Source organism: Ursus arctos, unplaced genomic scaffold (assembly GCF_023065955.2).
Source record: "Ursus arctos isolate Adak ecotype North America unplaced genomic scaffold, UrsArc2.0 scaffold_2, whole genome shotgun sequence".
Taxonomy (NCBI): domain Eukaryota; kingdom Metazoa; phylum Chordata; class Mammalia; order Carnivora; family Ursidae; genus Ursus; species Ursus arctos.
Window position 1 is genome coordinate 99,338,948 of NW_026622874.1, and position 283,767 is coordinate 99,622,714.

Sequence of the window (283,767 nt, forward strand, 5' to 3'; positions counted from 1 at the left end):
GACCGTGCCAGGCACTGGGGCATATTATGCGGGCAAGACAGGAACGGTGCCGGCCTGACGCTTGGTAACCAAACAATGCTGTGGGTGCCCCTGAGAGAAACTTCTCATTGAGGACACCGGTGAAAGTAGACTGCTGGGTGGGGGAGGTAGGAGGATATATTTGGGGACAAACTGAAAATGACCACCCTGAGGATATGACCCAGGGAAGGGTCTAAAGCTCTCGAATTATCTGCTTTGAAGCCACTGACTATTTCTGATGGCAACGTGGGATTGGTTTTTGACTTTTGAAAAACTTGAATCCAGCCTTAAAACATGAGGAAGTCCTGTCACACACCACCACATGGATGATCCTTGAGGATATTATGCTAACTGAAATAAGCCAGTCGCAAAAAGACAGTACTGCAAGGTTCCACTTATAAGAGGTATCTAAAGTTGTCTAAGTCCCAGAGACAGAAAGTAGAATGGTGGGACACCTGGGTGGCTCAGTCGGTTAAGCGTCTGCCTTCAGCTCAGGTCATGATCCCGGAGTCCTTGGATCGAGCCCCACGTCTGGCTCCCTGCTCAGTGGAGAGGCTGCTTCTCCCTTGGCCTGCTGCTCCCCTTGCTTGTGCTTGATCTCTCTGACAAATAAATAAATAAACTCTTAAAAAAAAAAAAAAAGTAGAATGGTGGCTGCCAGGGGATTGGGAGGGGGAGGGTAAGGGGGAGGGGGGTTCTTGTACAATGGGCATAGAGTTCAGTTTTGCAAGATGAAAAAGTTCTGGAGATCTCTTGCACAACCATGTGCATATAGACTATGATACTGTATGTAGGCTTTAAAATGGTTAAAATGGTAAATTTTATGTTACATGATGTTTTAGCCACAATTAAAAAAAAAAAAAAAAGTCTAGCCCTGCAGCTGGCTACACAGGGACTCAACAGATAATTGCTGAAAGCCAAAAACAAAAAGCAAAAAACCTTGAGGTCTCAAATCCTGGCCTCATGTTTTTCCTGCACATTTTAGATATGGGGTTTGGGAATGGTTGGTTGCTTGCGTCCTTTTTGCCTTTCTAGTGTGTGCGATTTAAGATATCCCTGGGAAAATCCAAGTCAAGACTTTTTTGGAAAGTCACCCAACCGGCATCACCCCTTTGACGGAGTAGTCTGTCCATCTGACACTGACTTTGAATCTGTCAACTCTGGACCAAGGTTGGCCTCGCATGTCTACGGCTTCAGAGGGTAAGAGCAGGCCTGCTTCAAACAGCAGCCACTGGGGTGCCTGGGTGGCGCAGTCGTTAAGCGTCTGCCTTCGGCTCAGGGCGTGATCCCAGAGTTCTGGGATCGAGCCCCACATCAGGCTCCTTGGCTGGAAGCCTGCTTCTCCCTCTCCCACTCCCCCTGCTTATGTTCCCTCTCTCGCTGGCTCTCTCTCTCACTGTCAAATAAATAAATAAAATCTTAAAAAAAAAAAACAAAAACAGCAGCCACTAACACCTGGGGGGCCCTTTTCAGTTAACAGAGTGCCCCACTATGTTCACTTCATTTTGGCCACCATCTCCTCTTAACCAACTTTCTGGTCTCTTCTCCACACCGCTTGTGGGGTTCGTTTGCAGAACTGAAACCTTAGTTAAGGTTTGTTGAGGTTTGTTTTCAAAAATTGGCTGTTCCCACCCACATTCCCTTGTGATATAAATAGAAACAAAAAGAGGTTTAATTAGCAAAGCAAGACATTTGAGCTATGTCTACTTGATCCTTGAAAAGGAAATCTAAGAGGTTCTTGCTATCACTTTTTCAATCCTATATAAGGGAGGTCAGTAAGGTAGCAAAAGCACATCTGTTTTGTGCTCTTTCGACTCTTTTTCCTGATTCTTCTTGGGCGAAAAAATCTATAACAGTAAGTAGCTGGTGGACCTACAAGACCCCAGACTCTTCTTTCCTACATGCGCTCATATTAGATTGGTGCATGCTGGGCTCAGATTTCTCTTTCTCCATGGATTTGACATCTGAAAGGAGTCTCTTTGATCTCTGGTAGATGGGCTTTCCATATCTCTGATTCCCATCCTTCGGGATAGAGATCGTCTTTTCCACAGAAGGTCTCCAAGTAGCCCAAGCTGTGTGCAATTGGCAACATTGCATTTTCAGTGTATGAAAATACCATCGCATTTGTAACATGGTTTACTTCTGGATGCCTATGTAAGCGATCGATCGTGCAAATATCATTTTTATAAGAAAGTGGAATCAAGTCATTCTCTAAGCTGTAGTTTTAAATTTTGTCTTTGAAGAATATTCAGGAGAAGGCGCTGAGACAAAAGGGGCTGGAATCTTTTCAGTGTATGGTTTGTATGTGGCTCTCCTGTCCCATCACTTAATACAATACCACGCTTATCACACTGAACAATTCCCCGCAAACGCACAGCTTCAGTGGGCCTAGGAGGGCGTAGTACCCCTAGATCTGCGTCTTCCTGCTTGCCATTGACCACGTCTCGTTTATTCTGTGCGACCAGGAGGAAAATGAGCATCACAGACGTCCTTAGCGCCGACGACATTGCCGCAGCCCTGCAGGAGTGCCAAGGTAAAGGGCAGTGGGGCAGGGGTGGGTGATTCCCACCTGTTCACACGTCCAGCAAAGCCGCAAAGATTAAAACCTGAACTTTGCTGAAAATTCAGGGGATCAGAGAGTAAAACTGTTACCAACGAAATAGCTACAATTATAGAGCATAGGATTCCCTTGCTGTAAGGGGAAAGAAACTTACTAGAAGTGAAAAAAGAAACGTGTGGATACCATGTAGCCTGTTTGAATGCAAGACTGCATTTCGCCCAGCCGATCAGATCAGCCCTGCCGGAGTCCCAGACACACAGTCTGTACAAAGGGAAGGGGGAGGCACAGAGGAGAGAGTGGGGGGATACACAAAAGGACAGGGTGGGGAAGGAGACAGGAGATCTATCACAAAGACTCCCAGTCTTGGCTGCCTCGAAATCTTGCACTAGTCACAGCCCTCTTCGTCTTTCTCTTTTCTTTCTTTCTTTCTTTTTTTTCTTTTTTGAGAGAGAGAGACAGAGCAGGGGACAGGGACAGAGGGAGAAGGAGAGAGAGAATCCTAAGCAGGTGCCATGCCCAGCAGAGCGCAACGCAGGGATCGATCTCACGACCCCAAGATCATGACCTGAGCTGAAATCAAGAGTCAGATGCTTAACCGACTGAGCCACTCAGGAGCCCTGTATTTCTTAAAAACTGAGAATAGAGCATCCCTGTAGCTCGATGATATCATGAGGAGGGGTTCTGATAACCTATGGTTTCGGCCCATGGGCCCAAATACAGAATGTGACCTGATGAGCCTCCGAATAACCCTCTCTTTGTCCTTTAGACCCAGATACTTTCGAACCCCAAAAATTCTTCCAGACATCGGGCCTCTCCAAGATGTCGGCCAGTCAGGTGAAGGATGTTTTTCGGTTCATAGACAATGACCAGAGTGGATATCTGGATGAAGAAGAGCTTAAGTGAGTTTTGGCCTGAGCCTGTATGGCGCCCTCCATGTTGCTGTGTGGGTTGGGAGCCGCGGACGCCAGTTTGGTCCGTAGGTCTTCAGTGGCCAGCGTTGACACTGGTTGCTCACCAGAGCCCCATGAGAGGGAAGACCGTGAGTCAGTGGGCCGCACATCTGTCCTTGTGAAGCACTGGACACAGGCACTGAAGATTATCGGTGCAAAAATTCATTCACTGTAGGTTTTTTCTTTGGCAAACGGACTTAGCAACAAAACTCTGAAAAAAACTTTAATTTTTAAAAATTTATTTCTTTTATTCGTTTGAGAGAGCGTGAGCCTGAGCAGGGGGGAGGGTCAGACAGAGCAGCAGCCTCCCCGCTGAGCCGGGAGCCCGATGCAAGACTCGATCCCAGGACCCTGGGGTCATGACCTGAGCCAGAGGCAGACGCTTAACCGACTGAGCCACCCAGGTGCCCGTCTGGGAAAAAAAAAAAAAAACAACAACTTTTAAAAACAAAATGCCCACCAGTAGTTTCTACAAGGAAGGCGAGTGTGGCTTGTGAAGACCAGAATAGCGCCGTGGCCAGGAACAGGTGGTTTGCTTCAACAGAAAAAGGGTAAGCACAGAGACACGTGGTCTTCCAGAAAATTGCCATCAATCTTGGTTGTCCTGCAGGTTTTTCCTCCAGAAGTTCGAGAGTGGTGCTAGAGAGCTGACAGAGTCAGAGACCAAGTCCTTGATGGCCGCTGCAGATAATGACGGAGATGGGAAAATTGGAGCCGACGGTATGTTCACGCCTGTACCCAGCACAAAAGAATTGAGCTCTGGAAGCAATCCGGGGGGACTTGGGCCCTGAGATCAGGCAGACGTGGTTAGTGAAAAGCCCCCTCTCTTAACCTTGAACTTCAGTCTGCTCATCTGTAAAATGGGCCTTCTGCGAGGATACCAACAATGTATGTAGACACTAGTGTGATGCCTGGAGATGTACCGTGGCAGCTGGTCCTTGAGTCACTGTCTATGACCCAGAAAATACCCTTCTCCTGACCTGGGGACTAGCGGTGGCCTGGCTAATGATCTGCAAGACACCCTCAGGCATCACAGAAGTAATGTAAGGAATTTCCACCACTGGCCTTTGAGCCCTTCTGAATAAGGGAAGGATTGACGTGCTCAAGTGTGTCTCGTATCAAAATGTCTATAGACTTGAAGAGGAAAGCCTCTTAGCCTTCAAGGGTTTACATAAACACGTTTCATTAGACATTAGACCACCGAGTGGACAATATTAGAGAGTAGATCAAGCACCACGTATGGAGTCTTTTGTGTGCAGAACCCTATATTCAAATTTTAGTATGGGAGCATGGCTGTAGGATTATTTTCACCCGCTCAGTTATGTGGCTTAGATGCTTTTTAGCTACACTGCGCATGCCGCCTCGGGAGAATTTATGCGTGGTCTTTGTGGTGTGACTATGTGGAAATTAACAACTCCTGTTTAGATCCCCCTTTTAAACACCCATCCAAAATTATACCACTATAACTTACTACACAGTAGTTAAGGTAGCTTCTATAAATAGCTCAGAAAAATAGTTTAGGTAAGAGAAGATTGATTTATTTAAATCTAACCACAAAAAAATTGCAGATAAAGTGTACCAATAAATATAAAGCGAAACCCCGGTTTTCCATTTCAATCAGTCACATGTGCTCGTGTTTATCATTATCACCATTGTCTTTTAGTAATATAAACTCTTGGGGGCAAGGTTAGAGTTCATCAGAGAAAAGTGAGTTCCGAGGCCCACCCTATGAATTGTTCCCTACATCTGCACAACATAGCTTCTGAAAAGGGGAAGAAAACCGCCCATCTCTGTCTTAAAGTAGCTAGACAGGGAGCTGAGTGATCCCAGATTTCAAGAGGCTATTATACCAAATCCGTGCATTGTCAGAGAGCAACGGCTGGGCTCACGCGTTCTAATACAGGGGGCTCTACTGCAAAGCTGAAGATGTCTGTTCGATTATGCAGGAAGATGGACACTATGGACCATCTCAATCTGCAGTCAGTGACTCATGTTTTCCCTTCCTTTTGTGCCCTTGGAGGGGGCCAAGCCCATCATCTGACAATCTGTTTCCTCTCCTCTTCAGAACTCCCACTGGCCACAACATGTCTGTAAAAATACCCAGCCATCTCCACTGATGCTTTCTCCCCTCTTCTGTTCTAGAATTCCAGGAAATGGTGCATTCTTAAAAGCCCCAGGCTGTGGAGATAGAGACAGTCAGCCGGAAGGCCTCCAAAGCCCCAGGAATGGGAAACCCCACTTCCTCCCCCTAATTTATTTATTCATCCCCCCCCCCCCCCCGCCCCAGTGCTTCTGCAATTGCTCCCTGTTTTAGCAAGATAATAAGGCAGTCATTCATGAATTTTCGGTGGTCAGTAGGCCCTGATGACTCCTGTAAGGCCCTCGGCAGACAATGCCTTTAAAATTCACCCAATAAAGATATGTTTCTGGTCATCTGCTAATGTGTGGGTGTGTTGTTGTTTTTCTCAGCAAGGCACAGGGATGAAAGCAATTTGGGGCTTTTACAAGGGGGTTTTCAGAAAGATTTCTGGTCCTATCAAGTACTAAGCCAGCCAGAGTGGAGTGTGCCAGCAAACAGAGAAAACAGGTTGGGAAAAAAAAAAAGTCACAAACGAATGGCACTGTCAGACTGGCATTTTCCCAGGAAGTTATCAGAGTCTGAAAGTAATATGAAGAAATTTATAATGAGCATAAAATCATCCTTGCCTATGCGTTAGATGGCCATAAGAGAGATTGAAAAGCCAATAGTACAGGACAGAAAAAGTAGGAGCTGCAGTGGCCCCAAAGCTAAGGAAGCTCGCTCTGCCAGATGGGCACAAACAGACCCATTTTCAAGCTTGCCTTTTTTTTTTTCTTAGAAAAACAAGCTATCTGAGACTTGCCTGCTCTGACCCAACCTCCCGCCACGTCCCCCCTTCTCTTTCTCAGTCTTCACGTTCCTGGCTCTCCTTAAATACCACCTGAGCCAATTACACTGAGAATTGCCTTCACTTGGGAAGTGAGCCTCGCGGTCCTGTTAGAGTTTTCATGGGGGGGAGGGGCAATTTCAAGCCGGGAAACTCTCGTGAGGCTGATGTCCAGGTGGCAGTTTCAAGGTGTTGTCTCTGGCTGACCCCAAGAGTCAAGGACTCCAGGGGGGAACTGAGGCATCTTTCTGGGAGCCTGCTGAAAGGCTCACACCTTTCACTCCACACCCAGGCTCCTAAGGCCCTGGGCTGTCCTGGATTGCTTCCTTCACCCTTAAGTAGCTCGGTGACTTTCAAACCCCTGTTTTCTGGAGGGCCGTGTTAGGGCAGCTTTTCATCGTGCGGGGTGTATATGACAAGGGGGCCCCTAGGTGACTTTAGAGGGTCAGGGGTCAACGTTTTTATTTTAATAACCATGATTTTAATATGCATTTGGAAAAAAATCAACTAGCACAAACACGTGATTGCAATATCATCGTGTTCGAGTGAGGCCAAGGGGAATATCAGACGTTTCAAAGCGCATCCATTTGAAGAACAATGTCAAGTAATATTTGAGATGGTATCTGAAGCGACAAATCCCATAAAGGGCACTCCTACTCCCCCCTCGTGCCCCAGCCTTCCTGGCAGGAATCGGGCCAGGTCCTCCCCGCCTCAGCTTCCCTCCCTCCGTGTGTGCAAATGTCTCCCAGGTGCCTCTGTGAATCGTTCAAAATAAAGACAGCAGGAGGGCCTTTCTGACCAACACTGACAAGCTTGGAGCCTTGACTCTTCAGACAACCCACGTGTTGCCTTCACCTCCACGGATACTCTGATCCTTCTGTTATCTCAAGGCTCCCCATTAGCTTTTCCCAGCCAATGGTTCTTTATCCCCAGTTACAGCTCTAAATACCTCAAAGTGAGTCTGCCCCGCTTTTTCCGGGGGCCTCTGGCCACCATACGCCTCAGAGAAGCCAAGTGGATGATGATGTCTTAAAATAAGGTCAGGAGCTTTTGACCAAGCAACCCATTGGAGCTGCAAAGGCAACACCGCCCTAATCTCAGCGAAGATCGTCAGTTTCTCTTATTTCTTTTCCGTCACTCGGGAGGGCATCTGTCTAGGGATAATGCCTGGAGGGGTTATATGGAGCACCCAGGGGACACTGTGTCATTAGGTCATACTGATGTCCTGTCTTGGGGAGGATGCTTGAAGAAGACGGATATCTACAAAAAGGATAGATGGCCACAAATTTTCCACAGATAGGATTATGGTCAGTTATTCATGAATTTAATTCATTCTGCTGCTTCAAAATGACAAGTCCCATCCTGTTTGCCCACGTCAGGTACATGGCTTTTATACTGTTCCAACCCAGTTTTAGGCACTTAATTTCAGAGTCGCTCTCAATAGCCAACAAGTAGCAATCAAAAGGAGCCCTCTCTCTGTATTTAACACCCCAAAAGTGTCAGGTGGTATGCTGCCGTGAAACAGTCTTGTCTTTACTCATAACAATTTTAAGTTACGTTGTCTGGCTATTTGAGCGTGCTGGCGGTGGGCGGGCGGCACGTAACTCCGTCCCTGAAGGCAGGTAATGGTAACTCTGGGCATTTGAATATATTTGTTCAGTAGCACTTTTTGTTTTTCTAAGTTTAAATTTTGCAGGGACGTTAGCATTTCCAAATCTTTGGTAAGTATAATTCGAAAACAAAATGTTTTCGAAAATTACCCGAGTTCAGTCATTATACAAACTTGGTACGAAGTAATTCATTTCTAAATGAGTCTTACTCAGTATGTACCTCACCAAAGAGAGAAAGGGCACATAAAATGTTAACACCGGTTATCTCCATCTGGAAGGATTACAGAACAGTGTGATAAGACCGAGGCCTTTGAAGAAACGGAGCATAGTAACTAGAGAAATGAAAAACAGATGTAAAATCTACCCGATTTTTGTCACTAGGCCAAAGTAACAATTTCGATCTTAAAATTTAACTTTCATGCCAGAGATGTATCCCACACTCAAATGAATGAAAGCCCAGCATGCTATTCTGTTCCTGAAATTTCTACTCCTTTCTTTGGACTCGTTTGTATTTTTACATACTGAGGAAAAAATTTAAATATAACATATCCAGAGTCGAAGCAAAACTGGAAAAAATCCTGAAATTGTAACCGTCTGGAAAAGAAATTGACCAGAGTGGAAACAACTTTACTTTTGCGCTTGATTTCTCGATTTTTAACTAACTTGCCGATGACATCCTACCTCAGACGGGGATGTTCTCAGCAGTGCAGTGTTGTATTTTGGCTTTGACCTGAGGGCCTAGAGTTCATGATAGGTTATAGAAGTCTGTTTTTCCTACTTGCTTATAAAATAGGGCTGCGGCAGTGGCTTTAATTTGAGCTATTTTTACCTGTAATTTTCACTTATAGTTTGGTAGTTTATAATTTAATGGGATGTGATCTGAAAGCCAGTTTCCTGAATGTGTTTCATTGTTGACGCTAATAAGAATTATTAAAATACTTTAAACACTATTGGGTATTTTGCTGCAGCGTCCACACATTGTGAAATATTGACATTAATTTTTAAATATATAGGTTTTCTTTTTTTTCTTTTTCTTTTTTAAAGATTTTATTTATTTATTTGACAGAGATAGAGACAGCCAGCGAGAGAGGGAACACAAGCAGGGGGAGTGGGAGAGGAAGAAGCAGGCTCATAGCAGAAGAGCCTGATGTGGGGCTCGATCCCATAACGTGGGATCACGCCCTGAGCTGAAGGCAGACGCTTAACCGCTGTGCCACCCAGGTGCCCCTAAATATATAGGTTTTCACCCAAGTTATTCCCAGCTCGAAAACAAAACACAGAAAAATGGCAAAGATGTGAAGTTCTGTCTGTCCACGTTGACAAACTGCATAGTTAATTCTGTGTGACGATGCAGTTTAATTTTGTGTAATGAGTACTCAGGAATCCAGTTTCAAGCAAAAACCTATCTTATATCTCTCCTGCTGATGTGAAGGTATGGTATTACTTTGCAAACACTTAAGACGACAGATGAAATTGGAATCACGAGGCTCGTTTCCACCTGGCCTGTTAACTTATTCACTGGGAAGACTACTCATTTACATGAGGTTTTAACTGGTTTCCAAAAGTCAACGTTTTTCGGGTAAGGAGTAGATTTTGACATCGTTTTCCTAGGAGTTTTACGATGAAGGTAAACGCATTCACATCCTTGAATTATTTTGGGGTGATAAAATATATTTCAACAATAAGAAACACCTGCGTCCCTACCCCCTCACTTTATCAAATCTTGACACTGCTCGTGTGGCGTTTTTGTGATATGTCAAACTTGCTTGGGCTGTAGGTTCCCGGTCTTAGGTGGGCCTGAGATTTGGGGGTGGGGGGGAGTGAAGCAACAGCCATTGTACTTATGCTCTGAAACTCAGCATGGGGGGGGTGTCATTTATCTGCCGGCTTCCCTCCTTGGTGTGGGGTCCTTCTTCAGCCCCCAGCTCCAGGTATGTCTTTCCTGCTCTGACAAAGTACACCAGCCTTTCCTGGTGGAGCCCCCGGCAGCAGGGCTGGAGGCAGGGAAGAACTCCTGTACGTTCCAGTCTGTCCTCGCTCTCCCCCATTCTTCCTGTCCCCACTTCCCTTCCTGACTGCAGACTTCAAACTTCAGCATCGAAGAAGGCAGTAGCCTTACAGACACTGTTTAGGTCTCTCATTAGCACCCAATACCTGTAGAAAAGACAGATCCCTACAGGTATCTCCTGTTTTTCAAAAGCTCAAGTTACATCACTTCACTTTTACAAAAAAACCTACCTTATTAGTACCTGTTCACTAAACGAAAGGAATCAATTTCACCTTTATAAAAAAGTGGGGGTGTGGGGAGAAACAGCATTCAGCATCAGTTTTGTGGTGAGAGCAGTGACAGAGACAGGACAGATCTTATTTCTTTTATAACTGAAAGTTTGTACCCTTTCACCAGCCTCTCCCTGTTTCGCCCCCCTCCCAAGCCCCTGGCAGCCACCCTTGTACTCTGTTTCTATGAGGTTTGGTTTTGTTTTCTAAGATTCCATCTATAAGGGATACCACACGGTATTTGTCTGGCTTATTTCACTTAGCAGAATGCCTGGTAGGTTCATCCAATGTTGTCCTGAACAGCAGGGTTTTTTTTTTTTTCCTCACGGTTGAATAATATTCGATCCTACACATATAAACCATATTTTGTTTATTCCTTCCTCCATCGACACTCAGGTTGTTTCCATACCTTGGCTATTGAGAATAATGCTACAGTGAAGACGGAGTGCAGATATCTCTTCTAGATAATGATTTCGTTTCCCTTGGATACACTGCCAGAAGTGGGACTGCTGGATCATATGGTAATTCTATTTTTAATTTTTCTGAGTACCCTCCATACTGTTTTTCATAGTGGCTGTACCAATTTACATTCCCACCATCAGTGCACAAGTGCTCCCTCTTCTCCACGTTCTGGCTAGCACTTTTCTTTCGTCCTTTTGGAAAACTGACCTAACAGGTGTGAGGCGATACCGGATTGTGGCTTTGATTTGCATTTCCCTGACGATGATTGATGTCGAGTGTCTTTTCATGTACCCATTGACCCTTCTCTTTGGACATATGTCTTTTAGGGTCCTTTGCCCATTTTTTAATTGGGTTACTTGTTTTTTTTTTTCTATTATGAGTTCCTTGATATTTTTTATATTAACCTTTATCAGATGTGTGGTTTGCAAATATTTTCTCCCATTCCATAGGTTGCCTTTCCATTTTATTGATGGTTTCCTTTGCTGTGCAGAAGCGTTTTAGTTTGATTTACTCCCAACTGCTTATTTTTGCTTTTGTTGCCTTTGCTTTTGGTGTCAAGTCTAAAAAATCATTGCTGACATCAATGTCAAGGAGCTTACCCAGGTTTTCTCCTAGGAGTTTTACTGTGTCAGTCTTTACATTCAAGTTAAGTTTTAATTTTGCATTCAAGTCTCTAATCCATATTGAGTTGACTTTTGTGTATGATATAAAACAGAGATCTAGTTTAATTCTTTTGCATGGGGCTATCCTGCTTCCCCAACACCATTTATTGAAGAGGCCATCCTTTCCCTGTTGCATATTCCTGGTTCCTTTGTCTTAAGTTAACTGACCATATATGCATGGGTTTATGCCTGGGCTCTCAATTCTGTTCCATTTGATCCATGTGTCTGTTTTTATGTCAGTACTATAGTGTTTTGATTATTATTACTTGGTAACATCATTTGAAACAAACTTTGAAATACATTTTAAATGCTTTAATTGGTCTATACAGATTTTCTATTTCTTCGTTATTCAGTCTTGGTAAGTTATATGTTTCTAGCAACGTCTCCATTTCTCCTATGTTATCTAATTGGTTGATAATTATCCACAGTAGTTTCTTACAACCTTTATTATTTGTGTTATCAGTTGTCATGTCTCCTCTTTCACCTCTGATTTTGTGTCTTTTTTTCTCAGTCTAGCTAAAGGTTTGTCAATCTTGTTTATCTTTTCAAAAACCTACCTCCTCGTTTATTGACCTTTTCTGGTGGTCTTTTTTGTCTCTGTTTCATTTATTTCCAATCTGATCCTTGTTTTTTCTCCCTTTTTCCTACTAAATTTGGGCTTAGTTTGTTCTTATTCCTTGAGGTATAAACTTAGGTTATTTGAGATTTTCTCTCTTTTTTAAAAATAGATTTTATTTATTTGAGAGTGCACAAGTGAGTGCATGAGCAGGGAAGAGGGGCAGAGGGAGAGGGAGAAGCAGACACCCTGCTGAGCAGGGAGCCGATCCCAGGACCCTAGGATCATGATCTGAGCTGAAGGCAGATGCTTAAACCAACTGAGCCACTGAGGCGCCCCTCTTTTTTTTTTTTTTTTGTCCTTAATAGAGGCATTTATCTCTATACACTTCCCTTTTGGAATTACTTTTGCTGCACGCAGTAGTTTTGCTCTGTTGTTCTCATTTCCATTTGTCTCAAGATGCTTTTTATTTCCATCTTTTTAAGATTTATTTGTTTTAGAGAGACAGAGAGAGTGTGCACACACACGTGCGTGCGAGCAGGGAGTGGGGGAGAGGCAGAGAGGGTCCTCAAGCTGACTCCCTGCTGAACTCAGAGCCCAACATGGGGCTTGATCTCATGACCTTGAGATCATGACCTGAGCTGAAATCAAGAGACACTCAACCAACTGAGCCACCCAGGTGCCCCTCATTTCCATTTTTATTTCTCCTTTGACCCATTGGTTCCTCAGGAGAATGTTGTTTAGTCTCCACATATTTGTGAGTTTTCCAGTTTTCTTTTTGTTGCCGATATCTAGCTTCAGGTCATTTGTGGTCAGAAAAGGTGCTTGATAGGATTTCAATCTCATTAAAATTTGCTAAGACTTATTTTGTGTTCTAACATGATCTATCACGGACAATTTGTTGTGTGTGCTTGAGAAGAATGGGAATTCTGCTGCTGTTGGGTGGTATGTTCTGTAAATGCTTGTTGGGGCCGTTTGGTCTACCTTGTGGTTTAAGTTGGATGTTTCCTTCTTGATGATATTCTGGTGGGAGGAGAGCTCTCTCTGCACTGAGCCCAGGTGTATAGCCACTTGAGGGCGCTCCTGTCCTATTTAAAACCTGCTTTTTGCTATGGTGCGGTGGGGCTCACGAATGCCTGCTGGCTATCAGAGCCAGGTAATTTGGGGCCCAGCCCATGGGTGGTGACTGTAAATGTCGGCATGTTACATGTGCGGACAAGCGTCTTCCAGGGAGATACTGGGCACCTGGTTTTATGCTTCAAGTGAACCAGAGGGGAGAATCGGGTGTAGTGCCAACCAGCTATTTCGGGCTCCAGAAGGGATTGCAGCCAGTCCCTACATGTGTGCTAAATTAGAAGCCAGACCCTCAGGCAGCAGCTTGTAAAGTATACAGTCAAATTCCTTCCAGGGAAAGACTGACAGGCATTTTGCCTGCTCCCTCTCTACTGAGCTTTGAGGGGATCGCCATGGTGAGTGCTCACGTGCCCATTAAGAACTACTTCTTTGCTATAGTCTTGAGGGTCTAAAAAGTGCAAGTCTCCTTGGCATTCAAAGTCAGGTGTTTTGGAGATAGGGCTGTGAGTTGGAGTCTTAAAAATTGGGGTGCTAGATGTACAATCCAAACCCAGAGAGAGGCTAGGAGTTGAGGGTTCCCTCCTCATTGTATGATGCTGTGCGCGGGTGGGGGATGGGGCGAAACCATGTCTCAGCCTTTCCTACCCATTTTGATCTGGGTATTTCCTCATCCGACTGATGTGTAGGAGTCACTCAGCTTGTTTCTGGATTTCTCTCAGAAGGAACTGCACTACGTGTAGCTGTACATTCAGTGTATTTGTGGGAGGAAGGATGTTCAGGAGCCTTCTGTATCACCACCCCCAGCTTCACAAGGAAGCAACTACACATCCTCTCTATTCTGAAGTCTCCCAAAACATCTGAGTGTCTATCAATACCACTCCTCTCACATCGCACCCATGCACACCCTCAGACTGGGAGAGAGAGGGATGCCTCAACGTCTAAGCTTTCTTGCTTCCTTGGCTTTTGAAACTTAAAAGGCACTTTGATTTCTGGGGTTTTGTTTCATTTTGGTTTTGCATCATCTCTTTCCTGTGGCAATTAATTCAATTGATTGAATGGGTGCAGAGGAGGCAAAGTATACAAGGAGGTAGAAGTGTGCTGGGGAGAAAGCTTGACTACTATAAAGTGCTCTTGCACCACGTTTGTATAGTACTTTGTGCTTTACGAAGCGTTTTCATTCGGATCATCTAGTTAATTCTGCAATAACCCTGTGAGGCAGATACTAACTTTATTCTGCCAAGGAGGGAAACTGAGATTAAAGAAGGTAAGTGCTTAGTCAAAGGTCATTCAGCTGATAAATGGCAAAACCAGAACTAAAAATTCAGGTGTTCCAACTTCAGCCCTGGGCTCTTTCTTCTTTTCGAGAAGTATTTACTCAGAGACAAAGGAGAGACTTCTTTAACCTGAAGTTTTCAAACACTGTCCTTGGAGTCACATGGTCCTGGGCAGGTGCTTTAGGGTCCCCAAGGGAGATGGGAATGGTGGGTAGCACCTGGAAAAAGCCAGAAGAAGGTACTCTTAGACCTCAGCAGATCTGCACCTATTTCATGTATTAGAACTCCCCCATAGACTTTTTGGGGATAAAAGAGAGAAGAGAGGAGAGGGGATTCTGCTATCTTAAAATATTTTTTAAATTATTGCTTTACTACCAAAACTAGTGGAGAATTTCATGCACCTGAGCAAGTTAGTTGGGAAAGTCTTTCAAGAGCAAGTAATGATAACCATTTGTTGAAAAATGATCAAGTGCTGGGCACTATATGTACAATTCATAGTCCCAATTAATTCTTAAAGCACAGTTTCTACTAGGTAAGCATTTACTATTAGTCATTTTACAAATATGAACTAGAGGCCGGAGAAAGTCTAGGTAATCGGTCCAAGGTTTAGGGCTAGGTAAGTACCCAGATCCGTCTCACGTCCAAATTCCTATGCATCTCTTCCCTAAACACGAACGTCTGTTCTGCCAGGCTGAATAAGAGGTCCTGTTTCTAAACTTCATGTGACAAATGAGGCAACCTAAACCAAGGTCGTCGTGAGTTTGGCCAAGCGGTCGGCTGCAAGGGTTTGAACTCCCAATACGAGAAGCTAGAAATAACGAGCTGTTCCAATCATGCCACAATCCACAGAGCTCAAAACCAAGTGACTCCTCAAAGCTAAGAAAGGGCAATGGCCCTGCTCGCCAAGGTGTGGGATCGGGCACTCCGCGGGGAACGCCACACTCTGGTCCCGCTTTGACCACATACGCCTCGCTGAGCCCAGCGCCTTCGCATCTGTGCGCAATCTTCCTCCCGGGAGCCACAGGTGGAGGGGTAAGGCGCAAACCCCATCGGTTTGGTTTGATCCAGCGGCCACCTGAGGTCACTCAAACAGGGATCAAGAAAACCCATATACGCCAGGAGGGACCCTGTAGATGATGGAAGTGGGCAAATCGCCCAGCTGAACGCACATCACGCAGGGCCTTCCTTTGCATCTCCACTCTCCCTTCTAGAAAAACAAAACAAAAACTATGCCCGTTCTATTTTTCTTTAAATACGCAGTCCTCGCTTCAGCCATGACAGATATCTGGGAGCAACCACACAGTTTCACTTTCACCTTCACACCCGCCAGAGAAACAAACGGGAACGAACCCTCTCGGGCGCTAGCCAGAAGGGGACGCTGGGCTGCGGGTTCTTTTTCCGGGCCGGCGGCGACCACTTCCGGGGCGACGGCGAGCGAGGCGGAAGTGCGGTCTCCTCAGGGCAGCTGTCTCTGGGCGGGCAGAGGGAGGCTCCCGAGGCGGGGGCCGGGCCGGGATGGCGGCAGCGGCGGCCGGGGCTGGGGCCGGGGCGGCCCAGGAGAAGCAGTTCCCGCCGGCGCTGCTGAGCTTCTTCATCTACAACCCGCGCTTCGGGCCGCGCGAGGGTGAGGTACGCGGAGCGGGGCCGCGCGCCGGTGTCAGCCGACGGTCGGAGGAGGGCCCGAGGGCGGGGGCGGCCAGGCGGCCGGCGACGGGCCCGGAGAGCTGGGGCGCGTCCGGGAGGGGACACCGCGCAGCACCTGTCACTCCCCTCCTCGGGCGGCATTTACGAGGCTTTGTGCCAGGTCTGCGCCCGGGCCAGGGAATAAGTGGGGGGCCAGACAACGCCGGCAGGGTCTCTCTCGGGTCCGGGATCGAAGCCAGTGTATTGAATGAAGGCTCAGCAGGCTAATTATTCCTCCTCACGGGCTGAGTCTTTTTGCGCCAATCCTGGGTGACTAAAATGGAGCTTATGTTTTTGTTCCTGGAAGTCTCCGTCTAGAAGCGTGGATCGAGAGTGCTGGACTGTAACCCTGAAATAACGCAAGCTTGGAGGACCCTAGGAAAGTTTTTTCCGAACTGATAAATAAATTCCAGGGATGGGGTTTTTGTTTGTTTTATAGGTGGGGACGGTGACTTCCTCCAAGGATGTCCGGTTCTGTTGGCAGCAGATCACGGTCCTTTCAGAGGCTGTCAGTCCAAATACGCGTGAACCTGCTGAGTTTTACTCGCCGGGAGGCGTACGTGTACGCACGTGCGCACACGCTTATTTCTTACAACGTTGGTGTTTTGAGCAGGAGGAAAGAAATTAGCATGAGGAAAGAAACCGTAAGATCGAGTTTTCAGAATAATTGTCTAGTGCGCCTCCAGATGACATGTGACAGCAATATCACAATTGCCTTCCAGGCTGATGAGCGTTGTTGACAGACGGAGGGGAAGATAATTCTTGATTTTCTTAAAAGGCTTTTTTGTTTCGTTTTGCCGCTAACCTGTGTGACGTGAGAGGTTGACGTTAAACAGCATTTTCAATAGGCGAGATGGGGAAAAAAATGCTTCTATTAATGTGATTCTGTTTCTTCATACTTTAGGAGGAAAATAAAATTTTGTTTTACCATCCAAATGAAGTAGAAAAGAATGAGAAAATTAGAAATGTTGGATTATGTGAAGCTATTGTACAGTTTACAAGGTAACGCCTTTAAATGTGCTTTTTCAGAGCTCAGTGGATTTTTACAACTCATACAACTTGGAGGACTGTCCCCAACATATTCTTTTTCAACCTTTTTAGGACCTTTAGTCCATCAAAACCTGCAAAGTCTTTACATACACAGAAGAATAGACAGTTCTTCAATGAACCAGAAGAGAATTTCTGGATGGTCATGGTATTTACATACACAGCACATCTTTTTGCATTTGTGTAGTGAAGTCACGGGTGATCTTTACTGTTAGGACTGACTTTAGGAAAGTCCTCTAGCTATTGCAAAGTAAAATTACAATAAAGTTGGTTGCAGTTTTAAAATCGAACTCCTATTCAGCGTATTTGTTCTTGGGGCTGTTTTAAGAAGTTGTGTTTTTGGTGTTGTGACATGTATAAATTTCTTCATTTAAGGGAAGATTAAAAACTTATACAATGGGTCATTGTGTAATTTTGTTTTATCAAAATTGTGTAGGTTGTTCGGAATCCTATAATTGAAAAGCAAAGTAAAGATGGAAAACCAATTGTTGAATACCAAGAGGAGGAGTTGTTGGTAATGTGTCATTTTTCATTTCCTATTTCTAGAAAATGTATTATTGAATATGTTGAGTGACTTGGTCAAATTTAAGCTATGTCACTTTGGCAGAAGATTCTCAGGATATACATCATGAAATTTCATGTCTATTTACATTAGCACTATTGTGTAAAAATGTATATCTTACTAATGCCTTCTAATCATCTGTTAAAAGCCCTCCTAAAATTGGGCTTACTGGTTCATAACTGAATTTGAACACATCTGATAGCACACAACTGTCTGGGTCCAAGCTTATAAGCATTAGACTGTGTTGCCCAGAGTTATTGTGTATTGGCTATGCCATGGACTTTTCCCCGTTGTTGAGATGTATGTTTTTGTGTTTGCAGGACAAGGTTTATAGTTCCGTGCTACAGCAGTGCTACAGCATGTACAAGGTAAGCATGGTGTTCTTGAATTGAGTCTAGCCAGTTACCCCTGTTGACAGGAATTGTTTAAAAATCTTAATTCTTTGATGACTGTATGGTGACTACGTCTCTGTATTAGGGGAGGAAATAATGGGGCCTTTGAAACAGCACTGAGATTTATGTATACCCTTATTCACTGAGTATCGGGTCTTTCTCTAGTCTCAGCCTTGTACTAGGAACGTATCCCCGTTGGTAAACAAGAGAGTCCATGTGCTTGAGGAAAAGGCATACTGCAGATATTTGTATGATTTAAGACATCTGGTGATATTATTTATGTGAAGTGAAACTTAGAGGAGTTGAGATTTAAAAAAAATTCAGGGCACCTGGGTGGCTCAGTTGGTTCATTGTCCGACTCGGCTCCGGTGTTGATCTCAGGGTCGTGAGCTCAAGCCCAGTGTTGGTCTCTACACTGAGCGGGAAACCTACTTAAAAAAACATGCTCCAAGGGATTAGGTGATTCCATAGAAATATCAGTTAACAAAGTGTTGATTTTTTGTGATTTATTTTATAATTTAGGCTTTCTCATGTAAATATTTTCTGTGTTTAGAAGTAATGGAGGGAATTAAATAAGCTGAATTAATCTAAAAGGAAAAAAGAATTTGTTATACAGGCAAATCGAAGGGCATAAGAAATTGACTTTTTAAAAAACTTTTACATTATTAGCTTTTTAATGGTACATTTCTGAGGGCCATGGAAGATGGAGGTGTCAAGCTCCTAAAAGAAAGATTAGAGAAATTCTTCCATCGGGTAAGTATTTTGAGTTTTATTTATAATCTTAGTAGTCTTCAAACAGACTTTTAGAAATACACATACAAGTTTGTTTCTTATTGACAAAAAACTTAGGACTTGAAAGTGACAAAGAAACTAAGATACATTGTGGCAAAACCAGAACAGGGAGAAAACTCCCTTCCATTCTTGAGTCTTTCTGTAACCTTCTGTGCGGGATCAGAGCCTCCTGCCCTTTGTGTGCATCCCTACATCATCCCAGAGACACCTTTTGGCTTCATCCTGGTTCTGCCTGTGTCTGTCTGTGTGGGCTTGCTCAAAAGCGAACTTACTGCATGGTGATTGGTTAATTAGCCGAATTTAAACTCTTTAGCTGAGTCCTACATTCTTATGGATTGATTATTGTTCACTAAACCGAGTATTGCTTAATCTGTATTGATGCAAGGTAAAATGTTTTGCCATGATAGTGGTTATTTGTGAGATTTTTCCCAAATGATAGATGAATGTGCCAATATAGTTGTCCCTCTGTTATACTGTCGGTTAAATTTTATATAGCTTATCTCTGGTAGAATTCAGGTTAGCTTTTAGGAAATAATTCTCTATTTCTTTTCCCTAGACTACCTTTGATCTGCTTTTGAATTTTCATTTTTACGAATTACTTTTGTTTCCTGTTTGTTCCTGCACTTTAATGACCATAATTAATTATTCTCATGCTGTCTCCTAATTCCTGTTCTTGCCTTCATTACTCTCCTGTCTATCAACAACTGACTACCTGTCCTTTCAATGTTATTTTAGAAGATGGCACTGTCTGTCCGTGATATCATTGTATAGATCCCTAATGAGATTAGTATAATTTGAGGAGCACGCATATCAGGAATTAAATACCTCAAAGAGATAAGACGATCCTGAATAATTATTAATGACTTGTGTTTGAACTTTATATTTTGAAATTGGGCACTGATTTCACATCCAGTTAGCTGTGGCTCACCTGCTTACTGGTCTTATCAGTGTGCTAGTATGTAATCGTACCATAAGTTGACGAATTATTCTCAGCTGTCAGAGTGCTATAGTCCATGTACTCTTAGTAAGTTTAATGCCTTATTTTTTCCTACAGTACTTGCAAACGTTGCATTTGCAGTCATGTGATCTTCTTGACATTTTTGGTGGAATCAGCTTCTTCCCATTGGATAAAATGACTTATTTGAAAATCCAGTCCTTTATTAATAGAATGGAGGAAAGCCTGAGTATAGTCAAATACACTGCCTTTCTCTATAACGATCAACTAATCTGGTATGTACACCCTAAGGCTTGGCATATAAAAGAAGAAAATCTTTTAGGATGATAAAAACAACATTGACTGGATTGATAGCAGATTGTCAAACGGAATGAATAGCAAGGGGGCAAGGTAGAAGCAGTGATTATTAAAACCAAAAGTAGGGTAATTTGGGTTAAAATGACTAGGCAGGGGCGTTTAAAACTGGTTCCATGAAAGGTGGAGAAAATGTTCCTGTCTAGTTAAGTATAGGAACCCTATTTTTATTTCGGAGTTCTTCCAAAAATCTCTTTAAAGAAACAGTATAGTAAATGTGGAAAACATACTTTTCATACTTTCTTTTAAAGCTAGGTTTTTAAAAATACCCAAGAAGTTAAATATGCTATAAAACCAGGAACTTACCCACTGGCAACCAAAGGTGCATCCTGTAGTAAGAACAAAAACATAATTTCTTTGAGAGTGTTGATAAGAAGAAGAGAGAAATCGTAACCAAGTGCTCTCAGCTACCTAAGACAGCTCGGGAAAAGCCATACGAACACGCAGTGACTGTGATCGTATTGAGGCTGTGGCTCTGAGAGGGGCCTGGAGCCAGCTGATCTGTCTGTGATGGGCCGCTGGGGTTCAGGAGCTGTTCCGGGGGCTCACCCGTGTTCAGTGTCCACGTTTACGTGGACCGTATCCCACTTTCTGCCAGTAAGGATGTGGCCGTATTTGAGCCAGAAAACTTGAGTTCAGCTAACAGAAAGGGCAGTCGTGGTTTCTGGAAACCCATCCTCTCCCTGCCAAGATCTTGTAGCATCAGTTTAGGAAGACAGAGGCTAATCGAAAGAAATATGAATCTGTTTGTTAAACATGTTGATGAGTTTTTGTGTAGAATTTTTCTCCTATGAAAACAACATGAAGTCCAGGTGAAAATGTGTCTCCTTTTTTGTTTAACAAATTGTTTTGCAGGACACTTCATGCTGTATTAGCTGGCCCTGTTCTAGTTGCTTTTTATAATATTCACGCTGTGGTAGCAAAATGAAATTCTTAATGCTGCCGTGAGAGGTTGAAGGGGAGTTACCCAGGGTTGGGGGTGTCAGATCTGAGGAGGGAGTGGCCAGAAATTCCAGGGCGGTGCTGGGAAGGCTGCACCCGGCGAGGAGAGGGATGGACTAGAATTCTGTAGCAGTCCGTGGCCTTGGTGCCCCTGTCATTTTCCAACTGCCTGATAGAGCATAACCCCTGACATAGGCGTGAACTCTGGGGGTGAGAAAAGGTACAGACCTAGAGCAAGAGGGTCGCCCTCAAAGTCAGCAGCTCCTCCTGAGAGGCTGTGGAGCCAGCATGACCAGCGAGCGGGGTTGCGGTCTGGAACCCTGAGCTCAGGGCTGCCTGTTGCCCAACTCCTGGGGATCCTCTTGGCATCTTTGTCTTCTTGAAGGACAGCCCCTGGAGGTAAGCAGTGCCCAGCTCTGGTGGCTGCACAGAGCTGCTCTGGGGTACCACCCCAATATGCCAACGGGCAAGGTTGGTCCCAGGCAGTCATCCTAAGGAGCCTCCAGAAAAGCAACACATTGTGGGAGGCAGCTGTTAGTTACAAAGCTGGTGTGTTTAAATACCAATGAAGTATTTTATATTTCATGAACAGGATATATATTTGTTCTTATTGCTTACTATTGTATATATGTGTGTGTGTGCACGCGCACGTGTGCTTGCGTGTATTCAGTTTTGAATGCTTTGTCAAGTGGAGCCTGATTTTTTTTTCCAGTCATTTTTTTTCATCATGATAAGTATACTCTTAATCCCATTCCCTATTTCCCCCGCCTCCCCACCCACCGCCCCTCTGGTAACCATCTGTTTATTCTCTATAGCTGAGTGTCTATTTCTTGGTTTGTCGCTCTTTCTTTTTCCTTCGCTCATTTGTTGCTTAAATTCCACATATGAGTGAAGTCATACGGTATTTGTCTTTCTCTGACTGACTCTACTTAGCGTTATCGTGTCTAGCTCTCTCCACATTGTTGCAGATGAGAAGATGTCCTTCTTTTAATGGCTGAATCACGTTCCGTTGTGCACACACCACATCTTCTCTATCCGTTTACCTAGTTATGGACACCTGGGCTGCTTCCGTAATTTGGCTATTGTAAATAATGCTGCTATAAACGTAGGGAGGGTGCATGGATCCCATTGAATTAATGTTTTTGCATATTTGGGGTTAATACCCAGGAGTGCAGTTGGTGGATCGTAGGGTAGTTTTATATTCAGTTTTTTGAGGAAACGCCATTTTCCACAGTGGCTGCATCACCGCCAGCTTGCATTCCCACCAACAGTGCAAGAGAGTTCCTTATTCTCCACATCCTCACCAACACCTGTTGTTTCTTGTGTTGTTGATTTTAGCCATTCTGACAAGTGTGAGGTGGTACCTCACTGTAATTTCGATTTTTATTTCCCTTATGATAAGTGATGTTGAGCATCTTCTCATGTATCTGTTGGCCATTTGTAAGTCGTCTTTGGAGAAATGTCTGTTCATGTCTTCTGCCTGTCTTTTAATTGGATTATTTGTTTTTTGGGTATTGAGCTGTATCAGTCTTTATATATTTTAGATAGTAACCCTTTATCGGATTTGCAGATATCTTGTCCCATTCCGTAGGTTGCCTTTAGTTTTGTTGATTATTTCCTTCACTCTGCAGAAACTTATTTTGATTAGTCGCAGTTTATTTTTTATTTTATTTCCCTTGCCTCAGGAGACATATCTTGAAAAATGTTGCTACAGCCAATGTCAGAGACATTACTGCCTGTGTTCTCTTCAAGGATTTTCATGGTTTCAGGTTTCACATTTAGGTCTTTATTCCACTTTGAGTTTATTTTTGTGTAAGGTGTAGGAAAGCGGTCCAGTTGCGTTCTTTTGTATGTTGCTGTCCAATTTTCCCGACACCGTTTGTTGAAGAGACTGTCTTTTCCCCATTGGATATTCATCTCTCCTTTGTTGAAGGTTAATTGCCCAAATAATTGTGGGTTTATTTCTGGGTTTTCTGTTCTATTCCACTTACCTTTATGTCTATTTTTATGCCAGAACCATACTGTTTTAATCATTACTGCATTATAGTGTAACTTGAAATCTGGAGTTGTGATGCCTCCAGCTTTATTTTTTCAAGATTACTTTGGCTATTTGAGGTCTTCTGTGATTCCGTACAAGTTCTAGGATTGTTTGTTCAAGTTCTGTGAAAAATACTCTTGGTGTTATGATAGGGATTGTGTTAAATGTGTAGATTGCTTTGGGTCGTGTAGACATTTTAACAGTATTTGTTCTTCCAGTCCATGAGCATGGAATATCTATTTGTGTTGTCTTGAATTTCTTTCACCAGTGGTTTATAGTTTAGAGTATGGGTCTTTCACCTCCTTGGTTAAGTTTATTCCTAGGTATCTTATTGTTTTCAGTGCAGTTGTAAACAGGATTCTTTTCTTAATTTCACTTTCTGCTGCTTCATTATTAGTGTATGGGAATGGAACAGATTTCTGTACATTGATTTTTGTGACTTTACTGAATTCATTTATAGTTCTAATAGTTTTTTGGTGGTCTTTAGGGTTTTCCATATATAGTGTCATGTCATCTGCAAATAATGAGAGTTTTACTTCTTCCTTACCAATTTGGATGCCTTTTTTTCTGTTTTGTTGTCTGAATGCTATGGCTAGGACTTCCAGTACTATGTTGAATAAAAGTGGTGAGAATGGACATGCTTTGTCTTGTTCCTGACCTTAGGGAAAAGCTCTCAGTTTTTTCCCCATTGAGTGTGATGTTGGCTGTGGGTTTTTCATATAGGACCTTTATTGTGTTGAGATATGTTCCCTTCGGGCCAGTTTTTATCATGAATGGATGTTGTACTTTGTTGAACGTTTTTTCTGCACCTATTGAAATGATCATATGGTTTTTATCCTTTTTCTTATTGATCTGATGTGTCATGTTGATTGTTTTGCGAATATTGAACCACCATTGTATGTCAAGAATAAATCCCACTTGGGGCACCTGGGTGGCACAGCGGTTAAGCGTCTGCCTCCGGCTCAGGGCGTGATCCCGGCGTTCTGGGATCGAGCCCCACATCAGGCTCCTCGGCTGGGAGCCTGCTTCTTCCTCTCCCACTCCCCCTGCTTGTGTTCCCTCTCTTGCTGGCTGTCTCTCTCTGTCAAATAAATAAATAAATAAAATCTTTAAAAAAAAAAAAAAGAATAAATCCCACTTGATCAAGGCGAATGATTTTTTTAAATGTATTGTTGGATTGGTTGGCTACTTATTATGTGGTTTTGAAATTATCTGATTGAGGGTAGAAACATCTGTCTGTCCCCAGGACGTGGCCAGAACCTGGTACACTGTAGATGCTTGGTAAATGGTTGTGAGCTCAAAGCACATGGTTGGTAGAAAATATCTTTGAGTTCTGTTTGGACTTTGTTGCGTTTAATGGATGGATTTGGTTTTGCATTGACCATGATAGGATCAGACAGTACTGCTGTTTGGTAGGAGGGTGTCAGTCAACTTTCTTGTCCAGAGGTCTTGACCTGTTTTTTGAGAGAATTTTCTTTTTAGTGAATTGATATTCTTTCCAGGGGTTAATGCTTTTATGAATAAATGCTTTAGATATTTCTTAATCAAAGTTGATCGTACTCTGGGATCTTGACTAGATTATTTTATATTTAATACATGACAATAACGTCTGTATCATAGACAAAACTGATACTGGTATGAAGGATTCTGCATTGCATTCAAATGGATAAGTTGAGATTTAAGCTGAAGAAAAGTTTTTAGGTGGTTGGTTTTTTTTTTTTTTAAGAAAAAACTTTATAAATAAAAAGTTATTTAAAAAAATAAGTTTAAGAAAACTATTCACAACAAACAACCATATTTGAGAGACTTTGAGAGAACACCTACACTTCTGAGCGTGAGTGGGCTATGCCTGTTTGATGTGCACCATTGATGGAGTCCTGAATCATTTGGACCTGTCAGTGCAGGAATTTTTTGCCTTTGTGTATTTATTTGCACTAAGGAAGGAACTTTTTAAATTTTTTCTAAGAACTTTTCCCCAATAGTAACATCTTCCATAAGTTCAATGCATTATTGCCTCATTTATTATTGTAGGGGAGTGGAAGTAGGGATGGGGGTGGCAGACATTGGAGAGAGGGCTGCTGTGGTCCGAGCGCATAGAGACCCTACAACGAGGGCAGTCCTCTCTGAAGGCAAAGTGGGAATCAGTTACTCTTGGGGTTTTGTGCTCTGAACACCTGGCTGCAACTTAGTATTTTTCTTTTTAAGTTTTCTATCCAGATGACCGGCCAAGGTATTTAATGCCTAGCCTTAAATCTGAAGGGAAATAATAAAATTAAGCTCTAGTCACAGTATACATGGTGAGTAGTTTAGTAGTGTTGTCTGCGATCTCTTCTTACAGGGTTTTTTCTACTTTGAGTCCTGTGGTCTAGAACAGTGGCGTTCAGTACGAAAATAGTGCAGGGACATCTGGGTGGTTCAGTCAGTTAAGCATCTGGCTCTTGATTTCAGCCCACGTCATGAACTCAGGGCTGTGGGATCAAGCCCCGCATTGGGCTCCATGCACGGCAGGAGTCCGCTTGGGATTCTCTCTTTCCCTCTGCCCATCTCCCTGTTCTCTGGCTTGCTCTCTCTCAAATAAATAAATAAAATAATTTTTTTTAAAGATTTTATTTACCTGAGAGAGAGAGAGAGCACAAACGGGGAGAAGGGGAGGGAGAAGAAGACTCCTTGCTGAGCAGGGAGCCCTACACAGGGCTCAATCCCAGGACCCTGAGATCATGACCTGGGCCAAAGGCAGATGCTTAACCAACTGAGCCACCCAGGTGCCCCTAAATAAAATAAATCTAAAAAATAAAAAAACGAATATAGCGCAAGCCACATGTATAACTTTAAGTTTCGTAGTAGCTATGTTCAAATGGAAAGAAACTGGTAAAATTAACATTTTAGCCCCATATATCTAAAATTATTTATTTCAACATGTAAAAGCTTAAATTATTAATGAGCTATTATAAATTTATTATTTCAACACATAGACAGTGTCAGTTATTAATGACCTATTCTTTTCAAGCTAAATCTTAATAATCCAGTCTGTTTTGCAGTCATTTCAACAAGCCACATCTCAAGTGTTCAGTAGCCAGATGCGCCCAGAAGCTGCTTTTTTTCTTCATATTTTATTCATTTGAGAGAGGGAAAGTGAGCAAGCAAGAGAGAGAGCACTCGCAGAGGGAGAGGGAGAAGCAGGCTCCCCGCTGAGCTGGGAGCCTGGTGCAGGGCTCAGTCCTAGGACCCCCTCGAGCCTCGGGATCACGACCTGAGCCGAAGGCAGAGGCCTAACCAGCTGAGCCACCCAGGCGCCCCAGTAGCTGCTCTTACTGGAAATGCAGCTCCGGAGGAAATTGCCCAGCACGTAGTCCAACGTGTAGTGTCTCTGCCTATCATCGACAACCCCTCCCCACCAGTGCTTTGTACTTATGTCTGACAAGGAAAATAACATCCACAACCTGCTTTGTTTTCCTCTTTCTCTCTCCTTACCTCAGTTATTTCTGTAAAAGAAAAAAACGGGTGACTTTTCATGTGTTTGATTTGGAGATTCCATCCGCCCAGTTGGCTGTATGATACTTTGAGGGTTAGAGTTGCCATAGGACGAACAAAACAAACCTGCTTAAGGGGCTAGGGCTCCCTCCCTGATAGTTTTAGTTGTGGACAAGACCTTACGAAAATTGGCCTGGGAAAGGAGAGAGGCGGAAGAGGAAGAGGTGAGACAGCAGTGGAGGAGTCTCAGGAAGGGAGCAGCATGTCTTTGCCGAGGAAAGCCACATTTTTCTTTTTTCTTTTCTTTTTTTTTTTAAAAAGATTTTATTTATTTATTCAACGTAGATAGAGACAGCCAGCGAGAGAGGGAACACAAGCAGGGGGAGTGGGAGAGGGAGCAGGCTCATAGTGGAAGAGCCTGACGTGGGGCTCGATCCCATAATGCCGGGGCCACGCCCCGAGCCGAAGGCAGATGCCCAACCGCTGTGCCACCCAGGCGCCCCCCAAATTTTTCTAACAGATGGTTTCACTGGGAAAAGAAGAGAGAGCCTCTGGGATATGGCGTAGAGGCTTGATTTATAATACAGTTGGATTTCATCACAGGATTTTTTTTTTTTTTCAGTCGTCTTGAATAGAAGAAAATCAGACACAGACTCGGTCTGTTTAGAGCCCTCCTAGAAAATGGATCTCAGACAGGGTCTGCTGCTTGCTAGCGTCTTGGCACTGTTTCTACGTGCTGCTTATTCTTGCCTCGTTTCAGATTAGGCTTGCCTGGAAGTTTCTTTCTCTTCCTCCTCTGTGCTTACCCTGAAGTCATAGAATTAAAATCCACATAGGTTTCTGAGACCGAGCAGGAATAAAGTTACCCCTCGACAGCATGCCAGTGCTTCCCGGAAGTCTGGGTGAAAGCATGTGCCATTTCTGTGTAGTCTGGAAAGCGAAGAGACGTCTGCTACCTGAAGTGGAGAGAGCGTTGTGGTCATTAATGCTCCCTGAAGAATCCCACATGGAGTGCAAGCAGAGAATCGAGTCAGATCAAATCAGACCAGCGACTTTGTTTCACATGGCATATAGAATACAGGGTTGACACAGTAGTGGCCTTTGCCGGCTCAGGATAAAGTGCGAGTGCTAGACTAGTTTAGTTCAGTCCCTTCTGGAACCTCCCAGTCAAGGAGAGGGCTTCTGGGTATAATGTAAACAAAAAAAGAGGAGCTCTTATGATCAGAGCCACAGGAAGACAGAAGACCAGTTGCAGGCTTTTAACACCGTGCTTTTCTGATGTTTCAGGAGTGGGTTAGAACAAGATGACATGAGAATTTTATACAAATACCTCACCACGTCTCTGTTTCCAAGGCATATCGAACCTGAGGTATGGCCGGGCACTGGTCTCCCTCCCTCCCGCCTCCCGCCTCTGTCCCTCTCTATGCGTATGTATGTTGTATGTATACATGCGCATACACACCCGGGCTGGGGGGCAGGGGGGCTGGGGGCGGGGGAGGAGGGCGGAGTAACTCGGTAATCGGTGGGGCAGCTCCGATCTATATAATACATCACTATATTTTACATCGTTCTATTTTACATGGATATTTATGTGGCTGTGTATCCCTTAGCACAGGAAATCATGTATGTCAGCCCTTCTTTGTTTTGTTACGTTCAAATACATAGCAATCTGTTTTTAAGAGGAGCAGTTCATTGAGTAGCAGAGAAACGGGTTTCAGGTAGGGTTCTGGAAACTTGAAAACACCTGGGATCTTTGACAGAAGAAAGGTGAATCCTGCGGTCTTGTCACCTACAAACATGACGTGTCATTCAGTAGGTGTTCTGTTGGCCGTCTGGCTTCTCCAGTGTGATCCTACTTTCCCAGTTTTCTGCAGAGACCTCTAAGTAATACTGCAGCCTTCCCCCTAAAGTGTCCTTTTGCAGCTCTCATTAGGTTGGAGATGAAAAATATTCATAGCCCCCAAATCATTTTGGCTGAGATGCATACACGTGCTCACTCGCTCCCTCCTCTCCCTCCATTTAAGGCTGTGACTTCAAACAACAGGAAAAATCTCTTTGATAAGAAATTAAAAGTAAGGTTTTGAGAAGGACCAGGTCCTGCACTTAGGTCCTCTCTAGGCAGTTTGAGTACCGTGGCTTATGTTTCTCAAGTACGTACCGTGTCCCAGACACTGTCCTGAGTGCCCAGCAAACCTGCATTATCTCCTGGCATCCTGAAACCATCCTGAGTGGGACACCTTATCCCCCCCCTTACAGATGGGATACTCAGGCTAGGGGGCGTAAATGACATACCCGGGGTCACCTAGCCGGGAAGTGGCAGGGCCAGGACTTGATCTCAGGATCTGCCTGATGCTGGAGCACCTGCTTACGTCCACACCCCAGGAGGCTTTTCCATGTGTGATGGTGCAGCTGCCCCAACAGAAAACCCGAAGAGCCGGGCTCATAACATAGGGGGAGCCGCAGTATTCAACACGGCAACGTGGTGTGGATGCGTGAGGCCTTTTTTCTCAGTACAGACTGCCTACGTGAGAGTCAGATATCCATTTTTGGATTTAGAATGTTTTTCAGTCTTTGTGTGTGTGTGTGTGTGTGTGTGTGTGTGTGTGAAATTTTATGTAGACTAAAATGTCAGAATTTTGTAGAAGAATGAAGTTTCAGCTAGCATGACTATTGGATATGGATTTTTTTTTCCTTTTCCTGTGTGTATTGAAATAGTACATCTTCGGCAAAGAGTGTTAGGAGTGTGCTACAAATAACCCATGAGGAGGCGTGATGTCCTGGCTGAAGGCTTTGATGTCACACAGGCATGGGGTTGACGCCTGGCCCTGCGCTTAGGAGCCGCGTGCACTGGGGAACTTCTACTAGCTTGAGTTTCCACAACCAGAAAATAGGAAGAGTGTGCTGCCTCTAGGGGTCCTATGAGGTGGTCGTTGCCTAGCATACATTAACCGCATGGGAAATTTCGGTTATTGCTAAAAAAGGAACTAAATCAGCGTATGGAGTTCAGGGTATGATGAAGTGATGATTGTTCTGGTTCGTATCAATGCATTCTTTACGCACCTCTTGTAATCCCCCCTCCCTCTTATTGGTGGGAGGAATATGAGTAAATGATACAGAAAAAATGGCATGGAGCCCACTAGTCGGTATGAATGCGGTTTTCAAAGCTTCAAAAGGAGAAAATCTAATAAGTCATTTCTCATTGTTGAATTTGTTTACAGTTGGCGGGAAGGGATTCTCCAGTAAGGGCGGAGATGCCAGGAAATCTTCAACATTACGGAAGGTAGAACTTCTGTTCTTTGATATGCGGTATTGGATTTTATTATTTTTTGGTAAAGGTAAAATCATCAACACTGAATTGCCTTCGTGCTATTTGTTGGCAGTCATCAGCAAAGGAAATGCTGTTGTTTCCAGTGAATTAAAACTTTATCATACTCTGATTTGGCGTTTTCCAAGTAGTGTCTAGCTTCCCAAAAGGAAAATGAATATATATTAAGTGGGAACATATTCTGTCTTATATATTTCTGTTTATCATTTACCTAATTGAGTCATTTCTGTGCTTACTTTTCAGATTTCTAACTGGACCCTTGAACCTTAATGATCCAGAGGCAAAATGCAGATTCCCCAAAATTTTTGTAAATACAGATGACACTTACGAAGCACTGCATTTAATTGTTTATAAGGTAATCACTGTTTTTCCCTCCAGCATTACAGATTAACACGAAAGTAAATCTTGCATGTGTACACGAGTGTGTGTGCCTACACACCTCTTACATATGTCACAGAACAGGTGTTGTAGGTTCTAATTACTGTAAAACCCAAAATGGGTGCCCCGCTGGGACAGTGGTTTATTTCCAGCTTCTTTTCAAAAGTGCTTTTCTTGTTAGTGAAAGAATCACTGTCTGACACTGTCTGAGGCTGTGACTCAGAGGCATTTGAAGTCCTGTGTGCTCACACATCAGAGGCCAGCAAAGGTGGTGTTGCCTCGTCGTTAGATGCCTTCCGATGTGGGCTGGCCACACTTCAGTGAATCTGCTTTCAGGGATTGGAAAGCACGGACTTGCTGGTTCTATAACGGCAGTCCAGTTACAACTCAGATACGTTAGGCTGGTTTTTCTAAAGGTGGTTTTTGATTCAAGAAAGAAAGCCAAGCATGTGTGTTTATCTTCTTCGCCACCTGAGAGTATAATTATGTTTTGATTTGTAAAGGCCAAGGAATGGTGGCGTGAGAGCACAGGGCGGAGGTGAACATCAGAGCGCGAGGGATCCGTCTCTCTTTGGAGGGCAGGAAGGGGGTATAAGTGGGGTGCCAATGGATGAAGTCTGGCCAAGGACGTGAGTGGAGGGGGTACACTAAGGCAAGAGCCTGCTTGCCCCACAGAAGCCCAGAGAAGCTCCCGGTTTGGAGACAGCACCTAAGGAGTCGGGAGTGAGAAGTGAGCTTGGAAGGAAGGGGAGTGAGTGAGGTGTTGTGTATAAACCGGCCAGCCACCCCTTCTCCCATTGTTACGTACACACAGGCAGCCGAGCACCTATCCCCGGGTGGAAGTCAAAGGTCCTTTTTTTTTTTTTTCCTGGGATCATGGCCTGAGCCTCCCAGGCGCCCCTCAAGAGTCCTTTTAAAGAAAAACAATCTGTGGAGCCCTAGAGCGGCTAGTGTGGGTGGGTGTGAGCACCTGAGAACAAGTGGTGATTGTGGGCGCCCGTGTGACTGCTGCCCTCGTCCCGCACCGGAGCAGAGCCTCCCTCCCTGGTCAGCCGCGCACTCCCTCATCCTTTAGTGTGCTTGGAAAAACAAAACTGTAGATCTTGAAAGAAACAAAAATCACTCTGGGAACAGAGAGAACTTTTAAAAATTGGCATCTGCAGAGATTAGAGAAATGTATCTATAAAACCGAAACAGGAGGACATGAAAGAGTCAGGGTTAGAGTAAACTTAGGTTAATTGAAAACATAATTCTTAAAGTTATTGGGGCAGGATATACATAGCATAAAATTTGCCGTTTTAACAATTTTAAGTGTACAGTGACATTAAGTACATTCAGTGTTGTACAAACATCACCACTGTTTCCAAAACTCGTCTTCACCCCAAATTCTGTACCCATTAAACAATAACCCTTCAGTTCATGTCCACTGAAAGTATAATTTTTGACATGAGAACTTCATTAGATGGGTTAACGATAAGTTGCCCTGCCTTGAATAGAAGATAAAATGACAAGAGATGAAAATATGGAGAAAAACATTGAACACTACATCAAAAGCTAATGATGTACTATATGTTGGTTCATTGAATTTAAATTAAAAAAAATTTTTTTTAATTTTTAAATAAAAATAAAATGAAATACGGAGAAGAGATGGAAGAGAGGGATTTCCACATCTGATTCGTAGAAAATTGGTGGAGAGGAGATTAGTCAAGTGTATTATGAGGACATGTTTAGCTGAAGAGGAACACATTTCCCAGATTGAAAGGGCCCACTGAGTGTCTCACACAGCAAATCAAAAGATCCACTCCAGCCCACAGTGGGCAGTTTCAGAAATATAAAGATAAGATTCCAGAAGCTTCCAGAAGGAAAATCAGGTCACCTGTAAATAAAACCAGCATTAGCAGCATTTCCTATGGGCAGCAGATATTAGGTGATAAGGGAAGGAAGACTTTCAAAGTTCCGAGCGAGTGATTTTCAGTGTAGAATTCTTTGCCAAGCCAAACAATTCCATCACAGGTAAGATCAAAGAAAGGCGTGTTAATGGTGAAAAGTTTCAGAAAGGTTACCCCCTGCATCCGTTCTTCTGGTTTGCCTGGGGTTGTATGTCAGAATCAGTGAGGAAACCAAGAACGAGAATCCCTTGGAATCCCCAACATGGCCCTGATGCATGAGAAGAGTAAGAGGGGGCTTGAGGTGATAGGGCTGTGAGTCTGTGATGAGGTTAGCATCTCAGGGACTTGCGCAGTGGAACAGAGGAAGGGGGCTGTGTTCTGGGCTCGGGCTTCTGAGCAAAAAGATGCTAGCTTCATAAAACAGTACGCCTGCGAGATTTGACGAGATGTTGGCTGTGCTAAGGAATGGCGCAGGAGGAGAGGATTCCAGGGGGATTCAGACACGCGTCTGAAAATGAACCATAACTGGGGTAAGGAAAAGCCCACTTCTCTAGCAAGTTAAAATCGTTCTCCTCTGAATGACACGGGGTAATGACTTGGAACCCTAGTGGAAGAAATATCCTGGTACACTGTTGTTTATTGGGTTTCCATTTTTAGAGTCAATCAATAGATAGAATTTTAAATGGGATGATGGCATCACAGTTATTTTAAAATGTAATCTTTTTTTTCAAAACAGCTTTATTGAGATGTAATTCACATACCGTATAATTAGCCCATTTAATGTATTCAGTTCCGTGGATTCTCGCTGCAAAGTGCAGGAGTCCCCAAGACCACCCTTGCACCTGACACACACTGCTAGCTCAGGGGCCCCCAGGCCACCGTCAGGCCCAGGAGTTCACCAGAGTCGCTAGCAGGACTCAGAGAAGCCGGCAGCCTCCCAGTTGCAGTTTATTACAGCAGGGGAGTGCAGGTGAAAGATGGCCCAGGGAAGAGGTGCACGGGGCAGGATCCGGGGCAGGACCCGGGAGTCACCAGGCCCGAGTTTCCAGTTGTCCCCTCCTGGTGGAACTGCGCAGACAGCATGGGGCTTGTCTCTCCCAGCAGGGACGTGTGACGAGTCTTACCATCCAGGGAAGCTCTCTAGAGGCTTGACATCCAGAGTTTTTACTGGGCGTTGGCCGTGCAGACGCAGCTGACCGCTGGCGTCCCTGGCCTTAGTCTCCAGCTCTCTAGAGCTCTGCTGATGCCGCGCGGGCTCAGGGCCGGAAGGGATGTGTGCCTGTGGTTTTTCTCTCCTTTTGAAGTCGTGGTCTGGTTTTGGTATCAGGCTACTACCGGCCTCAGGCCGAGTTGGGAAGTGTTTCCTCATCTGTTTTTTTGGAAGAGTCTGTGAAGGATTGCTGTTAATTCTTTGAATAATTGGTCACAGCGAAGCCATCTACATCTGGGCTTTTCTTTGTTGGAAACTTTCACATTATGAAAAGAGTCTCCGGCCTTGTTCTAGGTCATTGCCTGTTTCTTCTCTAGTCGGTTTCAGTTGTTTGTGTCTTCCTGGGAATTTGTTCTGCTTGTTACTCTGTTTGTTCGTATATAACTTTCCATAGTATTAATAGCCTTAAAATCTTTCTTCCCCCATAAATCAGTGGTGGTGTCTCCTCTTTAATCCCTCATTTTAGTGATTCGTGTCTCCTTTTTTAACTCGTCTAGACGGTCTAGCTAAAGGTTTTTCAGTTTTGCTCATCTTTCCGGAGAAGCAACTTCTGGTGTTGTTTTTTTGTGGGGTTTTTTTGTATTGTTTTTCTGTTCTCTGTTTCACTTATTTCTGCTCTGATCTTCATTATATTCTTCCTTCTCTTGCTTTAGATTTAGTTTGCTCTTTTTTCCAAGGTCTGATGGAAATTTAAGTTCTTGATTTGAGATCTTGTTTTTTAATATATGTGCTGACGGCTCTGAAGTAAAGACTGATGGTGTTAATACTCAGAGTTGGTGGATGTTCTTAAAGAAACATTCCTTCATTTGCTGTCTGCCCTTCGGGCAGTTTCCCTCCAGAAATTTATTTTTTATAATTCTTTTCAATTACGGTGTTTGAGGAGTCTGTGGAGTTCGTCATGCCGCCATTTTGAACCGAGTTCTGGTGCCGTGTAGATACCTGCTGATCTGGGTCTGGAGTAACTGACGCGGCCTCTGAGATGAGCATGTAGGTGGGGGAGGTGGGGGGGGTAGGGCTGTGTGTCAGCGGGTAGTCCCTGGGGAAGTGATGGTCTGCAGGGTTCATTATGCCATTCTGTGTGCTTTTCTGTGTATTGGAAATTCTTCAAGTTTTTAAACAAGGACTTGAAAGACACATTTAAAAAAATCAGCCTGTTAGGAGTCACTCATGCAGATGCCTGCAGGAACCCTGCAGACCCACGCGGATGGAGCTTCAGTGCAGTGTGGAGTCGCAAGGCGGCCAGAGGCCACTCACGTCCACTAGGTGGCAGAGCTGGTGGTCTCAGATGTCCTGGTATCTCAGGAGAGGCTGGAAGTTGGAATCTTCGTAGGAAACTCATTGGCATCTAAGTCAAAATTACACCAAAAGAAACACATACCGGATGGCGCTCGCCTGTGAGCCCCGGTGTTGCAGCCTGTTTAAAAGCAGGTGATAATTAGGATCCACTTACAGAAGAGTGCAGGTGTGCTTGAGTGTGACCGTGTGAAAACAGCTACAGCTGCTGGAGGTCGAGAGGGGGATGTGGGGAGAGGTGCAGAGACAGAGGGTGAGTGTGCTCGTGGAACAAGCAGCAGTCCGGGAGCTTGTGCCTGCGACTGTGGCGTGAGCAATGGGCCCTTTGGAGCTGTAAGGGGACCGGTGGGGAAGCTGGAGTGGCTCTAAGCAGCGGGGAGGAAGAGAGGGGCCGAGGAGGGGTCGTTCCTGTCGTGACGTGAGTAGGGATTCCGTGTGACATCTGAAGGCCACAGCGGTAGAGCCATGGTATCTACAACTGCTAAAGTGACTGCCTGTAGGAACGGGCCTCAGGAGGAGCTCGGTGGCTTTTTCTCCTACGGTCGTATGTTCTGCGTGCCTGTTTCACGTCTGTGCTGTGTATGCAGTAAACAGTGATACATCTAAACATGTCTGGTTATTTGATTGATGGTCTTGGTTGCTGTAGCCAGTGTCACAGTTGCAATAGTCACTATCATGAAAAGGGAGACAAGGGGACATTAATCTGCTGGGGGCTTTTTAACTGTGTTCATGGAAATTTTCAAACATACACAAAAATAGAGACTAGAATAATTAATCCCCAGGTGCCCATCATACAGCTTAATTTAGTTAACATGCTAATCTTTCATCTGTTTTCCGGGCGTGTGTTTTTTGCTGGAGCATGTTAGATCATGTCGTTTCACTCATAAGTGCTTCAATTTGCATCTCTAATAAGGGCATCTGTTTCCACCTAACTGCTGTGTTATTAGCACACCTGGCAAAATAAACACTATTTCTTTAATGTTCTCTGCTCTCCAGTCCATATCCACATGTCTCCAGTTGACTAAAAAATATCTTGACCAAGTGATTCAAGTCAAAATTCAAACAGGGCCACTGCATTGGGTCGTCAGATTTCTTTTTTTGTGCCATTTTGTAATCTTTGGTTTGTTTTCTCTTCCCAGGCCATGAGTGCAGCTGTGTGCTTTATGATTGATGGTAGGTACACACCTGTATCTGACTTCAGCCCGCGTAGATAAGCCTTTTCTTTTTACGCTTTGCTGTGTTCTATCCCTAAACAGTAAACTTGTCATAGAGGCTCTATTAAGCATGGCTCCCCTCTGTGATCTCTGCCAGCGAACTAGCTCTTTCTCATTAAGTCCTGGCCTGCCTGCTTCCTAGCAGTAGGCCCTGGGCACCTTTCTGTGCCTCCCTGCCTGTAAAATGATAACAAGAGTACCTGTTTCAAAGGGGGCTTGAGGTGCTAAATGGGGTCGTGTTTGTAAAGCACCAGAGGGCATCTGGCCCCCGAGTGCTGTGTGGCGTGCATTAAATATTTGACCTTATTCGGTCTACTGGGGGTAGCCAGCCAATTTACCACCCCACGGGGTGTGCTTAAATTGATATTCACAGTTGAGATAGGTTTTTGACTCTTTTACACCTTAAGTATAGCTAACTTTGACTCTTCTGTTTCTCTTTGGGATGGGAGGGAGAGCCATTTAATTGCTTTATTTTCCTGATCAGTAGAGTTTTCTTTGGAATACTGTAATTAAGACCATTAGATGAATACTGAGCTTTTCAACACAAAGAGTTCTAAAACTTACTGGTATTTTTTAAATTACTCGTTAGCCTCTGTACAGCCCACGTTGGATTTTTGCCGAAGACTGGACAGCATTGTTGGGCCCCAGCTCACAGTGCTGGCATCTGACATTTGTGAGCAGTTTAACATCAACAAAAGAATGTCTGGGTTTGTACTTTGCTTCGTGTTTACTTTCTAGCATTTAACTGGTTTGGGAAGAAGAAGGGTAGTTTTTACTTAAGAAAATGGATGGTAATATCATTTGTGTTTTCTAAAGAGTCCAGAGAACAAACATGCAGTTCAGTCCGGTCCGAAAAGCTCCCTGGGAACCTATTCCTGAGCTTTTCTGCTCCGCGATGATGGCAGGGGCTGGGTCTTCTGTGAATACCTTCCCTCAGCAATCCCCTGCCTGTGGCGTAAATGAATGGGGTCGGGTGTGCTAGCTGTGCGCGTGGGCCGGAGCTCGCGAGTACCACCTCACATCCCACTTGACCAGCCCAGACTGTAAAATTCACACTGGCAGTGGTAATCAGCAGGGTTTTGCCTTGTGTAGACAGAAAAGTACTTTGCCTCTTGTGCATACGTGTTTGGGGTGAAGTTAGCTGTGCTGTAGGCCGTGAGGGCGTTGGGCCAGAGTCTGGTGCTTTGAAGGACTCTAGCTCGAGTAGTGTAACGGGAGACTCAGGTTAAACTCATTTTGGTTCCAAGAACACTGGGAAGTCATTGAACCTCTTTCTACTGTCTTCTCAATGTGAAGTCATATGCTATAAAGATTAAGCGAGCACGTGGGAAGTACTTTGAGAAACAGAAGCCCTCTTTATATGGACTTTCTGCGTGTTTGAGAAGTTACTACCGTGTATGACTTTATGTGTAACCGGTGTTCATAGTGATTCCATGCTATGCGTATATGGTCTTCCAGAAGGAGGTCACACACAGGGTCCAGGTGATAGTACGTGTAGGTTTTGTATCTGCACGTGGATTGTTAATTGTCAACAGCTCGCTTCGCATTAGAAAAGATAAGGCCAAGAAATGAATATGCCTGACCACTTTCCATCTTGAGGTTTAATTTTTTTTAATTCAGTTTAACTAACATACAGTGTAGTATTAGTTTCAGAGGTAGAATATAGTGATTCATCAGTTGCATGTAATGCCCAGTGCTCATTCCATCAAGTGCCCTCCTTACTGCCCATCCCTCAGTTACCCCATCCCCCCACCCCCCTCCCCTCCAGCAGCACTCAGTTTGTTTCCTAGAGTTAAGAGTCTCTCATGGTTTGTCTCTTGAGGTTTAATTTTTTCACCATGAAATTGTCAGGTTTTCTTTTCTGAACGAAGCATCAGTGAGTCAGATCTGTTTGGTAGCATGCAAAGGGTAGTTCCTGCTTTCCCAACCCCCCCCCCCATCCTCCCCACCCCGGGGAGATTGCAGGACATGTTAACCATTCTGCCCGTGCTTTTCGTGGATGTGATGGATTTTAATTAACTGACCAGCGAATATCTGGGGTGGTCTTGCTTGTCAGGGGCCTTCTATTCTGCAAAGGTCAGCTGTCCTTGGGATTGTCCAGAAGTCGTATCACATGTTCTCATTTTTAACTTTGGTTTTATTGTTTTTTTGTAACATACAAGTTTGGGACTTATATAGTCCATTTTGTTAGTCATTTCCTTTCGATTTCTACCTTCGGTGTCATACTTGCGGCTTTCTACCCTGATATCAAAAATATGCCATTTTTATCTCTGCTACTTTTATGGTTTTATCTTCCGTGTTTCAATCTTTAAATCACCTGGAATTTTCAAGGGCTAGAGGAAGGGCTGTAAGATTTTTTCCCCAAACCAATAATTTGAAGAAAGGCGGGGGCCGTGGACATTAATAATCGCATTTCATTAGAAAGCAGCTTTCTCTCCGATATTTTATTATGGAAATGTCCAAACATAGGAGGGTGGAAAAAATGACACTGTGAACACACACACAGCCCCCCACTTAGACTCTGCGGTTAACACTTTGCCATGTGGTCCAGCTCCGTCGATCGCAGGGGGACAGTGTTTGTTAACAGAACCTCTCTGTAGTATCAGGGGCCCCTGAAGGAGGGGCTCCTGGAAAACTTGGTGGTAGAACGCACAACTTAGGGCACAGCCCAAGAGCAGAGACTCCAGAGCCATAGTTATTTTTCTCTTTGTAAGTTGACCTTAGGGTTGCTCTCGATGCATCTGAGATTTTACAAGTAAGAGGCTCTGGCTCGCCAAGCCATGAGTATCAGCCAGCTAGAGGGAAATGCTCTTGAGTACAAAAGATAGTGTGCTTTTCTTCTGGAAGTCCTGAGCCAGATCTAACCAATTTACATGCCAGTCCTAGGAACTCCAAGACTCACATCCCGTCTCCTCCTGGCATTGCTGAGGGGTGACGGGTGCTGTATGAGGCAGCCAGACATCCCCGTCCTGACCCTAGGTTTAGTGTTGAATCCATATTTCTAAGCTGTAGTTCTTTTAATGTCCCTTAGAAAATTGATATCACCCTTTTAAAGAATGGCCTGAAGTAGGTTTGTTTGGTCTTTGGTTTCTATTACTTGTGTGACACCTCAATTTTTTTCTACTCAGGAACTTTGTAGTTCAGTTATTAAAAAAAAATTTTTTTTAAAGCAATTTATGTCCTTAATTTTAATTTTAATTTTTTTTTTAAAGATTACATTTATTTTATTGGAGCGAGAGAGCAAGCAGGAGCAGGGGGGAGAGGGAGAATTAGACTCCCCGCTGAGCAGGGAGCCCGATGTGGGGCTCAGTCCCAGGACCCTGAGATCATGACCTGAGCCGAAGGCAGATGCTTAACCGAGCCACCCAGGTCATGTTGTAAATCTGTAGCTTTTAAAAAATATATGGCATGAGCATCATTTTAAACCAATAAATAATGGATCTGCCTATTCTGTTTCATGGCTTCGCAGTACTTAGTTGGATAGGTGTGCTCTGTTTACTCAGTGCTCCGGTTGATGGGTAGTCTGGTTCTGGCCGTTAGCATCAGAACAGCTCGTATAAAACGATCGGGTGCGTACGTGTGGTCATCCTCTTAGGAGACGTCGCTGGCATGGAGTTCCGGGGCAAAGGGAATGCTCAGTGACAGCGGGTCGCCTCCCACAAGGGGCCACCAGCTCATTCTCTGTGCTGTGTCTTGACATCTAGGTGACACCGCGGTTGGCATTTCTGTCTCTTCCACGAACCGCCCGTGCATGTCCAACGGCTCTTCCCTCTGAAGTGCTTTGTATCTTTGCTTTTACATCAGTGCTCGTCAGTCAGACCACGTATTTTTTTGACTTTGGTTTTACTATTTTTGATAACATGTCTGGGATTTTTATGTAGTCCATTTCATTGAGCATTTCCTTTAGATTTCTGTTTTCACTGTCATACTTGCAGCTTTCCATCCCAATATCATTTTAAAAATGCCATTTTTATCTGGTACTTATATGGTTTTATCTTTGTCTCAATCTAATTCACCTGGAATTTGTAAGGGCTAGAGGAAGGGCTCTGATTTAAGACTTTTTCCCCCAAATCGGTAGTTTTCTGAATCTGAGACATTTCTTTCTGCTTCTTTTCACCTACTCCTACTCACTAGCCACTTTGAACGCTAAATTTGGAAAGGTGTGAGGAGGAGGAAGTACAGAGTTACCAGAAAAGGAGACTCCTTCCTGTGAGCAGTTGTTACAATCTTTTTTTATCAGTCATTTCGAATACATTTGGAAACCAGCCCGGTTGCTTGGGAGGTTGATGGTGCTAGGATTTCTGCTGAGGAGAGCGCCCATTGACGGAGGTGCACCCGGTGACGGAAATGCACCCGTTGACGGAACCATTGACGGCAGGTTGGTGACAGTGAGACCCAGGACGGGATGCCAGGCAGGAGGGAAGCGAGAAGGGATGCGTTGGCCCGGCTGGCGTCCAGAGGGGGTGCAGGGGGAGCAGGGGCGGGGAAGCCTTCCTTCCAGGCCAGAGTCCAGGAGCATATTCCAAGGGCTCTGCTGTGCCTAATGTCCTGATTAGCCTAGACATGCAAAGGAGCAAGAGCTGTACTGTGTAACTCCTAAATTAAGACGAGTTTTCCTTTCTTACAATATCCACATCGGTCAATTCAGAATCTTATTTTTTAGTTTGGTTTGTTAAGTGAAGAATAGCCGTCCTCGCCTAGAAACCATGTGTCTGGCAACCTGAGCCGTCTGGAAGGAGGCCCAGAACAAGTAAAGCCACCAGATGGTCTCGGTGCTCCCAGCCAGCCATTGACGTCCACAGGGAAACTCCACAAGCAGTCAAGCACCTGCTGAACAGCTGCTGGTTTCCTCCCTTGGTTCAAAGCCTTTCCTGGCATGCTCTTGGAGCTTGGATGGGTCTTCACATACCTGGTCTCTGGCAGCTCAGTAAAACTGATGCTGTTTACTCATGGGAAACCTCCCTGTGACTCTGCCAATCACAGACACTTGGGTTTTCTGCCGATTGTAGAAGAAAGAGGCAAAGGATGTGAAGAAAGGCTTGACGGAAAACAGAAAATACTCTCTAAAAAATTAGTGGACATATGAACTGAAAAAGTATAGAATACAACCATTTAAGACAGGCCCCACCTTTTCATGTTCTTTGAGGATATCGTTACTGTGCTATGAGATTTTAAGCCGAACTTTGTAACAGATCGTCAAGAAGAATTCTGTATTTCCCTGTGTTCAGTCTCTTTTATATTGACATAGTTAACTGTATTTAGCGTGTTCTTTTTTAAGAAGGCAAGAAATTTGCATTTCTGTGTTTAGGGGAAAAAATGCTTTGGTGTTTAAAAGGAGACTGTTTTCGCTCTTTGGAAAAGATACCAGGTGAATTTGGCTGCTACACCTTCAAAACGAGCACACCGTTTGTTAGATGTCATTTTTAATAGAACTAATAAGCCCGTAGGACGAACATCATCCTTGCTGTTTTTATCGTGAGCCAATCTCTCCTTTTTCTTTTAAGAGGACAAGTTAATAGTGAGAGAGCAAGTAGCAATTTTTCTGTTCCTGTTTTTATGTTATCCTTGCGTAAGGCGAAGTGGAAAGAGGCCACATTGGTCCCTGTCTTAACTACATAACATTTGCTAATGTAAATTTCCATCAGGGGTACAAAAGAAATAATTTAGATCTTCTTAGAAGAATATTTTACATATTCTGAATGAGGGAAAAAGGGAGGCCACAGAGAGTGTTTTGAGGTGAAACGGAACAGCCAGGACTGTAAGCCCGATTGCGGCTGGGTAGAAGTTTGTCTGCGGGGCCAATGAAATTCCCAACCCTTTCTAAATGTTTCTTACATGTTCCATCTTTCCAGACAGTGTTTCTTATAGTTATATTTGCTTTTCTTAGTTTTAGGGGCCTACTAAAGACATATTCTGGTTTTGTTAAGAATTCTCTTTTCATTTTCCTGGACACTAAGCCATCCACATTCTTTCTTTGCCTAGATGTAAAGTATTACAGTAGTAACCCACTTTTCCGGAGGTCGGCTTTCCGGCACCCCCAGCCCACCAGAACATGGCTGCTAACCCTGAAGTAAGCAGAGAAGCCTTCTGAGCCCCCCAGTGGCAGGGCTGCTCAGGCGGTCACCACACCCGAGTGTAACTGAAGTGAGGGTGCGGTGAGCAGGGAGGGCGGGAGGCCCCGGGAGCTGTGGCCTTGCCGTCGGAGCAGTTCCCTGAGGAGTCCACACCCTGACCTGGGAGGCCGTGTAGTTGCCTTATGCAGTCATTTCACGTAATAAAAGATGTTTTCCAATTAAAGTATTCATTATGCTTCAGCTGAAAAGCCTAATACGCCTTAGAACAGTCTCCCTCCAGGGCGATGAAAGCTTTGTTACAGGAGTAAGCTTCAGTTCTGTGGCGGATTACATACAGGGAGCGCATTCATTCCCCAGCACCGCGGGATAAAGGAGCCCTTACTCTCCTGAAATGGGTCAGCAGACAACTTCTGTCAAGGGCCGCATAATACGCATTTTAGATTTTGTGGGCTGTATATGTTGCAAATTCTAACTGTCGTTGAAGCGTGAAAGTGGCCACAGACCGTACGTGAACGTACGGGTGTGGCCGTGTGCCGCTAAAACTTTATTTAGAAAAGTGGCCACGTTTGGCCCCAGGGCCACTAATCGTTTGCTGACCCCTTTGCTAGAAGACAGGTGGCCTGTGTGTAGTTTGCATTTGTTTTTAAAAATTCAAAACGCAGAGAATAATCAAGTGATTGCCATTTCTAAAGCACTATTATTGAGAAAATCATCACAAAAATGGTTATAATACTGGTTTTTCAAAAAGATAAACTTCAGCTTTCTGGAAAATTCCATCATATTGAATACTTCATTGTTATCAAATAAGTTACTAGTGAACAAAGAGCCTATTACATCTTAACTGAGATTCTTGATTGAAAATACAAGGCCTTAGCCACATGGATTTAAGGTTTTAACAATATAGTGCTATTGTTTGGATAATTATTCTTTGAGAATGTTACCATTTTAATAACATGTTTTCACAGGTCTGAAAAAGAACCCCAGTTTAAGTTCATCTACTTCAACCATATGAATTTAGCCGAGAAAAGTACAATTCACATGAGGAAAACACCTAGCGTGTCGCTTACATCTGTGCATCCGGATTTAATGAAGATTCTGGGTGACATCAACAGCGATTTTACTAGGTAACTCTAACAGCTTCTCGACTTAGGCATCCCCTTTCTAAGGAGAGAAGAGGCACTGAAGGAATCCTCTTCAAAGCGGAGTGGCCCAGAGCCGCCTCAGAGGGCCCCCCTTCTGAGACCAGGAGGCCCCAAGGTCACTGGTCACTTGCGCGTGACTCCCCAGACTTTTCAAGTGACTGGTTTCCAGTTTCTGGTCTTAGAGTGTGTGTGTCTTTCACGTTCTAGCCCCCCCTATAACAGACTTGCGTTTTGGAACTTGTGTCTTGCAGAGTGGATGAGGACGAAGAGGTCATCGTGAAGGCAATGAGCGATTACTGGGTTGTCGGGAAGAAGTCTGACCAGCGGGAGCTGTATGTTATTCTGAATCAAAAAAACGCAAACCTGATTGAAGTCAATGGTAAATAGGCTTTGGTGCTTGAGCAGAACTTGAGTGCCGGCCGTTCGCTGTGCTGGGACACCTGCTAGAGCGCGAGTCACGCCTGTGGGGTGTTGAGCAGATGCCCGTTGCTTAAAGGAAACCATGATTCGATCCACTCTGTGTTCTTCGGTAGCACAGTTCCTTGCAAAAGGATGTGGAAAACTTCCCTGTGCCACAGGAAATGTGGCAGTGGCCGAAGGAGAATTTTCTATAATGCTAAAAGGGGAAAAAAAAGTCCCCTGTCTTTATTCGCTGTGTGTAAAAATGTCCCCTTTTATTCCCGGTGATAAAGAGACATCCCGAGGCAGAGCTGTCGGGTTCACTGGGCAGGTCAGAGCCCCCCTGCCCCCCAGTCTGCAGCTGAGCAGACTGATGGCGCGGGAGCTCCCCGCCCGCCCGCCTTCTGGCCCTTGTGGTCGGTCTGGTCCCGAGCGCACCGTGCTTCCAGCGATTGCCTCGGCCGATCCTGACAGCGGCTTGCGCCGGGGAGAGGGCTGTGTCCCCTTCACCGCATCGGGCTCCCTTGCTGCTCTGTTGGAGCAGGACAATTGGGGGAGTGCTGTGTACAGGACAAAAGTCAGGTGTGTGGTTTCATTTTCTGCACACACCTGCTAGGACACAGTACGTTTTTCTCTTACTAGTACTTGTAGCGAGAGCTGTGTGCATTAGACACAGCAGTGAGCGCGCCCGGTGCGGGGGAATTGGGTCATGATGGCGCCACCTCTGCGGAGCGTGCTTGAACCGCCAGGTGGCAGCTAGGGGTCCTGGAGGGTTGCACTCGCTGGCTTAGCGGTTTAGAAGTCGCGCTGCAGACCCCCAGCCCGTGGGTGTGTCAGGCGCTTGCGTGAAAACCTCGGTTTCTCACTTCCATTTTTTGTTTGTTTGTGGTTTTTTTGCAGAAGAGGTAAAGAAACTTTGTGCAACGCAGTTCAATAACATATTCTTCTTGGATTGACCCATAATGGCGCGACGAAACATCTTGTAAAAAACAACTCAGCAGGCATTTTGTTTACCACTGCAGGGTCTCGGTCATATTATTGACTGGGTTATGACAATAGTAAAGCAATACTTGCTTTGAAGAATCAAATTTCTACTCAGTCTGATGATCCGCTGGGGTTTTTAGATTTTAAATATTTATGTGGACATAATTAAAGGTAGTCGGCTACATCTCTTTCATTCCATTCTTTTGACATTATGTGAATATTTTACTGGAAAATAAGACGAATAAATTGTTAAGGTTTTTAAAATTCTGGTTTGGCTTTGAGTCTCTCACCTGTTGCTTGCTGTGGACCACTCTGCCCCATGGGCCCCTGGCTCGTCCTTGGGGATATTCTAGCAGCTAGAGCTGCTCGGAGATCGGGTCCCTCCCCCAGTCACTAGACCTGTGGTAGCGAACCCAGAAGCGTTTGGCCAAAGTAAGTGCTAGACTTGGTTTTTCTCTTGAGTAGTAATGTGATTTTTAGACCATGTATAATACAAAGGGCTGAATGGAAAGGCCCCAGTGTGGTCTAAACATGAAGCATTCTTCATTTGTCGTGTACAGCCCCCGAGTGGCCACAGCTGCTTACATCCTCACAGCTGAGATGTAGCCTGGCTGGAAGTTTTGTTGCCGTTCTCATGATTTATGTAATTTACTCTTTCCGTTATGAAATCATGGATCACTCTTAACCCACGAGTTACCTGAGATTGTGTTTGTTTCTAGCAGTTCTGTATCCTGCGTTCATTACTGACTTATTAATTGCAGCACAATTAGATCGTGGTCTCGGATGTATCCTTTGTAGTTGTACATTTCAACCTAAAATGCAGTTAGTGTTTATTCTCTGTTGCAGTCTTGTTTCTGTGTGTTCAAACTTTTCAGTTGCCTTGCTTAAATTATCTATATCCTTACTAAATGTCTTTTTGATCTGTTTCCTCCCTGTAATTCCGCCAGCTTTTGCAAGGCCAAGATGTAAGATGTTTATGAATAATGTGTCTTTTGGGGGGTTGGTCCTTTTATCATTATTTCTGGGTTTATCCCTATTCAGTTTGCTTTAAATTTCTGTTCTTAAATTTATTAGAGTGAGCAGGCAGGGGTGGAGGGGCAGAGGGAGAGGGAGAGAATCTCAAGCAGGCGAAACACTCAGTGTGGAGCCTGACGCCGGGCTCGATCTCACGACCCTGAGATCATGATCTGAGGTGAAACCAAGAGTTGGACACAACCAACTGAGCCACCCTGGTGTCCCTAAATTCTGTTCTAATATTGCTTACGATTCCAGTCATCTCGATTAAATTTTCCTGGTACATCTTTTTTCATATCTTTATTTTCATCCTTTCTGTCTGGTTTTAAGAGGTTTCCCTTGTAAAGAGTACCAATGAAGTGAATTTTGATTTTGAACCCAGTCTAATCATCTGGGGGATTGGGTGAAGGAAGAGGGGAGTTGAACCTGGTCACAATGGTGAGGTGTACTGGCACTTTTCCCACCACCTTTGGTGATTTCGGTTTCTAGCCTTTTTCTTTGTTGTTTTCCCTTTCCCCAGCTTCATGTTGGATGACCATGTCCTTCCTTCTGCTAGTTTGGAAGCTGTAGATTATATTTTCATGCGTTTGCTGGTTACCCTTAAATTTAACACAAATTAGCATAACATTTTCTAACACAGCCTTAAAGTTTCACTTACTGCTGGCTCCACACCTGTGCCTCAGCCTTTCTGCCTTGGCCTTTGTTCCTGCAGTTTTTGCGGTGCTGGGGAACTGGTGGGAGCAGGGAAGGAGCCGGATACGAGGCAGCACGGGAGGACAGGTACGATTTGGACACAGGGCTGGACACAGGGTGGTGACCGGGGCAAAGGAGGTGGCCCAATCTCTGGCAGGGGGCCCTGAAGAAATGTTTAAATCTGCCCACCGCCAACTGTCTTCTGATGAGTTTTATCAAATTCTAACCTTCATCACCAACACTGTACTTTGAAAGTAGCACACACAGGTATCAAATTTTTTTTTTTTTTTTTTTTAATCATTCAGCTCTGTTTTCAAAATGCAGTGGCCCGGGCAGTGGTATTTTACAAGCACTACGCCAAGAAGTAAGACACGATTTTATTGGTCAGGAAAGGTGTTACCGTGCTTCAGTTGGAAGCCCCTTCTACATCTGCTTGTTCTTGGGGCTCCTTTCCAAACCCAGTAACCTCTACTTTTTCTTTTTCTTACTTGTGACGGGCTTGCTGGATTGGGACACTGCCGTGTCCTCTTTAGGGGTGCTCGGTGTGAAACTTGAGGATGAGGCATCCGCCGGTTCCTTGATCACGGTGATGTCGACATCACAGTCTGGTCTTCTGGCCTCTTCCTCTCTCAAGCTGTTCAGCCTAACACAAGAAGCAAACACAGGAAGGTACCTTTGATTTTTCTTTGCAGTATCAAAACCAGTTTTATGCTGTATTTTGTTTATGCCAAGTAGGCCAAAACTAGATTTCAACAGTTTTTGTAAGCAGAACTGTAAATTGTCCTCACTTTGCCTGAAATACAAAGTGATGCCATGTCTAGACAGTCCAGAATGAAATTTTCATGTATCTAAAGTGATTTTTGAACCATTTTCCTCTGTAGCAACTTAGCAGCTAGTAAGTGACCTTTTAAAATACTTTTATGGTCTTTGCCTGTAAGTATAGTTTAATGCTTTCTCCAACAGACCAACAGGCTCAACGTGTACTTTGCAAAGAGCAGGCTTTAGCTCTCTGGCCAGCTGCGACTGCACAGTTCTCGACCGTGGTTCTAGAAAGGTAGGTGAGCGGCAGGTTGTGGTGCTTACCATGTGCCACACACTGTTCCAGACACTTCACAACATCCCCTCACTAAGTCCTCACAACAGCCTGATGGGCGATTATCTGCACTTACAGATGGGGAAAGCAAGGCACGATGAGTGGACCTTGCCCAGGGCCACGCACATGTCAAGGGGCAGGGCTGGGATCTGAACCCGGTAGACTAGCTCTGTGGCCTCCCAGCCACCATGGGGCCTCGCCTCTCTGGTGAGCCTTGGGCCCCAGGTGTTCTCACCACCTGAGAGAACTGGTGGTCGCAGGCAGGCAGGATTCTTCTGGCAGTTCCAGGCCCTTGGTGCCACCGGAGGAGCTGCCTCCCTTACGAAGTTGTACACTTTTAATGAAAGTGTTTGGTCCCAGACACAGAGATGGGAAGGAAAGACAGAGGAGAGGAGCAGGGAGGTTCTGTAAGGTTACCTCGCTTCCAGCTCATCGTTTTCGAGTTTCCTCTGGTCGGCCATGGCCGCCTGACGCAGCCTGTCCTCCCTTATTTTCTCCTTGAGGATTTCTTCATGTTTATGTGCAGGGAACAGTATATTCACAAAAAAGATATACATACTCGTGATCCACACAGCAAGTTTTTCCTTTTGTTCGTCCTTGGATTTTTCTTTTCTCTCTGGAAGAAAATTTAAAATGAGCGTGCACACAATTCCAGTTCTGCCACTTCGTACGATGCCTGAGCGTCTTCATCCCCTGAAGGTGGGGTGATGCTCTGCTTCCCCCCATGCCTGGGACGGTTAAGGTAACCACCAAGTGCTTCACCGACCACCCGGAACAAGGCAAGTGTCAGTAGACCAGAGCCACGATTGTCAACATTTTGAGTCTTCCTGGTATTTTTTTTCTTAATGGTAAAAGTATTTTAGTTTTCTAAAATTAAAACTGTGGAAAATTTTCATCTTCCATGTTTCACAGGGGAGAAAAAAAAAAGCCTCTTGGTTTTTGCATGCATTGTCTTTTTTTTAAGATTTTATTTGACAGAGAGCACAAGTAGGCAGAGCGACAGGGAGAGGGAGAAGCAGGCTGTCCAATGAGCAGGGAGCCCAGTGCGGGGCTTGATCCCAGGACCCTGGGATCATGACCTGAGCCGAAGGCAGCTGCTTAACTGACTGAGCCACCCAGGCGTCCCTGCATGCATTGTCTTTAAAGGCAGTTTGCATTAAGAAAATAATGAAAGAGGATTTTTTTAAAGATTTTATTATTTAGGGGGTACAAATGGGGGGAGGGGGAGAGGATCTCAAGCCAACTCTGCACTGGGCACAGAGCTCGATGTGGGCCTTGATCTCCCGACCCTGAGATCATCACCTGAGCCGAAACCAGGAGTCAGATGTTCAACCGGCTGAGCCACCCAGGCGCCCTAACGAAAGAGGATTTTTAACTCTTGAGTAAGAAGGTAGGTAGAACTACTGACTTGGTGAGAGTTGCTTTACATCTACTAGGGCCAACAGATATCCACTTTGGAATGTGTTTAAATAGCTGATTCTGGGATGATAATCTTTGGATAGTTCTGTGTTATCAATAAGCTCAGGGATCTCTGAAGACAGCAAGTGTTTTTAGACTGTGTCTCTAGCGTGGGCTACTGTGCTGTGTGAGGGCAGGGATCAGTGAGGAGGGTGAGGATGGGGACAATGGAAAGGTACGGTGCTGTCAGCAGCCCACCTTCCCATCTCAGGAGCCACTGTGGCGAGCACAGAGTGGAACGCTAATAGGAAGAACCTTGATGCCAGTGCCAGATTTTACAAAGACTGAGGGAAACCTTCATCAGCACTTCCCACGTGAGTTCCTAGGTTCTAGGACATCTGTATAATCCGTGGCGGGCCTAGGCTTGGGAGAATGTTGTGCATGGAGGTAACTGATGAAAAACAGCCCACTGGGATTGTTGCTCTGGGCACCATGTCACGGGGCAGGCACAGTCTCTACTTCAGAAGTAGCAGAGTGCAGTAGTAAAGAGCACAGACATGAACCAAACAAGTTAGAGTCAAGGCTCAGCTCTGCCACTTATTAGCTATGTAACCTGCAAGTGAATATCTGTGCCTTGGTTTCCTCATCTGCAAAGGGGAACCATGTAGGACCCCCTCACAGAGGTGGTATGAAGGCTCAATGATTTAGTAGTAAATGCTCAGTGATATGCTTGTGCTTTTCCCACAAGCCATTTTGCCAAAGCAAATAATTATAAAATAGGTCATGCACTAGGAACAATACCTGCCAAACATATCGGATAAAGAATGACTTGTATCCAGGTTACATAAATAACTCAATGAGACAACCCAATAAAAAAAAAAAAAATGTAGGGGCGCCTGGGTGGCTCAGTCGTTAAGCATCTGCCTTCAGCCCAGGGCGTGATCCCAGAGTCCTGGGATCGAGTCCCACATCAGGCTCCTCTGCTGAGAGCCTGCTTCTTCCTCTCCCACTCCCCCTGCTTCTGTTCCTTCTCTTGCTGGCTGCCTCTCTCTGTCAAATAAATAAATAAAAATCTTTAAAAAAAAAATTTAAACACACCACTAAGTGTTGGAGAGGACATGGAAAGACCAGACCTCCTCATATATCACTGATGGCAGATAGAACGGTATGGCCAATTAGGAAAACAGCCTGGCTGTTTATATCATAAAACAATTCCACTGCTAGATACCAATCCGAGAAAATGCCCACCATGCCTTGCACACCAATTTTCACTATTCATGATAGCGTAAGGTGGAAATAGCCCAGCTGTCCCTCGCGACTGATGGAGAGATAAAATGTGGTTTATTTCTACAATGGAACACTACTCAGCTATACAAAGGAGCAAAATAGTAAGACGCATTACAGCATGAATGAATCCCAAAGTAATTTTAAGTGAAAGAACAGACAAGATTCCATTTATATGAAATGTTCAAGAAGAGCAAATGCATGAAGACAGAGGGTAGGTCATTGGTGCCAGGCCCACAGCACCCAATGCACCTCCCCCACATAACAGTGCTGGGAGTGAGCCCTCAGCATGGGGGCCAGGGAGGGACCACAAACTGGACTTAGCACCCGCCCCGAGACAGCAAAAGGGAGCCTGCCAGCACTCAGCCTGGCATATCACAGGATCGAGAGAAGGTCAGAATTCTGCCACAAAAGGGACCAAGAAATGTTGAGCAGGTGTGTCCTTAGGTGGTCTGAGAAAGCTTCAGAATCCCTAACAGCGCTGAAGGAAGGTTTTATTAGTAGAGCCTTCGCGTGCAAAGACAGCAACACAAGACTTCAAGGAGTCTAAAGAAACATGACGCCACCGCAAGAGCACAACAATCTTCCAGTAACCAGGCCCAAAGGTATGGAGGTCTGCGACTGAGCTGACTGAGCATTCAGAATAGCCATTTGAAGGATGCTCAGGGAGCTACAAGCACACAGAAGACCGTTCCGTGAAATCAGGAAAACAACCTATGAACAAAAGGAGTTGATAACAAGGAGATGGAAATCACAAGAAAAACAAGTTGTGGAGCCGAGGACTACGGTGCGTGAGATGAAAGTGCAGTAGAGCATCAACCACAGAATGGATCCAGCAGAAGAAAGAGTCTGTGGATTAAAAGGAGCTTTTGAATTAGTACTGCTTAGGTTTCATTAACTTAGCGTGGTTTAGGCTCTGGGAATTCAGCCGTGATCGTCCTGCTCAGGTGGTTTTTATACACCCCCCTCTTTCCTGGGGGAGAAACGGGGTTTCATTTTTGTTTTAATCTTCGTCACGTTTTCCGGTCTTGGTTATACTGATTTTGTTAAATGAACGGGTTTTTTTATGCTTGGAGTTTTAAAAATAAGCATGTAAGAACAATTCTAATACTGGTACTGTCTTTTTTGCTCATAAAATTAAATTTAGGAGAGTAACTTTCTGATGGTTTTCTTCCCCATGATTATTCAGGTTTTCTGTCTTTTCCTGAGTCTTTTTGTTACTAATATCTTCCTAGAAAATAATTTCAGATTTTTCATATGTATTAGCTTAGAGATGTATATAGCATCCTTTCACTACACTTAAAAAAAAATCTTGTCTATAGGTATTTTTTCCTTCCAAGTGAGATGATATGTGTTCTATCACTTTCATCCTATCTTGAGAGTGTCTGTCTTCTCACATAAAGAACCAGCTTTCAGAATGATCAATTTTAGTAACTTTAGTATTTTTATGTATAATTCGTGAGTTTATATTCTCATTAATGCCTTCCTCCTTCTCTCCTTGTATTTCATACTCCTCCCTCTACCCTTTTGGGCCAAATGTTGAAGTTACCATGTTTTCTTGTTTAATAGTGAAAACATTTAACACTATACATTTTCTAGGTTATAGTTTTGACCATGTCTCGGAATGTTTCTATTTCACTTTTCTAACTGTTCTCAGAAGTGTAGTTTTACTTTAAGAACTATTTAGAATAGAGGAACTCATATTTGGTGGGGCTTTTTGTTGTATTGTTTTCGCTTTTAATGTCCAAGTGGTTGTATGATATTTTTCTTCTTAACGCACCTGGCCCTTTTTTAATAGGAAGAGCCCAGTGGCATTGGATGACCCCAGGCAAAGGAGAGGGATGAAGCTGGAAGCCAGTGTGGACAGGGCTGAGTAATGACCTGGAAGTTGGGGAAGTGGAGGCAGCAGATAGAATGTGAGAGGGATTTTACCAGGAAAAGGGATCATATTAGAAGGAACATGAGGCACCGAATAAGGGCTTTGTTGTGTTTAACGTGAGCATCTTTAAAAACCATCTTACCCCGTATGCAAAAGTAAAATGGATTAAAGACCTAACCAGAAAACTCCTAGAAGAAAACATAGGTAGTAGTTTCTCTGACATCAGCCCTAGTGGTATTTTCCTAGTTGTGTCTCCTCAGGCGAACAAAAGCAAAAATAAACTACTGGGACTACATCAAAATAAAAAGCCTTTGCACAGTGATGGAAGGAATCCTCAAGACCACCTACGGAATGGGAAAAGATGTTTGGGAATGATACACTATCTGAGAAGGGCTTCACATGCAGAATATATAAACTTAACACCAAAAACAAATGACAGAGGACCTGAATACATTTTCCCAAAGAAGACACAGATGGCTAACAGACACATGAAAAGATGAACATCACTTATCAGAAATGCAAATCAAAACCACAGTGAGATATCACCTACACCTGTCAGAATGGCTCAAATCAAAAACACAAGAAATAAGTGTTCATGAGGATGTGGAAGAAAAGGAGCCCTCGTGCACTGGTGGTGGGAATACAAATTGGTGCAGCCACTGTGGAAAATGGTATGGAGGTTCCTCAAAAAATTAAAATTACCATATGATTCAGTAGTTCCACTACTGGGTATTTATCCGAAGAAAATGAAAACACTAATTTGAAAAGATATATGCACCCCTGTGTTTACTGCAGCACTATTTACAAGAGCCAAACATGGAAGCAACCCAAGTATCTATCCATAGATGAATGGATGAATGATTGGAATGTATATGTATGTATATACACATACATACATACAATGGAATATTAGCCATAAAAAATGAGATCTTGCCATTTGCAACAACATTGATGGACCTAAAGTGTATAAAGTGAGGTCAGAGAGACAAATACCATATGATTTCACTCATGTAGAATTTAAGAAAACAAATCAATAAACCAAGAAAAAAGAAAGATAACTCTTAAAAATACAGAGAACTGGTGGTTGCCAGAGAGATGAGTGGGGGGATGAGGGAAATTTAAAAAGGGGTTCAACACTTAACACACTTATCTTGATGAGCACGGAGTAGTATATAAAACTGTTGAATCATATTGTACACCTGAAACTAATATAACACTGTATGTTAATTATACTTCAATTTTTTAAAAAATGAATGAAACTCTTGAGAAAGACAAGTCAACTGTATAAGGATACCGTCAACAGTATCAGGCTTGAGAGATGGACATGCAGGGCCCACACTGGGGGAACAGCCATCCTAACAGACTGATTCAACTTGGTAAGAGCATGCTTTTGAAAGTCAACTCCAGGAGAAGTGACATCACCAAGATGGTGACATAGGTCATTGCCTGACTTCACTCCCCCTTCAAAAGAAGAACCAACAACTATTCATGGACAAGACACCACTGAGAGAATCCTAGACTACAGGGGTGAAGCTGAAGCACTCCTTCACCACAGAGAACAAAACAGCACTGGAAGGGTAAGAGGAACGGCTACCTGCTGACTGCATTCTCCCCTCCACCCCCAGGCTGGCACAGCACCAAACTGAGGTCTCCCCTGAGTCTGTGGTTCCTTCAGTGGGAAAAGAGAGTCCAGGGTAGACATCCAGCTCCCCCAGCATGTGGGTCACTTCTTGGGGGCCCCCACTGCAGTCTTACCCCATGGGAATTGCTAGGGAATCTGTGGGCTCAACCACTGGGAATTTGTTAGTGACAGAAGGGGGAGGGGCTTGCAACAGTCAGCACTGAGATCTTGGCAGACTTGAGTTCCTACCTGCAGCACCCAAGTGTCAGCCCCCAAACAGTGTCTTTGCTCACCTACAGAACCAAGTTGGTGGTGAAATCTGACCAAGAAACTCCACAGGGTATAGGTCAGCCTGATTAATGTCCTCAAATGAAGAGCTGTGCTACCCTTGGAGACTGGTTGGTGCCCCTGCCCAGGAACACGCAAGCACACAGTATGGTAGCCGTTCATGTATGGAGGGTTCCACTGCTCTGTCCAAGCAGAGGATCTGATTCATAGCTCCATCCTGTGCTAAGTAAACCTCCCAGCCCTGCTTAGCCAGAAAGCCTGACCAGAACATCTGCAAAGCTGCAACAGCCCTGCAAAATTTGAGCAGTCTGGTAGGCAGAGCTGAGAGACTGCAGAGCAAAGCCAGTGGCCCTGTTTAGCCAGGGAATGTGGGAGCATGGGTTGGCTTGAGTCGACTACAAAGAGCATTATCAGCCTTGGAGCAGTTCTCCCTCTCCACTCAGCCAAGGAAACTAATTCATAACACTACTCCCCCCGCCCCACCTCCACCCCACCTCATTGCTGGATACAGTCTTTAGCCCACCCAGCAGTCCTGCACTTGAACAGAGAGCACAGCCTAGGACTTTCCCTGTCTGCAGAGCAAAATCAGCAACCTGTCTGGCCAGGGGATTTATTTCACACACTTGCCTGATTCAGGTACCCAAACAACAAGCCATGCAGGCCCTGGGCCCTGCCCTGCTGCCCCGCCAGAGTAGGGAAGCTAATTCATAGCCTCATCTACAGCTGAGTATCCTACCCAACCTGACCAGAATACCCAGGCAACCATGAAGCATATCCTGTAGCCTCACTTGGGCAGGGAACCAAGCCATTAGTCCTACCTAAAACTGTTTTCAGTCAGCAGCACCCTTCCCCCACCAATCTCAGAGCTCAGACAGTAGCCTTGCCACAAAATAGACCTGATAATAAGCCCTACCGGCCCAAGAAAGTACCACCAGACACATCCAGAAACCCAAACTGAGCTGATGGGTGAGCAAAGGCCTCTGCTAATGCAAACCTGTAAAATCTGAAGGAGGATACCACTGGCTCAAATGCACAGACACCGAAGCAAGAAATCAGGGATCATGAAAACCAGGTAAACATAACACCGAAGGAAACTAATAAAGCTGTAGTAGGTGACCCTAAAGAAGTGGAGATCTGTGAACTGTTGGAGAATTCAGAACAATCCTCCTGAAGAAGTTAGTGAACTACAAGAATGTACAACTACACAAAATGAGGAAAACCATGCAAGACCAAAACAAGAAGTTCAACAAAGGAGCCATCAAAAAACCCCCAAAATCCTAGAGCTGAAAAACAACGAATGAACTGAAGAATTAAATAGTAAGCTTTAAAAGCAGACTGGGTCATACAGAAGAAAGAATCAGAGACCCAGAAGACAGGGCAGAAGGAACAAAAATTTTAAAAAGGTGAGGAAAGCCTATGGAACTTCTGGAACACAATCAAAAGAAATGGTATTCTCATTATAGAAATTCCAGAAGGAGGAGACAAGGGGATAGAAAGTATATTTAAAGCAATAAATAATGGCTAAAAACTTACCAAACCTAAGGAGAGAAAAGGACATCCAGATCTATGAAGTCATAAAGACCCCAAATAGGTTAAGCCCAAAGGGAGCTACACTGAAGCACATTATAACCATCAAAAGTCAAAGAATTTTGAAATTAAGAGAGAAGTTACCTATAAGGGAACCCCTTATACGACTACTGACTGGTTTTTTCAATAGAAACTTAGGCCAAGAGGGAATGAAATGAACTATTCAAATATTGAAAGAAAAAAACGTGTCAATGAAGAATTATACCCAGCAAAGTTGTCCTTCAGAAGTGAAGAGGTACTTTTCTGAACAAAAGTTCATCACCACTAAACCTGCCTTACAGGAAATGCTTAAGAGAGTGCTTTAAGTAGAAGTTAAAGGATACTAATTAACATCATAAAAACATAAGCTGGTAGTGTAAAACCCACTGGTAATAGTAAATACATAGATTCCGTAATATGGTAATGGTGGTGCGTGATTCACTTTAACTCTAGTTCAAAAGTTAAAAAAAATAATCTGTTGTTACAGAACATAAAAAATATGTAAATGGTAACATCAGTAACCTAAAACATGAGGGGGAGGGGGCGCCTGGGTGCCACAGCGGTTAAGCATCTGCCTTCGGCTCAGGGCGTGATCCCAGCGTTATGGGATCGAGCCCCACATCGGGCTCTTCCGCTATGAGCCTGCTTCTTCCTCTCCCACTCCCCCTGCTTGTGTTCCCTCTCTCGCTGGCTGTCTCTATCTCTGTCGAATAAATAAATAAAATCTTAAAAAAAAAAAAAACATGAGGGGGAGAAGTGTAAAATTTAAGAACGCTAATGAAGTTATTAGCTTAAAACAGGGTGTTACAATTTTAAGACATTTTATATAAGCTTTATGGTACCCACAAGGGGAAAAATTCTGTAGTAATAACACAAAAAGATATGATTTTAAAAAGTCAGAGCATACTGATACCAAAGGCATCAAAACACGAAAAAACGCAGCAGGATAAAAAACAAGGAATGGTAGCTCTACGAAACAATCAGAAAACAATTAACAAAAGAGCAACAGTAAGTCCTTACCTATCAATAATTACTTTAAGTGTAAATTAAGATTAAATTCTCCAATCAAAGGCATAGAATAGCTGATTGGATAAAAAGACAAGATCCAAGAATAAGCTGCCTACAAGACTTCACTTAACCTTAAAGACACACACAGACTGAAAGTGGAGGGGTGGAAAAGATATTTCAAGCAAATGATAATTTAAAAACAAAAAAAGCAGGAGTAACTAATATCAGACAACACGGACTTTTTCTTAAAGATTATATTTGAGAGAGAAAGAGAACAAGTGGGGGAAGGGCAGAGTGAGAGGGAGAAGCAGACTCGCCACTGAGCAAGGAGCCCGATGTGGGGCTCGATCCCAGGACCCTGAGATCATGACTTGAGCTGAAGGCAGACACTTAACCGGCTGAGCCACCCCAGCATCCCCAGACAACACAGACTTTAAAAACAGTAAAAAGGGTCATTACATAATGATAAAGCAGTTAATCCATCAAGAAGATACATTTATATTTATGCAGCCTACTTCAGGTACCTAAATAAAGCAAAAGCTAACAGAGCAAAAATGAGAAATAAGCAATACAGTAATAGCTGGAGACTTTAATACCCCACTTGCAACAACGGATAGGTCATCCAGACAGATAATAAGGAAACAAATTTGATCAATGCTATAGACCAAATGGACTTAACAGACATATACAGAACATTCTGACAACAGAATACACATTCTTCTCAAGCACACATAGAACACTTTCTAGCATAGATCAACATGTTAGACCACAAAGCAAGTCTTAGCAAATTCAAGATTGAAATCCTATCAAGTATCTTCTCTGACCACAATGGTATAAAATAGAAGTCAGTAACAGGAGGAAAACTGGAAACACATGGAAATTATCTCCTGAACAACCAATGGATCGAAGAAGAAATTAAAGGGGAAGTTTAAAAGTATCAGGAAACTGGGGTGCCTGGGTGGCTCAGTCGCTAAGCGTCTGCCTTCAGCTCAGGGCGTGATCCTGGCATTCTGGGATCGAGCCCCACGTCAGGCTCCTCTGCTGGGAGCCTGCTTCTTCCTCTCCCACTCCCCCTGCTTGTGTTCCCTCTCTCGCTGGCTGTCTCTCTCTGTCAAATAAATAAATAAAATCTTAAAAATAAATAAGTAAAAGTATCAGGAAACAAACTGAGGGTTACAGAAGGGGTTGGGGGGCAGGGTAACTGGGTGATGAGTGTTAAGGAGGGCACGTGTTATGATGAGCACCAGGTGTTATATGCAACTAATGAATCGTTGAACAGTACATCAAAAACTAACAATGTACTTTATGTTGGCTAATTGAACATAATAAAAAAATAAAAGTATCTTGAGACGAAAATAGAAACAGAATATACCAAAACTTACAGGATGCAGCAAAAGTGGTTCTAAGAAAGAAGTTCATAGCAATAAACACCTACATTAAGAAACAAGAAAGAATTCAAATAAACAAACCTAACTCTGACTTAGGGAGCTAGAAAAAGAAACCAGATCCAAAAGTTGCAGAAGGATGGAAATAATAAAGATTAGAAATACACAAAACAGAGAACAGGAAAACAGAAAATATTAACAAAACTAAGAGTTGATCCTTTGAAAAAAAAAATGACACCTTTAGTTAGACTAACCAAGGAAAAAACAGCGAGGACCCAAATCAACAACACTGTAAACGAAAACAAACATTATGATCAACACCACAGAAATATAAAGATCATAAGAGGCTACTAGGAACAATTATACTCCAACAGACTGGACAACCTAGAAGAAATGGAGAGATTCTTAGGAACATACACCCTACCAAGACTGAATCAAGAAGAAATAGAAAATCTGAACAGACCAATAAGTAGTAAGGTTGAATTCGTAACCAAAAATCTCCCAGCAAAGAGAACCCCAAGACCAGATAGTTTCACTGTTGAATTTTACCAAACATTTGAAAAAAAATTAATGCAAATCCTTCTCTAACTCTTCCCAAAAAGAGCTCCTATCCCTTTTGAATATAGGAGCAAAAACATTTAATAAAGTACTATTATACTAAATTCAGCATATAAAGGGATCGTTCACCATGGCCAACTGGGATTTATCCCTGGGAGGCAAGGATGGTTCAACATATACAATCGATCAATGTGATACATCACATTAATAGAATCAAAGAAAAAATTTCATGATCATCTCTGTAAACACAGAAAAAGCATTTGACAAAATTTAATATCCATTCATGATTTAAAAAAAAAAAACCTTAACAAATTAGGTACAGAAGGAATGTACCTGAACATAACACAGACTATATATGGGGCGCCTGGGTGGCTCAGTTGGTTGGTGTCTGACTTCAGCTCAGGTCATGATCTCAGGCACCTGGGATCAAGCCCCACATTGGGCTCCCCACTTGGTGGGGAGTCTGCTTATCCCTCTCCCTCTCACTCTGCCCCTCCCCATGTTTATGCTCTGTCCCTCTCAAATAAATCTTTTTTTAAAAAATAAGGGCTATATATTACAAGCCCTCAGCTAACATCACACTCAATAGTGAAGGATTGAAAAATTAACCTCTAAGATCAGAAACAAGAGAAGGATCCACTCTCATCACTTTTATTCAACATAGTACTGGAAGGTCCTACGTAGCCAGAGCAGTTAGGCAAGAAAAAGAAATTAAAAATATCATAATTGGAAAGGAAGAGATAAAATTGTCTCTATTTGTAGATGACATGATTTGATATGTGGGAAATCCTGAATACTCCATGAAAAAACTGATAGGTCTAATCAATGAATGCAGGAAAGTTGCAGGATATAAAATTAACATACAAAAATCAATAGGGTTTCTGTACACTAACAATGAATTATCAGGAAAAGAATTAAAGAAAATGATCCCATTTACAATACCATCAACACAATAAAATGCTTAGGAATAAATTTAGCCAAGAAGTAAAAGATCTCTACTCAGAGTACTTTAAGACATGATGGAAGGAAATTGAAAAAGACAAAAATAAATGGAAAGGTAACCCATATTCATGGATTAGAAAATTCAATATTGTTAAGATGTCAATACTACCAAGAGCCATTTATAGATTTGATGCAATCCCTATCAAGATTCCAATGGCATTTTTAACAGGTAGAAAAAACAGCTCTAAAATTTATATGGAACCACAAAAGACCCCAAATAGCCAAAGCAATCCTGAGAAAGAACTAAGCAGGAGGCATCATACTTCCTGACTTGAAGCTATGCTACACAGTATAAAAAGTTAACAGTATGGTACTGGCATCAAAACAGACACAAAGACCAAGGGAACAGAATCAAGAGCCCAGAAATAAACCCATGTGTATAGTCAGTACTTGACAAGGAAGACAGAAATGTTCAATGGAGAGAAGATAGTCTCTTCAATAACTGGTGTTGGGAAAAAAGATCACGGCACACCTGTCAGAATGGTGAGCATCGAAAAGACAAGAGATAATAAATGATGGTGAGGATGTGGAGATAGGGGAGCCCTCCTGCCCTGTTGGGGGGAATGTAAATTGGTGCAGCCCCTCTGGGAAACAGTATGGAGGTTCCTCAGCAAATTCAAAATGGAAGTATCATATAACCCAACAATTCTACTCCTGGAAAGATATCCAAAGGAAACAAAAACACTGTGGAAGAGATGTCTGCTCCCCCACGATCATTGTGGTATCATCCACAACAGTCAAGACATGGAAACAACCTAAGTGTCCAACGGATAGATGGATAAAGAAGTTGTGGTGTATATACAATGGAACTTTATTCATCCATTAAAAAGGGGGAAACCCTGCCATTTGTGACAACATGGACGGGCCTTGAGGGCATTACGCTAAGTGAAATAAGCCAGCCAGAGAAAGACAAGCACTCTATGAACTTACTTATATGTAGAATTTTAAACAAAAAAAAAACTCAAAAAAAAAAAAAAAGACCAGATTTGTGGTTACCGGAGGCTGGGGTTGGGGTTAGGGTGGATTGGATGAAGGTGGTCAAAAACTATGAAATTCCAGTTGTAAAATAAATAAGTACTAGCGATGTAATCTGCAGCGTGACGACTATAGTTGACGCTGCTGTGTGATATAGACAAAAATTGTTAAGCGTAGATCCTAAGAGTTCTCATCAAGAGGGAAAAAAATGTTTTTTTGGTTATCTGTAGAAGATGATGTATGTTAGCAAAACATACTGTGGTGATCATTGCACAATACATACTGTCAAAGCAGCCTAATTATATTTTTAAAAGATAGTTGTACATTTTTCTAAACCTCCTATCATTTATAAAGCAACAGTGTGCAAACATTAGAATTCAATCATGAAAATACTCACCATTTTGAGATAAAAAAAACGTTAGCCCTTTTCCTGGAGATCTAAAGTTCATTTTGGAAATTCTTTCATCACTTAGAGACTTCTTGATCTTGGGCTTTTACATTTAAAAAAAATAAATAAAGCAAAATATGACTTCTGCATCATTGTGGACTAAAACCAACTTGCTACATTATAAATAATTAGAAAATTATTAATGAGGCCATTCTCTTTAAGCAAGAGACTATCTTTGACTATGTTTAACTTGCATAAAATATAGCTATTTGGGGCGCCTGGGTGGCACAGCGGTTAAGCGTCTGCCTTCGGCTCAGGGCGTGATCCCGGCGATCTGGGATCGAGCCCCACATCAGGCTCTTCTGCTATGAGCCTGCTTCTTCCTCTCCCACTCCCCCTGCTTGTGTTCCCTCTCTCGCTGGCTGTCTCTATCTCTGTCGAATAAATAAGTAAAATCTTTAAAAAATATATATAGCTATTTGTACAATTAAGGAAATGGATAACAGTTATTGTATCCACTAAAACTCTCCTCCCAAGAAACCAAAGATTTGAAAGTCTTCCCTGGGTCTGTTGGGAAAGTGTTTACCACATACTGTTAAATGTACCTATGGTCTGATATTAACGTCATTAATTAGTGGATATATGCTGTTCACACCCACGTTTCTGCCTCCAATGAGATCTCGCCCTTGAACCCCAGGCTTGTGTCTCCGTCTATACCACCTGGATGTTTGATCAGACACCATAAGCTTAACGTGTCCAAAAGCAGCCCCCTAACTCCTGTCCCCCACCCCAAGCTTCCCTTCACAGTAAATGACAACCGTATCTCCCAGTCATTCAGGCCAAAAGGCTTAGAATCATCTTGGCCATGTCTTTCCTTCTCAAACTCCACAGTCTTCAACAAACCTACATGTAATTCCAAAACCTTTCTTACCGGTTTGTCAACAGTGAAGCCACGGGGAGCCTACTAACCCTCGGCTCCAGGGCCCTCCCTCCTCACTCAGAAGGAAAGCCGGGTCCTCACCATGGCCCGCGCTCTCCTGGTCTGGCCCCACTGCCCCACTGAGTTCCCGTGCCCAGGCCACTCTGACGTGCTGAGCCACGTGTCTGTCAACAACCCAAACATGCCCCACCTCAGGGTCTCGGCACAGAAGAGTCTTCCTCCAGATAATCCCATGGTTGCTTCCCCACTTCATGAGTGCTTGAATGTCACTTCATCAGAAGACCTGTCACTACCTCATCCTGTCACTCCATAGCCTGCCTTGCTTTTCACCGCAGCCCTTACACCTCGTAAGTGTGAGGAAGTGGAGCATTGTGGTAACGGGTGCAAATTCTGGAGTCAGACTGCTGCATACGCACCCCCAGCTCCAGTGCTTACTAGAGGCGTGACTGTGGGCAGCTTACCTAACTTCGTGCCTCAGCTCCCTCCTAGAGATAGTAACAGCACCCGAAGGTGGTTTGGGGTGTTAAATGAGCTCCTACTGCGGAGTGCGTGACACCTGGTAAACACCCCGGAGTGTGAGCTGTCACTGCCATCCACTCGTCTCCCCATCCTCCCTGGAATGTGAAGTCCGCGAGGGGACAGGCTTTTGCTTCACTGCAGATCGCCAGCACACAGAAGTGTGCTGATCACACAGGAGGTACGCAAAGCTCGTTGATACCGCAACCAGGTAACTATTGTTACGTAGTTGGTTGAAATACGAACCTCTGATCTCCTTATTTTGCTAAGATCAAGCATGAGTCCTAGCTTGCTTGAAGATGACTTGGTGCTGGCGTCCTGCAGATCTGATTCCTGGCTTGTTCCTATACTCGAACTCCTGTTCTGGATGTTCTGAGCAAGGACAAATACATAAGAGGATTTGGGATTTTCATGGAGACACGCCCATGATTTTTTTAATAAAAGATTTTATTTACTGGGGCACCTGGGTGGCTCAGTGGGTTAGGTTGCCCAACACCCGTCTTTCTCTCTCTCTCTCTAATAAATAAACCTTTAACAATAAATAAAAATTTAAAAATATTTATTTGCGAGAGCAAGAGCACGAGCTGGGGGAGGGGCAGAGGGAGAGGGAGAGAAGCAGACTCCCCGCTGAGCAGGGAGCCTGACACGGGGCTCGACCCAGAATCCCAAGATCATGACCTGAGCCAAAGTCAGACACTTAACCGATGAGCCACCCAGGTGCCCCCCCCCAATTTTAATGAAGTGTAATTTACAGTTAAGCTACACATAAAGTGTACTTACTATTTGATGATTTTTGACATGTCTATACCTGTGAAACAATCACCTCAGTCAAGGTGGCGAGAATATCCATCACCCCCAAACTTGCTTCCTGTGCCCCTTGGGAATCCACCCTCATCCTTAGGCAATTACTGATCTGCTTTCTGTCACTACAGATTACTTTGCACTTTCTAGAATTTCATATAATTGTACCTTTTTTTGTCTGACTTCTTTCACCCAACGTAATTATTTTGATTCATCCTTGTATCCTGTATCACGAGTTATTTCATTGCCGAGTCATACTCCATTGTATGGATAGAATATGATTTGCCTTGTTGGACATTTGGAATGACATATTAAAAACCAGAAGTGAACATGATCAGACAGTTTCTGAGGATGACCCCCTAGACCGTGCTCACACTTAGCTATTAGAGTCCATGTGATGCCATCCATGAAAACATGGACGAATTCGGGGTGGACATTCATTTCCCTCAGAGCAAAGCTCCAGAACATGGCCCATGATCAGGCTCCCAGACGACCTGGAGAGGCCATCAGTCATATCCTAAACCCGGGCAAGGCATATCTGGTTCGTGGGGTGAACTGTGCGGTGAATTTGAACATGAAGCTCTCATCTCACGAGGAGTCTGAGACACATCAGGGGATTTGTGGGAAGAGCCACTCTTGACACAATAAACATGACATTGTATGTGTAGGTCTGAAGAGTTTCCCAGCTGTGAGGTTCCACTGGCCCCCAAGACTCTCCCTGTGGGTCCAAATGAATGGCCCGAAAATCAGAAATCCTCTAAACCTACTTAGCCTGAAACCTCACCCAAAACTAGTTGTGTCAGTTTGCCCCAGCTGCTAGATCCTTCAGGAGGGTGGCTGACACTGCCCTTGCTCCGCTGAGGTCTTGTAGTGGAGACTTGTGCTCAGCAGGCCCGTCCTATGAGCCGGCCCCATCCTAAGAGAACCATCTAGCATCTCATGTACACTCAGGAGCTGTTTCTTAGCATCTTCACCTGGGACAGGCTCTCTACTCTTGTAAACACTAGATCGCGTAATGAAACATTTCATAACAAAATATCTCAGATGTTCTAAGGCTCCTGGTCCACCCAGCGTGTTGGTACGCACTCTGACCGTCATTAGGACATCTCCGCTACTATGGCGAGGAGGGTACGTCCTGGGTCATGACCAAAAAGACAATACACCCTTTCAAAATGTGAAAAGAAGGCTTAAGTTTTTTCTTAAGTCTTAAATTATTTCCTGAAGGGTTACAGAAGCCCAAGGTAGTTTTGATATGGTTTAACCATTCCAGAATGAAACCATTTCTTGCTCTGTAAATTCTAAGATACCTTTACCTGATTCGTCGTATAAGGGCTTCCATGTTTGTTTCCAGACAGGTCATCATTTGGCAAATTTAAATAGGCTTTAGTCATTTGTTCAGTGACAGAGATGAGTGCAAAGCTTAAGAGAGCTTCAAAGAATTCCAGGAAAACCAGCTGAAACATAAGAAAATATAAAGGGTCTTATTCATTCTGACGCAGCCTGAGGTGGACCAGCAATTCGACTGGGTGTTGGTTTCTGTTTCCAGAGAATGCCACCTCATTCAACGCTCAAGCATCATAGGTACACACAAATTTGAAACAAAAATGACAACATTTAAAAGATTACGTGTGTTCTGTTATTAGATTTATAAGCCATTTTGCTATTTTGTTGGAAATATTTTATATTATATTAGCTAATTAACATTTTCAAAAGGGTTTCCTTTTTTTTTTTTTAAGATTATTTATTTATTTATTCGACAGAGATAGAGACAGCCAGAGAGAGAGGGAACACAAGCAGGGGGAGTGGGAGAGGAAGAAGCAGGCTCATAGCGGAGGAGCCTGATGTGGGGCTCGATCCCATAACGCCAGGATCACGCCCTGAGCCGAAGGCAGACACTTAACCGCTGTGCCACCCAGGCGCACCCAGGGTTTCCTTTTTTCTTGAACAACTTAGAGAAGTGAACCCACCTGTGAACCCAAGTGACAAGTGCAGGAATTACCCACTTGGCAGCCACGCCCCTCCCTGCTGTGTGTGCCCCTGACACACAGACCTGCCTCTACCGGGGCAGCACCTGCACGGGGGGACAGCTTGCCTGGACTTCGATCATCCACCTGTCATGTCTGTTGGTCCTGAACCCAGAGCCCTTTGAGTCTGAGCTGGAAGAGGCTCACTGATTTGACCTGAGGCACCAGGTCAGCCTCTTCCTGCTGCCCAGGGATCTGCTTAGCATCCCCACAGTCCCAGTGTCCCCTAGGCTAACAGTTTGCTGACACCTGCCCAAAGAAGGGTCAGGCTGCTAAATGAGACATTTGCTTAGTTCAAAGGTAGGACACTTTGTTTCTTGTGCCCAAATTTGACTCTTCCTGTGACCCCCACCTAACACTCACTCACTACCTGCCAAGCTCCCAAAGTGTGCTACCCATATGCCAGCCCCCTCCTCCAAAGGCTTTGCCATTGGCTCGTTGAATCACGCGGAGCGTCAGTTTCTCCACCAGTAGGGTGCGGTCAGCACCGTATACTCTGTCATGAGGGTCAGGTGAAATCCCGGTGTAAAGTGCCTGTCATCCCACGTGTTGGATCATTAGCGGCTGGGACTCGTAGCTGTTGTCTTAAGTGAAAGCACAGGCCAGTGGGTCCCTGCCCCTAGCCAGGCAGCTATTGTCACCAGCCTTGAGGTGACACCAAACATCCACTTTGGAAGCATGACCTACAAGAAGAGTTTTGTTTTCTTATTAGCTCTTCTGCTCACGCCATTCCTACTCTTCCTCTCCCAGCAGAGAGCAAACTTTGAAGCATACGACCCCACCTGGCACTGTGGAGGTTCTGTCAACGTCAGGCGGATAAAAATTGTGCCTTAGGGGGCGCCTGGGTGGCACAGCGGTTAAGCGTCTGCCTTCGGCTCAGGGCGTGATCCCGGCGTTATGGGATCGAGCCCCACATCAGGCTCCTCCACTATGAGCCTGCTTCTTCCTCTCCCACTCCCCCTGCTTGTGTTCCCTCTCTCACTGGCTGTCTCTCTCTGTCGAATAAATAAATAAAATCTTAAAAAAAAAAAAATTGTGCCTTAGATTTGCAGTTCCAGCCTACTGTGTGTGTCCCGGCTTATGAGTTTGCCTGTCAGCTTGAGAAAAGCAGCCTAAAGTTTTTGTTCAAGATGAAGTTATTCTTACAGTTTGGATAAGAGCAGAAGGAACTCACAAGCGTCGTGAGGTGGGAGCTACACAGAGGCAGGTGGGAAGCTCACCCAGTGTGGACACTGGAATGACAGCCCTTGGGAGATGATGAGATGGGGTGAATATACTTTACACATACGAAAGACATGATTTGGGGGGACCAAAGGAAAGGCTGTTATGGGCCGAATTGTGTTTCCGAAAAAAGGGTTGGAGTCCAGCACCTCAGAATGTGACCTTGGTGATAATGTCTTTATAGATCAAGTGAAAATGAGATCATTAGGGTGGGCCCTAATCCAACATGGCCACTGTCCTCATAAGAGGGAAGTTGGTTCACAGAGACAGACCCATAGCAGGAAGACAATGTGAAGAGACATGAGGAGAAGATGGCCGCTTACGCCTACAAGTCAAGAGGAGAGGCCCAGAGCACAGCCTTTCCCACAGCCCCGGAAGGAACCAGCTCTACCTTATTTCTGACTCTGGCTTTCAGAACTGCAGGCACTACATTTCTGTTATTTAAGTCCCCACAATAAATGGCGGAGTGGGGCACAGCAAGTTCAAATGTTCTGAGATAGGAGTGTGACAGTTGCGTTCCGCAGACAGCAGGGAGGAAGGTGTGACTCAGTGGTCTGACAAGGACTCAGAAAGGTGGAGCCATCCGTGTCTTGAGGGCCTCCACTCTGAGTGAGATGGGAAGGCTGGGGGTGTGAGCAGGGGAGTGACATGACCTGGCTGCCGCCCTGAGAGGTAGGAGGACAAGGGACGAATCAGGAGGATGGGTGAGCCACTTTCCAGATGAAGCAGTGTAGGTGATAGGAGGCACCACATTCTAGAAATGCTTTGAAGGTGGAGCCAACAGGATCTCCTGAAGATCTGAATGTGGGTATGAGAGAGAGGCGTCGTTGAGACAGAGACGGGGCCTGACAACTGAAGGGCGGGGTGCCATCCTCCCTCCACACACGGGAGGCTGAGGTACGCAGGCGGGGACAGTCTGGGCTGTGAGAAACCTGAGGGGCCACTCTGGCTAGGCCGTCAAGCTGGAAAGCGTGATTTGGGTTGGAGGTACAAACACTGGCCTTGTCCTCAGAAAGGTGGCATTTAAGATTATGAGACAAGGGGTGAGCACACCTAGAGAAGGGGACCCCGGCGGGAGTCTATGGCACTTGGACAGGATGAGTGTGGCAGAAAAGGAGAAACCAGCAAACAAGTTGGAAAGGGACCAGCAGTGAGGGAAGTGGAAGACCAAGGACATGGAGGGAAGAACGTGTTTGAGGTGGCAGACACGGCCTTTCAGGTGCCATGGCAGGCCCCCCTGGGCGGGTCATCATGGGGTCACTGGTGACCTGAACGCAAATGGTTTTAGCCGAGTGGGAGGAGCTACACAGATGCCATCTTTAGGACCTGTCCAGAAGAGGCAAAGCCACGAGGACAAAGAGTAGACTCCTGGCAGCAGGGCCAGGGCAGGGGGGGATTCAGGAGGTCTGGCAGATACTAAAAACAGTGGGGCCAACTAGTTGCCGCACTTCCGTTTACAGAAGAAAAGACTGAGCCTGGGGTGGCCAACTTGCCCAGAGCCCCTCGGCAAGCAGTGCTGAAAACTGAAGACACTTAGGAGGAGATCAATTAGTGTCTGACAGGTATAGGACATGTCAGCCAGAGAAACATAAACATGTATTAAATTGCTCAATTCTCCAGGAAACAGCGTCGTACAGTTGACCCTTGAACAACACAGGTGTGAACTGCGTGGGGCCACTGATGTGCAGATTTTTTTCCCATACACACAGGACAGTGCTGTAAATATATTTTCTCTTCCTTATGATTTTCTTAATGTTTTCTTGTCTCTAGCTTACTTTATTGCTGTAAGAACACAGTATGTAATACAAAATGTGTGTGAATCGCCTGTTTATGTTATCGGTAAGGCTTTCAGTCAACAGCAGGCTATGAGTAGTGAAGTATTGGCGGGTCGAAGTTATACCTGAATTTCTGGCTGAGTGGGGGTGTCGTTGTTCCTAACCCTGGCGTTGTTCAAGGTCAGCTGTAGTTTAATATTCTTTTGACTTCATTTGTTATTTCCTGACATCTGGAATATTCTTTTTTATGTGCACTCCAGTTTTCTAATACAATCAAGGAGATACAGCTACACAGACACACACAGATATACACACGTGTGTAAATATACACACGCATACAGACGTACACATAGTTATGCACTGGGGCCAGAATGCTTTTCCGTCAAATCTTGGTTCTCAGTATCCCAGGCAAACAGCCTAAATTGTGTCTGTGCTGTTTGTCACACCTCTTTACAAACCTCAAGTTCGAAGTTGCTGTCTACGCCGTCATGTATGAAAGGATTATCCTCTGCGATGACCTCCACAAATTTGGTTGCTGTTAATTCTTTATTTATCATTTTGAAGTCCTGCAAAAGAAACAACCAATTAAACCATAATGGCCTATTATTACAAATAGCTACATTTTTTAAAAGATTGTATTTATTTATTTGAAAGAGAGAAAGAACACAAGCAGGGGGAGCAGGAGAGGGAGAAGCAAGCTCCCCGCTGAGCAGGGAGCCCGAGCCCGATGCAGGGCTTGATCCCAGGACCCTGAGATCACGACCTGAGCCGAAGGCAGATGCTAAACTGACTGAGCCACCCGGGCGCCCCTAAATAGCTACATATTTTTAATGTTAATTTATATCCATGTAACACTTAAAGGAGATGTTCTAGAAATGAATATCTTTGAAACTGACCCTTTTGAAAAGCATTCTAGATTAACACTGCTATTTACCTCTCTAGACCTTCCCTAATCCCTCTAAAAAGAAGTGTCTTTAGAGGCATAAACACAGGACAGAGGGGTGGGAGAATGGATGGTCCAGATGTGAGATATCAACCCAGCTGCACAGGTGGGGAAACGCTGGCTAGAGGACTCCGGAGTCAGGGTGCTGTAGGCACTCAGGGAGGAGGCCCCTCGGAAAGTTATGCTCCAGGGAGGGCTGAACACAGGAAGACTTGTCGAGAAGGCCCTGTCTGCATCAAAGCTGCAAACAGAAGCTTTGCTCTCAGAGATACTGAACCAGAGAGCATTTGGTCCAGGACACACAGTCTCCCCTAAGTTAGTGCTGCTGAAAACAAGGATCAGGTGACCGTGCACCTCATAGGGGCTAGCTTCTCACTGGCCCACCCTCTGCTCTCTCCTAAGCACCGTGCAAACCAGGTTCATCTGTTCTAATGGAAAGATCATACTGACTCCATGTGAACCTGCTGGTCCATCTCAACATCACTAAACGGAAACATTCCTGAGGCGAAGCAACGGAAGTACACAGAACCACCTGTGGCTTTGTCAGGGGAAGAAACCTGGAATCCGAACAAGCCTCTAACTGCACCGCAGTAGTGGGGATACAGGGAAAAGAAGAACATGGTAACGAGCTCTGGGAGGATGCTGCCAGCCCGAACCAGAAGTCTGGCCCATCTAGACAGACGGATGACCTCGTCTCTTCAATAAGGAGCCATGAAGAAGGAGGAAAGTGAACAAATAAACAGCTGTACAATACTCCTCCCCCAAAACTCACACACTTCTAACAAGCTCTTTTCCTGCAGTAGACACTAGGTGACCGTCTGTTTTCTGTACACATACGATACTGTTAGACTTTTTAAAAGCACTCTATTCCCTATTAGTATTCGACTCTTCTCACTTTATCTATCTTCCCATAGATAAACAAAAACTGCCAATAGTGAGTAAAGAATATTGTATGAATTAGATGTCCTCGCTATTTTATAAACTAGTAACTTCTTTAAATTACTTTTTTGATGAACAATCATTTTTTTAAATGATATTCACTTCCCTCACCATCCCATCTTCTCTTACATGGCAAGGTCCACGTTAACAAAGGCACTGCGGCTACCCATGCCCCTCCCCTCACTCGGAAGGACAAGGAGCCAGTTGCTCCCTCCGCCTCAGGTCTGTCACAGATCCTGGAATTACTCGCTTCTGTCCAAAGAGGCTCAGCAAACATTCAACAGCTATGAAAATCCACCCCAGATCTTCACCTCATTATTTGTGTATCATTGCTACAATACCTTGCCTTTCTTTAATGAAAACCAAATGCTGGGGCATCTGGGTGGCTCAGTCAGTTAAGCATCTGACTCTTGATTTTGGCTCAGGTCGTGATCTCAGGGTCATGAGATTGAGCCCTGAGTCGGGCTCCATGCTGAGTATGGAGACTGGTTGAGATTCTTCCTCTCCCTCTCCCTCTGCCCCTCCCCCCACTCATGCACAGTTGCTCTCTCTCTCTCAAAAAAAAAAAAAAAAAACACCAAAACTCTAATTAATATAAAAGCAGTCTCAATCATGAGTGGTTACTTTCAACATCCAGAGGAAGTGTCGCATCTTCATGGAAGGCTCGTGGGGAGGAGCTGCGTGTGGTCTGCAGTAAACTGTATAAATCTCCCAGCACTTGTCGACGTAATTCATGGAATAGAGCGTCCGCTGCTGCCCACTGAATAAACTGCCTAAAGACATAAGGGAAAGATACACAGTCAAAAAATGATCACAAAGCTACATTTTGAAAAAAAGATGATCATAAATATAATGCTGTTGGGTTTGTGTTTACCTTTTACACGGCAGGCATTTGGGTGAATGTTCTCAGTCATCAGTCTGGTAAAACACAGAAAGAGCGATGGGCTTCTGTTTCTGCCAAGACACATCTAGTCACCCCTCTGTCTGGGAGGTAGAACCTAATTCCCTCTCCCTGAGTGTGGAGTGGACTTAGTAGTTTGCTTCAAACCATGAGAGCACAGAAGGGGAGAAACAGTGTGTTTACGGTGGAGAATCCTGGGCACCGCCACCACTTTAACCGAGCGATTGGGGTCAGCATCACCAGCAAGAAGACAGTCCGGTGTCACGTTCCCCTGATGGGATGTGATGCCAAGGGCAGTCCGCCTGGGTGGTATTCCCCAAAACCCAAGCCTCGGGGCAATGATGAAAACACACCAGCAGGCCAAAATCAAGGGACCTTTTGCAAAATAAGTGACCAATGGTCTTCCAAAGTGTCAAGGTCATAAAAGACGAAGTCCGAGAAACCATCACAGGTTGTAGGGACTAAGGAGGTAGGACGATCAAATGCAAAGAACATGGAACAGAAAAGGAACATCAATGGGAAAACTTGAGAAACCCTAATAAAGTCTGTGATTTCATTCACAGTAGTATACCAACGTTCATTTCTCCACTTTGGTAAGTGCACCGGTTGCGTAAGATGTTACTGCTAAGGGAAGCTGAGTGACGAGTGTATAGGAACTCACTGTACTAACATGGCAACACTTCTGTAAAACTAACTGTATTTCAAAATTGAAAGTTTTTTCTTTAAAAAAGGTATAGTATCAATTTTTCTCTGAGGAAGACAGGAAATTCTGCCCTAAGGAAGGGTTGGTGTTGACCATTTCTGACTAAAACGCTGAGAACACCATTGAGTATGGAAACATGACTCGCATTTGAAGGGTCTTCTGAATTTTAATCTGGTATCTCATGGTTTTGTGGTTAATATTTGTGAAACGCTTTTGTTTCTGGTCCTTCCTTTCAGAAGTATGTAAAGTGATAGTGCACGTTGAAGGAAAGCAGCAAAGTTAGCCTTGTGACTACCGCAGCGATGAACTCGGCCTCACCCTCCCAGCGCTCCGGAAGTAGTACTTACTGGTATTCTCTGTGGTGGATGTGGTAAGCCAACTGCAGGAGATAATTCAGAAATGTTCTCAAAAGTATTGTTGTAAACGGAGAATGAATTTCTTCAACTGGAATGTCGCTATTGGCTAAAATAAAGAAAATTGGAAAGGATGCCTAGTATTTTTTTAATTGAGGTATAATTGTCATATAACATTGTATTCGTTTCAAGTGTGTGACACGATTCACTATATGTTCAAAATGACCGCCACAACAGGTCTCGCTGACATTGTTCACCTTCACAGTTACAAAAATTTCTTTTATTCCTGTGATGAGGACTTTTAAGATTTACCCTTAGTAACATTCACATAAAATACCGTATTTTCAACATACCAAGATTTCAATCTTTTTTACAATTTTAAAATTTAAATTCAATTAATTAACGTATAATGTATCATTAGTTTCAGATCAAGATCTCATTCTTGCCTAATATTTTCTAAAGCCTTCTATTTTATTTGCTCCTGGTATACAATTCAAAGAACTAAGTATCATGGAATATCTTTTGTTTTTTTCTAGTGAATATTGTGAACAGCGTATAACATCCACCTAAAACTTAAGTACCGCTCGAAAGATCTCGATCGGGTCACTTTTCAAGAAACTTACAAGATACCTTGTGCCAGTGTTTTTCAAGGTGGTCTGAGCCACATTTGACTGATGATTCTAATTCTAAATGGTTTCTAAGTCTAAGTGTCAAACACTTGAATTTCAGGTAAATAGGTACTAGTTCTAATATTTCGTGTTTCAAGTAGATACTTTGAGGTTTTCAAGGCCTGCTTCCCGGAATTCAGCTGAAAGGAGTGAAACCTTCAAAGCTGTTGTTTATTGCATAAACTTTCTCATTTGAAATCATGCCCACGCCCAAGACAACCTCAAGTGATTTATCCACTACGCCGAGCCCTCCCTGATCTTCTCTGCTTCTTCTTTTTTTTTTTTAAAGATTTTTTTATTTATTTATGTGACAGAGAGATAGCCAGCGAGAGAGGGAACACAGCAGAGGAGTGGGAGAGGAAGAAGCAGACTCCCAGTGGAGGGGCCCGATGTGGGACTCGATCCCGGAACGCCGGGATCACGCCCTGAGTCGAAGGCAGATGCTTAACGACTCGCTACCCAGGCGCCCCTGATCTTCTCTGCTTCTGATCTCACAGTCTCAGTGGGTTCGGTAGATCGAGGACAGGCGGACTTCTCTGTCAAGAGCTAGCAGTACATATTTCAGACTCTGTAGGCCACACAGTCTCTGCCACAACCCCTCAGTTCTAGTGTCATCGGGCACAAACAGCCACAGACAGTGCATGAGAAAACGGGCATGGCTGTGCTCCAATAAAACTTTATTTATAAGGACAGACAGGGGGCTGGATTCGGCCCTGCTGTAGCCGGTCTTCTACTGCTGCTATTATTTCACAGGATTGTCTCAAGTACATTTTAAGCACCTTGAGAAGTTGACCATGTGTTGATTTCTGGAATGCCGCTCCCAGCATTTGCCTTCCTCACTCCCTCCCCATTTCTTGACTGCTTTCATGGTGACATGATGTTATACTACTCTTTAAACCAAAGGATGTTGGGGCACCTGGGTGGCTCAATTGGTTAGGCATCTGACTTCAGCTCAGGTCATGATCTCGGGGTCCTGGGATCAAGCCCTGCATTGGGCATGAGGGAGTCTGCTTCTCCTTCTCCTGTGCAACCCACCCCCCACTTGTGCTCTCTCTCAAATAAATAAATTAATTAAATAAAATAAATAAATAAAATAAATAAATAAATAAATAAATAAATAAATAAATGTTTTAAAAAATAATAAACCAAAAGACGCGAAGGACCGGGAATACTCACTACTTAAAATCCTGTCCATATCAGCAAGAGTTATGTTATGGTGATGAAATTTGCAGTCTTTCAGAAACCTCCAGAAGTGAAGCTTCGTCATCAGAAAGGTGTTATCCAGAGAGCGATCACATCCTAGGCTGCTATAAAAGCTATAGATTCTTCTCAATTCTGTAATATTTCTTAAGACAGCATATTCTACCTACGAAGAGAAAACCATGCATATCTTTATCTTGCCTAATAAGAACAAAAGTAAAAGAAACAACACCTGTTTTGTAAATTGAGATAACACATGTGACATAATAGCATTTACCTCTTACCCCCGTATGAGCTCAACAAATGTCATATTCTTCCCACTCAACCCCAGGTCAATGAAATGCAATTTCTGAATAACATTTAAAAATTTGCTGTTACTAAAAAAAAAAAAAATGGTGCTATCAGTACAATGAAAGTGCTTTTGTACTGCTATGTGATAGCATCCTATTTGAATGGGCAACAATAAAATTCTCTTGTATCTTTCATGAAGACAGACACGCAAATCCCCAACAAAATAGGAGTATATGAAATCTAGCAATACATAAGACAATACGTCAACACCAAGCGGGGCTTATCCTGGGAATTCAAGGTTGGTTCAACCAGCCTCGGATGCTTGTTTGTTTAGTAGGCTCTGCGTCCAGTGTGGAGCCCAATGTGGGGCTTGGACTCACAACCGTGAGATCAAGACCAGAGCTGAGATCGAGAGTCAGACACTTAGCTGACTGCGACGCCCCAGGCTTGGTTGATTTAAGACAGACAGCTCACATCAGGCTTCCTGCTGAAAGTCTGATGTAGACAATACTCAGGCTCATGACTAATCTCCCTCTCTGTCCCCAGTCACCTTCTATAATTCTCCCCAACCCTCACTGCCCTGATGCCACCTCGACTTCCCCATACTTGCAGCCCTGCAGCATATGCAGTGTCCTGTTCTCCAAAACCACTTACCCCGTGCCTCACCCTTCCAAATGAAATATTCAGGAAATGTGAGCAACAGTGTTTGGGGTCCCCATGGAGATGGAAAAGTCCCCCCGGGCCATTGCATCAGGCATCTGTCCCTCTCAGCATTAACGCCTTTCTAAAATTCAATTCGATTGGATAAACATGTATAATCGGCCCTATCTAAAGCCTTGTTCTAGAGAAGAATGCAGAATTTTCTTCATGAAGCTTAAAACCTGGTAGACACCCTAAGGAAGGACCACTGGTAGAGCAGAGCCGTGGAGGAGGGAGAGGTGGGTTCCAAGGAAGAAGGTTCCTGGAGGACACTGTACTTGAACTGAGCCTCGAAGCACAGAACAAATGAGCCCCTCATGGACAGCAGGCCCCCCAGTGGAGGCTGGCGTGGGGGGAGCAGAGAGGTTGAGATGCTTCAGGAATGCCAGGAGCCTGGATAAAGGCTGTCCCCACGCTCCACCCCAGCTCCCTCCTGGGCAAAGCAGGACAACCACAGTTCCAGCCCTGTAGGCTGTTGGGAGGATCTAGCAAAATAAAGGCGTTTGGAAACACACCCAGAGCAAAGTGCTTTCTGCACATGTGCCCACCGTTATTATCACGGGAGCGCACGGTGAGGAGGGGGACTGCTGGGGCCGGGCGGCGAGGCAGGCTGGTGTCAGAGCCCAGGAGGTCCCGACTACGCACAGCTACCATCTGCATGGGACAGGACGGAGCCAGACGGCCAACAGAGCTTGTCCAGAGCCCCTCAGGACTCTTCCAACATCTGGAGGTCGTGAAGGGCCATGAAGGTGGAGGTTCCATCGCAGATGGAGGACATTAGAGAGATGGGACCGCCACGTGCCACGTGGGGTCCTGCGTGGGGTCCTGGGACAGAAAAAGGGGTATTGCAAGGAAAAGTGAAATTCAAATAAAGTCCACGGCTTCGTTTCAGAGTGGCAGCGAGGCCTGGGTCTTGGCTTTGGTCTCTGTCCCGTGGCGATGGGAGATGCTAGCGTGCGGAGGAGCCCGTGACAGGGATGCAGACCCCGGGCCCGAGCAGCTGTCCTGGGAGTCTGATGGACTCTCTAAAGGTTAGGCAAAAAATAGAAGTTTCTCCAACGAGATTGTAATATTGTCCATATTATGAAATACCACGTAGCCATTAAACATGTTTAGAGGCGTTTCTGAAATGTCGAGTTACAGAATTTTTTTTTTTACTTTCTAGGTCCTATTTCTATAATGTTTGGATTTTCTGTAAAGAGCCTGTACTACTTTTGCAATTATAAAACAATCATAATTTTTTTTTATTTTTTTATTTAACTTATTATTATTTTAAGATTTTATTTATTTATTTGACAGAGAGAGAGACAGCCAGCGAGAGAGGGAACACAAACAGGGGGAGTGGGAGAGGAAGAAGCAGGCTTCCCATGGAGCAGGGAGCCTGATGTGGGGCTCGATCCCAGGACCCCGGGATCACGCTCTGAGCCGAAGGCAGACGCCCAACAACTGAGCCACCCAGGCGCCCCAAATTCATAGTTTTTTAAAGACCTACCTGTTTTGACATGGAAAGAACTCCAAAGGGGAAAGCGAATGATACGTATGTAAACCAAAGTAAATACTATAAGAATATCCCTCCCTTTTGGATGAATCAAAGCATGTTTATTTATTCACCTAAAAATTATATTGTAGGAGAGTATTTAATGGCACTGAAGAGCTATGATTAAAGACACAAACACAGAGATTAAATGAGAAGAATGCTCCCGTTCTGTTTGCTCAGAACAAAGCTGAAAAGATGGTCACCAGATTTTGTCTGGGTGGAGACGCTCTTCTACTTTTTCTCATCTGCATTTTCTAAATTTTCTACAAGTATTGTGTACTATTTTTGTAACTAGAGAAAGTCATCGAAGTTCTTGTTTTTAACAAGAATCTGGCAGCAGATGAAGTGAGCGATCCCAGGAGCCCGAGTTACACCGTTGGCCAGGAGAAGAAGAGAGGAGGATGGGGGCGGAGAGTCACCACTTTGCAGCCCCACGGAACTGGGGCTGGAGGAGACGGGATAGAGGAAGAGCAAAGGGGCGCGTGCCTCGCAATTTTGAGGTACCAGTTGTTCTCTTGCTGCAAGCCACAACTTCAACAACGCTTTCACGGAAGAATCACACCAAGCCCCAGTCAACGCAAGGGTCATGATACTAACGTGTAATTTGGTGGACGGGGTTTTCCAGATGTTAATCGAATGAAGTCTGGGTACACGTAATTTTCTCTGTCTCTGAGGATTTCTGGATTTGTACTGATTTCTAGGAGTTCGAAGTTCTTTGCAATCCCAGCAGCCCGTGATAACGCGCAACAGAATTAATGTCCTTGCGGTCGGGGTGGCCACAGCCTTGGCCTTCAGACGGAGCTGGGGGTGAGGGTAACTTGAACTTGGCTAATTCACTGAGTCCCTCTGTCTGGGCTTCTGTTGTCTCGCAAAGGATGTTCAGTAGGGTTGGCTTGCAAGTTAAATGGGATGGTACGCAAAGCATCTGGGGGCTTATAAAAGACACTCAACACAGGACAGCTGCCCTCGGCTGTATTTTCCCAAGAACGTGGAGACTCTGTTAATACTTAGCCTAAAATATAAACGTATAACAATACGAAAGGTTTTTACCTGCTTCTTTTCCTCTGCTTGATCTTTCTCAGGATACATACTCAGCAACAAACTGAGATTCAGCTCAATGCTCGACCCTAACACAGAATTACTTTCACTGCCATCCAGCTTTCTGATGATTTCTGGCAAATAAAGGCAAATAGAAGGGATTGTTGTGAAAAGCCATGTTAAAAGTCTTCAATGTTACCATTTCAACCAGTAAATTAACATGCTTTGGGGAAAAGAAAAGAAAATGCTTTTGGAAGTTAACATTTTTTTTTTCAGTGTTACGTGGAAATGATTTTCCACCCAAGTGGGTTACAAGAGTATTCAGAAACCTGGGGCGCCTGGGTGGCTCAGTCGTTAAGTGTCTGCCTTCGGCTCAGGGCGCGATCCCAGCGTTATGGGATCGAGCCCCACGTCAGGCTCCTCTGCTATGAGCCTGCTTCTTCCTCTCCCACTCCCCCTGCCTGTGTTCCCTCTCTCGCTGGATGTCTCTCTGTCAAATAAATAAATAGAATCTTAAAAAAAAAAAAGAGTATTCAGAAAACCCGCTATGGGTTCCCCTGGAAACTTCAGTTTCTGAAGTATTCTTTGTATTTTGATGAGTAGAGTCCATTGATAATAGAAGTTGATTTGCGTGCAGTGACGGGTGCGCACCCCCTTACCAGCACTGGGGGAGGACCTGGGGTAGCGGCTCTTAAAGGAACACGCTGAAGACAGGTCCAGGTGACTTAAGAACTCAACTTCAAGATTTGGAAACGCCACTATGTGGTCATTGGAAAACGAGCCATCATACACACGCCCATTCTTGAAAGTTAATCGGCCCTGCAGACAGAAAGATTTACAGTTCAGGAAAACCACTGATAATCTACGTCTATACCATTTTCAAGGGTTTGGAGGTTTTTGTTTAAGACATGCACTTAGCTCCCACAGAATCAGGCTCCTAGAGTCTCGAGTCACTGTGTAAATCCTCTTTCTTCTTCCTTCTCCTCGATCTGCTCCACAACCTCTCCCCAGCTACTCCTAGGTCACAGAAGGTGTCTTATTAAACTATGCTAGTGACCAGCCAAGGGCCCATCACCGAATAGGGGATCTTCTGGTATTTGTCCATCCCACGCCCATAGTCGGTCTGATGGAGAGGTAATTAAATGACCCAGGTCAGCTCAACTAAATTAAAGATATTTGTGGAGAGCTTCTCAGAAAAGAGTTTCTTCTCTCCTACTTAGTGTGGCATGTGGATGTGAAGCCTGGAACCACAGCATCCATCTTGTGGTCACGAGGGAGGGGCAGCATAAGGGTGAAGCTGACATCATGGTAGGAAACATCATGGGTAGATGGAAGGAAACTCCTGACACCACTGAGTTGCTGAATCAAACCAGCCCTGAAACCCACTTATTCTTTATCAGCTGTGGATGATTAAGCTAGATTTTCTGTTACTTGTGACCAAAACCACCCTAACACACACATGTGTGTACATAACATAAACTATATAACTTCTAAATATACAGGATACTGATATGTTGGAAATTATTTTTAAATTCATGTAATCATCTTAACAAAACAGTAAGTTATCCTATGCAAAAATGGATTATGTGTTTTACCAGACAGAGAATGCTTGCCTTTTATGGTATTTCAGTTGCTTTACAAAATATATAAGATGTGCTCTTCACACATCTGCACTCACCATGCCATGTTTTTTATTGGAGACCCATTCTCCCTCATAAATGGCTCCACTGGCATAATAAAACTTTCCATGGCCGTGACGATATCCATTTACAAACTCTCCCACGTATTCATTTCTCAAAGGGTATTGGGAGTTGGGGATTCTCTTGAGAAACCAGGAGTGTGTCCCAAAGCCATTCTGAAAAGAAAGCAAATTTCCATGAGAAATGCTCAAAATAGTTCCTCTTTTTACCTGAATCCATTTAAAATTTGGTCAACAAGGGAGCCTGCGTGGCTCAGTCAGTTAAGCCCCCGTCTCTTGATTTCGGCTCAGGTCATGACCTCAGAGTCCTGAGATGGAGCCCTGCATCAGGCTCCTCGCTCAGCATGGAGTCTGCATGTCCCTCTCTCCCTCCTCCCACTTGCACTCCTCCCCCCAAATAAATAAAAATCTTTTAAAATTAAAATAAAACTCAGTCACTAGATCAGATACAAGGACACATTAGAAAGGACAAAGAGCGTGGGTTTTCGAGTCACACGGCCTTGAGTTCAGCCTCCGTGTGCCATCTGTTTACTAACCAGACTTTTGCCCTAAGGTAAAGGACTGAAGCCCTCTGGGTTTCATCTATAAAACGAAAATAACACCTATCCTGTAGGTTGGATGTAAAGACCAAAGATAGTGTATAAAAAGTGCCTGGCTTGGGGCGCCTGGGTAGCGCAGTCGTTAAAGCATCTGCCTTCGGCTCAGGGCGTGATCCCGGCATTCCGGGGTCGAGTCCCACATCGGGCTCCTCTGCTGGGAGCCTGCTTCTTTCTCTCTCACTCGCCTGCTGTGTTCCCTCTCTCGCTGGCTGTCTCTCTGTCACATAAATAAATAAAATCTTTAAAAAAAAAAAAAAAAAAAAAAAAAAAAAAAAGTGCCTGGCTTGATACTGATAAATTATTACCTTAAATTTTATTTTTAACATACAAATTGATAAAAAAAAAAAATGCCCTCTGCCATCCCACTTTGCAGCGGTAACCACTACTTGAGAGTCTGAGAATCCCTCTGTATTTTCCCCAGGCACATTCGATTGTACGTACAAAATCAATATACTATGTGTACATATAACACATATAAACACACAATTTTTTCAACAGTAGGATGACTCTGTACATATCTTCGGAGAACTGGGTATATGCTGAAAAGAACTGAAAATGGGGAATCCAACAAATATCCGTGCAATCATGTTCACAGCAGCATTATTTGCAATAACCAAAAGGTGGAAGCAACCCAGGTGTCCATCGATGGATGAATGGATAAACAAAGGGATGATATAAGCACACAATGGAATATTATTCAGCCCTGAAAAGGAAGGAAATTCTAACACACACTATAAGATGGATGAACCTTGAAGACATTATGCTAAGTGAAATAAACCAGTTGCAAAAGGACAAATACTGTGTAATTCCACTTTTATAGGAGATACCAAGAGGAGTCAGATTCACAGGGACAGAAAATAGATGGTGGGTTCCAGGGGTGGGGGAAGGGGGAAGAGAGATGGGGAGCGAGTGTCTGATGGCGACAAAGTCTCCGTTTGGGAAGATGAAAAGAGTTCAGGAGACGGATGGTGGGGACGGCTGCACAACAGTGTGAATGTACTTAAGGTCTCTGATTAAGGTCTATGATTAAGATGGTACATTTTTTTGTTATGTGTATTTTACCATAATTAAAAATTAAAAAGAAAAAAGACAGCTGGAGTGGCTATATTCACATCAGAAAAAGACTTCAGAGGAACGGAAATTATCAGAGCTAAAGAAGGACATGACAAGATGATAAAAAAGGGTCAATTCACCAAGAGGACGTAACAATCCTAAACATGTATGCGCATAACAACAGAAGTTAAAAATACATGAAGCAAAAATTGATAGATCTGAAAGAAGAGATAGATGATTCTACAATCATACTGGGACATTTCACCACTCTTCTCTCAGAAATGAGTAGAAAAACAGAAAATGAGTAATGCGATATAGAAGACCGGAACAACACTATCAACCGACTTCATCTAGTTGGCATCCACAGAATACTCCATTCAGAAAAAGCAGAAATACATGTAACATTCACCAAGACAGACCAGATTCTGGGCCACAAACTAAACCATAAGGTATTTAAAAGAAATGTAGTCATACAAAGTATGTTCTCTAACCGCAGTAGAATTAAACCAAAAATCAACAACAGAAAGATATCTGGAAAAGTCTCCAACTATTTGGAAAGTAAACAACATATGTCAAAATAATTTACAGGTTACAGAAGAAGTCATAGGGATATTAGAGAATATTTTGAACTGAACAAAAATTACAATATATCAGAATTAGTGGGGTGCAGAGAAAGCAGTCCTGAGAGGAAAAATTTTAGTATTAAATGCTTATATTAGAAAAGAAGAAATGCCTCAAATCAATAAAGCTTCCATTGTACAACTCAAGGAAAAGAAGAGCACATTAAACCCAAAGCATACAGAAGGAAGGTAATAACAAAGAGCAGGTATCAAATCAAAAACTGAAAAACCTCAAGAGAAAATAAATAACACTAAGACTGGCTCTTAGAGAACTTTCATGACATGGATACACCTTCAGCAAGGCTGAAGACAAGAGAGAAAACACAAGTCACTGGTACTGGGAGGAAGAGGGAGCATCACTATGGATCCCATATAATATATATTAAAAGAATCACGAGGGGCGCCTGGGTGGCACAGCGGTTAAACGCCTGCCTTCGGCTCAGGGCGTGATCCCGGCGTTATGGGATCGAGCCCCACATCAGGCTCCTCTGCTATGAGCCTGCTTCTTCCTCTCCCACTCCCCCTGCTTGTGTTCCCTCTCTCGCTGGCTGTCTCTATCTCTGTCAAATAAATAAATAAAATCTTTAAAAAAAAAAAAAAAAGAATCACGAGAGAATTTTTGTAAAGAAGATATTTTTTTAAAAGATTTTATTTATTTATTTGTCAGAGAGAGAGAGCACGCACAAGCAGGGGGAGCGGCAGATAGAAGGAGAAGCAGCCTCCCCGCTGAGCAGGGAACCCTACTTGGGACTAGATCCAGGACCCTGGGATCATGACCCAAGCTGAAGGCAGATGCCCAACCTACCGAGCCACCCAGACATCCCCATAAGAGACTATTATGAACCACCTTGTACCAATAAACTTCTATGAAATGGACAAGTTCCTTCAATAATACAAACTTCCAAAACTTATTCAAGAACAAACAGATGGGTGGCTTAGTCAGTTAAGCGTCCGACTCTTGATTTGGGCTCAGATCATGATCTCAGGGTCGAGACACTGAGCCCCGTGTTGGGCTCTGTGCTGAGTGTGGAGCCTGCTTAGGATTCTCTCTCTCCCTGTGCCAACTCCCCGTGCCCCACTTACACACCACTCCCTCTCTCTTAAAACACACACATACACACACACACACACACACACACACACACAAAAAAAACCTCATTCACCACAATCAAGTGGAATTTATTTCTGGGTTGTAAGCATGGATCAATATTTGCAAATCAATTGATGTGAGACATCATATCAATAGGACAAAGGTTAAGAACCACATGATCATTTCGACAGATGCAGGAAAAGCGTTTAACGAAGTACAACATCCATTCATGATAAACACCTTGACAAAGTAGGTTTAGAGGGAACATAACTCAACATAATAAAGCCCATATATGAAAAACCCACAGCTAAAATCATCCTTAATGATAAAAAAAAAACAAACTGAGAGCTTTTCCTCTATGGTCAGGAGTAAGCCAGGGATGTCCACTCTCACCACTGTCATTCAACATAGTACTAGGAGTGCTAGCCATAGCAATCACACAACAAAAAGAAATAAAAGTCATCCAAATCAGTAAGGAAGAAGTAAAACTTTCACTATTTGTATATGACATGATACTTCACATAGAAAACCTGAAAGACGCCACCAAAAAACTGTGAGAACTGATACATGAATTCAGTAAAGTCACAAGACACAACACCAATCTGCAGGAATCTGCTGCATTTCTATACACCAATAATGAAGCAGCAGAAAGAGGAATTCAGAAAACAAACCCATTTACAACTGCACCAAAAATAATAAGATACCTAGGAATAAACCCAGCCAAAGAGGTGGAAGACCTGTGCTCTGAAAACTATAGAACATTTCTGAAAAAAACTGAAGAGGACACAAAGAAATGGAAAGACATTCCATGCTCATGGATTGGAAGAACATTATTAAAATGTCTATAGTATCTACACATTTAAAGCAATCTCTATCAAAGTACCAACAGCATTTTTCACAGAGCTAGAAGAAACTATCCTAAAATTTGTATGGAACCACAAAAGACCCCAAATAGCCAAAGCAATCTTGAAAAGGCAAAGCGAAGCTGGAGGCATCACACTTCTAGACTTCGAGTTATAATACAAAGTTGTAGTGATCCAAACAGTATGGTACCAACACAAAAATAAATACGATGAATGGAACAGAAAATCCAGAAATAAACCCATAATTATACAATCAGCTGATCTTCGACAAAGCAGGAAAGAAGATCCAATGGGAAAAAGTCTCTTCAACAAATGGTGCTGGGAAAAGGGGACAGCGACATGCAAAAGAACGAAATTGGATCTCTTAACACCAACACAAAAATAAATCCAAAATGATTAAAGACCTAAATATGAGATCTGAAACCATAACAATCCGACAAGAGAACACAGGCACTAACCTCTTTGACAGCAGCCATAGCAACTTCTTACTAGCTTTGTCTCTTGAGGCAAAGGAAACAAAAGCAAAAATAAACTAGTGGGACTTCATCAAAATAAAAAGCTTCTGCGCAGTGAAGAAAATAATCAAAACTAAAAAGCAGCCTATGGAATGCAAGGAGAAATGTGCAAATCACGTATCTGGTAAGGGGTTAGTGTCCAAAATACACAAAGAACTTGCCAAACTCCACACCGAAAAAACAAACAATCCAGATAAAAAATGTGCAGGAGACATGAACACTTTTCCAAAGAAGACCTACAGATGGCCAACAGACATGTGAAAAGATGCTTATCACCCGTCATCAGGAGAATGCAAATCCAAACCACAGTGAGGCACCACCTCACACCAGTCACAACGGCTAAAATCAACAACACGAGAAACAGCAGGTGTTGGCGAGGATGTGGGGGAAAAAGGAACCCTCGTGCACTGTTGGTGGGAATGCAAATCGGTGCAGCCGTTCTGGAAGACAGGATGGAGGTTCCTCAGAAAGTTAAAATTAGAGCTACCCTACAATCCAGCATTCACACTACTAGATATTTACCTAAAGAATACAGAAACACTAATCCATGGGGATACACGCACCCAATGGCAGCATTACTTACAATAACCAGATTATGGAGAGAGTCCAAATGTCTACAAACTGATCAATAAATAAAGAAGATGTGGCAATTATATACAACGGAATATTATTCAGCCATAAAGAATGAAATCTTGCCCTTGGCAATGACATGGATGGAGCTAGAGAGCATAATGCTGAGTGAAGTAAGTCGGAGAAAGGCAAATATCATGATTTCACTCCTACGTGGAATTTGAGAAACAAACAAGCAAAGAGGGAAAAAATGAGAGAGAAAGAGAGACTCCAAGCAAGAAACAGAATCTTAACTACAGAGAACAAATTGCTGGTTACCAGAGGGACGTGGGTGGGGGGATGGGGGAAACAGGTGATGGGGATTAAGAAGATATTATTAGATTATGCAGATATTATTAGAAAATCCTAGCTGTATAAACTATATAAACTTGACCATATAAAGCCTTTCTTTTCTGTGTGGGAAATACACAGCTTCTAAGGTGTAGACAACAGACTTGGTCCGCACACGAGCAGTGGGAATTACGATTTGCCCATGCCAGGACCTCACCTGTGCGTAAGACCTTTAGAGAAAGGTGAGGAAACGGTACTTAAAAAAGGATGGTCTGGACCAAGAAATCATACTTTGGGATTCTGAAGTTAGCAAAGCTTCGGTTTAGTTACCGGATGGTACACAGAGCGACCCAGGTGCTGAGTGGGGAACAGCAGGGTCCCCACCTGGACGTGTTCGGGTCACGCGAGCTGGCGCCGTACCTGGATGCCCATCTCCCACTGGCCCGTGTACTCCTCGTTCGCCGTCAGCCACCTCATCTTGCCCTCCCCATGGCGCATGTTGTTTTCCCACTGACCTTCATAGATGTTTCCAGATTTGTAACTGGGACCAAAAAAAAAAAAAAAAAAGGAAAACAATCAGTTATTTTATATACCATACTTATCTTTAAGAAGACGTTCTTTTGAACTTCTTCTCTTAACACCTTTGAAGAACTCCAACCCTTATGTCCATACAGTCTTCTTAAATCCAGTGGATAGGCATGGGGTCAGTGGAAATCATCACCTTAGGATAAACCACTTTATTAAATCCTCGGACCATTTAATAAGGCGAGAAAGTGGATAAGTGCAGGGATTGTAAATCTTTTAAAACTAACTCCCTATGGGATTATGATTAGTTGACATTTCGCCCCCAATTATTCCAACCCTTAAGATGTCTGACTCTATCAACTCGATCTAAAAGCAAGCAAATGGGGGCGCCTGGGTGGCTCCGTTGGTTAAGTGTCTGCTTTCGGCTCAGGTCATGATCCCAGGGTCCTGGGATCGAGCCCTGCACTGGGCTCCCTGCTCAGTGGGGAGCATGCTTCTCCCTCTCCCTCTGCTGCTCCCCCTGCTTGTGCCCTCTCAGTCAAATAAATAATGTCTTTATTAAAAAAATAAAGTAAATAAAATAAAATCAAGCAAATGTGTCAAGAGTCTTCCAAAAACATACAGTAATAGGTTTCCATGATGAATAGAGAACAAAGACAGTTTCTACCTGTGATAAAATGAAACTGTACTATTAAACCTCATTTAAAATAATGTTTCTCTAAATTTGCCATAGAATTTTTTCATCATTATGGAGATTATATTCGGGTGAATTTAAATATTCCACCCTGCTTATATAGAAAATGTGTTCCCCGGAATTTCTACACCTTTTTTAAGATTTTATTTATTTGAGAGAGAGAGAGAGAGAGCAAGCGCATGTGTGAGCAGCGGAAGAGGAGAGGCAGAGGGAGAGAGAGAATCTTAAGCAGACTCCACGCCCAGTGTGGAGCCCGACGTGGAGTCTGATCCCACGACCCCAAGACCATGACCTGAGCTGAAATCAAGAGCTGGACACTCAGCTGACTGTGTCACCCAGGCGCCCCTCTGCACCTTATCTTTAAGTCTCCTAAGTGAAAATTATTTGGGCCCCCCCCACACTTTTCACCCACACCCCACTTGTGGCAGCAGCGATACCTACCATCGGACCCCCCAGCCGTTTCTGATGTTGTGCACCCAGTCCCCTTCGTACCAGGAGGTACCCTCTTGGTTGTAATAAATAGAGCCCTAAAACAAATAATATCGTTTAAAAAAAATCGAGCCTCATAAAACAAATGTTTATTACAGGTAAAGATTTAAAAAATATATGCATTTAGGGAGTCTAAACCGCACAGAAGTCAATGTCGTACTTGGGCAAGACCCCTCCTCCGTCGTAGGTTTCTGTCTTGGAATCAAGCAGCTGGTAAGGTAGCCCCCACGTGAGAACGAGCTGTTCACACATCAATGCCTCCCTCACAACGAAGGGTTCGCATTAAGGCACGAATGGCTACAGCCATTACATTCGTCTATTCGTTATATTCGGTAACTTCGAGTCAAGTAAGTACCTAAACAATTCTGCTCTGTTGTTACCTAAAGTGAGCATTAGCACCTTCTCTACAATCAAAGATCTGTCCCCCCCCCCTTTTTTTTGAGAGAGAGCGAGCGCACGCGCACTTGCAGGAACAGGGGGAGTGCGGGGAGCGGGAGAGGGAGAGAATCCCAAGCAGGTTCCACACCCAGCGGGAGCCCGATGCCAGGCTCAATCCCACGACCCGGAGGGGATGGGAGGGGAAGAGAATACAACAGACAGAACAGTCTAGATCTGAGCAGAGTGACGATTATAATGGTAGAGGGTTTCTTTTCTTACAATAGTTTCCAAAAACAGGGCTACGGTATTCGATCATCCGATACAAAAAGCAAGACAACAGTGCCAGGAGCGGCAACCTCGCTTAGAAGTGAATGCAGTGTGGGGCACTGGGGGGCTCAGTCGGTTAAGCATCTGCGTTCGGCTCAGGTCACGATCCCAGGGTCCTGGGATCGAGCCCCGCATCGGGCTCCCTGCTCAGCAGGGGAGTCTGCTTCTCCCCCCTTCCTCTGCTTATGCTCCCTTTCTCACTCTCTGTCAAATACATTTTTAAAAAATTAAAAAAAAACAAAAGCAGTGAATGGAACGTGCATCACCGGCGAGAGGGCACACTGGTGCAGCTGCAGTGGGAAACAGTCTGGAGGGTCCTCAGAACGTTAAACGGCCCGTTCCCACATTCCACTCCTAGGTTTATTCGCCGGAGAACTGAGAGCAAGTACTCAGAGAAGCCCTTACACGCATTTTCATAGCAGCGCCTTTCACAGAAGCCCAAAGACGAAGAGAGCCCCACTGTCCGTTGATGGACGAGTGGGTACACAAAATGTGGTCCATCCATACACTGGACTATTATTATTCAGCCACGAAAAGGAATTAAGTGCCTACAACGTTGAGGAATCCCAAAGACATGAGGCTGAGTGGAAGAAGCCAGACACGGAAGGTCACATACTCTAGGGTTCCCTTCCTATGAGACGTCCAGGATCGGTAAACCCGTAGAGACAGAAAGCAGACTGGGGGCCGCCAGGGGGTCGGGGCGGGGAATATCTGCAGAGCGGGTACAGGTTTAATTTTGGAGTGCTGATGAAAATGCTCTGGGACCAGAGAGGTGGAGCTCTCACAACGCTGGGAGTGCCCTAAATGCCACCCGCCGCTGATTCCAAAATGGTCCATTTCGTGTGATGTGAATTTCCTATCAATCAACAGAAAGTGAAAATACTTTCACCCCAGCCCCCACCTCCCACCCTCTGTGTTTGTTCATCCTATCAACGGACGGGAGTCACGGGGCTGCCTCACCCACCTTCCCGTGTCTCTTGCCGTGACACCAGTGGCCGATGTAGGACACGGGGTGCGTGCCGCATTTGAACATACCAAATCCTTGCCTCACACCGTGGATCACTTCTCCTTCGTAGGTGCTGCCATCCGGCCACGTGTACACGCCGTGGTCCATGGGGATGTTCTTCACAAACTCACCCTAGGGCAAAATGGCCCAGAGAGTGAGAGAGAGAAAGCAGGGGAGAGACCCCTAATTCTGTGGGCGGTTTCTGACGCCTCCTTGACTACTGGATACTATTCCTGTCTCTCCTCCGTGGAAGCAGTGGAGTATTCCCCCGCACCCCCAGTTTCCACTCTCCTCCTTCCTTCTCTACACACCCCCTCCTCTCTCACCTCCCCTCCCCTGGGCAGAAGCCCCAGCAGAATAAAACAGCCAGAAGCTGGGTGTAGACAAGGGTCCAAGAGGCAAACAGGTGGCCTCGGGCGTGTGAGCGTCTAGTGTTCTCTCCAGGGGACGCCGATGATTAGCCCAGCTTGGTGATCAACTGATGGAAACGCTTCTTGCTGCCTTGCCAGCCCTGTGGCTGCCTCCCGGAGAATCCGCGCTGCTCGGGGCCAGGCTGGTCGGGAATGTGAGCTCGCCAGAGGCAGGCAGGCAGCCAGCGGGAAGAAGGGGACAGGGCGACCTGGCCTGAGAGCCAGCTGGATCCCACAAGGCCGGCTGACTTCTCTGAAGGTACTTTTGTGACAGTTCCAATCCTTCCCATAAAGCCTCCCATCTAGGCTGGTGTGGTAGGGTCTGTGCCTACAAGAAGGACTCTCGCCTGAGAGCTGCCAGAAATAAACCTAGGCCCGCAGGCTAGAGGCAGGGTGTTGGGGGGAAAAGAGTTTCCCTGGAAAGGGTGGCCCCAAACCACCAGAACCTCAGGCTCCCCTGTGTCTCTGAGCTCGTCTCCCACTGTGCAGCCCCAGTGAGCAGCCCAACTGGCCCAAGCCTGCCTCAGTTTCCCTCACTTGGCTGCTACTTGAATATGTGCATTGCAGGCACGTGTTTTAAATATCTGCATTACCCCTTACAAATGACGTCAGGAGCAGCTCTGCAATCGCAACGTCTAGAATAGCCTAGCAAAATCCATCTAAAAATGCACATTCCCTTTAAACCAGCAAGACGGGTTAAGGGGGACCCACAACAGAGGAATAGAAGCAGCCAGTAAACATAGCTGGAGCTGGAGGGATGCCTGTGGTTTGATCTCCCCAAAGATAAAGGCACAGAAGAGAACGTATAATGAACTATTTGTGTTTGTGAAGAGTAAGAGAAGCCAAATACAAATACACACAGAGAACACAGAGACCTCCAGAACGTACAGATGAAATGGGTAACGATCGCTAGAGGAGCCCGTGCGGTCATGAGTCACTTTTCACCTACAGTCTCTGGTTCTCTGGACTTTTTTAACCCATGAGCTGAACCACTTTTATGAACGTAGTATGTTTCATTGCGGGAAGCGGACCATTAAGTTTCATTAATTACACCTTAAAACTGTAACACATTACGTGCTTTACCTCGTATTTCACTCCATCGGCCCAAACGTAAGTCCCTTGTCCATGCATGAGTCCTTCTGAAAACATACCCTTCAAAACAGAACAACAAACCCTTAGAACCAGTCCTTCATTCTACACGCCACCTGCCACCATGATTTTAGGTCTTAGGATGAGCCTTCTCCCCCCTTTCACCTGCACGAATACGCTCGTCCAAATTCCCCAAAACGTACACCAAGCGGCCCTATGCAACGGTTAAACATGAGTTATAAATTTGGTCTGTGTCTTCCTGTCCTAATTAAGCGGCGAAAAAGGCCACAGTTCAAAAGAATTCACACGCTTTTGGTTTTGCATGTCACAGTGCAAGGATTTTTAAAACTTATTTAAACTAGGTAGACCTGGTGAAAACCAGGATGTGGATATTAGCAGCTACTCCATTTGTAAGTTTCATGCTTGTCCGTGTTCCCTGCTGGGATTTGTCGGGGTGGGTGTGTCCGCGTGTACGGACATATTCTTACATGTACACGATCTATGGCCGTCAGTATTTTCCGCTTCTATTTAGTGTCTGTTAACATATAGGAAGTAGTCACCAACAGCTTAGCACACCTGGATGTCTAAATGCTGCCAGAGAAAAGAAGGGTAAGAAGACGTCCAGTTCTTCCTCGGAATCAATCACCTGGTTAGAAGCGGGCTGCGTGCAGGGGAGGACACATCCCCTGTAAACAACACCCGACCCCGGCAGTTCTCAGCCTCTACCATGCCTGGGAGTCGCCTGGGGATTGTGAAAACACAGGCTGCTGTCCCCTCACCCCCGAGACTCTGATTCATCAGCAGGTCTGGGCTGGGGCCCGAGAATGTGCATTTTGAAAAAATTCCCAGGTAATGCTGCTGGTCCCCCGGACCACGCTTCTCTGGGGAACATCGGCCCCAGCTCACCAGCAAGATGACATGTTAGGTTATGAGCCCGGGTTCGCGACAGTCAGGCTGGGAGGAAGAAAACGTGGGGCAGCCAATGGTTCTCCAACTGTGGGCTGGCTCTTGTGTGTGACTGTGGGATCCGTCAGGGTCACAACCACCAGTGTTTTAACAAACTAGACTAGAAAGGATCTCACTGCCTCTGCATGGTAAAGGCAAAGGTTTCATGAAGTGTTTGGTTTCACGTCTATCTTGAGGGGATTGTGATGTAAACACGTGGCAAACCCGGGGCCTCAGGACGTCGGGCCTGGGGCTACGGAGTCATTCTGCTGGGTCCGCCTCTCTCACAGCTTAAAGATCCAAGGGATGATTATTTTTAATCAAAAGAGTCTGAGGAAACTACGGACAGCTTACACAGCAAGTAGCAGGCCGTGGGTGGGGAGGAGAGCCTCTAGAAATGGAGGGTGTTTGCCCCCACGGGAGGCCAGCGGGCCAGGCTTGAGCTGCGGGCGACTAAGCCAAGCACCTCTGGGCTAGTCGGAGCTGACGCCGCGTCCTCAGCAGCCTGGGAGGGCCTGAGCCTGGGTGATCAAGAACCGGGGATCGTGTTGAAGTGCTCACCCCCCAGGGCTGCCAGAAGGTTCTGATTCTGAAAGAAGATTCTGATTAGATGAACGCCGCTGCTTATTCCGAAACTGGCGACGGCCGACGGGACAGTCGCCTCAGTGAGTGTCTTCAGCCATAATAATGGCCTTTCTAGGAGCTTTTATGACACAGGAATAAGACTGTGTCATATGTTTGGCAGGGGGAAAAAAATCAGGGTATGGAAACCCATGCTCTAGGACCCCGACCGCAACAACTTGTTCTTAGGACAAGCGCATGTTTCTTCGGTAATCTGAATGACTGACTGCGTCATTATTAACGACGGCAAAAACGTGAGACCGCCTCAAACTATCTAATAATTATGGTACAGTACTGAGTAGTAAGTCAGAACGCTATGCAATATATATAGAACATATTATATTTCTGTTATATAGATAAATATCTATATAGTATATAAACAATGTATAATATAAATAAAATATTATAATATAAATAAAGTTTATTTTATATTTATAGAGGAAGAAATGGGGGTCAGTGCTTAAATGGGGACAGAGTTTCAGTCTGGGAACGTGAAAAGTTCCAGAGATGGAGGGTGGGGAGGGCTCTACCATGATGGGATTGCAGGTAATGCTGCTGAACTACCCACTTAAAATGGTTACAATGGTAAATTTAATGTGCACTTCACCATGAAATATTTAAGTCACGAAAACCATGCAGCAATACGGCAACGTGTTCATAAGTGAAAAAAGACTCAAGACGTGATCTGCAAAGTCCATAGGCCCACGTGAACGCGGATACTTCCTTCCTTCCATTCACGGAGTAAGAGGGACACGCAGCACACCCAAAATACTTACCAGGAAAGGATCCATACTGGGATATTACTCTCATTTACTTGACTCGCCTTGATGTTGTTTGTACAATAAATAAGAATCAGGAAAAGAAAACAACCTAAAATGACAACTTGAGGGGCGCCTGGGGGACTCAGTCGGTGAAGCGTCTGCCTTCGGCTCAGGTCATGACCCCAGGGTCCTGGGATCGAGCCCCGCATCGGGCTCCCTGCTCAGCGGGGAGCCTGCTTCTCTCTTTGCCTGCCGCTCCCCCTACTTGTGCTCTCTCCCTCTCTCTCTCTGACAAATAAATAAAATCTTTAAAAACAAATAAATAAAATCTTTAAAAACAAATAAATAAACTCTTTTAAAAAATGACAACTTCAGGGGCGCCTGGGTGGCACAGCGGTTAAGCGTCTGCCTTCGGCTCAGGGCGTGATCCCGGCGTTGTGGGATCGAGCCCCACATCAGGCTCCTCCGCTATGAGCCTGCTTCATCCTCTCCCACTCCCCCTGCTTGTGTTTCCTCTCTCGCTGGCTGTCTCTATCTCTGTCGAATAAATAAATAAAAAATCTTTAAAAAAAAAAAATGACAACTTCAGTTGTATGGAGCCATGCTTTACCTTAGAACAGGTACTCGAAATAAATCAGCATTAAGTACTTCCGATTTCTTTTGGAGAATCCACGGACTTTTCTGAAGACACAAATCTGAAACTCTCACAGAACATTCTAAGCTTCCTCCCTGCCCGCTCCCGAAATGTGTCACTCACGTGGTAGGTGCAGCCTCCTTGAAAGACCGCAAAGCCTTCTCCCTCATAGAGTCCACGGACTTTTTCCCCTTCGTAGCTACAAAGAAATAAAGCTCAAGGCAATGCGTGGCATCAGCAAACCAAGTGACAGTGGGTGAAATCATAATTAACATCAGTGAAGAAGTACAGTGAAGCTATCTCACGTTTATTCACTCAACAAACGTCCCCCGAAGTGCCACTGTGCCCCTTTCTAAGCACTGGCCTGGTGCCGTGAACAAGACTGGAAAGTTCCTGCTCTCGGGGGAGCTCATACGTCATGGAGGAGACACAGACAACACACAGGAAACACACAAACAAGGTAATTCCAGGTCATGTTCAATTTTTGGGAAAGACGTGATCAGGGAACGCGGCTGAGAATAAGGAGGCTGCTACATACAGGCGGTCAGGGCAGAGGCCTCTCGGAGGACATGGGAGCTGTACTGAGACCGGCAGGTCATGAAACAAACAGCCCTGTGAAGAATCCTGGGAAGAGAGAACAGCAAGTACAAAGGCCCTGAGGCAGGAAAGAGCCCGACAGCTCAAGTTCGGCCAACAGAAAGGAGGGTGGCCCACCTGGGGCACAGGACGGAGGGAGGAAGAGAAGAGGAGACAGAGGCTCAGGGACTACAGTAAAATCCAGACCTCCAAGAGGGGAGTTGGCCAAGGTCAGATTTATGTCGTGCAGAGAGCACTCTGGCTGGATGCTGTGTGAAGAGGTTGTGCGGGGAGCTAACAACCAGGAGGAAACAGCGAAAGGCAGTGGACATGGAAGGTGACAGTTTATTCTGCACAGTTTCTGTCCGGAATGATGAAAAAGTTCTGGAAATTGATAGCAGTGATGGTGGCACAACAGGGTGTGTGTACTTAATGCCACTGGATTGTGCACTTACAGTGGTTAAAAGAGGAAATTTTCTGTGTACATTTTTTAAGCAGGTTCCGCACCCAGGATGGAGCCCAGCACAGAGCCCAGTGCAGGGCTTAAACTCACGACCCTGAGATCAAGACCTGAGCTGAGATCAAGAGTCGGACACTTAACCCACTGAGTCACCTGGGTGCTCCCTTATGTGTATTTTACTATGATAATTTAAAAAGTTTGTTTTTAATATATTCTAGATATGAGGCCAAAAGGGCTCGCTGATGTGCTGGCTTTGGGGAAGACCGGCTCAAGAACCGTGTGCAGATTTCGAGCTCAGAACCAGACGGATAACGTGTGATTTGGGACCTCACTCAGCTCTAAGCTCTGGGGTCAGGGAGATGAAAAGCAAACAAACAGGTGACAGCCATGACCAAACCGGGCTTAGTCCAAGAATCCAAGGAGGATTCAACATTAGAAAATCTATAAACACAATTCATGGCACCAGCAAATCAAAGGAGAAAGACCATAGGTCATTATCAAGACGCCAGAAAGGTATCTGATGAAATTCAGCAATCATTTCTATAATAACGCAAGGAAACTACCTAAACATAAGAGACTATGAAAAAGCGGTAGTATATATGATTTTTGCGAGTGAAATACCAAAAGCAACTCCCTTAAAATCTGCCTGCTCTTCCCACCAATTATTCAATATTGTTTTAGAGTTTCTAGGTCATGCAGAGAGTCGGGAAACTTAAGTAATCTGCATAACTATCGGCAAGAGTTAGGATATTATTTTAACTTGAAGATTATGTGATTATTTTCTTGTAAAACCCAAAGACTTTCTTCTAATTCATGAGAGATTGTGGCAACCCATGGGAGGGGAGGGGCGGGGGGGTGAAATTGGAATATGGTGGCGGAAAAGAATGTACTCTTCTTTTTTTTTTTTAAGATTTTATTTGCTTAAGAGAGAGAGAGAGAGAGCAAGCACGAGTAAGGGGAAAGAGACAAGCAGACTCCCTGCTGAGCAGGGAGCCCCATGTGGGGCTTGATCCTGGGACCCTGGGATCATGACCTGAGCTGAAGGCAGATACTTAACCGACTGAGCCACCCTGGTGCCCCCGAGAATGAACCCTTCTTTAAGATAACTTGGCATCACGTCATCTGTCGTGAGTATATAGCACTTTGGTAATAAAAAACAACGAATAAAGAAACTGTCAAGGATCTTTTAAGGTCATAATACCTCCATTCAATGGTATCGATACCTCCCCTCACTCCCAAGACACATACATGTTTCCCAGTGCTCTTGGCCTGGATCCGGACCAGCTCTATGTCAGGATATTCAAGTCCTCTGGCTCCCACATCAGGGTACCCCAAGCTCCACCGTCCCTGAACCAAGTCCGTGCACATTGCTGAGAAACTCTGCTGAGTTTCTCTAGAAAGAGCCCAGTGTAGAATATAATTATGTACTGCCTACGGAGACCGTATTTCCTGCTTTTTAATATCCTCCTACAGTGCTCAACCCAGAGCTGGCACGTGGTAGCTCATTAACAGAAATTGGTGGCACTTCCGTATACTAGTAATAGCAGAAAGAGCGATTAAGAAAACAATTCCATTTATAATTGCGCCAAAACCAATAAAATACCGAGGAATGAACTCAGCCCAGGTGGCGAAAGACCTGTACTCTGAAAACTATGAAACATGGATGAAAGAAATTGAAGGCAATACAAACAAATGGAAAGATATTCCATGTTCATGGATTGTAAGAATTAATATTGTTAAAATGTCCGTACTCCCCAAAGCAATCTACGGATTCAATGCAATCCCTATCAAAATGCCAACAGCATTTTTCCCAGAACTAGAACAAATAATACTGAGATCTGTACGGAACCACAAAAGATGCTGAATAGCCAAAGTAATCTTGAGAAAGATGAACAAAGCCAGAGGTATCACAATCCCAGATTTTAAGATACGCTACAAAGTTGTAGTAATCAACACGGTGTGGTACTGGGACAAAAACAGACACATAGATCAATGGAATAGAATAGACAGCCCAGTAAACCCACACTTATATGGTCCATTAACCTACAACAAAGGAGGCAAGAATGTACAATGGGGATGAGACAGTCTGTCATAAATGGTGCTGGGAAAACTGGACAGCTACATGCAAAAGCATGAAACTGGACCACTTTCTTACACCATGCATAAAAATAGACTGAAAATGGATTAAAGATCTAAGTGTGAGACCTGAACCCACAAAACTCCTAGAAGAGAGCACAGGCAGTAATTTCTCTGACATCAGCCACAGCCACATTTTTGTAGATATGACTCCTCAGGCAAGGGAAACAAAAGTGGAAATAAGTTATGAGGACTACATCAAAATAAAAAGCTTTTGCATAGCAAAGGAAACCATTGACAAAACAAGGCAACCTGTTGAATAGGAAAAGATATTTGCAAATAACATATCCAATAAGGGGTTAATGTATACGTTACATAAAGAACTTATACAACTCAACACCAAAGATACAAATGATCCCATTAAAGAATGGGCAGAGGACCCGCCTATACATTTTTCCCAAGAAGACATACAGACGGCCAACAGACACATGGAAAGATACTCAACATCACTCGCCAACAGGGAAACGCAAACAAAACCACAATGAGATATCACCTTGCACCTGTCAGAATGGCTAGACTCAAAAAGACAAGAAACAACAGGTGTTGACAAGGATGTGGAGAAAAGGGAACCCTTGTGCACCACTGGTGGGAAAGTAAATTGGCGCAGCCACCGTGGAAAATAGTATGGAGGTTCCTCAAAAAAATTAAAAATAGAAAACCATATGATCCAGTCATTCCAGCACTGGATATTTGCCCAAAGAAAATGAAAACGCAAATTCGAAAACATAAATGCACCCCATGTTTATTGCAGCATTACTTACAAGAACCAAGATTTGGGGGGGCGCCTGGGTGGCTCAGTCGTTAGGCGTCTGCCTTTGGCTCCGGGCCTGATCCTGGCGTTCTGGGATCGAGCCCCGCATCAGGCTCCTCTGCTGGGAGCCTGCTTCTTCCTCTCCCACTCCCCCTGCTTGTGTTCCCTCTCTGGCTGGCTGTCTCTCGTCATATAAATAAATAAAATCTTTAAACAAACAAACAAAAAAAGAACCAAGATTTGGAAGCAACCCAAGCATCCATCCATAGATGAACAGAAAAAGAAGATGTGGTATGTACATACAATGGAATATTACTCAGCCATAAAAGAGAATGAGATCTCGCCTTCTGCAACAATACAGATGGACCTAGAGAGTATTATAAGTGAAATAAGTCAGAGAAGGACAGATACCCGATTTCACTTCTAGGTGGAATCTAAAATACAGAAAGTAAAAACAGACCCACGAATGCAGAGAACTGATGGTTAGGGGGATGCACAACATGGGTGAAGGGGAGAGGGAGATACAGGTTTCCAGTTACGCAGGGAGTCCCGGGGGTAAAAGGCACAGCACAGGGAACATAGTCAATGGGGTTGCGATAGTGCTGTCTGGTGACCGATTGTAGCTATGCTTGCGGGGAGCAGAGCATAACGTCTAGCGTGGTTGAATCGCTACGTTGTACGCTTGAAACTCATGTAACAGTGTGTCACTATACGTCAACTAAGAATAAAAATAAAAGTGGCCACTGTTAGCATTCAAACGATAAATCTTGACTGAGCACCCACAAGGCCGAAGGTCTAGGGTTTGATATTTTGGGGTGTGTCTCCGCTGGGATGGAATGTTCCCCCCGACAGAGAGGTTGAGACCTGGAAACAGATTACAGTGATTCACACACATTAGATATGTATGTAATAGGAAGAAATACAAGCTACGTGCACAGTAACACATAACAGAAAGTGAGAAGTATGATAAAAGATGTTTTGAGCAGAATGACTTCCTATTGGGAAGCAGCAATGGAAAAGCTTGGAGCCTAAGAGTAGGTGGGATTTGGTCATTCAGAAACACGGGACAAACACTCCAGCAAAGCTATCTTTGCGAGCAAAGGCAAAGCCAAGGGATAGTGGCGAGAAGTCTAGCTGGGCTCTTGAGTTTAAGAGGAGAGAGGCAGGCTGGGGTCAGAGTGTCAGGCCTCTATCCTATAGGCAATGGAAAGAAATCCAAAGTTTCTAAGAGTGTGGGAGCTCTGTGGAGGGAGTCCGTGGGATGAGGGACTGAGGCCTCCCGCCAACAGCCATGTCAGGGAGCCGCTTGGAAAGCGGACCGAGCAGCCGGCCAGGCCTTCAGATGATGGCAGTCTAGACTGGCATCTTGGCTGAACCTCCAGAGATCCTAACCCAATACCATCCAGCTAAGCTGCTCCCCAGTTCTTGACCCCCATAAACTGTGTGAGATAATATTTGTCTGAATTATCACGTTCTGGGGCGACTTGTTACAAAGACGGATAACTAATCCAGGGAGTGATGGAAACAATTAGGAAGGCAAATCTCAAATCTTTAGGAAATGAGGCCAGCAGTCCAGTCAGGAGAGAATGAAGAGGGGAAGCAAGCATAGAGAAAAGGACTACTGAGAGAAGCCGAGAGGGAAAAGAAATAACGAAAGCACCGGGAAGGAGGAGGACAGCCTGGAGAGGGTGGAAATGGTAGCACCCTTACAGAAATCAACAGAGATCGGCAGAGAAGCCAATGGCTTGAGAAGTAGCAACATGTGGAAGAACCCTCTATGGGGTGTGTTTTCCCCAGTTAAAAACCTGAGGCTCAGGGCACCTGGGTGGCTCAGTCAGTGAAGCGTCTGCCTTCGGCTCAGGTCATGATCCCGGGGTCCTGGGATTGAGCCTCACATTGGGCTCCCTGCTCAGCGGGGAGTCTGCTTCTCCCTCTTTGTGCCCCTCCTCCTGCTCATGCTCTCTCTCCTGATCTCCTCCTCTCTCAAATAAATAAAACAAGAAAGAAAGAAAGAAAGAAAGAAAGAAAGAAAGAAAGAAAGAAAGAAAGAAAGAAAGAAAGAAAAGAAAGAAAAAAGAACCTGAGGCTCAGAAAAGTTCAATGATGGTGTTGACGTCAGATCTCATTTCAAGTCCTGCAGTCTTTGCTTTGGGGCACAGGGGACTTGAAGTCCAGTAGACGATGTCCAGTAGGGAGTTAAAAATTTGAACCTCGAGCTCCAGGAGAGAGACCTAGGTTTTTATAGTCATCTAGGGGAGGGGCGGGGAAAGCCACAAGAAGAGATTGTGAGAGAGAGAGAGAGAGAACAGCATAGAAAGGGGAACAGGGAAGATGCAAGCCAATAAAACCACCTTTCGACTATGAGTTTGGTGAGAATGGGCTCTTCATACTGAGTGGCACCTTCATTCTGCTGGTGATCATGTTTGGACTCTCCTCGGGGCCCCAAATCGATGGGCTGCATTTCCAACGGTGGGACAGCACCTGGGGACATCTCTTGTCTAGCTGCATTGCCGTCTTGTTTGGCAAACTCTGGATAATCCGAGAGAGAGGAGGGAGAGCGGCCAGACTTATCCCCCTTTTTGTCGGCTCTTTTCTTTTCTTTCACCATTGTCTTTAGAAGTCCTCAAGTTTCCTTCACTATTTGTTTCAAAGCGCTGATCAGTTTCACCTGAAAAATAAAAATTCTCTAAATACTTGCAGGTTCCACTTGGAGTTGAAATTTCAGCTTTGCAACCCAGCTTCGTGGTCGTTCTCCTCCTAAAGCTTGAAAAACTACAACCATCAAGTATCACCAGTTTATAGAAATATCTTCTTGGTTGTACCTAAAAAAAATTTTTTTTAAACTGGATCCATCACCTACCATTTTTCTTTTTCAAATAGTGTCCCAGCAAGAAGGTCACCTGATACATGAAAAATGGCTGCTTAATCCCTAAGGTTTTAAAAGCCCATCTCTCAACACATCTGCCCGGCAGAGCTCCCAAGAGCTGGATTCGGGCTCCTCATGGCGCCTCACCAGCTGTGAGCTCTTGAGGTGAATCTCCTTCTGCTTCACTGACAAATGGAAATAACAGTGCCGCATCTCATTTTAAGAATTACATGAAACGATGGCCGGACACCCCCTAAAGTATGGGATACAGCACACTATCCATGATGGAGTGATTAGGTCACTTTCCTGTTTTTGAACTTGAAATCACTGGCTGCCTACTCCCTATGCCAGACTAAGTGCTCCCACGCCGAAAAAGGAACGGCGTGATGTGTGCCCGAGGTCACAGAGCTGGGGGCAGGTCCCCGAAGCCATAGTTTCCATGGCCTCCCAAACTGGCCCTATTGAAAGCATCTCAGTCCAACAAGCAGGACACACAGATGAGTCCTGGGGTGCAGGGCAAGGTCTAGTCCCTCCTCACACCCTGAGGGGCGCAGTGGGCACTCCATACCCCCAAGGCTTGGATAGCATCCTTTGGACACCCCGCCTGCCAGCTCAACCCACCCCTACCTAAGCTTTGCTCTCACCAACATGATCCTGCTTTTCTCTTCCTTCAAACCCCCACTACTCTTTCAGCCCCCACCCCATCGACTGTCCTGTGCAGCCCAGGTGAGTCCACTCTCGCCAGTGAAGCCCAGGTGAGTCTTTGCTATAGATAGGATTTCTGGTCCTCTGTGAGTAAATCTGTCCTACGAATAAGGCAAATCTCGTTTCTCATGGCGTTTTCCCCCCTAACTTTGACGGTCTGTGAGGTCGTATTATCGTTATTTGCTCATTAGGCAGCAGAAAAGGAGCGCGCCTTCTCTGAGCCTGGGGTTCCCCGGCACCTCCCACCCACCGCACCCGCTCAGGTCCTGGGGCCCGCGTCCGCCCGGCAGAGGAAGAGCCGGACTTGGCCGTCACGTCTGCGGTGGCGCACGCAGGACCACCGGCAAGGTGCTCACCTGGCTCCGGACTTCCGGGGGCTCAGCCAGGCCTCGGCGGAGGTGCTGCGCGGAACGCGGAGCGTCCTGACGCGGGCCGGTCTCCAGGGAACCGCGGGCCCCGCCCCGCCCTTAAAGGGACCGCCGGCTGAGAAGCCGCTGAGCATCAGGGCTCACTCCGTGCTTCCGGAAGGCCAGGTGGCGGTCTGGAGTTGGATGCACCTGGACCTGGGTTCTCCCAGCTCCGCTAATTGCCGGGTGGCCTTGCAGCCTTTATCTTCACCATAACACGGGAATTCCAATGACCTAAACGAATTACCCCAAACTTAAGTGGCTGAAAGCAATGCAAATTTATCATCTTAGGATTCTAAGTTAGGAGTCCAACAGGGCTGGTTCTTTCTGGCAGCTCCAGAGGAGAACCTCTTGCCTTGCCTTTTCCAGCTTCTACAGGCGGCCTTCCTACATCTTCAGTATCAGCTGAGAAAGGTTCTCCAACTTTTTTTTTTTTTTAAGATTTTATTTATTTATGTGACAGAGAGACAGCCAGCAGAGAGAGGGAACACAGCAGGGGGAATGGGAGAGGAAGAAGCAGGCTCCCAGCGGAGGAGCCCGATGTGGGACTCGATCCTGGAACGCCGGGATCACGCCCTGAGCCAAAGGCAGACGCCCAACGACTGCGCCACCCAGGCGCCCCAGGTTCTCCAACTTTTAAGTCATCAGCTGGATTGGGCGGGGTAATCTACCCAGCCAACCCGGGAGCCTTGCCCCATTCATGACCCCTCCCACAACCGCATCTTCAGAGCCCCCTCTGGCCATTTAGGTCACGTATTTGAGGGTTCTCAGATTAGGACACAGCAGTCTTGGCAGTCGGGATGTGGGGGGTGCCTACCAAACCCCAATGTGCAGTTCCTGCAATGATCAAATGAGCCGCAGCAGGGCACAGCTGCATAGTGTTTGACACATGACAATGATTACGTGATTGTCTCACGACATCTGAAGAATTCTAAGTTTGCAAACAGAAGCTGGGAGGGTGGGTGAGCACGGGGCGGGTGCTTCACACTGGTCACTCTACACCAACAGCCATCTGGGTCCAGAGGGCACTCTGACCTCCGTCTCTGGCCGGGTTCAAACGGGACGAGAGTCCATGAAAAACTATTTGACAACAGAGTTTCTGCTCTCTCCAGTACCACTCAGGGCAAGTAAGGAGAACATCCTGCAATTCACAGCCCAAGGAAACAAAACCGCAGCAGTAAGGTTACAGAAAAATCAACCTTTTTTTCCCCTCGCCTGCGACAGTGCTTTGCCACCCGGGCTGCACCAGGGACCATTTAAAAATAGTGACCCCAGGCCCCACCTGGGCCATTTTCTTTCAGCTGGGCAGGGAATCCCCCTTGGGTTTTGTTTTTATTCCTTTTTTCTTTTTTTTAATCTAATATGTGTTAGGATTGAGAACCACTAACTCAAAAGGACCATGATTTTATAAAATCAAACCATTATGAATGTAATCATATTACGGGCCGAAAGCCGCGGCTAAAATAGCTCAGGCCGCAGCAGCAGAGGCCTGAGGGACCTGCCAGGCGTTCTTCCTGTTTCTGTGACGTGCTCTCCCTTGTACACGTGCACACATTCAAGTGCAGAACAAAAAAACGTGGCAAGCGATGCTCCATGTGGTCTGAAAAGGTTCTCGAGATCACGTCGAAGGATCTGGTCATTTTTTTTAAAACGCCAGGTTCGTTTGCAAACAAGAAGCGGCTAGTTAAAACCCTGCTTTTGGGAACAGAAAAATCTGCAATAAAATGTATAGTTCTATAAAAGGAGCAGCGCGGTCAGCTTTGAGAAATGACATCCAGGTTGGCCATGTGTCGCATGGTCGGCCTTCCGTGGGGACAGTTCCAGGGATGGTCCATCTCGCCCATGTGGGTGACGAGCTTCTTCATCTCGCTCGTGTTAAGAGCAGTTCCAATCATCACCTGAAGAGGAGACACAGTGGGTGAAAGTTTTACTGGTCTTGGTCAAAACAGCAACTCTTCAGTAGTATTTTCTTCTGAAACAGAGACGGACAAGATTACAACTCAAAAACAACGTTCCCCGAAAAATCTTCTTGGAGGAGCCCTACCTACTCTCTCCTGTCTGAGGCCCCCCCCTTCGGGAAATCCAGCGCCTCATGGCTCCCGCACAGCAGCACACCGCTGCCAGGGACGCTGACCAAACCTGTCCAGGATCCGACCAGTCTCGGCGACTCCATCACCGCCTCCGTGCAGCTGCCCTGACCTGTCACCCGGGCAGGCCTCCCTGTGGCCCCCTTCTGGCTGCTCTGCACTCAGCAGCCAGCAACTCCTTTTATTTATTTTTTTGTTTTATTTTTAAGATTTTATTTATTTATTTGAGAGACAGCGAGACAAAGAGAGAGAGAGAGAAAGCGCACACACACACAAGCAGGGAGAGCAGCAGGGAGCCACACATGGGGCTCGACTCTAGGACCCCGGGATCATGACCGGAGCTGAAGGCAGACGCTCAACTGACTGAGCCACCCCAGTGCCCCTATCTTTAAAAAAAAAAAAAAAGGCATGTCAGATCACCTACATGGCTCACCTTCTCAGCTCTTCCCTCTCACCTGGATAAAAGCCCACACGCATCACCTGATTTGGCCCTCACTGGCCTTAGTGCCTGCACCTGCAAGCGCTCATTCCTCCCTGCCCCCACTCCAGCAGGCCAGCTCTTACAGATGGACTATGCAAGCACCTGCCCCAGGACCTTGGCACTGGCTATGCCCTCTGCCCAGGAGACTCCGTCCCCAGATACTTGCATGTCTCACTGCCCCTTCCTTCAGGCTTCTGTCCCTGCCTCCTCTCAGGAGCACTCCCTGCCTGTCCCTCTGTGGCCCTCACCCTGCTTTTCTCCAGAGCATGTATCTCTATGTGACACATACATGGCGATGAGCAAACACGGAGTCCACAGCAAACACGGAGAAACTGAGCCCCTGAGAAACAAAGAGAGATGGTGGGAGGCGACAAGCCTGAGCCTATGCGTCTCCTTCCTTCTTCCACGGGCCACACACAGCGCCAGAGGCAAGACATGCAGCAGACAAGTTCGCAGAGAAATAAGGCAAGTATCACCCAGGGGGCCGTGCCCCAGAGCCTGGGAGAGGCTACTTCAGAGGGGTGCCAGGGGGAGCCCAAGGACCGGAGGGAGCCAGGTCCGTGAAGGAGGGATGTGAGGCGGGAGGAGGGCTGGAGCAGCCGCAGACCTGGAAGGTGGCCCGTGTGGCCAGAGCTGAGTGAGCAGACAGGGCTGCAGGGCCAGCAGGGAGGAGCACGGCCCCTCGGGGTGCGGCAGAGGGGAGCCCACAACGCTGAGCACATGGACGGAGGAAGAGCCGCAGCACCATGGGCCTGCCAGGGGGCAGAAGGTCGGGGTGCAGCCTGTGGCCCCAGAGAGCTCTGAGTCACGTCGAGACGGGATTCCAAAATGAACGCCTGGTATGAGCACAGGCTGGTCCGCGCTGCCTCCCACTCACCCCGGGACCGGGGAACGGTATTAGGTCTTCATCAAGCAAAGCCGCGTGGCTGGAAGTCAGCCCCGGCCCGCTCTCTGCTCTAAGCACCCCTCCCTGGAGTAACGTCATCCAATCGCAAGGCTGTTTTCTCTCCGACATTTCCCCGAGCTCTGCATCACTCATCTGACCGGTTCAGACACCTCCACTTACAGCCTGACGGGGCCTCAGAGCCCAAGTCTGCAACAGCTCTTAGGCCACCCGCCCCCCAAACGTGAGGAAGCTGCTGCACTCGCACCCCGGCCCCGCTCTGGTCACACGGGCAGCCTCAGGCTTGGTTCACACACCCCACCCCCTGCACTTGCTGTTTCTTCTGTTCGGAGAGCTCTTCCCCACGGGGCTCTGTCCCTTCCAGGCGTCAGCTCAGATAACCCCTCCTAAGACAGCCCTTCCCTGCCGTCACCTCGACTGCTTGCCCGGGTTGTCGTGGCCACTCCCCAGCCCCACGCTGTTCTAACTTCTTTCCTGAACCTATTGGACGGGGCACACAGCCGGGGCTCAGGGAGGGTTGGATGAAGGGAGGGCATCCCGGCCGCTCCCAGGGGCCAGGTGATCCAGAGGCACCTGCTTTACTTTGACATCAGGCCTGATCACCCCCCCCCCCCCGGGGCAGCCTGAGCGGCGGCCGTGGAACCGGGCGCCCAGTGAGGTGCCCGCTCGAGGGAGGCCTTGCCTTTAGGGCCGGCAGCAGGAAGGCTCACCTGCCCGAGCTACTCCCCGCCCACAGACAAACCGGGCCTGGGCAGCTCCCCGACCCGGGATCCGCGAACGCGCTAACAGAGCGTGCTGCTTGTAATGACGGGTCAGAGGTCAGAGCGAAGCCGTGATCGGCTCACGGGGTACACGTGCTTACAGACGCACGTGGCTGTGTTATATGTGACGACCCAGGGCAGTCCCAGCCACCGTCAACAACACGGCCTCCCCCACAAGCCCGAGCAGGGCCTGCAGGTGCCGGCGGACGAGCGCTCCTGACTCACAGACTTCCGACAGGCTCTGGAGGCAAACATCTGCCTGACTCGGGAAGGCCGGCACATAACCCCAGGACTGTCGCTCAGCATAAAGATCAGTTCGTCGATGTCCTGGGGTCCGAAGGTCCAGTTTTTACTAGTTGGCAAGGAAATCAATTTAGCTCTTTCGGTGACTGGAGCTAAAAGAAGAAAATTCAGAGAAGACTGTTATTTGGAGAGCACGTTTCACTCCAGGGCTACCTGTGATGACGAACGCTGCAAGAGAGGAAAGCAGCAAAATGCTTTTGGGGGAACCGTGCCCATCTCTGATGAAATACACGGATCCACAGAACCTCAAAGACTGTTCCCGGTGCTGACAGAATGCACCTCGTAGTCCTAATAACTCACCCCCTTCGTCGATAATAAAATCAAAGCCGTTCTTTCTGAATATTTCCAGGTTTTCTATTAGAACAGCTTCATTGACAGCCGTTAAGTTGAGAGTCTGGGGTCTGAAAGAACAGAGAGAGGAGATTCAAACCCAATCTCGAAGTCAAACCTTTAGCTATAAAGCAGTAGAGAAACTAAACCAGTCCGTGCTTCTCTGAATTCCTTTCAAAAAGCAACGCGACACTCTGAGCTATGTGCCTTTCCTATCACGTAACTGCCTGAGAATTCCCCTTTAATCTTCTTTTATTAAAGTTAAAACGACCACAAAAGCAGCTGGCTTTCCTCAGTCTGTCAGCCCACCCCCCCGACCCTGGGCTTCTCTGACTCCACTCTCAAAGATAATGGGAGAACATGAAGATGGCATTTTTCCTCCCCGTGCTGCATTACAGGCCTCTGAAAGCAGAATAAAGAGCATTTGTTTGCTATCCTGCCCCTTCCGCGCCTGCAATACTCCTGTCTCCGTCTGTCCGCCAGGCAAGCCACCCACCTGTCCTCCTGGATTCCCCGCGTGCTTAATGAGACAGACTGATAAGGGCAGGAGATAGGATGGCCCGGTCTCCGCGCCCACGGAGTAAGAGACCAGTGGGGAAGAATGCCATTGATCAAGCAGTCAAACAAACTATAATTACAAAGCATGCTGCCAGTCAAGAGGAAGAGACACCCAGTCCACAAGAGCACAGAGCAAGTACGACCGATCTGGAGACAGGGTCAGGGAAGGTGTCTCTGAGGAAGAGGCCTCTGAGAGGAGATGGGGGAGGGGCAGGGGTGATGGCAATTATCAAGTAATGGATGGAGGGGTGAGTGCAGGGACAAGCATTCTAGGCAGGGACAAGTCTGTGCAAAGGCCCGAGGATGGACCACTGATGTTCCCAGAGCCACACACAAAGACCCACTTTGTTCTTCTTAATGGCCACGTGGGAATTCATCAGGCCTGCCAAGGTTTTGAAAAAGAAAGATGGCCAGTGGGGCTCGAGCATGGAGAACGAGGAGGTGAGGGCGTCGGGAGGGCCAGACCACACGGGGCCCCACAGGAAAGGATGGACCTATGTTCTTTATCCTTGAAATATGGCCCAGCCTGTGATTACCTGAGCCAACCTGAAATGTCACGAACAAGATGTTATTTATGTAAAATGGCTGAAAAATAAGACCTCTGTGAAAAAGGCAGGAATAATCCAGTATGATAAAGTAAGTTTTTTTTTTAAGATTTTATTCATTCATTCATTCATTCATTCATTTAGAGAGCATGAGTGGGGGGAGGGACAGAGGGAGAGAATCTTCAAGCAGATTCCCTGCTGAGCGTGCCGCCCGACGCTGCGCTGGATCTTACAACCCTGAGATCACGATCCAACCCCAAACCAAGAGTCAGACGCCCATCGGACTGTGCCACCCAGGCGCCCTGATAAAGTAGCCTACTGAACGTCTTTGGTGTTACCATTTACACCTGCTGAAAATAAACAGAATTCATCCACTGCACAGGAAACAGAGAACTCCGTAAACTCAGCGTATTTTCCCCGCTGCCTGACTGTTGTAGTTGAACATTTCTTCTTGCTGGGATCTACCCCCGTTGGGATCTGAGTGTGTTTCTCTACGTCGTTGAATTTCCCAAATGAAAATCCAGGACCTCTTCTTCTAACTTGGCTTAAGAAAGGACTCCTGGTTTACTTGATATCCCCTCCCACCACCTTGTAAAGCGGGCAGTTTGGCAAAGGGAAGAGAAACACCACAGTCCGCAGTGACAAATCACTGGACATGAGCTCGTCTAGCTGGGGACGGACACACAGGCGATGCCGCCTTTCTGAACGCACGCACCCTGTGTGCTAGAAACGGACACACGATATACCATAAACTGCCCTTCATCAGGATGATTTTCTGGCCAACCAGGAAAGGTAAAAGGCTTGATACTTAACACATAACGGGGCGCGTGGGTGGCTCAGTCGGTTAAGCGTCTGCCTTCGGCTCAGGTCATGAGCCCAGGGTCCTGGGATTCTGAGTCCTGTGTGGGGCTGCCTGCTCAGCGGGGAGCCTGCTTCTCCCTCTGCCCCTCCCCCACTCACATGCACTCTCTTTCTCAAATCAATAAATAAAATCTTAAAAAAAAAAAAAGAACACATTAGCTCTATGAACTTGGGAAAGCTCCCTAACCGCTGTGTCTGTGAGACGCCGTGTGAACCCCTGTGAAGCGTTGACGGGAACAGCAGCCACCTCGTAGGTCTGGGAGCAGTCAATGAGTTAGTGCGTGTAAATGCGTGTCAGCTGTGCCTGGCACCTAACAAGCACTCGGTACACAGCAGCTATGACTATTATTACAAATCTGCCATAGTGATGCTTGTGGCTGAAAAACAGGGAAACACACACATATAAGCTCGTAGGTCTTCCACTTTGGGGTAAAGACAACACTGGGAGTTCTGAACAGCAAAACGAGCTTACGCTATGAGCCTCTGGCCCTGGAGGGCAGTGTGCTGCTGCAGCATCTCGAAGTTGTACTTCTCGTCCGTAGCGTGCTGGTCCACTATGAAGATGTCTGCGTTCAGTTTGGTGATTATAAATCCCAAGTTAAACTGACCAATGATCTCCATTTCCGCGAACATCGTTTTACTGCGTGGAGAAAATGTTCGTTATGAGTCATTATAATTTTAAAAGATTACTTTTCATAGACTGTAATACAAAACAATACAAAAACATAAAATAGAGGACATCCCTAATAATTCCACTGTCTTTAAGATTTTATTTATTTACTTGAGAGCGAGCGAGCGCGCGCATGAGCAGGGGGAGGGGCGGACGGAGAGGGAGAAGCAGACCAGACTCCCCTGTTGACCAGGGAGCCTGATGCGGGGCTCGATCCCAGGACCCCAGGATCATGACCTCAGGGAAAGACAGACCCTTAACAGACTAAGCCACCCATGCGCCCCTAATAATTCCACCCTCGAAAGATACCATTAGCTGTTCATTCATCCAGCTCCCCAGAGACTGGAGCTCTGTTACTGTTACTACTGTACGTCCTCCCAGACCTTTGTCTACACATTGTTTGAAACAAACGAGAACGGAATCCTAATTCTTCACGCTGTTCTACGCCCATCACTTCACAATGCATCTCAGGCGCCATCTCAGACCCAAACGTACAGCTCTCCTTCACTCTTTTCAGTCGAGTATGGGAACTCACTGTGTGGATGGACCATAACTTGTCTGACAAATTCTCTACTAATGGACATTTCGGCTGTTTCCATTTCGAGTAATACAAAACGCACTGCAGCGAGCCTTCATGGACATAAATCCGCACCGTTCTGGGGGTATTTCTGTGCGATAAATCCCTAGCTGTGGACGTACTTTTTTTTTTTTACTTCGATAGAGCTACAGAAGTTTGCACTCCCACAACAGTGTGTAAGACTACCTTTTTACCCATCCTGGGTATCCATCCTTTTGATACCTGCCAAGCTCACCCATGGCTCCTTTGGTGGGTGGCTTCGAAGTCTAACTCCGTGAGTGACTACGTGCGTCAGTGCAGACGGGAGACAGCACCACTGATCTTCCCGCGAGACCCTGACATTGCCATTCTCCACCCCACACAACTCAGGAGGATCGCCCCTGTGGCCGCAGGACATGAGACACTGTCAGACCTGCCACGGAAGTACTGTGGTTCTCAGACGGCACCTGGAGCGGAGACGGGAGACGGTCCCCTCTTTCTGTAAGCGCTCCGGCGCAGCGAGGAAGGTCCCTCCCACAGCACAGCAGCCACCTGGGCTCCTGATCAGGTGGGTGCTTCACCGGTCAACCACGGGTGAGAGTCTTAACAGTGATGCCTCCGTGCACCATGGATTACTAACCTCCCATTTCCTGTTGGCAAGGAGCTGAGCACGGAGCTCAGGTCCAAGGTCAGGATCAAACCAATCCCCAAATCCTGTCTTTGAGGGTGTGTCTCCTGGGACCATTCCTGGTAGTAATTCCATGTCAGAGTCCAATCAAGACACAAAAACCACACCCGTGATTTGAACAGGGAAAATTCGTAATAGTACTGGCAACTAGTATAAGGTGATTAATACCTAGCTAAGAACCACAGGAGTAGCAAATGTAGGATGCAGCTGCGACCTCTAAGGATTCGGGAGTGCGTCCAAGAAGGAACTCCTGGAAGAGCGCTGCCCCCTCCCCGGCTGAGCTTCAGACTTGCAGCCCACTGGATAAAAACAAGTCTGTCAAGTTGTCTGGAACAACAGAGTGAGCACTGCTGGGCCTGCTGCTGGCGGCTGCCTTGCAGGAGGAAAAGACAAGGGCCGCCAAGAAGCAAGGAGAGAAGCCGGGCTCGAGCGCTGTCTTGCGGTGTCCCTCCAGCGCCCCCTACTGACAAAGTCTGGCAGGGCCCCAGGAGAAACGCTTCCATGGTCCAGCCTCCAGTGTTGCAAAGTGGGGCAAAGTACAGTGGATTCCAGCTGAGAGGCAACACACACGTAAGAGGCACGAAGGCCAACTCCCTGGCTCTGATTCTGTGCTCTGGCTCCCCAGGTAGATTCCCCACAGGAAGAAGCTGTACCAGCCCGAAGACTCAGGCATTCTGTTTTTGCGGGTGTCTCTCCCACCATGAACTAAAACATAGCAAAACCTTATAACTTGATATAATTAGTTTTAACTCAAAATATAAACACAACCAAAGTACCTTCAATTACAGCCTAATCTTTCACTCTGAATGTGTCTCAGGAAAAAGTCATCGGCAGAACCACAACTCGGAACCAAGAGCCGATCCAGCAGCCGTGCACTGAAGGCCAGAAGCCAATGCGGGGCCCACTGTGGATCAGGGTTCTCAAAGTGACCAACTGGGGTACTTGTCAAAAATGCAGACGCCTGGGCCCCACATCAACAATCTACCGGCTCTACTAAGCAGGATCTCCTGAGGCTGGCTTCCTCAGCGATTGTCACGTGTACCCAAATTCCAGAACCATGACGACAGGTGATCGATGAATATCTGTTGATTTAAAATCACTACTTTTAGGGACGCCTGGGTGGCTCAGTTGGTTAAGCATCCGTCTTTGGCTCAGGTCATGATCTCAGGGTCCTGGGATCAAGCTCTGCATTGGGGACCCCAGTTGGCAGGCAGTCTGCTTGTCCCTCCCCCTCTCCCCCTGCTCATGTTCTTTTAAAAAATTACTATTTTTAAAAATTACAGTTGATGTCACTCACTGAGTAGACTAAAAGAATTCAAAGGGAAAATATAATTAGTTTTCATTTTGGGCACCTTACAGGTCTTTCCCTATCAAGCGTGTGTTCCATGATCGTGCGTGAGCGAGGATCCTGGCTCATCACTGCATCCCTCAGAGTTCACAGGCCCCAGATGCCACCCAAAGAGGTTCACCCCCATTAATCACACACACTTTAAAGGACTATTTTCTGAAAACATTTTCAATGTAAGCTAGGCACTGTGGATATCAAGGGAATTATATAATAGAATGCTTGCTGTTGAAGAATTGATTGTCAAAATTAGGCAAAGCTTAGTGGTCCAGATAAAAGTGCCACAAAATCTCAATGCACCATGTGCAAGACACAGCACATCTCAGGACCTGCTCGGACAAAACATATACAACATTTAAAAAGATAAAAGTTACGGGCCGCCTGGGTGGCACAGCGGTTAAACGTCTGCCTTCGGCTCAGGGCGTGATCCCGGTGTTATGGGATCGAGCCCCACATCAGGCTCCTCCGCTATGAGCCTGCTTCTTCCTCTCCCGCTCCCCCTCCTTGTGTTCCCTCTCTCACTGGCTGTCTCTATCTCTGTCGAATAAATAAATAAAATCTTTAAAAAAAAAAAAAAAAGATAAAAGTTAGGGGCGCCTGGGTGGCATAGCGGTTAAACGTCTGCCTTCGGCTCAGGGCGTGATCCCGGTGTTATGGGATCGAGCCCCACATCAGGCTCCTCCGCTATGAGCCTGCTTCTTCCTCTCCCGCTCCCCCTCCTTGTGTTCCCTCTCTCACTGGCTGTCTCTATCTCTGTCGAATAAATAAATAAAATCTTTAAAAAAAAAAAAAAAAGATAAAAGTTAGGGGCGCCTGGGTGGCATAGCGGTTAAGCGTCTGCCTTCGGCTCAGGGCGTGATCCCAGCGTTGTGGGATCGAGCCCCACATCAGGCTCCTCCACTATGAGCCTGCTTCTTCCTCTCCCACTCCCCCTGCTTGTGTTCCCTCTCTAGCTGGCTGTCTCTATCCTGTCGAATAAATAAATAAAATCTTTAAAAAAATAAAAAAATTTAAAAAATAAAAAGATAAAAGTTAAATACTTCACGAGGACTCATCATTTTTAGAAGTCACAACGTCGTACCTGATTATTCTCAACGAAGTGGTGGTGACCAGTGTTTTCTATTAACAGTTTTCTTTAAATTAACTCCCTTTATTACTTAGCCTTACCCTATGCAGTCTTCTGGAAATCACAAGTTTGATAATGCATTATACTTTCCACTAATAAATCAATAATGGGGGACGCCTGGGTGGCTCAGTCGGTTAAGCGTCTGCCTTCAGCTCAGTTCGTGATCCTGGAGTCCTGGGATCGAGCCCCACATCAGGCTCTCTACTCAGCGGGGAGCCTGCTTCTCCCTCTCCCTTGGTCTGCCACTTCCCCTGCTTGTGCTTTCTCACTCGCTCTCCCTCTGACAAATAAATAAAATCTTTAAAAAATAATAAAAGATAAATAAATTTAAAAAATAAAATCAAAATCAAAATAAATAAACGAATGGGAAATAGCAATGTCTCCAAAAACCACCAAGAATTCAGTGCAGGGGGGGCGCCTGGGTGGCACAGTCGTTAAGCATCTGCCTTCGGCTCAGGGCGTGATCCCGGCGTTCTGGGATCGAGCCCCACATCAGGCTTCTCCACTAGGAGCCTGCTTCTTCCTCTCCCACTCCCCCTGCTTGTGTTCCCTCTCTCACTGGCTGTCTCTCTCTGTCAAATAAATAAATAAAATGTTTAAAAAAAAATGAAATAAAAAAATAAAATAAAAGGCTCCTGTCAAATATTAAAAAAAAAAAAAAAGAATTCAGTGCAGGGAGGAGTCACTGTGAGCTGAAACCTTCACGAAGAGGAAGGGGGTCAGGGTCAAGGAGGCACTGATTAATTTGGACTGATGGAAAGGATATGCTAAGAAAATCTAAGGAAACAATTCTTGAAAGGTTTCACGGAGAAAGAGCTCTTTGAAGAAAATTAATTTGCCGCACATGAGAGGCCACGAAAATAAAGCGGTGCATGGAAAAAGCATCACCAAGGACACACCAGTGAGGCTAATTAATGACCAATCTGTGGATGGAGACCCCAGAATCAGAATCTTCGAGAAGGAGCACTGAGAAGGCAGAGAGGAAGGAGGCCGGGAAAGGAAGAGAGAGGAGCTCGGACAGGTCTGACGTCGGGATGCGCCGGGTCTGTGGTGCGGGGAAGGCCCCCAGGTAGGTCTGTCTGTCCGGCAGCCGGAGGACCAGACCCTGGAGCCGAGGCAGGGCCACACCTGTGCCCTGAGCCAGGAGAGGAGAGGCGGGCAGAGCAGAAGACACCCAGGGGAGCGAAAGCAGGGCCTGGAAGCCTCACGGACACGAGCACAAATACCCCTAAGGAAGAACTTTACCTTATCTGCTTTCTGAGTTCATCCTCTGCGGCCTGGCTTTCTCCGGGGCAAATCTTGGCCCTGAACTTCCTACAGTGCTGTTTGCCTTCTCTCTGCTGTTCTTGCTGCTGCAACTGCTTTATTCGTTTAGCTAAAGAGCGCATAGAAAAGGCGAGGGGCACTACTTTCTTACTGATTTTAACAGCCACGTCGACCTGAGATGCTGACGAGGTCCGAGTCTTCACCGACCCTTGGCGGGCGTCGGAACTGAAAGGGACTCCACCTTTTTTAAAACGCTTTGTGTTTGAGGAGGACACGTCGGTGGGCTGCGGCAAGACTCTACCTGTCCGACTGCCATCCTCTTGGTCGAAATGGCCTTCAGGGTCCGCAGAGCGACGGTCAGTCTCAGGTGACTTCTCCCGAGATGCCACGCTTCCTTGTGAAAACCTGTCTTCAGGGCAGCGTGTGGCACAGTCCGTGCTGGCGTGACCGCCTGCCCCAGGGGTGACAAACCCTTCCTCCGGGCCAGCTGACGGGCGGCTGTGCCCCGAGTCCTGCTCCGTGTCCCCTCTGTCCCTGAGGTCACAGGGGCCCTTCTCTGAACGCATCACCTCCTCCCGGGGGCTGCGCGAGTCCGTGCCAGGGATGGGCCTCCGGGCGCAGAGAGAGTCTGAAACGCCGGGAAGCTGCTCGTGTCTCGTCTGTCTTGGGGAAACCCGCCTCGGGGCAGGGGTCTTCGGGCCCTGAGGCCTGTTCTCCACTGTGTGCCGAAGAGAAAAGGTCTCTCTCAGTCTGGAAATGGTCACTGCCCTCTTCTCTTCTCCTCCGGTCCTTAACGAAGCAGGACTATCCCGCTTTTCTGGCTGAGGCTTGTCCGATTCCGCCGAATGCGTTTGTATTAAGTGACCTGAGCAGACAGGAACAGAGAAGAGCATCAGGGGCTGCACGGAAATGGAACCAGAGGCTATCTCCGCTTGCACAGGCCCTTCGCAAAAGCAGGAATCCAACGGCCGCTCAAACATCCGAAAACGGCCCCACGTTCATCGTAAAGGGCACACGGACGACAACCACGGCGGGATGCCAGCGTATCCTCACGGGCGCGGGTACGGATTTAAGACCCGACAAAAGTTCACGAGGGCGAGGATCAAAAGGAATGTTTACATACTGCTGGGGGTAGCGCAATCGACACCCCAATCCCGGAAACGACCCAACTGTCCACAAGCGAACCGTGGCATTTAAATACAAGGGACTGCTGCACAGCGAAGAGAGGGAACGCGTCAGTTGCCCCATGCGACATGCATGAGTCCCACGAGATATCAAGAGAAAGAAACAAATCCCAGAAAAGTCCGTGCACTGGGTGGCTTCAAATTAAAAGCAGGTAAAAACGAACCTGTGGCATCAGAAGTCAGGAAAATGGTCACCACCAGGGGGGCGGTGTAAGTAAAGGAGTCCCAGGGTGGTTTACGGGGGCTATTTCTTGACCTCGGGGCTGTGTTTCTGTATTCAGTCAAATGGCTGAAAGGGGACACTGGTTCAACTGTGCTTCGGGATGCCCCGATATTCTGAGCCGGGTCTCCTTACAGGGTAGCCCATGGCCAAGTGACTATGAGCGGGCTCAGAGATGCCACCCTGGCCCGTTTCGCAACTGACCATCCTCCGCCCCTTCCCCGCGTACACCCACATCCGTGGCACCCCACACTGAGAGTAAGCAGGGCCACCGGCGACCAAATCAAAGCTCCGCCACTCTACTGTCCACGTTTCTGTGCTCTGGCCCCACCCCTCCCTCGGGAGCTTCACTTCCACCTCATTCCCGGATTATCAACAGGAGAGCCGGCCTGCTATCTTCCAAATCGGCCTTTCACCACCCCTGGGGTGCTAGGGAATGCGAGGACAGAGCTGCTCTGTATCCGTGCCCCCCCCAAGGCCCTGACTTACAGCAACTCCCCTACCTTCCATTTACAAAGCCTCATCCGAAACCGTTTCCTCTCACCGGGAACAACACTCGTCTGTCACCTTAGCTGTCCACCAAACCCTAGTTTCAGCTCCCTCGGAGCTCTGGTCTTCCCCCACTCAGAGGACACAATAAGGGGCACCCACCACCTCCATCCCCACACACACAGACCTGGAGACTGGGCCAGGCTGGCCTACAGAAGACAGGATGCACCCCAAGGAGCAGAGCTGGCCATCAGGGGAGGTGATGGCCAAGTCTTCCCTCTGCCAAGGAGGGTGGCTGGGGCTCCGTCCCCCTCCCAGATGTGCTGCCTGCACATGGTTTGGATAAAAAAGAATCGAACCGCTTAAACAGACGGCTGCTCGTGTATGACCAGGCAGTAAAATAACAACTGTCATTATCACAGATGCTGGATCGGCTGGGTGGCAATGCTCATTCTCACACGGCACTCAGTGAAGAAGGCACGGGGGTGACATGTGGGGAAAAAGGCAGAGCGAGGGCTCCAGAAATGCCCCACTCCAGCAAAGAAATCAGAAAATGGGCAAAAGTGGTCACAATCGGCTTTTTCGGACTCTGGAAATGAACAGAAGGCTTGAAGTGTTTGTTAAAGAGAAACGGCTGAGTGAGACCACATCCCGGGATGTGCCACACGTGCCTGCCCTTTCTGTCGTCGATCAGATTTCCTCACGGCCGCAGCTGTGCACTGGCGAGTGTGAGGCATCCTCTGTCTAGGAGAGATTTTGCTCCATGTCAGAAAAAACTATCCCCCAGAAAAGAGTAAGGAAAAGCATCGTAAAGCTGTGAGCTTCAGAAGCTGTCCGCACACCCGTGTTTCTCTCACCTTCCATACCCAACAGCGGCTGCTGAGAGACACTGAGCTTGTTGACGTCGCTGTCAAACATTCCCACCAAAGACGTCTTTAAAACTGCCAACAGAAGCTTCTCCTCTTGTAGTAAAATTTGCCTTTTATCTGGAGTGACGTTGATATCAACACATTCTAAGGGAAAAAAAAAAAAGATACTTCTTGTGTTTAAAATCACCTTTAACAAGAGAAATTTCCCCATCTACTATTTTTTTCACTTGCAGTTACTGAAAGTACTATTTTTTAAGAGATTTTATTTATTTATTTGAGAGAGAGAGAGAGAATGAGCAGAGGGAGAGGGAGAAGCAGGCTCCCCGCTGAGCAAGGACCACCCCGCCCCAACGTGGGGCTCAATCCCAGGACCCCAGGATCATGACCGGGGCTACCCAGGCGCCCCCTGAAAGTACTATTAAAAACATTGCAATGTCCAGATTAATATTCATAAACTATAAAATTAACTTTCAAATAAACAAGAAAAAGATGAATCATTTATTAAACGGATGGAACATGCAAGTATTTGAATGGGTGATTTGCAAAAAAAAAAAAAGCAAATAAACACATGAAAACATACAATAAAAAACTACAAGCTAGAATGAGGTCCTTCTATCACCCACTGAGTTTGGTTAAAATGATACCACCCAGTGCACTGCTGGTAGATGTGTGAATTAGTACAGCACGATCACGGTCACGACGGTAATTCTAGCTCTAGAAACGTATCTTCAGGAAATGACCAAAGTCACAAACAACAATTTAATTATAAGGGTAGTATTTAAATTTCTAAAAACTGAAGACAGCTTAAATAAGGCTAAAAATTAGTAAGTTTAAGATACTGGGCGCCTTGGTGGCTCAGTCGGTTAAGCATCCCACTCCTGGAGTCTGCTCAGGTCACAATCTCAGGGTCATGGGATCAAGCCCCATGTCAAGCTCTGCGCTTAGCAGGGAGTCTGCTTGGATAGTCTCTCCTTCTGCCCCTTATCTCCCCTGCTTGCGCACATGTGTGCGCTCTCTCTCTCAAATAAATAAATCTTTAAAAAAAAAAGTTTTAAGATACATCAATACATTTGAATATAATGAATGCAGCTACTAAAATCATGTTTCTGAATAATTTTTAATGACATGGAAGAAAGAAAACATTCATGTCTAAGGATAAAGAACTTGATAGAAATTTACTCAAAATAATTTTCTCCCTGCAAAGGATATGAGGTATATATGTTAATTATCTATTTTTTTAAGGCGTGCACATATTCTAAGTGCCTAGAAAAAATACTAGGTAACAATAAACCAGAATTTTCCCAATCGGAAGAAAAATATGCATTATTTTTAAAATCAGGGAGAACATTTAGTCTGCCTTCTCTCTTGGGTGCTAGGAAAAAGTCACATTTTTCTGATAATACAATTAACCTGGTCTCAGGCAGAAAGCAGGAAAGCCTCTATAAAAAATAAGTCTATAAAATTAAAAGTCTGTAATGGAAAAAAAAAAAGAAAAATACAGTGCCAGTAAGTATTGCTATAAAAGTCTCTTTCTGGTCATATCAGGGCTTTATAATTTCATTTTGTTCTTTTCGGGGTAAGTCACCAATGTGACAGAGAGCTCAGGGGAACTTACCTGAATCAACAGAAATGTTAAGAACAACAAATGGATACTGATGTCGATTATACATGTGATAGACCTCGTTCACGAGTCTGGAAACCTACATACAAAGCAAAGATTAAAAAAGAATGTGTGTTCCCCAACATGCTGTTCTAACTAGAGGGACGCATTTTAGCAGCTTTATCGAGGCAGAGTGGACCTGCAATAAACTACACATACTCAAAGTATACAGTCTGATAAGTTTCCAGTCAAGGTCAGTAAGATTACCATCAAGATCATTAATCTATCCATTGCCCAAAAAAGTTTCCTTGTGCCCTTCCAAGGGATATTTTTAATCATCAACCCCTAACCCTGAATCTTTTTCCAATCCAAAGATGCTTTTGAAGAAATATCAAAAGACACAGGTGCGGCCTATTTATCTACCAGTTGTGTTATTTTGGCTCCGGTGTCATTAACATGCTGCAGGTGCAATTTAAATGCTCATTAAACACATGCTAATGTACAGAAACGTATTTACATGACTTTATAATGCGATTATTAAACACGATCAGAGACAAACTAGAAAATCACACCATCTACATACAATCCGGGGGGAAATGCAGAGGTTGAACCACATCTGAGAGAAATCATTTTAAAGTATCACTGGAAATCAGAGCCTGTGACTAGGGTACAATGTTGCTAAAGATGCAAAATGAAAACTGAACCCCAGGGGCGCCTGGGAGGCTCAGTCAGTGAAGAATCTGCCTTCGGCTCAAGTCATGACCTCAGGGTCCTCGGATCGAGCCCCGAATCAGGCTCCCTGCTTTACCCTCTGCCTCTGCCACTCTCCCTGCTTGTGCTCTCTCTCTCTCTCTCTCTCCCCCTCTCTGACAAATGAATAAGTAAAATCTTAAAAAAAAAAAAATGAAAAAACAGAACCACTAAAACCCAGGTAACCCTATGAGGATGACCAGCTTCAGTTTGAAGCAGAAGGTATCTGGGCCCTCATTTTCCTGGAAAATGGACAGAAGAGGAGAAAATACGAAGTCTGTACAAGTGTGTTAGTCTACACGAAAAGTCCACACGGCAGTCAATGTTCTGAGATGATTTACTTTCTACAAATAGTGGTAATTTCTTTGGTAATAAATATGTGGGTTATCAACATGTGTATCCACGTTTACACATGCATAATTGAAACAGCCGTATGGCAGACTTCTTTAAAAGGCTGAAATAAGATAATTTAAAGCCGTGTTTCTGAGTCAAAGTCCTACGTTCCATGTAAATTGCCTGTGTCAGGAGACCTTACTAGATAATAAATAAAATTAAAAGTTAAAGACAAAAAGAAAAAACTAATACAAAAAAGATCTTTAAATACCTTTGCTGGGTCACAAGGCCGCCCATTGATGAAGAAAAACTGTCTGTCTGCTGAACTTCTTCCAACACCGTGAGCGCAGTGAGAGATGAAGCCTGAGATGCTGTTCAATGTTCATACGGTAAGGGCAGGATTCCAGAATGAAAAGGGTTAGTAACACACCAGAGGGTACGTTCTTAGAGTAAAATCAAAATAAAAATAGAATACCTGGTGACATGTTAGTATTAACGTTTCAGTTAATGCGTATCTGTGTTTCATTCTGATAAATCATAAAAAGAACACAGTACTTCTGGAATGTTCTACAGCTCCTGCGGTCAACAAATCCACCACGGGCAATGCAGTGGGTTCAAAACGGATTTGCTTCAGCTCTCCTCTCACACTTGCCCTATTAAATTCTTGGCCTAAACTCAAGGAGTGAGTTTCACCTCAGACTCACATTCTGGAACCTTCCAGCTGATCCCAGTGACTGTCCAGGTAATCGAACTACTTATATTCACGATTTCTGCCCACATTCCCTGCCCTTTTAAAATCTGCTCTCCATCAGCAAACTCCTGTTTACTAAAATGTTGTGAAAGTGCTCACTCTACCTGTGAACTATCTCAGGGATATGCGTACTTCCATAAAGAACAATATGTCCACATGAAGAAATAAGTCCCCACCTTTCATTTCAAGCTTATAAGCCACAGGCAAGTGGAGGAAGAGTGAGCAACATGGGCTGTCCCAGGGCCAAACCCAAGTAGGGAAAAAGCCAATTTTTCTTACAGTAAAAATAATGATGCTGGACAAGATGCTGGGTAAGGCATGAACTAAAGGGAACAGCCTCTTATTACGCTCTGCCAAATACCAGTAAAGCAAAACATATATGTAAATTAAAAGTTATTCTAGGGGCCCCTGGGGGGCTCAGGCGGTTAAGTGTCTGCCTTCGGTCATGATTTCAGGGTCCTGGGATCGAGCCCCATGTCAGGCTCTCTGCCCAGCAGGGGGCCTGCTTCTCCCTCTCCTGCTGCTACTCCCCCTGCTTGTGCTCTCTCTCTCAAATAAATAAATAAAATCTTTTTAAAAAAAAAAAGTTATTCTAATTGGTCACTAAACAGCGGCGAATTCAATAGGTAACTCCCTAAGATGGACCAGGAACCCAGAATATTGAATGAATTAAGTAACAGAGCCCTTCACAGAAACCTTCTTTCTGGGGCGCCTGGATGGCTCAGTCAATTAAGTGTCTGCCTTTGGCTCAGGTCATGATCTCAGGGTCCGGGGATCAAGCCCCGAATCGGTCTCCCTGCTCATGGGGAGCTTGCTTCTCCCTCTCCTCCCTGCTCGTGTTCTCTCTCACTCTCTCTCTCTTCTCTCAAATAAATAAAATCTTAAAAGAGAAAGAAAGAAAGAAAGAAAGAAAGAAAGAAAGAAAGAAAGAAAGAAAGAAAGAAAGAAAGAAAATGCTCTTTCTCAGCAGTAATAATGCCTGCAATTTTATAACGAACATAAGAACGTATAAGCCTTGGGGCACCTGGCTGGCTCAGTCAGAAGAGCGTGTGACTCTCGATCTCGGGGTCGTGAGTTTGAGTCCCACGTGTGGCATAGAGTTTACTTAAAAAAATAAAAATTAAAAAAAACTAAATTTAAATTTTAAAAAATTTAAAATGGTGCCTGGGTGGCTCAGTTGGTGAAGCATCTGCCTTCGGCTCAGGTCATAATCCCAGGACCCTGGGACAGAGCCCTGCATTGGGTCCCCTGTTCCTGGGGAGCTTGCTCCTCCCTCTCCCCGCTGCTCGTGCTCTCTCTTGCTGTCTCTCTCTCTCAAATAAATAAAAATCTTTAAAAAGATAAATAAAATAAGTTTAAAAATTAAAAAAAAAAGAAACCATAAGCCTTAAGATCACTATCTCTAAGAACGAAAAACTCCAGAGAAAACTGCCATTTCCCCCGCAGCAATCTGCTCACCGAAACAGGGTTTGCACGGCGTCGGCGGGGCTCAGCCCGTACTCTTCACAAACGGAGTCACTAGGGGGCAGCTGAGCAAAGGGAATGAGGCTCTGCAGCTGAAAGAAAACAAGATTCGCAGTTAATTCCTAACAAAAATAGGATGATCCTAACTTCGGAAAGGCAGATACAGAATGAGGGGTTTGTGTTTTCTTTCCCTGGTCAGGCTACAGCTGCTTTTGGCAGTAAGAATAACCGTGATGTTTTTATTAGAAAGATGGACCGCCTGACGTACTTACCCACAACCAACACATTGCCCACAACATATTTTTTCAGACAGACAGTAAAAGGAGTGTTTTCTTCTCTGGAAGAATAAAATAACACAGTCTTTCAGCTCTTGACGTTAATTTTTGTGATTAGTGCCTAATTCAAAAATCAATTGTTGGGGGTGCCTGGCAGGTTCAGTCCGTGGAACACGCGACTCCTGATCTCGGGGTTGTAAATGTGAGCACCACGCTGGGCGTAGAGCTTACTTAAAAATAAAAATCGTTAAAAAAAAAAAAAAGGAAAGGAAATCAATCACCAGCTTTTATTCTCTATGCTTTGGAAAGGACAATGGAAACCCGCCCTAACTGCGACAGCAATAAAGTGTCTCTTAAATAACTGGTCGCCACTACCTGTTTCTGCCCAAACACCGATGCAATATTTTCCTTTATGCTGGAGCTCCCACTGGTGCATACCACCGGCTGCCGTTTGCCTTGCCCGACCTGATTGCTGCAACTGACCCGGATGCCCGCCGAAATGATACAGTACGCATGTAAGACCTGGACCATTTTGGCATACTCCTGTGTAAAAAACACAAATGCGAGACTCCGTGTTACTTTCATCCTGCAAGAATTACACGATTCAAGTTAAAGCATCCAACTCAAGGTTCTCCTATCAGTGTACAAATAAGGCAGATTATTCCTGCCAGAATGAGCCGTAAATCGTCTCCCATGTGTAACTCTGTCCGTGCTATAAAAGAGAACTCACACTTCTCTCAGGACCACCGTATCCACATCCACTGCTATGATTTTATTTGTATTTGATTCTTTGTTTTTAATTTTTAGAGAGAAAGAAAGCATGAGTGGGGAGGTGGGGGAGGGAGGAGCAGAGGGAGAGAGAGAATCTCAAAAAGACTCCCCACAGAGCCCGACACGGGGCTCGATCCCACAACCCTGAGACCATGACCTGAGCTGAAATCAAGACTCAGACACTCAACCGCCTGAACCACTCTGCACCCCTGTGCCTGCTGCTATAAAAATCAAAAGTGCATTCCCTTAGGCCTTGTGATCTCTCCTCTAGAAATTTATTCTTATAGAAAGACTGGCACAATCGAAGATAGATTACAGAAATGTTCGCTGGAACAATCGGTAATTACGAAAAATTAAAAAGGACATAAGCAACCATCAACAAGGAGCTAATTATGGGATATCCTTATCATGGCAGAATGATAAAGAATAAAGTAATGGGTGAGCCAAAAAAGATACCTACGATATATAATAGGATCCTAATTGTTAAGAAAAAAATCAAAACATAAGCATAAAGGCTCTATACATCTGTATACGTGTTTGGATACATACCAAACTCTGGGAGGTCGGCAGAGACAATATCAACTTTCTACCACATACAACTCTACATTACTTAAATGTTTCATGTTCTGTATTGCCTGATTTCATTATACTAACTAGTTAATTTATCTTGAAATTTTCTTTCAAGATTTATAACGACATGAAACTAAAAGGACTCTGGAGAGACATACACCAATCCGTCAACAATGGTCATCTCTGTCAAGTACGAGTTCTTTATTCCTACAATTTCTGAAGCACTGATTTTTTACCATGGGAGACAAAAAAAGCTTTTTTCTATACAAATTTTTTTATTTTTAAATAAAAAAGAAAGGAATGCCTGGGTGGCTGTCGATTAAGCATCTGCCTTCAGCTCAGGTCATGATCCCAGGGTCCTGGGATCGAGTTCCGCATCGGGCTCCCTGCTCAGCGGGAGCCTGCTTCTCCCTCTGCCTGCTCTCTCTGTCTCTCTGACAAATAAATAAATAAAATCTTTAAAAGATAAATAAACAAATAAGAAAAAATGTTTAAGTTTTGTCTATAGTAAATATATGTTTTTGTGAAATTTCACAGTTACAAGCAGCACAAATTGCTTTACAAGAAAGTTTTTAGCTGCGTATGTTTAAATAACTTTTTGATTATGAAAATATATACATACGAAACAGAAAAGCACAAGGAAGATAGCAAGCAGCACATATGATCGCACATCCCAGGATAACCACTGGTAACGATCACGCGTCTTCTCTTCCAGACTTCTTTCTATGCACATTTAGGCCAGTTGCTTTGTTTTTACAAAACTGTAATCATATGTAGTATAATTACATATATATACATTTATGCACAGTTTATAACTACTTTTTAAGCAGAATTAGATAACATTTAGCTACTGGATTTTCATTCCAATTCATAAAAGTTGTAATAATTCATTTTTCAGGAAACCAAGAAAAATAATCTTACAAAAAACTACATATATATAGAGAGAGGCGGAATGGCCAAGTATTTGACTTTTGTTTTTTTTTTTTAAGATTTTATTTATTTATTTGACAGAGAGAGAGAGACAGCCAGCGAGAGAGGGAACACAAGCAGGGGGAGTGGGAGAGGAAGAAGCAGGCTCCCAGCGGAGGAGGGAGCCCGATGCGGGGCTCGATCCCAGAACTCCAGGATCATGCCCTGAGCCAAAGGCAGACGCTTAACGATTGCGCCACCCAGGCGCCCCGAGTGTCCAACTCTCGATTTCGGCTCAGGTCATGATCTCAGGGTCGTGAGACTGAGCCCCACGTTAAGCTCCACGCTCAGCAATCTGCTTGAGAGTCTCTCTTTCCCTCTCCTCTGCCCCTCCCCCTGCTTGTGCACATGCTCTCTTTCTAAATAAATAAATAAATAAAATCTTTACTAAAAACTAACTACCGATAGAATAAAAAAGTTACTTCTTAAAGAGCCCATTCCCATGTTAGAACACTTAATAAATATGTTTTGATGATTTTTTTTTTCAAGGAAAAAAAGGGGGGTTAAATCAACCTCAAGTTCAGTCTTTGGTGGGAAAAGGCAAACTAAAAAAATCCAGGGAAGAGAATTCACTGAAGAGTTAACTTCAGTGTACTTTCGTGTGGGAGATCTTCTACTATACGAGTACATTCCCCGACGAAGGCTCTGGGGAGCTGGGCTTCTGGATTCACTGTACCTTCTTAATATTCCTTTGAAACTCCTTATGGCGCACGGGGAGTGTGTAAAACAGCTGCTGCACACAGACCGTCGTCCCTCTGGGTCGTGGGTGGGGGGTTCTCTGGACAATTCTCCCATTGTGATCAAACACCAGCCGAGTCCCGACCTTCGCGGACGTGTGGCAGGTGGAAATAGTCACGTCGCTGGGAGAGAAAGCAGGCGCCACGGGGTCAGAAACTCACAGGTGCTCATCACATGCTCATTTTCTTACTTCCGTTCTCTAAAACCCCTCCTGGAAAAAATGCTGATCCCTCTGAGATCATCCAAGAAAGGCTCTACGAGTGAAAAGTCATCATAGAATCTAAGGCTTTGCACCTAACAGACAGCAAGACAGAGAGTTCTGTAAAGGCTCTGTTGTGATAAAAGCTTCAAGATTTGTTTTTAGAGTTAAACTGCAAAATAAAAGATCTCAGAGCTTATATGTTAACGAATAAAGACGTACTTCTCAGTTTTAATCCTACTGTTCTAACACAATTTTTAACAAGGATCCAAAAAATATTATCGTTCCAATGGATAAATGATTATTCATATAAATTTAGCATCTGTTATATGTAATTAGAATTTTGGTTACATTTTTTCCTAAACGCTGAAATAAATTAAAACCAACATGTCTCTAACGTGCAGTCTACGTGCTATTTTGACATTGAGAAGTTACCGCTTTAACAAGGGCAACAATTTTTTTTTACAAGACTATTTACTTCGTTTCATGGCTTACATTTCAGAAGTAGTACCACTTAGATTGGCAGTAAGGTAAAACGGAATGTGGGAGTTAGAAGCTGAGGCATTCGGGATGGAAAAGTATAAGCAATGATTCTAATCCATACGTTTTCATTTTCAGAGGGATTTTTGCAAGGGATCAAGTTAGTAGACAAAAATGTCGTATCACCTCAGTGCACAAAGTGAGCTCAGAGCTTCCCCCCGAAAGCCAAAAGTTTCAACCTGGGTTAGGTCAGCAAAGTCTTGAATCTTAGAAGTGTGATGTTTCAAAGCTGAAAAGAGAGGTGCACAGTAAGACCCAAGATGTCTCAAGTGAAACACCACCGAATAGTCACAATACCTACCAAAGTAACCTGTTTCTAAAAAGTCACTTTTGTGTTTCCTAAGACAGTGTTACTCAAAGCTTTTGAAACATTTTGCCCAAATATTTTAAAACAGTATTAGAAAAATTCAACTTACTTAAGCCTTCAAAGTTTTCTTCTTCTACCCCGCATCCATTGTCTGAAACTTCAATGAGATCCACCCCATAGTCTTTAAGCCTTAGATCTGAAAAGTTTAACATATTAATTTCTCAAAGAACTGATCCATGAAATGCCTTTATACTGACTGTATTTATAACTTACCTAATGCAAAGGTGAGTCATTGCTATACTCACTTCAATGTACTATTGTCATTTGGTGTATTCCACTTTTTTTAAAGGCCTTCTTGGCAATTTATTAACCCAGATAAAATAGTTTTATTTTCTTTCCTTCCTTCCTACCTTTCTTGCAAAAGGATGATGTTTACATAGTCATTAAAGAGAAGAGGCTCTGGAATCAGACTTCCCAGAATCATATTATCCTAGCTGTAGACCCTCAAAAAAAGGAAATTCCTGGGCCTTCATTTTCTTATTTGTGAAACAGACAAAATAACGACAATTTCTGTCTCGTGCAGTTGTTCTGCAACTTAAAAATAGCCGTGTGACACATATAAGAACACAATAAAAGTTAACTGCTTTTATTATTTCTACTATCTACCTAAGTACTAGGCACCTAAGAGACACTAAATTTAAGTTTAAAAAATAAAATTTCTCACTGTACCAACATTTGATTGTCTCATTATAATCACAAATGCTTCTTGAGTAAAAGAGTATAAACTGATGGCTCCCCGTGGCTTAAAACTCTCCCAAACTTACCAATAGTAGTGGCTCCGGCATCCACACTATTTTCAACCAACTCCTTCACAGCAGTACTTAGACTCAGGACCACTTGTCCAGAACAAATCTGATGGACTGACTTCCGATCGATAGGTTTGATGGCCTTAGCAAGTTCTGTGCTAAAGACACCAGTTACAAGAAATGAACTGAGTATGCATTTATGTATTTGCATCCTGGTTTTAAGTGCAGGAAATGATTCGTCTCTGTTAATAGTTAATGTGTCTAACTCGTTCATTTATTATATTAACATATCCATCGATTATATTCACAAATATAAATGTTGTCTTCCAATTCTTACACATCTGTCAAAAAAATCTGAATAGATACTTCCAATGCAATGGATATTTAGAAATTTAATTATGCTGGGATCTACACTGAGGAGACACACATACCGCTCAACCTATGGGTCAATAATCTTTGGCCACAATGGGATCTTCTTCTGAAAAGTGAAAGCAACACTTCTCACACGATTTGAAAACCCAAGAGTATGGTGGGAAATACACAGTGTTTATGTGAAAATCTAAACCATCTTAGAAACTGGGTACCTGTTATATAACTATTTCCACGGGAGCCTTTCAATCTCCCCTCCAAATCCAGGCTGCTTTAGCGAAACAACTGCTGCTTTAGCGAAAACCCCCAAATGTCTTGCTGTACCTACTTTCAGAGTTTCACAACCAATTTGTTTCTACTTTCTCCCTGTTCCAATCCACCCTCCATGCTACCACCAGTTACTTTAGAAATCACAGATCTGGACAAATAACTTCTCTGCTTAAAAAATCTACTAGCGTAGGGGTGCCTGGCTGGATCATTTGGAGGAACATGGGACTCTTGATCTCCGGGGTCCTGGGTTTGAGCCCCATATTGGGTACAGAGATTACCAAAAAATAAAATAAAATAAAATAAAATAAAATAAAATAAAATAAAATAAAATAAACTTTAGGAAAATAAATCTACTAGTGTCCCACTGTCTGCTGTATGAAAATCGAGTCATATGAAAAAGTGGATCTCAAATCTACTTTTCTCTCATTCTCTCCAATTCCCCTATATTCTAGTCACAGCAAACTGTTTCCTGCATATCACAAGCTCTTTTAGACACTGCACCTTGTCTATACGGGTCTATCTAGACTACTGCCCTCTTTCTCCTCTGCCTGGCAAACTCCTGCTCATCCCAAGAATGTATTCCTTATGTTTACTAATTAAGCAATTTCTTGTAAGCAGCTTAATTGATAATGTGGGTTTAACAGAACCCAGGAGCTCCCTGGGAGAGAAATCTTTGGGTAGTTTCCCGCAACTGCTAACACAGACCAGACCCTCAATAAACCCATGTAAAATAAACAACAAACATCTTTACTCTTCGTTCTACCTTGCAAAAAACTTCACTCGGGTTTCTCTTAAATGCGAAAACTGCAGATGACAACACAAAACGGAAAAAGTTTCTCTGACACTTGTCTGACAACACACCATAGGCCACAAGACCACTTCCGATATTTATTTTGAGGACGGGGGATGAAACATGTAAACACGGAGAGCGAATTTGGGTTCAGGAACCTGACACTGAACGCAACAGGGCTAGCTGGAAATTCGCCCCTCCGAACTGGGTTACTGGCCAGCAATGACATACTCAAGGAGATGCAAACGTTCTGCAAGTTTGAAAACTGTGCGGCTATGCAAATTAGCATGTGCCTTGAAGCCTCCCCAAAATAACCGCAATTTTCAAAAAAAGGAAAGAGAGAAACCAGGTAGAAAGGAAAAGAATTCAGTTTTCTGGGATGCCGTGCTCCGGCTGCCAGTATACGGACGCGTCCAGGCGTCTGGGCAGAGCCTGCGGTGGGAAAGGGCCCGATCCCCCCGCCTAGCCCGACCGCAAAGCGCCCCCAAAGGGCAGCGGGTCCGGGGAGCGCCAAGGAGCCCGCTCCGGGGCCTCGGCGCGGCTTTGCCCAGCGCCGCTGTCTCCTTCCCCTCCCTTCCAGGGGTCTGGAACGCCGTGGGCCTCAAGGAGGGCGACCGCGAGGGGACACTACAGGCACCGCTCACCTCGGCCCTTCGGATCGCTCCATGGATCCAGAACCTGACCCGCCTCCGGGACTCGGGACAGTTCCCGCCTCCGCTCCCACGGAGGCTCCGCCTCCCTGCCGCCCATTGGCTGCTTCCGACATTGTGTCCCGCCCCTTCCGGATGGGGCAGCAGACGTTTCCCACACCTCCTTCTTGCCGATTGGTTGTGTAAAAAGTCGAGGTCGTGACGTCCAGAGGGCGCGGGCCAATTAGACCACACGGACTGCGCTTTCCCGAAAGGCCGCAGCCGGATCGGAAAGGAGGTGGCAGCTGTCTCTCGTGGTCTCGGACGGTTTCTGAGCGTTCGTGTCCCTCATCTGCCACCTTCCGGCTTTCGGCTCCAACGATGCCGATGTACCAGGTAAAGCCCTATCACGGGGGCAGCGCGTCTCTCCGTGTAGAGCTTCCCACCTGCATGTACCGGCTCCCCAACGTGCACGGCAGGACAGGCAGCCCCGCGCCGGTCGCAGGCCACGTGCAGGTAGGAGCGCGCTGCCCCGCCCCCACCCGCCCTGAACGTACGTTTTCCCACCCGGTCCAGTGCGCAGGCGCTTAGTGTCACCCGCCGGGCTTCCGCTCAGTGCGCAGGCGCCGTGGCCGGGTCTGCGGGGTTGCGGGCTTGGGGTCGCCCCAGGCTCGAGCCCTGGGATCCGACCTGGCTGCCGTACCCTGGCCCCACGCTGCCGCCAGTTCCGTGTGCGCGTTGTGTCTGTTAAAAAGAGCTATTTCCCTTGTATCTGTTTATTTTCTCCCTTATGGCTACTAAAGCTTTCTTGCTACCAAATTGTAGCCACAGAAAAGTGAGAAGCACGTAAATGCTAATTTTGAGGAATTCTAAAGCGAACCCCAGTGTCACCGCTGCCACCCAAGTTAACAGGACGTTGTCAGCGCCCCGAGTGCCCGGCTTCCGCGGTCCGTGTGTCCTGAGTCTGCGTCCTGCGCCCGGTGTGTCGGGCTGCCTTCCGCTGACCTGGCTCCCAGGGCCTCTGCGGGCGGGTCTGCCTCGGTGCTGTGACGCGCGGTGCTGCCGCGGGCGCTCCCGGGCACTAGCAGGCCTGGGGCGTGCCCCGGGGGGGGGGGGGGTGGGATTGCCGGCTCCCGGGGCGTGGGTTATCTTCACCTGGACTAGGTAAACCGCTTCCCAGAGCGGCGCGTGTGCCGGTTTGTGTGCTCCTCGGCCGTGGGCATGGAATTCCTGGTGCTTGCACCCTCCCCAAAGCTGGTGGGTGGACCGTGGGAGCCCGATGTAGTTCTAGTTCAGGTTTCCCGGACTTCTGAATCCGTGGAGCGCCTTGTCGCGTTGGCTGGCCGTTTCGGTGGTCTGTTTTGTAAAGTGCCTGCCGGCCTTTCTGTTTTTTATTGGTTCCCAATACCCACCTTAGGTCTACAATCTTAGGTCTGTTCTGGCTGAAGAGGAGTGAACAGGTAACTTTTGTAGTCCGTTTTCCTTCATTTCGTTTTAAGGAGGCTCCAGGCCCAGTGTGGAGCCCAATGAAGGGCTTCAGCTCAACTCTAGAGCAGCACCTGAGCTGAGATCGAGAGTCCAAGGCTTAACTGACTGAACCATCCAGGCGCCCCTCCTTCACTTTGTCTTAAGTCTTCTGCCTAGATTGGAAGGCAAGTGGTTGGGCTAGTTGGAAAACAATGACAAAAACAATGACACAGTTGTCTCACTAGGGAGCTAAGACAGAAATAGCACCATGATCCAGTGCCAGTCAACTGGACAGTCTCACGGAACTGAAAGCAAAACCCAGGCCCAGCGTTGGAAGTGTCACATCTCAATTGAAACCGAGTCTCTCTCTCTCTCTCTCTCTCTCTCTCTCTCTTTTTTTTTTTTGTGCACAGCTTAGCTTCCTTGGCCTTTCAACTGTGACCTTCTCACTTAGAAAACACCCAGGCCCACTTGGTTAGCAGATGAATACAATATAAACAGATAATTAGAAGTCAAGCATATCAAAGGCAAAGAGAAACAACACAAAGAATAAACTGCTTCTAAAATACATATAAAAGTAAGACAAGTAGATAAACACAGTATGCCAAGTCACGATCTAATCTGAGCAGGAAGACAAGGGAAAGGGGGCAGGTAAAGCAGAACTTGAGCATTTCCTCATTCCTCACATCGAGACAGGTGAAATCAAGCTGTGCTGGGCTCCCAGTCACAGGCCACGTTAGGAATGCAGGATTTGGGGCGCCTGGGTGGCTCAGTCGTTAAGCGTCTGCCTTTGGCTCAGGGCGTGATCCCAGCGTTCTGGATCGAGCCCCGCATCAGGCTCCTCCGCTGGGAGCCTGCTTCTTCCTCTTCCCACTCCCCCTGCTTGTGTTCCCTCTCTCGCTGGCTGTCTCTCTCTGCCAAATAAATAAATAAAATCTTTAAAAAAAAAAAAAAAAAGAGGAATGCAGGATTTGTTTCAGGCATTGTACTGTGTTGACTGGGGCATGGAATCCAGTAGGCACTTCCTTGCCCGGGTTCATCAGGGACCCTACTGCCATTTGTAGAATTGAGCAAGCTCGTGCAAAGACAGTGCACAGATCAGGCTGGCTAGAAGTGACTGGAATGCTCCTCGAGGATTATCACCAAGGAACAGAAGGGTACTCCGCACTACAGCCCTGCCTTTCACACCTTGCATTCAGACTTACTTCCGGTCAGCACCTAACTATTTCCTTGGCCCACTCAAGTCCTTATGCTTCTTTGCTCCACCCACAGGTCAGTCATCTCACATTTCTTTGTCGTTTGATCTTAAGAGCGGCAGGCTAGGGGAGGTGAGAAAGTGCAGATTAAGCTCCAGGAGAAGAGGGAGGAGTGTCACAGAGTGAACAGAATAAAAGCCCTGTGGTAGGTGGGGGCATGGTGTGTTTTAGGGACCCAAAGGACAGCACAGCTAGTGGAGAGCACGGGGGAGCACTGTGGGAGAGGAGATGGCCAGAGGACAGGTCACACAGGCTATTTCTCAAGCCAGGTTAAGGGCTTTGGTTTTTAGGCAAAGAGCCCACAAGGTTAACACGCAGGTGGGGTGATGGGATTGACATTGGTTTTAACCTCTCTGGTTGCCATCTTAGGGATGGATTGGAGGGGTGACCAGTGGAAGCAGGCCAGGTGGAAAGTGGTGTCTTGAACTTGGGCAGTGACAGCTGAGGCAAGCTTAGAAGCCAGTGGATTCCAGAAAATGGACAGCACCCAGCGATGAATTGGGTCTGTGAGAGAGCAGCGTTGTGAGTCACTGTGGGAGGAAACAAGTTCGCACGAACATTTGGCTTGCCAGCACACAAAGACAGTGTATGGTGAGTGTGTTTTACAGGCAACTCAAGGTCCCTGCCATATTGATTGTTCTGTCTAGTTACGACTTAACATATTCTTCCCTGGGCTCAAAATGGATTATCCGTTTTGAGAGCTCATGAATCTGGAAATAGGTTGTACGTTGTGACTTTATCAAGAGGGTTCTTGTTAGTGCTTTATAAGTAAGTCTGTGGAGAGTTGAGATTTTTCCTCAGCAGATGTTACTGGTTACTGTGTAGCAGTCACTATACCAGGCAAGAAGGATGCAAAGATTCAGTGAACGAAGGACATAAGCATTCCTTACTTAGGAAGTTCTGCATTTCAGCAGTGAGAAAGTTCTGGATGATTCTAAGATAGGAGAGTGCCAGTACTGCATTGAGAATGATGGGGGGCATTGATCTGACTGCACGGACGTACTTTTCCAAGTCAAATGACACATTTTTGTTCAGCCTCCTTGTGGTCCATTTTCCCTTCTATTAGTATAAATTGCTGAGTTATAGTCTCATTGCCCCCCCCCATCTTTTTCTATTTGTTAAATAAGCAAAGTATTTTGAACTAATCTGATATTAAGAATAACGAACAATGATTTGTGTTCATTTTCCATGCTCTGTTCTTAAATTACCTGAAATAGGAGTCCTACAATTTCAAAAAGGCCTTTAGTCACAGTTTTTTTTATTTTTATTTTTTTAAGATTCTATTTATTTATTTGACAGAGAGAGACAGCCAGCAAGAGAGAGCACAAGCAGGGAGAGTGGGAGAGGAAGAAGCAGGCTCCTAGCGGAGGAGCCTGATGTGGGGCTCGATCCCAGAACGCCGGGATCACGCCCTGAGCCGAAGGCAGACGGTTAATGACTGTGCCACCCAGGCGCCCCATATTTTTTTTTTTTTAAAGCATCTGTACATCACTTTGCAGTATCTTTTGGACTGTGGGGAAAACAAGATGATTCTGCTGCTTCATTTTAGTATTTTTTCAGAGGTGGGGCGTTTGATGAAATCATGGAATGCAGTAGAAGACAAGTGATCAAATTTAAACGCTGCTGTGATAATTAGAGGAAATGAATGTTTTGATATTGGTTTGTTTAGGAAGAGTCTGACCCATCTCTTCAAGCTCTTGAGTCCCGCCAAGATGATATTTTAAAACGTCTGTACGAATTGAAAGCTGCAGTTGATGGCCTCTCCAAGATGATTCAGACACCAGATGCAGACATGGATGTAACCAACATAATCCAGGCTGAGGAGCCCAGTGCTTTCTCGACGAGCGCATTGGACTTAAATTCAGTGCTTGGAAAGGTGAGTTTATCTGGAGAGCTCAAAAGAACATCAGCATGCTAGGCTGTTGTCAGTGCCAGAAAATTGTGCTTGTGTGATTCAAGCTTTGGTTTTCTAGTTCTCGGAGGTGGTACAAAGAGCATGTTCTTTTCTCCTCCCCTAAATGATTGTGCTTTGCACAGAACAGATTCATGAGCTAAGAGCGAAGCCAAAGCAAGTTCAAAGCCGCTTGACTTCTCCGACCCGGTGGAGAAGAGTTGGGAGGATCCCTAGGCAGGGTTAGGAGTCGAGTTACAGCTCTCCACCATTCCACCCAGCACATGACGCAGGCCAGAGGCGGACGTCACTCCAACAGCCTCTGAGCCTGGACAAACAGACCTGTTTCGGCTCAGTGCTTCTCAGGTTCCGCGAGTCCGTCGTGACTCTGAGAGCGGCTTGAATCTCAGAGCGTTGCTCTGAGTCTCACAGATCAAGCATCCTTTGCTACATTCAGTTTGTGGTCTTAGAATTAAGTTGCATCTGACACCTTTAAAGATCAGTCTACAGGCTTTGGCCAATTTAGGTGACAGTCTGATATGCAAAAAAGAATGTCTTGTTTCTAAGTGGTATTATTGAGAGTATGAAAGGGCTGGTTTCAAGGATCATCTGGAGTTGGTGGTAGAAGTGCTGCTGCCTAAAGACCTAACAGGTGGAGGCCAGGTTGCAGGGTCTTCCCAGGTGACCTCAGCACCCTTGCACTCAGGTTCTTTAATCATCCGGTACGTTTGCCCACACCGAGGTCCCAGAGACCCTGCCAGGGCCCCAGGGAGCCAGTCTTGTTAAGTTGATCACGCCCAGCTGTGCCAGTGTCTCAGGGTGCTGGGAGGGCTTCCCAGGGCGCATGGTGCTGAGGATGAATTTTGATACCTCGGAAGGCACAGCATCAAGTGATGCTATGTTCAGAGAATTGCAAAGCATTCATCATAGGTTGATGTGACAGGGCTTGGTCAGCAGGTCTCAGCCAGATCGTGGCAGGCTGTGTACAGAAAGCCAAGGAATTTGAATTTGGCCTCCATTGTATTATAGGAGTTCGTCATTAAGAGTGAACGTGTAAGATAAAGTCTGCATCTAAAAGGGCAGTGTTTTAGTCCTTTAGTTAACACTTAGTTTTTTAGACTTTGCTCGCTTGCCATCACCAATGACATTTTGAGCCAAGGTCCTTATTCAGGGGACTCTTCATTGACTCACACAAATTGATGCGGAAGCTATCCTGTCAGGTGGTCAAGTGTTGGAAAGATTTGGTAAATGGAGTGACTGCATGTGTGGCTTTCATTTTTAATAACTTAGGAACAAATAGTGTCATTCAGATGTGTTTTACTAACTTCACAGCGAAGTCAACCTTTCACTTGTTGGGGGCCAGCAATGCAGAGGTTAAGGGGTTGGAGTCGTGGGGCGCCTGGGTGGCGCAGTCGTTAAGCGTCTGCCTTCAGCTCAGGGCGTGATCCCGGGCGTTCCGGGATCGAGCCCCACATCGGGCTCCTGTGCTAGGAGCCTGCTTCTTCCTCTCCCACTCCCCCTGCTTGTGTTCCCTCTCTCACCGGCTGTGTCTATCTCTGTCAAATAAATAAATAAATCTTAAAAAAAAGGGGGGGTTGGAGGTGACTCACATCCCTGCTCCACTTCTTACCGAGCTCAGTGAGCTTGGGCAGGTTATTTGCCTCCCAGGACGAGCTTCCTCAGCTGGGAGGTGGGGTGATCGCGGGCACTGAGGATTCCATTCAGTAACCCTGGTTAGGCCCTAAGAACAGCACCGGTACAATTCCGTGCACTCAAGTGGCCGCTAACATTACTCGCTCTGTTGGGCTTTCCCCGCAGGATTACGGGGCACTGAAAGACATCGTGATCAACGCGAACCCCGCCTCCCCTCCCCTGTCGCTGCTCGTGCTGCACAGGCTACTGTGTGACCACTACAGGGTCCTGTCCACTGTTCACACGCATTCCGCAGTCAAGAGCGTGCCAGAAAACCTCCTCAAGTGCTTTGGCGAGCAGACTAAAAAACAGCCCCGTCACGAGTATCAGCTGGGTTTTACTCTGATTTGGAAGAATGGTAAGCAGAGGCCGCTGGGCTGTGCTCATATGCTCTGGAACGAGACATGCCCCCCCTGACTTTAGTAAGAGGCAGCAAGGGGCCAGGACTGTGACGTTCTTCGGCTACTTACTGTCGGGTCAAATTCCCTAGAAGTCTAGTAAGCATGTGGGGTAGTTCTGGAAAAGGAGCACAGATGAACCTTGTGAGGGTAAACAGGGACTTGCGGTTTCCAGTCCTCATCCTGCAAATTCTGAGGCACAGGGGTTGGAAGAGATGGTCTGAGGTCCCTTCTTGCTTGAAAATGATCATAATCAAATACCAGAAATGGTTACCTTTTTTAACATAGTTTGCATTTTGTAAATATCCAGTTTAAACTGTCTTACACATGTTACGGATAGACAAAATGATGTTCGTGAAAATTCTTTCCCTTGCCACCAGTTCCCGATTATCAGCGATTCCCCTTCTCCCTGTTGGTTGTTGAAGCCCTTCCCCCCAACACACGGGGTGCGGGGCGGGGGGTGCGCGCGTCACCATAAACCGTGTGCTTCTTGCCTTTCAGTGCCGAAGACTCAGATGAAGTTCAGCGTACAAACAATGTGTCCCATCGAAGGAGAGGGGAACATCGCACGGTTTCTGTTCTCTCTGTTTGGCCAGAAGCAGAACGCTGTAAATCTAACCCTCATAGATAGCTGGGTGGATATAGCCATCTTTCAGCTAAAAGAGGGAAGCAGTAAAGAGAAAGCCGCTGTGTTCCGCTCCATGAACTCCGCTCTTGGGAAGAGCCCCTGGCTCGTCGGGAATGAACTCACCGTGGCCGACGTGGTGCTGTGGTCGGTGCTGCAGCAGACGGGAGGCGGCGGCGGGCCCATGCCGGCCAACGTGCAGAAGTGGATGCAGGCGTGCGAAAACCTGGCCCCCTTCAACACCGCCCTCAAGCTCCTGAAGTGAATTTCAGTGACTGTGAAAGGCTGACTTCGAGAATGGTGCTGTTTCACGCCTGTTGTGGTAAAGGAACTTGTACTAAAATCCGTCTGTTTCGGCCAGTTGCCTAGAATCAATAAAGGCATCCTATAATTTGTGGGTTTCGCTTTATTTAAAGTTCAGCCATGTCGTGGTCAGTTACACCAGGACAACTGCCGGCAACATGGCAGACATTTTTCGAGATAAAAAATGAACATATCCCATCGGGGCTTTTGAGGAATGTAGGTTGGTAGGGAGTCGGGTGCTGAATAAAGGGGACACCGTGGGCACAGTACAGGGGCGAAAACAGGAACACTCCTACCAGAGCTACACTGAGATGATTTGGGGGCAAGAGACACAACGCTTAGAAAGGGCATGGTTCTGGAATGATGCCAAGCCGAAGGCAAAGAGAACACAGAGGCTGGATGATGTGCACTGCGCTGCTAAGAAGCTGAAGTTGTATCTCGGGCAGCAGAGAGCCGCAGGAGCTTCTGAGGCAGGGACTGAACGCATCAGGTGTCCTTCTGATAACGAACTGGCAGCTGTCACAACTAGAACAGCGTGGCGAGCGTGCAGGCCTGGGCTTGGGCAGTGACAGGGTAGGGGCACACACCAAGATCTGCGGTAGAACATTCTAGAGGAGGACTTGGTGGTCAACAGGCAGAGTTCAAAGGAGAAAGAATTGAGGATGGTTTCTAAACCTCGCAGACACTGTGGACAGTGATACCAAAAATTGGGAGCTTGTGGGATAGAAGGAAAAGAGCAAAATCGGTTTAGTTTAGAGCAGGTTTCAGTTCAAAGTACTGGATCATAAAAGAATTCCTTAAGGAAACAGTTTGGGGGAACTTGTACAACTTTAATAAGTCTTGTCCAGGCTCACTAAATAGAACTACACCATCTATACCCTAACAAAGACAAAATTTACATTCCGGTTGACTAAAGAATTAGAAGTCCACATCCATGTTTATGGAGCCTAATTAAGGCAGGACAGGCACACCCCCATCTCTCATGTCACCCTCGGCCCCTCTGTCCTGAGAAAGGAGACTCAGCTGCTTCCTTAGTTCTTCGATTTCTTTTTCTTGCTCCAGTATTTTCATCTGTAGGGTGAGATTAACCTGTCAAGAGAAAATTTTAAATTCCATTAAGATGGCCTCTTCCATTTAAAAATGTACAGGCCTCCCTCAGGTGCACCTGAATTCCAGTCCCCGCAGCTAGCAAAGCCACGCCAGTGTCGGGTCACCAGGGCTCCGGAACTACCTGTCGGCACCTCAGCCCACAATGCACATCACCACCAGGGGCCAGGCCTCACTTTGCTCACAGCACACACCCAGGCCCCCGTGTGTCCCGACACGTGCAACTGGCCAACAAAGATGGAAGTGCAGCAAATGAATGAAAAGGACGGACGCTGGCGGCGGAATCGAATCACACTACATGGTGGTAGAGAAGAAACAGCCGGCCGTGGGGGTGCTGCTCCCACCACCGCCAGACACAAGGTGTGCGGCCCCAGGACCGGGTGAAGAGGACTCAGCAGAAACGAGGAAAAGGATGAAGATGTCCCAGAGAAAGTGACATCAGCACAATTCACGTTGAAAGAACCCTCGGAGATCTCAGACAACTTCGCGAGTGCAAAGGATAAAACCTTGGCCGCTGATCCAAACTTGGAAAGGAGCATACAGTTTACCAAGGCATACAAAAGAGGCTCCACTCCATATCCTAAGTTCTACGGTGAGACGTAGGCAGGCACTGTTCAAACCGCTCTTGAACGCGTCTTTTTTTTTTTTTTTTTAAAGATTTATTTATTTGAGAGAGAGAGAGAGACAGTGAGAGAGGGAACACAAGCAAGGGGAGTGTGAGGGGGAGAAGCAGGCTTCCCGCCAAGCAGGGAGCCCGATGCAGGGTTCGATCCCAGGACCCTGGGATCATGACCTGAGCCAAAGGCAGATGCTTAAAGGCTGAGCCACCCGGGTGCCCCTGAACACATCAGTTCTTAATTACAGTGCACTAAATAAATACGGTTTGTTGTTGTTTTTTTTTTTTAAGATTTTATTTATTTATTTGACAGAGATAGAGACAGCCAGCGAGAGAGGGAACACAAGCAGGGGGAGTGGGAGAGGAAGAAGCAGGCTCATAGCAGAGGAGCCTGATGTGGGGCTCGATCCCATAACGCTGGGATCACGCCCTGAGCCGAAGGCAGACGCTTAACCGCTGTGCCACCCAGGCGCCCCTAAATAAATACGGTTTTAAAACATGCTTCATTTCCACATACCTCTGCAACTGACAGAGTTTTTAATGTTTTGAGAAACATTTTTAAAGGTCACGGGCCATCGTAACTTCCCGTGGATCACTAAGCTCCCCTTGCGTGGTTTGAGCTCAGCACGGTCATTTTCACAGTCCCGTACGAACGACCATGCAAACCAATCTCTACGCATGTGGAGGCTATTTTATAAAAAATTCTACAAGATAAGAGAAATACCACAAATGCCAAATAACTATGGTCTCTAATAGCTAACTTGGGAGTTAGAAAATCCATTCCATAGGAGATAAATTTAATCGCCATATCTGCTGTTTCCAAAGACTCAGAAAGTACTACGCCTACCTGGTTACCATTCGAGCTCGTAAATTTCACTGTTTTACCTGAACCTTAGTAAGCCTCAAACAGAGATAAATCGACGGAACAGTTACTACAGAGAGCTCCCAACCAGTGTGCGTCAGAACGACTTCAGGTGTCTGCTACACACAGGCTGGGGCCCCCTTTCCCCCCTGACTTCTCCCTAAGGTCAGGGCCGCCGAGAGGGCCTGAGAATTCCATCAGGCTCCTGAGGACGTGATGCTGCTGGCCTGGAGACTACACTCTGCGGACCAGTGCATCTAACGCAGTGCTGCTCACGCACTGTGGAGGCAAATCTCTCGGGGGTCTTGTTAAACCCAGCTTCTGACCTGGTATGTCTGCGGTGGAGCCCAAGACCCTGCACTTCTCACAAGCCCCCAGGTAATGCTGACGCGGCTGGTCTGAGGACCACGCTTGGGGTAAGAGCCCTAGAGGATCTGTGAATGGATCTCTGAATCAAGCTTTTGTTAAATCTTAGAAAGTTTCTGGAGGAACAGAATGGATGAATTGTGTTTCCAGTCCTTGTAGACTGGACGTAGTACTTGGCACAGTAACAACGGGTCTGGAAGGAGGAAAGGAAGGGGCTGCCCTGGGGCGACCCCACTTCACAGACTGAAAACCAGTATCACACACTTGAATGAAGGATCGCAGACGGGCTGAGGCGGTCTCTGCCACTGTCGCTCCAGCTCCCCACAAGATTTCGTGCTCTCTTTTACCCTCTGGCATGTGCCTCTCTTTACCAGTAGATACGTTGTAGTAATTTATAGAAGGTTACATATATCCCAGTTGGAAAGGAAAACTAAAGCCTTTTGACTTAGCAAGAGGAAGGCTAGAAAGTACAGCCTATAATTACAACTTTTAGACAGGTGGCCGTGGTCACCTTGCTTACTTGGACTATGGAGAGTGTGCTATTGGGAAGTCTGAGAATGAGTTTAATCTGGTTTCCATAAACCTTATTCTAAGCTCAACTGTTCTTCATGAAATTGGATTCACAATTTAAATTCTATTTTAAGCTTCATATTTTCCTCAGTATTAAAAATACATATATGTATATATACAGGGGCTCTCGGCTGGCTCAGTCCATGGAGCATGTGACTCTTGATCTCGGGATTGTGAGTTTGGGTGTAGAGATTACTTTTAAAAAGAAGAAAAAAATATAGGTACATACATTTCCAGAATTTTGGAAAAGTTCGCTTTGCAGCAGCTGAACAGCAGACGGTCTCTGAGATGCGTTCCTTGCAGTTAAGTGCTGGATATACTTGGCTTGCACGGGACACCTCTTGCTGAGGGATTCAGGTATCTGACCGCTTCTTAAACCTGTTAAAACGTGTACTCGCTCCATTTCTGTTCCAAACGGCTGAAAGAGCTCTAGCAGGATCACACCCAAGCTGTACATGTCTGACTGGAAAAAGCAGAGGAGAAGTCATTTAGTAGTGAAACACAAAGGGAAACTAACACTTCCATTTCAGTGTCCTCTCAAACACAAGCTTTCCAAGACGGGACGATTTTCAGACCCTACGATGCAGGGAACACAGTGGGCGAGCTTACCCCTCGCAGAGGCAAGTGTCTGCCGCCCAGAATTATGGCCCTGAGGGAGAGCTGACTGGTACCATCACAATCCCCATCTCTTCAATTCCAGAAAGGGGCGTCCACGGGCACAAAGGCCTGGGGGTGAAGGGCAGGGAGAACGCCCACCGTCCACAGTTACTACCATAGCAGTGACCCCAGCACTCCCCAAAAATCCAGGCGTGCAGCAGCCTGAGCGAGAGACGGGAGCTCACATGTGCTGGGCCAGCTAAGGGGTCGGCGTCCCTACGGCCTGCTCCCCTCTCCTCTCTGCCTCCACACACAGCAAAGCATTCTGGTAAAGTTTAAGAAACCGCAAAAAATCTGTGTCACTTTTCTTGAAATCGTTTTTGAAGGCAGGTCTTTAACCAGGTAGGATCTGAGGAAGAGCCATGGATTTCTTTCTGGCAGTTCACACCCACTCACTAAAAAGCTGAATGATTCATCGAAAAGGAAGAAAATTTACTAGGCTGTTATTTGGGGGAAAGGATTTACTTTAACATTCCTTCAAGGAACAAATGAATTAAAACTTTTCAGTATCTTCATTCTCCTTCAAAGGGAGTCAAGTGCCACGCTTCCCTGAGCATTAGTTAGCGTGTGTTTATGAAAACAGAAGAAAGGCAGGCTGAAACAGGCTTCCGTGAATTCTAGCTTCCTGGCGTGAACTGTGACATTTCAAAAGGAAAGCTCATTGCAAAAATAATTTAGAACACCCACGGGTTGAGAAGTGGTCAAGGAGCCTGAAAAGCAGTGCAGTCAGATTTGGGTAAGAAGTGAGGTTTCCCGTTCACGGCAGTTTGATGTAACAGACAACCTACCCTGCTCTGTCACCTCCAACAACACGTCAACGCAAGAACTTCCACTGCATTTACTGCGCTCTCGTCACCGAGGACAGCACGGCAAGTGCGGCAGAAGAGGGAAAAGCAGCAAATAACTACCTTGGCGTCATACTCGGATCCTCCCAACTGCTCCGGTGACGCGTACAGGCACGTACCCACTCTGGAAGTGTGTGTGGGCATCCCTACAATTTGAAAAGCCAAATATTAAACACTGCAGAGGTCCCACTGTCTACACTACAGAACACGGACTCTCAGCAGGGCACTGCAGGGAACGAGGGTTGCTTTCTGTCTTTAGCTTACTTTTGCTATTACATTAAGTCCTTATGGGTCTCTTTAAATACTGACACATTCAATTGTGCTTCTTTTTGTCCTAACGCCAAAAAAAAAAAAAGAAAGAAAGAAGAAAAAACAAAAAAAACCCGGATAAACTTACTCTTCCCATCGCTATCGATCCAGTCTGTGTTCTTCTGTATGATGTCCGTGCAGGCCAGACCAAAGTCTCCTATTTTTACTTGCTGATCGGAGCCATGAAGAAAAATATTTCTGGGCTGTAATCAAACAGAACAACTCCTTGGTGTTCTTAACACAGTAAAAATGTGTAGATGTTAAGAGTTTTCAACTCAGGAGCAAGTAACCCCTCAAAACTTAAAAAGCAGAGCGGCGGTTCCAAACCTTGGCTGTACATTAGACTCGCCAGGCGGGCTTCAGCCAAGCCACTCCGCAGACCAATACAATCAGGACGCCTGGGGGTGGACACAGGCAGCAGTGTTATGTGCAAGTCCCCACGTTACTCCAAGTTTGAGAACCACTGACGCGGAGCACACCTTGTACTCAAGTGCTCCTCAGCCCCCAATGGGCATCAGAATCCCCCGAGAAGCTTTCGAAAACTACCGTCCTCCCCAACAAGTCAAACACTGATTTTGATTTTTTCATGAGAAAACTTTGATATTTTTTAAAAGCTCCTAGATGATTCTTTGATGTTCGCCAGGGTTGGAGGCAACGAGGTCACACTATGAAAGGTATGCATTTAGCACCATTTAAGCCACCGGAGTAGACCCCAAACTTCTCCTGATGGAACAACCAATCCTGTGCCACCGAAAACTCTGCACCCATACGGGCGCGGGGGGGGGAGGGGTTCCACTCAAAACTAAAATATATTTAGGTTAAAAGTTGGGTTTTCTTACTTTAAATGTAATAATTTTAATTTTTTATTTTCATGTAGAAATTCCACTGTTTCAGCTTTGGTTTTTTGTTTTTTATTTTTTATTTATTTATTTTTTTTTTTTTTTAAGATTTTATTTATTTATTCGACAGAGATAGAGACAGCCAGCGAGAGAGGGAACACAGGCAGGGGGAGTGGGAGAGGAAGAAGCAGGCTCATAGCGGAGGAGCCTGATGTGGGGCTCGATCTCGTAACGCCGGGATCACGCCCTGAGCCGAAGGCAGACGCTTAACCGCTGTGCCACCCAGGCGCCCCTGGTTTTTTGTTTTTTAAATAGCTGAATGGAAGAGAACACAGAAATAATCTTATGTGTAAGATGATAAATTGGGTACGTTTTTGTGATTGAGTCAAGACCCAAAAACTGTGCTTCGAGGGACGCCTGGGTGGCTTGGTCCGTGAAGCGTCTGCCTTCGGCTCAGGTCACGATCCCAGGGTCCTAGGATCGAGCGAGCGCGGCATCGGGCTCCCTGCTGAGCCGAGAGTCTGCCTCTCTCTCTGCCTGCCCCTCACCCCGCTCACGCTCTTGTGCGCTCTCTCTCTAATAAATAAAATCTTAAAAGAAAAAAAAGTGCTTCTGTTTGGTACTGTATGGCCGGGAACAAAGCTTGAAGAAACTGGCTCTGAGATAAAAATGAATCGTGTTCACAGATAGGATTCTCAACAGTTCTAGAACAGAACTAATGGGATCATAATGAGACTGAATTGGACCAATTCTGTCACAAGTGTCCCCTGAACTTCCAAGTCCCCACTCTTAAGTTTTGCCCATGGGAAACGTAACCAAGAGAAGCAGCAGGGAGCTGGTCGCCGACGGCGCCGAGCCCCTGGACGAAGGCCCGGCTGCCACCCTCCACACCAGACTCTACGAGGCCATCCTGAGGGAGGACTGCGTGCAGATCTACGCGCTCCTGAGAAGACACCCGGTCAACCAGCCCATGACCATTCGGGCCAGCTCCACCAGATACCGACTATTTCTGAACCAGGTACCCTCCTCTCCGCTCTGTCACTTGCAGGGAAAAGATGCCATGCTTCGGAAGGCCCACCCCCTCGCTGCTCTGAGCTCATCAAACCTCCCCGCGGCGCCCACCACACCCGCGGCCGGACGCCTCACGTCCAGCACCCTGTGCGCCTCCCTTCCAACTGCCGCACATAGGCTGCCGTGCGAAAAGCCTAGAACCCATCTGGCTGGTGGAACGTTAATGCTGTCCTCTCGAATATACCAATGGTGATTACATCTGTGCGAAGGAATTATTCTTCCCCTTTTTTACATATGCTTTTTCATTTTCTAAATTTTTATGCGATGATTACTGCCTTTAGATTTCATTTTTTTCCCAAAAGTCACCGTCTCCTTTACCCCGCCTTCTTCCCTTATCTTGCAGTCACACCGTAAAAGTCACTACTTATTATAGATGTATCTTAAGAACCGGAATACACAGCTCTGCTAACCATGGAAGCACACCGCATTATCTTTGAAACCCTGAAAATGCAGGTTTTACTACTGACACTATGACTTTGGCCAAGTCTTAAAAAACAAAACCTACTTGTCAATCACCCTGTGGGTTATTTTAAGGACTAAGTGCCTTAGTAGCAAGTACCATTAATTTTACACTAGCATCAACTTCCAAAGCTTTACCGAAGTCATTTCTGCTGCATTGGTAAATCTGCATTTATGAAAACCGATTTTATATGAATCTCACTGGTTTTACATGATTTTATATGAATCTCACTGGTTTGGAGTCTTTTAAAATAGTCAAAAAGAAAATTTCAAGGCACACACCAGAAAAATACTGAACTGAGATACTAAGTACACTGATTTCCTCTGAAAGAGCAGGCTGACACAATGATTGCTTCTCACTGCACAGGCCTACTTGCAATGTGTCTGCTTTCTCCCCAAAGCAGACGCAGTCCATCATCCCCATTCATCTGGCTGCCGAAAACCGCAAGGCACAAAGTTTGCTTTGCTTGTTAGAACATGGCGCCGACCCAGAAGTCAGGTAAGTTGACTCAACAGCGATCAGTTCTAAACGAGGACATGCGTGATTTCGATGGTACTCTCCCCGGTCATGTCTGGACTCACCCATTCTTCAGGGGTTATGGACTACAAAATACCATGACTGTGTCTTAAATGAACCAATTTCTTTACCGACTAGATGAGATACTCAGAAAAACTGGCGGTAATGCAGGAACACAAACCAGTCAGCCCACTTCAAGCATCCTGAGAACTAAGCGCTCAGCCATGATGCTGCGGAAAATGCATGAAGTGCTGCTCACAGCCCTCAGGGAGCTTAAAACCCTCAGTTAGGTATGGAAAATAAGTAAACAGAAACACACAATGGATTTTCTTTTTAGTGCCCATCACTAGGAAGTGCACTTCATGAAAGAGGAGTTTATCTCGTTCACCAATACGTCTTTACCACCTAAACCAATGCCTGACACTAAGTGCCAATAAATACGATCTAAGGAATGGAAGAACCACAAGGTGTAAAAATAAAACGACTTCTTGCCCCATAACACTGACAGAAAATAAAGCCCCAAATCCTCAGCATGCCCCAGAAGAGCCCCCCTGGCCTGTCTGGCTCGAACCCTCACCCCTGCCCAGCCCTGCCCAGCCCTGCACACCCTCTCCCAGTCCTCCACGACGACGTCACCAATGCACCCCGTCCCCCACAGAGGCTCCTCAGTACACCCTATGGGACCCTCATACCTCTTCGAACTTTGCCCATTTGCACTACTGACCTAGTTATTTAAATACGTTTAATGTCTTTCATGCTAGACTGTCAAGCCCTGCAAAGGCAAGGACTCCCTAGCATGGGGCCTTATGCTAAATAAATATACGGGAACTAAAAATCATTTTCAAATTCAGTGGAGCAGTTACATGTTTGTAATAAACCTTCCCTTTTCTCTGCCAAACTAAAGGAATTTTGGAGGCAACCCTGAGAGATTTCAGTAAAGGAGCACAGTAGAGGGCCACTGTAAAACCCTCACGGCACCTGAGTGCCCCACAAGATGCTGTGATGCATACCACCCCATCCCTCCAAAATGCTGTGCTATCCCAATAAACTAATGTGGATTTTCAAACGCTTCTTTCAAGTAGGCGAGGGGAATCACTTTAAATAAACATTGACTTCTTCAGTACTAATTCTTTGTGTAGAACCGTTTTCATTGTGAATATAGTGTAATGTGCGATCTATAACTATTCTAGGGACACAAGAGGCCTCACCACACTTCACCTGATGATACTGCACTGGCCAATCACTTCTACCATGTTGACACGATCGGGGGACAGAATCCAAAGGATCCTGACAGACAGTCACACTAACGCTGTGATGTGTCTCCGCATTCTGTGCAAACACGGAGCTCAGGTCAACGCTCGAATGGACAACAGCAACCAACTCTCACCCCTCCACCTGGCCATAACCTACGGGACCTATCCCGTTCTCTCCATTTTAGCCCAGAATGGTGCCCACGTCAATGCCATTGACGAAACCAGCATGACACCCCTTCACATGGCTGCCAACACGCTGAATAAGGAGATGATGGAAACGCTGATCGCCTGCGGTGCAAATGTGAACTGCGCCGTCTCCTCCACGGGAAACACGGCCCTTAAGCTGGCGGTCTACACCGCATCGAGCAAAGCAGGCCGACTATTGGCAGCAGGGGTGAGCTGCATCCGTTTGCTGCTAACTCACGGAGCCAAGGTAAACGCCCAGGACCATGAAGGTCAAACAGCTATCCACGAGGCATGTTTTGGAGGCAGGGAGGCAATCATCAACCTCCTGCTTGAATTTGAAGCAAACGTGAACATACTAACAAGAAACGGGGAGTCTCCGATACACAAGTACCTCCAGCGCAGTTCCAACATACGGGACACGGGGCTTCTCGCCAGGCTCGTGGATCGCTCTTACCCTTTGAGACTGACCAATAACCAAGGAATTCTACCTGCAGAAATCATGCTACCAGAATTCCACCTCTTAAGGGAAACCCTAGTAAAGTTATCTCAAGAACCCTTATCCCTAGAGGACATCTGTAAAAGAACCATCAGAAACATTTATGGTGAGAAATACAAACAATACTTAAAGCAGCTCCTCCCAGTGAAGATCTGGAACTCTCTATATGATTATTTTGACTTAGCTTACCTCTTGAAATAGGACCTCAAAGTTTTACCAGCCACACAATTTCAGTAACTCACACCACATTTTCTGGCTAGACTTGTACCCAGAAAACACTTAACTCCTCACCTTGTACATCGCAGATGTACAAACTGGTTCTTAAACTTTTTTTCAAAAAATAAAATGATTTGCACATTAACTTTTTGTTCCCAAATATTCCTTGAAAGACATTTTTCACAACTTAATTTCTTTGTTCAAAAAACAAGCAAATTAAAACTCTTCTGCCAAAGACGTAAATCTGTTTTCTCTCTCTCTGATAGTCTTTTGTGAATAAACACTGGAATAATCATAGATTTTTTAAACAGTAGAAAGAAACTTCCCATGTTAAATTTCCTTTAAGTTACATAACTTAAGGCTACAATAACATATAAGGATTTTTGCCAGCATTGAATACATTTAACATCATCTATTATGTGAGCACTCAGAACACACTCACTACCTGAAAAACACACTATTCGTCCACAGAGAATTTTCAAATGCCCAAAGATCACTGCCTTTAAATTCAATCTAGGGATGCCTGGGGGGCTCAGTCCGTTAAGCACCTGCCTTCGGCTTAGGTCATGATCCCAGGATCCTGGGATCGAGTCCCACACCGGGCTCCCTGCTCAGTGGGAAGCCTGCTTCTTCCTCTCCCTCTGCCTGCTGCTCCCCCTGCTTGTGCTCTCTCTCTCTAACAAGTAAATAAAATCTTTAAAAAAATAAAATAAAATAGGGGCGCCTGGGTGGCGCAGTTGTTAAGCGTCTGCCTTCGGCTCAGGGAGTGATCCCGGAGTTATGGGATCAAGCCCCACATCAGGCTCTTCCGCTGTAAGCCTGCTTCTTCCTCTCCCACTCCCCCTGCTTGTGTTCCCTCTCTCGCTGGCTGTCTCTCTCTCTGTCAAATAAATAAATAAAATCTTTAAAAAAATAATAAAATAAAAAAATAAAAAATAAAATAAAATAAAATAAATTCTATCTAAAGTTCCAGACTCATGGGATGATTTATATAACAATAATGATAACCCCCTAAGTAAATGAAAGAGGATACATAATTTCATTTAACTCAGTGAACCAACACCACGTCCTCCCTGATACAAAGCACTTACCTTCAATGTTTTTTTTTTAAAGATTTTTTATTTATTTATTTGACAGAGACAGCCAGCGAGAAAGGGAACACAAGCAGGGGGAGTGGGATAGGAAGAAGCAGGCTCCCAGCAGAGGAGACTGATGTGGGGCTCGATCCCAGAACGCTGGGATCACGCCCTGAGCCGAAGGCAGACGCTTCACGACTACGCCACCCAGGCGCCCCCAAAGCACTTACCTTCAGATCTCTATGTACAATTCCCATGTTATGGATGTAAAATACACCTTCCACCAATTCTTGAAAAATTTTTGTTGCAACACTGGCCATGACATAAGGACCTTGAAGGAAAAAAGGAAGTTTTATTTCTCTGTCTTTTTACTCATTACACTAACATCTAAATGTTACATAGTTCTAAAAACATTAACATAATTCAGATTTTCAACAAAGTCAACACTCCAAAATGCTTAAAAATAAGAAGGGCTCCTCAGCTTGCCAAGAAACCATCACAAACTAGTGTTCTAGTGAATGGACTTGGTGTCACTGATTTTAGCCAGAGCCCCTGTATTAATTACTTCGTACACCAGTCTCAGGCATAAGATGGCTGGATGAAACTAGGTTCAAATGTCCTTCAACCCCTGACACTCCGGGGTTTAACGCTAATAAATCTGGTGTCCCAAGCCTACTGCGGATTAAAGACATTGCTACAAATAATGCAATCAGAAAAAAGATAAGCTACGCTTGCTCAAGGAATGAGCCCCCATTATACGGAAGATTTGGAATGCTGTATTTTCCAAAAAGGACTGAGAAATGAAAAGTGAAGTATATGGGGAGAAAAGTAAATGGTTTAATTCATCTATTAACATGACGATATAATGACTGACTTCAGGGGTGGGAAAGTTTTGTAGGATGAAAACAAACTGCTAAAGCAAAAATTCCTCGTTTTCCAGCTAAGTAAATGTGGTGATATCATAATAAGCACTTAACAGCTCTTGTCTCCTCAGCCATTTTACACCATAAACACGTAACACGGAAATACGACGTGCTCCCTTTCCTCCTGGAGGAGCCGACCTTGCTGTGCAGCTCACCTATGCCACTCTCCTTTTGCACCAGCAAGCAGATAACTCAGGGATCTCAAGTCCCCACGGACTGGAGAAGACAGGAAACTCTGGGTGTCTGTGTGTATAAACACAATGGTCCCACTTACGGGCACCGCCACTAACATGCTCCTCTCGTTGGAGCGACAGCCTCCTGTCCGTGATGAAGGAGAGCTTTGGGACTCTCACAGCCACTCGGAACAACGACCTGCCTTTGGTCTGTCTGTAACAGGTTCTCATTTTAACCCACCTAACACACGCAAACAGTGAGCCCCCGTACACGGGCCTGATCGGGTGGGAACAGCTTACGTTCCCTCAGGAACACATCCTTTGCACGGAGCCCTTCCATCCTCACACCCTGTCAAATGGGATGGTCCACGTTTCACCGCGGAGGAAACAGGCTGACAGCAGTTACCCGACTTGCCCCAAACCTCACCGCCAGGGAGTGCTGGAGCCAGGATTCAAACCTGGGTCTATCACGTGTGGATTGTTGGGGATGACTGATGTAAAGCTATACTCAACAGGAAGGGGAATACTGCCAAGTTAAACCTTTCTATTTTAAAATACTTTTAAAAGAAAAATACGCATCATGCTAGCAGTAACCTCCACATCTTGCCCTCCCTGTTTTCGTAGGCTTATTGTCCTGGATGGTGAAAATCACTGGTACCCCATACCTCGTGTGGGACTCACTACTTACTTTCTAAATGGAAGTTTAAAGATCAACAACTGCATAGACGACTTTAATAAACCATTCTTCTTTTTACAGAGACATCTGCACCTAGTACTACGATGCTCGCGCAGCAGGGAATACAACCCCGCAGGAAACTGAAAATACCCCCACTCATTACCTGCCACGACTGAGCTGAGCGAAGCCTGGCGTGTCCTGGTTACACAGTAAAACAGAGAAGTGGGGAGCGTCGAGGAGACGCTTGACGGAGGCATTCTGTTTCTGCCTCCCTGGAAGCTAATCTAAGCTTCTGGGGGTGCAAATGATCTACAGCTTAGACCAAATAAAGGATTATAGTGTCACGTGGCGTGAACAGCAAATGACTAACAATCAGTATTTAGCTGGGTCTTTACTTAAAATCGGGTCACTTGCATCCCCAGTCTTGATCACTGAATACAGTGATTGTCAACTTTGGCTACACATTAGTATCAAGAGAATTTCCAAGAAAAATACCAGAGGCCAAGCCCTATTGCATATCAATTATATAAAAATTGCTGGTACGGTCCCTGACAACACCCTTCAAAAAAAAAAATAGACGTTACTTGTTGGAACAATCTTAGATCTAAAGAGAAACGGAGACCATAGTACGGTTCCCACTTACCCTGACCCAGTTTCCCATTATTAACACCGGCACTGGTACGGGACATCCGTCACAGTTCATGCACCAAGACTGATACAAGTCCACAATTTACTCAGACTTCCCAGTTTTTACCGAACGCCCTTTCTCTGTTCTAGGGCTCCAGCCAGAATACTGCATCACATTCAGTGGTCAGCTCTCGTGAGGTTCCTCCAGTCTGGGGCAGTGCCTCACTTTTCCATTTTATGAGGACTTTGACAGCTTCGAGAAATACTCGTCAGATATTTCACAGAAATGTACCTAGGCTGGGATTTGCCTGACATTTTCTTATAGTTAGACTGGCATCATGGGTTCTGGGGAGAGAGACCCCAGACATACAATGCCCTTCTCATCGCACCTTCTCAAGGTCACACACTACGAACAGTTTTCACTGCTGATGCTGACCTTGAACACCAGCCACAGTCACGGCAGCCAAAGCCATGGGCCATGGTGGTCGGCTTTCTCCACCTACTTTCTCTTACTCTGTCTCATCAACATCTTTTTTAAAGCTCCCCAGGCGATTCTAATGTGTGCCACAGGTGAGAACAGTGTTACAGTAATTTTAAAAATTACTAACCTCACAGTCTTCCTAGGGCATGTCTAATTGCTGGGGAAGGAAGGGGCTCTGGATCTTAAGAGAGACAAACTTTTCACCACCTACCCTCCTGTAAGGGTTTCTTCAAAGATGTCTCCGCAAGAGTATCACGTCGTCAGGTTTAAAAAATAATTAAATGATTAAATTTCTTCCTTAAAATAAATTCGAAAAGACCTTTTCTGCCCAAAATCATGAACCTAAATTCTAGCACATACTGCTTAGATATCCACAAACGTGTCTTTATCTCAGAGAAAGTTAACTTCCGAATACCTATATGTTCTCGGAAATGTTGAAATAAGCACACGGGTTTGTTCTGAAAAGGTGATTCTTTTTTCCGAGCCTAAAGCACCTGCAGGTAGTCCCTGCATCGGAAGATGGGCCAGTGTCTCCGTTTCCGGCCCAGCGTTCTGAGCTCCGCCCGGTACTCACATGCCGCTTCGTCCACGTACTCCCGGCCCCGCTGGTTTCTCTCGACTATCCAGTCCCACAGCGAGAGCTCGCACAGCTGCATCTGGATGTGCAGCATCAGGTGGAACTGCACCTGGGGGACGACACGCTGGCTGCCACCGGGGCACGACTTGCTTGCGCTATTCATTCAGTCAACAGACACTCACTCGCCTCCGCTAGGCCAAGCAGGGGGCTACGTGCTCAGGAAAGAGACGACAGACACACGACCGGCCGAGAAGCCCAAAGGCTCGTGAAGGAGACAGAGGAAGAAAGGAACGCCTCGAACAGCGCGCCAGAATGCGAGCAGGCAGGGGGGAGGCTGCTGCAGAGCGAGACAAGCTCCTGAATGTGACGCTGAGGCCCTGGCACGGGAAGGATCGGGTCTGCTCCCCACATGTGGTCGCTGAAGCTCAGACATAGCGTCAGAGAATGGCCGGGTGCCACCCTACTGCTCTCCGAGCACCTCAAAGCAGATGCGCATTTTGGAGGCCTCGCTGTGTCCATAAATAACTTGTTCAAGGGAAAGGCAAGCAAGAGTTAAGCTCACCACAGCGCATGCGTTTAGGCACCAAGGAAGTTTCCCAAATGGAGTGCAGAGAAATGGAATGGTTCTGATGAAAAGTCCCTCAAACTCCACTCCTGTGTGACCCTGTTCAAAGTTTTTTTTTGTTTTTTTTTTTTTAAGATTTTATTTATTTATTCGACAGAGATAGAGACAGCCAGCGAGAGAGGGAACACAAGCAGGGGGAGTGGGAGAGGAAGAAGCAGGCTCATAGCGGAAGAGCCTGATGTGGGGCTCGATCCCATAACGCCGGGATCACGCCCTGAGCCGAAGGCAGACGCTTAACCGCTGTGCCACCCAGGCGCCCCTGTTCAAAGTTTTCTATCTCATAAAAAGCACATGCTCGGAGCCACATATTCCTGGGCAACGAGAATGAATTCTGCATCCCAGCATGCTGGATTAGACAGAGACCCTGTGAGCATTCGGGTCCTTTTTAACACTAAGACCCCAAACTGGTGAGGGTATGTAGCAGTCTCACCAGCATAGGGGTGTGACCCTCAATGAGAGTGTCCTGAAAACACACCTGATCGCTCCTCTCCTGAAGTCACGTTCCAAAACAGAGAAGGTCTTTATGCATAAACACATTTGCACAGCATGGTACGAACACACAACAGAAACAGTGTGACCAATGCTTCCAACTCCAGGAGGCACAAATGAGAAGAAACAGAAGTGGCCAGAAAAGGATTAGCAGGCGTTAACTAAGCGAAGGAAGACCCAACACAAGGGCCACAGGCCAGGCGGACGTGGAGGGGAGAGGCTGACAAAGACAGATGAAGAGTGTATGGGAGGGGACCTGGGGAGAGGGCAAGGCGTGCAATCAGCTGGGGCGGGAGGGGGCCACATCTAGTCGCGGGTCCTCCGCACTATGACTATGGGTGAGCATCAAATCATCAGCAGGTTCTGGGAAAGTGATCTACCTCTGTCTGCCCCGACAAACTTAAGTTTTCAGAAGATTCCCCGGTGGATGTGAAATTCCCTTCTAAGTCGGAATGATGCCTAAGTGGCAGCTGATGTTCAATGATCGATCCGGAAGGCAAATCAGCCAAATCATTTCCTTGGAGCAAACTGGATGATTCAAATTCCCTGGAATCTCTTGTGATTAAACTGGTGCCATAGTTCACCAATCTGTTATTCTGACTGTCAGTGCCAGCTTCTCCTGAGGACTTTTCTTTTTCTGAGGTGAACTCGGCGAAGATAATGGATGAGCTGTTACTTTCATCATTTTGAACATACGGATTTCTGGAGAGAATAAAAAAAAACCCAGTAAAGATAAAAATCAGGTTAAAAAAGACCAAGAGTAACTCAGCTGTCCCTTCACGGCCACATAAATCTCACTGGTAAACTCTGGAAGCACATGGCATTATATCTCTGAGCAGCAACGTTTACTGAAAACACTGGCAGGAACTAGCTGAAAGGAAGAAGCCACTTAACACTTTGTAATAAAAATGAGTAAAAGACAAAGACAACCCAGTGCAGGTGACAGGTTACATCTAACGTGTCAAACTACACACCAACCAGTCCACATACCGGTCGTCCTCCTCCTCCTCGTCGGAGAGCACTTCCAGAGATGGCAGCTGAACAGAAACTCTATCTGCAAAACAAAACACACACACACACAAACACATCTTCAAGCAGCTTAGCTTTCTAATTTATGGTCGAAGACAGAGCTAAAGGAACACCAAATGAGACCACAAGTCTAGAAACGTCAATACTTTCCGGCAAAATATGATACGACAAGCTTATTCAAAGGCCTGGCACATTCTGGAAACTATAAAAACGGAGCCGTTCAGCTACGCCGGAGGCGGGGCAAACTTTCTGCAGGGGGCCCGGAGTAACTGTTGTAGGATTTACAGGCCTTCCAGGCCTCGGTGCAACTCTGTGCAACTCGCTTCAGCTGTTCTAGAGCAAAAGCGGCCGCAGACAACACACGAATAAAGGAGCCTGCGTCCTAACACACTTTATTCATTGACGTGAAATCCAAATTTGATATGACTTTCACGAAGTATTCTTCTTTTGATTCCTTTTAAACTATTTAAACATGTAAGAAAACACTCTCAGCTCGCAGGCGGCACCGAAGCAGGGGCAGGCCGGGTGCGGCCCACGGGCCGCGGTTTGCCAACCCCGCCGCTCTCCCGTCTGTAACGGCTCACCTTGTGTTTGCGCCACGTGAACGTGTTCGATCCAAGCAGTGTGATAGCCTACGATATTAGGGTGCTGAAGGCCTGCCAGCACCTTCACCTCCCGCAGTACCTAAAGAGGAAACACGCGCAGTTTACTGACAGCTTGGTCACTGGGCATGGCACCAACTTGCTCCAGAGCAAAACAATAAAAACCCATCCGAACAAGGAGTCTAAACTATGTTAAAATAATTGGAATATTTCTGAGAGACAGATGGAATTGTTATAGCAACAAAATAACTCACGCATATCTGGTGCTTTATACTTTTCTTAGCCCATTTATATTCATTCTCTCATTTCATCCCTCCTAGTGAGTCCAGGGCTTGCTTCAGCAGCACACATACTACTAGTAAGTCCAATCCTGCTGTCACCACTATGTCAAGGACAGGAGACACAGTGGCTTAGAGAGGTGCACCTGGGTGGCTCAGTTGGTTAAGCATCTGCCTTTGGCTCAGGTCATGATCTCAGGGTCCTGGGATCACGCCCCACATCGGGCTCCAGGCTCTGCGGGGAGTCTGCTTTTCCCTCTCCCTCGGCCCCTCCCCTGACTTGCGCACACATGTGCATGCTATCTCTGGTCTCTCTCTCTCTCTCTCAAATAAATAAAATCTTAAAAAAAAAAAGGTGGCTTAGAGGACTACGTCATTTGCCCAGGACCAAACACCATGTCGGGGGAAAACCAGAACCTGAAATGAGCTCATGTGTTTTCATAACAAGCTATACTGTATATGAAAAATATACTTTAAAAATTAATTTCCCCAGGGGCGCCTGGGTGGCACAGCGGTTAAGCGTCTGCCTTCGGCTCAGGGCGTGATCCCGGCATTATGGGATCGAGCCCCACATCAGGCTCCTCCACTATGAGCCTGCTTCTTCCTCTCCCACTCCCCCTGCTTGTGTTCCCTCTCTCGCTGGCTGTCTCTGTTAAATAAATAAATAAAATCTTAAAAAAAAAAATTAATTTCCCCAGCAATGATCTTGAAATGTGGTCAGTCTGAAGTGTCTATTAAAAATTAAGTCAACAGCCGCTTGGGTGGCTCAGTGGATTAGGCATCCGACTCTTGATTTCAGCAAGGATCATGATCTCAGGGTCGTGAGATCGAGCCCCGCATTGGGCTCCGTGCTAAGCATGGAGCCTGCTTGGGACTTTCTCTCTCCCTCTCCCTCTGCCCCTCCCTGCCATTCACACTCTCGCTCTCTCAAAAAACTTTTTAAATAAATAAAAAATAAAAAATTAAGTCAAATAAAAATTTGGCTTTGTTGTTTATTTTACTGTAACCCACTTTTAGTAAACTTAGCAATCCACAACACCTAATATTTGCCAAGTACACACACACACACACACACAACTCTTTCGAAAGGATCAAAATACCCAATTATTCAAAACAAATACATTTCAAAAAAGCATACCTTCATACAATCTGTTTTAGTTGCGCCATTAATCAGGATTTTTTTAATTGCATAATACTGACCATCTAATTTATTCCTGACCTGAAAAGTAGAGGAAAAGAAAAAGTATATTGTGCCATTAAATTCAATTGAATAGACCAAGTTATTCTAACTTGAGCTTAGGATTTAGCTAAAGAGATAAAATTAAGCGAAAGACAAGTGTCTTTACTATGTTCAGCAAAGTCAGCCATAGTCAGCTAGACTAGAAGCTTCCAAACTGCACAAGGACTCCAGCTCCTGGAGATTCTATGTCTGAAAAATGGAAATGCTAGCAGAAAAAACCCACATGAGGCCCAAAATACAAAAGCACAGCTTTCTTCCGTGATACATTTTTAAGTAAATTAATGCGGTTTCCAGAGTCTGCCTAAACCACCGATGTGGTTAGGAAAAAGTTAAAACCTGCCCACTTCCCTGTAAATGACAAGTCTTAATGAAAAGTAAACACACATGATTTCTAGGAACTTCCCTTGGGGCACTTTAAACAATAATCATGGGAACAACTTCTCAAAATACATTTACTCAGAGCAGGAGGTTAAAACGGATTTGTGGAAAACAACCTTGTACACTCTTCCGTATCCGCCTTTTCCTAAGACGGCAAGCTCTTCAAACTCATTTAGGTACCGTGAAGTCTGTGCTTCAAAGGCTACTTCCCTCGATCTAAACGTGAAATACAAACAACCAATCAATATTAAAACACCAGAGAACCAAGTGCCCGGGATATTTTACATTGACTGCATCACTAACCTGCCAAACTTTACTGATCACTAAATTATGATGATTTGAAAAGATGAGCCGAAACAAAATTTTTCATTCTCTAGGAAGGAAATTATTTGCTCAGCAAATCAACACGTAATAAAGATAGCAAGGGGAAAAAACAGAGATGGCAAAGGGATCGTTCATCAAGTACGTTACAGTAATTAGTATTCCAGTTAGAAATTATCAATGGTTTAAAGCAGGAATCCTAAGGATGACTAACTGAGAATCGGTGCTCTGAATTAAGGGCTGGGCTTATGGAATCTACATAGAATGGGGTGGGGGGATGAGAAGTAAAACAAATCTTGGAGCAGTCATCAATTTCTGAGAATAAAGTTTTAATTTTCATAAACTACCCTAACTACATTATTTTTAACTCCAAAACTAATTTCTGATTAATTCAGGATAAGTTCTTAACCTTAATTTCTTTTGGACATTTTACCCTTTGCACAATCACCGAAGTATCTGACACATACCTGATCTTCTGGATATGAGAATTATCCTCACAAGGATCCTAAAATCAGAAAATTACTTTAAAAGCATTTTAGGCAAATTTCATGGAATGAGGACTCTAACAAGATTCAATATCACATTAATAGTCCCAAATGCTCAAACCATATTTAAAAAAAGAAACACATTCTGGCTTTTTCAGTATCACCTAGGGGTTTACAATTGAAAACATTTCTGTCTTAACCAAAGGATCGCTACTAAAAAAGCTGTATTCTAGCCATCTACTGATAAGGCTGAGAACTTACGAAGGAGCTCTATCAGCAAATAATTCTGACTTCACCTTCAAAACAAATGCAGAAACAGACCACTTCTCACATCTCCACTGCTACCACCTCTCCAAGCTGCTGTCACCTCTTGCCTGTTTGACCACCTGTCCCCCTGCTTCTGCCTTTCCCTCCCTCCATCTATTCTCAACACTGCAGCTGCCGTGGTCCATTAAAACGTAAGTCAGATCACGTCACTCCTTGCCTCAAAATCCTAGAAAGCTTCCTACTTTACTAGGAGTAAAAAACCAAAGACATTAAAATTCCATCTGTCCGTCTGACTGCCCTAAGCTGCCCTCCTTGCCCTGTCCCTCCCACACTCTCCCCTTGCTTCCTCTACTCCAGCCACATGGCTGCCAGTCAGCTTCCCAAAACCACCAAGCACACTGCCACCTCGGGAATGACTAATCCTCCGCCTGGAACATTCTTCCTCCAGGTTGGTACGTGGCTCGTACTCTCCACTGCAGCTCCTGATTCAGTAACTGGCCACGCTGGATAGAACCCACACATAGTTTCTAAGCCCCTTCACTGCTTTGTATTTCTCCTTAACACTCACCACCATGTAACTCTGTCTTTATTTTTATATAATTTTTATTATGTTTCTATTGCTGCCTGCCCCCTCATCAGAACATAAACTCAGAAAAAAATCAAAACAAAACAAAACAAACACAAGCCCCAATGAGGGCAGGTGCTTTTGTCTTTTGTCTGTTTTGTTTGCTGCTTGAATCCCAGGTCCTACAAGCCTAACACACAGTAGTCACTGGATAAATATTTACGGAATAAACAAATTAAGGTTAACATTTTGATAAACCTGTATTAGAACCAGGATTTCATAATGCTTTAAAATACAGTTCTCCTGAAATTAAAATGTTTTTGTCATACACACAGTTTGCATTTTAGTGCTTACCTGACGAACTCTCTCTTTAGCAGACCTCATTAAATGAGTAATAGCTCTGTTGTGGTGTAGTCTCAACGAGCTAAACTCATCACTACAGGTGAAAGAAGACAGCAGCCCCATTTTGATAAAGGTCTGGCAGAGCACTAGAAAAAGAATATGGAAAACTATTATCAGAAAGGCCATCAATAAAATGGCAATTTTAAAGAGACTACAGAGTAATAAGAGCCTCTGTTTTAAAAAACAAAACTCGGGGCACCTGGGTGGCTCAGTTAAGCATTTGCCTTCAGCTCAGGTCATGATCCCCAGGTCCTGGGATCGAGCCCCATGTCGGGCTCCCTGCTCAAAGGGGAGTCTGGTTCTCCATTTCCCTCTGCCCCTCCCCCCCACTCTTGCTCTCCCAAAATAAAATCTTAAAAAAAAAAAAAAAAAAAACCTTTATAAGAAAAAAGTTACATTTATACACATTACAATTTGGAGATTAACCCTCTAGTAGAGAAGGAACAATCGGTACTCTCCTTGATCAGGAGCACGTCTAAAATTACCTATATGATACTGAGCAGTCATTGTTTACCATGCCTGGTCAGCTGGTAAGGCACAAAGCTCTGTTTTTAAAAAGGCAGGGAAAAAGGCAAACTTACTGGTCTCCTGACATTCAAATACATCACCTTTGCTGACAGACAACGAAGCAAGAACAAAGGCAACAGTGAAAACATGATTAGAACTGACAACAAAAGTGAAGTATTGTTTTCAATGAGGGACTGATTATCTCTAACCAACAAACAGCACATACGAGACGTGCATAGACAAAATACCAGGGGAAAGGTAAGTCTGAAATCACAACACCAGGCCCCTCAGAAAAGAAGAAGCAGTTTCTACAGAAGTGTTTGGCTTTTACTTATTCAAGGAATAGAGATACCATAGAGAATATATATATATATATATATATATATATATTTTTTTTTTTTTTTTTTTTTTTTTTTAAAGCATTAAAAGCCAGAGGGCTTAGGTGACCTGCCATTCAAAGTCTGGGGCATTGTGGTCTTGTCGGGAGCCATGATGTGTCGGGGGAGTGTCTGCAGTAGCTGGTCAGCTCTGACTTGTTAGCACCACACGATTAGCTATTTGTGGGTTTAGACTTTGGCCCTCCCCCTCCACACAGCTCTGTAGGCTCCTGAGGAGGAACAGGGACGTTATGCGGCACCCAATACTACAGCAATTCATTATAAACTCACAAAGTCTTGGAAGTCTTACTGTGTTGTAAGCTCAGGCCGTGCACAAGAGTCAGAGGGAATCCGAGAATATTCTTTCTATATGGGTAACTTCATTAGACTATCAACTAATTGAATAACATCAAAAACATTTTAAATATACTTTGTTTAAAAGTTTAGTCACCTAAAAATGAATTCAAAAATAGCTTAAAATCAACAAGATTCAGATTTGCTTTAATTAGGAGCAAGACTACTACATAAAAATCATTATCATCTGCTTGTCTAGACAATGAGCTGAAGACACTAATGCCCAGCTACCAGTGCTCTGGAACCTACAGAACACCCGCTTCTGTACAATACTCCTTCCCACCACTTATTCAATAGACACCTGTATATTTTCCGTGTCCCATCAAGTTCATCAAAATGACAATCTACCTCGAACTAAAAATATGACATTTTAAGCTCACATCTAGGCATCTCTAAGTTTGAGGATTCCTGACACTAAACAAGACTTGGAAAGACTTTTTTGGTAGAAAAGATCCTTAGAATCTGTGGTTGGAGCTATTGAAGAGGCCACAATGCTCTCAATGAGCTGGACCAGAAACATCACCATCTGTACTCTGCTCACGTCTTCGCTTGTTTCTCACACACGTAAACTATGGCAGGAATGAAAACAAACACTTCACCCACTGTGGTACAATAAGAAACATATTTGGTCTTGTCTCCTAAAGCTCACACAGGTCCTAAAATTCTTGTGATTTCCCAAGGGCTGGGGGTGCCAGGAGCATCTTCTCTTCTAATATTTGGTCTTTGACCTGAATTCCTGACTAGAGAGCTTCTAAGACCCTTGGAATCTCCAGCGATAAGAGAGTCTTTGGTATGCTAATGAGATGACTGGCGGGGGGGGGGGGGGGGGGGGGGGGGGGGCGTGTCTCCCTAAGTAGCTTCAAATGGAGATCGGTCACCAGAAATACCAAGCCATGATTAGAAGCTTGGAACTTTCGGCTCCACCCCTCCATTCTCCAGGGAGAGAAGGGCTGGAGACGGAGTTAATCACTGATCATGCCACTGTGACGAAGCCTCCATAAACATCCCTCAAGTACAGCGTTCAGAGAGCCTCTGGGTGAGCACATCCACACACCAGGAGAGTGGTGCATCCCAACTGCATGGGAACAGAAGCTCCTGTACTCTGGTCCTCCTCTGTCTCTTCATCTGGCTGTTCACCTGTACTGGTTATCATACCTTCTCCCATGTAATAAACTGGGAAGCCTAAGTCTCTCCCTGGGTACAGTGAGCCATTATAGCACATTATCAAACCTGAGTGGGCAAGGCTGGACACTTGATAGTGAACAATTTACAGCCGGGTGGGGGGACACAAGGATGGGTAACCTGAGGACACTGGGGACCCATTACTTGCAACTGACATCTGAAGGCAGTCTGTGGTACTCTGAGCCCTTAGCCCGTGGGATCGGACACTAACTCCAGGTAGACAGTGTCAGGATTGAATTGAATTGTAGGACACCCAGCTGGTGTCAGAGAACCAGTCAGCAGAGGGGGAATAAAACCACACATTTGGTGTCATTAGTATTCAGTGTGTAGAGAAAAACAGTTTCCTATTCAACAAGGAATGCAGCTGGTCCGGGGCTCTGGTCAAGAGCTAGCTCAGAATGAGTACCTATGATGTTCGTTCTCCTGCTCACGGACCAAACCATGACAGATCTTCAAAAATTACATGAATCATCATGTTATAGAGACAAAAGAACCATCTTTTACTTATGTAAATACACCCAATTTTATGGTTATTAATCTTTGGGGGTCCCTGGTGATTATATTCATAAGGAATTACCCAAAGGAAAATATAAAATACATTCAAAAAATAAAAATTATTAATACTTATTTCAAATGTTTATCTACCAGCTGTTTCTCAGACCCACAACATCAAACAACATAGTATTTTTACAAGGTTTACTTAGCAAGATTTATTCTTACTAACATTTAAACACCTGTCTTGAACGGAGAGGGTTTGGCTCGTGCACATGGCTCAAGTGCTCCAGCAAAGAGACAAGCAAGAGTTGGTTTGCAACTGCAAAAGGGAAAGTCGGCTGCTGTAGGGGTCCTTTTAATACCTGGAGTTCTGCTGGGACATCGGATTCTAAAAATTAAAAGAGGAAAAAATGTTAATAAACAGGAAACATAATGACAAAACAGCATCTTCTAATTAATGAAACACAAACTATTGACCTTTAAGGAAATGAAACATAAAACGGTAGTTAGGTTGAGTGGGGTTAATCAAGACAGCCTTTCTGGAATTGAGTGTTGAGTTGAATTCTGGAAGTTGGAAGACTACTGGTAGGATGCCATGGGGGGAGGGTGAGAGTTGTGGAAGTAACGGTGTGTGCAAAGGCAGAAAAAAAGAAATGAGTAAATAAACACCCAAGTGAACAAGAGGAACAGGATGGCTTCCTTCAAGAGGACAGCCCAGGCGCCAGCATAAAGAGGGGAGTCTGGCAGCGGCAAGAGGGCGAGGGAGGAAGCAGAGGAACCACCTGGGACACGTGCTGCCTCTGTGCCAACTGTTCCACGTGCACAGCCTCAAATCCTCACAAAACAGTGGAAAGAAGGGTCTCCGCTCTCGCGTTACAGATGAGGACACTGACCTCACAAAGCGGTTAAGGAACTTGTAAACAGATCGGAACGACACCAGGTCCATCGTCTTCCCACCACACAAGACCAAGCAGGTGGGCAAGCTGGCACTTCAAGCTGTAAGTTCTCGCTTACTGTTTGAACGGACCACAAATAGTAAGAAGGAAATATGTCTGAGAAAACTGTTCTGGAAACATGTAACAGGAAGACAGGAAGAGGCAGGCAACAAGAGCGTAGTAAAGGAGGTAAAGGACTGAAACATGGAGGAAAGAAAAGGTCCCAGAGACAGCGAGAAAGAAATGGACTAGCCAATCATACAACACCAGGAATGGGAGGATGGAGGTGTGAATGAGAGTGAAAACTCTAAGAGGGCTATTAGGGGAAAGATGAGACACTACAAACTTTCAAGAGCTGTGGACCTGATGAACTGGAAATGCCCTGCAAAAACAGGGACCATACATCCCATACCTGCTAAAAATCCTCCCCATCTCAAATTATTCCACCCTCCTCTATAATCTACAGAGGTCCTGGAAAAGTCAAAGTTTCCAAATTCAGAGCTCATCACCAATTTCCTTTCTGACTTATAAGGTGACCAGAAAAACACCTGCACGTATGGGGGCAGGGAAAGAATGCAAAATGTGCCCATGTAATAACTTCTCTACGTAAAGACATCTGAAAGTTAAAACATGAATCACAAATTCAGATATAGTACACAGATCTGCACTACACATGACAAGAAAAAGAAAAGGCAGTAAAATTTATATAGAGTTCTTACAATAAAATGAAGCACAATTAAAACTCAAATAGGTTTAACACAACGAGTAACTAATGATATACATAGTAAAATAACTATGGTACCAGAATTTGCCATTAGACTGATAACCACCACTTCAAGCCTGGAATACATGGTATTGTTATGGGCACAGAAAAGGAGACATTTTCAATCACAGGGAGGTAAAAGTGTTTGCAACATTTAGCAACAAATATATCGTAGAACTCAAAATGCGCAAACCTTTGACTCGGCACGTCTAGTTTTTTGAAAATATTTACAAAGCACAACAAATATATATCTGTAAGATGTTCAGCATAACACTGTTTAGAATACTGAAAAGTTGGGGCGCCTGGGTGGCACAGCGGTTAAGCGTCTGCCTTCAGCTCAGGGCGTGATCCCGGCGTTCTGGGATCGAGCCCCACATCAGGCTCCTCCGCTGTGAGCCTGCTTCTTCCTCTCCAACTCCCCCTGCTTGTGTTCCCTCTCTCGCTGGCTGTCTCTATCTCTGTCAAATAAATAAAAAAAATCTTAAAAAAAAAAAAAAAGAATACTGAAAAGTTGCTAAGTTATAGACATATAACAGATTAGGCAGCTATTGGAAATTATGGTATATAAGAAGATAATCATGGGGGTGCCTGGGTGGGTCAGTCGGTTAAGCGTCTGCCTTCAGCTCAGGTCATGATCCTGGGGTCCTGGGATTGAGCCCCATGTCTGGCTCCCTGCTCAGCGGGGAGCCTGCTTCTCCCTCTCCCTCTGCCTGCCACTCCCCCTTCTTGTGCTCTCTCTCTCTCCCTCTGTCAAATAAAATAAAACAGGTTTAAAAATTAACTAATTAAAAAGATAATCATGGATAGTCCATTATCAAGTCAAAAAGGCGAGCTATAAAACAGTAATACTAATGAAGGCGAGGCTAGATAGTTTCATACAAACCAACACCACCTCTCTAGTCATCATTCTACCAAAATGTATCAAAACTTTTTTTTAATGTATTTCTTTAACCTGACAAATCCTACTCCTATAGATGTAGTCTGAGGAAAAATCAGATATCAACAAAGACTTGTATATAGGTATCAAACCCATTATTATTTCTAATGATAAAAAAGAAACCTATTTTCCAATAACTGGGCGAAGACTAAAATGACAATACAAAATGTGATGCTCTTATGAAGGCTAATTTATCATAAGAAAATGCTAATATAACATCACATTTAAAAAGCGGGACATAAAAGATTTATCATACTACTATGCTCACAATTTAAAAACATATTTCATACCTATATAAATGTACAGACAATACAAAGAACAAAACAGACAAAATCTCTGCTCCGTTTCCCATTATATATCAACAGAATTTGTACAAGAAATGAAACTAGTGGGGGTGCCTGGGTAGCGCAGTCGTTAAGCGTCTGCCTTCGGCTCAGGGCGTGATCCTGGCGTTCTGGGATCAAGCCCCACGTCAGGCTCCTCTGCTGGGAGCCTGCTTCTTCCTCTCCCACTCCCCCTGCTTGTGTTCCCTCTCTCGCTGGCTGTCTCGCTGTCACATAAATAAATTAAAAAATCTTAAAAAAAAAAAAAAAAGAAAGAAAAAAAAAAGAAATGAAACTAGTGAGCATGCTGTTTTTCAACCTGCCTGTTTGATCCTTAGTATCTAGGCATCTACCTGGCTTACAGCAGCTCTCATTAATATTTGCAAATGAAGAGACCAAATTGTTAGCAGTGAGTTCTCTGGGATGTGAATACAGGTGACTTTCCCCTCTTTTTTAGTTCCTTAAATTTTTCCAAATGATTTCTCTAAATTTTTATCTTATTTGGACAAAATCAGAAATCTTTAATCGTTTATGGTATCTTTGACAAAGAGTTTTAAATGCAAACTCAGCAAATAAATTTTCACTGGCTATGCCAAAATGTAAACAGTAATCTCTGGGTGATGAGATTGTGGTTTTTAAATTCGCTTCTTCAGGCTTTTCTACAATTTCAACATACTTTGTAACGTGAAAAAAAAAATCTTTTCAATACACTGAATTGTCAACAGTGATGAGATTAGCGTTTGGAGGGTTTTCTGCTTCTCTATGCTCATACTTTTCTGTGTTCTATAATGAGGACATTCTACTTTTCAACAGGAAAAAAAAAACAAAAAAAACCAATGATCAGAGTCAAATGAACCAACTAAACCAAGAAAATGGCCACTTTAAAAAAGAGCAGTGGACAAATACTCAAACGCAAGGAGTAAAACCGTAAGGAAATGAAAGCTAAAGCTGAGCGCTTCCCGTCTCGGTCCTGATCAAGTAAAAGAGGAAAAGTGGCTAATAGGAAAGCCGAGGTCAGGCCCTCTTATAAAAGAAGAAGAAATGAGATGACATCCTAGGTGAATTAGAGTTCTAGACTTCTGCCAACTCCGAGGGGAAGAGACAAACAGGAAAGGGATCACCTACTTCAGGCGCCTCCAGAAAGTATTCAGGGAATCTGAATAAATGGTCCATTATTAAATAAGGGAGGAACCTAAAGGATTAATCTGAGGTAAAAATTCTGAAAAACTGGTGTCAGATGAAAGAAAAAAAAAAAAACCCAGTGAGTCTGGCAATGGGCTTACTGTTGCCCTCCTGCTGCATGCTGTTCCACAGCGGGGGGAAAATACAGTAACTTTGATCAAAGTTGGTCCCTACATAACAGACTGCAGAACACAGGTTTGAGAGGTACATCTAGGTTTTGAATTTTCTGACTCTACCATAAACTGGCAAAGTGACCTCCTTGCATCATACAGACTACTGCCCAGACTACTGCTGTTTCTACATCTACTAAAAATCAAACTACATTTTTTCGTAGACCTTATTTTTCCCATAAAAAAGATAAATTATGTTGGATATTCTGGGCCTTTTTGGAAGAAAGGCCAATATGTAAACACAACAGTATTATTAGTAACCTAGCAGAAGGGAATTTTTCAAAGCTTATCTAAGATCACTCCCTTCAAGAATAATCTTTCCTTTGCAGAAAACCTTATCACAATGTGACAGCAAAGACAGACTTGCATGTTTACAGCTGAGGCTTTTCCCTTGACATAACACTTCCTGTAGTACACCGGGTTACATGTGAAAAAATCAGTTCATTAAAAAACAGTTCTCTTAAAACTGTCCTCTGTCAACGACCTATTTAAATGACCACCACGGTCTGTTTCTGTCTCCCTTTAGGGTCAAGAATTATAGACAGTATTAAGGGTGAAGATCGAAGGACTTAAGGAATAAATTAACATTTTCAACTCCGCTTGCAACTTCAAATCCATTGCAACATTTTAATATTTGTTTCATGCATCAACTGAACGCGTATTCCTTGTAATCATCCTATTCGAAGCACTATAAAGTAAAAACCTCCCTGAATCAATATTATTCATTCTTGATGGCACAATTTAGCTTTAAAAACTGCCAAAACAACTGGTAGTAATTAAAGACCCTATGAAATTTCAATAAAATACTGGATACTTTGAACTGGTTGGAGTCAATGTTTTAAGTACTCCTCACTTTATGCAGAATAACTTGCCTGACTTAACGCCGTAACCCCCAGTAACCCAAAGCCTCAAAAAATACCTGGGCATTTCTTTTCTTTAAACCGACCCACCATGAGGAGTCTTTAGCTCCCCTATCAGGGAAGCAAAAGGCAAGTGAAGCTACAAATTAAAACACTTAACCCAAACTGCTAAGCGGATAAGGTCTGCAAAGTCCCGTTCTAGAGGTTTACAAAGCTCATTCTCATCGTGTGACAAAACCACAGGGCTCGGAGCTGGAAAGCAGCCCGAGGGAAATCTTAGGACGTCCGGAGCCGAATCCGCAAAGAGGAAACCAGGGGACAGAAACAAAAACAAACGAGGGGGTCGCAGACACCCGTGTCAACCAATGTTTACCTTACCCAGACCGCCCTCCCGCCGCCCCCCGTACTGCACCGCTGGGTTGCCGGTTCGAGCCCGGATCCAGCCGAATTCGCCCCGGGGCCGCGGCGATGCTCGCTGCCTCCCTGGCCGCCCGCGAATGAAGGTGGACGGGTGCAAGGGGAGGGGCGCCGAGGCACTCCGGGTCCCTCACCATCATACTTGGGGTCCGAGCCGTCGGCCGGGAACTCGATGGCGGGCGGCGCAGGCAAAGCCTCTGCCCCGCTGCCCTCCGCCTCGCGCTCCCGGGCCCCGGAGCTGCCTCCCAGCATGACCCGCCGCGCGCGGGTCGCAGCCCAGGACTGCCTCACTCTGCACTAGTGGCACCTGCCACCGGATGCGGAAGTTGTCTCCTCACGAGGCGGAAGACGCGCCTCTGACTCCCGCGCGCCGCGGGCAGGGACAAGCCCTGCCTCAAGCTCCGCCCTTCCCCTCCTCTAGGAGGGGAGAGTGGGCGGGTCCCGTGCGGGCTCACCCTGGCGCAGGCGCGCTGGTGGGCAGCTCCCCGGGCGGTGGCTGGCGGCCGCTGGGGTATGGGTTCAGGACGCCCGCCACGCCGGCGGGGACCTCAACCTGCGCTCCCGGCCACCCTTGAGATCTTAGTACCCGCACAAGAGTCGGAGCGCTCACATCTCACGTCAAGACTCGGATGCTAATGGAAGACTCCCGTGTCTGCAGAGCTTCTAAATCCAAATACATACTTTCTGCAGATACAACAGTGACTATTTGTCATTTGTTTTTCAAAAGAAGAAAAAAGGTTCTACAAGACCTGTCTCAACAACAACTGAACCTATTTTGGTCAACCGTTAAAACAACAAAACGTGAAATACTTCGATTCCAAAGCGAATCCAACCTAACAAATATTCGCTGCTTTTAAGACTGAACTTTCCATTGAACTGATTTCAAACCTGAGACCACCTTTCCCAAGTGACTCCATCGCCACACTGTCTCAACTGTGATTTGAAGCCCTCAGCTTCAAAAATCCTCTGCCCTCTGGAAATGTCTCTAATGACTTGGTTGCCAACACAATGCTGTTGGAAATAATTCTTAGATCCCAGATCAGATAATGCAGCTGGAATGAAAAGCCTTTCAGATTTTGAGCCTCAACCCCAGTGCGATGTTGCTTAAGATGTTGCAAAAGCAGTATTGCTTAAGAATTTTATTTGAGCACAGGTTTCTTATAAAATCATACGGGATGCATTCGGCCTGATAGAAGCAATTTGGACATGGTTTATCCAAAGATTAGAGATGCCTCTTTCCCCACTATGTTCATGGGAAGAACACAGCCTTTATGGAGGGTGATTTATCTATATGTATCCACAACTTTAAACATGTAAATACTTTTGACTCATCGATTCCACTTTCAGTAATTTATTCTAAGGAACAGGTTAATGTGCAAAAAGATTTAGCAACAGTATTAATTGCAACACTGGTTATAATACCAAAAACAAGAAGACAATTGAGTAAATTATAAACATCCATACAATGGCACACTTTGCAACCAATAAAAATGTTGGTATGCAATATCCAGTTCTTGCCACTTTCCACCACCAGCAGAATGGAGAAAGCAGCAAACCCATTCAGGTAGGACTATAAATGAAGGCAACATTTCTAGAAGACAATACTCAACTAATAGTGAAAATATTTGAATAGGCATACTTTTTTTTTTTTAAGATTTTATTTATTTATTTGACAGAGAGAGACAGCCGGTGAGAGAGGGAACACAAGCAGGGGGAGTGGGAGAGGAAGAAGCAGGCTACCAGCGGAGGAGTGAATAGGCATACTTTTTAACCTACATACAGGAGTATATACAAAGGAAATAATCAGAATAGTGAAAAAAGATAAATCTACAAGAGTGATCATCAAAGTGTAGTTTATATTAGAAAAGCACTGGGATAAATCCAAGTTCCCAAATAGAAGATCAGTTGGGGTACACCCATGCAGTAAAACCTTATGCAGCCATTACAAAAACTGGGGGTGGGGGTGGGTCAGGGGAAGAGCACATTCCTCTCTTGGCTTCCATGGTATCACACAATTCTAGTTTTTCCTCTATTTTACTGGCCCTCCATCTCAGGATCCCTTTCTGGATTCTCCTTATCCAAATGCATAATTCTGAAGGGCTCTTGTCACATCACTCCAAATTCTCTCAGGAGATAACCATATGCATTGCTATCACTTTACATACCCTCTATAAGCTGACAACTCCCAAATGTATCTCTGCAGCACAGACTTGTTCTCTTGGATGACTCAAAAGCACCTCAAATTTCTGAAAGCAAACTCATGATATTCCTTCTAAAATTCGTTTTCCACTGCTTCGCTTCGTTCAAGCAGCGCACAATCCAGCCACTTGTCCATGCCTAAAACATGAGTCGGCCTTTACTCCGTAACCAGACTATATCTAGGCTGCCCACAAATTAATTAAAAAATAGAAACATGATATAACATATAAGCATGCAATATTAAACATGCAGTTAACTGGAAAGGAACCCAAACGGCCAATAAACATAGAAAAAGATACACAAAGTTTGCTAGGTACAGGTAAGTGCAAATTAAATGGTGAACTATCATCTCAAACTATTATATTTGCAAAGTTAGTCTTTCATACCAAGCGTGGGTGAGGATGTGGAGGAAAAGGAGAGATCATACGTTACTAAAGAGCTACTTAGGGATAATGAGTAACATTAAATGGTGCATACCAAGATCCACTAATCTAATTTCCATTGAGGTTCCATTTGGGCACCTCTTTTTTTTTTTTTTAAGATTTTATTTATTTATTTATTTATTTATTTATTTGAGAGACAGAGCATGCACGAGCGGGGGGGGGGGGGGGGCGGGCAGAAGGAGAGGGAGAAGGAGACTCCCCGCTGGGAGCCCGATGCCAATGGAGGACTTGATCCCAGGACCCTGAACTTGATCCCAGGACCCCAGGATCTTGACCTGAGCCAAAGGCAGACGCTTAACTGACTGAGCCACCCAGGTGCCCTCCCTTTGGACACTTCTATATGTGCCCAAGGATACATACATATGTGTATGTCCACATGCCTTATCATGAACATTGAAAACAACACGGCATAAGTTGCAGAAGGTTTTGTGATAACAATAATAATAAAATAATAATTGCTAACATTTATTGAGCACTGTGTCAGCTCTGCTCCCTCACCCTGTTTTCACAAGTGCTTTCACAAATGCTTTCACAAATGTGCTTTCACAAATGTTAATTCATTCAGTCCTCATTACAAATTTACAGGTTAGGTGCTGTAATTATCCCATTTTATAGTTGAGAACATAGAGGCAAAGAGAGCTTTTCAAATAAACAGCTTGCCTCAGGTCACACAGCCTTTTGTGTTTGGGGCAACCAGGATTTTTTTTTTCAAGTCACTTGTAATTGCTCTCTCTCTCTCTTTCTTTTTAAGCTTTATTGAGATAATTTACATACCACAAAACTCATCCTAAAATTCTTCTCGAATGTACAAATGACTGGTTTTTAGTATACTCAGAGTTGGGCCACCATCACCACTATCTGATTTTTAAAACACCTTTTGCCACCCCAGAAAGAGATTCCTTTGTGGCTGGATTTCCTTTGGACTCCCTTGTATGGTCCATCAATAGAGAAATAAGCAAATACATTATATATATATATATATATTATATTATATATATATTATATATATAATATATATTATATATGCAAATGAATATTATAGAACTGTTACAATGATTCAACAAGATTCAAGGTTCTTAGTTAAGTTAGTGCACTTCATGCAGTAGGTGAAGAAAAAAAAAAAAACAAACACACGCAAACACACACACAGGCAGTTTGGCCCTAAATTTGACCTTGTAAAGTACAGTATGATGTCATGTATGTAAATTTTTTTTTGAATACACAAAAAAGAATATTATTCTGGGACATATATTTATTGTAGAAATAGTAAAATATGGATGGGGAAGCACCCGGGTGGCTCAGTCAGTTAAGCGTCTGACTTCAACTCAGGTCATGATCTCAGGGTCTTGGGATTGAGCCCCGTATCCTGCTCCTTGAGTTCAGTGGGGAGTCTGCTTGTCCCTCTGCCCTTCCACCCACTTGTGCTCTCTTTCTCTCTCTCAAATACATAAGTAAAATCTTTTAAAAAAATAAAATAAAATAAAATAAAATAAAATATGGATGGGAATGATATCTGACTTTAAAAAAGAGATTACCTCTTGAGAGGAAGGGAGAAGAGTGGGACCAGAAATGATTCAAAATAGGAATTTAACTACATCTGTAAATGTTTTTTTTTCTTTTAAGAGAAGCACTTTTTTTCTTTTAAGAGAAGAGCCCAGGGTCCTGGGATCGAGCCCCGCATTGGGCTCCCTGTTCAGTGAGGAGCCTGCTTCTCCCTCTCCCTCTGCTGCTCCCCCCTGCTTGTGCTCTCTTGCTTTCTCTCTGTCAAATAAATAAATAAAATCTTAAAAAAAAAAAAAAGGAAAGGTTAAAAATAAATAAATAAATAAATAAAATCTGCAGGATGGGCCAGGGAAGAGCTGATGTTGCTGGTCAAGTCCAAACGCTGTCTACTGGCAGAATTCCTTCTTGCTCGGAGGAAGTCGGTCTTTTGGTTCAGGAAGTCCTTTGACTGATTGGATGAGGCACACTCAGGTTATGAAGGGCCATCCACTTTACACAAAATCCACTGATTTAAATGTTCACCTCATCAAAAAACTCCTCACAGAGACATCCAGAATAATATTTAATCAAATATCTGGCCATGGCCCAGCCATGTTGACACATTAAACATCGCAAGTCCATCCCTTGTCAACCAGGCACACGTATGCATCCTGTTATCCCATACTTAGTCCCCAAACAAAGACAGCGAGAAGGTCATACTCCTGCCTGACATGACATAACTATCCTGACCAGAACCCAAAGTGCACTACGCCTTTCCTCAGAAGAGGACGAAAGTCCTTGGGAGATGTTCACTCTTCTTGGATACCTTATAACTTAAAAACTATGATGTAAACTTAACAGTGCTTAAATACTATGATACAAAGTCAATGCATCTTATGTCACGTGATAAGAGGATAAGAGAATGAAGAAAATAAAGATATTCGGTAGATGGGTAATATGCATGCACGCACTTACACAAACACAGTCATAACAAAATAAGGAACAAATACTCATGACAGTTACAGTTCTTGTTGCTGTAATTGGTCATAAGGTTGTAGCTGGCATTTATAACTCACTACCTTCTTCCACCACCCATTCCGTATTCCCTTTGTCCTCAGCAAGCACCTCAGCTGCCCATAGTTCTTTACTTGATGGGGCAATCCAAACCTCCTTTCTTGAAGAGTATGGGCCATTAGTAGTCCTGCATAGATTGGGTTGTTGTAGTTTTCCATTGACTTTAATCATAGGGCAAGATAATCCTAAGAATCACCCTCAGGGATCTCATGTATTCCAGACTCTTTCTTACTTCCATTGTGGAAGTAAGTCCAATCTCTCCGTGGTAGTCAGGATCAATCACCCCAGCCAGTATAGTAACTCCCTTCTTTTCCTGTTGGTTTGGGGTCATGAGGAGCCTAAGGTGGCTATGTGATGGTCTTAACTTGAAGTTCAGTTGAAGCATTGTTGTGTCTGCTGGTAGAAGAAATAAGACCTTTTCGACCTCGTTTTGGAACGAAGACCTCTAAGCCAGTAGAGTATAGGTCACAGAGACAGGAAGCAAAATACTAGAGTCACTTGGGGTTAATACTGAGTAGTGCCACTCCCATTTCAACTCCTTGATTCACAGACCTGTGGATCCTGGATGAGGGAGAAACAGCACCATATATTTATTGGACACTGACTCAGAACATAAACAGCTCTCTGGAGAACCTTACCCCAGTCCTGCAAGGTGTGGCCACCTAACAGGCACTGTCACTGAGTCTTCAAACGGCCATTCCATCCAGTCAGTTGCTTCAGGAAGGTAGGAAACATGGTAAGACAAGAGACTTCCATGGGCAAGGGTCAATTGCCATATTTCATTTGCTGGAAAATGGATTCCTTTATTAGAAGCAATGCTGTGCGGAATACCATGACAGCGGATAAGACATTCTGTAGGTCCACAAAGGGTAGTTTTGGCAGAATAATTGCACACAGAGAAGGCAAATCTGTGCCTACAGTATCTATTTTAGTAAAAACAAAACACTGCTCCTTCCATGAGAGAAGTGGTCTGATGTAATCGACCTGGCTCAGCACTCCAGGGAATGATGCCATACTGGGGGTTCATTGTTGGTCTCTGCTGCTGGTAGATTGGGCACTCAGCAGTGGCTCTAGCCAGGACGGTCTTGGTGGGTGGAAGTCCATGTTGCTGAGCCCATCTATGACCTCCATCCCTGCCACCACAGCCAGTTTGCTCGTTAGCCCACTGGGTGACGACGGGAGTGGCTGAGGAAAGAGGATGACTAGATAGTATCCATGACCTGATTATGAAAATCCTCCGCTGAGATCACTCTTTGGTGAGCATTCACATGGGCTACACATATCTTCACATTTTTCACCCATCTGAAAGAGATCTAGCCAAATCCCTTCCCCAAACTTCCTTGTCACCAACTTTCCAATCATATTACTTCCAAGTCCTTGACAATCCAGCCAAATCATTGGCCACATCCCACGAAGCAGTATATAATCATGTATCTGGCCATTTCTCCTTCCAAGTAAAATGAACAATCAGATACATTGCCTGGAAGTTCTGTTCACTGGGAGGATTCCCCTTCACCATTGTCCTTCAGGGATGTTCCAGAAAAGGGCTGTTATGCTGCAGCTGTCCACTTTCCAGTGGTGCCTGCCTATTGTGCAGAACAATCTGAAAACAAGACCTGAGTCTTCCCTGTCTCTGTACAAGCTCTGATCATAGAGAACTCCCCCATGAAGCCATACACGCAGGCTTGGAAAGAGAAGGTATTGTAGCAGGAGTGGGGGGCCATGGGCATTTGAGCCATTTCTTCATGGAATCTGTGCACTTGGGGCGTGCCTGGACATGATCTCACATATACCATTTACATGATGGATGTGCTCCTGCACACACCCAACTTTATGGCTTAGCAGATCAGATAACACCCAGTTCATGATAAGCAGCTCAGGCCCTATGGTAATTTGGTGGTCCATAGTTAAGCACTCAGTCTCTACTAAGACCCAGTACCAGGCCAAAAGCTATTTCTCCTAAAAGAAAGTAGTTATCTGAAGATGAAACCAGGAGGGCCAGTTGGGTCTTGGGGTGGGTCAGCCCTTCCACTGCATTTAGAACAAAATTGAGACTCCCTGCATGGCCTACAGGGCCTTTCAAGAGCTACTCCAGCCTTCCTTGCCAGTCTCTGCTCAGGCCACTCTCGTGGTAGTCTATGGGATCACACGAATGAACAGAAAAGTAAGACCCATGACTTAAGCATTCATGAGAGGGTCAGAGCAGAGTTGGAAATTGTTCTTGTAGTTTTAGCCTCTAGAGCAGGGATGGAGTCACACAAGAAGTAGGACAGAAATGACTTAACAACTGTTGACCTTTGGCTGCATAGACGGCACCCTTACCCACTTTCTCCACCTACATTGCATGTACAGTATCGCTTTTCCCTCACAGTGAAACAAAGACAAACTCTCTAAAGGGATGGAAACTTCTTCATGGCAAGGACGGGAGTTCTCAAAGTTGATTAGAAGGATGCAATGGTGGTATTTTGTAGGTCTCTATTGCCACATCATGCCACAGACTCTCAGGCTTTTTTTGCTACAAGAGTCACAAACATCTTTCAATCTACCCGAAGTCAGAGAGCCAACTCCAGAAACCCTGAACAAAAGAGTTGGCATTCCAGAGTAGGCCTTCCTCTTTTGGGCAGTGTCTGTGTGTATGTGTATGCACAATTGCCAACCCAGTTTCTCCTCTACCAACCCCAGTACCAACCCTCCTAATCAATACCCACATGGACTTCAAAGTCAATTCTCTCAACTGGGGGGATATCAGGAAAGTCAGAGGAAGCCACCACTAGCTACCTTTAGTAATCATCGCGTTACGTGTTATGGTTACCCAACAGAAAGTAAATGCTATAAACCTTAACAGTGTAAAGTTAATGTTATTTCCATACATGTTTGGAAGTAATAAGATGGTAAGAGGTAGAAATGTGATTTTTTTTAATCTAGTGAGTAATTAAGAGATACTGTCTCAGTTGGATGGATAAACAAAGGGTTGTTTAAGAATATTACACAAGGGGGGGGCGCCTGGGTGGCACAGCGGTTAAGCGTCTGCCTTCAGCTCAGGGCGTGATCCCGGCGTTGTGGGATCGAGCCCCACATCAGGCTCCTCTGCTATGAGTCTGCTTCTTCCTCTCCCACTCCCCCTGCTTGTGTTCCCTCTCTCGCTGGCTGTCTCTATCTCTGTCGAATGAATAGATAAATAAAATCTTAAAAAAAAAATATTACACAAGGTAACTAATAATGAGTTTAGTATGTGTGTAGAACTGTGGTTGTATACATTTTATCCATTTCTCATCATCCATCTGATGTTAAGGAAATTGTATCAGTGTTTCATCCTCCAGTTTGTAGTGTTCCTAATTCCTTTATTTCTACTACAGCTTTAGCACCCTGTAGGTATCTGGTAATTATCAATGAGAGTGAGAGTTTGGGAAATGGTCTCACACTGTGGAAGCTGGCTTTCAAGATCGCCCCAGTGATCTCTGCTTCCTGGTCTTCATACCCTTTTCATGTTCCCTCTCACATTGTACTAAGGTTGGTCTGTGTGATCACTAGCATACAGCGAATAGATGGTATGTAACTTCTAAGATTAGTTTAAAAGACACTGTGGCTTCCATCTTGCTCTCTCTCCCCCATCTCTCGCTCTGGGTGAAAACAAACTGCCACGTCGTGAGCAGCCCAAGTAGGGGTGATGGGGACCTGAGGCCTGCCAGGGACACAGAAGTGCACTTGGAGCAGATTCTTTATCCCCAGTAGATGGGATGCTGCCATCTTGAGATGTCAGATGACTGCTGCCCAGAACAACTGCTTGATTGCAACCTGATGGACTGAGCCAGAACCACCAAGCTGCACTGATCTGATTCCCAACCCTCAGAAACCGTGAGGGGAAAATATGTTTCCTGTGTTTGGCAGGGGGCTAATTTGTTACACAGCAATAATTAATACATACCCTAAACTAGACTTCAAGCATCTTACCAGGGTAAGGAATGCCCTAAGCCAACACCTCATGAAAATTCTGTTGATCTGGCTGGCTACCAGGCAACAGCTGTGATGTCATCCGGATTAGAACCCTAATTTATGGGATCTTGCCAACCACTTGACAGGAAGTCCCAGAGCAAAGGAGACTTTTCAGGTGAGCACATCTCTGTCTGCTTTCCTCTTTCTTAAATAAAGTGAATAATCCAGGGATCTTCAAACCAAAATTGGTCCTTACATTCCTTATGTCCACTGATATATTTTAAATGGCAATTTCAAGTGGTTACTGCCAATGAGGGTGGGTTACTCCCATTTTAATCCTAGGACTTACCTCTTTCGGTTTGGGGGCCTCAACCCCAGAGCAATGTGCAAGAGATGTTTTTCATTTTTAACAATTTTTATATAGGGTTACAAAATTGACAGGTATAAAATGTTAGATAATCATTAATACTATTATTGAAATGAATAGCTTTGTAAATAAAAATCCCCATTTTATAAAGTTAGTCTACAAAATATTTCCACTGAAAATATCAGGATGCCTATTTGAAAAGTGGACATTTCCACCCAATGAGCCATGTGATGTAGACATAGAACGGGTTTCGGATAGCAGTTTTTTAAGCTCCTTGAGACTAAACAGTGAATTACTGCACTGTCCAAAATGTCTTTTAACATTCTTTTGGGGATTCCCCAGGAATACTTTCATGTTCATATTCTCATAACCCCCAATTCTCCACCCCTTAATGGTGGATTTTTTTCTCCCAAACTATTTAAATGCCATTTATAACAGAGTGGACGCTCAAAAAGATAAAAATGTAATTTTTAGTCATTTTACAGTTATTATATAAGAAACATACATGTTTTTCTGACTACATCCCCCTCCAAACCACATGAATGAGAATAAAGCTCTATTTTGCCATAGCTGGCTTAAATCCCTGTCCCCCCTTCCCTCCGTAGTCATGTTATCGTTTAATGTACATTATTCCAGTTTTTCCTCTGTTCATTTACAGAGATAAGTATGTACCACAATAAAACAGCATTTGCCTGAAAGAAAGACTAAATACGTATTGTCCCGCAACCTGCATTTTGTTCTCCACTCCAAAATACGTCCTGGGGGAACTTCCCATGTTAGTACAACAGTATTCCATACTTAATTCAGCCATTCCCCAAACTGAATTAGGCGTCTCCAATGTCGATACCTTAGACTACTTGAAAAACCACCTCTGTAACCAGTTGAACGTTTACAGGGACTTCTGCCACTACTAGCTGCGATTTTAAAGTCTTTAACGTTTGCCTCAGCTCCTTTGTTAAGGTTTTACCACCACCTAACCTTAAGGGATCGCGGTGAGGATTAAGTCGGTTCACATATTTATGGCCAGCTCTTTGTAACTGTCACCCAGTAGCAGTATTTTCTTTGGTTAGGTCTGATCCTTTGGTCTTGGTTCCTGGAAGACTGGATTCTAGCTGCTGTGCGCTGAGTGTGATCTTCCGAATCAGAGTAACTGAGCCTGGTGAGAGTGTCTGCCTCTGACATCCTTTATTCTCCTGCTGTAAGGTGAGATTTTCTGACGGTTGTGGCTTCTCTTTTCAACGGTTAACTGAGATGAGCTCCACACACATCCTCCAACCTCCTATTCTTGGTCCACAAGCCCTTCCCTTTACTGGGATATCCAACCTGACCCCTAGCCATCACGCTTGGGGTTCGAGTCCTCCGCCCCGCAGCCCTCCGCCCCTCGCCCCGCACTCCCCGGCCCCTAAGCTGCCTCCCAGCAACTCTCATCGCGCGCTGGCCTCAGCACAAATTCCCCGCCTGCCCAGCACCACCTAACTCGGAACGCCCGCCGTTCGCCACCGGATCCGGAAGTAGCCCCTCGCGAAGCGGAAGACCCGCCCAGGCCTCCAGCGCGCCGCTGGCGGGGGCGGGTCCTGCCTCAGGCTCCGCCCTTTCCCTCTCCCTGGAGGGGAGGATGGGCCGGTCCGGCGCGGGCGCACCCCCCGGCGCAGGGGCGCAGGTGGGCTGCTCCTCGGGCGGTGGCCTGCGGGGCGTGGGCGCTGCTGGTTCCCGCCACGCCCCGGGGGACCCCAATCTGCGCCCCCGGCCTACCCTCTCGGCGGTCTTCGAGAAGGTCTAAAACTCCGACTGACCGTTACACCCAATCTCGGTCTTTCTCCCCTCCCCAGAAGTAAGCAGTTTATCTGTCGAGCGTCCTGATTTTTATATTGATTAGCACACACATACACATACATATATGTTGCAGATCAATACGCAAGATACTATATCGTAGGACGGTAAAACACACACTCCAAGTAATAATGTGAGGACATATGTGTGGGTACATATAACTGTATTTATATATACATATAGATACATGTAAATATATTAAATATACTTTTATTATACATATAAATACATATGCTTATACGTGCATATTTACATGATTGTATTTATATACACACAAACCCCAACAAATATATTTATTTATATACTATCTGTGTAACTCCAGTCTATATTTATTTATTTAAAAGATTTTTTTTTTTTTTAAGTAATCTCTACACCTACTGTGGGGCTCCAGCTCACAATCCGTGATCCGGAGCTACGTGCTTCACAGAGAGCCAGCCAGGCGCCTCCAATATATAAAAATATATTTATAGGTATATATACATATATGTACACAGATATATTTTAAAGTTTATAGGTACATACACCCCACAGAAAATACATATTATTTAGGATTTGTATTTTGTTTTGTTTTTTCATGATGTTATGTTTGTCACCATACAGTACATCATTAGTTTTTTGGGATTTGTGTTTTTATTGCCTTACAGGATGCAACTTTACATATTGTTCGGCAACTTGCTTTTTTCTCTGGCTCTTTGAGAACCCTTCCCCTTAAAAGTAGGTCTGTTCTTCATTTGTTTCAATTTGTTTCAGGATGTGTCTCAACCTGCTTATTCAGAGCTGTTGGTGGAGTGGTTAGGAACCAGTAGGAAATATTTTGGGATCTCTGGCAAAGGTGGATTTGTACTAATGGGCTAACAGAGTTACTTTTAACCTCCTGTCTCCTTTTCCTAACTGTAAAATGGAATTATTAATGGTACCAAACTGCCAAGGTGGTTTTAGGTCCTCAAGAGTTAAGGTGTATAAATCACATAGACGACGTACTTGGTCTTTTGTATCTTTCCGTAACTTTTCGTCCTTGTTAGTGTTTTGCCTTGTTAGAGCTGATGTTTTCAACTTTGTCCATAGGAGGTTTGATTCTATCTGCCAGACTAAAGGCCATCACTCAGACCAGGAAAACTCGGAGCCCAAGGAATGGTCTCTCCTTTGGTCTTCCTTTTTTTTTTTTTTTTTTAAGATTTTATTTATTTATTTGACAGACAGAGAGGGAACACAAGCAGAGGGAGTGGGAGAGGAAGAAGCAGGCTCCCAGTGGAGGAGCCTGATGCGGGGCTCGATCCCAAAACGCTGGGATCACGCCCTGAGCTTAAGGCAGACGCTTAACAACTGAGCCACCCAGGCACCCCTGGTCTTCCGTTTTTATCCAGCCTTACTCTGGGGTATTTTTCTGACTTGAGGTAGCCATTAGGTTCTCCAAACCCTGGCTCCCACATCTACTGTGGGACCCAGCCCCCATTCCCCCTGGTTTTTTCTACTCACCTTTCTCAGTTCTCCTTAACACCTCTCTCCCCTCCTCACCTATAGTGCAAGAACTCTTGATGTCTAATTGACTCATCATTTCTTTCTCTTAACTGTGTGCAAAGTCATAAAGAAGACCCTGCAGTTAAATGTGTGGACCCATGAGTTTATTGTATTGCTCAGATGAGCACTTAAAACATGTTTAATGTCTGGAATGACTCCTCTTAATAAGTTCTTAACGTGAAAGTGTAAGGACGCATTTGTGAAAAGGAACTTCATATTATTTAATACCTACCTATTCCCGGTAGTTGTACAAAGTTGCTCCTCCTGGAGGAAACACATCAAACTTGCTGTCCAGGAATCCTAGACCCAAGCTCTAAAATTTTACACTGCTGAAATCTTTTTTAAAAATTATCTTTTATAGGGGCGCCTGGGTGGCACAGCAGTTAAGCGTCTGCCTTCGGCTCAGGGCGTGATCCCGGCGTTATGGGATCGAGCCCCACATCAGGCTCCTCCGCTATGAGCCTGCTTCTTCCTCTCCCACTCCCCCTGCTTGTGTTCCCTCTCTCACTGGCTGTCTCTATCTCTATCGAATAAATAAATAAAATCTTTTAAAAAATTATCTTTTATAATTACCTGAAAGCAGTCTCTTTGTTACGCTCACCAATGCCTTAAGGGTGGATTTCTGGAATCAAACATTTGCCTTCTCAAGGTTAGTTTAGATGAATAGAGTGAAAGCCAAAACAAAATCAGATCTTTGGCGAAACAAAATTTTTATTAAAAGCACTACACAAGGAATAGGTAAACTCTTCTGGGAAAAATTAAAACATTTCATTTGAATCAAGTTGCATTTGACTATACTCTATCCCATCTTCTTTTCCCTTTTGAGAATTAAGCTCTTTCCATTTTCTATTTGTCCAAATCTTGTTCTATTCGTTTACATGCATAGATAGACGTTCCCAAAGAAAGCATATAATATTTTGGCCTCTAGTGTTTGGATTCTCATGTTGTATGTATTGTTCTAAAACTTGCTTTTTCAGTCAATGATTTGACTTCAAGAACTTTTTTATTCCTGCATTTTATTTTTTATTTAAAGATTTTGCTTACTTACTGGACAGAGTACAAGCAGGGGGAGTGGCAGGCAGAGGGAGAGGGAGGAGCGGGGAGTCCGTTGCGGGGCTCAATCCCAGGATGCTGAGATCATGACCGAGATCGTGACCTGAGCTGAAGGCAGACGCTTAACTGCCTGAGCCACCCAGGCTCCCCTATTCCTGCGTGTTAAATACTCACGTGCAGAATTTCTATAACAGAGTTGGACACAATTGGAGAATATTTTCAGATCTCCCAGTAAGGACGGATTGGCATCACCCATGATGCCCCCCTTCTGACTACCGTTGCCAATGTCTCCTCCCCATTTATTTGCTTGGAGGAGCTCTCATGGTGTTATCTGTTTTTAAGCCATTCTCTTTTCATTTTTGGGTACGTGTAAAACAGACATCTACTTCTCCCTTCCTCGTAGTGTTTTTGAGCATAATGAGTTAGCATGTGTAATTCATATAGATGGTATAGAAGACTTAGCTGGTATACAGCGTATCACGATAGCAGATACTCTTAATACATTATTTTATGAGCACTCATGTATTTCTTACCTTATTACCCTGTAAGCAACTCTGTCTGGGAGACTTCATCCCACCACAGACACTGACTGACAACATCGAGATCAGAGAAACCACTCTGGTAATAGCAAGACTTCTTTAATCCTCCTTTATTGTACTAAGCTGAGATATTTTTCAGAGGGAGTTGTGGATCTTCTCCACCAGCTCCTTAAGATGATCTACACACTGAGCTCTCTTCCCTCCTTGTCTTTTATTTCAGCCTTTGCATATGCTGTCCTGTCTACCTAGAAAACCCCCCTGTCGCAAGCCCCCATTTCCAGTCTTAGGGTAAATCTGTGCACATACAGTTCAAGGCTGATGAATATACATTCTGACACTAATTGTGAGATTATGAGCGAAGTCATTAACCTCTAATCTGTAAAATGGAAATACTAACGATACCTACTTCAGAGTCTTGTTGTACCAAGTAAATGAGTTAACATATTTAAATCATATGGAAGAGGTGCCTGGGGCAGAGGAACTTAACTGTTGGCGAGTGTTAAGAACTGTTCCTAATGATGATTCTTCATCTTTGCTCCTAGGACGCTCATCTTTCCTGCCGCCACTGGCTGACGTCAGTCAGGTCAGATACCCTGACCCTGGTGATAGCTTCTGCTCATTGGTGTTTTGCCGTTAGAATCTAGGCAGAAAGAGGTCTTCTACAAGCGTTTAATTTTGTATCTTCATTACTCATCAAGGTGAGTTAGACATCATGCTTCCCTTCTCTCTGGTTCTCCCCACACCCCTGCACCTCTCCTTGAAACCTAAGAACATAAATGTTGGGTGTGGCATGGTATCAGTGCAGCCACAGGAGGAAACAAAAACAGGGCTTGGAAGGAAGAAATGTATTGTACTCACAGGTCCCGGGGGGGGGGGGAGGACTGTCACCGCACGCCATGCAAGGCCACAGGGGAAGCATCAGGTCTTGGTCAGGAGGCAGAACACAGGAGTGAGAGGGGAGCAGAAGCCACAGACTTTGTTGGGGTTTCCACTCTGCTGAGCAAAAGCAGTTTAGGACTGGCTCATTGGAATAATTCCGACAGGCTTTGGGCTATAAGAGTGGTCTCTAGTTGGCTGGGATGATTGAGGGCAGAGGAAATATTGGCTTGTGTGTGGTCATTCGATAAGGAGGTGGCTGGGTCTGTATACCTGGGATGGGTTGGTTTGTACTGGTTGACCAAGCCTTTTGCTATCTCTAAGAATTGGCTAGCCCCAGCCCTGGGAGGGACAGTCTCGGCTGGCCGGCAAGCTTTTTTTTAAGATTGTGTTTATTTATTTGATGGAGAGCGAGAGTGAGAGAGGGAACACAAGCAGGGGGGAGTTGGAGAGGGAGAAGCAGGCTCCCCACTGAGCAGGGAACCTGACACGGGGCTTGATCCCAGGACATTGGGATCATGACCTGAGCCGAAGGCAGGCACTTAAGGACTGAGCCCCCCAGGCGCCCCAGGCCAGCAAACTTTTTAAGATGTCAAAAACATCATGAGATATAGACAATTTAAAAAACATGATTAATAAATGCAAATCTGGTTCCTTCTGCCCAGAACATTCCCCTGCCCCAGCCCCACTTCACCTGACTTCCTATTACTTATCCCTCAGGTCTGTAATGAAATGTGACGTGTTGCATTTATACATAACGTATTACCTCGCTCCCTTTATTAGTTTGCTAGGGCTGCCATAACCAACCACCACAGACTGGAAGCCTTAAACAAGAAAAATGAATCTTCTTACAGTTCTGGTGCTGAAAGTCCAAGGTCAGAGTGTGAACAGGGTTGGTTCTTCTGAGGCTGTGAGGGAAGGTCTGTTCCACGCCTCTCTCCTAGCTCTTGCTGATATGCTGGCCATCACTGGTGTCCCCATGGCCCTATAGAAGCATCACCCCAATCTCTGCCTTCATCTTCACATGGTGTTCTCCGTGTGTGTGTGTGTGTGTGTGTGTGTGTGTGTCTGTGTGTCTGTGTGTCTGTGTGTCTATGTGTCTGTGTGTGTCTGTGTCCAAATTCCCCCTTTTCTATAATGACACAGTTATTGGATTAAGGCCCTCTTTCAGGACTTCATTTTTTAAAACTTGGTGACTTCTACAAAGACCCTGTCTCCAAATAAGGTCCCATTCTCGGGTAGTGGGAGTTAGGACACCAACATATTTTGGGAGGACACAGTTCAGCCCAGAACGCTCCCCTTGCAGCTCTCCCTTTGTCCCCCTCTGTCCGTGCCCCCCACTGTGCACTTCCCTAGTGCTTGTATCCACCCCCCAGAGCCCTAAGTACCCTTTATTGTAGACGTTACTTTTTGAAGCCAATTCTACTTCTTTCCTCCCCAAATATGTCTCTGACTCTTCCTTTTTCTCTGTATCATACACACACTTGTATGTTGAAGGGACACGCTCAATGGAAAAAATGATGAGTGAATGAAGGCGTGAACTGTTGGGGGGTTGGGGAAAGAAGATGACCGATGGGCATAGCAGTACTCATAACTTAATGTTTATTGCCCAGAGAGCATTTACAACGTTTTCGCTAACTTCCAGAAGGCATCCTCTTGAGATTCATTACATGACATTCATAACTTCATTAAAAGGTATCATATATTTAGTTTATAAGCAATTTATTATGTTCCAGGAAGAATCCCTTTGCAATCAGATTTACCACAGTCAGAATTTAATTTGGGGACGCATGATACTGGTTCAATATTGAGTTACAGCCCTGGCATTTGGCATGTCTCCCTTGGTTATGTTTGATCACATTCTTCGCTTAAGTCCTGTAAGTTATTTCGGTTTGTAATTTATTATTTACTATTGTGTCATGAGACATGAGAATCACTGCTCATAACATGTTCTAAGTTGTTCTTGTTAATTTGTAGAGATCATTTGACCTATATATGTATCTTTCTAAATCAGCCAACCTTTTATACTCTAATTGGGTTTCTACTGATGATACTGATCTTCTCTCTGATCTTATTTTTATTCTTGTGTTTCTACATTGCTGCAAAAAACAGGAACCATATGTAATTACTACAGTAATAACACACTTTACGGTTTTGTTCCTGAATAGATAGAAGTTGTTCTATTTACTTATTACTTATAGGTTTTGGTTGACTGGGTATGGGTAGAGAGGGTTCCTAGGCAGATGCCCTGCGTTCCGCTCCTCCACGTGAAAAGACCCACACTGGAGCTGGTAGTCAAGGGGGACCAGTCAGACATGATCAGCTGGATTGCACTGACTTCCAGGCTTTGTGTTCGAATCACCCTTGGCCCCTTCTCAATTGGCTTCCCAATATCCTTCCCCTGGAGCTTGAGGCCAAGCTCTCTTGATTTTGCCCAGAACCTGGTTTTTAAGAATGGCCTGTCCACTCTTGTAGTCCATTATGACCCACGGCTTTTTGTTGATTTTCGTCACTAAGTCCTTCTGAGTCAGCGCCTTGCTCTGCTGACCCTGCTGGATCACCTTGTCCACCTACCTCCAGGGTCACCCAGTGGTGGTGCAGCTCCTTAGTCTCCCAGTCCAGCTTGGCTGTGGTCTTGCCAGTCAAATGCTGTTTGTTCTGGCCAGCAGCCCATTTCTTGGAAGTCTCCATATCTTCTCCTCGTCCCAGAGCTGCTAAGATGGCTTGCTTGGATTTGGTGCCCTTCTTGCAAAGCACTGTCACCGTGTCCCAGTTGCTCTTGGCCATGGCCATCGGGCAGGTCCAGCTGTCCCTCTAGTGGCTCTGGGGCAGCTGCTGGAGACCAGGCCTCATGATGTCCCCTCATCACTGGGCTGCTTCCTGAGAGAAGTTATTTTAAATCTAAGATGTTACATGGTCCTTTGTATGTTTCCTATCCTTCATTTGAAAGCTCATGCCATTTTACATCACTGCTCTTTTCTCCGGTTTTGTCTTCTGATTTCCATGTCATCTCCTTATGTTCATGGAAAGGCTACAGTCCCCAACTCTGTTTTATCCATCCTTCTCTTCAACTGAAATGATCACTCTCAATTTCAGCATCAATGGAAGACAAAACAATGCATCACCTTGGTTTATAGTTTTTACCACTTTTCCAAGAAAGTGGGGGAAATGGAGTATCAGAATAACCAAGAGACTGGTGATTAGTGCTCCTCGACCTCTCTGAAGATCCCCAGTGACCACATTTCCCATATTTTTCATGTGTAACACTTATATATTATGCCCAAACAAAAACAAATAGGCATTAAAAAAAATTCTTAAGCGTGATGTCAGCAAAAATGGTAGAGTAGGGATCTCCAGGGGCTGTCTCTCCCTGTAACACTGAGAATCCTGGCAAAAACTATCAGAATCAACTTTATCAAAACTCTGGAAGATAGTCAAAGGTTTATAGTCACTAAGCAAATACTTAACCATGAGAAAGGTCACCAAAACAGGCTGGGATGAGGATCTGGCACTTGAACTTAGCCTCACCCCATCCTTTCCTGAAGCAGCAGCAGTCTCGAAGGCGCCATCATTCCCAGTGTGCACATCTAGTCCAGAACTTCAGGAGACCTTGATATGAAGGAATTCTGTCAGTCTGTTTCAACTTGCCTGTGGGCTCCCTGAAGAACTGACACAAGGGACCTGCCTTTGTTCTTCCTAATCCAGAACTCTCTCAGGGTGGAAAGATGGCCATGGTTACACGGAGGATGTTCCTGGAAAAGAATGAAAGCCAAATGGACAAGCCACTGCCATCCAGGGCAAGAAATAATAGTTGAGATAAATAACAGACATGCTGAAAGCTGGAGAGGAAAAGCTGGAGAGTGAGAAACTTTGGGGAAAGGGGCTTTGAAAGACTCCCTCACATACTGGAGGACCTAGAAATCCATGTGCATGGCCGGGGCAAGATGCATGTTTAGAAAAGACCTGGGAAAGATCATAAGCTTTCACTGAGGGCTGGTCTCTAGACTCTGCATAAACAGGAAGTGAAGGCTAAGGCAGAGTTGTAAATAGCCTGGCTAATTGTTGAAGGAATGCCCTGACACAGAAGCAATCTGAAGAGAACTAGGGAGTCCCTTTTTTTCTTTCTTTTCTTCTTTCTTTCTTTCTTTCTTTCTTTCTTTCTTTCTTTCTTTCTTTCCTTTTTTAACAATACTCAAAATATCCATCCAGTTTTTAATGAAAAATATGAAGTGTGCAAAGACACAAGAAAGTATGGCCCATTCCCAGGACCAAAAAAATGAATGGTGAAAAGGGGAAAATCTACATTACTGCTTTACTGTGTTTCTCCTTTACTCTCACACAATGACCACACCCACAACACTTCTGACACTAGATGTGTGGAGTTTATTCCCACACCCAGCAATTCTGTGACACTACTTGGGTGTCCCACAATCTAACCCAATTCTGACACTATCAATAGTGTTAGATCTCACAAGTTAAGGGCTCACTCTCATGAGACTGCCCCCCACTTCATTTTTTTTTTTAAAGATTTTATTCATCCATTTGAGATAGAGAGCAAGCTGGGGCAGAGGGAGAGGGAGAAGCAGGCTCCCCGCTGAGCAGGGAGACTGACAGAGGGCCAGATCCCAGGACCCCAGGATCATGATCTGAGCCAAAGGCAGATGAGACGCTTAACCAACTGAGCTACACAGGTGCTGCCCCCCACTGCAGATACCAATAGCAATTAGTAGGTCCCCAGGTTGCCCAAGACTTCTGTCCAACTTGTCTACAAATCAGAGGTTCTTGTGACCACCCCCCCACACCTTGGATTCAATTATTTGTTAGAACAGCTCACAGAACTCAGGGAAACACTCACACTTACCAGTTTATTAAAGGAAATGATAAGGGATACAGATGAACAGCCAGATGAAGAAATGCATAGAGTGAAGTCTGAGAAGGTGCAGAGCACAGGAACTTCTGTCCCCATGGACTTGGGGTGCATCGCCCTCCTGGTACTTAAATGTGTTCACCAACCTGGACGCTCTATGAACCCCCACAATGTTGGGATTTTATGGTGGCTGCCTCCTGTAGGCATGATCAGTTATTAACTCCATTTCCAGCCCCTTCCCAAGGTTCTAATCATGGGCTGGTTTTCAGATGGACAGCTCCCATCCGGGAGCTATCTAGAAGCCCACCCAGAGTCAACTCATTAGAACAAAAGATGCTTCTACTGCTCTTTTCACTTAGGAATTTACAAGGGTTTTAGGAGCCCTCTGCCAAGAATGGGGATGGAAACTAAATATTTTTAAAATAATAAATCAAAATATCACAAACAGAAACTGTCCCTGAGAAAACACAGACATTAAAGCAACTGTCTTAACTATGTTCCAAGAGCTAAAGGAAACTATCAAAAAAAAAAAAAAAAAAAACCTGAAGAAAACCAGAGGATAATGTCTTAACAAATAGGGAATATAAGCAAAGAGACAGACATTATTAAAAAAAAAAAAAAAAAAAAGGAAGTAAATTGAAATTTTAGAGCTTAAAAGTACAATAGTTGAAATGAAAAAATTTGCAGAGGGGTTCAACAGCAGATTTGAGCAGACAAAAGAATCAACAAATGTGAAAATTAGTCTGAGGAAATATTCCAATCTGAGAAGCAGAAAGAGAAAACAATGAAGAAAAATGAACAGAGACGAAGTGACCTGTGGAACACCATCAAGTGGACTAACATACACATTATGAGAGTCCCAGAAGGAGAAAAGAGAGAGGAAAGGGGCAGAAAGAATATTTGAAGAAAAAAATTGTTGAAAAATTTCCAAATCTGATGAAAGACATGAATCTACATATTCAAGAAACCAGTGAACTCAAGTAGAATGAACACATATTGATACACACCAAGACACAGGACAACAAGGACAAAAAGAATCTTGAGAACAGGGAGAGAAGCAACTTGTAACATACAAAGGCTCTTCAGCCAGATTAACAGTAGATTTCTCATCAGAAGCCATGGAGGCCAGCAGGCAGTGGGTTGACATATTTAGAGTGCTGAAAAACGAAACCTGTTAACCAAGAATTCTATGCCTGGCAAAACTATCCTTCAGAAATGAAGGAGAAATCGGGGTGCCAGGGTGGCTCAGTCAGGTAAACTTCTGCCTTCGGCTCAGGTCATGATCCTGGGGTCCTGGGATCCAGCCCTGAATCAGGTTCCCTGCTCAGCAGGGAGTCTGCTTCTCCCTTTCTCTGCCCTTCCCCCCACTCATGCTCTCTCACTCTCTCTCTCAAATAAATTTAAAAAAACTTAAAAAAAAGAATGCAAGAAATTAAGACATTCGCAAAGAAACAAAAGCTGACAGAGTTTGTTACTAGTAGACCTTCTCTACAAGAAATGCTAAAGGGAGTGCTATGGACTGAAATGAAGGGATACGAGATAGTAACTTGAAGCTATACAAAGAAATAAAGAACATTGGTAAAGGTAACTACATAGGTAAATATATAAAAGTCACGATTATTGTTATTGTATGTAACTCATCCATTTTCCCATGTGATTTAAGAGACAAATGCATAGAACAATATTTATAAATCTGTGTTCACGTGAAAACTATGTATATAGATATAATCTGTGACAGTAACACTGTAAAGGGAAAGGATGGCAAAATATAGGAACAGATTTGTTGTTAATATTAAAACTAAGTTGGTGTTAATTCAAACTAAGGTGTTACAAGTTTAAGATGTTCATTGTAGTCTTCAAAGTAACTAAGGGCACAACTAAATATATACATTCATATATTTATATATTTATATATATTTACATACATGTGTATAATCATCTATATATAGAGAGCACACGTATGTATTTCTATCCATACATATAAAGAAATAAGAAAGGAATCAAAACAGGACACTGCAATCAATTAACTACAAAAGCAGGCAGGAGTGGAGGAATTGAGCAACGACAAAGATGTGACATCCAGAACGCACATAGAAAACTGGCAGAAATTAGTTCTTCCTTACTTTAAATTTAACGGGTTAAACTCTCCAATTAAAAGACAGAGATTGGCAGAATGGATGGAAAAACAAAACAAAACTGTAGGGCTCCTGGGTGGCTCAGTCAGTTGGCTGTCCAGCTCTTGGTTTCGACTTGGGTTGTGATCTCATGAGTGATGAGATTGGGCCACAAGTCAAGCTCCGTGCTCAGCAGGGAGTCTGCCTGAAGATTCTCTCTCTACTCCTACCCCCATTTGCACATGCACATGCTCACGCTCCCTCTCTCTCTAAAATAAAAATAAATAAATCTTTAGGGGTGCCTGGGTGGCTCAGTCATTAAGCGTCTGCCTTCGGCTCAGGGCGTAATCCCAGCGTTCTGGGATTGAGCCCCACATCAGGCTCTTCTGCTGGGAGCCTGCTTCTTCCTCTCCCACTCCCCCTGCTTGTGTTCCCTCTCTTGCTGGCGGTCTCTCTCTCTGTCAAATAAATAAATAAAATCTTTAAATAAATAAATAAATAAATCTTTAAAAATAAAAATTTAAAAACCTCAAGAAACCAAAAAAACCAAAACCCCACCCTCTATCACACACAAAGTTTGAAAGTAAAAAACAAAACAAAACAAAACAAAACAGAAAAGTATATTTCATGCTAATAATAGCCAGAAGAGAGCTGGAGTGCCTACACTACTATCATATAAAGTAGACTTTATTCTTTTTTTTAAGATTTTATTTATTTATTTGAGAAGGAGCGTGGAGAGAGCACAAGAGTGGGGTGAGGGGCAGAGGGAGAAGCAGGCTCCCCACTGAGCAGGGAGCCTGATACAGGGTCTGATCTGGGGACTCTGGGATCATGACCTGAGCCGAGGGCAGACTCTTAACCGACTGAGCCACCCAGGCGCCCTGTAAAATACACTTTAAATCAAAATTGTTACAAGAGACAAAGAAGGGTATTATTTAATGATAAAAGGGTGACTTCATTGAGAAGATGTAACAATTATATACATGCCTAACAGAGTCTCCAGATATATGAAGAAAAAATCGACCGAAGCGAATGGAGAAATAGAGAGTTGTACGGTAGTAGTTTGGGGACTTAAATACCTCACTTTGAATAATGAATAAAGTAACTAGACAGGAGATCAGTGGGGAAATGAAGGAGGAACAACACTGTAAGGCAGCGTTCTCCAGGAGATCATATGTTAGGCCACAAAACAAGTCATGATAAATTCAAAAGAAATGGAATCACGCAAAATATCTTCTCTGATCACAATGGAATGAAACAAGAAATCTAGGAGGAAAACTAGAGAATTCACAAAATGTGTAAATTAAACAATATTCTGTTTTTAAATATTTTTTAAAAGTTTATTTATTCATTTATTTTTTTAGTAATCACTACATCCCACATGGGGTTAAATTCACAGCCCCAAGATGAAGAATTGCATGTTCTTCTTACTGAACCAGCCATGCAAGTCTTTTTTTAATATATATATATATATAATGTGTATTTTTTATTTGTAAACAATACATTCTTTTTTTTAAAGATTTTGTGTAATTATTTGAGAGAGGGAGAGAAAAGAGAGCATGAGCAGGGGGAGGGGCAGAGAGAGAAGCAGACTCCCCGCTGAGCTGGGAGCCCTACATGGGGTTCAATCCCAGGACCCTGAGATCATGACCTGAGCCGCAGGCAGACACTTAACGTACCGAACCCGCCAGGCGTCCCTAAACAATACATTCTTAAACAACAAACTGGTCATAGAAGAAATCACAAAATAAGTTAGAAAATATTTTGAGATGAACAAAAACAAAAATAATCAAAACTTATGACATGCAATGAAAACAGAAATTTATAGCTATGATGCCTATATTTTAAAAAGTCTCGAGTTAATAACTTACACTTGAGGGATCTAGATAGAGAAGAGCAAACTAAGTCCAAAGTTAGCAGAGGGAGGAAAAGACCAAGGTTAGAGCAGAAATAAGAAATCGTGAATAGAGCAATAGATAAAATCAATAAAACCAAATTTGGCTATTTGAAAAGATAAATAAAATTGATGAACCTTTCACTAGATTGACAAAGAAAAAAAGAGAGAAGACTCATAAATAAAATCAGAAATGAAAATGGGGACCTTACTGCTGATCTTACCAAAAAAAAAGTGTTATAAGAGAATAGAGAATACTATGAACAAGTATACACCAATAAATTATATAATGTAGATGAAATGGGCAAATTACTGGAAACATACAAACTCCCCAAACTGAATTAAGAAATAGAAAATCTGGGGGCGCCTGGGTGGCGCAGTCGTTAAGTGTCTGCCTTCGGCTCAGGGCGTGATCCCGGCATTCTGGGATCGAGCCCCACATCAGGCTCCTCCGCTGGGAGCCTGCTTCTTCCTCTCTCACTCCCCTGCTTGTGTTCCCTCTCTCGCTGGCTGTCTATCTCGGTCAAATAAATAAATAAAATCTTAAAAAAAAAAAAAAAGAAATAGAAAATCTGAATTAAGTGTTTTTTATCGTGAAAGCGTGTTGGATTTTGTCAAAGACTCTTCCTACAATAATTGAGAAGATCTTGTTCTATTAATGTGATGTGTAACAAATTACAAGACTGAATCAATAATCCAAAACCTCCCAACAAAGAAAGTCCAGGACGAGATGGCTTCGCTGTTGAATTCTACAAAATATTTCTGGAAGAATTACCACCAGTACTTCTCAAACTCTACCAAAAATAGAAAAAGGAGGAAACACTTTCTATCTCACTCTGTGGTGCCGACACTATCTTGATACTAACGCCAGATGAAAACATCACAAGAAAACTGGAGACTGATATCCATTATGAATATAAGTGCAAAAATTCTCAACAAGGGGTGCCTGGGTGGCAGAGTGGTTAAGCGTCTGCCTTCGGCTCAGGGCGTGATCCCAGCGTGATGGGATCGAGCCCCACATCAGGCTCCTCTGCTATGAGCCTGCTTCTTCCTCTCCCACTCCCCCTGCTTGTGTTCCCTCTCTCGCTGACTGTCTCTATCTCTGTCAAATAAATAAATAAAATCTTTTAAAAAAAATTCTCAACAAAATGGGGCTCCTGGGTGGCTCAGCCATTAAGAGTCTGCCTTCAGCTCAGGTCATGATCTCAGAGTCCTGGGGTCGAGCCCCGCATCGGGCTCCATGCTCAGCGGGAAGCCTGCTTCTCCCCCTCACACTCCCCTTGCTTGTGTTCCCTCTCGCTGTCTCTCTCTGTCAAATAAATAAATAAAATCTTAAAAAAAAATTCTCAACAAAATACTAATAAACCGAATCCAGAAGCATGTTGCAACGATTATAAATGGGATTTATCTCAGGAATGCCAGTGTGGGTCAACAAGCAGAAAATCAATCAGTGTAATACACCACATTCACAGAAGTAAGGGGAAAAAACCCCAACCATCTGATCATCTTAATTCATGTAGAAAAAAACATTTGATAAAAGCTAACATTCTGTCATGATAAAAACATGCAAAAGACTAGCCATAGAAGGGAACTTCCTTAATATTATAAAGGGAATTTATTAAAAACCCACACCAAAAGCACAAACAACAAAAGAAAAAATAACTGGGCTTAATTAAAATTAAAAACTTTTGTGCATTAAAGGACACTATCAAGAGAGTAAAACAACAACCCCCACGAGAGAAAATATTTCCCAATCAAATATCTGGTAAGAGTCTAGTAACCAGTATAAAGAACTCTTACAACTCAACAATAAAAAGGCAAATAACCCAATTTAAAAATTGGCAAACTAGTTGAATAGACATTTCTCCAAAGATGAATGGCTAATGAGCGTGTGAAAAGATGCTCGACATCTTTAGTCGTTAGGGAAATGGAAAATCACAATGAGAGACTACTTCGCACTCACCAGGAAAAGGAAAAAGGAAGTACCAGGTGTTGGCAAGGATGCGAAGATATTGGGACCCTCAAACGTTGCAGGTGGGAATGCAACACGGTGCAGTCAGTGTGGAAAATAGTATAGTGGTTTAGATTGACCATATATGACCCAGCGATTCCACTCCTGGGTTTGTACCCCGGAGAACTGAAAACAGGTATTCAAACTAAAACTTGTACCTAAATGTTCATAGTTGCTCTGTTCCTGATATCCAAAGGTGGAAATAACTCAAACGTCCATCAGTGGATGATGAATGGATAAATAAAATGTGATCTGTCCATGCCGTGGACTATTATTCAGTCATAACAAGGAATGAAGTACCGATATATCCTACAATGTGGATAAATCTTGAAAACATGCTATGTGAAAAAAGCTGGATATAAGACACCCCATGGCACGTGATTCCTTTTATATCAAATACCTAGAATAGGTGAATCCATAGATATAGACACCAGACTAATGGTGGCCAGGGGCTGGTGGCAGAGCAAATGGGAAGTGTAGGTTTCCACTTAGGGTGGTGAAAAAGTTCTGGAACTAGGTAGTGCGATGGTTGCGGTAGACTGAGAATGTACTTAATGCCACTAACCTGCACACTTTGAGGGGACCCGGCTGGCTCAGTCAGTGGAGTGTGCTACATCGATCCTGTGTGGAGTGGGTTGTGAGTTTGAGACCCACGCTGGGTAGAGAGATTACTTCAAAATAAAAAATCTTTAAAAAAATAAATTTCATGTTGTAGCTTACCACACTTTTTAAAAAAAGCAATGAGAGGGGCGCCTGGGTGGCACAGCGTTAAGCGTCTGCCTTCGGCTCAGGGCGTGATCCCGGCGTTATGGGATCGAGCCCCACATCAGGCTCCTCTGCTGGGAGCCTGCTTCTTCCTCTCCCACTCCCCCTGCTTGTGTTCCCTCTCTCGCTGGCTGTCTCTATCTCTGTCGAATAAATAAATAAAATCTTTAAAAAAAAAAAAAGCAATGAGATAAAAATTGTTAGCTATGCTTTATAAATACCATGATAGTCTTCAGTGGAAGGATCTCTAAGGAATGTCTGTGAAGTAAGTTATTCAGTATCATAGAAACTCAAAATATCATGCTTAAAGAGTTTTGGGTTTTTAAAAAATATTTATTTATTTGAGGGGGGGAGGGGCAGAAGGACGGAGAGAGACACCTGAAGCAGACTCCCCACTGAGTGTGGAGTTTGACATGGGGCTTGATCCCAGGACCCTGAGATCATGACCTGAGCTGAAATCAAGAGGCAGACACTTAACCGACTGAGCCACCCAGGAGCCCTTGGATTTTTTTTTTTTTTTTTTTAATGTACAGTTCTGCAGCTTGCTTTTATCACTCAGTAATGTGCCTTAAGGAACTTTTGCCTCCAAGTAGATATAGAATAGTTTCTTCTCTGATGATTGGTATTCTACAGATCTTTATTATCCAATAGGCTAGTGGCTAGTGAGCAAGCTGCTATGTGGCTCATACCACATGATTAAATGATAATATTTGGGGTATATTGGATTAAATCAAGTATATTATTAAAATTAATCTCACTTATTTATTTATTTATTTATTTATTTATTTATTTATTAAGATTTTATTTATTTATTTGACAGAGAGAGACAGCAAGAGAGGGAACACAAGCAGGGGGAATGTGAGAGGGAGAAGCAGGCTTCCCGCCAAGCAGGCAGCCCGATGCAGAGCTCAATCCCAGGACCCTGGGATCATGACCTGAACTGAAAGCAGACTCTTTTTTTTTTTTTTTTAAGATTTTATTTATTTATTTGACAGAGATAGAGACAGCCAGCGAGAGAGGGAACACAAGCAGGGGGAGTGGGAGAGGAAGAAGCAGGTTCATAGCGGAGGAGCCTGATGTGGGGCTCGATCCCATAACGCCGAGATCACGCCCTGAGCTGAAGGCAGACGCTTAACGACTGCGCCACCCAGGCACCCCTAATCTCACCTTTAAAAAACCTTTTTAAATGTGACTACTAGAAAATTTAGAAATATGTATGTGGGTCACATTATATTTTTATTGGATCACATTACTAGAGACTGCTTATTCAGGATCCACTGGAGTTGGTTGAAGACCAGAAAATAATCGGGGATCCCAGACAGGGTGGGTCTGTATTGTATGCAATATATATTTGCCCCGACCCTCCTCCCCGATAAATGTCCAGATTTTGTAATTCTTACCAGATTTCTCCACGCCCCTCATTCAAGTTGTGTATATTTCGTAGTCCGTCTTAGACATTCTTCCATTTAAGTTGTTTCTTTCAATATTATAAACAATTCTACAGCGACCATTCTCTAATCAGAATAGCTTCGAGCCGTGTGTCCAATACAGTAGCCTCCTGTGGACATTTTAATTTAAATTAGTTAAAATTAGATTTGAAACCTAGTTCTTCAGGCATACCGTGCCACACTTCAAGGAGCAAACAGCTGCATGTGACTAGTACCTACTATGTTACGTAGGACTTCACCATCGTTGCAGAAAGCTCTCCAGGACGGTGTTGGCTTGGAGCTTTAAGAATACGGATTCTGCCACTTACTAGCTGGTGTGACCTTGCACAGATTAGTTAATGTCTCTTTGCCTCTGTTTACTCACCCATAAAATGGAAATACCTCATAGTACCTATCTCCCGAAGTAGTTGCAAGAATGTGTGTAAATCTTTACAAGTAACCTCTGGCCCATAATAACCTCTGTTAACAATCACTAATCTATTCTTAAAAACTGAAGCCTCGAGTCTAACATCAGAGATGGATTGTCATTCTTCAGAACAGAGGAACTCTGAGTGCTATGGTAGCCTCTTCCTTCGGCGTCCTTTGCTATGTTGAGAAATTTTTCTGCTACAGTTCTGATGAAGTTTCCTTCAGATACTGGCCAAGGTGAAATACGTATCAAGTTCTCCTTCCCTGTCCTGACTTGCTCTCCCCATCTGTTTCGTGTTTCTCCGCTCTGAGCTGCCCCTACTAATTTCACCTTGCGCCTCGCTACTCAGTCCGCTGGGTTCAGTCTCAGGGAACCCGCTCTGAACTTCCCCTCCCTCTGATCTGCCCCCTCCCATTACATTGTTTTCTCCCACACTTCCTTCCTGCCAAATTGGCTCTCATAGCTCACCTGCTTCATGTAAATATTCTAAAAACTCACTGAAGGCAGGCACTAGCACATCACTTCTCTTACTGACTCTCAGAGTAGATGCTAGCCGGGTATTTGCTCAACGAATGTGTGAACTGTTTCAAGAGAAAGAGAGTTACTTAGGTAGTTACTATAGGTAGTTAAGCGTGGAGAGCATTAGCGAATGGCTTTGTTGCTCAGATGAAAATTCCAACATCTTCGAAAGTGCCACAGGAGTCCTTCCAGGACTTACTGCACTGCATTTGTAAATTAATTTTAATATTTATACTCTAGGCATTTTATTGAGTTCTAGAAAGAATTTGTTTACAATCAGTTATAGTATACTATAGTATAGTTTGTAAAATCTTTACAAACCAAAGTATCATCCTTCATTCAGAAAAATCTTAAAAAAAAAAAAAAAAAGAAAAGAAAATCTTTTTTTAGAACCCTTGGTCATGAGTTTTGGACCTTGCACATTTTTCAAGTTTGTTATTTATTCCTCAGCATTTTGCTTTCGTTCTTGTGATTGTTACTTTTCTAATTAGATATTGCTGGTATATAGATGTCAACTGGCTTTTTTATTGTGATAAAATGTAAATAAGATTTATCATTTTAATCATTTTCAAGTGTATAGTTCCATGGCATTAAGTAAATTCACATTCAGTTGACTTTTTTATGTTCATGTTTTAATCAGCCACTTACCTGAAAGCTCTTAATGGGTCTCACATATTTTTGCTTTTCTTCAATTGAGGTATACAGATAACGATAAATTGTCTCCATTCTGATAGAAATATCTTGTGGTTTTTTTGGGGGGGGGGAGGGCAAAATTCCAGGGCCATGTCTAATCATTGTTTAGGGTAACATGCATTCATGTTTTTGAATTGGACAGGTATTGATTTCCATTATAAATCTGGGAAGTCTCAACCAGCCAGTTAGACCTGATTAGACCTCTCAGAGTTTCTCCTTTGAAACCCCAAGCCTGCTGAATCAAGTTACATGCTGAACTTTTCCTTGCTATCAACTGTATTATCAGTGTTCATTTTTGCACATTTCCAAGGACAACAGAGGTGTTTTTTTTATTTTTTTATTTTTTAAAGATTTTACTTTATTTGACAGACAGAGAGAGCACAAGCAGGGGGAGAGGCAGGCAGAGGGAGAAGGCAAAGCAGGCTCCCCGCTGAGCAGAAAGCCCAACAGCGAGCTTGATACCAGGACCCTAGGATCATGACCTGAGCCAAAGGCAGACGCTTAACTGACAAAGCCACCTAGACGCCCCAGGCAACAGAGTTCTAAGGGGGATAAGCTTTGCTTGCTTTCAAATAGCTTTTGCTTCTGAAATCCTGGCATTGTTTTCCTATCCTTTATTTGTCTAGAAAAAATTCTACTTAATCCTCAAAGACCCATTTCAAGTGTCACCGTCTTCATAAAACTTTTCCTTAACGTCTCCTCCTGGGAGGGTTATTCTCAGTGCTTCCTAAGCTTTACCTTCTAAATTGGAGCATTGCCAGGATGTGGAGTAACTATGTATAACTCTGTATTCTAAACAAAATGGTCTCTGGAAAATAGATATCGTATCTCCAATGCGTGGTTTATTCTGGGTTTTAAATTAATATTTTGGCAATACATAAAGGAGTGACTTGGGATTTGTCACCCAAAAATAAACCAGGTCTAAGATTTGGTGAACCATAGCCGCAGATTTCCTTCATAGGAGACCGTGATCCTCAGGAAAATCAAATGTATCTTTCCTTGAAAACTTTTGGGCTGGGGCGCCTGGGTGGCTCAGCCATTAAGTGTCTGCCTTCAGCTCAGGTCATGATCCCAGGGTGTTCGGATCAAGCCCTGCATCCGGCTCCCTGCTCAGCAGGAAGCCTGCTTCTCCCTCTTCCACTCCCCTTGCTTGTGTTCCCTCTCTTGCCATCTCTCTCTGTCAGATAAATAAATTTTGAAAATCTTAAAAAAAACCCACAAAAACTTTGGGCTTTGATGTCTTATGTTGGATTGGGAGAAAGGGGTGTTAATTACCCATTAGGATAAAGTTGGCTTTGGTAAATTAAACAAACCTTTCATTTCATGAGAGTCTAAAACAAGACCAAAGAGCACAATTAATAAATAAAAGCTGGAGCTGGAATTTATATCTAGTGTGTCTGTCCCCAGACAGCACTCTGATGACTGTGTCTCCGCCCGGGCTGCGGGGACAAGTTTATTGATTGTGTCATCTGATCACTCTTATAGTGAAAGGTAGGTACTCCTCTTTTCTTTCTTTGTGTTCCTTTTGTGGCAAAATATGGTAGGCACATCTTTCGAGTATGCTTTATGATTAACCCATTTTTTTGGTGTTTATGTGATTTCTCCTTTGTTTGCAGTGATTATGAGCTGTAAGCAGTGAAGGGTCTGGTTTTGTTTGTTCTGAGGGCCTTAGAGCGAGGATTGACTGAGAGATCCTAAGCACTGCTCCACTCTGTTGTGGGTGTGGAACTCTCAGGGGCAGGGCAGGTGGTGGTGGAACAAAGCTGGTGTAGATATGTTTTTGATGGTTATGCTCACAGAGGTTGGTTGTTACCCTCCCTGACTCATCCAGTGTTTTCAGGGTCCAGCCTGGTGAATTAAATCCACATGCGATGGAGACCAATAGCCTTGCACCTTCCGTAACCATAAGGTACAACACTAATATTCTCAGGCATTCCCTCCAAGAGTTACTCTTTAGGCCAGAGAGGGCAGTTTGGGGGCTTCTATGTGGCTTTTTCTACTAGACTAGCTCATACTTTACAAGTCAAAAAACCAATATGAGGGTTCGGTCAACCTGTAAGTATGACCATTTGGATATTATGTTTGGACACTGGGGAAATGACCACTGTGGGCCCATGGAGCCAATGTATTTTTTGACCCCGTATGTCCTTACTCCCTTAGCAAAAAGGGAGACTTTGGGGTGCTTTAGGTTCCCATCCGTCCTCATTGTCTCTATAAACCAACAGCCTGGAAATATCCAGGTATTCCTCTTTCCTAGACTATGCTTACCCCAAACAAATTAAATGGCCAGAGGTTTCTTTGGTGAAGTATTTGGAGAATCACTATTGCGTACACATCCATGGATCTGGCTGCCCTTTCACTGAATGGGTGTTTTGGATCTGAAAATTGGCTCAGGTGGTGAAACTAGAAAGATGATTTTGACTATATCAAATGATATATATATTAATCATATTTAGTATGTCTTTGTTGACTGCCCATCTGTCTTGCCCGATGATCTGTTAGCCTCCATGGAGCCCTGCAAGTCAGGTGCCCCTCTCTGCCTGCTGCCTACTCATGCCCACCTTGCTTCTGAGGGGTAAGTGCTGCCACCCAGCCTCTGTCACTCTAGGATCCTATTACCCCTCTGACCTACAGATGACAGCCATCATTGAGTTTCTCAAGGCCGATGGTGCCCCCAACCCAGACCTTGGGAAGCAGTGTCCTCCAGGCCTTTTCAGCTCGTAGTATAGTCAGCTGGTAGTATCCATTCTAGGATGTTCATTTCCCCGGGCCTATTTTTTTTTTTTAAGATTTTATTTATTTATTTGACAGAGATAGACAGCCAGCGAGAGAGGGAACACAAGCAGGGGGAGTGGGAGAGGAAGAAGCAGGCTCCCAGCAGAGGAGCCCGACATGGGGCTCGATCCCAGAACACCGGGATCATGCCCCGAGCCGAAGGCCGACTCTTAATGACTGAGCCACCCAGGCGCCCCTCCCCGGGGCCTATTGATCCCATCTTCCCCTATCTACCATGGAAGTCGTGGTGTTGTCCTTATTTAATGTGGCTCATTTCTTTTTGTCAAGTACCATCCATACTGGCCCACTCAAAGTTTAGATCAATATTGTGGGAGGGTGCCCCTAGATCTACAAAGTCTCCTTTATTACCCCTCCCCCACCCTTGATCTAGCCCCTTGAGATCCATTTACAGGCTCACTGACAGTCCTGCTGGTGTGTATCAGCCAGGTCCTACAGCTCCTTCAATGTATCATTCCTCTCCTCCCTAAATAGGACTAACACTTGTCCAATCGGGCCATACTGGGACTTAACCTTTGCGACTGGTCTCGTGGCCACGGGGACTATGGGGCAGATCCTGAAGAATGCATCATCTTATAGGTACTTGCCTCATTTGAGGCTTCTGCATCGTCTTTAGGTTGAGGGGCTGGAATGGGCCACTTCTGAAGGCCCAAAAGGTTCGGAGCAATCTGACGTTCTCATCCCTAGTCTTGGGATTCCACCTCTTCTTTATCAGAGCCCTGACTCTGGTGATGGAGACTGACCATGGCTGAGAGAAGTCAATCACTTCTGAAGTTGTGTTTCTTCAAAGTGAACCCCTGAGCCTGGTCCTTGGGACTGCCTGCCTGTCCTTTGACTGCAGACGATCATCATGGCAGGGCACTGAAACGTCTCTCTGGCTTCTATGCTTTGCTTTACGTTGATAATTGCCCGGACCCTATCATTTTCCTTCTTTAAAGCAGCAGTGGTCATTGAATATCACAGTTCTTTCAATGACTATTTTCCCCAACGTTCACAGAGATTGAATAAGCCAGTGCATGCCCTTCTACTCATTTCCCATCCCACTTTCCCCTGGGTGGGACCTTACCCAACAGCACGGAGATCAGTGCCTCACAAATCACCTAGAATCTTATCCTTAGATTCTGCTTCCTAGGACCTTTTCTGGTACCTGCTGTCTCAAGCCAGGCTACCTAGAAGCAGGGCTTGAAACAGAATTCAGATGCCCATGCTGTATATGCACTGTGCTCTGGGGAGAAAGGGAAGGGAGGAAGGGGGCAGGGAAAGGAGTCAAGTCAGGATGCAGTGGAAAACGAACTTCTCTCTGATCCCACTGGCGCCCTGGAGCGTGCACTGCACCACGATGAGGCTGGTCACAAGTTGAGGCAAGGCCTTTCTGAACCCCTTTGTCAGCGAGCCACTGGTATAGACTGTAAGGGGGTGGTAGGCATGGTTAACCTCCCCGTGCAGCAGCTCCCGCCTTCGGCCAGGAACAGCTGTCAAGAGGAGGGGCAGCTGTGAGTTATTCGCAGCTAACACTCATAGCAGCTGGGAGGGGAATGCATGCATCAGCCAGTAATGGGGATCTGGTGGGGCATTTCCAGCATCCACTACAAGCTCCCTAAGTGTCTGGAGGTTCTTGGAAAATCTAACTTCTCCCTCTAACACTTTTTGTTCTTTATGTGGATTGGGAGGTGGAGCACCCGAGCTGAGTTTGCCTTCAGCATAAAGACAGTTTTGGTAAAGGCAATGGGCTAAGTAATCTGTGTAGGTCATACAGTTTGTACGAACAGAGGCAAAGTGAAATCTCCAAACAGCATTCACTTTGGATTAAGCGCTGCTCTGGAAGAAAACAAGTTTCTGGGGCAAGTTGGCTTACCTCTCAGCCAAAGACCCAGCTGTTTGAAGGCAGGGACTTCCTAATATCTTTTGTAACTTCTCCACTTATGTTGTCAGTTTGCTGTAATAAGTGGCACTGAAATTCTTTAGAGGAAAAGGCCTTCTGTTTGATTTCAAGGCACAGAAAGGGGGGGAAGGGGCTGCGTAATCCCGCCCCCAAGAGCCTGTTCTGGCGGAGAACGCTAAGGGATGGTTAACAAAACAAAACAAACACACACAAAAAACCCCCAAAACCCTCTTCCTATGTAAGTTGCTCAGGTACTGTATTAAAAGGTGGACTGCGGGGGTACTTACTTAATAGAACACTGAATGGAAAATGAAATTGGAAGGCAAACATCTAGTGTGACTTCCAAGGGAAGCATTTTGAACTACCACAAAACTCAGGTGAATATTAAGGAATTGGCTCTTTAATTCCTTCTCATTCTCTATTCAATCATCTCAAAGTCACTTGGGGGAAAGGCAAGTAAATTACTGAGTCCATCCCTATGGCCCTCCTGATCTTACAAATCTTACTAGTGTTGAAAGGGCCACAAAGGTGAAATTCCATAACCATTCTTCATCAGGAAGTAAGTTGTGGCGTTAATCCCAAAAGTGAGCACTGAATTTTGGAGGTTTGGAATACACCTTTTCCCTTTTTGTTTCCTCAAAGTACTTCAATGTTGTGCTCCAAAGACACAAGTGATATTGTAATCACACAAGTGATTTCTTTCCATAACAATAGTGAAGAGTCACCATAAAAATATGTCTGGTCTTGTAGGGGGAGTAATAAGATTCTGATGGATTCAAGCAGGGCTCCATGAAGAAGAGGCATGGGCAGGGCTTTTATAAGCAGACGTAGGAATGGGGTGTTTGTAGGAAAAAAGTCTGTTATGGCTGGGGACACACACAAGAAGAAAGGGAACTGAGGCTTCTAGACTATTCTGTGGGCCAATAAGAGGCTGAAGGCTCTTAGGGGAGCAACGTTTGACCTGTGTTATTGAAAGATCAAGGAGATCACAGAAAAATAAGGGTGGAAAGGGAGTTCAGACTAGGAGGAGAGCATCAGACAGGAGACTGAGGGAATGGGTGTGGCGAGGAGGTTGCCTAGGGGAGGGTCGGGTAGGACTTGGTGTTAGGGATTAGACAGTGGGATCGGCTCAGGTTAGTGCAGGAGAGTGCCTTTTCCTTAATCAAAGCAGAGAACCCAACAGAGAGGAGCAGGGTCGTGGAGGAGGGGAGATGCAGCGATGAATTAATTAGCTCTCGTTCAATCTCGCCGCGGAGACATCCAGTAAGTGGTTGGGGGTGTGGATCTGGCACTGGGGAGCCAGAGCTGGTCTAGTTGCCCCAAAGAGCGTGGAATGCTTGGATCTGAGGCGCAATCCTGACGGGCTGGCCAGGGGAGCCAGGTTTCAAACTCTCCCCTCCCCGTCGCGCAGTCAATGAAGTCTGACTGTGAGCTAGCGCCCGGCTGGCTCCGGCGTCCTTAAATGCTGGGTCGCTAGGCCGAGGGACGAGCGCCGCAGGCGCAGCGCGTGAGGGAGGCTCTCCCGGAGCCGTGTCCGTTTGGAGGACCCCGTTTCGCCGCGTCCCCGCGCAGGGCGGACGGGCGCGGCGAGGGCCCGACTAGGGCCCCGCGGGCGCCGCGCGCCGTACGATCCGCTCGCGCCAGCGGCTCGGGGGAAAGACCGCCCCGGACCGCGCCGCGCGGCTCGGCTCCGCCAATCAGCGCGCCCCTTCCGCGGCGCCCTGGCGCTCCAGTGACGCGCGCGCCAGCCTGCGCCCGCGGCGCTTTGACGACGGCCCCTCCCGCGCTCGTCCGGCCCGTTAGCTGCGCGCCGCGCCTCTTGTGCGACGGCCCCTGGGCGGCGGCGCGTGCGGGCGCGGCCCTGGTGCGCCCCCTGGCGGCCCGGCGGGGCGCTGCGGGCGCGGCGCTGACCCGGAGGCGGCGGCGGCGGTGCCCGGATGGAGGCACGTCATTGTCCCCCGCCGGGCGGCTGGGCTGTGTGCGGCGGCGGCGGCGGCGGCGGCGGCCGAGGGGGATGGAGCGAGCGCCGAGCCGGGTCAGGTAAGCTCCCGCCTCCTTCCCGCCCGCCGCTGGCCGGCGTGGGGCCCGCGGAGCGCCCCGCTTGCCTCGGCCGCAGCTGGCCCGGCCGCCTCTGAGCCGGCGCGGCCCGCGGGGGACTGGCGCGGCCCCTCGCCCGCCGCCCCCTCCGCAGCCGCGGGCCGCCCGGGACCCCGCGGCGCCGGTGGCAGCGTTGGTACCGCCGGCCGGGCCAGGCCGCTGGGGAGGGGGCGGTGGCCGGGGCGGTCGGGCGCCCAGAGAGCCGGGCTGCGCGGGGAGGCCAGACCCCCTGGTTGCCATGGACACTGCCCTCCCACCCCCACCCAGCCCCAGCCCGCCCCCTCGGCCCGTGGGCCGGGCCCGGCGGGCGGCTCCGGGGCGGCCTGGCCCGCACCGGTCCGCCCGCGGTGGGCGTGTGCCGGCCGCCGGCCGCGGAGCCCGGCGTCCCCGGCCCGCCCGCCGCCCCCCGCGTGGCTGCCACCTCCCGCCCCCGAGCGGCCCTCGGAGCCTGGGGCTCGCCTCCCCACCCCCACCGCACCCCCCAGAGAGACAAACTTTCCCACCCCGGCGCCCCTCCGCGGCGCGCCGGTCCCCCTCGCGGGGCCGTCCACCTGGCTCCTTCGCTGAGTGTCCGAGTTCCCCACGCCGGCCGCCGGGGCGGAGCGGGCACCCTCTGGGGGGAGAGGAGGGGCCGGCCGGCCCCGGCGGCGCGTCCCCAAAAGCGTGTGCGCCTCGGTCCTGTTCTTTATCTTCGGGGCAGGAAGAGCCAACTTACCTGGAGGGGGTCGGGGGAGAGAGTGATCAGTTTCAGATGTTTGAAATGAAAATTTGACGGGACAGAAGTTTTACAATCTAGGACTTTAACCTTGTTATAATGAATGCGGTTGAGATTACTTTTATTGAATAGCGCTTTTATATTTAGGGAGGCCTTAGGGTTTACTTGTTTATGGGAAAACATGTTGGTTATTTAAAGTAAATACACTCAGATCAGTAAAACGGGTTGAGAAGCTATTCGGTTAACACCTCTTTTTCAAGGTAACAACGGTGTTACAGGGTCTCATACGTTTTTGTGGCGTCTCAATATTTTTTAGGAGTGGTAAATTTTAAAGATAATTTCACTCTTTCGACTCATTCAAAGTGCATAGGGGATATGAATAATCAGTTTTACTTATTTGTTTTTATTTGAGGTCAGTTTCACTTTCTTTTCCTATCAATCAAGTCTACACTGTTTGGTTTGAAGGGTTTAAGGCTAGTCGTTTTATTTACTTAAAAATAATTGAAATCAAGGCTGTATCTTTTTAAAGCTTGTGTGTTTTCCACTTAAATAGAAATGTTACAAGAACGTGGGTTACATTGTTTATGAAGAAGCAGAGTGTATCAGTTTCTTTTCTACATGTATTGATATTATTACCTTTATGTGCAGTGCCACAATGTTTAAAACAGCTATATGCTTATTTTTAAAATGAAAAAGAATAATGCATTCTGGTATTTGATAGAAATATAAGGGACTGAAAATCTTAAGACTTCTGAATAAAAGATTGCACTTAAAGCAAACATTCGTGAAGTCGATTAGTCTCGTATCTCCACACACCTCCAGCCTTGATTCACGTGCTCATTTTTTTCAAACATGTTTTTGTTGCTTTTTGCGTATCATTAGAAGATGCTGAGAGAAATGTTTGTAACTTGTTTCAAACATGTTTTTGTAACTTTTCATTGAAGTAGTTGCTTAAAAGTCCTGATATAACCATAACCATAATGTTTAGAAGCTTTACTAACATTAAAGAACATATAACTTATGAATCTTAGGTTCTTTACAATGTTGTTTGGCTTGTAGAAAGGATATCTCTGTAGCAGATGGTTAGTTTGATACTTGATGGTTTTAGGATAAGTATTCATTGGCCAAATATACAAATGAAGACAAATAGATGGTTTTGGTTTGTTTTCCCATAATTATACTGCGATATGGTTATTGATGATTGAGTTCTATGCTTTCCTTAATTTTTTTTCATTTAAGAGCCCCCCACCCCCACCCCCACCCCCCAAAGGCAGTTGGAGCAAGTAAAATGGTTTTATTTGGTTATTTGTTAATGATTGTCCTGAAGGGAAATCCTTTTCCTGGGAAAATTGAGGTTTTTGCTGTTAAATGTTATTGGTAAATGAGGCCAAATTAACCTTCCCTTGGGACTCTGTTTTGGCTTTCTTCTACCTTTTGCTCCTTCTCTTTCTCCTCCTCTTTTGTTTTCTTACTCTTGCTTGCCTCCACCGTGTTTCGTGGTGTAGACTTTATTTGAAAATACAGCTCAAGCTTTCTTCCTGAATGAAGATCCCGTGTCTTAGATTGACTTAAAATAGTTCAGTTTTTCTTATTTTAGTAAGATTTACTCTAACATAAACTTTTTAATTTCTGCATAAGATTCCAAAAAAATCTTTAGGTTGTGCTTTCAGGGCAGGGGGCTATCATCATGCTGGAATTTAAAATCACAACAAAATTGAGGCTTTTAAAAGAACCTTACTGTGAGCAGACTGTGCGTCACAACATTTGTTGAGGTGGCATGAATGTTGGTACTTATTCTCTCACTTGACTGTATTGAATATATTTTAAAGCAAGCTTTAAAGGCTGTTCCGACTTCAAAGTAGGAATGAGATACTGTATACGAAAGAGATACTGTATATAAATCACTCAGCACAAACCAGTGCTAAAAGCAAACCCTGGTTACTTCCTATCAACGGGATTCATTCATTTGTTCAGCACATGTGTGGCCAGCTTTCTGTGTGCCAGGTCTGGGGATAGAAATGCAAGTGTGATGGAGAGCAACAAGTGAAACGGGCCGTGGAGTAGGTGCTGGAGCGCTACCATAGAAATCGGCAGCAGGGCGCTATGGGAGCTTGCAGGAGGGCTTCTGACCCGGTCTTGGGGGAGGGATGTTGTCAAGGAAAGTGTCCCAGAGGAAATGAATTCTAAACTGAGAAGTGGTGTGTGGTAACTGGCCGGAGGTGGAAGGCTGGAAGAGCATGAGGTAAAAAAGAACAGCACGTGAAGAGCCCAAAGAGAGCAGGTAGGAATGGAAGCTGGGGAGCATGTGGAGCAGGTCCTAGTCCAGGCTGTGCCAAGTCCGGGTGTTGAGATGTCCCGGACACGCCTGAGAGAAAGGTTATCTACAGAGGAGTGGCACACTTGCTTTGGTTGTCACTGGGCAGTTTACATTCCTCAGGAGACCCCAGTGACTAGGTCTGTACAGCCAGAAGGAACCCTTGCTGGGAATGTTGGGCCAGGTGCCTGGTTCTTGTTGCTGGACTAGTTTGGGTTATAATTGCTCCATTTTATAGACCCTGTGGATGCTATTCAATCTCTCATAGGTCCACTATGAAAATTAAGTAAATTAATTTATGTTCAGTGATTAACACATTGCCCATCATATAGGAAATGCTTAATTAGTGGGAGCCTCAAGATTTAAAAATAGGAGTCAGAGAGAAAATTATGATTACTTTTATAACGTGTATTTGTGTTCAAGTTTGATGTCAGTTATGTCTTATGGGCTTCATTTAAAAAGTCATATGTACCAAATAAATGAGCCTTCTCAGAAAAACTTTTCAAATGTGAGACTTCCTAATTTTAAAAAAATAATAATATATTTCAAACAAGTCATTGTGGACTTTAACTCAGAATTAAAGCTAGATTTTTCTCTTCATGTAGTTGAGACTTTTCTCTGATGAATTCTATGTGAATTGAAAATTGAGTCAAATGTGTTAGTGCATTTCACATTCTAGATTTAAGCAATAGGGAGAAAAAAATATATGGGTTCTTGGTAAATGTATAGAATTGGGAACTGAGGTCCCTGATTATAAACTGAAACATGAGACTTTTAGGGGGGTTGGAATAGAATGACAAGATCCAATCAAATGTTTCATTGAAGGTTTTATAATTAAAAATTGTTGACATGTTCAGATGAGCACAATGCTAAATGTTCCAAGGAAATGATTTCAAAGTTAAAAAATACTGCTGTTGGGGCGCCTGGGTGGCATAGTGGTTAAGCGTCTGCCTTCGGCTCAGGGCGTGATCCCGGCGTTATGGGATCGAGCCCCACATCAGGCTCCTCTGCTATGAGCCTGCCTCTTCCTCTCCCACTCCCCCTGCTTGTGTTCCCTCTCTCGCTGGCTGTCTCTATCTCTGTCAAATAAATAAATAAAATCTTTAAAAATATATATTGCTCTTTTTATATTATAGTAACTTGTTTGACAGGAATTAAATATGAGTAGGATAATTTTCCAAGATCTAATGTTAGATATAGATTACTTTTCTCAGTTTATAAAACAACTGCATGTGTTTTGTCTTTTGCAGAGTTGAACAATGACCATAGTTGACAAAGCTTCTGAATCTTCAGACCCATCAGCCTATCAGAATCAGCCTGGCAGCTCGGAGGCAGTCTCACCTGGAGACATGGACGCAGGGTCTGCCAGCTGGGGAGCTGTGTCTTCGCTAAATGATGTTTCAAATCACACACTTTCTTTAGGACCAGTACCTGGTGCTGTAGTTTATTCAAGTTCATCTGTACCTGATAAATCAAAACCATCACCACAAAAGGATCAAGGTACTACTTTTTAAAGACAGAATCACTCCTAGAAACTCTTATATAAACGCTGTCAACGGTTGGTAGTTTTGGAGGGGGTCGTCTCTTGTGAAGACCTGTTGCCACCCCAGTGGCCAGCAGTGACATTGCTCGACAGGCTTCATTTTCCTGTGCTGCTTGTTCATGATTAAAATGTATCCTAACAGGGTGGATTACTTTTAGTTATAATATTTGTAGTTTCTTTTATTCTTAATTTTTTGAAGGATAAACTTCATTGCAGTGAGATTTGAGATGGGCATTTTGTTAACTTGTCAGTTAACCATAGTCCCCTAAGTAGATGTCTGTCTTTGAAAATTTTGAAGATGTTTTTGAAAAAAGATTGCCTTTTGACAAACAGCTCTACCCAACTGTGGGTTGTTTTTTTAGTTTTTGGCCTGTTAATGTCATCTGTGGTAATAAAGCTGTTTGAAAAATAGCAGATAATGTAAATGTTACATTTGTTAAAGCTGTGTAAATGTGGTTACATTTGTTAAAACTCATCCGGTTAAATGAGACATTGACACTTTAGTTGGTACTTCTGAGATTGTTGGATTTGAAAGCTTTGAAATGCAAAGAAAATAGATTAGTTCCTACTCAGGAACGTCATTGGCGTAGAATAATTTGGCCCTTAAATTGTTTTGCATCCTCGTAGTAAATGTGACATTGTGATGTGGTGGGTGGTGTCATTTGTTGAAGGTGTTTGGGGTGGGAGGAAAGTTTATATCACAAAATAAACAGTTTAATTGAATGTTACACATAGAGTTTAAAGACCTTCACCATCAAGACTTTCCCACAGGACTTCTTTTCACTGACTCCAGCTTCCCGTTACTTGCTGGGGCTCCTTTCTCTCCCTCGGGCCTTTACTCACATCACCCTGCCGTGCCCTTTTTGGAGCCCTTGTCCCATTTTCTGCAGACTCCTTTCTTTTTTTCTGATTTTTCTTTTTGTTCCCACTGAGCCAAAGCCTACCTTTGCATACTTAAACCCATTAATTTCTCTGTTAAAATAGAGAACCATCCATTAAGGCGTTTCCATCTCCAGCAGCACCAAGGAACTGGCAAACTTTTGTGAAAAGGTCTTCATATGGGTGATCGAACTTTCCTAAATAAGTTGTTTTTGAGCTTTACCTGAGTTCTGTCAGCATAGTTATCATTAATAATCTGTTTATAATTCTTGAAAATAGATAAACATCTTTTTAGTCAACATAGAGTATACTTATGAATGTGGGTAGTGGTGCCCAACAGCCTGAGTTCAGAGCCGGTTTCCTTTCTGGTAAAATGAGGATGACGTCACTACCAACTCTTAGACTGGGACTGTCCGGCAGCTAAGGAGGACTCTAGAAGTGCAGTGCTGGTGAAGAGGACAGTGATGGTGGTGGTACCGAGGAGAAGCCATTTTCTATAGATTGTGTTGAAAAAATTTGAAGTAGATATAAAAGAGCAGTTGGAGTGCACTCTCATGTAGTCAGCAGTCAGCTTTATCAACTCATAGCCAGTTACACCTTCACCCATTTACTCCCCTCCCCATCATTGTAAAGCAAATCCAAGACTTTGTATTTCATCTATAAATATTTTAGTTTGTATATCTAAAAAATTCTTTTCTAAAAATTTAAACATCTTTATATTAAAACTCTACTCAACGTTAACATTTCTGTCATATTTTTTTCCAACAGTTGGTTTGTTAAAAACATCCAGACAAGGTCTATACTTTGCATTTGGTGGATGTCTTTAAGATTCTGTTAACACTCCCCTTTGGTCATTGCAGCTTACTTATTGAAGAAACCAGATCATTTTGATTTCCCACGTTCTAGGTAAAACGCCCCTTCCCCCTGTGTTTCTGGCTAGCTGGGAAAACCGAATCTTGATCAGGTTCAGTTTGATGTGTTTCTATTTATTGAGCTTGAGAAGCATGCAAAGCTTTGTTTTTAAATATTTCTTGTTTATTTTTCCAGCCCTAGGTGATGGCATTGCTCCTCCACAAAAAGTTCTTTTCCCATCTGAGAAGATTTGTCTTAAGTGGCAACAGACTCACAGAGTTGGAGCCGGGCTCCAGAATTTGGGCAATACCTGTTTTGCCAATGCAGCACTGCAGTGTTTGACCTACACGCCACCTCTTGCCAATTACATGCTATCTCACGAACACTCCAAGACATGTAAGTGTCCTGGGTTATGTTAACTTGTGGAGTGTTGTGCTATGCTAACCTATTTTCATTTTTTTCTCTGCAATGAAAGTGAAGAATTAAGCCAAGAATTCTACGATCACTAGGAAATTGGTTTATTCTTGTAGAAACCATGGAGGAAGACTCTTAAGATTTGTATTCAGGTTGTGTAAAAATCATTTTGCACCTAATTTGACCTGTGAAGTTATTGAAAAACATATTTTACCAGCATTTGGCATTTCTGAACCCCCTGCTGGCTTTCTATACACTTGCTGAAAAAATGTGACATAAATGTCTGCCGCCAACAGCTTGGGGCAAGCAGAGTTAGGAAATCCTGTCTCTCCTGGCTTCCATCCTGTATTGTAAGGCTTGATGCATTTACAGGCTTGTAAGTCTTAGTGAAGAAGAACCTCTTGTTACGGCCTCCAACCTCCTGAAAATTCATGCAGGACTTTCCTTTTAGTGTGTGTGAGCTCCCTTTTCAACCTAAAGGGCAGGGAATCAGTTAGAATGTATCATGTCTTTAATAGGTGACGGCCAGCTCAGTGGTTGACTAGTGAAATTCAGAATTTAGAGTGTATCTAGTTTTTGAGGTTTGAGCTTCTAAATACGTTGTAAATAGCCTTCATCCTTATAAATGAATTCTCCCTGTTCTTTGATCTACATTAGTGCTCAGATTTGTGTGTGTGTGCATGTGTGTGTGCGTGTGTGTGTGTGTGTATGTGTGTGTGTTTGGGTGCTGTTCATTAATTATCAGGGTGAAAACTCCTTAGGCTTCTTTTTGAATAGTTCTTTTACTTAATGGAGAATTTAAACCGGGTTTTTAAAAACTGTCCTGTACCCCCCCCCCCCCAAAGAGCAAAATAACACTTGTAAAGAATTTGGAAAGTACAGAAAAATTTAAAGAAACCGAGGGAAAATCACCTAGAATCTCACTGTCCGGAGGTGTTTGGTATGCCAAGGGCTTTTAAATTACAGAATGAACGTTTTGTTTGCCCTCATTCCCCCCCTAAGTTCATAATTCATTCCCCACAGACAGCTTTCCCATTACTTTTGTGCTTAATGAAAGTAGGGTGTGGATGGAAACCCAGCACTGGCACCTGGGCTGTGAGAGGAGGGACCGATGCAAAAATTCAGAAGCTCCGGGTGTCCAGAATTAGGTGTCTATCTTCTGTGCTATTGGTAGCTTTCGTGCTTTCTGTTTTTGCTTTATTTAGGTATATCAAGGTGTAATCACATATGTGAATTAGGTACATCTTTTTATTATGTTTAGGATTATATATATATATATATATACACAAAATTTAGGTATATATCCCTTTATTTAGTTTTATTGAGGTATAATATAAATTGCACATACTTAAAATATATGTTTGATGCATTTTGACATTTGTATACTCCTATGAAACTACTACCACAATTAAGGTAATGAATATATTCATCACCACCAAAGTTTTCCAGTGCTCCTTTGAAATCACTCCCTTCCATCCCTTCCTGTCCCTAATCCCCTCCACCCCCAGGCAACCACTGATATGCTTTCTGTCTGCTGTAGATTAGTTTGTATCTTTTTGAATGTCATATAGTGGAATTATGCAGGTATGTATTCTTATATTGCCTGGCTTCTTTGACTTAGTGCAATTATTTTAACATTATTCCATGCTGTTGCATGTATCAGTAGTTTTTATTGTTGAGTAGTATTCCATTGTATGGACATACTGCATTTTGTTTCTCCATTCACCCACCTATTGATGGACATTTGGGTTGTTTCTCATTTGGGGCCATCACAGATTAAGCTACTATGAACATTTTTATATATGTGTTTAAACAGGTCTTTGTAAGGATGTGTTTTCTTTTGGGTAAATATTTAGCAGCGCAGTGGCTTTTTCCCAAAGGGATTCTGGTATTTTACATCCCCAGCAGCAGTGACTGAAAGTTCCATGTGCTGCATATCCCCCTGTAATGTTTGGTGTGGTCGGTCTTTCCAACTTCAGCCATTCTAAGTGGTGTGTAGTGTAGCAAGTACTACCCTACCATGGTTTTAATTTGCACTTCCCTAATAAGTAATGATGTTGAACATTTTTCCGTATGGTTAATTGCCATCTGTATACTCTCCTGGCTAAAGTGCCTGTTCATATCTTTTGCTTGATTTAAAATTGGGTAGTGTTCTTTTTGTTGAGTTTTGAGAGTTTTTATATATTCTGGGTACAAGTCCTTTATCAGATAGGTAATTTGCAAATATTATCTTCCAGTCTGGAGAAGAATATTTTCTTCACACTGTCTTTTGAAGAGCATGTTTGTAGCTTTGAAGAATTCCACGTCTTTTTTTTTTTTTTTTTTTTTTACTATTTTATTTATTCGACAGAGGGAGAGAGAGCACGAGCAGGGGGAGAAGCAGGCAGAAGGAGAAAGAGAAGCAGGCTCTCTGCTGAGCAGAGAGCCCGATGCGGGGCTTGAACCCAGGACCCTAGGATCATGACCTGAGCCGAAGGCAGACACTTAACTGGCCGAGCCACCCAGGCGCCCCATTACTTTTTCTTTTTATCAGTTGTGTTTTAAGTGTTGTATTAAGAAATCTTTGCCTAGGGGTGCCTGAGTGGCTTGGTCAGTTGAGCATCTGCCTTTGGCTCGGGTCATGGTCCCCGGGGTCCTGGGATCGAGTCCCATGCTGGGTTCCCTGCTCAGCAGGGAGTCTGCTTCTCCCTCTTCCTAGCCCCTCTCCCCTGCCTCCCCACTTGTGCTCTCTGCTCTTTCTAATGAATGGGTAAAATCTTAAAAAAAAAAAAAAAAAGAAAGAAAGAAAGAAATCTTTGCCTCACCAGAGGTCACAAAGATTTTCTCTATATTCTTTTAGAAGTTTCATAGTTTTAGCTTTTATATTGGTCAGTGATCCATTTTGAGTTAATTTTTGTTTGTGGTGTGAAGAATGGATTGAAGGTCAGGTTTTTTCAGTATGGATATCCAATTGTTCCAGCACTATTTGTTCAAAAGATAGTCCTTTCTCCACTGAATTGTCTTAGTTTCTTTGTCAGAAATCAATTGACTATATCCATATGCATCTATTTCTGGAGTCTGTTCTGTCACACTGATCCACTGTCTGTCTTGACACCATAGCACAATGTCTTGATTATTGTATATTTAAAAGTTTTGAAATCAGGAAAGTCCTGCAGTGTTCTTGTCCTTTTTCAAAGTTGTTTTGGCTATTCTTGGTCCTTTGCATTTCCAAATGAATGTTGGACTCAATTTGTCCACAAAAAAGCTTCCTGGGATTTTGATTGGTATGGTGTTGAATCTATGAATTAATTTGGGATGAATTGACATCTAAACAGTATTGTTTTCTGTCCCCCAAACAAGGTATACATCTCCATTTATTTAGGTTCTCTTTAATTTTTCCTAGTAGTATTGCTTAATTCTCGATATACAAATATAATGTGCACATTTTTTATCAGATTTATCCCTAAGTATTTCATATTTTTGGAAGCTGTCATAAATGATAATATTTTTGAATTTTAATTTCTAATTTTTTATTGCTAGACTATAAAAATGCAAGTGATTTTTGGATATTGATTTTATATCCTGCAATCTTAGTAAATTTATTAATTCTGGTAGTTTGTTTTTTTTTTTAAAGATTTCTTAAGATTTTATGTGGAGTCAGTCATGTGATCTGTGCATAAGGACAGTTTTACTTCTTCATTTTCAGTCTTCATGCTGTCTATTTCTTGCTGTGATCCACTAGCCAGGACCTCCATTACGGTGTTGGATGGGCGTCGTGGAAGTAGATGTGACAGCCATGTCTCTTCACCTTAGGGGGAAGGCATTTTAGTCTTTCACTTTTAATACATTGTTAGCTGGAAAGTTTTCATAGGTGCCTTTTACCCACCGAGTGTTTACTTGAATGCTAAGCCAAATTTGCTTTCCAGAGATGAGCCCCACTTGGTCATGATGCATTATGCTTTCCATGTATCATTGGATTTGCTAAGAATTTTTAAAATTTTATGTTGGTGAATATTAGTTTATAGTTTCTTGTCATGTCTTTTTCTGATTCTGGCATCAGGATTCATGGTGGCATCATGAAATATGTTGGGATTATTTTCTTCTATTTCTTGGAAGACTTTTTGTAGAATTGGTGTTATTTCTTACTTAAATGTTTAGATTTCAGTGAAACCGTCTGGGCCTTGAAGCTTTCTCATGGGTAGGTTTCTAACTATATACTTAATTTATTTGATAGATATAGGCCTCTTCAGGTTATCTATTTTTTCATCAAAGAGCTCTGGTAGTTTGTGTCTCTCAAGGAATTTGTCTTCCATGTCGAATGTACTGGCATAAAGTTGTTCGTAATGTTCTGTTATCCCTTTTTATTCATCTTATTATTGATCTTCTCAGAAAATCAGTTCTTGCTTTCATTGTTATTTTGTTTTCTGTTTCATCCGTGTTTGTTATTTTTATTACTCCCTTTCTCCTGCCTTCTTTGGATTTAACATGCCGTATTCTAATTTCTTAAAGCTTAGGTCACTTAATTTGAGATCTTTTCCATTCTGTTTAATGCCACAAATTTCCTTTGAAGTGCTGCTTTTTACTTGCGTCCCAGACATTTCGGTATTTCACATATTCATTTTTATTCAGGTCCAAATACTTTCTAATTGCTCTGGTGATTATTTAGAGGTGTGTTGTTTAGTTGCCAAATATTTTGAGGAATTTCCAGAAATTGTCCTGTTACTAATTTCTAATTTAATTGTCTTGTGGTCAGAATATATTTTTTATTGTTTGAATCTTTTTAAACTTGAGACTTGTGTTATGCACCAGAACATGGTCTAGTTTGGTAAATGTCCCATGTGTACTTAATAAGGATGTATGGTCTGCTCTGTTGTTTGGAGTTTCTGTAAATGCTGATGATGGTCAGTTACTTGATAGTTAGTTCTGTAACTAACTACCCAGTTAGTTGTCCTGTTGTTGAGGCTGTCTTCTGTGTCCTTACTGCTTTTCTGTCCACTTGTCCTATCAAATTTTGAGAGAGGTTTGTTGAAATAAAATATATTTGTAATTTGTTTTTTCTTTGTTTTATCAGTTTTGCTTTGTGTTTTGAAGCTCTGTCACTTAATATTATTATGACCTGATTAAATGACTTATTCATAATTGATGAAATTACCCTCTTTATTCCAAATAATATGCTTTGTTCTAAATCTACTTTGATATAAATAGAGCCCCTCCGGTTTTCTTATGATTAATGTTAGCATGGTATATCTTTTTCCATCTTTTTTTTTTTTTTTTTAAAGATTTTATTTATTTATTCGACAGAGATAGAGACAGCCAGCGAGAGAGGGAACACAGGCAGGGGGAGTGGGAGAGGAAGAAGCAGGCTCATAGCGGAGGAGCCCGACGTGGGGCTCGATCACACAACGCCGGGATCACGCCCTGAGCCGAAGGCAGACGCTTAACCGCTATGCCACCCAGGCGCCCCTCTTTTTCCATCTTTTTACCTTTAACCTCTTGTGTCTATACTTAAACCCAGAATGTAATTTTTTCTTTTCTCTTCTTTTCTTTTCTATGAGATCGATTAATTGATATGGTTGGGTTTAAACTTACCATCTTGCTGTTTGTTTTCTCTTTGTCCCATTTATTCTTTGTTCCCTTATTCATCTTTTTGAGTGAATAATTGTATGATAATTAATCTTTATTGGTATATTTTCTGTAACTTTGTTTTCTTTTTTTAGTGGTGGCTTTAGGGTTTGGCATACATCTTTAAATGATTACAGTTTGCCTTCAAGTAATATTCCAGTTTGTATCGTAAGGACTTGGTGACAGTGTACTTTCATCTCCCCTCTCCTGGCATTTATTCGTGCCATTGTCATCATCTCCCTGTGTTATAATCACACAATATATTGTGTTATTTTTGCCTTAAATTATAAAAGTTTTGCTTTAAATAGTTAAGGTGTGTTTAGAAATCTGTATTTACCTATTCACTTGTCATTTCCACTGCTTTTAATTCCTTTACGTGGATTTAGATTTCCATCTGCTGTTTTTCCTTATGGCTAAAGGACTTCCCTTAACTTTGCTTGCTAGCGATGAACTCTGCTTTTTGTTTTATTTGTTTGTTTTATTCTCTGTCCGAAATATGCTTATTTTGCCTTTTTAAAAGTTAACCTTTTTGTTTTGAGGTAATTGTAGATTCACATGCAGTCTAAGAATGACACACAGACCTCCCGTGTCTTACCCAGTTTCCCCAGTGGTAACACTGTATTTCAGTATCTCAGCCAGGATGTTAACATGGATACAGTCCTGATACAGAATATTTCCATCATTACAGAATCCCTCATGTTCCCCTTTTATAGCCACGCCCACTTTCTTTGTGCCCTGATGTCCTCTTTTAACCCCTGGCAACCACTAATCTGTTTTTCATTTCTATAATTTTGTCACTTCAAGAATGTTATTTACATATATTGAGTTGTGCAGTATGTAACGTTTTGGGATTGGCTTTTTCACTCAGCATAATTCTCTCAAGATTCATTTAGGTTGTGTGTACTAATAATTTGTGGGGGTTTTTGTTGTTGTTGTTGTTGAGTAATAGTCCATGGTATGGATGTACCATAGCTTGTTTTGTTTTATTTTATTTTATTTTAAAGATTTTTATTTATTTATTTGAGAGACAGAGCACGAGCTGGGGAGAGGAGCAGAGGGAGAGAGACAAGCAGGTTCCCCTCCGAGCAGGGAACCCAACCCAGGGCTCAATCCCAGGACCCTGGGATCATGACCTGAGCTGAAGGCAGACGCTTAACCAACTGAGCCACCCAGGTGCCCTGTACCATGGCTTGTTTTAACCAGTCATCCACAGAAGGACATCTGGGTTGTGTCCACTTTGGGGATATTCTGAAGAGAGCTGCTGTAAGCATTAGAGCATACAACATACGTGTGAACATGTCTTTATTTCTCTGAAGTAAATGCCCAAGATTGCAATCACTGGGTCATATTAGTAGTTGCATGGTTGATTTTTATAAGAAACTGCCAGTTTTTGAGCGTGGCTGACCATATTACAGCCTACCAGCAAGGTATGGGGGTTCTAGTTTCTCTGCATGTTTGCCAGCATTTGGTGTTGTCACTATTTTTCATTTTAGCCATACTGATAGGCATATAATGATACCTTGTTGTGATTTTAATTTGCATTTCCCTCATGCCTAAAGGTCTTGAATATCTTTCCATGTGCTTATTTGCTATCTGTATATCCTGTTCAGTGAAATACCTCTTTGCTATCTTTTGCTCATTCTCTGTTGCATTCTTTGTTTTTATACTATTGAGTTTTGAGAGTTCTTTATAGAGTTTAGATACTAGGCCTTTGTTGGATATGTAGGTTCCAAATAATTTCTCCCAGCCCGAGGTTTGTCTTCTTTTTATTTTTTATTAAGATTTTATTTATTTCTTTATTTGAGAGAGAGAGAAAGAGAGAGAGTGTGTGAGAGAGAGCATAAACAGGGAGAGCGGCAGAGGTAGAGGGAGAAGCAGACTCCCTGCTGAGCAGGGAGCCTGATGTGGGACTTGATCCCAGGACCCTGGGATCATGACCTGAGCTGAAGGCAGACGCTTCACTGACTGAGCCGCCCAGGTGCCCCGAGGGTTGTCTTCCCATTCCCTTAACTAGGTCTTTCACAGAACAAAAGTTTTTAATTTTGGTGAAGTCTGACTTTTCCTTTTATGGATTGTGCTTTTGGTGTCAAATTTAAGATCTTTGCCTAGCTCTTGATCCTGGAGATTTTCTCCTATTTTTTTCTAAAAGTTTTATAGTTTTACATTTTACATTTAGGTCTGTGATCCATTTAAATTTTTGTATAGTGTGAAGTTTAGGTGAAGTCAATTTTTTGTCTATAAATGCCTTTTTGCTCCAGCACCATTTGTTGAAAGGGGTATCTTTCCTCTATTGAATTGCTTTTACACCTTTGTAAAAAAATCACTTGGACATACTTGTGTGCGTCTATTTCTGGGTTTCCTAGTCTATTCTGTTGAGGTATGTGTTTGTCCCTCCACACAGTCTTGCTGTTGTAGCTATGTAATAAGTCTTGATATCAGATAGAATGATTCCAGCCATTTATTCTCTTTCAAAATTGCTCGACCTATTCGAGCTATGTTTTTCTGTCTTTCCATATAAACTATAGAATAATTATATCTATATCTACAAAAAATCTTCCTGAGATTTTGTAGTTGTGTGAAACCTGAATTTCAATTTGGGGAGGGAGAATTGATACCTTTACTTATGTTGACATTTTCAATCTATGAACATGGTAGGTCTTTCCATTTATACTTAAATCTTCTTTATTTTTTATCACTGTTTTGTAATGTCAGGATGTTTGTCTTGTTTTGTTAGATTTACGCCTAATTTTCTTTATTTTTTGAGGGGTTGTAAGTGGCATTATATTTTTAATTTTGGTGTCCACATGTTTATTGCTGGTATGAAAAGATACATTTTATTTTCATATGTTGATCTTATATCCTGTGACCTTGCCAAACTTATTTATTCTAGGATTTTTTTTTTTTTTTTGTAGACTCCTTGGATTTTTCTAGTATACAGTCATGTTATATGCAAGTATGGACAGTTTTACTTATTTCTTACTGATTAGTATGCTTTTTATTTCCTTTTCTTATTTCACTGGCTAGAACTTTGAGGAGAGTGGACATCCTTGCCTCATTTCTGATATTGGGGAGAGGAACATTTAGTTTGATATTAGCAGTAGGTTTTTTGATATATGCTCTTTATTAAGTTAGAGGAGTTTCCTCTATTTCTTTTTTTCTGATTTCTGCTTTCTGTCATAAATGAGTGTTGATTTTTGTCAAATGCTTTTTCTATATCAAATTGATACGATCATGTGATATTTCTTCTTTAGCCTGTTAATATGGTGGATTATACTGATAGTTTCCTATATTGAGTCATATTTGTACCCTGGGATAAATTCCATTTGGTCATGATGTGTAATGATTAATTTAAATCAGCTGGTGCTCATCATAGCAAGTGCATTCCTTAATCCCCATCACCTGTGTCACCCATGTCCCCACTCACCTCCCCTCAGGTAACCATCAGTTTGTTGTCTGTAATTAAAGAGTCTGTTTCTTGGTTTGTCTCTCTTCCCTTTGTTTGGTTTCTGAAATTACACGTACGAGTGAAATCATATGGTATTTGTGTTTATCTGACTTTTTACACTTAGCGTTATGCTCTCTAGGTCCATCCATGTCATTGCAAATGGCAAGATTTCATTCTTTTTATGGCTCAATAATATTTCAGTGTGTGTGTGTGTGTGTGTGTGTGTGTGTGTAGATATATGTATACACACATATATATGTGTATATGTATCACATTTTCTTTATCCATTCATCAACCTGTGGATGCTTGGTCGGCTTCCATATCTTGGGTATGTAAATAATGTTGCTATACACATAGGGGTGCATGTATCCCTTTGAATTAGTGTTTTTGTATTCTTTGGGTAAATACCCAGTAGTGCAGTTGTGGGATTGTAGGGTAGGTCTATTTTTAACTTTTTGAGGAACCTCCATACTGTCTTCCAGAGTGGCTGTGCTAGTTTGCATTCCTACGAATAGTACAAGAGGGTTCCTTTTTCTCCACATCCTTACCAACCCTTGTTGTTTCTTGTGTTGTTGATTTTAGCCATTCTGACAGGTGTGAGGTAATATCTCCTTGTAGTTTTGATTTGCATTTTCCTGATGATAAGTGATGATAAGCATCTTTTCATGTGTCTATTGGCCATCTGTATGTCTTCTTTGGAGAAATGTCTGTTCATGTCTTCTGCCCATCTTTTAATTGGATTATTTTTTGGGGGGGTGGTGAGTTTTATAAATTCTTTATAGATTTTGGATTCTAGCCCTTTATTGGATATGTCATTTGCAAATATCTTCTCTCATTTCATAGGTTGGCTTTTAGTTTTGTTGATTGTTTCCTTCACTGTGTAGAAGCTTTGTATTTTGATGTAATCCCAATAGTTTATTTTTTGCTTTTATTTCCTTGCCTCAGGGGACCTATCTAGAAAAAAGTTACTCTAGTCAATGTCAGAGAAATTACTACCTGTGCTCTCTTCTAGGATTTTTATGGTTTCAGGACTCATATTTAGGTCTTTAATACATTTTGAATTTCTTACTGTGTACGGTGTAAGAAAGTGGTCCGGTTTCATTCTTTTGCATGTTGCAGTCAAGTTTTCCTAACACACATTTGTTGAAGAGACCATCTTTTCCCCATTCTTTCCTGCTTTGTCAAAGATTGACCATATAATTGTGGGTTTGTTTCTGGGTTTTCTATTCTGTCCTGTTGATCTATGTGTCTGTTTTCATGCCGGTACCATACTGTTTTAATTACCGCAGTTTTATAATATAACTTGAAGTGTGAAATTGTGATGCCTCCACCTTTGCTTTTCTTTTTCAAGATTGCTTTGGCTATTCAGTGTCTTTTGTGATTCCATACAAATTTTAGAAATGTTTATTCTAATTCTGTGAAAAATGCTGTTGGTGTTTTGATAGGGATTGCATTAAGTGTGTAGATAGCTTTGGACAGTACAGACATTTTAGCATAGTCATTCTTCCAGTCCATGAGCATGGAATGCCTTTCCATTTCTTTGTGTCCTCTTCAGTGTCTTTCATCAACATTTTATAGTTTTAAGAGTACATGTCTTTTTTTTTTTTTTTAAGATTTTATTTATTTATTTATTTGAGAGAGAGAGAGAGGAGGAGGGAGAGTGCACAAGCAGGGGGTGCAGGAGAGGAAAAGCAGGCTCCCTGCTGAGCAAGGAGCCCAATGCAGGGCTTGTTCCCAGGACCTGAGATCATGACCTGAGGTGAAGGTAGACGCTTAACCGACTGAGCCACCCAGGCACCCCAGAGTACAGGTCTTTCACCTCTTTGATTAGATTTATTCCTCGGCATCTTAATATTTTTGGTGCAGTTGTAAATGGGTTTGTTTTCTGAATTTCTCTTTCTGCTGCTTTATTATTGGTGTATAGAAATGCAGCAGATTCCTGTAGATTGGTTTTGTGTCCTGCAACTTTACTGAATTCGTGTATCAGACCTAGCAGTTTTTTTGGTGGAGTCTTTTGAGTTTTCTATATATAGTATCATGTCATCCGCAAATAGTGAATGTTTTACTTTTTCCTTACTGATTTGGATGCCTTTTATTTCTTTTTGTTGTGTGATTGCTATGGCTAGCACTTCTAGTCCTATGTTGAATGACAGTGTTGAGAGTGGACATCCCTGGCTTATTCGTGACCATAGATTTTCCCCATTAAGGATAATATTAGCTGTGGGGTTTTTGTATATGGCCTTTATTGTGTTGTGTTCCCTCTAAACCTACTTTGTCAAGGTGTTTATCATGAATGGATGTTGTACTTTGTCAAATGCTTTTCTGCATCTATTGAAATGATCATGTGGTTCTTATCCTTTCTCCTATTGATGTGATGTATCACACTGATTGATTTGCGAATATTAAACCACTCTTACAACCCGGAATAAATCCCATCTGACTGTGGTGAATGAGTCTTTTGATGTATTGTTGGATTTGGTTTGCTAGTATTTTGTTGAGGATTTTTGCATCTGTGCTCATCAAAGTTATTGGCCTGTCATTCTCTTTTTTAGTGGTGTCTTTATCTCGTTTTGGTATCAGGGTAATGCTGGCCTCATGGAAGGAAAACTTCCAACTTCATTCTTTTTCTATTTGGAATAGTTTGAAAAGATTAGGTACTAACTCTTCTTTAAATGTTTGGTAGAATTTGCCTGTGAAGCCATCTGGTCCTGGGCTTTTGTTTGTTGGGAGTTTTTCGATTGCTGATTCAATTTCTGTGCTGGTAATGAGTCTGTTCAAATTTTCTGTTTCTTCTTGATTCAGTTGTGGGAGGTTATATGTTTCTAGGAGCTCATCCAGTTCTTCTAGGTTGTCCAGTTTGTTGACAAATAGATATTCGTAATATTCACTTATGATTGTTTATATTTCTGTGGTGTTTGTTGTTACTTTTCCTCTGTCATTTGTGATTTTATTTATTTGGGTCCTTTCTCTTTTTTCCTTGAGAAGTCTGACTAGAGGTTTATCAGTTTTATTGATTTTTTTCCCTAAAGAAACAGCAGCTGGTTTCATTGAACTGTTCTATTACTTTTTTAGTTTCTATATGATTTATTTCTGCTCTAATCTTTATTGTTTCCTTCCTTTTGCTGGTTTTAGGTTTTGGTTTGTTCTTTTTCTAGTTCCTGTAGGTGCAAGGGTAGGTTGGTTATTTGAGATTTTTCTTGCTTCTTGAAGTAGGTCTGTCTTGCTATAATCTTCCCTCTTAGAACTGCTTTTGCTGTTTCCCAGAGGTCTTGAACCGTGAGGGTGTTTTCATTTTCATTTGTTTCTGTGTATTTTTAAATTTTTTCTTTTATTTCCTTGGTGACCCATTTGTTTTAGTAGCATGTCATTTAGCCTCCATGTATTTGTGGTCTTTTCAGATTTTTTCTTGTGGTGGACTTCTGACATTGTGGTCAGAAAAGATGCATGATATGAATTTGGTCTTTTTAAATTTGTTGAGGCTTATTTTGTGGGCTAATATGTGATCTCTTCTGGAGAGTGTTCCATGTGTGTTCTGCTGTTTTAGGATGGAATGTTCTGAATACATTAAATTCATTTGCTCCATTGTGTCATTCAAAGACATTGTTTCCTTGTTGATGTTTAAATGATCTGTTCATTGATGTAAGGGGGGTGTTAAAGTCTCCTACTATTACTGTATTGTTATTGATTAATTCCTTTATGTTTGTTATTAACTGTTTGATATATTTGGGTGCTCCCATGTTGGGTGCATAAGTATTTACAATTGCTATACCTTCTTGTTGGATTGTCCCCTTTATTATTATATAGTGTGCTTTTTTGTCTCTTTTTACAGTCCTTGTTTTAACATCCATTTTGTCTGATGTAAATATTGCTACTCAGGCTTTCTTTGGACATCCATTTGTATGATAACTATTTCTCCATCCCCTCACTTTGAATCTGCAGGTATCTTTAGGTCTGAAATGAGTCTTTTGTAGGGTCTTGTAGGTGGGTCTTGTTTTTTTTTTTTTTTTCCCCATTCTGTCACCCTGTGTCTTTTGATAGATGGGTCTTGTTTTTTTCCCCCCATTCTGTCACCCCGTATCTTTTGATTGAAGTGTTCGGTCCATTTACATTCAAAGTAATTATTAATAGGTACGTATTGATTGATTTTAATGCTTGTTTTATTACTTGTTTGTGGTTCTTTCTGAAGATTTTCCATGATTCTTTCTTGTCTTTCTCTCTTTCATGGTTTGCTGGTTTTCTTTAGTGATATATTTGGATTTCTTTTTCTTCATTGTTTGCATAATTATAAGTGGTTTTTGATTTGTGCCTACAGTTAGGTTTGTATATAAGGTCTTATAGCAGTCTGTATTAAGTGGATGATTGTTTAAGTTTGAACCCATTCTTACTCCTCCACGTTTTAGGTATATAGTGTCATATTTTACATCCTTTTGTTTTGTTACAGAAATATTCATTTTTACTGTTTTTGTGTTTCCTACCTTCATATTGTCATTTTTGGTCTTTCTTTTCCATTCAAAAAGTCCCCTTTCAATATTTCTTGTAGGACTGGTTTAGTGGCCGCAAACGCTTTTAGTTTTTGTTTGGGAAACTCTTCATCTCTCCTTTTCTGAATGATAGCCTTGCTGGATATAGAGTGTTCTCAGCTGCAGGTTTTTTTCCCATTCAGCACTTTGAATATATTATGCCACTCTTCTGTGGCTTGAAAAATTTCTACTGAAAAATCTGCTGAAAGCCTTAAGGGATTTCCTTTGTATGTAACTGTCTTCTTTTATTTTGCTGCTTTTAAAGGTTTTTCTTTATGACTATATTTTGCTATTTTAATTACAATATGTTTTGGTGTGTATCTGCTTTTGAGGATTTTGTTGGGGGTTCTCTCTGCCTCCTAGATCTCTATATCTGTTTACTTCCCCAGGTTGGGGAAGTGTTCAGCTATTATTTCTTTAAATAAATTCTCTGCCCCCTTTTCTATCTCTTCTTCTTCTGGGATCCCTGTAATATAAATGTTATTATGTTTGATAGAGTCAACTGAGATCCCGAAGTCTATTCTCGTTTTGCATAATTCTTTTTTCTGTCTTTTGTTCAGCTTGATTACTTCCCATTACTCCATCTTCGAGGCCGTTAGTTTGTTCTTCTGCTTCTTCCAGCCTGCTCTTGATCCCATCGAGCGCTTTTCTCATTTCATTTATTGAGTCCTTTATCTCTATGTTATTCCTTATGTCTGTGTTAATGGTCTCACTGATGTCCTCCACTCTTCTCAAATCCAGTGAGTATCCTTATGATCATTGCTTTAAATTCTCCATCAGCCATGTTACTTATAACTGTTTTGCTTAGATCTCTGGCCACAGCCTTCCTGTTCTTTCATATGAGACAAATTCCTCTGTCTTCTCATTTTGTCTAAGTCTCTGTGCCTGTTTCTGTGTGTTAGGAAAGTCACTTATGGCTCCCAGTTCTAGAGGGTGATGGCTTTATGAAGAAGAGGTCCTGTAGTGCCCTGCAACGTAGTGTCTCCTGGTCCTCAAGGCCTGGTGCTTCTGGGATGTCTCCAGTGTGTGCTATGTGCACTCTGCTGTTGTATTTTGGCCACTTTATTTTTCATCCAGTTGTCTGCAGAGGCTCTCTTTGCCTGTGTTGGGCAGTATTTGGTCCCTGGCTTGAATGTGACGACTTTTAACTAGCTGTGCTCTGATCTGCTAGGAAAATGAGACCCTTTACTGCTGCTGCCCAGAATCAAGGCCTCGCAAAACACCCTGGTGGGGAGACAGGTGTTGGCAGGGGTTTTGGGCCGGTCTTCTTGGGGAGGGACCTGCTGCACTGGGACTGAGACAAGTGTGACTGAAAAGGGTGGTTCTTCCAGAGCACAGGGGAGCTTGGTGTAAGCAAGTTAGGTAGTGTCGGTGCTGTGCTGTTTCCCTCAGGTGGCTCTGTGTTTATGCTGAGGGTGGGAGAGAGAAATGGCACTGGCCAGTTCCTTTGTTTCTCAGGGGGTCTCTCCGTGAACGCTGTTTCTCTGGAACATTCTTCAAGATGAGCAACTAACCTCCCCACTGTGTGCCCCAGGCCCTCTTCAGATGGCTGTTTCCATGCTGTGTGTCTGCAGGCTGTTTGCCCTGCTTTTTCTCCAAGAGCAGCACCAATGTCTTCTGAGCTCTACCAGAGCCAAGCACTCTGAGCTTTAAAACTCCAGGCTTTAAGCCCCCCTGGTTGTAAGAACTCATGAAATTTGGACCCTTTTGCTTTCCAAGCCACTTGCTATGGGGATTCATCCTCCCTGTGCACTGGCCTGTGTGCTAGTTTGCCTCTCGCCCTTCTCTGTGAATGCAGCTCCCTCCCCGGTGCAGTTGCCACATTTTTTCTCCCAGTCTGCATCTCTGCACTTCCTGCCTTCTTCATTTGCCTCTTCTCTACCTTCAGTTGTGGAGTTTGTTCTGCCAGTCCTCAGATCAATTCTAGGATATTGAAGATGATTTGATAGTTATCTTGTTGTATTCATGGAACGAGGAGAGCCTGGGATCCTCCTACTTGGCCGCCATCTTCTCTTTTCTCCTCTGATGTGTAATTATTTTTATGTTTTGTTGAATTTTATTTGTAGTATTAAGGGTTTTTATATATCCATGAGAGATATTGGTCTGTAATTTTTTGGTTTTATACCATTTTTGTTTGGTATTAGGGTAATACTAGTTTTATAAAATGTATTTAGGTTATATTAACTCCTATTTTGTATTTTTGAAGAGATTGTGTAGAATTGATGTAAATTCTTATTTAAATGTTTGGTAGAATTTATCAGTGAAACTATCTTGGCCAGGAGATTTCCTTTTTGTGAATTTTTGAATTACAGATTGAATTTTTGGTATCTGCAGGGTCTGTATTGTTATCCTTGGTCTTGTTTCTAATATTGGTAATTGCTATAAATTTCTCGTTCAGCACTTCTTTAGCTGTGTCTCCACATTTTTGATATGTTGTCTTTTCATTTTCATTCAGTTCAATGCATTTTTAAATTTCCCTTGAGACTTATTCTTTGGTCTGTGGCTTATGTAGAGTACGTTACTTAGTTTCCTGGTCTTTATTGTTTTTCTTGTTCTCTCTCTCTAATCTCTAGTATGATTCCAGTGTGGTAGAAAACAGCTTTTATTATTTCAAGTCTCTTAAATTTTTTGATGTTTGTTTTGTGGGCCAGGATATGGTCTATCTTGGTGTATGTTCCATGAACGCTTAAAATGAGTTTGTATTCCGCTGTTGTGTGAAGTGCTCTATAAACTGGCCATATTCCATTGGCTGATGATATTGCTGAGTTCTGTATCCTTGTCGATTTTCTAGTTGTTCAGTTATTGACAGAAGGATGTTGAGGTTTCCAGCTGTAGTTGTGGATTTCTCTGTGTCTGTTTTCAGTTCTTTTAGAATTTGGTTCATGTATGTTGCAGCTTTGTTGTTTGGTACAAACACATTTAGGATCGCTATGTGTGCGCGTGCGCACACACACACACATATATACACACACACGTGTGTGTGTGTGTATAGAGAGTGCGCACGCGATGGATTTTTTATACTGTCATTGTCTCTGGTAGCTTTCTTTGTTCTGAAGTCTGCTTTATCTGTTATTAATATAGCCATTTTTACTTTCTTTGAATTAATGTTTGCATGGCATAGCTTTTTCCATCCTTCTGTTACATCTGCAGTGAGTTTCTTCTAGATATCATGTGGTTGAGTCATGTTTTTCAATCTACGTTGTTTATCTGGGTTTTTTAATTGGTATATTTAGAATATTTACATTTAAGCTTATCGACACATCAGGACTTAAGTCTCTTTTCTTAAAAGATTTTATTTACTTATTTTATAGAGAGTGCAAGCGATGGGGGAGGGAGAGGGATGAGCAGACTCCACACTGAGTGTGGAGCCTGACATGGGGCTCAATCCCACGACCCCAAGATCACAACCCTTGCTAAAACTAAGAGTCTGACACTCAACTGACTGAGCCACTCAGTGCCCCTTTTCTTCCTTTTTGATGTTCTAGGGTTTCTTTTTCTTTCTTTCTTTTTTTTTTTTTAAATCATTTCCTTTTTGTTGAGAGAACTTCCTTAGTCATTCTTTTCGGGTATGTCTACTGGTGACAAATTTTCTTAGTTTTGCTTCATCTGAGAATGTCTTGATCTGCCTTCATTCCTGAAGAGTGTTTCCACTGTGCGTCGGATTCTGGGTTGACGGTCTTTTTCTTTCAGACCTTGAAAATTGTTTTGCCACTTCCTCTGGTCTCCATGGTTTTTGATCTGAAATCTTGTGACATTTTTCTTTTGTTTATTTCGTACACATTTATAGGTAAGGTATTGTTTTTCTTTCACAGCTTTCAAGATTTTTTCTTTAGTTTTCATTTAATTATGATGTGTTTTGGCATAGATTTCTTTTTTTCCTGTTTGGGGTTTGCTCAGCTCCTTGAATCTATAGAAACCTCTTTCACCGAATTTGGGAAATTTTCAGCCTTCATTTTTTATAATACTTTTTCAGCCCAGCTTAGTCTCTCCTTTCCTTCTGGGAGTCTGATGACATGTGTGCCAGATGTTTTGTTAGAGTCCCACAGGTCCCTGATGCCCTGTTCATTTTTCCCCTAGTCTCTTTTCTCTCTGTTCAGAGTACGTGATTTCTATTGTTCTGTCTTCATGTTTACTGCTGCTTTCTTCTGTAATCGCCATTCTTCTGTCCGGCTTATGCACTGAGCTTATTTTGATTATTGTATTTTTCATTTCTAAAGTTTCCATTTGGTTCTTATATCTCCTATTTCTTTGTTGAGTCTCTCTATTTTTTGTTTGTTTCTGCTGTGTTCATAACTATCTGTTGAGCCATTTTTATCATGGTTTCTTTAAATCCTTTGTTAGGTCATTCTAATATCTCTGTCATCTCAGTGTTGGCCTCTTGTTATTGTTTTTTTTTCACCCAGTTGAGAAATTCTTGGTTCTTGGTATGATAAGTGATTCAGTTGAAACCTGGACATTTTTGTGTTAGAAATTTTACGTGGATATTATCTAATGATTGTTTCAGCTGGCTTTCTGTAGTGCCACTCCGGCAAAGGAAGTAGTATTAGGCTGAGGTAGAAGTCCAGCTTCCCTACTCAGTCTCCGTTGACACTCCTAGGATGGGGCAGGGGGTTGGGGCTCCTCATTCCTGCTCCCCACCTGGTCTCCACTGACACCACAGTGGCTTTGTATTAGTGGATGATGGTGAAAGTCCTGATTCTGAAACTACCCCAGTGGAGGATTGGAGGGAGTCTTCTTTTCTACCAGGGGGTGGGGTAGAAGTCCAGGCTCCTGACTTGATCTTTGCTGCGGGATGGGGTGTGGTTTGTTATCACCCAGCATGGATGGAAGTCAGAGCTGCTAATCCATCTTCTTTAACACTGCTCCAGCGGGTGGCTTGGGATGCCTCATTACAGACTGGCAAATGGAAGCTTGCCCACTTGGCCTTTGTTGGCCTAGGGGTCATGGGGGTCATAGTTTTTCTGAGGCTTGTGGCCAGCGTAGAGAATTTCTATCTAAAAGTTTTCTGTCTTGCCAAGTTCCCTTTTCCTGGTCTTTTGGCTAGAGAGAGCAGGGTTTCATTTGTTCTATTTGTTGGTGTTTCCAGGTTGCTGGCCTGTTTGGCTCTGGACTATATGAGCACAAAGAAAACCCAGAGAACTCACCACAGTGTCGTCACTCCTTGGGTTCCAGAGTTGCTGGCTTATCTTTTTCTCTTTCACAGCCTTCTTATGTTTGCTTTATATACAGTGTCCTGGGCTTTTGTACTTAATGGAAGGAATAGGGAAAGGAACTTATGCTCCATCTTCCCCAAAGTGAAAGTTTCGTTTTTGTTTTCAAAAGGTGTTTCCATGGGGTATAGAACTCTGTGTTGACATTTTTATTCTAACACCCAAAAGATGTTGCTGCACTGTCTTGTGTTGTTTCTGATAAGAAGTCTGTTGTCAGTTTTACCTTTGTTTCTATGTATGTAGTTTTATTACTGGCTGCTTTTATGATGCTCTCTTTCTCACTGTTCTCAGCAGTCTGAGTGGTTCTTTGTGTACTTGTCTCTTGTCTTCTGTTTGGGATTTGTTGAGGTTCTTAGATCTGTAAATGTACTGTTTCAAATTTATGTGGCTTCTAGTCATTAAAACTTTTATTTTTGTAATTAGAGCACTATTAACCTTTTCTGGTACATAGTTCGATGAATTTTAACACCGGTATAGATTCATGCAAACCACCACCTCCTCAGGACACAAAACTGTAGAATCACTCTGAAAATCTCCCTTGTGCTCTCTGTACACAGTCATTATTTCCTGAGATATTTGTTCTGTCCCTTCAGACTCCAATTACGTGTTTGTTTAGGGACTGACTTGAAGGAGTCCCGCTGCTCACCGATAAGCTTATGTGCTTGTTGTTGTTGTTGCTTTGAGTCTGTGTGTGTATGATTCATTATGGATGATTTCTGTTGCTAAGTCTTCAAGTTCACTGATCTTTTCTCCCTTTTTGTCTAATCTATCGTTAATCTTGCCTGGTGTGTTTTTCATCTCAGAGATTCTACTTTTCACCTGTAAAATACATTTGGCTCTGTTTCCATGGCTATCCCTAACATGCTCTTTTTCTTTTCTAACTCCTTGGACATGTAGTTGATTATATGTACAATGTCTTTTTTAATGTCATTGTTTTTTGATTCTAATATTTGTGCCATCTGTTTCTGTTTATGTTCTCCTTGTTATTGGTCATTCCTGCATCTTTGCCTTGTGGTCTTTGATTAGAACTTTATGTTTTGGGGGGCGCCTGGGTGGCACAGAGGTTGGCGTCTGCCTTGGGCTCAGGGCGTGATCCCGGCGTTATGGGATTGAGCCCCACATCAGGCTCCTCCACTATGAGCCTGCTTCTTCCTCTCCCACTCCCCTGCTTGTGTCCCCTCTCTTGCTGGCTGTCTCTGTCTCTGTCGAATAAATAAATAAAATCTTTAAAAAAATATTAAAAAAAAAGAACTTTATGTTTTGTGGTGCTGGAGGGTTTTCTTTTGTTCCTATAAATATTTTTGAGCTTCACTCTGGGACACAGTTATGTCAATTGGAAATGGTTTTGAACCTTTTAAGGCTTTTAAAGCTTTGTGTTAGGCAGGTTCTGAGCAGCCTTTAGTTTAAGGCAGAGTTTCTCAATCTCAGCACTATTGATGTTTAGAACCAGATAATGCTTTGCTGTGGGGGCTGGCCTGGGCTTCTTGTAGGATGTTTAGTGGCATTTGTGGCCTCTGCTCACAGGATACCAGTAGAACCAGTTAGTCATGAGCTAAGAATGTTTTTCACATTTTTTAAAGTTGTAAAAAGGAAGAAGAAAAGGAAAAGAGTATGAAACAGAGACCCCTGTGTGTGGCCAACAAGACCAGAATATATATGGAGAGGCTTTCAGCCTCTTGTATGGTGACATTTTTTTACTGTTTGAGACAAATGCTAGTGTAAGAGAAAACATTTTTTTTTTCCAGTATAAAGAGTAGTTAAGAGCACAGGCTTTGAATATGAAGAAAATATTTGAGTTCAATATTTGTCTTAAACTTAATAATTATTTGACATTGGCCAAAATTTTACCTCTCTGAGCCTCAGTTTCTTCTCTTGTAAAATTGAGCCAGTATATACTTATCACTTGGGTCTATTGGAGAATAAATGAAAAAGAATGAAAGTACGTAGCTCAAGGTGTGACACCCAGTAGCCTGTTGTTACTTCAGTTCAGGCGTGTGCCCCTGATTTAAAATATTCTGTGATGTCTGTATGGAGTCATATTTTGCTAATTTGGAGGATTATGGTCTTATCTTTCAGGTCATGCAGAAGGATTTTGTATGATGTGTACAATGCAAGCACATATCACCCAGGCACTCAGTAATCCTGGGGATGTTATTAAGCCGATGTTTGTCATTAATGAGATGCGGCGTAAGTATCATCTGTAGTAGTTTCTGTTAGTATTTATTAGGTAATTGGTCTTAATGGACTAACTGGTAAGAGATGAGCTCCTGGTGTATTGTAGAAAACAAACGTGTTTTATCATACGTGGCTTTAATTAATAACAAATCTTTAGCAAAACATTTAGTATAGAAACACACTTTGAAACCTCAAAAGATGACAGTGTAATAAGGTATTAAGTTTAATATAAGCAAATTAATTTTTTTTTAAGTAGGCTCCACGCCCAGCGTGGAGCCCAGCGTGGAGCCCAACATGGAGCCCAACATGGAGCCCAGCGTGGGGGCTCAAACTCACAACTGTGAGATTAAGACCTGGGCTGAGATCAAGGGTCAGACGTTCAACTGACTGAGCCACCCAGGCACCCCACAAATTTAAAAATTTTAAAACTCACTTTGTTAATAAAATCATTGATAAGTTTTATAATGATTTTTCCCCCAGATATTTGGATTACTATGCTGAGTTATACCATTATATTGTCCCACAGGTTTCTTTAAATAGTTTTAAATTGGATTTTAATTCAGTGAATGAGTATTATGCTATGTGTAGCATCAGGAATTACCAAACTAAAGCTAATTATACTCTTAAAGCAACATTTAAGCTCATAACAGCAAATTTGTGGATAAATTTCACTTTTTCTATTTAATCTTTCAATGACTTGAAAATTTTCTTTTGCATTATAATGACCCTGATAGGGTACGTGAAATGTTTTAATGCACTTTCCATGTGTTTTTGTTATAAACTTTTACATCATCTTAATTAACTGAGTTAGAAGGAAAAAAATGCCTGCAAATAAAAAAGAAACCCTAACTGTTAATCTGGAATCTAGCGGGGTAATTATAGGGGTGGATAATTATACAGTGACAATCTATAATCCTTTTGCCTAAAAAGCTGCCGAAGATTAAGAGGTGTTCTATTGGCCCTCGGCAGTATTAACAGACCAGAGGAGACAACGCAAACATTTTTTAAACAGTGTTGGATCCTGGCAGAATTTTAGCCAGGGGAAATTATGTTTGTTTAATTTTGTATATATAAGGAATGATTCATTATTTTTAAACCTAGACTTTAGGAAAAGGTCATTGCTGTTGGTGTGCACACATATCCATGAGCTCATGTAACCCCCACACACGTGGCAGGATCATGAGATTGCCATTTTCGTAGGCAGAACTGGCAGAATACTGGCAATTTCATATGACTCGAGCTAATATATATTTCTATATGTTCGTGTATAGAAATTGCTCTGTTCATGTTTTATTGTGACGTTGTCTGTGCTCTTGTTTATTATGTCATTTTGTCTTGCAGCCATTTAGTCCGTTAGAAACCGGGCTGTAGAGACGCTGAGCACACAGTGTGTTCTGTGGGTTGTTGAGGCAGAACCGAGATGGGTTCGAGTTATGTTTGCTGTGGATTCTCTTAGGGAGATCTAGCACTGAATTTAAGATTGTGTGTGCTAACATCACGTTTCAAACAAACAACGTTTTGAACAAATTTTTGAGACAATACAGCTGAAATTGAATTTATTCAAGTATAGTCTTATTAACTTGCGGCAGACCTGCAGTCTCCGGGCTCTCAGGAGCTCTAACCCGTGTGCCCTTGTAAGGGTCTAAAGGGCGTGGTCCTCGCTGTTCTCAGGGTAGTGTGTGTTAGTGCCGTGTGCTCATAAAATAATTAGCAGGTGTTTTCTAACAGGTGGTCATTAGCTAGAACGTCTGGGGGATACAGCCGGGGCGTATCCTATGTGAGGATAAAGCTTGGTCTGTGCTTAAATTTCACAGGTATAGCTAGGCACTTCCGCTTTGGAAACCAAGAAGATGCCCACGAATTCCTTCAGTACACTGTTGATGCTATGCAAAAAGCGTGCTTGAACGGCAGCAATAAGTGAGTACAGCAAGGCGGCGGCCACTCCTTCCCTTGGCATCGCTGGCTTACTGGAGCTCAGTTTCGCCTTTTACGATGAATGCACAGAGCTCTGTGTTTGCTTCACTTTGACTTTGCACTGCCTCTTCCTCAAGTGATTTTCATCATTTTAAAATGATTGAAAAATTAATCAGGGTGTGCTCACTAGAACAATGTGGACTGAATGACAGATGTCAGGAATTGGGGATTGGTTTTGCCATTACTCAGTTTCTGAGTATCAGCATCCCTTTGCAGATCTAAAACTAACCACTTTGCCTTTCCAGTTGTGCCCAGCATTTTTTCTGCTCCTCTTCAGCCTCTGAAATCTGTGTGTGTGCACCCTGCACTTTTCTTAGTCTGGTCAGTTACCAATTCCTGCAGTTTCTTCCTTAAAATCTAAATGCAGACTCAAGAGGAAGATTGAAAGTACAACTAGATACCAAATCCTGACCCACTTGCATTGCCCGAACACACCTGGTAGATCTCCTGTTCCACTCCCGCTGTCACTGTCACTGCTTTGACTGGGCTTTTCTTGCTTGGATAACGGACCCCAGAGCAGCAGAGAACGCTCTGTGCTCCGTGCCTTCACCAGCCGGTCCACACACCCAGTGTCACAGCCTTGCTGCTGCTCCGGGCCACATTCCTGCCTCAGTGTCAAGTCCCTTCTCAGTACTGTCCTATCTCTGCCTCCCCCAAACCCTCACTGTGTTCTGGTCCAGGCAAGACGACTCTCTGGCTGCCATGCATACTGAGGTCTTTTTATTTCGTGGCTTCCTATTTGAATTCTTGTTCTTTTATAGATGCCCATGCTTGTAAAATTCAGTCACAGCATCTAATTATTGTAGAATTCTTGTCTCAGATCACTGTTTGTTTTTCAGATTGGACAGACACACCCAGGCTACCACCCTCGTTTGTCAGATATTTGGAGGATACCTAAGATCTAGAGGTAAAGTTTTATTCAAGGTCGATAAAGAGGTACATGCATGTGGTTAAAAAAGTGCAGTAGGAAAGGGTTAGCGATGTGAGTCTCCCTTCCCCCCTCAGAGGCAGCCCCTGTCCAGTTTGGAGTATAGCCTTTCAGTACTTTCCTATGCACGAGCAGATTGGGAGTGGGTTAGATGGATCTCTTTCCTTTTTCTCTTAACGTGAGAAATCTTTTTACATTTCGGTACATGTAGCTAACACGGTCTTTCACGGCTGAAGTAGAATTCCATTTATTTGAGTCCCCTAACAATGGATACTGAGGTTGTTTCTAATTCTTCGGTGTTGTTATTACCATTAGTCATTCATGGAACATTCTTATACAGTGCCTTTGTGTTCATGTAAAAGTGTCTAGGTAGGATGAGTTCTTAGTATTAGAACTTCTGCATTAAAGGGTACGTGTGTTTTGAATTCTGATACTGGGGATCATCCTTCCAAGAGGTTATACCAGTTTACATTCCAACCAACAGCATATGTGGGCTTCATGCATGACACTGGCTCATACTGTGTGTAGTATTAACATTTTTGCCCAATCTGAAAAATGTATTTTTATTTTAAAATAATATTTTTGTGTTCTGTCATTTCCATAGTTGGTATTGCCATAAGGATTACACTTTGCTTATTCTTTGCATTTTATTTTCATTTCAGTCAAGTGTTTAAATTGCAAAGGTGTCTCAGATACGTTCGATCCATATCTCGATATAACGTTGGAGATAAAGGTACGTTTGCTAGTTGTGGTGGCGAGGTTAGAAAAAGACAGTCAGACTTTGTGTAACTTTATCTGTAGTTCATTTATAACTTAGACTACACTTTTTAGAGAATATGAATTGAAACCGTTCATAGGCCGAGACCGTATTGAGAGGGGATAATGTAAGATTTGTAGCAGGGAGCATACAGACTTTTTCCTGCCCTTTGACTTTTCATTTGATAGATTCTGATAAAACCAGAAGTTGATGCCTGCATTAGCCCAATTTAGATGATTGTCATTGTTTATAAACTGTTTATTATTTGTTGCATTTTCTAAGCTCCTATTTTTTTGTTAAGCTTTTATTTTTCCGATTTCAAATGTAATACATGCATAGGATAGAAATGAGGAACTTGCAGATGTGTTCAGGGTCCTATCCCTCAGGATGAATCCTTAACAGTTTGATACAAACTGTTCCAGAACCTCTTATTTACTGCTTTTGGAAATGGATTACACCTTAGGCCTCTTTGGCCACTTGCCACCTTCACGCACCTCTGCTGGGGGGGGGGGGGGCCTCTCTGTGCGCACGCGCCTCGGCAGTCGTGTGGTGGCCCCCTGAGCGCGGGCACCGCCAGGCACACCCCGCTTCCTCGCCGCTGCGTGTCTGGTTTGTTTCTAGTTCTACGTTCTATTGAATAATGCCGCAGTGAGCAGCCTCCTTACATGGCGTTCACTTTGACCCGCACAGTTTTTAACGAGGGGAAAGTAATTGGATGGGTACATGTATAAAAGTCAACATCATAATAAAAGAGAAATTTCTTTCTACATCAAAATTCACATTGGCTTTTAGACCTTTGAGTCGTCAAGTGGCAGTGAGAGGTCCCGTGGTGCTGACGCTGTTCTTCTTTTCCCAGGCCGCTCAGAGTGTGAACAAGGCATTGGAGCAGTTTGTGAAGCCAGAGCAGCTCGACGGGGAAAACTCTTACAAGTGCAGCAAGTACGAGGGTGTGGCAGCAGGGATGGGGGTGTCTCAGGAACGCCCCCCCCCCCCCCCCCCCGCGAGACCCCTGTCAGCTTCTGTGCTGTCTGGGAGGACACTGGGTCTCTGTGCTCTTGGGGCTGGAGCGCTCGGTGTCTATGGGTTTACACCCTTGAGAGACGTGTACCTTTGCCCTGGGGAGGCTCGGTGCCCCGTGACTGGGAAGGTTTGTGGGGGGCGGTCCACAGTAGCTGCTGCACCTTGCAGGGCCCGGGTGACGCGTCTGTGGTGAGCAGCGTTTTCATGGACTCCTTGATAGGAGAGGCGGCGACAGAGTGGGGCTCGCCTTCTCCCAGAGCAGTTAAGGCTCTCGCTCTCTCATCGGTTCTCACCCGGGATTCGGGGTGGTATCTGCTGGAAACCTCTAGTGTTGATGATTCATTGCTGTTTCCCTGTGAAGTCGAGAGAGCCTCTATTTGAAGAAAGTCCTGTTTCACATGTTTTAATAGATTTTCGTTTTAGAATCAGGTACTATGGGTGATCGTTACCAAATACTCCTGTCTTGGGGGGGAAGAGCTCCCCACAACCACAGGCACTTCTCCTGTTCTAAGCTCCACGAGTGTTCAATTTGTTTCAAATTGAGAGAAGTCTGTATTAACCTAATTTTAAAATTATCAATGACTCTGGCTTCTCGGAAACTGTCCTAGCTTCCTTTTTCCGTTCATGCTAATTGAGCAATCTCCCCGTCGTAGATTTTAGTGTTTTCACTGTTGGTTGAGAATATATATACACTGGTGTGTGTGTGTGTGTGTGTGTGTGTGTATAAAAATCATCTTAATCCTTTGTTTCTGTTTATTTCAAGGTGTAAAAAGATGGTTCCAGCTTCAAAGAGGTTCACTATACACAGATCCTCTAATGTTCTTACACTTTCTCTGAAACGTTTTGCAAATTTTACTGGTGGAAAAATTGCTAAGGTATGTAGATAATATTAATCACCTTTTTATGTTGTCTCTCTCAAGGCTTATGCGTCCGTGACTATCAGGGGTTATAAACGACCTAATTGAACAGCTTGTTACCTGATTTCCTAAGTTCTTCGAGCACTTAGCGGGGAAACAATGTCAGAGCATTGAGCTAGCGGTAGTTTGTCTGTGCACTCGTGAGGGTAGCTTCTCTGTCCCTTAGCTGGTCAGATTGTCTGATGATAAAACTGGAAACTGTGAGCTGCGCTTGGGCTTCGTGGTCAAGGAAAGTGGGGAGATAGAGGGAGAGCTGGTGTTTGAAATCCAAAGGGGATGCCCCTGCTGGATCTCACAGTCTTTTGTCAGAGTTGATTTTCCTGTTTTTTCAGGTTTTCTGAGGGTAGCACACTGAATTTTCATGTTTTCTTTCCACTTTCTGAAGATCGGAAGTATCAGAAATCAGTAGCATGCAAGAGAGCTAAGGAATCCCTTCCCAAAGTAGTAAAACTGAGACCGGAGTCCGGAAGTCGCGTCCCACCGCGTCCCGTGGCCGATTCAGGGGGCTCACTTAATGCAGAGCCTTGTGTGCTTCCGGGACAGCAGGAGTACAGTGGGGGCGCACTGAGTACGTGTGGGCTCGGGCGGCTCCAGGCTGGTCGTGTCTGATCAGCGTGTTAGGTTTCTGCCGGAACATCTGAGGGTACAGAGCCCTTTGTGCGGGTCTCCACTGGGATATGCGGAACGATCTGGGCCTTCAGCGGTGACATTCCCTGATCCTCTTGCATTTCTGTTTAGGATGTGAAGTACCCTGAATACCTTGATATTCGACCATACATGTCTCAGCCGAACGGAGAACCGATCATCTATGTCCTGTACGCGGTGCTCGTGCACACCGGCTTTAACTGCCACGCCGGCCACTACTTCTGCTACATCAAAGTAAGCCGTGCGGGTCGTGCTGTGTTTGACGCGGCCCCTCAGGGAGAGCTGGTGCTCTTGGGGGGCAGGGAGGCACTTCTGCAGTGAAAATATGAAAGCCCCTTTTCCTTACATTTCTCTTTACTGGTGTCCCTCTTTGTCTAATTGTATCTCGTTTCTCTTTTGCAGGCTAGCAATGGCCTCTGGTATCAGATGAATGACTCCATCGTGTCCACCAGTGATATTAGATCGGTGCTCAGTCAACAAGCTTATGTTCTCTTTTATATCAGGTATCATCCGATTTTCACATTTTCTGTTATGTCATCTGTCTTCATCTCATCACTTATTTTTGGAACAGCAGCTAACTGGTGCCAGCAGAGCAAGGGAGGTAGTTTGTGGGTGTGGATTAGGGGTTGGACTTAGCTTCCGGCTCCTTGGCAAGTTGATGGCGGAGGAGAGCAGGCTGCTGCTGGCAGCGCACGGCGGGCGCCTGGGGGCCGGGGAGGCAGTGCGTGGAGGCCTCAGAAAGGGGCCTCTGAGGACCTGGGTGTGGTCACCTCTCAACCACGGAGCACGGGTCACTTCCTGGGCCAGGCCTGGGTCACCACCGGCTCGCTTCTGTCCTGTTGCTGCTGTGTACTCCCACTCGCTAATTCCATTTCTCAAAATGTGTGGTCTTAGAAAAAGTCTGATGTGTGCTCCAAGGTGTTCATTTATAGTAGCTGAAAATTAAGAACATCCTAAAATTTCCAATATTAGCAGAGTGAGCGTGTAAATTGTAGCATATCCATGTGTTGGACTATTATGCAGCTGTTAAACTGATTTTTATGATGCTTTTCTTTTTCCTAAATGATACGAGAAAGTGCTGTGTGTGTACATGGAGAAAAAGCAGCTTGAAATCTCTCACACTGGTATTGAAAAAACCAGTACAGGCCAAAGCCTGGAGGATAGTCCAGTAAACCTGAATAGTAGATGCCTTTCATGGGTGAGACGAGGCACGGTGCTAGTGTTTCTAACTTCTGGACACAGACTTCCTGTAACGGCATATACTTATAATGAGAAGAATATAAACAGAAAAGAAGAATTGCTTTCAGGTGGTGGCATCTCGGAGACACACAATCCAATTCCACTTGCACGATTACCTCCCCGTCAGAGCACCTGCCACTGACCTGGACTCGGAGGGGATCCCATGCGTAGCTCTGAGCACTGCGGCTTCCCGGTCTGTTCCCTGAGGGGCTACAAATGAATCTCTCCTAAGGACATGCCCTATGAAGCCCTAAGCGCTGTCACTCTCTGTCCCAGGTCCCACGATGTGAAAAATGGAGGTGAAATCACTCATTCCACTCACAGTCCCGGCCAGTCCTCGCCCCGACCCGTGATCAGCCAGCGCGTTGTCAACAACAAACAGGCTGCGTCAGGGTTTATCGGACCACAGCTCCCCTCTCACATGATAAAGGTAACATTCCAGAGGTTGGATGTAATCTCTGTGGTAACTTGGGTATTGTTCGAAGCCTCCGGTTAACACTGCGGTAGCCGCCGTGTCCTCGTATGACTGAATTTCTTGTCAAAAAAGTTTATTCAAGCCATTAATTGTAAAATATTTCAAATATACAGAAGATCTCAGAGTGTGAGTGTAATGAACAAGAAGAAAGTCTGGGTGTAGGTATATCTAAACGCCAGAGATTTTATTTTGTTCTATTTATTTTCTTAACATTTTATTTATTTGAGAGACAGAACGAGCGAGAGAGAGAGAGAACGCACGAGCAGGGGCAGAGGCAGAGGGAGAAGCAGGCTCTCTGCTGAGCAGGGAGCCCAACACAGGACTCGATGCCAGGACCCCGCAATCATGACCTGAGGGGAGGGCAGATACTCAACCGACTGAGCCACCCAGGCGCCCCTAAACACCAGAGATTTTAGCTCTCGCTTTGGACTTCCGTTCAGAGTGGACTAAATATTTGTGGACTCTTGATGAATGCTAGAAATAGGAAAGTGACTCACAAAAAGCATAGTTTCAGTGTGTCCATGTAGCCTTTTCAGGAGTGTGGTGTCTCCTGTCTGCCATCCAGCGGGTCAGACGCACCCCCTGGTGGCCTCTCCAGAAGAATTGGTGGGATGCCTGGGTCATGTGACACACAGGTCTTCAGGAGGGAAGGCTGGACATCGGCTGGCCTAAGCAGTGCTTATGGACAACCTATCCGCGTGTGGAAGCACCCCGCCCCCGTACCATAGTGTTGTAACAGCCTTTCCGTTTGAGTGTGCTTTGTTTTGAATCAGCAGATGGTCTAGTCATGTGCTGGTTTTTATGGACATTGGACAGTGTTTGGGTTCTAGCTGTAGTCACAAAGCAAATGCTTCTGGGAGCTGGGCAGGTAATGGGCTCCTGCACTGGGCTCTGCTTAATAGTGACATCAGGACTCTGGCCCGCTGGAGAGCACGTGCCCTGTGTCGGGGGTGGGGGGTGGCTGATACTGATTTTTTTCCGAGGTTTTTTGTTTTCCTTCCTGTGAAACCTTCCAGTGTTAAGATAGCAACTACTTCCAGTATTTAAGAAAACTCCGTGAAGGCCACGCAGAACCCCTCTTGAATGGGATCTCACCCACGGCCACTAGTTTGCCCCTCTAGGAGAGAGCAGCCTAGGTGGGGTCTGGGGCAGGACAGCTCATGAGTAGGATTCAGAGGGGACGTGGAGGGGGGACGGCGCCCAGAGCCGCTCTCTGTGACTGCCCATGCCACCCATTTCCCTGGCCCCTCGGCCAGTGGCCGTGCCTGCTCGCTGGCACTTCTGCCTGTACAGCAGCGGCTTCCAGGACACCCAGCCAGGAACACATACGGGACTCTGTGCCCAAAGGGGCCTGTTCATTTCTGTCAGATTGGAGCAGAAAGGATTTGGGTGGAGGTGGTTCTCAGACAGAAATAGTTGTTGATCACTTAACAGAAAACACAGACCCGGAGGTTTATGGTGGTCAGGAGTGGACAAGAGGAGGACGTGTTTCTAGGTGTGGGAAACTGGATATTCCAAAAAAGAAAAAGATGAGCAAAGTGGGAAGGGCCCCCAGCCAGAGTGGGTTCTCTGTGACCATTCCTGGGGCTCTCACCAGCTGGGGTCTTCTTTCTTCCAGAACCCACCTCACTTAAATGGGACCGGACCATTGAAAGAAGCACCAAGCAGTTCCATGTCAAGTCCTAGTGGAAATTCCAGTGTCAGCCGGGCTGGTTCTGTTAATGCTTCGACTTCTGTTCAGAACTGGTCCGTTAACAGGCCCTCGGTGATTCCAGAACATCCCAAGAAACAAAAAATCACGATCAGTATTCACAACAAGTTACCTGTTCGTCAAGGCCAGTCCCAGCCTAACCTTCACAGCGGTTCTTTGGAGAACCCCACCAAGCCTGTTCCCTCTTCTACCGTTACCAATTCTTCTGCAATACAGTCTACCTCGAGTGCACCTACGACAGCAGTTTCCAGTAAAGTCACAAAGCAGATGACTCCGAGCGAGTCCTGCTCTAAGCCCGTGATGAACGGCAAGTCCAAGCTGAGCCCCAGCGTCCTGGTGCCCTACGGCGCCGAGTCGTCCGAGGAGTCTGACGAGGAGGCGAAGGGCCTGGGCAAGGAGAACGGTCTCGGTACGATCGAGAGCTCGAACTCTTCTGTGCAGGATGCAGAAGATGACGAGTCCTCTCTGCTCGAGCTTCGAGAGCCTCTTGCTCTAAATGGTGCTGATAGTACAGATAGTGACCTGAAGGAAAACGGTCTGTCTTGTGACGGTGCCAGTTGCCAAGTCCCCCCTGCTCTACACTCAGAAAATCCCTTTTCTAAGGCCAACGGTCTGCCCGGGAAGGTGAGTGTGTTGGGGCGGCCCCGGCGGGCGGGCTCGGCTTTGGCTCTCACGGGCAGCCGTTCACAGCTGGAGACAGGAGGTGCCCGGCGGTAGCGAGAGTTGAAAGAGCTTTGTTTTTTGTTGTAGTTGATGCCTGCTCCTCTGCCGCCCCTCCCAGAAGACAAAATCTTAGAGACCTTCAAACTCAGCAGCAAGGTGAAAGGCTCGACAGAAGAAACCAGGTAAGACGATGACAGGAGAGGAGACCGCGCCTGCGCCGCGGCTTTAACCCTGCGCACGTCTCATCGTGAACCTTTGGAATCGTGGAATGATTCGATTCATGATCTAGAGAATTTGTTAAGTGTCTCTTAGGAAAGGAAAGAAAAAATTGGAAAAATTGTCTTTTTTTCCATGAAAACGATGTCCTTAAGCTAACACTTTGTTCTCCTGCCCAGCCGCATCTCTCTGGCTTAGGGACGCTACGGAACGTTTCCGAATCTGACACCTAGCCTTCCAGGGACAAACATGTGAGGGCTTCTTGATTCCATCAAGTTGCCAATATTTTGTTCTCCTTCTAGAATCCTGAAATTGCATTCATAGATAAGACAATCTGTCTCCACACTGAATGCTTTGTTTTGCTTTTTTAAATGGGTACGTTTCCTGAGTGTCCTATAATGGGAGTGAAAGATGGGGTGTACCAGGCGGTGGCGTTTGGGTTTGCACACATCCAGCGGGCCCGCGCTCCTGCACGACACTCCGTGCGGGTTCGCTCTGAGCCTCGCCATGTGGGACGTGGCCTGGTGTCCGAAGCACAGTTCCACGCACACATTTCACCATCAGGGTGTGATGTCCTCTTGGGGGGCAACTTTTGGTGACATTCTGGTCATCTCTGGTTTTGCACAGTAGTTGTGTTCCTAGAAAATGTCACGTCCATGAAAACTGCCAATGATCTCATAGCTGGGGTGTTCGCCCACGTGGATGTCAGGGTGTGGGAAGTGGAATGCTTACTCCCTCCATGCCACTGCCTGCTTTGTCCCCCTGCCCGCTTGTGCTCGTGGGGCTCCCAGAATGCACCCCACATTTCAGAGCGGCCCCTGGCCGGGGGGCCGCCCTTCCTGAACAGTGGTCAGGAAGGTTTAATGATTAAAACGGAGTGGAGTCTGTATGGGAAGAGCACTCCTTTCCCGTTTACCTTCAGGAGGGGACCGTGCGAACCCTCAGGCACTTTGTAATGACTTTCCTTTTGTTCCTTTGCTAGTCTAGCTTAGTTTGTCCTCAGATGTCGTGTGCGTGAGGATTACCGTAGACGGTTGTATAAACAGAATCACGCATGTTTTGTAACCCAGTGGGTGTTGCTCTTACGTGCTGGCTCAAGACTCTCACGGCTGTGCTCGAGGCACCTTGTCTGTCCTGACCTCATCTGTGCCCTCTCCCCCAGGTATTTTCCCACTAGAGAGTGGGGCCCCTGGAGGGTTGCTATTGTTTGCTGGCAGCTTTCAGTAACCTCGAGCATTCCTCGAGAGCTCTGTAGCAGGCAGGGGCGGACAGAGGTCATGTCCTCCAGGAAGGTTTTCTGAACCCTCACTGGTTCCTCCAGTTCATAAGCTCCAAGGAGCTGTTGGCTCTGTTTGGAGACAGTGACTCGCCCTCGGAGGCTTGGGGGAAACACAGAGGAAAAGTTAGAGCCTCCGGTCGCCAATTTGACTTTTCTGGCTATTCAGTTGAACTATTCTGGTTATTAGAAGTATCTCTGAAAACAGAATGAGCCTAGAACTGCAGGATTATTGTAGTGGAAAAATGGGGTAGTAGATAAGCCTGATAGAGAATTTCATGTTTTTATTTAATGAGGGAAAGAGGACATTTGAAGTTTCCAAAAATGATAAGCCCAGCATTGGGCTCCAGCCAGATATGTTAAAGGCATAGATTATTTAGTAAAGGAATGTTGTGAAGTTTTTGTCCCTGTAAGCCAGAAAGTGCTCAAAGCCCGTGATTGATGTGTTGATTTCTTTGTTTTGATGGGGCTGCAGTGCGCCTGGAACAGAGGAAGGTCCTGCGGGGGACCCCGGCGCAGAGCTGGAGGCCGGCAGTCCCTCTCCCGAGTCCCATGAGAAGCTGGAGACCCTCACGAGCCTTAGCAGCAAGTTAAAGAAGGCTTTGCCCCCCTTAGACCCCAGCGTCAAATCTACCAAAGAAGAAGTCTCCGAAAACATTTTAGCAAAACCCGAGGAGTCTTTGCCCAGCGCCAACACTCTTTGCAACAGCACTAAAAATACCATGGGGGCCGATCCACTCCCCAAACTGTGTGGCCCCGGGGATTTAATGGATGACCAGAGCAGACCACCCCAGGCCGTATCGGGGGCGTTAACAGAGAGCCCACGGGCCTCGGCCGCAGTGGAGACTGCGGGGAGTTCCAGCCCAAGTCCCCTGGTACATTCCGAGGGTGCCTGCGAGCACGAGCTCTTGGTCTACATCAGTCGAGACACGTGCACGGACTTGGAGGACCCTCCTCGGGGCCCAGGCGCGGCTGCCGAGGACTCGCCCTCTCCTCCAGTAGACAAGATCCCGGAAAACCATTCAGAAGGGGGCCCCGAGCAAAGTAACGGGGAGAAATGTGAAGAAAATAAGGCTGGACAAAAAGTTCCAGATCATTCTCCAGTTAAGGAAAAAATCAGTATCCTCAGAAAAGTTGATCGAGGACATTATCGCAACCGAAGAGAGCGTTCCTCCAGCGGAGAACGCGCGCGGGAGAGCGGGAGCCAGCCCGCGGAACACTACCACCGAAAGCGGCACTCGTCCGTGCGGGAGCGGGCCGGGCAGGAGCGCTACAGGACGCAGCACTGCGACGGGGGCCAGCCCCACCCCTGTCCCAGCCAGAGGCTCAGCCCCGGCGAGCACCGCTCCCTGGGCAGGTACGGCCGCCACCACTCCCGCAGCAGAGGCGCGGCCGACCGGGAGTGGGGCAGGTACCACCACTCCGAAAGCGAGCACTCCTGGGGCCGGGAGAAGCACTACCCGGACAGACTGCGGTGGGACAAATGCAGGTATTACCACGACAGGTACGCCCCGTACGCGGCCAGGGAGGCGCGCGAGTGGAAGCCCTTCCACGGCCCCCGCGAGTACGCCAAGGCGGGCCCGTACGGCGGCCGGCCCTACAAGGACTACTACAGAGGCAGGAAGGGCTACGAGCCCGTCGCCAAGGGGAAGGACCGGCACCACTTCGGCAGCCCCCGGGCGGGCCCGCCCCACGCCCTCCTCCCGTACCCCGAGAAGTACCCCCATGAGAAAATTGCACTTGTAGCCGAAGACACCAATTGTAACCTCGCCGATCGGTTTCACGAACACGAGAATGCCAAGTCCCGGAAACGGAGGTACGACAGTGTGGAGAACAGCGACGGTCACGTCGAGAAGAAGGCCTGGAGGGGCTTCCAGAAGGATCCCTTGGAAGAGCCTAAAGTGAAGAAGCACAAAAAATCAAAGAAGAAAAAGAAATCCAAAGACAAACACCGAGGCCGAGATTCCAGGTGAGGGTGAGGCCGCCCGCGCGGCGGCGGGAGAGGCCCGGTTCCGGTTGCGTCCACGGGAACCCGGCCCGGCCCCACGCGCGGCGCTGGCTCCGGTGGTGGCGGCTGGATTCCCGTGGCCCGCTGCGGGGCGTGAGCTTCCTGCACGGTAGATTCCGGAGCCCCAGCTTCGTGCTGATGCTGTAGTTTACTTCACGGCATTGCAAAGTGCCTCCGGGACCTCCCTTTTCAAAATGACGATGCCGTTTTTGGTCCGAGCTCTAGGATCCGTGGGAGTAAGTGTGCCACGGTCTGTACCAGGAACTTGGGAGCCTTGGACCGCGTCACTGGTGTGCATACTCTCACTCGTCAGATGTAGTTATGTTGTCATACCTGTTTGTGTTTTCTTGCACCTCAGGGACCGCTAGGCAGGCAGGCACAGGGAGGCCACCGTCCCTCTGCTGTTGGCTGGCCCGACAACAGCACAGGTCCGAGATGGCCACTCATTGCCTCGGCCTTGTCTGTTTTCTGGCTCCGTTTCCCAGTTTGAAATCTAGTGGGGAAGTTTGTATTTCTAAAAAGCTAAATTGGGTGGAGATCGATGGTCTTGAAAATGACTTTTCCATGACGAGATGTATGATATCTGACGTCTCTTGAGATGGAAACCCTGGGGAGAGGTTACCAAGAGCCGTAGGGACACAGACACGGTTACCCGAGGGAAACCCTCCTTCCCTTCCGTGTGCCTGAGTCTCCTGGCGAAAGCATTTGGTCCCTCGGCCACTCGTTTTGGGGAAAGGTAGCGAGATCCTTCCTCTGGGCTTGTGGCCATCGCCCCCGAGCGGCGCTCAGGGAGTGGTGGGTGGGGTCCACGTGGGGGACCTCCTCCCCTGGACCCAGACGCTCCGCACGGTGCGCAGAGCCTCTCATCTGTACTTAGATGGGACCCTCAGCGCTGCGTGCGTGCCGAGTGTCTGCGTGGTGGGGCTGAAAGCCGAGGACCGGGCCTCTCAGAGACGAGTTGGGTTTTTTGGTGGTTTGAGTTCTGGCTTATTCCTCCGCAGGCATCAGCAGGATTCCGATCTTTCAGTAGCATGCTCTGATGCTGACCTCCACAGACACAAAAAAAAGAAAAAGAAAAAGAAGAGGCACTCCAGGAAATCCGAGGACTTTGCTAAGGACTCAGAACCGCACCTACCCAAGGCCGCCAGCCGTGAGACTGTTGACCGTTTCCGGAGAACGGACGGCGCCTTCCCCCTCACCGATGGCCTGCCTCTGGAAGGTGTTGGGCCCTTCCGTGAGAAGAGAAAACACTTAAGGATGGGAAGCAGGGATGACAGGTGTCCTCTGTCTGAGTGTGGCCAGGGTAAGAGGGGATACTTGGAATTAAGAGTATAGCAACGATTTCTTGTTAACACAGGGGAATGGCATAAAAGGGTGTGCGCTCCAGCGGGAGCCGTGTGCCCCGGCTGCTGCACCCTGGCTCCCCCTCGGAGCGCGGGGCTCAGCTGCACAGTGTGGAGCTGCGGGACTGACCCCTTAGTGTGTGTGGGAAGCCTCGGTGACACAGGACTGGGCTCAGCAGAGCCACTGTAGCCAGATCTCTGTAGTCTGGGGCTGTGCGTGTATGTGTGTCTCATGAAGGACCAGGGCTTTTGTTCTTTTTTTTTTTTTTTAAAGATTTTATTTATTTATTTGACAGAGAGAGACAGCCAGTGAGAGAGGGAACACAGCAGGGGGAGTGGGAGAGGAAGAAGCAGGCTCCTAGCGGAGGAGCCTGATGTGGGGCTCGATCCCAGAACGCTGGGATCCCGCCCTGAGCCGAAGGCAGACGCTTAACGACTGCGCCACCCAGGCGCCCCCAGGGCTTTTGTTCTTAAGCCATTTCTGCCAGAAATGTTTTCACAGTGTGTTCTTTCCCTCCTGAGTCTTTAAACCTCTAGCATTCGGAGTATAACCTGAAACTCAGCTTGCGGCACGTCAGCTGTTGGCCCCTGGCAGAGCCGAGGCCTTGCAGGCGCCTGTGTTGCGGGGCCCTGGCTCTTGCTGAGCGAATCCCTCCAGGCTTTGGACGGGAGGGGGGGGGGGCGGGGCGGCTTGGATTCCTACCCACTTTGCACCGCTATCTTCCGATGTGCTTTCATAGCCCTTTCTGCTCGGACTGCACTTACAGCAGCCCCTCTCGGCGTTCTGCTTCATGTCGGTGACCCGGACCGTGGGCCTGGGAGGGGCAGAGGGCTTGTCAGCTGTGCTGCGTGGGGCCTGCCGGTGAAGAAAGGCTTTATGGGTTTTAAATGGCTGGCGAAGTCCAAAGGAGATGTCATTGCACGTGCGACGCAGCCGTGTCCGGAATGTGCTCGGGGCGAGCCCAGCCTGCTTGGTTCCACGGCGCCGCGCTGCCCTGGCGAGTCTTGCCAAGAGCCCAACCGGCCCCAGAGTGGAACGTGGTTGTCCTCTGGCCTTTTGCACGAGAAGCTCGCCCAGCCCTGCCCCAACGCCTGAGGTGCGCTTTTATGACTCTGATGCGGCTTCTGGGTTGTCCAGAGGCCCTTTGGTTCTTGACTGTGTTGTGAACTTGGGTGAGATGTTGTGCGTTTTGGGGGCAGACCAGTCTGTCCAGTGGCCGCTGTCGGTGTGGCTGTGGACGGAGGAGGGACAGACGGGCCCTGAGTGTTGGCATTAGAGAAGCAGACACTGAGAGGGAGGCACTGTCCCAGCGGGAGGGGCCGTGCAGCGTGCCGAGCCGTGGGGGGCCTGGGTGGCACGGGGCAGAGGAGAAGAGTGGCCGTGGCTGGCAAGTGACGCTGGGCTGTTGTCTGCTCTGGGTGTTTTAGAGAGATTAATTATGTGAATCTTCAGATTGGTTTCCCCTGAGCATTTTGGTGGTTTGGGGAAGGGGTTGGCTTGGTGAGGATCCAGTCCCTTCTACCTCTGCTTGGTGCTTGGGAGGAAGTAGTAGGCGGCCCCTGAGGGGATTCTGCTTTGTTGCCAGAATCTTCCCCACCCGGCCGCAGGTCTTGGAAGGACCACACTCCGAGGCCGCCGGCGCACAGTGGAGGGCAGCTTCCCCACAGAGATGGCTCTGGAGGGAAAGCAGGCTGAGTGTGAACCTCGGTAGTTGGCATCTGGGGGCCCAGGCACGTGTCTCTAGGGGCTGCGGTCAGGCTTTGTGTCGCGTGGTGGCCGTTTCTGTCCTATCCGGTTGCACCCGATGGCCGGTGTGGCGCCGGCGCTTCCGAGGAGAGCAGACAGGAACCCGTGTGCCTGTCCCCTCCTGTCCTGAAGGACAGGGACCACCTGCTTGGGCTTGCATGCCAAGCATCTCAGTCTTCTGGATGCGGATGCTGTAGCCCTTTGCCTGCCTGCCACGTGTCCCCTATTGCTGAGACCTTGACTAGTCACCTCTCAGACGCCTGTCCTCCGACGGCATGAAACTCTCACTTCCGTTTCTTTGGCCTGAGCTCTGTTCTGTCCTGCTGTTAAAATGCCGAGCGGTCTCATGGGCTGAGAGCGAAGCATCCCCGCGGGTACGGCTTTCGCTGCTTCGCAGGCATTGTATCAAGTTTTGTTTTCAGTAAGACACGTGGAGGGAGAGCCACATGGCAGGGTCCCCTGGCTCATCCTTTGCGGTCGGATTTCAGGCAGCGAGCCCCCAGCCGAGAACGGGTTCTAAGTGTAATCGCTCAGTGTACATGCACAGCACAGGCACAAAAAATTCTGCAAAACCATCATTAAAATCTCTTTCCTGATTCTTTGCTTTCTAGGTGATTGAAAACTTGGCCTCAAAACAAAAAATTCACTAGTTATGGTAAGCAGTTTTCCTCTGTATGTTTCATACTTGTTTGTAGACGCACCGAGGGGCACAGATGGAGTTTGGGGCCTCGGGGAGACAGGCGGTGCTGCGGGGAGCAGGTGCAGGGGGCTCCCCGCGAGGGTGGCTGACTCCTCTGACCCCCAGGTCAAGCGCTGGAGCTGTGCTCAGACCCCTGTCCTCGGTTCTGGCTCGGGGACGTGGTGTCCCTTCCTTCGGGCGGCGCCCCCCTGCTCCCCCCCTCCTCCCCTTCTTGTGAGAAAGTGAGGGAAAGCTGAGGGCGCCAGGGCCAGGGCGGACTCGGAAGGAGAAGCCCCTTCCTCCACCCAGACCTAGCCACCTGGCCCAGGAGCGGAGCCCCGGCGGCCCCGTTCCCACACACCGCCACGGGTCCCCGCGCCGGGGAAACGGGCTTGTGTGCCCCACGCCTGACGTCCCGGCCAGGAGCACTGAGTCCACGTGCAGACCTGGAGATCACCCCGATTTCCGACACAAGGACTCGGCACGATTGGAATGAGGTGCGGGTACCTGTGACATGCCAGCTGTGGCGGTGTCCGGTGACTACTGGAATTGGATCCGGTGGCCCCGGGAGCTAGTCCTTCATGCTTGTGGCCCGCATTTGCTGAGGTAGACAGGGCAGTGTGCCATCTTGCTCCTGAAGGGACTTGTGTCCGGTGTGGGACGTGTAGGCAGCAGGGGGGATTTGACACGGATTTCCCCGAATTGTCTACGGAAGATTAACGTGCAGCTAACTAACCTGCTTTCTCGAAGTGTCTTAAGGAAGAGACCTAAGCCTAAGTAAGGAATTAGACTCAGACTCTCTAGCGAAAGGGAATTGAAGGATTGAGCCGATTAGCGGCGGCCGGGGCTGCGAGGGCGGCCCGCGCCCAGCAGGTGGCTCCCTCCGCACGGCCGCCGGGCAGCCCCTTCCTTCCCGGCCCTTCCGGAAGGCCGAGTGCCCGGTTTAAGGAAGAAGAGCTTCCCCCAAAGACCTGGCGGAACTGTGCTGAGAGGAAGCGCACGAATGAGTTGGCGGTGTTAGGGACGGCCAGGCCCTGCCTGGGGCCCCCCAGCCCCGCGGCCCCCGCGCTCCTGCCTCGGGAGGTACTAACGCCTGCTGCTTGCTGCCTCTTGTCTTTCAGATTCAACGTGTTCAACAGAAGCCATCCCCAACCCAGCTTAAATTATAAATATAGAAAATAACTCTGTTCAAATCTGCGTGGTGCTTCTTTAGTAAATACTGTACAGATTTTACCATGGAGAACTTTTTTTTAGTTTTTACCTTTTCTTAATTACCCTTATTCCAAATGGACGAACACTTTCTACAACTGCTGACCATTGTAAAACACCGTGTATATAAATCCCACGGACAGTGACGCCCTGGACTGGAACATCTCAAATGCTGCTTAATCAGACTCAGGTGGACCGCTCGCATTCCATGGAAAGCTCCTCCAAGTTAGACATCCGGTGCAAGACCAGCCGGGAAGCCATGGAATTATTAAAAGTACAAACTGACAGTGTGTATATTTAATTTAAAGACTTATTTAAAGATTCACGAGCTCTCAACTAGAGAGAAGTCTGTTTTCTGTAATGTCTGATACTAGAAACTAATTTGCTTCATACTTTAGTTGTATTCAAGATTTGAAAATGTATTTTATAGACAAGTTCTGTTTTTGAACTTTGTGGAACTATTCCAATCAATTTACCAGTTATGATGAGTATTTACATTATGAATGTATAATCCAAACATTATTTGTAAAGCCTACAGTATGTTTTTATTACTTAACACTTTTTTATACAGTGTCTCTTGTCTTGACTATGATATTGGAGTCTGAGTTGTCAGCTTGGTCCCTTAAAGTTTCTAGTTACAGACAAAATCATACTGTGATTTTATTTTTAATATGGATATGCTATCAAACTGTGATACACTTATAATTCACTGGTCCTGCATCAGGAGATGGAGTGGGGAAAACTGTATTTAATACAGTTTGTATCTGAATAATCTGTATGGTTTATACAGTTTGTGTTGTTCAGAGATGTCTAAAGTTTGATCTTTGTTTTTTTAAAGATTAAAAAAGCACTTGCCCCACTGTAAATATACAGCATGTAAAATTTATATGGTATATAAATGGCAGCAAATTAAACATTTCGTGTCTTATTCTTTATTTACTGCTGTTTCCCCCTTTGCTTACCAGACCCTTCTTCCTGCTGCCCTCGCTGTCTCAGAACCCTCTGACGCCCACGCCACAGCCTCCCTGGGGCCTGGAGGTCGAGCCTGGGAGCCAGTTCCTGGACCCCACAATCTAAAGAACAAAGTCCTAGACCATCTTGTTCGAACAATGCATTTTTTTTTATTTTGTGAACACAGTATTTGCAATTTGAGAGCCATACAACTTCCAATTTCATTTTACAACAAAATATCGATAATAGGGTTTTTCTTCATGCAACTTGTGGGAGTATATACATTGAATAACAAACACTCCAGAAATCTCTTTGTACATTATTTACATATTACCTATATTTGCTGTAAATAGAAATGTCTAAGAAAAAATAAGAAAATGTGAAATCACGACTTGTGGTTTCGGGTCTACAACAGACCTAACTTCTCTGCAAAGCACATCTATGTAGATAATATGCATTTTAACTTTTAAAAATATGCATTGCTTTATATGAAGCATTAAATGCTGCTTCATCTATAAATAGCTCCTATTTTGATTCAGTTTGGTACCACATTAAACTGTTGAAAGTTGCTCCGTGATCCTGAAGACACTGTCGCTCGCCTGGGTCCAGGGTCAATGAAACCTCCAGTGTTAACCGAGGCTGGCAGGGCCGTGGTCCTCGGCCCAGCGCACTCCCTCCACCCCCTCCCGCCCTTGGCCTCTGGAGGAAAGCTCGTCTTTGGCCAGAGTTGGGGCGAAATTCAAGCACTGCGTGCGGACGCGGGGGGTGGGGAGGAGGAACACTGCCGTGTTGGGGGGCGGCGGGCCCGAGGGTGGAGTGGGGGTGACGGCGCGTAGGCCCGTCGTGTTAATACTGTCACAACAAAACCCGGAATCAGAGGATCTCGCGTCGCGCGGATGGCAGGTTACAGAGTAAGCACCGCGGCCTCCGCCTCGCTCCTGGGGACACAGCCCGGACGCGCCCTCGCAGGCGCCCAGAGAAACCCTTCGTGCGGGGCGCTCCTTACGCTCGCTTCTCCCAACCCCGCTGAGGCCAAACCCAGACGACAGAGAGCCCTGTCCCCCAGGGGCCTACCTGGGGCGGACAGGACAGAGGGGCGGTCTCCCCCGCGCGAGAGCCGAGCGCTCCTCCGCGCTCCTGGTCGCGGGCTCCGGGCGCCTCTGCTCGTGGAAGACTGGAGGCCAGAGTTGCATATTTACCCGCCGCGCATTTCGAGAATGCCGACTTGCCTTTCTCAGAAACTAAAGTTTTGAATTTGAGGTATCAGTACAGTAACAAGCCTAAAAGCTTGGGAATGAAAAAATCAGTCTGATGCCGGTCGGAGTCCTGGGCTCAGACCCCTTCGCATCCAGCGTGACTTAAAGCTACGTCAAGGTCAGCGGTGCCGAGGCCAGGGCCCGCGGCCGGTCACTTCCAGCACCAAGGCGACTCCCAGAGACAGGTACTCGTACGTCAGATCTTCACACAGGTGCCGACGGTCTGAGGTCTGCTTTCTGGGACTTTCATTGTGCACGGGGCAGTTCGGGACCTCTAAAGGCCGCAGATGCAGGGCGTGCGCTCGCAGCAGGGCAGGGACCGCCGCTGGGACAGCCGCGTGGGCGACGGCTCCGTCCTGGAGAACCAGAGGCGGCCTCCCTGCACACGGCGCCCCAGCCTCGGCCCGCGGCAGCCCCGTGCTGCTCTCAGATCCATCCTCCCTCCAGCCGACGTCCTGAGCGCCTACTACGCGACCAACAGCAACCCGACAACCGCCTGATGGTGGATCTTCTCAAGTTCCACCACCAGCGCGTACTTGGGGTTTGACACTATTTACAGGAAACCCTAAGTGCCCCGCGCCTTCACCCCACAGCGCGCGCGCTCCGGGCTCGGGCCAAAGAGTAAGTCTTTGAAGACATGGAATGAGTCGTTCTAGCTGTCTATGCGTTACAGCAAGAGATCAGGTCAAATTATCATCATCAGGTCAGTAAAAGAAGCATGTTTTGCCAACAAGTTTTAAGTAGCGAAGCCTGGTCGGAAGCTCGTCGGCACCACGGTTCCGTTGAACCACATGGAACTGCTGGCGGGGGTCCCAACAGGCAAACAGCAGCCATTCCATGGGGCTCAACACACGGACGGTGCCGGGACTGCAGTTACAAGAGAACCGTCACTTCTATCTCAACGATCTGCCTTTTTAGAAAGTTCGCTGTGGAGCCACAAAGTCTGAGCTGAAGAGGAGTCCCAGGGAACCCGGCTCCCTGGAGCCCGGCCCCTGCCCCGGGACGCGCGGGACTCCGCCGGCGGGGACGGGGCGGCCGCAGAGCAGCCCGCACACCCGCCCCCCGGGCCAGCGCCGCCCGCCGCCCCGATTCGGCGCTGTGCGTGTCGTACAGACGGAAGTTTCCTTCAGTGCACAGGATATGCTTGCGTCCAGGAGTTACATTTATAGCTGCCATTCTAAAAATACTACTGTTAGAAAGTATCTTCCGTTATAATTTCAGAATATAAAAAGGCATATAAAAGCTATAATCCTATATATCTGAGAAAAAACTCTGAATAAAAAAGTGGTAGCTTTTCCTTTCTTGTTCTGATAGAAAACAGCGGCTTCTAGAACGGTGAACGCAGCCACGGGCGAGCGCGTGCGGCACGACCGGCACGAGGCTCCCTTGACGGAAGCAGCAGGTGCCCCGCGGGCCGGGGCCCGGAGAAGGGCGTCGGGACGGCGGCCGCGCGGGGACCTCGGCGACCCCAGAGCGGCGCTCCCGTGAAGCGGCCCGCGCGGTGCAGGCGCTGCCTCCTCCGCGGAGGCGGCGGGAGCGCGAGGCGGGGCCCAGGGTGTCGGGGAGGCTCCCAGTCACTTTCTGCTGTGGGGTTTTGGTTTCTACTTTCACCTGTTGAGGCCGGGAGAGATCTATTTCTTATTGGCAATCCTCCTCTTCCTCGTGGCCAGCATGTCGTAGAAAGGGTCCCTGCTGATACTCGCTCTGGGGAGAAAGGAGAAGCCTGAGGTCGGAGGGCACCCTGCAGCGCCCCCGAGCGGGGACGTTAGAGCCTGCGCGTGTCTGCTGGGGGCGGGGAGGGGGGGCGCTCAGGCAGGTGCGGCGCACGCGCTCAGGCAGGTGCGGCGCACGCGCCCCCATCCCCCACGTGCAGGCATACACGCTCACACGTGCACGCACTCGCTCTCCCACCGCACCGCGTGCACAGAAAGGACCCGGAGCCCTCGGGGCTCTGAGCCGGGGCTGGGCGCACCTGATGGACTTCATCCACTCCTCCTTCTCCTCGGGGCTCGGCGCGGAGATGCGGTACACCACGTGGTTCCCCTCCACCACCCGGCCGTCCGCCTCCGTCTTACAGGCCTTGATGACCTGGCCCTTATGGCTCGGGTTGTACAGCTCGAAGCAGTTCTGGCGGAGACAGAGGGCCGTCAGGAGCGCGGGGGCCGCGGGAGCGCAGGGGCGGCGAGAGGAGGCCAGCTTACCGGTTTGCGGGGGTCCTCCACCTCCCTGATGCTGAGGTTTTCCAGGGGGATGATCCCCCGGGGCTCCTTGTCCTACGAGACAAGAGCGACGGCCAGCCTCGCTCCGGCCCGCGCCCCCCGGCCGCTCCGCCCGCGCCCGCCCCGGCGTACTCACCGTCGTGTACTCGAAGTAGTAGAGGCAGTTGTCGGTGAGGATGAACCAGCGCCGCTTCCAGGTCTTCACCCGCCCTCCTGGAAGCAGAAGGAGCTCGTGAGCCCCAGCCCGCGCATGCGCTCGGGGCCGGGGCCCAGAAGGGCGGGCCCGGGACCGACCGAAATGACTATTTTCAGAAATGCCACCAGGAGCCACGCTCGGTCTTTAGCTCCCTGCCTCGTGGAAACGTGGGCCACTCCGCCCCACACTGAGCCCAGTCCCGGACGAGCCGTGGGGCCTGGCGCCGAGCGGGCCCCACATGCACCCCCACCCGGGCCGGCGCCCCCGCCACGGCCACCCGGGCCCCCTCCTGAATGCCACCGCTTTCCGAACCGCCTTTCTGGAAACGTTAGTCGTGATGAATGGGCTTAATTTCCCCACATGGAAATGATAACAGGATGAAGTCAGTGCCGCTCCGGGCCTGTCCGGGGCCTAATCCGGTTACCTCAGGGCTCTGCGAGGCCCTGGGATCCATCAGTATCAATTACTCCTTGGTCCAGGGAATTACTCGATTGAATTAATCTCTTAAGATCGGCGACACACACGTAAACACACACGTAAACACACACGCAGACACACAGCTCATCTGGGTCTCCTCTCCTTTCGCTACAAAAAAGGAAATCTTTTACCCTTAAATATTCAGCACAAACGGGCTTGAATTTCCAGCTTCTGACATGAAGTTTAAAAACACATAATCTACGAGAAAAACACGCACATGGTAACAGAATCAAGCAATCCGTGGATTGCAGCTCTTCCAGCTCGGTCACTCCCCAGGTGACATTCAGGGCGGAGCTCGTCCGCCTCTCTCTACAACACGTGAGCAGGTGAGTGCCGTGGAGACCGGACAAGGGGAGGAAAGGCTGTGTGGGTCACGTGGGGGTGGGGGGACAGGTCAGCCTGGGGCTGAGGCAAGAGGGCCTCCCGGCCTTGATGTTTGGAGAAATCCAGGCAGGGAAGACAGCCGGCTTCAAGGGGACAGTCACGACCACTGGGATTCGGTGCGACCGGCAGGGTCCTCGGGAGACCCTCTGGGACCCCTCACCCCTGCCTCACTGACCAGACCTCAGACCTCCTTTTGATGGCCTCGGGCAGGCCCAACCTGCCTGGAGAGGCTGGCGTGCGGGCATGCCGGGCCCTGAGGAGGGGGCCTCGGCTGTGCAGGGAAGGAAGGTCCAGCTATGCCTCCCTCTCCCCCTGACAGACATCCCCCAGCTCCACCCACCTCACTTCTCCCTGTACGAAGGGTCTGACCATGTGCCTCCCCCAGATTTCTGCTGCCCCCTCCACGGCCCTCAGACCCTATGCCCGTGCCCCAGGGCCTTTGGGCCTAGGGCCACATCCCCTCCCCTGTCTCTCAGCCCCAACGGGACCTTGCTCCCCACAGCCCCACGCAGCTTCCTCAGGACTCTCGGCCCTGCCCTGGAATCCTCTGCTCCCTCTGGACGGGGCCTCTTCGGTTCCTTCAAAGACCGAGCACAGGGCTGGGCACCAGGAGCCCTGCTCATCCCTGACCTCCACAGCAGCACCCCAGGAAAGCCTGCGTTCACAGGGAGGGGACCCAGGAGACCCTCGTCCCAAAGTCCTCCAGTGATGGGAGAGCACAGATTCCCTCCAGGTACATCCCCCGAACCCAGTTCACTCTGCCTCCCTCCCACCAGGTCCATCTCTGGCTGCACTGGTCCTGGGCCGGGCCGCCCGCCTCCCCCACGCTGTCCACCCAACAGCAGCCACAGGCGTCCCTTGAAAAGGTAAGTTCATCCCGGCTCTCCATGCCTGAAGCTCCCAAAGGCTTGCACGCTGTCAGCCTAGGACCCCAACCCCTCGGCGGCCTCCAAGGCCTCCCCCTGGCTCCCCTCGCTGCCCCCAGCCCTTCCTTCCGGCCACCACGCTGCTCCAGCTGGCACCTTCCCTCCACTCAGCCCCACAAGCAGGTTCTCAGAGAATCCTCCTAGGAGCCCACACCCTGTCCATCTGTCCGGCGCCCGCTCTTCCGTCTATCCTCCTGCACTGGGTCCCTAGGTGGCGGTCTATGTATTCCGCTCACCTCCAGGCCCCATCGCCGACCCTGTACCACCCGACACCAGGAGAAGCGGGTTTGCCGGGAACCCCGCAGTGTTTTGCCCCGGACGCTCCCACCCCACTGCTCCTGAGTTCAGGGGCATGTCTTGGAGAGCCCAATCCCTGGGCCGGTGGTCATGGCCAAGGGCCTCCCAGCCCAGCCCCAGGAACTCTTCCAGCTCGGGGGACAGGCCCAGCAGGGGCAGGTGGAGGGAGCTTTGCTGTCGGAGCCACCTCGGGTTTCGCTGCGAGGGAACAGACAGGCTCTGCTTACATGTGTTTCTGGCTGAGCTTCAGGAGACAGGGAGGGACACACAGACGGACACACTGACACACACCCACACACACACCCCACTCGAGCCTATGGAAAGGAGCCTGGCTTCCCCGCTCTGAACGTGCTGCTAGTTCTGCGGCTGCTCCCAGGCCCGCCGTGCCCACACACCCTGCGACATGGACTTTTTCTGCAGGACAGCTCAGCTCTGCCCCACACGCCTGTGTTGTTAACACAACTGACCCGTTCTCAAAACCCAGTGGCGGCAAGACATTCCCGATGGTCACGGAGCGACGCGCCAACGCTCCTGCAAAGCATCCAGGCTTCTGGAAGTGCCACCTGGCCGAAGGCTAAGTTTCTGACGAGACACAAGTAAGCAAGGTCACGCGGAGACCTCCACTCCTATCTGAGCGCGTGCACAGAACACACGTTGTCCCCTACGCTTGTGTTGTAGGCGCCGGGCCAAGCACTTGTGCGTCCAGTGTGTCCTGGGTCTGCCCTGCGCTGGGTAAGGGCCCGGCGCTAACCCAGGCCCAGCTAGCCATCTCTGCCACTGGCTTCCAGCAGATTTACTGCCTTCTTGACCCTTGGAGCCCGACGCCAACCAGCTGTCCCCAGAGGCCAGGCCAGCATCAAGACTCCTGGGAGGCGGCCTGTGGGCAGGACTGTGTCCAGGCCCAGCAGCTGTGGAGAGCAGACCCGCCTGCTGGGAAACCCGCTCTCTGGATGACCACAGCTCTGGGAACAGAGAGGGTACAGAGGCTGCCTCGGCCCGAGGGAGGCAGCAGCGGACGCATGGGGAGGGGGCTCCTAGGCAGTCACCCGGCTGGCCGGCTGGCTCGAGGTCTGAGTGGCACCACCACTACCAGCTTTGTGACAGCTCACGAGAACGCCAGCGCCGCGACTTCCCCCCTCACACCCGTGCACGTGGCGGCGGAGCACGGAAGGAGCCGACCCCGGGTCCCCCGCCTGCCCACCGTGCCGAGGCCACAACTGTGTGCATGGGGCCCCTTGGGCACCCACTCGGCACCCCGCCAGCTCTGTAGCTCCTCAGGACGCCCGGAGCGCGGCTTACGTGTGCAGCCAGAGCACGGTGGGACGCGAGCCCCGCTGCGCCTCTGTCACCCTCATCTGGTTCTGTCTTTAGAAGCAGGCACATCTCCCACTGGTGCCAAGGCCACGCCAGCTGCCAGGCAGTCTGGCACCGTCGCTGTCACACGAGGGGCCCTCCCTGGCGGCACAGGGACGGGAGTGGCCCAGGTGCAGCTGCCGGCGTGTCGGGCACATCCCGCCTCTGCGCCGACCTCGGGGCCACAGGTCTGACGTGACCTGAGACACGCATCTCCAAGTCCACGGCTATGGCTCTGGGTCTCTAGACAAAGATCTGGAACTCTCCCAAACCTCAGCACAGCCAGAGAAAAGCCGGAGCCAGACCCCAAATCACAACAGCTGAGCCTGGGCACACGCCTTCACACCTGCCTCTTACCCTCCCCTTGACAAAGAACAAAAAGTCGCGGGGATCCTCTCAGGCCCGGTGTCTTACAGCGTGTTCTCAGACTGCCTGGTCGGTACGTGTTGTCCCATCTCACAGGCTCTCGTGTCACAGTGAGACAGAAATCCCAACCCCCCCACCCCCGGAAAGAAAAAAAACAGAACAAAACAAAAAACCACCCTACCAATTCCTAAAATTGCCCAGAAAATATTAACGCTACTCTACTTCTTTGCCCATGGTTAGGAAGCCCTTTAAACGTTTCCGGACTCCGTCCAGGGGTGGTGCAGACATGCGCTTGGTTAGTATGAGAGGCAACTGGTGATGGACGGGAATGGAGCAGGCGACCAGCAGTCTCCAGGCTGCTCAGGCCCCAGGGACACGGAGGGGCAAGCTCGTTCCCACACGGCATTCCCATGCACTCCCGGGCGCAGAGAGGCTGGCACTCCGGCCACGCCTCGCCCGGCCCCGGGGTGTGGGTGTCACATTCGCTCACCCTGCATGAAGCTAACCCCAGCAAGTCCAAAGCCACATGGGTCAGATGAATGGCAGCCACAATTCAGAGCTTCACACAGACCAACAGGGGAGAGAAACCGAGAGAGGAATGAGCAGCTGGGGAAGGGGCAGGAAGCCACTGGGTACGTACCTCCTAACGCAGGACAAGCAGGGACAGCCCGTCACAGAACAGAAAGGTGGGAGCCACAGGCAGAAGGAAAACAACAAGAAGGCACATTTAAACCACTCATCAAAAATCAGCCACACCAAACCAAGAGAAGGCACGCAGGTTCTCGCAGTAAAGGCCCTGCCTCTGGTACAGAAAACTGCCTTGGGTCTATCTGGATGCTAACTGAGCAGTTTTCTGGGACGCTCGTGCAGCGCGGCCGTTACTCTCTGCCGTGGACACGGACGGGATGGCCTCGTTCGGACAGGGCAGGGCTCAAAGCGGCAGCCAGCGCGTGTGGGGCGTGCGGCCGGCTACCGTGGGCGGGCTCGGCCCAGCGGCCTTGGCTTCTAGCGCTTCTGCCTTTGGTCGGGGGCCTTGGCTGCCGAGGGCTGGGGGCTCCGAGCGCGGGGCCCGCCCGCCGGCCGCCACTCACCCAGCTTCAGGAGCCAGCCCTCGCGGTCAGGGTTGAAGAACGTGTGCGTCAGGTCGTTGCCGTCGTCCTCGGGGATCTTGAACGGCTCGTTCTTGATGCTCTCGTACAAGTTCTGCGAGGAGCACAGGCGACGGCGCGCTCAGGGACGCAGCCGGGGGCGAGGGCACCGGGCTCGGCGGGACCTGGGCCGCGAGGGACCCTGCAGGGGCCTGATGGTACACGGGGCGGCGGCCGCCGCTCCCGAGGGGTGAGGGCCAGTTCCAGGGCCCCGAGGGCAGGGGGCTCACCCGCAGCAGCTCCTCTGGGAGGTCCCCCCCCTCGTTGATGCCGCGGTTCATGGTGACGAAGCGCTCGGCCGTGGGCTTGTCCCGCACGTTGTGGTTGTGGAGGCTGGTGTTGAGCATGATGATGGCGAACGACAGCACGTAGCAGGTGTCTGCAAGAGGGCAGCGGGTGCCGGGGCCCTCAGCCGCCCGCCCGGCCAGAGGCGGCCCCCCACCCGGCCAGAGGCTCGCGGGCGCGGGGGCCCGGCTGCACCGACCTGTGGACTGGAAGACGCCGGGGTTGCACAGGCAGTAGCGGGACGCGAACGCCTCCATCATGCGGTCGATCTTCTGAGCCTCCCCCGGGAGCCGAAAGCTCCACAGGAACTGCCTGCGGAGAGACAGCACCAGGGACGATGGCGTTTCCAGGGTCCGGGCCGCCCGCGCGGGGACACCTGCCTGGACGCGGACGAGGCCAGGAATGGCAGCAGTCCGGCAGCAGGCCAGCCACGGGCTCCCTGGCCCGCACTGGGGCGTCCACGGGGCTGGGACGACCACGGGGCTGGGGCGTGAGCCCGGGAGCAGTGGGAGGCGGGCCGGTGCGCCAGCGGGGGCAGAAAGCTTGCACCCAACTGCCCAACGGCAGGTGAGAAACCGAACGCACGCCCCGCGGTCCCACGGAGGCAAGCCCGAGCTCGGGCTGTGAGTGCCCACCCGGGCCTGTCTGCCACTCGGGGGAGAGCGCGGGCGTCCGCACAGCCGGCGGCCCGCGGGGTGAGCACCTGCTTCCCGCTCCCGCGCCTTCCCGCTGCAGCCGACGCGCCGACACTTACCGTAAGGCTTGCACGAGGTTCAGATCCGCAAACTCATGGAGTTCGACGAACGCCTGAAGAACTTTAATGTTAAAGTCGTCCCTGGGAAAGAAAGCAAATGCGGTCCAAGGCCACTGCGCAGAATTTCAGTTGTTTCAAAACAAAGACGTTTCCTACGACCGGCAAGTGTTTGCGGCTTTCACCTCGCGTAACTAGAAGTCAAGGTCTACTGCACTGCGCGTTCGTTCTCAGGCTCGGGATAGAGACTTGGGAGACATTAGGAGTTTACTTCATGGCTAGCGTCGCTCGGGGTATAGAGGCCGTCGGAAGTGCAGCAGCGCAGGGCCCCGAGCACCACGGTCTCCCTCTCCCCCCACTCTCCCAGCAAGCGGCTGCCGACGGGTCCGCTTCGCAGGCGGGACTGCGGGAGCCCAGCACCGGGTCAGAAACTGGGGCAGTGCCGGAGAGCTTTTACAACCAAACTAAATGCCAGAAGACAGTCGAAGGCCACACTTTTACATAAACGTAAAAGAGGACAACATGCTTCACTGGAATCTCAACCCATGCTGTTTCCCCAGGTCCTGGCCACAAGGGACAGTAAGGACAGCCCGAGCCAGCAAAACGCCATGGTCACCACCGGTGCAGGTCACGACGCAAGGGTCCACCTTCCCCTGGGTGACACCGGTCCCTCCAACTTCCCAAGACCGCGGAGAAGACCAGGCCTCGCTGAAGACAAGGGTGAGACCACCCACAGGCACAGGCCCGCCAGCACAAACCATCAACCGCTAGGAATGGCCACGGCTCAGGGCTACCTGCAAAGGGACCCCTGCCAGCCACCCACAGGGCTGCAGGGATGAACACGGCCTCGGGAAGGGGCACAGGCACAGAGCACAGGCTGCGATGTTCCCCTCCTTTCTCTGGGGCAAGCTGCTGTCTGAGGCCTTGTGGGTCCGTGCAGATGTGGGCGCCAGGGGGAGCGCCCCAGGAGGCGGCGAGCACCCAGCCCGTCTTGGCAGGCAGCAGCAAAGACCAGGGAGTGGGCCCGACACCGTGCTGAGCGCCCAAGCAGTGGCAGCCGCAGCCGGGGACCCACCGTCCCAGCTTCAGCGCTGCAGGCAGCCTGGCTGAGAGGCTCGCCCAGCGCGGGGTGCAGAGCTCGGCGATCGCACGTCCCCGGGGAAGAAGCTGGGCTCCTCCAAGAAGGGTCTTGGGCTCACAGGTATACAGGATGCAGCTGGTGTGAAGACCCAAGGTGGGACCAGAGAGGGCAAGTGATCAGAGGGGCGGCTGCACCCCTACTCCTGCTGCCAGCCTGTCCTCCCTCCAGGGTGGTCCCTGAGGCTCGGTCCTCTGTCCACACTTCCTCTCTAGCCACACTCGCCCGTGATGCAAACAGTACCTGCGAGCCTGCCGCTCTGGGGTTCCTGACTCCTGCCGGACCCCACTCCGAACCTTCACACCTGGATGGCACCCCCTAAGCCCACATGGCTTTGAGTTGTGAATCAGACCACATCCCTCCCCGACTGGGAATCCTCCCCCATCCCTCAGCAATGGGCAGAAGGGCCCGTCATCACCCTGAGAACCTCTGCCACCTTTCCCCTCCCTCTGCTCTAGTCACACTGCCCCAAATGCACGGACCACCTGCCTATCCCGCTCTCCCCCAACACCTGCCTGCGAAATGCCCTCGTCCCTCACGTCCTCGCACAAACTCCACTTTCTCAGTGAGACAGCCCTGACCAGACTAGCCTAACTGCTAACCGCAGCTCACCCAACACCCTTCCACACTTCCACTTCTCCTTTGCCCCATCACTGCCTAACATACGGTAGAAACGCTTCCCACGTTGATTATGCTTATTACATATCGTCTGTGTCGTTCCAGCAGAATATAGCTCCACGAGTGGATGGGTCCGTCTTTTTTTTTTTTTTTTTTTTAAAAACAACACAACCCATGTGCCTAAAACAGAGCCTGGCATGGACTTGGAACTTGTTATGTTCTGGAACTCAAAACCTGCAGGCACTCAGTACCCGTGGACTATAGGAACCGCCAGGCTGCGTATCACACAAAGGTCCTCGCTCATCTCACGCACCTGCCACATGATGATGGCGAACTCAGACTCTGGCCCTCGTGGCACAGACGACTCAATGAGGGGCTGCGACCCCTGGGCCACTGCTCAGGTTTTCTTTTGGTTTATTTTTTTAAGCTTTGTTCAAACATAATTCACATTCCATACAACTCCTATTTCAAGTGTACCTTTCAACGGCTTTTAGTATATTTACAGATCTGGGCAACTGTCCCCACAGTCAATTTCTGAACACTTTCGTTACCCCCAAAAGAAACCCCATCTCCCAATCTGCCAGCCCCAGGCTACCAGGGGTCTGCTTTCTGTCTCCCTAGGTCCGCCTACCCGGAGCCCTTCGCATAAATGGAGGAACACAACACGCGGTCTTCTGCAACTGGCCCCTGGTGTTAGCTTGACGTGTTCACACACGCGCCCGCACTCGGCCCCGCCTTGTTGCCCATCACTATTCCATCGTCCGGGTGAACCGCACCTTGTCCACCCACCAGCTGAGGGACGTGGGCGTTGATGGGCATCGGAACTGCTTCCACCTGTTGGCTCCCGAGACTCCCGCGGCTACAAACATTGGTGCGTGTTCGTGCGGATGGACATTTTTACTTCTCTTGGGTGAGTACCCGGGAGGAGAATTACTGGGTCGCACGACAACGTATTTTGAAGAACTGCCAACTACTTCCCACAGCCATGGCACTTCCTATCCTAGCAGCAGCGTGTGAGGGCTCTGACCTTCCCACGTCCTGGGCATTGCTGTCATCTCCTCGTTATTATTGCAGACACCACAGTGGGTGTCAAGTGGCAGCTCCGTGATGGGCCCACGGGTGCTGAACGTCCCGTCGTGTGCTTATGGCCTTGTCCTCTAGTTACCTATCGTCTTTGGAGAAACGTCCGTTCGGGTGCTTTGCTCATTTTATAAGTAAGCCGTCGTATTCTTGAGTTGTAAGAGTTCTTTACATATTCTAGATAGACGTCCTTATCAGACTTATACATGACTTGTAAACATTTCTCCTCTCCTGTGGATTGCCTCTTCACCTTCTTAATGACTCCTTTTCAACACAAAGGTTTTCAATTTTGATGACGTCTCGTTTACCTAAGTTTTTCTTTTGCCGTTTGTGTGTTTGGGGTCACATCTAAGAAACGCTTGCCTAATCCAAGGTCACAGACCCACCCCATGTTTTCTTCTAAGTGTTCCCGTTTTCCTTCTCACATGTAGGTCTTTGATCCGGTTTAATTTCTGCGCACCTGGGTGGCCCAATGGTACTCTTTTGCATGTGGACATCCAGGTGTCCCAGACCATTCGTTGAAAAGACTGTTCTTTCCCCCACTGAACTGTCCTGACGCCCTTGTCAAAAAAATCACGTGACAATAAATGTAAGGGTTTATTTCTAGATTCTCCACTCTATTCCGTGACCGAGAAGTCTGTCCTCGCACCAGCGCCACACCGTCTTGATTACTGTGGCCTTAGTCTGTCTTACAATCAGCAAATGTGAGTTCTGCAACCTTGTTCTTCTTTTCCAAGACTGTGGCTATTTCGGGTCCCATGACGTTCTTCATTAATTTTAGGATGAGTTTGTCAGTCTCTACAAAGAAATTAGCTGGGATTTCGATAGGGAATGGGTTAAATCTGTAGATCAATGTTCTAACCCATGAACACGTAGGTCTTTTCGTTTTTTTCAAAGTTTTGTAGTTCAGAGTAAATATTTTGTACTTCTTTTGTTAAATTTATTGCCAAGTACCTTGTTCTTTCTAATGCTATTATAAAATGGAGCTGTTTTTCTTAATATCTTTTCCAAGCTTGCTCATTGCTACCGTTTAGAACTGCAATGGAATTGGGCTATTGACCTTGTATCCTGCAGCTTTCCTGAACTTGTTCTAATGCTTCTAATGATTCCTCGGGATTTTCTACCTACGCAATTCTGTCTTCTGCAAACAAAGTTTTATTTCTTCCTTTCCAAACTAGATGCTCTTAACTTCATTTTCTTGCCTAACTAGAGCTGCCAGTACCACGCTGAAGAGAAGTGGTGAGAGCAGTCAGCCAGGTCTTGCTCTCGCTCTTGAGAGAAAGCATGAAGTCAGCGCGTGGGTTTCACAGGTGCCCTGCACCCCACTGAGGAAGTTCCCTTCTCCTGGTTTGCTGAACGCTTCCGTCTTGAAGCAGTCGGTGTTGTCAAAAGCCTTTCCAGCATCTACTGGGATGATCACGTGGGTTTTGCTCTTTATTGCATCGAAACTGAATGTCGCTCTGACTGCTGTAGCTGAACGAACCTTGTACTCATGGGATAATGCATGCATGCACGGGGGCGAACGTATTCGTGTATAGTCATTTTTATATCTGCTACATTTACTAATATTTAGTTGAGGCTTTTTGCTTCAGTAGTCAGAGGAGACACTGCTCTGTAGGGTTTTTTTTACTGTGAGACCTCTGGCTTTGGTATCGGATAGTACTGGACACGCAGAATGAGTTAGCAAGTGTTCCGCTTTCCACCTCGGATCAAGTATTTCTAATAAAAAGCTAGAAACAGAAACCACTCCGGTTGAGCGCCTGTTGGGCTCTTGTTTAAAGACACTCTTGTTTGGTCTTTGACTCCGGGGATGCGCTACCTTAGATTCCGGCCCTAACCTCTGCCAAGCACAGCCACGGACCCTCAGTCAGGAGGCTGGGGATGTAAATCGGACCAGCTGCTCTCCGATAACTTCCCACCTTCGCTCACACCCCCGAGCAACAGGGGGAAGAAAACCACAGAGAAACCCGGTCTATTTCTGGGCAAAACATGAAAAGAAGATTAAGAGGCTCTGAGCGGGTGCCTGCGTGACTCAGGTGGCCGAGCGCCCAACTCGACTTCAGCTCAGGTCATGAGCGCGGGGTCCTCAGATCGAGCCCCGTGTCAGGCTCTGTGCTCAGTGGGGAGTCCGCTGGAGATTCTCTCTCCCTCTGCCTCTGCCCTTCCTCCCTTGCACATGCTCACCAGCACGCACACTCTCTCTCGCAAATAAAAAACAGATGCTTTCTGAGGTACAGAGAAGAAGCGGCACCAACCCTGGTTCTGCCACGGTTCCCTGAATACAGGCTCCCAGAGGCCACAGACCCCACCCTGGCCCCAGAGCACCCACACCTCTCCCCCGACAGGGCAGGGAGAGGATGTGACTGCGCTGGGCCAACGTGGTAGTGGGGACCAGCATGTGCGCCCCTACGCCCACGGATAACTGTGACAGACCCTGATGGGGGGGACGGGCCTAGGTCGGGCTGCTGGTTCTCCTTCAACTTACCTTTCACCCAGATAGTCCCCAATTACGGTCTTATTTAGGCCTTCTCCTTTGTACAGGAACTGGGCTACGTCTTCTGGGGAGTTCTGCAGCAGGTCATTCTCTATTAGAAACTGAATTCCCTGAAGAGGGACATAAGAAAGGAAGCCCTGGTTAGGAGGGTCGCCCAGACTCATTTTTCAAAGACAGACATACATCTGGAGTAATGATCTTACTGGCTGGGACACAGCAAAAATACCAGGACAATCTGATTCTCACGCCCCAGACTACGTTTTGTCCATCAGAGGAAAGCACATTCATTCCTCCTGGCAATTTAATGGGCGAGAAGACAAATAAACGGGTTACTGAACAAAACATTACCAAGAAGGCATTAGAGGTTAGAAAGGCAGAGGTAATAACAATACGGAATTTCCCGAGCTCGGGAGGACGATCTGCTTTGTGGGTAAGAGGCACAGGCCGTATGTGGTTGGCCAACCCACGCCCTCCCCAAGCTCCCCTTTTTCTTTGCCATTCCTCGCTAAATAATCATGTTCCCAGCTTCCCTTGCAACTAGGAATAACCGTGTGACCCCGATCTGGTCAGAAAGAAGTCTGTAGGGAGGACCTGGGGAAGCTGTTGCCTTCTTGATCAAAAGGGACTCGTAAGCAGCAACTTATCCCTCCTCCTGCCTGGAATGCAGACGTGATGACCGGAACCCTCACAGCCAGAGGTTGAGGGAACGGCCCGGATGAACACAGGGCCTGGGTCCTGTCGCTTGGGAGCCGCTGGACACCCTGCAGCCACCTCTGCTGTGTGAGAAGACAGTCCATCGTGTACGTGGTGTTTACGGGATCCCCGTGAGCTGTGGCTGAACATGGTCACCGATCTCCGTGCCACCGAGCTGGAGCCCATGAAAATCCACACCCACTTGAAGGCCCTCAAGGGCACAGGTGACAATTTCTAAGTGCAAGGCTGCAGAGACGCTGTCCTGGCCCGAATTAGCTGTGCTCCTCTCCTGAGGAGCCCTAAGAATAGCGAAAATGTACCTGTGACACAGCTTCTGAGCTGGTTTCCAAACACGTGCTGGCGAAGCTGGGAAGGGAGTTCTGCCCTCTTTCGCCTCCATTTCTACAAACTCGGAGAACACTTTCCAGCTACCACTCTCCGTGCCCAGGACCGGGCTCCCTCACACCACACGGTCCCTCTGAGAGTCTTTGTTGCTTTCTCCCAAACACGTGAATGTCCACAGTAGCCTTATCTAGAATCCCCCAAACTGGAAACAATCCAACAATATCCGACCAATAAGAGATAAATCTATTCTGGTAGACTCCATGTGACGGAACACTGTGCGGCAACGGGAGAAGAAACACACAGCAACACCGATGAATCGGACAGACGTGACACGCACGGCGACACCGATGAGTCGGACAGACGCGACACGCACGGCAACACCGATGAGTCGGACAGACGCGACACGCACGGCGACACCGATGAGTCGGACAGACGCGACACGCACGGCGACACCGATGAGTCGGACAGACGCGACACGCACGGCGACACCGATGAGTCGGACAGACGTGACACGCACGGCGACACCGATGAGTCGGACAGACGTGACACGGAGTAAAAGGACGACAGGAGGCACCTTGATGCCATCTGCAGTTTTACAATAGGCGCTGCTGTGTGTCGGGTGAGATTTGTTTGCTAGGAGGGGACACTGGACAGACACTTCTGGTGCCCTCCCACCGCATCTTGCTCTGGGTTACATGAGGATTTTAATGTGTAAAAATTCGTCAAGCTGTGCATTCAAAGATTGTGCACCATATGCTGTTCTTCAAAAAATAAAAGTTTACCAAAAAGCCAGTATGTCTGACGATCCTAAATTAACTCTCGTCTATTTCTGGTGGGAGCTCGAGTCCAGGCCCCCTAGGGATCACCTTCTACTCGGGAAGACGTGCACGTACCGTAAGGATTCCGATCCCAAGGACGCACCTGTCCAGCAAGGCCCCCAAAACAAGGTGAGGGACGAGTGACGGTCCTGGCGCCGTGCACGCCCAGCGCCCAGGGTAAGGGAGGTGGGGCTCTGGGCAGCGGGCAGACACATACAGTCTGACCTAACATCCCTGGCGAAGAGGTTGGAGGCCCTGGTCTGCGTCTCCCGACTCCGTGTCCCAAGGACTCACAGACCGGATGTGGGTGGAACTGGTAGATCCTCCTGCCCCCCCCCCCCCCCCAAACTGCAAGGACAGGAGAGAGAGCATCCAAAGGAGCCCGAGGTCCTGGGGCCAAGGGCCCAGCGGAAGCAGGTGCTCCCTGGGGGATGGATGCCTGGTTGGCATCTGGGGTGACCTCCCTGGCCTGGCCTTTCATGACCACTTCAGCTGTGATACTGGCCGTTGGAGGGCAGGGGGCACCCAGCAGTGGTGAAACGGCAGCGGCAGGTGGTCTCGCAGCCAGGTCCCTGCGGCCTCCTCCCGACTGCTGCTGTTACTCTGCTGGGCCCTGGGGGGGGGGGGGTAGGCTTTGACTGCATCTCGCATCCATCCCGCCCTGTGCTCTCTCCAGCCTCCCAGCGGTCCCCGGAGCTTCCGGGCCCAGCAATGTCCACAGTCACAAGGTCCAGGCACTCCATCAGCCTACGCCCTGCCCGGAACTGAACAGGCCTGGGGATGAGGCTCACGACCTGCTCTACAATTCGACCACTCGGAGGCTCCCTGGGGAGGCCATGCAACAGCCTGAAGAACCAGGATTTGAGAAGAGCAAGTAGGCCCAGCCCAAGGTCATCTCTTCTGTGCTTCGTGGTTACAGAAGGTAGCCAGAAGAGCCCCACGTCAAGCTCCAGCTCCCTTTGCAAGAGGTCCCGGAAAACACGGCCCCACAAGGGTGAGCCAGGCCGGGCACCGAAGAGAAGATGGAGCCAAAAGCCAGAGTCAAAGAGAGCAGCTGCAAGGGTGAACGGGACTGTGTCGGGGAGGAGACGCAAAGAGGCAGAAGCAGAGGAGGAGGACATGGAAGCTGCTGACATGCGTCCCCGTCCCTGTGACACGCAGGCTGAGAGCAGAGTGGCGGGTCCACAGGCTGGGGAACACCAGGGATGGCCGGCAGCCGCCACCAGCGGGGATGGAGCACGGAGCGCACTCTCCCCCAGAGCTTCGTGAAGGAACCGACCCTGCCCACACCTGCATCCCAGGCTTCTGGCCCCGGGGCCTGGGAGACAACACACGTGTGTTTCAGGCCACCGAGTGTGTGGTCATTTATTACCGGGGCCCCAAGTACACTGGGTAACGCTAATACGAGTAAGTGTTCCACTATCATTAGACAATGTTTGTGCTTTAAAATATCATTTAGAGGGGCGCCTGGGTCGCTCAGCTGGTTAAGCGTCTGCCTTTGGCTCAGCTCATGATCCCAGGGTCCTGGGATGGAGCCCCTCATCAGGCTCCCTGCTCAGCAGAGAGCCTGCTTCTCTCTCTCCTTCTGCCGTTCCCCCTGCTTGTGCTCTTTGTGACAAATAAATCTTCAAAAAAATAAAATTTTAATATTTAAACTTATATTCATCCATGAACATCTAGAAAACCTTAGCCAACGTTTAGTTCCCTGCTTCCCTTTCCCTTGCTACTTACACACAGCTGACCTTGAACAACGCAGGGGTTAGGGCCCCCATACCCCACACAGTCGAAAATCTGCGTATAACTTCTGACTCCCCAAAAGCCAAATAGCCTACCGTCGACCAGAAACCTTACCCATAACATAAGCAGTCAATTAACACGTTTTATATGTTATATACTGTATTCTTACAACAGTATCACAATATTACAGTAACATTCTTAAAATAGCAAGCTGCAGGAAAGAAAATGTTACTAAGAAAGTTGTAAGGAAGAGAAAATACATTTCCAGTACTATACAGTATATACTAAAAAAAAAAAAATGTCCACGTCTAAGTGGACCCTCCCAGCTCACACCCCGTGCTGCTCAAGGGTCAACTGTACTGAGGTAATCCGGGACTTGAATTTTTAAACATTCTTTCAGCCATCAAGCTCTCATTCAGACTTAACCGTATATTTAGCTGCTTTCTTCACGTTTCTCCCGTTCCAGCCCGCATCCTGGATTCGTGTCTTGTTCACAGTCGCACCGCTCCAACCACGATTTCTAGGGCTCGCGGAACGTGTTAGCAGCTCCCTTGGGAGTCCTTGCAAATCTTAAACGTCTTCACTTGGCCCCTCACACGGGTGGCGGTCCTGATGTACAGAACGTTAGGTTTTATTATTTTTATTTGGTTTTTTGCGGTTCTACATGGGGCCTCCTCTAGGTTTTAAATCACGTTTCCTCGGACCTTGGACAACAGTCTCCCTGCTGTCTTTGATCCAGTGCTCCTGTTGTGATTCTGGTTTCTTCTTAGATAATCTGGTCTTTCCTTCCTGGAAAGTCAGTGAATTTCTTTTTATCCATAAGTTCTCTGGTATTTTACTTGATATTTCTATGGATCAGTGTCTGAAAAATCTATCCTGCTTGGCACTTGGTGAGCCCTTTGATTTTGAGGATTTTATCTTAATCTAGCTCTGAAATATTCCAGTATTTCTTTGAAATACATCCTTCACTGTCTTCTATTCTCTCCTCCTGGGACTTTTGTTCGAGGAACTCTGAGCCGCCACACCCGGCCCCCCCCCCCCCCATCTCGTGGTTCTGCGCGGAGCGATGGAGAATAGGAGTGCTGCGATCCGCCCCGCCCGGGTCCCCGTCCCAGCCCCGCGCTGTGGGTTTTCACAGGGTGCTGGGTGCTTCACTTCCACGGAACTTTTCCCCAACTCCCCCTTTTTGCACCAAGGATAAGCCAACACCCCATCATCTCTGATAAGCTTTATCATCCACAAAACATCCTACTTTTAATGTTTCCTCCTGTGTTCTGTTTGTGGCGTTTCACGTCTCTTGCATGGGCTCAAGCAGCCCGTACATTTGTTGTTGCCTCCAGGCTGGGTGATTACCTTTGTATTTCAGATTCTCTGGAGGCCCAACTGAACGCCCGTTTGTTTCTGGAGCAGGTGACCGGCCAGCTGGGGTGCTCAGAGGCTGGTGTCTGGGAGCGGGTGCTCGTGCTTCTCCTCCTCGGTGAGGCCAGCGGAGAAGTGACACCTGCGTCCCCCACCGGGCGGCACACGCCACTGCCTGGCACGAGCTCAGCCAAGGGTGAACGGTCTGGATGCCCCACACTTGCTGCCGAGTGAGCCGAACCCCCCGCCCCTGCCGTGGCTCTCCCTTCCCAGAGCAATTCCTTCCTGACTGTGCTTTGGGCTATGTTTCAGGGTTCCCGCAGTTTCTAGTCGACTGAGTCAACTCCTGCTTGTTGTAGATTCATACGTTATATTTTTAAAGGCATTTCTAGGAAACTGGGAATAAAAGAGCCTGTCGAATGTTTCCAGCTTCCTTGATCGAATCAACCTTTCCTCGTGCTCATTTATAGCCTCACGTGCTGCCTCTGGGTCTAACATACCTGCACAAACAGAAGCTCCTGCTGAAAATGTCACCACTCTGTGATTTAAATTACTTCCCGCTAGCCTGAAAATCTCTGATGCGAGCCCGTTTCCCACCGCATGTGAGATCACCCGGCGCTGTTCTGGACCAAATGTTCTTCTCCCAAAGATCCTGATCTGGAAGCTCTAACCCTCAATGTGATGGTGTTAGGAAGTGCAGTCACAGGAGGCAGTTAGGGTCCCATGAGGTCATTTGGGCGGGGCTCTGATTGGATGGAACTGGTGCCCTTTTAAGAAGGGACACCAGGGGGCGCTCTCCTGCTCCTTCTCGGCGGTTAGGGAGACAGTGAGGAGGAGGCCGTCTGTAAGTCGGCAAGAGAGCTCTCACCGGCCCTGCTGGCAGCCTGATCTCGGACTTCCAGCCTCCAGAACAGTGAAAAAGTAAATGTCGAGTGTTTACGCCACCAGTCTATGGTATTTTGTTATGGTGGCCCAACCTGACTCCAACGAGTGCTAATAATTGTCTGTAAGACAAGGGAATTCTCATTATTTTCCCCCAGCAAAGGACCACATGCAGACTAAATTTACTATAATTACAAATAAGTTGTTGGGCAGAACCAACAGTATCTTAAAACTCTCTCAGGTGAAGAGGTATACAGGCAAAAGGAAGCCCTCAGAGCAGCCGGCCACAGCCCGGGCAGAGCAGATAAAGCAGCTGCTTCCTTGGACGGACATGGTGAGAGACTCCCAGGGCTGCCGACAAACCAACCCCAGGGTCCCACAGGAGACCAGGCAAGTGCGGTGGTTATGGGCCGAGTCCGAGGTGGAGTCCTCGCTCAGGACACTGGGCAAGTCCTAGCGGCTCTGTGCCTCATTTCCGCCAACTGTGCCACAGGCATTCAAAGGAAGCCCACCCCGTTTAAGGTTAAGTGTACCAAGTACAGGGCTTTGTTAGCAGTTCCTGACGCGTGGCGAGTCCTCAGGAAGTGTGCGTCAGCCCCCGTGACCGCACGTCTGACGGCTCGTGCGCGCAGAACGAGAGGACGGGCCAGAGCCGGACGGAGGGGCAGCACCACTGAACCGCCAGGGCGTCTGTGGGTGCTTCGTGGGGAGGACCTGGATCCATCCACGGACTTGCCGGCGTGCTATCCTGCGCTGCACCTTAAAACATACAGTCCAGCTTTCAAAACAGCCACCCAGCCACTCTCTCTGGAGATGTTGCGCTGATTCAGCCAACTCTGCAAACTCAAGTCCTCAGGAAAGGAAAACAACCACCACGAAAAAACGCTTCTAACTCCAAACCTCAGGTAATCACCAAACTCACACAGCCATTCCCAGGGACAAGCTGCATTCCACTCTGGGGCCGGTGGATGCCCCCTACGCGGAGAATCGGGAAGCAACAGGGTGTGAGGATACCAGCTAAACAAAGACCGTCCTCCCGCGGCAGCCGTGGTGCCGCTTAGGAGAATCCACATTCGCAAGCCATTTCTTTAAGGACCATTTGCAACCAGGCCTGCATCTAGACATCCAAGCTTGCAAACCTTACACCCTGCACAGTGCAATGCTTGCAATCAGCATCTACTGAATGAACGAACCGTTCATTAGCACAGAAGCTCAATGCCAAATAAATAAATAATAAATAAAATCCCGAGGAAGGTGTGTGATGTGAATGCCACCTAAAGATCACTGTGTAATGATGACGTCAGCTCCGCAGTTAGAAGCCTCTGGGAACACAGCGTTCCTCTCCGGCACCGCGAGCCCTGATTCAGATCCATTCTCAGTCTCAAACCAAACGGTCTTGTAGCTGAGCCAGGTGTTCACAAAGTGTTTACAGGTTCTGCTACGTCTTCTGATTCAGCCTCAAAAACGAGCAGCTACGTGTTGCAGCTTTCATTATTTTGGGCATTTTCCTAGAAAATCCAACTCGAGGAAAGACCCAGTACTGGCTTCAATCAGGAGAGCTCCCCGGTCCTTCATGCAGACGTCTTCTCTCGAAGGTGAATGGAAGGAACAAAGTCCCCTGACTTGAACCATTTAACCCCCCAGCAGACACCCAGGGCGCAGCCCTGCCCACCGGCTCGCTGGGTTGGGGGCCGCACTGCAGCGGGAGGACACAGCACTCGGCCTGGCCCCACCGAGGGCCTGCCCGCACCAGCTGCTCCTGGAGGCCCGGCCTCACCCGGAGCCTCACATGCAAAGAAAGGTCTTCGGGTCCAGGGATGACGGCAACGGGCACCTGTGCTCCACCCCACTCACCGGCAGCCCCTCCATGATACAAATGCAACTTCCGCTCTCAGTATTTATGAAAGGGTATGACCGACCCCCCTTGTCCAAAATGAGAGAGCCTATCAAACCGGTGAATCACGCAATCTCCTCCAGGCCAGAACACTGGGATGTCTGCTTACCTTTTTGGGATCCATGTTGAATTTCTTCCTCCCCATTGCTATCTGCTTGTTCCTCTGGGTAGTTTTGCTATGCATTTCAAACAGTTAAGAAATCGTTAGCCAACGTTTGCACCAAGCGCAAGACGGCAGTCTCCCCGGCACTACGGCCAGGACCTCGTTGCAGAAAACCGCCCGCTCCCCCACCCCTCTGCCCCTGCATCCCCACCCCTCTACCCCCCACCGCAGAGGCAGCACGCGTGGCTGCCGGGGCTCTTTCCTACACTTGATTCCTTCTTCAGAAAAAGCTAATAATGAGCAACAGCGATTTAAGGAAAGCACAGTTCCCTGCCCTACAGAGAGGCTGCTTCTGGGAGGCTGATTCGGAGGGGCCTGTGCTTCCAAGGAAGGGAGAGGAGAGCCGCAGCCCCTGCAGCAGCCCCGAATCCTCTGCAAAGAGCAGGAAGGAGTGAGGGATGGAGAGCAGAGGAACCAACAGCCCCACAAAGGCCGCCCCACTCCGCGATCCCAACAGTCCAGCCCCCCGCTCTGGTCACATGGCAGCTGAGGCGGGGAGAGAAGAGGTTAGTAACTCAGCGGCGTGGCACCAACTGTTTACCTCTCCTCCACTGAAGTCAGATTGTCGATCTCAGTCATCACTTCAGCGATCTCATATTTCAGCCTCTGCCAAAAAAGAAGACAGACGTTTGGGGGTGGGGCTCTTTACCGCCCCCCTCCTAGACGCAGAGACATTTTGGCCTCCCAGACACAAGTGTCCCTGAGGCCTCACGTGGACGTCCTGGGGATGGGAAAACCAGAACTTTCCATCCAGTCGGAGCAGCCCAACTCAGGAGCGAACACAATTATCACCTGTCTGCCTGTCACCAGAACGAGCTCAGAGCGGTCAACCGGGCAGATTCTAGAGTGAGTGAGTGAGTGTGTGTGTGTGTGTGTAAAACACAACAGCAAAGGGGAGCGGTGCGTCCTTAGCTCGCTCACTGCGGCTGTTCCGCTCCTCCTCCTCCTCCCCCCCCCCCCACCCCGGCCACGGTCTTCCTCCCCTCTTGGGAGGACCAGGGCGAAGGTGCTGAGACCAGTATCAGGTCCCGAGCACCATCTCTGCCTAAGACTGAGCACCACGGACAGAGCCCAGGAGGGGCCGGCAGAGCTCACGGGCCGCACGTGGACGTGCCAAGAACAGCGGAAGGGCCAGGCTCCCCCTCCTGCCGCGGGGATCCACCACTAACTGGCTGAGACCTTCGGGAACCCCCGTAACGTCTCTGGGCCTCAGTGTCCTCAACTCAGGGATGAGGTCCCTAGAGCTACCTGGGCCTCCACAGGCACTACTGTTGCTCACGCCCAAAGAGGACCAACCTTCAACTACATTCTTACTCTTCAACCAAAGCACCCATTCGGGGATACAGTGGTTTTTACACGAATGAAGGGTAACCTTACAGGAAAAAGTTCCACAAGTTATCTTTCAAATACAAAGACATTTTTACGCGAACACTACGATTCTGTTCAGACCTCAAGTGCGGGCTTCTAGAAAGGTGCTGTGGTGTGGACAAGGCTTGGCCTTGCAGCAAGCGGCCTCTGACGCCGCATTTACTTCGGTGTGACCAAAACTAGGGAGCTTCTGGAAGAAGAGCCACAGCCGTGGGCGCAAGCAGGGTGGTCTCCTGCCCAGGGTCTGCCACGGTCGCGGACACTCCGAACCTGACGTGGTGCTCGGGCGGCTCTGCTTCTCCCGGGAGGCCCCCGCCACGCCGGCCTCCGAGGCCACAGACGTGGCGAGCACGGCGTTCGGCCGTGTTCTGTCCTCCCGCTGCCACCAGCCAGTCGGCGCTCGGGGGCCCAGCTAGACCCTGAGACGGGTCTACTCCTTCCTTCAAAGGCTGTCCGCCTGCCAGAAATGTGACGGTGGGTTCTAGGTGCTAGGGATTTTGGCAAATGAACAGGGACTTGTTCAACCTGAGAGAGCCCTACATTTGGGGACTGCTGCCACTGTCTACAGGTGCCCTTTGTGACTCTGGAGTCGCGCGTTGTTTACTGCGGACCCCAGCTCCGGGGCGGCTCGACGTGACTTGGGTAACCCTTTCGCTGACGTCGTGGGCTAGCGTACAGACGTCCGGGCTGCCCAGTTTGTACCTCTTCGTGAAGTTACTTGATTATTTCACCTAAAAGCAGAAACTAAGGGGAGTTTTTGGTTGGTTGGTTGGTTGTTTTACCTCAATGTCATCAATAAGCTCCTTTTTTCTTCGACGAATGTCTAAAAGTTCTTCTCTCTCCTCCAATGAGAGGTCTTCGGGCACTGGAAGAAGAAAAAAAAAACCATACAATGAAACTACTACGGGTCTGGAGCCCCTGCCGGCAACACCCGGTGAGGCTGAAGACGGGCATTCCAACACGCCGGCAGGTCTGCAGGTCGGCACCTGGCCCTGAAAGAACCCGAGCACGTAGACCCCATGTCAGATACTCACAGCAACCTTGTCTGTAATAGAAAAACCACCCAAACGTCCACTCATAAAGAATACATGGTGGTATATTTATAAAATAGAACCCCACACAACCATAAAAAACAGCTGAACTCAGTCTATCAACACAGGTGAGCAGGGAAGGTAAAACAGACCGGAGACTGCGCATGGCCGTTTGGAAAGGCTGAAAACCAAGCACACGCTTCGGAGGTGAGACGTGTGTGAACGTACAGAACATTAGCGCACACGAGTCCTTGACGGTGGTTCTTCCCGAGAAGGCCGGATGGCAGGAAGCACATTCGGGAATGACACGCGGAAGTGTCACAAGGTGGCCAGTACGTGGGTAACCAAATCTTTGTATTATTATTCCCGACAGAGAGTTGTTCATAATAATATCCTCTTATTAGTGATTAACCTCCCCCCTTCCTACCATGTCCGTATTCTCGCTGATCTTTGATTAACTGTGCAGCAACTGTTATTTCACTACGCTTTTTGAAGGAGATTTGATTTTTAATACTCCTCTATCGTGCGTTTAATTCCTACTTCATTAATATCTTCAAAGAAACAAAAGATGAAGAATCTGACCAAATAGCAAGAGAGCATGCAGAGCTGCTAGAAACGAGAACATGGTCACAGCGCAGGGGTAGACACACTGACCGACGCACCGGAAGACAGACGGTAGCTCCAAGAGCCCCCCCAGAGAGACAGAAGCTTGCTTGTAACAGAGCTGACCCCGCAGACAGGGCGCACGTGCCGTTGAGTGGCACGTGCCATGTGACACATCGGTGATCCTTGAGCACCCACGGGAGCCGAATCCCTGTTTATCACCATACGTATTTTCAACCAACTCCGAGTGGACAAAGGCTTAAATGCAAAGGTGACACCACGATTTTTAGGATGGGGAGAACGTGTTTACAATTTGAGAGTCGGAAAGGGTTTCTTAAAGACGGGAAAAAATGTAAATCACAAACAAAAATATCAATAAATTCACCATTAAAATTAAGACCCTTTGGTCACCAAAATTCCACACCATGAAGTAAAGAGCTAAGCCGAACACCATCACAGGATTGGTATCCAGAATACAGAACTCGTACAAAGAAGGGGGAAAGAATTTAAAACCAAGGTTAGTAAATGGCCAAAAGACTTGAACAGTGACAAAATCGAAAAGGAACCTATCAATGGACGTGTGAAAAGACATCAACTCTCTTAATCATCGGGGAAATGCAAATTCAAATCTCAGGGAGAGACCTCTACTAACACGGTGATAAAGCTCACTGCAACTATAGTAAGGCAAGTTCGTAAAACTCAAAAACCCATGAGGACCAAGATAATGGGGGGGGGAGAACGCGTTTTGAAGCGAGAAGACAGACTGGACCAGCATGGACTCGCTTAACCAAGGTGAGGAAGAAGAATCTTATGCCAAAGAAATGGGGGCTGGTGAGGGGGGGGGGGTGTGCAGGCCAAGGTGTAATCTGACACCTAGGGCCACCAGCCAAGGGCTTGGGAACTGGTGGCAGCAGGTCAGTCTGGGGGCCGGCTGAGAAGAGGAGTGAGCTGCTAAGAGCTGGACGAGGCCGTGTAAAAGTTATGGGACCCCTTCATCTCTAGACAGAGTCAGTCAGGGGGCCCAAGGGTCACCCCACTCATAAGAGCGCACCACACCAAAGACCAGGGATGCGAGCTGAGCTGACACCCGGTCACCCCCCCCCCCCATCTTCTCCCCACAGGGCTCCCGGACTACTGGCAACCAGCCTTTACCCACCTGCACCATCCCAGACTAGAGGGAGAAGGATCTTCTCTGCAGAATCAGACCAGCTTTAGATGCAAAGAGACTGATATGGGGGCGGGGGCGGGGAGCTGTCCACCAGCAACCAGCACACCTAGATCACCCCACAGAGAAACCAGTCAATGAGGCCTCCTGACACACTCAGAGCTTCCGGTAACCTCTGGCACGCACTCTCCTGAGGTAAGCCTCTAACACGCAAAACAGATACCAGAACAGACACAAAGAGGTACAGTGGTTACACCTTGGGGAGCCAGACATGTTGTGGAAGCCAGGGCGACGCCCTGCGGAACCGCTGACTGATGCAGACACGCCTGAGAACTGTAAAAACCTGCAGGAGTACATGCGCGTCAACATCACCCAATGGCGGGGTGGGGGGAAGTGGGGGGCGGGGGGGGAGAAGTCTGCTTAGAGTGGAAACCAACACGACCTCGTTGGAAAACCATTTGGTGCTGTCTGCTCCTCTCGAAGACCGTCTAAGCGACGGGCCAGTGATCTTACTCCCAGGTGTATATATACTAAATCCTCGAGCGCGGCAACAGAAGACACGTATGATAGCGCCAAAGCAGCACACTTTGTAGAAGCAAACGAAGAGAAAGGAAAGGCTCATCCAGAGCAGGACGGGAAGACAGGTTGTACATTCAGGCAAGAGACTCCTGAACCGTGGTAAAAATAAATCACATACAAGCACGAACAAATGGGTCATCTCAGGAAAATACTATGGAGATGAACACTTTCTATCAATTTCAAAAACAAAAAAAAAAATTAAACAGTATGTTGTTTGGGTATACAAAGAGATACATAGTCAAGCAATAAAGACAATTACCGGAATAATAAATACGGAATTCAGAATAATATTTACTTCCTAGGAGGAAAGAAAGGGATACACAGGATACTCCAAAAGGAGTATTATACTCCAAAGGAATGGTCTTTCGTGAATACTCTTCTTGCTATCAAATAAAAATTTAATTTTTAAATCTTTAATGAAAACATTTTTTAAAAGCCAGGCAGAGCTCCTGGCCCTTGAGTCCGGACATCCAGACTACATTCTCCTGCATTATGACAACTCTGAGAATTTAGATAAAGCAGAGAAAGATCTTTCTTCATACAGGATGACACCTAGTGTATTTCAGCTCAGAAAATTCAATGCTCTTTAGTAATTAAAACCAACAGTCAAGGGCAAAGAAGGAAAAAAGCTGGCCAGACCCCCCTCCCTAAAAAAGCCACAGAGATTTCTTATTTTCAGTTTTCTTCTGCTGTACTGTTTGGCAGAGAGGAAAACAAGATTCTGCGGGGGGGGGGGGGCTGTCATGCCATCATCAACAGACATTTTTGTTTCTTTTCAGAGAGTCCACCTCCGGCCCCTCCCTCCGACCCAGAGGATGAGGAGGGCTGGCTGAGAGCACGGAGCCGCGGCCCGGTGACGCATCTCCACACCAGCAGACCTGACGCTAGAGCCTCAAGCTTCCACCCACACCCTCTAACTCTCCCTCACTGAGGCGCAGCTTTCCTGTCCCCTTAAGGCCCCAAGAAGTCAAACAAATCAAGTACTGACCATTCACTTTACCAGTACTTTCGACCAGATTTTGCCAGTCTAAAAGAAAGAAACATTCTGTAAGGTGGGATAAGGTGAACAATCTTCTTGTTCATACCGTCTTGTTCATACTTGTTCATACTGTCCCATGTAGGGGTTGTAATGATACTATGTCGGTATATTCCCCCCCCCAAAACTGAGTAAATGACAACAATCGTTAAGCCTATTGATGGACATACGGGTATCCATTGTCCATTCCATATTTAAAGGGTTTGAAATCTGTCATAGTAGAGAGTAAAAAAAGAAAAGCTTCTGGAATTCACTGGCCAGTAGCATCTCTTCCAGTCGTTTCTGTGACGGCATTCGGCTGAAGTATGTATTAATACTTCATGAAATCACGGGATGCTCCCTGGGGCTTACACAGAATAAACAAGAGGAACAGAAATATGTGACAAAATACGAGACCCATCCCTGCCCAGGTTCTGTCACTTGACTATCTCACTATCCTATTCCTTCTCTTGTCCCCCAGAATGTGCAGTGACACCACAACCAGCACTCAGCGGTGACTCCAGCTGTTGGGGGGAGGGGGTTCTAGCACCAGCTCTGCACCCGGAATAACTCTGCAGTCACACAATCTGAGGACAAGCAGGTGCTCGCACACGCCAGGCAGCCCACGGAGAACGGGGTCAGAGGCGCGCAGAGCAGGCACCCTTGGTCATCGAGGCCTTTCCCCACAGCACCGCACCAGAGAAGGCAGTGCAGTGTGGACCCACCGCCCGACATCACCGCCACTCTGTCCCGTTGACACAGTTAGCCAAGATGACACAGAGAAGTCTCGCGGTTGATTTTCCCCCCCTCCTCAGAAAGCTGGTACTTTAATTGAAAACAGAATACATGGATATGGTTTACACACACACACACACACACACACACACACACTCAGTCTCTCTGCACACGTAAAAGGACATATGATAAAACATTTTTCCTTCCAGCCTCAATAAAAACCGTCTCTTAAAAAAAGCAAATTAACTGGAAATTAGGTACAATTCAGTGAAATCACTTCACAGTTGAATGTTCCTATCGTGAGCTTCCAAATGGAGCCCCGACGTTCCAGAGGCAGCCTTGAGCAAGGCCCTTCCTCACCCGGGACTCAGTCTTCACCTGCGGAACGACGGGGAGGCTGGGTGCGCTCGATTACTGGATCATTTCAAGTTCTAAAGCCACGAAGCAGCAGATCTGGCTTCGACGAACGTAAGTATTGTCACGAGGGAAAAGCATTGGGGAGAGAAGGCAAGAAATTCCCTCATTTTAGTACAAAAATGCTCCGGTGACATTTCCTAGGGGGCGTCAGGAGCAAATTCTGGGGGTTCAGGCGAGGTTCTGGCCTCTCTCAAGCTCTAGCCTACACGGATGGAGATCAGCAAAACCACGGCTGGTGAGGTCTATGTCTTGGGTTCAGGACTGTATGAATTCAATTCAAGTACGTGAGGCCTTCTGCTTCCAGCCAAGATGGAGTAACAGGGACTAGACTTATCTACTGCTTAAAATGGCTATGCAAAGAACCCAGACCCAATTCTACACCTGGAAAATATCTTTCAAAAATGAAGGTAAGGGGTGCCTGGGTGGCTCAGTCAGTTAAGTGTCCAGCTCTTGATTTCAGCTCAGGTCATGATCTCACAGTTGTGAGATTAAGCCTCACATTTGACTCTGCACCGGGTGTGGAGCCCACGTAAGATTCTCTCTTTCCGGGGCACCTGGGTGGGCCAGTCAGTTAGGCAGCTGGCTCTTGATCTCTGCTTGGGTCATGATCTCAGGATCCTGGGATTGAGTCCCATGTCATGCTCCATGGGAAGTCAGCTTGGGATTCTCTCCCCCCTCTGCACCGCCCCCCACTCACACTGTCTAAAAATAAATTTTTAAAAAAGATTCTCTCCCTCTGCCCCTCCTGCCTCCTCCCTATTAAAAAAACAAAGTGAAACAAAGGCATTTTCAGACATAAAAACCTGAAAGGATTCATCACTATGTGGTCTGCACTGTAAGAAATGCGGAAGTCCTTCAGGCAGGAAAAAAAAACTACAGCAGATGAAAATCTGTATCTCCATAAAAGAATACAGAGTACTATTAATGGTAACTATGTGAGTAAACATTGTTCCCTCATGATGTGAGTCTCTTTAAAAGATTTACTGTTACTGTTTAAAGCAAAAATAAGGACAAATGTGTTAGGTTAGTAACATACGTACAAGTAGAACAGCACAAAGCCTGGGAGGGGAGAAGTCAAAGTATAGTGCTTTACGGCTCTCATCGTCATGTAAAGCGGCAGAATATCATTTGATGGTAGACTGATGATTTAAAGCTATATAATATCTTAAAACCACAACTGAAAAGCTACGAAAATAATCCACTGAAATAGAGTATGCAGGATTACATCAAGAAATTCAGAATCATTACTTTATTTAGCATATTTAATAAAATCTAAGATCCCATCAAGTCTAAGACGAATCCTCCATTTCAGAGATGTAAAAATGTGGAAAAGTTACAAAACAGAATCAATGAAAAATGGAGGAGTATCACACATTAAAATATAAGCAGATGGTATTCCAAAATTAAGTATTTTCTAATTCTCAAATTATATTAATAATCCTGCTATCTAACAGATTCCAAGGTACTAAGAAGCTGCAACTTGGTTTTACTGCTGTAAATATCTAAGGACTCTCGTGCACACTTGACACACACATACACACACACCCCGACCACCTTCCATCAAGTTAATCAGGGGCTCTCCAACTTCTTCCAGGGGAAAATAATGGTCACAAGTATGAACCATGGCCAGAAACCCTATCTTTAGTCACAATATGCCAAATGTGAGAGCTAACAAATTACCCATTGCACAAAAGTTTGATAACAGCTGATAAAATAGAGTTCAAATAATCACAGGCAGCTAACTCACAACCCCCCACTACCTAGTCCTAATTGAAAGTGATGTCACTTATTCTTAAATTTTACCTTGATTATTAATCAATACTAACTTTTTTGTTATGATTTGGGTTTTTTGTTGTTGTTCTGTTTTGTTTTTTAGAGTTTTGGTCAACTCAGAGACAGACCAATTCCACGGGGCACACGGAAACACTGGCAGAGCCTGGGCTTGGCAACTGGTCCTGCTGACTCATTAAATGGGAATTCCGTACAAGTTGTGGTTTAACCCACATAGAAATAATACCTACCTTGTAAAACTAAAAGAACAAGTTAAATTAGCATGAGTTCTTAGCTACTACTGAAGTGATGAGATCAAACAAAGAACAGAAATGCAGGCTGTGGGCTCCCGGCTGAAATGCCACCACATGCATGGATCCGGACTAGAGATGTCCGTCAACCGCCAGCCAACTCACAGAATGGTGGCACAAAATAAACCAGTGCTGTTTTAAGCCATTTACTTTGGAATACTTTGTTATGTTACATAGTAATAAATAACTGATACATTTACAATATACATAAATGGAAAAAAGGACCAAGTTTGAAAACACAGACTCAAAAAAACCCAACTCAATGTTCTCCACAAGAGGCACAGGCAAAATAGAAGACTACCCAATGACTGAAAGTGAGAGGGTAGAGTGCTTCGCCAGAAAAACTCTTACTAAAGTTAGGTTGCTCCCACTACAGTAACATAGGAAATCAGAGATAGTCACTAGATGATAGACTGTTCATATAATTACATGACTAACAAGACTGAATTTGTATGCCACTAACAAAATAGGCTCAAAAGACATAAAGCAGAAATTGACATATATGTAAAAATGGCATTTTTCCCAAAAGTAAAAAAAAAGGAAAGATACAGATTTAACACAATTCACAAGCTTGCACTAATGGACATGATGTATTTCAACAATTTTAAGATGCACATTTTTTTTCACATTTAACATCTTTGAAATCAACTGTGACATGTATAGGTCACCACCTTCTTATCTGTGAATATGCTTATTATTGCTAGAGGCGTAACTGAACTTGACGCTTCTGTCACACAGTTTAAGAACCATCTGATGAAGGGTTATTGCTTGGTTATTGCTTCAAACTTTTCATTGATACCTTCTGGTAGAATCACCAAAATCACAGCATAAAAACTTACAGAACTTGAAAAATCCCAAGGACCACAAAGAGGCACTCTTCTGAGAAACGCTGCGTCACCCATGCCTTCAGTGGCACAGAGGACAAGGCTGTGTAGAAAAACACAAAACCTCTCCATAGAGTGAGTACGAAGAGTGGGACTCTGTGAAGGACGTTTGGAAATACCCTGACCAACTTATTTTGGTCATATTTTACTTTTTATATGAATGCACAATGGAAAAGTTTATAAAAAATGCTTAAATGTTTAAAGCACTCTTTCAATCAGAATAAATGAAAAATTCTAAGTGATAAGAAATCATGAAGTCTGGTTAAATTGGCAGCTTTTTCATTCTTCGTGGCACATAAAATGATGCATCTTACAACCGATGGAGACAGAGATTCAGTCAGATCCCCATACCTGACAGCTGGGAGAGACACACTCTTCCAAGGGCATGGGGCACATTCATGCAAAGTGAGTGCATACCGCGTTTAAAAAAGTCAATAAATCTAGGACTGGTATGGTGGACACAACCTCTGCAGGTGCTTTACTATGAAGAGGAGGTTGTCAGCAGGCTCAAAATTACACTCCCAGATTCTCTCACATTTACGTTGCTAAGGATAAATGAGGCTGTACCCAGATTCTCAGGAGCTCCTCCTCCCACCTTATTTCTGGCTGGCCAGCAAGGACGTGAATGCTAAGAGTTTTCTGGAACGGCATTCCCGTACTCAGACTCCAGCTCCCTGGGAATGGGGAATGCTGCAGGAGCAGCGGCTTCCTGATTCAGCCTCTGGGGGCCCATCGCAGCTGGGGACATACCCAGAACCAATGGTTCCAGGGGTCACCAGGGAGGCATTCCTTTGGTGACCGCATTCTGGAGACCCAGGCCAGAGCCCAGGGCTATGGCAAGCACCCAATTCTCTGGATTACGCTCTCCCTTCCTGCTCCAAATACTCAGCGTGCTTTAGGCTTCTTGCACAGAACTCTTACTGAAAAAAACTGGTCTCATGAAGAGCACATTTCTCTGACCTCAGAATAATTCCGTTAGAGAGAGTAACCAAACAGCGACTAGAAAAAAATTTTTTTGTTTGGAAATAGAGAAGCACCATTCTAAAGAATGCATGGGTCCAAGAAGATAAAAAGTAAATGACAAAATTCTGAGGTGAGAATAATGAAGAAAATATCAACGCCTATGTGCTAGTAAACCATGGAGTCACAACTGAAAATGCTTATTTTAGAAAAAAGTTAAGTTGAAAATAAGCTAAGCGTTCACCTCCAGAGATTAGAAAAATCACAACCGTTTAAAACCCAAAGGAGAAAATAATACAGAGAAGAAATTCATTTAAAAAGTGCCATGAAGCCACTCTGGCAGCTCTGCTAAAACAACAACAACAACAACAAAAAACCCACATACAAGCCTACACTCCCTCCCCTGGGTATTTA

The 283,767-nt window shown here is 45.8% G+C and overlaps 10 protein-coding genes across 17 annotated transcripts in view; 5 read left to right on the top strand and 5 right to left on the bottom strand.

Moving 5' to 3' along the window:
* Positions 1-2,490: 2,490 nt before the first annotated feature.
* Positions 2,491-5,696, top strand: OCM2 (oncomodulin 2). The gene is made up of 4 exons (XM_026516377.2): positions 2,491-2,551; positions 3,345-3,477; positions 4,139-4,248; positions 5,671-5,696. Exons 1-4 carry the CDS (start codon positions 2,491-2,493, stop codon positions 5,694-5,696), a joined length of 330 nt encoding a protein of 109 aa, XP_026372162.2.
* A 10,099-nt stretch (positions 5,697-15,795) lies between these two features.
* On the top strand, positions 15,796-52,907 carry CCZ1 (CCZ1 homolog, vacuolar protein trafficking and biogenesis associated). 2 transcript variants are annotated; one of them, XR_008960510.1, is made up of 16 exons: positions 15,796-15,978; positions 16,937-17,034; positions 17,134-17,227; positions 17,516-17,593; positions 17,962-18,009; positions 18,703-18,786; positions 19,880-20,055; positions 27,873-27,954; positions 29,804-29,865; positions 30,154-30,265; positions 35,820-35,853; positions 36,484-36,601; positions 42,934-43,092; positions 43,362-43,489; positions 44,410-46,869; positions 47,164-52,907. XR_008960510.1 is itself a non-coding variant. In XM_026516275.4 (15 exons), the coding sequence occupies exons 1-15, from the start codon at positions 15,865-15,867 to the stop codon at positions 44,463-44,465; spliced, it is 1,443 nt and encodes a 480-aa protein (XP_026372060.1). In that variant the 5' UTR covers positions 15,796-15,864; the 3' UTR covers positions 44,466-52,907. The 2 variants fall into 2 exon arrangements, 1 of the variants encoding a protein (XP_026372060.1); XM_026516275.4 differs by having other exon boundaries at positions 44,410-52,907.
* Positions 46,476-100,791, bottom strand: RSPH10B (radial spoke head 10 homolog B). Of its 2 annotated transcripts, none has more exons than XM_026516276.4 (20): positions 100,263-100,791; positions 98,687-99,003; positions 92,536-92,611; positions 89,446-89,514; positions 87,911-88,084; positions 86,194-86,279; positions 84,954-85,074; positions 78,873-79,049; positions 77,854-78,013; positions 77,207-77,328; positions 73,606-73,795; positions 71,756-71,870; positions 70,679-70,758; positions 70,429-70,577; positions 68,381-68,488; positions 64,216-64,356; positions 62,348-62,473; positions 60,655-60,748; positions 47,711-47,909; positions 46,476-46,843 (listed from the first exon to the last, which is right to left on the bottom strand). In XM_026516276.4, the coding sequence occupies exons 2-20, from the start codon at positions 98,941-98,943 to the stop codon at positions 46,669-46,671; spliced, it is 2,619 nt and encodes an 872-aa protein (XP_026372061.1). In that variant the 5' UTR covers positions 98,944-99,003; positions 100,263-100,791; the 3' UTR covers positions 46,476-46,668. The 2 variants fall into 2 exon arrangements, with proteins under 2 accessions (XP_026372061.1, XP_057171494.1); XM_057315511.1 differs by having other exon boundaries at positions 46,669-46,843; positions 70,679-70,722.
* A 910-nt stretch (positions 100,792-101,701) lies between these two features.
* PMS2 (PMS1 homolog 2, mismatch repair system component) lies at positions 101,702-127,891 on the bottom strand. Of its 2 annotated transcripts, XM_026516281.4 has the most exons (15): positions 127,703-127,891; positions 125,648-125,787; positions 124,933-125,019; positions 124,643-124,745; positions 123,716-123,899; positions 121,105-121,272; positions 120,449-120,546; positions 118,511-118,610; positions 117,172-117,256; positions 115,545-115,700; positions 112,774-113,659; positions 107,616-107,783; positions 105,150-105,250; positions 104,772-104,941; positions 101,702-102,211 (listed from the first exon to the last, which is right to left on the bottom strand). In XM_026516281.4, the coding sequence occupies exons 1-15, from the start codon at positions 127,822-127,824 to the stop codon at positions 102,068-102,070; spliced, it is 2,712 nt and encodes a 903-aa protein (XP_026372066.3). In that variant the 5' UTR covers positions 127,825-127,891; the 3' UTR covers positions 101,702-102,067. The 2 variants fall into 2 exon arrangements, with proteins under 2 accessions (XP_026372066.3, XP_057171493.1); XM_057315510.1 differs by lacking the exons at positions 124,643-124,745; positions 125,648-125,787; positions 127,703-127,891 and having other exon boundaries at positions 124,933-125,020.
* Positions 127,892-127,981: 90 nt separating this feature from the next.
* On the top strand, positions 127,982-135,410 carry AIMP2 (aminoacyl tRNA synthetase complex interacting multifunctional protein 2). Of its 3 annotated transcripts, none has more exons than XM_026516284.4 (4): positions 127,982-128,083; positions 132,080-132,286; positions 134,120-134,351; positions 134,893-135,410. In XM_026516284.4, the coding sequence occupies exons 1-4, from the start codon at positions 128,069-128,071 to the stop codon at positions 135,279-135,281; spliced, it is 843 nt and encodes a 280-aa protein (XP_026372069.1). In that variant the 5' UTR covers positions 127,982-128,068; the 3' UTR covers positions 135,282-135,410. The 3 variants fall into 3 exon arrangements, with proteins under 3 accessions (XP_026372069.1, XP_026372068.1, XP_044246245.1); XM_026516283.4 differs by having other exon boundaries at positions 128,069-128,203; XM_044390310.3 differs by lacking the exon at positions 127,982-128,083 and adding an exon at positions 129,744-131,001.
* A 718-nt stretch (positions 135,411-136,128) lies between these two features.
* Positions 136,129-165,794, bottom strand: EIF2AK1 (eukaryotic translation initiation factor 2 alpha kinase 1). Its single transcript, XM_026516282.4, has 15 exons — positions 165,539-165,794; positions 160,047-160,205; positions 156,855-156,988; positions 155,651-155,688; positions 154,979-155,078; positions 154,383-154,463; positions 152,949-153,048; positions 152,326-152,389; positions 151,716-152,037; positions 150,219-150,330; positions 146,995-147,095; positions 140,740-140,854; positions 140,406-140,488; positions 139,070-139,303; positions 136,129-136,408 (listed from the first exon to the last, which is right to left on the bottom strand). The coding sequence occupies exons 1-15, from the start codon at positions 165,654-165,656 to the stop codon at positions 136,271-136,273; spliced, it is 1,899 nt and encodes a 632-aa protein (XP_026372067.1). The 5' UTR covers positions 165,657-165,794; the 3' UTR covers positions 136,129-136,270.
* On the top strand, positions 142,102-145,673 carry ANKRD61 (ankyrin repeat domain 61). The gene is made up of 3 exons (XM_026516285.4): positions 142,102-142,508; positions 143,422-143,519; positions 144,728-145,673. Exons 1-3 carry the CDS (start codon positions 142,293-142,295, stop codon positions 145,671-145,673), a joined length of 1,260 nt encoding a protein of 419 aa, XP_026372070.1. The 5' UTR covers positions 142,102-142,292.
* A 17,299-nt stretch (positions 165,795-183,093) lies between the features above and the next one.
* LOC123001959 (endothelial differentiation-related factor 1-like) lies at positions 183,094-183,505 on the bottom strand. The gene is made up of 2 exons (XM_044390107.1): positions 183,289-183,505; positions 183,094-183,230 (listed from the first exon to the last, which is right to left on the bottom strand). Exons 1-2 carry the CDS (start codon positions 183,503-183,505, stop codon positions 183,094-183,096), a joined length of 354 nt encoding a protein of 117 aa, XP_044246042.1.
* An 18,548-nt stretch (positions 183,506-202,053) lies between these two features.
* Positions 202,054-249,599, top strand: USP42 (ubiquitin specific peptidase 42). 2 transcript variants are annotated; one of them, XM_026516286.4, is made up of 18 exons: positions 202,054-202,153; positions 206,490-206,739; positions 208,709-208,909; positions 229,780-229,890; positions 231,693-231,795; positions 232,692-232,759; positions 233,443-233,513; positions 234,394-234,476; positions 235,321-235,432; positions 236,213-236,353; positions 236,522-236,622; positions 237,635-237,788; positions 239,452-240,168; positions 240,295-240,389; positions 242,175-243,668; positions 244,709-245,010; positions 247,409-247,452; positions 248,598-249,599. In XM_026516286.4, the coding sequence occupies exons 2-17, from the start codon at positions 206,499-206,501 to the stop codon at positions 247,414-247,416; spliced, it is 4,002 nt and encodes a 1,333-aa protein (XP_026372071.2). In that variant the 5' UTR covers positions 202,054-202,153; positions 206,490-206,498; the 3' UTR covers positions 247,417-247,452; positions 248,598-249,599. The 2 variants fall into 2 exon arrangements, with proteins under 2 accessions (XP_026372071.2, XP_044246248.2); XM_044390313.3 differs by lacking the exons at positions 247,409-247,452; positions 248,598-249,599 and having other exon boundaries at positions 244,709-245,289.
* Positions 249,600-249,786: 187 nt separating this feature from the next.
* Positions 249,787-283,767, bottom strand: part of CYTH3 (cytohesin 3) — an 83,569-nt gene continuing 49,588 nt past the window's right edge. For both annotated transcript variants that reach the window (XM_057315513.1, XM_026516287.4), the window contains exons 2-13: positions 274,666-274,748; positions 273,057-273,121; positions 272,462-272,528; positions 264,616-264,734; positions 259,298-259,378; positions 258,743-258,855; positions 258,489-258,637; positions 258,202-258,313; positions 253,248-253,324; positions 253,094-253,165; positions 252,865-253,019; positions 249,787-252,596 (exon numbers count right to left, since the gene is read on the bottom strand). In XM_057315513.1, coding sequence (XP_057171496.1) covers positions 252,524-252,596; positions 252,865-253,019; positions 253,094-253,165; positions 253,248-253,324; positions 258,202-258,313; positions 258,489-258,637; positions 258,743-258,855; positions 259,298-259,378; positions 264,616-264,734; positions 272,462-272,528; positions 273,057-273,121; positions 274,666-274,748 — 1,166 coding nt within the window. In that variant the 3' untranslated portion in view covers positions 249,787-252,523. The remainder of the gene's footprint in view (positions 252,597-252,864; positions 253,020-253,093; positions 253,166-253,247; positions 253,325-258,201; positions 258,314-258,488; positions 258,638-258,742; positions 258,856-259,297; positions 259,379-264,615; positions 264,735-272,461; positions 272,529-273,056; positions 273,122-274,665; positions 274,749-283,767) is intronic.

What these genes read in the sequence shown, in the direction of transcription:
- OCM2 (XM_026516377.2), top strand. Translation starts at nt 2,491, where the DNA reads ATGAGCATCACAGACGTCCTTAGCGCCGACGACATTGCCGCAGCCCTG. An exon ending in AGCCCTGCAGGAGTGCCAAG is followed by an intron (nt 2,552 to 3,344) that starts GTAAAGGGCAGT and finishes TTTGTCCTTTAG; the next exon opens with ACCCAGATACTTTCGAACCC. An exon ending in CTGGATGAAGAAGAGCTTAA is followed by an intron (nt 3,478 to 4,138) that starts GTGAGTTTTGGC and finishes GTTGTCCTGCAG; the next exon opens with GTTTTTCCTCCAGAAGTTCG.
- CCZ1 (XM_026516275.4), top strand. Translation starts at nt 15,865, where the DNA reads ATGGCGGCAGCGGCGGCCGGGGCTGGGGCCGGGGCGGCCCAGGAGAAG. An exon ending in GCTATTGTACAGTTTACAAG is followed by an intron (nt 17,035 to 17,133) that starts GTAACGCCTTTA and finishes CAACCTTTTTAG; the next exon opens with GACCTTTAGTCCATCAAAAC. An exon ending in TATAACGATCAACTAATCTG is followed by an intron (nt 20,056 to 27,872) that starts GTATGTACACCC and finishes CTGATGTTTCAG; the next exon opens with GAGTGGGTTAGAACAAGATG.
- RSPH10B (XM_026516276.4), bottom strand. Translation starts at nt 98,943, where the DNA reads ATGGTGAAAGAAAAGAAAAGAGCCGACAAAAAGGGGGATAAGTCTGGC. An exon ending in AAGGAGGCTGCACCTACCAC is followed by an intron (nt 89,515 to 92,535) that starts GTGAGTGACACA and finishes TCTGTTTTGAAG; the next exon opens with GGTATGTTTTCAGAAGGACT. An exon ending in ATCCACCACAGAGAATACCA is followed by an intron (nt 70,759 to 71,755) that starts GTAAGTACTACT and finishes GTGTCTTGGCAG; the next exon opens with AAACAGAAGCCCATCGCTCT.
- PMS2 (XM_026516281.4), bottom strand. Translation starts at nt 127,824, where the DNA reads ATGTCGGAAGCAGCCAATGGGCGGCAGGGAGGCGGAGCCTCCGTGGGA. An exon ending in TAACATTTCTGTTGATTCAG is followed by an intron (nt 115,701 to 117,171) that starts GTAAGTTCCCCT and finishes TTTTTCCCTTAG; the next exon opens with AATGTGTTGATATCAACGTC. An exon ending in CAGGGCCAGAGGCTCATAGC is followed by an intron (nt 105,251 to 107,615) that starts GTAAGCTCGTTT and finishes CTGTTCTTTCAG; the next exon opens with ACCCCAGACTCTCAACTTAA.
- AIMP2 (XM_026516283.4), top strand. Translation starts at nt 128,069, where the DNA reads ATGCCGATGTACCAGGTAAAGCCCTATCACGGGGGCAGCGCGTCTCTC. An exon ending in CGGTCGCAGGCCACGTGCAG is followed by an intron (nt 128,204 to 132,079) that starts GTAGGAGCGCGC and finishes TGGTTTGTTTAG; the next exon opens with GAAGAGTCTGACCCATCTCT. An exon ending in TACTCTGATTTGGAAGAATG is followed by an intron (nt 134,352 to 134,892) that starts GTAAGCAGAGGC and finishes CTTGCCTTTCAG; the next exon opens with TGCCGAAGACTCAGATGAAG.
- ANKRD61 (XM_026516285.4), top strand. Translation starts at nt 142,293, where the DNA reads ATGGGAAACGTAACCAAGAGAAGCAGCAGGGAGCTGGTCGCCGACGGC. An exon ending in ACCGACTATTTCTGAACCAG is followed by an intron (nt 142,509 to 143,421) that starts GTACCCTCCTCT and finishes TTCTCCCCAAAG; the next exon opens with CAGACGCAGTCCATCATCCC. An exon ending in GGCGCCGACCCAGAAGTCAG is followed by an intron (nt 143,520 to 144,727) that starts GTAAGTTGACTC and finishes TAACTATTCTAG; the next exon opens with GGACACAAGAGGCCTCACCA.
- EIF2AK1 (XM_026516282.4), bottom strand. Translation starts at nt 165,656, where the DNA reads ATGCTGGGAGGCAGCTCCGGGGCCCGGGAGCGCGAGGCGGAGGGCAGC. An exon ending in TTCAAGACAGGTGTTTAAAT is followed by an intron (nt 156,989 to 160,046) that starts GTTAGTAAGAAT and finishes TTCTTTTTCTAG; the next exon opens with TGCTCTGCCAGACCTTTATC. An exon ending in TTTTCCAAAATTCTGGAAAT is followed by an intron (nt 136,409 to 139,069) that starts GTATGTACCTAT and finishes TTCTCTTGACAG; the next exon opens with GTTAATCTCACCCTACAGAT.
- LOC123001959 (XM_044390107.1), bottom strand. Translation starts at nt 183,505, where the DNA reads ATGGCCAAGAGCAACTGGGACACGGTGACAGTGCTTTGCAAGAAGGGC. An exon ending in CTGGGTGACCCTGGAGGTAG is followed by an intron (nt 183,231 to 183,288) that starts GTGGACAAGGTG and finishes AGAAGGACTTAG; the next exon opens with TGACGAAAATCAACAAAAAG.
- USP42 (XM_044390313.3), top strand. Translation starts at nt 206,499, where the DNA reads ATGACCATAGTTGACAAAGCTTCTGAATCTTCAGACCCATCAGCCTAT. An exon ending in TCACGAACACTCCAAGACAT is followed by an intron (nt 208,910 to 229,779) that starts GTAAGTGTCCTG and finishes CTTATCTTTCAG; the next exon opens with GTCATGCAGAAGGATTTTGT. An exon ending in AACTCTTACAAGTGCAGCAA is followed by an intron (nt 234,477 to 235,320) that starts GTACGAGGGTGT and finishes GTTTATTTCAAG; the next exon opens with GTGTAAAAAGATGGTTCCAG.